Source organism: Talpa europaea, assembly GCF_964194135.1.
Source record: "Talpa europaea genome assembly, chromosome: 11".
Taxonomy (NCBI): Eukaryota; Metazoa; Chordata; class Mammalia; order Eulipotyphla; family Talpidae; genus Talpa; species Talpa europaea.
Genome location: NC_140078.1, coordinates 54,008,841 through 54,297,198, shown reverse-complemented (window position 1 = coordinate 54,297,198; position 288,358 = coordinate 54,008,841). Strand labels below are relative to the sequence as shown.

The 288,358-nt window shown below is 38.1% G+C and overlaps 1 protein-coding gene across 10 annotated transcripts; it reads left to right on the top strand.

The window, feature by feature from the left end:
• Positions 1–72,156: 72,156 nt before the first annotated feature.
• MITF (melanocyte inducing transcription factor) lies at positions 72,157–282,449 on the top strand (the record flags this gene model as incomplete). Of its 10 annotated transcripts, XM_084246950.1 has the most annotated exons (11): positions 157,988–158,081; positions 187,494–187,578; positions 199,545–199,794; positions 251,961–252,188; positions 253,231–253,314; positions 255,389–255,484; positions 262,836–262,953; positions 264,793–264,867; positions 270,307–270,382; positions 273,600–273,747; positions 282,048–282,449. In XM_084246950.1, 11 exons carry the CDS (start codon positions 158,069–158,071, stop codon positions 282,447–282,449), a joined length of 1,575 nt encoding a protein of 524 aa, XP_084103076.1. The 10 variants fall into 10 exon arrangements, with proteins under 10 accessions (XP_084103068.1, XP_084103072.1, XP_084103067.1 ...); XM_084246942.1 differs by lacking the exons at positions 157,988–158,081; positions 187,494–187,578 and adding an exon at positions 72,157–72,266; XM_084246946.1 differs by lacking the exons at positions 157,988–158,081; positions 187,494–187,578 and adding an exon at positions 72,163–72,266 and having other exon boundaries at positions 251,961–252,020; positions 264,811–264,867.
• Positions 282,450–288,358: the final 5,909 nt, after the last annotated feature.

Genomic DNA, 288,358 nt, shown 5'->3' with positions numbered 1-288,358 from the left:
TCTTAAAATTAGTTCTCTATGGAGAGGAATATGCCTTACTTCAAACTACCTTGTCATCATGACAATAAGTTGCCAATATTAACCTTTTTAGGAAGGAACAAAAAATAATCCCAGCACAATTTAATTTACATATTTCATCATTATATATTCATTAGTATGGTTGTTTCCAATTAAATATTAGTGAATCCTAGCTTTCATCCTGTCATCTAAACTGCTGTGTGATAAGCAGGCACCCCCATGCCTATTACTATCATTTTCCAAGTTATGTTCCAAGGAATACTAGTTTTGGTGAATAGCAAGAGGAAATAAGAATGGGGAGGAAGATGTTCAGCATTAGATTTTGGAAATTCTTGATTAAAGAAATATAATGTATGTATTGTGCTTGCCTTTAACCTACTATATAACATGCACTGGCAATCTCCAACAAAGACTATAATAACATGAAGTGTTAGGTCATTCTTTCTTCACTCAAAACTTTGGGGGCTAGCGGCTGCCCAGCACGGTTTGAGAAACACTATTTTATACTAAAACAACAATTTTAATTGTGTTATACTTTCAAAATAGAGGGCTATGCTCTTTGAAATCCCTGTGAATTCAATTTTAGGGAAACAAATCTTTGGCTCATTTGTTTCCATGTTTATTTTTAGAAAATCTTTTCCAATGGTACCAGAAAACAAGAAAATTTTCTATTCATTTGGTGATGTCTGAACTGTCTTACCTGAAAAGTATGGGTTGGCACTCAAACAGTAAGAGATATTGGGCTTCCCCGGTGGCGCAGCGGTTGAGCGCTGGGTTGCGAAGCTGCTTGCAGCCTCTGCAACACCGGTAAGATCCCCGGCTGCTCCCCTGCCACAGAAGGAGAGTCCTACATGGTGCGCAGACCTCTCCTGCCGCCCGCTGCTCCCCTCAGAAGTGTACTTTGGTCCTTCTGCCTGCTCTGCTCCCCGCTCTGGCTCTGGTGAATTCTCTCACCCTCCCGAGCTTCTGACTGTACCCAGTGCTTGTATAAATAAATAAATAAATAAATAAATAAATAAATAAATAAATAAATAAATAAATAAAATAAATCTTCGGGGGGGTAAAAAAAAAACAAAACAGTAAGATGTACTGACCAAGTTGGATGAAGCTTAAGAATCCAAGGACATAGTCTGAATATTGATGCAATTATTCTATTAATTTTCTATTTTGTGTAACTAATTTCCTCACATTTAGTGGCTTAAAGATAACACACATTATCTCAATATAACTGTCTAGCAAAACGCTGGTCATGGCGTAGGTGCTTCTCTGCTTCAGTGCATGCCAGGGTTTTGGGACTGAGTTTTCATCAGAGGCTTGACTAGGGAATAACTCATTTCTAAGCTTTTTCAGATTCTTGGCACAGGTCATTTTCTCTGCAGCTATAGAAGTCATGGCAACTTGTGTCATTGATGGAGCAGGAGAATATCTACCAATTCTAGATACTTAGCTTGATAACTCATATAAGGAAATGTTCTTATCAGTGTCATATCCTATTATTTGATGACTTAGAAGTAAGTCACAGGTGCTGAACTTTCTCAAAGAGAGGGGATTATGTAGGGCATGCATTATTGGAGAACACCTTGGGGTGTGTCTGCCACAGTACATTTCTAAAATTCTGGAAAGGCAATTTTTTTTTTTCCTTTGGCAGAGTCCAGATTTTATTAATGGATGGTTACTTTCTAGTTAATCCAGTTATTTCTTTGTCATTTATATCAACAGTTAGATATTAGTTTTTATTTAAATTGTGCCCTCTTTCTGAATCTCATCTCTTTAATCAGATTTTAAAACTACAAGTACCCTTCATAGCTATTAGGGTAGAATTCAAAACAGGCTTTTAGTAAATTCTTGTTGCATCCATGAGTCAATCTTTCAGCCATGTTAAATCCTTCCTAGCTGAGTCATCTTTAGCCAACTACTAATCACTTTAAGTCTCAATTTCTTCAACAATAAAATGGAGGGCCTCCCTGGTGGCAGAAGGGGTTAAGACACAAGCTATGTGTCTTAACAAGCTATCCACAGCCACTATAGCATGAGTTCCATCCCCAGCCAGGGAGCTACCCACATGGCGCAGCAGACCTCTCCTGACTTGCCTGCTGCTCCCCTCAGCCGTGTATTTCAGTACATCTGCCTGTTCTGTTCCCCACTCTGTCTCTGGTGAATCTTCTCACCCCCCCACACCTCTGGCCTATACCCCAGTTCCTGTATGCATAAATAAATAAATCTTTAAAAAAACCAATAAAATGGGGATAATTATGATTCATGAAGAAATCATACTAAAGGATATAATTCAGACTGCATCACTCCTCTACTTTAAACTTTGAATGACTCCCCAAGCACTCATATTCAAATTCCTTGACCTCCACCAGGGTCTGCATGATCTGACCTGAACCTGACTCTCCAACCACATGTCTCTCCCTTCCACTCAATTTGCTGAAGCAGAGTCCTCATTAAAGCTGCTACTTATACCAGGTCCTGCCTTAGGGCCCTTGCATTTGCTGTTCCTCCATCTGGAATGTTCCTCCCCCAGATCATATCACCAGTTCCGCCTCATTACACAGTACTCAATGCAAAAGTTAATAATTGTAAGCGAATCTTTAGAATTTTAAGAGCCCAAGTCACTTCCATGTGCAGCTATGCATGTCAATGCCCTGCTGACATCACTCCTGAAACATGAAAGTTGTTTGTAAACAACTTTATCACTTGCCTCTGCTCATCATAATGCAAGCTCATTGCAAATGACTTTGGCTTTTTTATGAACTGTTTCAAGTACCTGGGAAATAGTTAAAACAGAGTTGTAAATATGTATGCACACACACACAAATATACAAGTATAATAAATACCATTTTGAGATTAAATAAAACTGGGATTCTGATCAGAACTGACAGACAATAAATTCCAAATTCCTTCCTCCTAACCCTTGATTATATTTTTCTGTTTAAGATTTATCAGTGCTTAACAAAAAGGGAGATAACTGGTACATTGATAAATTGAAACAGCAGGAAACTGCAATGATATTGTTATTGGAAATTCATGAGATCAATAAAAAAGATGGAACACTTCTATTGAATCAGTACTTTTTAAAAAGATTTATTTTTATTTATTTATGCATACAAGAACTGGGTTGCAGGCCAAAGATGCTGGGGGCTTGGGGGGTACAGAGGAGAAGAATCACCAGAGAGCAAAGTGGGGAGCAGAACAGGCAGATCTACTGAAATACACTGCTGAGGAGAGCAGTGGGCAAGACAGGAGAGATCTACTTGGCTTTGTGGGTTAGCTCCCTCCTTTGAGATAGAACTCATGCGTAGTGGCTGGCGATAGCTTGATAGCATTAAGACTTTAACTCCTGCACCACCAGGGAGGTCCAATTGGTATTTTTTTAAATCATTCTCAGTGATGCAAATTCACTTTCATTACAATGAATTAATCTCATAATTATGGTATTTATTGAAATAAATTGAACCCATTATTGAGAATATTTAGAGAATGATTCAAAAGAATTATTTTACTTTTCCAAAGAATTGAAACAATTAGTTTCAAATGCAGGGTACATTTGTAAAGTGTGAGCACTGCCTATACTTTTGCATATATTTGCCTAGACCACTGAAACAACTTTTGGTAGACTAAGGAGGCGGAAAAAAAAAAAAAGAAAATGAGGGCATTATCAAAACTTTGTCAGACACTGCCATCTGCTGGTAAATTTCTAAAATGCAAGCTTCAACCTGTTTCTCCTCAAAAATAAAGTGCTACAGATTCCTGTTATTCAAATTCATGTAAAACCTGGAATCCACATTAGAGTTACGTTTGAATATTCATGTAGTGTAAATAAATTTCAAGCCATCAAAAAATGAAGTGGATGGCTTCCCTATATTACTGAAGTGCTAATCATTTTTAAAAATCCTATTAGAAAAATGATCTTCATTATCATTTATGCTTCTTCATGGGGCTAAATCGGCAAATTAAAGAATGCAGAACTCTAGCCTCTCTGCATTTTACTAGATTAGAGCCAAATTAGTTTAATTTTCTTGGCCAGATGCCCATCACAGCACTCCCTCTTTACTCCATGTGGAGATAACAGAAACAGACAAGTCTGAAAAAAGACACTTGCTTTTGCTCAGACTAATCCAAAGCCCATTGGTAACTAGTCTTTAGTGTGTCTTATTTTGCATCTACTTCACACACGGTCATCAGCTGCTCAGCATTTTGCTGATGTGAAAGCTGTCAGAAATTAAGTTGATCAACAGTGAAAGGAGCTGCCTGTTTTCAAGATTGGGGAGGCAAGGCCAGGCTATGTGAGATGGCCTGCAGGCTGCCTTGCTATGGGACCCACTCCTGTCAAATAGGCTTCCATTTTCAGATGGTTCCTAAGTTGGAAGGCAAATACACTCTCCCCAAGGTTAATGAGTTTTTGTAACAGTTAAGATGATTTTTCTTACAGTCAGTATTCTGCCGTCTTGATTCATCTAAAAGTGCTTGGTTTTGCAGTGAATGTCACTTCTTGGGAAACTACATGGTGTTGGCTTAGAAGCAGTTTCTGAGCTTAAACAGATGTGAGCCTAGCTTGTCCAGACCTGTCATTGTTAGGAGACCTCGTGCAAGTTACTGCTACTGAGTTTGAGTTTCCTACTTAGAATGTCTTATCTGAATTCATATATTGAAGCAAAAACAGACAATTATAAACCAGAGACACACTGCAGGGGAGGAGGTGGGAGAGGGACAAAACACAACAAAGCAAGAACAGACAATTAAATTCATATATTGCATCATATCTGCACTTATGGGGTTCCATGAACACCCTTGAAAGTGTGCATGTTGCGTGTGAATGTGTGTCATGCTACTGTATGCATCCTTGTTCCCAGAGTATCCCCGAGTGGCCATAACTTCTTCCCACCCCCAAATATTTCAGACTCTTTGTAATCTTGCTATTAAATGAGGACAGTAATGAGACACCTCTCAGAGCTATTGTGGGGAGACATTAAGGTAGGTAAAAAATCACAGCAGAGTGCCTGCTGTCAATGTTACTTTGGATGAGGAGATCAGAACAGCAGTCAGAACTGCTACTAAAAACAGCAGCAGGGGAAATGTAATTTGAATTCATTGGTGTGTTTTGAATCATTTAATGACTGACAGGATTCTCTGCACTTGGCAACAGTGCACCTCCTGTAATTGGCCTGATTATGCCATTGCCATTGTCAGATCAGGAACAGATTTGGCTGAAGATCACTGAGCTGTGATAGGGTTAATTTTTTTAGCAGTAATGATGTGCTGTTGGAGTTTGTGCGTGGTCCTTGGGTTCACTCTGGGAAAGGTTTCACCAGAGCTTCCCTTTCAGTGGCATGCAGCGAGTTTCTCCACGAGACAGAGATGGTTGTTATATTTAAAGGGCAGTTTTATTAGGAAAAAGGACAGAAAAGTAAAGAACAATTGCATAGACACAAGCGCGCAGGAAGAGCTGCCCCTCTCTGGGGGCAGCGTTAAGTTTTATAGGCTTCTTTTGGTTGGGAGGGGCTCATCTTTGTGAACCTTCAGTTGGTTGCTAATTTTGGATCACTTTGTAGAATTTGGAAAGGACTGGAAATTCTATAATGGGCTCAATCTACATATCTTTACCTTTGGATGTGCCCTCGGATACCTGCTGGGATGTTATGCTTTGTAATCCAGGCTTCTGCACCTAAGGATACTAGTTTTTGCAACTGTGTTGATGGTTATGCTAATCTCTTCTACCACCACCTCCTTGTGTGAGCCAGGTTTCTGGTTTTGTGATGCCTCCTTTTTAGTTGTTTTGTTTTTTCTATTCCTGTCCTCCATCAAGTAATCCTAAATCACCAGCAGAAGGAAGTGTTTCTGTGTCAGATTAAGGACTTCAGGATTTTTCTACAGGTTTATAAAGTACATTGTCCATGATGTGGTTAGTGAGAAAATCAAGAAATGAAATGGGTGTTTAATAAATATTAGTTCTCATTTACTGTTTAATTTAGAAAAAACCCACACTTTTTAATAAAAGGAATTTGGCTAAATAGCACATGATCACTGTATGATAGTTATCTCACTTGTCACCTCTGATCTCCAAATCTCTCTCTCTATGTTCTGTCCTCTTGTTGTTTACAAAGGTTATTTACAAAGATTAATTCGCTGAATTAATCAAGTTTTACTTGCTAACCAGTGTTATTCAAAGCTATACTTCATTACTCAGTGAAAGCAAGTATAATAGACTGAAAAAGACATTGACTTGAGAATCTGTTAGGGGGAAAAGGATGTCCCAAAGCTAATTCCATATAGGCTTTGTGGACTCCACCCCGACCCCAGGTCAAAGCCAAAGACACTTGGAACTCCAAATCCCATCACCACCAAAGGGAAGGTGGCTGGGACCTGAGGGTGGGGTTAAGCAGCCAGGTGGATATAAAAGGCAGACATGTGGGCTTTGGGGGGTCCCCCATTTTTGGCTCTCCGCCAGCTCGCAGCTCTGGCCAGCTCTGAGAGTGACTTTGGGTTTCCAGGTCGGCGGATAGGGTAGGACGCATTAAAGACTTTATTTCCCTATTTTCTCCCTGAGTTGTACATTTTCCTTATTTCCTTTTCTCTTGTAAATAAACCTTTTATTAACCTTTTGTGTGTGTCTGTAGTACAGTATTCATAAGTCCCTTTAAAGCGCGCGGGTGAGGACCCACAGCCAGGAACCCGTTTAATATCGGGGATGCTCTATAACAAATCTACAGACCTGATTTTAAATTTTACTTTTGGGGATGACCTTGGAGAATTAACAAACTGCCGACGATGCCAATTCTTTACTTATAACATAAAGATTTTAATTCCTCAGTTATGAAGGGTCTTTGAAAGGACCAATGTACTCACTCAGAAGTCACTCAATAAATGGTAATGAATATGTGAAGAAAAAGTCCCTTCTTGCCCTGGCCTTTTGTGCCTGTGGGAGGAGACTGAGTGCTGAGGAAGGGCACATCCGGTCACTGTCAACTTCTCTGAAAATTCCAGAAGGAACTGGAGGCTGGTGTCAGCTGCTGCTCTGGGCTAACAAGCCACTGATGGGGCAACTTTAGCAGGAACAATAAGCAAATAGTGAGAAGGAAGTCCTTTTCCAGGACCTCCTACTTTCTTTTCACTTCCCCCTGCCTTCCACACTCTCTATACTTCCCTTGAATAGAATCTAACAGGAAACCATCTGGCAAAGGCATCTGGGAAATGTACTTTGTAAATAACAAGAGGACAGAACATAGAGAGATTTGGAGCTCGGAGGTGACAGTGAGATAACTATCATACGGTGATCATGTGCTATTTGGTCTAGCATCAAAAAAAGAAAAAAATAAAATCAAGGAATAATTCTTTGCAGTCCCATGAATATGTGTAATTATTTAATTAATCACATTGTGTGCAATTTTTGCCTATTGTCTGTCTTCCTTACTAGACTTCAAACTCAGTGAAGGAACCTATTGTCTATTTTCTCCCTTGGGCATCCCCAGGGTGTAGAACAATGGCCATCAAGGAGTTGGCACTTCTATAATGTTAACTGCCTGACTGCTTTTCTAAGGATTTTTTTTTTAATCTCACTGACTTAATGTTTCTAAAGGACTATGCTATCCTTTATGTTATAATGAAAAGTCTTCTTTCCTTGTATAAATATGACATAGCCCTTACTCTTCAGTGTTATTATCCTAGAGGCAGGGTGGTGAGTGAAGGTAAAAATTGGCAGAAGGCAGCTCTGGAGTCTAAATTACCTCACTTGAGCTGTCTGCACTGCACCAATTATTGTGAATTCTCCAATATCTGCTTCTATTTGTTTCATGTTGACACAATCATGGAATACTTCAAGCAGGCTTTTTTAGGAAATTCCTTTTCAGTCTCTCTTTATGAAAACTTAAAACTTATCATTTTCACTATTCCTTCTAAATAATGTGAATATGATTTAGTACATGATTCTTCACCAGAGTGATTTTGATCGCAGGGGACTTTGGCAAAGTCTGGAAACATATTTGGTTATCATAACTGGGGAATGATGCTAATAATCTTGTAGGTGGAGGCCAAGGGAATTGCAAATGTATAGGGCAGCCCCACAACAAAGAAGTATTGTTACAGGACAGGGAGAGGGGCAGCCCAAACCCTGCAAACCTGCCTATTCTAAATGGGTTCTGCCATCCGCCGCATCAACACAAAACATATGAGACTTTAATGGGAAGGAACTTTAATAAAACTAGGAAACAATACAGGAAAGGCAAAGAGTCTAGTTTCTAAATGATGCACCCAAAGTTACCCGTTCCCTCGTGGGTAAAAGTCCATCCATATGGGATCGGCCCAGAGCAAGGCCCCAAAGCCTGCCACAAGTCTAAAGCATCTTCCAGTGGGGACCCACAGAAAAGGGTCAGAAACAACCAGACAAGCCCGGAAGGAAAAGAGCAAAATCAACATTAAGATAAAAGCTGCCATTGTCACCTCCCCACGGGTCTCACCCACATCTGTGTCACCCAGTCCACAACCAAAAGACAAGCGCAGTTTCTTCACGTGTCTCTAGGCTCCATGCGCCTTCTCCAGGGCTCCTTCTGGCTCCATCCTGCTTCCTTCCTTCCTCAGTCTCCTCTGCAGCTTCTCCTCTTCCTGCTCAGCTGCACCCTCCATTTGGGTGGGGCAGGGAACCTGGAACCTTCCCTTTCCTGGGGACCACCCTGTTACATACAGTATCTGACCCAAAGTGTCAACATCATCAATCTAGAAATTCTGATCTAATTTAAAATATATTGTTTATTCATTATTCCATAAAAGATAGTATAAGATCGTGGGAAATGCATTGGCTTGGGCATCCTCAACACAGCTGTATGAGCTTAGGGTACAAAGAAACTTCTGAAGGTTGCTGCAAATGCTCATCTATGAAATGGGGAATTAAGTTCTGATTTGTTGTATTATTATGAGTGTTTGTAGGGTAAAGAAAATGTCAGGCTTTTCTGCCCTCCCGCCATCAGGATAGATGATGGATCCTTGAGGTCCTGAATGCATGCCTGATGGCGGGCACCTGGAATAGGGTGTGGCATAGGTAGATTGGAGTCACCTGGGCTAAGACTGGGCTTTTAAGGGCAGCGTCATGGGGACGCCAGCAGCAGCAGCAGCAGTAGAAGCCGAAGAGAAGCCTAGAGAGAAGCAAAGAAGCAGAAGCAGAGAACACTAGAGAGCCCAGAGAGAGTGTGGATTTGCTGGGGGCTGGGAGGACTGCCAGCCTCCCGGCCCCCCAGCACCCCTGCCTGCCGTGTACCTGGTAATCCCAATAAAAGCCTGCAAAACCACTGAGGACTCTGACTCCTCCTTTACCCGGTCTGCATGGAATCAGAAAACCTGCACTGTGCCCATTCCTGACTCTACAGTGTTGCATGAATTAACCAACGTATGGTGCCTAGTACACAGGAATCCCTCAGTAAATAGCAGCTGGATATACAAAAAAAAAGCATCTGTATTTAAATGCATTATTTTGCAGTAGACAACACAAAATCATTCCTTTAGCTCTTGTTTTTTCCTCTTAAAGAGCACAAGTCTGAGAAACTACATAAAGAATACATTTCTGTAAAGGCAGGAATGGCCACAGTGCAGGTTTTCTGATCCCATGCAGACCGGGTAAAGGAGGAGTCAGAGTCCTCAGTGGTTATTTTGCAGGTCTTTTATTGGGATTTACCCGATACACAGCAGGCAAGGGTGCTGGGGGGCTGGGAGGCTGGCAGGCCTCCCAGCCCCCAGCAAGTCTTCACTCTATCTGGGCTCTCCGGCCTTCTCTGCTTCTCTCCCGGCTTCTGTTCGTTCTCGGCTTCTTGGCTTCTGCTGGCGTCCCCATGACGCCGCCCTTATAAGCACAGTATTAGTGCAGGTGTACCCACTTCAGGTGCCCGCCATCAGGCATGCATTCTGGATCACAGGGTTCCCTCATCTATCCTGATGGCGGGAGGGCAGAAAAGCCTGACATTTTTCCTTACCCTACAATTTCCCAGAGCAAAGTTTTACTAATGGTGTTTATTTTAACAAGATCTTTATTCTAAGGGTTTGGATTGGAGTAAACATATTCTTCAATAATCTCATAAGAGTTAGAAGAGGTCAAAATGTGAGTATAGGGAGACAATAAAAAACGTTGAAATTTGAGACATACACATGCTGTTCTTAGGAAGCACTTCCAAAGAGTTTTAAATGTTAAAAAAAAAAATAGCAAATCTGGCCTTCCTGGTGGCTCAAGGGTTAAGACACAACCTATGGTGCCTCCCCTGGTGGCGCAGCTGTTGAGAGCTGGGCTGCCAGGCCGCTTGCAAGGGTCCCACAAAAAAAAAAAAAAAAAAAAAGACACAACCTATGAAGCTATCTGCAGCCACTGCAGCATGAGTTCAATCCCTGGCCAGGAGCTAACCATATGGTGCAGCAAACCTCTCCTGACTCACCCGCTGCTTCCTTCAGCAGTGTATTTCAGTAGCTCCACCTGTTCTGCTCCCCACTCTGTCTCTGGTGAATCCTCTCACCCCCCCCACACCTCTGGACTGTACCCCAGCTCTTATATGCATAAATAAGTAAATCTTTGAAAGGAAAAGCAAATTTAGGCTAAACAAAAGAATAAACCCATTTAAAATGTTCACCCTTACTTATGAAAGATCATCTCAATGATATAAAAAAGTCCATTTAGCTAGCTATACCACAAATTGTTTTTCTACTCTCTATAGCTTGCCTACTTACAAGTTTATTTTTCTATTAAAGCAATGTAAATTTATTCTGGAGACCCTTAGAATATATGAGTATAGGGCCTCCCCCGTGGCGCAGCGGTTGAGCGCTGGGCTGCAAAGCTGCCTGCAGCCTCTGCGGTACCAATTCGATCCCCAGCCACCGGCGAGGGTCCCACATGGCGCGCAGACCTCTCCTGCCGTGCTCGCTGCTACCCTCAGCAGTGACCTTCGTCAGTCTGCCTGTTCTGTTCCCCTCTCTGGCTCTGGTGAGTTCTGTCACCCTCCCATGCTTCTGACTGTACCCAGTGTTAGTATGAATAAATAAATAAATCTTAAAAAAAAAGATTAGTATAAAAAGAAGAGTGATAAAAATGACCCATAATCTGTAACCTAAAGTACAGATTAATATTTCCGCATATGTCCCCTCTTCAAGTTACTTAATGAATGTTGGGGGGCTGGAGCCATCCTCCAGGTCCCTAGACTTGGTAAGCTCATCGGGGTTTGTGGTTTTTGTACTTCATGCCATATCTAGCATTTTGTGGGAAATGCATTGGCTTGGGCATCCTCAACACAGCTGTATGAGCTTAGGGAACAAACTTCTGATTTGTTATTTGGGGGGCACTTCCCAAAGTGTTTGTTGGTTGAATGTACCTTTAATTAAGTATATGTGATAGAATGTAAAATTATATGAAATTAAAATTATACCAAAGACTTAAACTCAGTTACCTTTTATAGCTATTTTATGTGTTAGGTTGTATCATATGAAATGGCCAATATATACTAATTTTTTACCTAAAAAGTGGCAATTTAATTACAGCCTGTATTATATCACAAGCTTTCTAAGAACCAAAAGTGATTATTATTCCTCTTTTATATCACCTACAAGCTTGGGTGAGGCCTTTATAAAAGGAAGATGCTGAAGCTTTTAAGTACTGCATTCTACGTGTGTGTAGCCTCAACACAAAGCCAATAATTACCCATTGAGTTGTGTGTTTTATTATTTTCTTTACATTTAAATAATAACGATGTTTTCACATTGCTCGTGGGAATGTAAAATTGTGCAACCATTGTGGAAAAGTTTTATTGTTCTTCAGTAAATTGAGCATATAATCCAGTAATTTCCACTCCTGGATATACACCCAAGAGAACTGAAACCATGTGCTTAAACAAACACTTATACATAAATATTGCAGTAGTGGGAAGGCACAGTGCAGGCTTTCTGTGATCCGAGCAGATGGGTAAAGGAGAGTTCTGGAGTCTTTGGTGGCTTTTCAGGCTTTTATTGTGTTTTTACAGGTACACGGCAGGCAGGGTTGCTGGTGGCCTCCTGGCCCCTGGTGAGTCTTCATTCTTTCTGGGCTCTCTGGAGTTCTCATTCTTCTCTCATTCTTCTACTCTTTCTCTTCTGCTATTCCGTTCCCATGACACCGCCCTTATAAGCTCAGTCTCAGCCCAGGTGCACCCACCTATGCATGCCTACACCCTACTCCAGATCCCCACCATCAGGCATGCATGTAGGACCGCAGGGATCCATCATTAATCCTAATGGAGGAAAAGCCTGATAATTTTTCACTTACCCTACAAATATACACAGCATGCTCTCTTCATGATAGCTGAAAGGTGGAAACAATCCAAATATCCATCAACTGATGGATAAAATATGATATATCCATGCAATGGGATATTATTCAAAAATAAAAAGGAATGAAATATTGATACATGCTACAACATGACTGAACTTTGAAGATACTACACTAAATGAATGAAAACAAATACGAAAGATCACATATTATGTGATCACACTTACATGAAATGTCCAGAATAGCCAAATCCACAGAGACACCAAGCAGTCATTGCTAGGGGTTGGGGGAGGGAGCAATGGATTTTAATCTTTTTTTTTAAGATTTATTTATGCATTCAAGAACTGGGGTACAGGCCAGAGGCATGGGGTAGGGGGTGCGGTGAGAGGATTCACCAGACACAGAGTAGGGAATGAACAGGCAGATTGACTGAAATACACTGCTGAGGGGAGCAGTGTGTGAGTCAGGAGAGGTCTGCTGTGCCATGTGGGTTGCTCCCTGGCCGGAGATCCAACTCATGCTGCAGAGGCTGTGGATTGCTTCATAGGTTGCATCTTAACCCCTTGCACCACCAGGGAGGCCTGGGTTTTAGTCTTTAATGAACACAGAGTCTGGAATTAAATAGTGTGAATGTTGCCCAAGATTATGATTGTACTAAATGCCATTAATGATAAATTTTATGGTATTTGGATTGTGTATTTTTCCATAATAGGAAACAACCAAACAAAACCTATTTTGTTACCAGAATTAGTCACTATTATTTTGTTCGCAAAGGATGGAATCATCAAATGGTTTTGAAAAAGAGGATTGAGAATTTATTATATCACACAACCTAGAAGTTCAAGGATAAAGCACTCAGATGTCAGGATACATCCTTTCCTTTCTTCCCTCCCTTCACCTCTCTTTCTCTTGATTTTTCTCTCCTCTGAATGTTGACCTGATTCTCCCCTAGTACAGGTGGTTCCACTGTGTGCAGGAGAAGGCAGTATACAGGTTTGAATAGAGCCAGACTTCCAACCGAGGCCCCCAAGTGAAAGAGGAAGTGTCTTAAGGTGACAAGGCAGAGGTGTAGTGATATGAAAGAACTTCCAGCCCTTTCTGAGACCAGCTGTGTATTCTTGAACAAGCCACTTAATCTTTTTGAACTTTAGTTTTCTCATCTATAAAATGGAAATGAACAATCATATTATCTAGCTCCTTAGGTTGTCCTGAGAATTAAGTGAATTAATAAACATAAAGTGCTCAGAACTGGGCCTGGCATATAGTAGGTGCTTTTTATAAGGGTTAGCTGTCCTAACCATCACTGTCATTATTACCACTATCATGTCATTTATTTATAAATTTCATGGATAGGATTGATAGGTCAGATGTGAACCAGTGAACTCCTGCCCAGGGTACTGGAGTGGGCAGGCCTACCTAAGGCTGTTCTCACAAAGAAAGAAGTCATTTCCAGAAAAAGTAGCCCACCACTGCTGTGGAGAAGTTCATACCCTCTACTGCCTATGGTATAAACTCGTGTAGTGGAAGTTAGTGCTTGTTTGTTCATTGTGTGTCGAGATCAGTTATAAATCATTTATGTTATGTCATTTGTTCCTCTACATACCCTGTAAGATCAAAAATTATCACTATCATTACAACTGAGATAATCAACCACAGTACAGAGAAGTCACCAAACTTGCCTAGTGTTGTCTGGCTAAGGTCTGATTTCAGGCAGTCTTTCTGAAAGCCTGAATTCTTGGGTTCTATTGCTGTCTGCTTAACAGCAGCCAGAAACAAGTTAATGAAAACAGGTTAATGAATAAAAGTCAGGCAATTTGCTCAGGTGGTATTTGGTTAGCTTTCAAAAAAGGACTTGTTTTTAAGAGTCTTAAGTATGTAACAGGTTCTGCCTTAAAGCCAATATGTGAAGGTGTAGTAAACCCATGAAAAAAACTTGTTTGCTGTCCCATTGTGAAAAATAAATGTTTGTCAACTTGAGTAAATAGTTCTACTTTCCTAATAAGCCCTCTATTTCACTAAAGACTTTGAGACTTAGGAGTAGAATCTTTGAGGAAATGCAAGACTAACAAATCTCACATATTTGTGAGCTTCACAAAGATCACAGGTGTCTCTTACTAACAGGCTTAACCCAGGGGCCTCCAGTTAAGCAAACAGGCCTTTATCCATGACAGTGGAAGGAGAAACACAACCAGCTGGTGAGAAGGACTTGTCTTGCACTATGATTATACTCATCACCTCTTGAGAAAGTTTTTAGGACACAAAGTGCCACAGCTGGCAGCTAAATGAAGTTAAATTGACTTGTTTTGGCCAAACATCCCATTCAATTGGATAGAGAAGGAAACAATTTAAATAAACAATTAAGAAGAATGTGAAGGATTGCACCCATTCCTGTGTGTGACAGAAGACTCTGCTTTATATTTTGAGAACCGAGATAGATTGAAGTCAAACATATTTATTTAATAATAGAGTAAAAAAGAACAGCTGTGGAAAATATTTAGAAGATGATACATAGAGAATCACACACACAGATATAGTTACAGGATGTCAGAGGACTTTCTTTTTTAAAGGTCTTATTTTCCCCAAATTAAAAAAAAAAAAAACAACTTTGTGATTTAAGTGGTCTAATGAATAAATGCCAAGTAGCACAAAAACAACTGTCACTGTGAGTACCCCAGCTGTATCCCAGCTATTATTCCAAGCATATTTATTTATTCATTTATCTGAAAAACAAGTCAAAAAAGGGGCATTGGAAGACTATCTGGTATATATTTATTTTCAGAGGAAGGAAAGTCCCAAGGGATGAATGCCAGGCAGTCAGGATCCAGCTCTGTCTCCACCTCTGAGGAGTTGTGTGATGGAGGTTGAAATGATCCGCCTCAGTTTCCACACCCATAAATAGGAAGAGTAAGCCCTGCTGAGCCAATTGCTCCTTTGACAACTACCAGAAATAGTCCTTGACACTTTTTTAATAACAGAGTTTCTGCTGAGCACCTCTCTGCAATAGAATTTTCTACATACATTATCTTTTGCATTTACTTTTTTTTTCCAGATGAATTGATATTACAAAAACAAATTATTTTTAAGCCTATAATTTGGTGGTATATGGAGCTTCCACGATGTTGTGCAATCACTACCTCTATCTAGTTCCACATATTTCAACCTCACAAAAGTCCAAAAGGGCAAACATTTGTTATCTATATTCTTAAGTGGCAGGAGGGAGACTAGTGGAGATTTAGCAATTGGTTCAATATTGGACAATTAGTAAGAGATAAAGCTGGGATTAAAGTGTATGTCAACTTGCAAAACTCTTTTAAATTTAGAGGGAGGAGAAGTTAGGACAACACAACTCTAAATAACTCGATAAGTGTAGTGCTGTTCCTACCCTACTTTTCTCTACTTCCAATCAGTTACTAACCTGTCTTAAGGACACATTCTATATGGATTCCTGACCACAAGTTTAAACTTAACCACAAGGTAAATCAACAACTATGCCCTTCTATATATAACCTCAAAAAAAGAAAGGAACCTTTTTCAGCCAGTTGGGAAACCCACAGAGAATAACATATGATAGTATAATGTGTCTTCTGTCCCAGCACCCATAGGACCCAAGTATATTCAATCCTGGCCTACTGATTAAAGTGAAACAAAGACTTTAGACCATGTAATTTATCACCTAATTGGGACATGTTCAAAAGGATACTTGGACCAGACTCCAGAACAACAGGCCAAACTGGGGTTGTCCAAGAAAAATGAGGACATGTGGGCCCCCAAGAGGTAGAACCTCTTACCAGGAGGCTGAAAAGTCATCGCACCTCAGTAATGTCCAAAATCAAGAGAAGCAAGCAAAGCATATAGAGCATAAATTAGAAGTAAACACTTAAAAAAAAAGTAACATTCAACTAGAAAAACCATCTGAAGTGAAATATCCATGAAGATTTAAGTTTAGGCAATTTCAAAACTCAATATGGGGATAAAGGAGTAAAAAGTAAGAAAGAATGCAAGGAAATACAAACCTGGTCAAGCCAAATGAATCTCAAAAGCCTGTCACCTATAACACAACAGAAACATAAATTTTAGTGAGATTCTGTATCTGCCCAGCTAAGTCCAACTAAAATGAATGTAAAAGAAAATGAAGCTGGGGCAGAATCTAACTGGAAATCAGATGACTTAGGAGAAGAAAAGCCAGAAAATGACTCATAAAAATATCCCTTGAGAAGGAAAGTTAGCAGAAAAACAGAAATTTCCAGATAAAATGAATTGTACTAGTTCAGAGTCTTGTGCAAATGAAGGTTTCTTGTGGCTTGTCAAGTCACAGACACAGGAGAGAAACTAATCCTACTTCTAGCACAACTCACACCATTGTTTGGGAAAGTTAGGCAGATGGTTGTTGTGTGTGTGTGTTGTGTGCATGTATGTGTGTGTGTGTGTGTGTTTGTGAGAGAGAGAGAGAGAGAGAGAGAGAGAGAGAGAGTAGACTTGAGGAAGATAAATGTGGAGCTGCCCAGCTCCCAGCTTCTCTGAATCCCAATTCTCTATCTGTCTGTCTGCTGGGCCCTTCCTGGATCCCAGGGCACAGAGGGTCTCTGGCATGTGTGGGCTTAGAGTAAACACCATCTGCTTCTCTGTTGCAGGTGATGCAAGTAGCAAAGCTATATACTGGGGTTTTGAGCACGGTGTTTAACAAAGAAAGCAGGAAGGCGGGAAGGAGAAGGAGGGGGAAGGAAGCCGTGTGTACTTTAACCTTATCAGGGGGCTTGTGCCTGCCCTGTTGGCAGTGTAGTACAGGCAGTGTTGCCCCTCACAATTGGACTGTGATGGTTTTTCCAATTTCTTCTTATGCGATGGAGAAGCAAAGATTTGGGGATTTTAAAGAACTGCACTCAATTCTTTCTTTGTTTCGTTGATAGTTGGGTGATCCTGAGCAAATACCTTTGTGTTCCTGGTCTTAACTATTTTAAAGACAGAAAAATATCACTTCTCTTGGTAGTTGTAAAGAGCAAGATCGTCCTGGGGAGTAATTGGCTAGACTACCATATGAACTCACAACAAAGCTCTCTTCCTCCTTTTTCCCATAGAAAAGAATGGTTAAAAGCACAGTTCTTACTCAAAATCAAATAATATTTGGAAGTCACATCAGGACTAAGATTCAGTGCCCCACCGTGTAGGTGCTGTTCTCAGCCTGCTCTCCCTCCCTGCAGTCCCACCACCTTGTTCCCTCAGTCAGGTAAAGGGTCTCCAGTTTGCAACCACTCCCATTTCAAGTGCTAGAACTGCTCTGCTCTCTGCCTTAGGACTTTTTCCAACGCCAAGGAAGTGACTTCTCTTCCGGTGAGATAAACTTTGAAGTGCAGGGTGAAAGGGGGCTGAATGTGCCTCAGAGGCAAACCCCAACCAACAAAAGTCAGGAGTCAGAGGGAAAATGTGGGCCTCTCTGGTGGCGCAAGGGTTAAGCTCAGCACTATGAAGCAATTTGCAGCCTCTGCAGCACAAGTTCAATCCCCTGCCACAGAGCTACCCACATGGCACAGCAGACCTTTCCTGAGTTGCCTGCTGCTCCCCTCAGCAGCGTATTTCAGTCAGTCTGCCTGTTCTGCTCCCCACTGTCTCTGGCGAATCCTCTCACCCCTGCACCTCTGGCCTGTACCCCAGCTCTTGCATGCATAAATAAATAAATCTTAAAAAAATGTCCTTAGTCTCCCTATCCTGGTTCCTATGAAGTTTCCTAACATGACTGCACCCTGTTTGCCTAGAATATATCCTGCTGATTTTACACCCCTTATTAGTTCTTTTCCCTCTCCCTCTTTCACTCTACTACTCACTCCTCTTGCTTCCTGGCTCCCAAATTAACTACCTGCACCCACGTCTTCATCTCCAGGTCATGCTTTGGGGAAACCCAACTAAAACACCATCTGCTTTCTCTGTTTTTAAAGGACCCTACATAGCCATCTGCTCCCAGAGATGCAAATGCCTCATCCCACGAAGAGTATCATAATATGGTCTCTTGTTTACTGAGCACATGTTAGGTGCAAACAATGTGCAGCAGAGGGGTAAAAAATATATCAATAAAAAGCCTTTCTTCTGATGGCACTAGTGTAAGATGCAGCAGTGTGAGAATAAATATTTCTACCTCTCTCTTCCTCATACGAAGAGCAAAGGGAACAGTGAGTCAGACTGGAGATCTTAATTGTGATGAAGAATGCATGTATATTATAGGTTCTGGGCTGCTTTGTCACTCTACAGGAGGAAGGTCCTCTGTGGCTGGCACCCTCTAGAGTGGAGCCCATCATCACCTTTGGAAATGCAGTGCTAATTTAAGTTGGGGGCTGAAGATTAAAAATAGAACATTTAGGAAGCAGTTATAAGCAACAATGAGAAGTCTGGAAGTGTTGCAAGAAGGGATCCCAATAGGGACTTACCCAGTGACAGATTACAAAGGGGGAATATGTAATGGAACTGTAACAACAGGTCAGTTTATAATCATTCTCCCTGCTGTTTGCCTTCTAATGATGTAAGATATATATGAATAAATAAATTTAAAAAATTCAACTGCTATATTGTGCTGATAGATGTCTCCTCCGCAGCCCCCAACTTTTATTAGGAATAGGCCATGTGATTGCCTGGTGCTGGTGAGGTAGTCCACATTTCCTGAAATAGGGGGTAGAGGAAGAAAGGCAGCAGGAAAAGACAAGTCACAATTCAGAGGAAACAGGAAGTAAGAGAAGGCCCCCTACCCGTAGACCATCCAGGGACCCCTGGGTTGCACAGTGTACATGAGGAGGTGGAAATGAGCCAGGCTTTTTAATAAGGGAAGGTAACTCAAAGAGTTGAATTTTGGGGTTTGGGTTGAATTTTGGAGTACCCTGTGGTTGCCTTGAAAGTTTTTAGCTCCCTTAATTCTCTGTAATTGAATGGCGATGCCCATTTGATGGATGCAGGTGTGGAGGCTTAGGAAGGTTAAAGTAACTTCCTCTGAGGTCACAAAAGTGGAACATGGACCCAGTTTGGACTTCAAAGTCTCATATTACATGCCTCTGGGCTTGGTTGCATAAGACCAGAAAGAAACTCAGACCTCACTCAATCTGCCCATTGTGATTTGGACTGTGCTCTTTAAAACCCTAGTTTTAAATGTTTCTCACATTGGCTGAAAGTATAAGATAAAGGTCTTGAGAATTAATTAAATCCTCTCTCCTTATTTTTACCTCTAATCATCAGAGAAGTTAATTCTTGCTTCCATATTTCATTCATCTTTCAATTCTTCCTCTTTTCCTTCCTCTCCCCACTGCCATATCAACACCCACACACACCCACACACACACACACACACTTTCACATACCACAGTCTACCTGTGGTAGTGCAAACTGAAGTTGCATATGTAACATTGCATTTCTATTGCTAATTAAGTACTAGAAGTGTTTGCCTTGTTGCTCTGTGAAGGAACCAGAGTTCAAAATTCTGAAATGATTTCTGTCTTTCCATTTCAGGAAGGAGCCACATCTGGTACTGTTAGGGGGAAAAGGATGTCCTAAAGCTAATTCCATGCAGGCTTTGTGGACTCCACCCCCACTCCAGACCAAAGCCAAAAGACATTGGGAGAGACAAATCCCATCACCACCAAAGGGAAGGTTGCTGGAAACTGAAGGTGGGGTTAAGCAGCCAGGTTTGGTATAAAACCAGACACGTGGGCTTCAGGGGGTTTCCATTTTTTGGCTCCCTGCCAGCTTGCAGCAAGGCCAGCTCTGAGAGTGCCTTTGGGTTTCCAAGTCGGTGGATTGGGTAGGATGCATTAAAGACTTTATTTTCCTATTTTCTCCCTGAGTTGTACATTTCCTCATTTCCCTTTCCCTTGTAAATAAACCTTTTATTAACCATCTGTGTATGCCTGTAGTGGAGTATTAATAAGTCCCTTTTAAGCGTGCGGGTGGAAGACCAATAGCCAGGCAACCCGATTTTATATTGGGGCTGCTCCGTAACAGTACTATGGACTGTGATATTCAGTGCAACAAAAAAATCCCAGTATCTTCAAAGTTCCCAAACATTTCATGTCATATTACAAGAAAAGGCATTCATTCATTCATTCATTCATTCAAGAGATGTTGGTTCCCTTCTATGTATCAGGCATTGTTTTAGCCATTATGGATCAAATTAGTCAAAACAAACAAACAAACAAAAATACCTCTTATTCTGCTCCTGGGATGTAATGGGAAAATACAGAAAATAATAAGTGTAAGAATAAATAAGTTATATTGTCTATTAGAAGGTGAGAAACATAATAATACAAGGAAAACAGAGCAATGTGAAAAGGATGGGGAGCAGGTGAAGTGTGAGTTGCTCTTTTACCTAGAGTACTCACACAGGACTCCTTGAGAAAGTGACCTTGTGTAAAGGCTTGAATATTAATAATCCAAAGCAAAGCAAAGTTTTCTGAGATGGGCTTGGTCATGAAATTCTGGCCACGAAGTTCTGCCTGTCTCATGACCATGTCTATGAAATTCCACAGGGCGGCAGCAGATCCTAGTGGTGACTGCAGACTTGGGGAATGTGGCTAGGAAGGAAGGATGTGCTTTCCAAATGCAAAGCAAGGTCTCAGGGATCTTTGATGTCTTTGTCCAAGCACTTCTCCCTTTCCTTACACAAGAGGCCTTGACTGCTCAGCTGTTTGTAACCATAGCACCAACAGCTTTCACATATTGAGACGTGGTTGTATGTCATGCACTGGATATATTGTCACATTTAGTATATGAGCTAGATCCTTGTTATTGTCCCCATTTTTCAGATGAGGATGTTGTGACTCAGAATCTCATCATACATGAAGGTGGTGGTGACCAGGATTTGCCATAGAGTGTAGTCTTTGGAAGATGTTGTACCCTGAGTTGATAGAAGGAGGGATCTCTTTAGATTGGTTTGTGAAACCCACTTGCTTCAGGTGGGATGAATTAAAAAATAGAAACTTGAAGAGCAGCAATATCAACATCAAGTTGACAGCAAAATCCAATGTGGGTTGAGCAGTCCTAAGCATGGTGCTTAGTGCTTTACAAACACAGTTTTCTCCCCCAACCCCCATGTCAACCAATTAGCTTCTGTATGGGCTTTTACACAATTAAAAATGGTAATTATCATTATCTGAAGCTACATAAACATTCGTAATAAAACAAAATTTTATTTAATACTGTAGAATAGTATAATATGAAAATTCTTTCCTATTTTTATTGCTTAAAAAGAATTGCCAATGACCTATTTTGGGTGTTGGTTCGACAGTTATCCTTATAACTTTAAGTAATACATTTAGTTCATTAGTTCTTGATTTAGCAACTTCAGTGCATAGTTACCTCTTTGTTAACTTGTTACACAACAAACCCCCAACTTTTGTTAACTCTATTTTTCAGTTTTTTTCTAGTGGTTAATTTTGGGACTTTGAATAAAATGTATATTTATATATTCAATATGCAAAATTTAAAACAAAAGTAAAAAAATTGAAGTAATAAATAAAAATAAAATATCTGTTAATTTTTTATACTTAATAAAGAGAAAATTGGTATACATGTATTCAGTCTTCTGTGCCAGCTTCTTCCTACCTCTGATCACTCACTGGTCAAAGTTTGCCCTATAGGAGCTGTCACTCCCAATGCTAGGTATGTGTAAGGGCAGGACAGGGATGGCCATGGAGCAGGTTTTCTATAATCCCATGCAGACAGGGTAAAGGAGGAGTCAGAGTCCCTCAGCGGCTTTTTGCAGGTCTTTTATTTAGATTTACCAGGCATATGGCAGGCAGGGGTGCTGAGGGGCCGGAAGGCTGGCCAGCCTCCCAGCCCCCAGCAAGTCTTCACTCTTTCTGGGCTCTCCGGCCTTCTCTCTTCTTCTCTGCTCTCAGGTTCTCTGCTTCTTTCGGCTTCTGCTGGCATCCCTGTGACGCCATCCATAAAAGCCCAGTCTTAGCCCAGGTGAATCCCATCTACATATGCCCACACCTTATTCCAGGTGGCTGCCATCAGGCATGCATTCTGGACCACAGGTTTCCCTCATCTATCCTAATGGCAGGAGGGCAGAAAAGCCTGATACTTTTTACCTTACCCTACAGTATGCTTTTCTTCCTTTTTAGAGGAGGCCAGAACCACAACATTTCCAGAAGTGGTGAGAGAAACCAGAAGCTGTAGTGTGTAACTTACCGACTTCAGGTGGTTAAAACGTCAGTTGCTGTAATATTAGGTGGGCTGAGACCCAGGGTACCACTGTGTGTCTATGAACTTGGTAGGGCTCATAGAATCTAAATTTGAATGTTAGTTGTACAGTTGTATCTAAGACTCTCATAGTGCCCTTTTTTGTGCATTAATTTCTTGCTTTATGTATACAGATTTCCCTTGCTTTTCAACAATTCAAGTCATGCCCACTTTGCTTTAACAAAAGGTCTAACTAGTACCCTGTTTCTTAATGGGAAGAAATCTGGAGAGGATTTATGCTTTAAATAACAAAAGTCAAAAATAAGAAATAGGATTCTGTGTTGATTTTATAGCAGCTGTTATAAAGGCAGTTGTCCCAGGGCAGAGAGAGAAGCCCTACCAAGCTCTTTCCCTAGGAACTACACACAGCATCTCAGCATCACATGGAAAGAGACAATGCTGTTACTGAAGATGTTTTTGTGTTCTGTGACCAAGAACCGACAGATGAAGAGTTAATGCAATTGTAAGAGGAAATGATGTAAATGGAAACCAAGAGCAATAACAAACGCCCAGAAATAAAGTCATCCAGGAACGGAACAGAAAGCACATGTGTGAGATTTTTTTGCTAAAATTTACAATTTTTGCAGAAAAGTATGTCTTAATTTTGGGTGGGCATATAGGTTTAAGGCATGTTTTCAGGTGCTTTGAGTGCCCACAAAGATATGATAGAAGAATGAGTGGGGCTAAACAGTCAAGCACACTGTTGTATTACAAGTCTGCCACAGCAGCCATAGTAGACAGCAAATCTTAACCATCAGCATCCAGACAGGCAGACATAGAAGCTGGTGTAGATTTTAAAGACTTACCTGGCCGGATGGTTCAGATGATGAAGAAATATTAATAGAGGACCTTCATCCTGTCTTTTCTATACCCCAGTCTTTTATACCTCCCACCACCCCAATCTCTGATGACTCAGCCTAACATCATCACATTACCCCTCAGCATTCCAGTGTGCTCGCTGCTCGCGGTGTCCCCAGTTTCAGTAAGTTAAACTACACTCTACATATACTATTTCTACTTCATACAGACAATGTATTTATCATATCAACCCTGCTTTTACTCCATGATAGTGCATAAACTGTATGTTTTATGTGCTATCAATATTTGGTATGATTTGGCAGGCTATTTTCGTTGTCTAGGGACGTTCAAAAAATTCCATATTCATTAGTAGTAATTGCTTTTTTGCTTTATGCCATTGCAGCTGAAAGTAGGTTTTGTAGGAATATTTTACTAGCAAGAAAAACCTGTGCAGTCTTTTCTTAAATAGTATTAAGACTATTTATTAAAATTTATAAATTTCTTCTATTTCTTGATTGATTCTCTAAATGTTTCCTGCCTTGTTCAGATTGAGATTGTCCTGTTTATCTTTGCCATGTCATTTATTGGTATTTTTTTGATATCTGAAGTTTAGGTAGTTATCTATTTTAATAATTGTGGAGTGCTTATGGCAACAATTACTTTATGAATGCTTATCATAGACGAAGAATGGTGTTTAAAGTAGATAATGTAGGATTCAAATCCTAGCTTCTGACCCTGGAACCTGACTTCTTAACTGTCTCCCTCTCTCTCTCCTTGCTCTCTCTCTCTCTCTCTCACTCACACACACACACACACACACACACACACACACACACACACAAACACGGCATTATATTTGGTTTGCATGTAGATTTGCTTTCATTAAAGTGCCACAACCATCAAGTAGCCTGAATGTCAAATAGTGTTTGTGAGAACAACTGTTCTTTGATCCCATATCCAATCTCCTGTCCTTCCACAGAAGGAAATGTTAGCTAGTTATATGGTTGGCTCAAATAAATGCTACATTTCTCTTGCAGCTAAACATAGGCATATGATAGGCTCTGGCCAAATAGGATGCAAGCAGGAATGTATGGCTGCTTCAAGGAACCATCCTAAAGACAGCACAACACCAGGTTGTGTTTTCTTCTTAGTTCCTTCCTCACTTTGTTGGGAGGATGGAAGCTTTAGACTGTGAAGATGAAGTGATGAAATGGGAGGACTTATAGTCTCCTAAGTTTGCTGGTAGAATTGTGCTGCCATACCAGAACTGGGCAATACCCTTATGGGCTTTCACTTGGCAAGGGAGAAGCTTTCTTCATTTGAGTGATTGTTATTTGTGTGCATTTTGTGGCAGTGGTCTTGCCCATGTCCAGCTCCCCAGTCATGTGCTCCCCTTCTTGCTGTCTCTACCCACAGTTGCATTCACATTTCCAAATGACGTGCTGTTGCTACATTTTCTAGATTAGTCAATTATAGCAATATTTACTAACTGCCTTTTGTGAGAGATACGAGCTTCACTCTTTAAGATCTTTCTTTCCCCTCCACTTACACTCCCCATATAGACCTATAGCAATATATTTAAATTGGTATTCTCTAATTGCATTGATATGAGTAATGAATATCAATGTAATGATATTAATGATATGCATTATAATGAAATGCTTACCTTTCTCCTTTTTTGTGGTATAATTTCTCTTTTTAGGGACAAAGGTTTTCTCACAATGTTGAGATTTTCCTTTAGTCTTCTTATTGGACAGATTTTTAATTTTATAGCTAAAGATTCCCCCCACTTTGAGGTACATTATGCCAAGTACTAAACTTGATGTTCCTTTAATGTTCCCTGGTGCCTGCTCCTGAGTTCCCACTCTGCAGAATATGAAGTTCCAGCAATAGAGTTTTGGAAACTTGCTCACTCAAGATCACAGTGCTGGTGAGACAGAGTCAGAACTAAGATGGAGGCCTTTCTGCCCTTGACACTCTTCTCACACACCTTCATTAACTTAGTTGGGATGGGAAGGAGGAGCAAAGGGAAGTCGCCAAAATATTTGAAAGTTAGTGGAGTGTGAAAATGAGCAGAATATCTATTCACCTGACCAGAAGGGAGACAGCTATTATTTACTAGTGCAGAACAGATAAATATCAGTCCTATCTTAACTAAGAACTCCCAACATGGCCTAAAATGGAAACACAGAACTTAGTTTTTGTTTTCTTGCCAGTCTGAGAGATGAACCTAAATATTCTGCTTTAAAGTAGAAGATCAAATGGAAGAGGCCTACAGACTTTCATTTTCCAAACAGAAAGTGGAATTAAGCAACCTGCCTATGATTCCACAGTCAAATGGTGAAGGGAGAATCTCACCTTCAATCCTCAACTTCCAGAACTCAGAATCCTCTAACGTGGTGGCATCTTTCATGGTTGTGCTCCCAACTTTACTGCCTCTGCTGTCTGTGGGTCTTGGGCAGGATGTTTTTCACACTAAAGTTAATGCACACATTGAGAATGTGGTCCTGCTGCTGTGTGTGTTGATCTGGGAGGTGACTTGAGATGCTCTGTCATTGCTATCTCCTGCAGAGAAGTTTTGATGGTTTAGGGAGAACACAAAGGGATTTTCAGAATTGGAGCTGACACAGGAAATCTGAGGGCTGTCAGTAGAACAGAGGTGTTGGATATAATGAGATTAATAATGAGACATTAATGAAGTGATATTCTAACTCCTGCCCATTGAGTCAGTCACTTCCTGTTTGTAAATAAATAATGAATTACAGGAGTAACATTACCTGTGATTTATAGACTATCTCCCAGCTGTTTGAAAGAGCTGTCTCTTCCCTGTGGATCAGTCAGAGGAAGAGTTTTTAAAATTATCTTGAATTACTGAGATTACTGAGTAATCATTTCCTATTGGACTCTCAAAAGTACTTAATTATACTTAGAGAATAATTTGTTCCAGTTTTAAAAATAAACTTGGATGAAGTTTGCCTAAGTAATTTTTTAAAAAATCCTTATGGGACTATACTGCTAATATAAATGAAATTAATGTCTACACAATTCCCAGAGAGGCAATGTATCCTTAGCCCACTCGATAAAATTAGTATTATACTGCTTACCTCTTGAGGTTGTGGTGAGGGCTGAGGAATGACAATCAGTAGCTGGCAACATATCAGGATCTTCCAAGTGCTTTCTATATATTAACTCCTGGAAACAGCCCTATGAGATAGGTACCACTGTAATCTTTATAGATGGAAATATTGAGGTACAAAGAGGTTCAGGACCCTGCCTAAATCACACATCATGCAGTTAGTAAGGGATAGATGTGGGATTTTTTTCAGACTGTCTGACTGAGAGCTGAAGCCCTGGGAAACAAGAAGGTTGGATTGATATAGAGTGAGTGTGAAACAATCTCCTGGGAGACAAAAGCAGTCAGTTAGAGCACGAGAGAAGAATTAGACCATGGCTAATTGATGATGCTAGGTGCTAGAAGTCTAAAGAATGTAGAAGGAGAGAAGAAATAGTATTCTTAATATCACAGAAGGATGAGAGCTATTTGTGCCCCGTAATTTCCTCTAGGACTCAAACTGTCCAGCAAGGATTCTCCAGACGTGCAACACGGCAGGGAAGCAGCAGGCCTCCAACTTCAACTATTCAGTTTTGGTCAATAGAAACAGTTCTGGTAACCAGCATGAACACTGAAGGCACTTCCTTAAATATTTCATTCTCTGTGTATGAGACCCCAGGACCTTTGAACAACTCAGAGAGAGGAAACAGAAATTTCTGCTTTAAACGAAACTCTGACTTGATAGCATCAAGGAAGTGTGCTCTCTTAAAGGAAGAAATACATTAACTCAGTGCCTGAGTTGCCCCTGCTTCTGGACCTGTTAAGTATTTTCCTCAAATCTGGACTTTAGAAATTGCACCTAGCAAGAATTCACATTCATAAATTAACATTTTTTCTTTTGTCTGTGACAGAGGAAGAAAGTAGCTTCGGCATGTGACTCTGTAGTAAGAGTGCATGAAATACGTACTTCACCCCAAATGCAAGCAGATCCAGAACCAGAAGGAAAACACTGTTAAGCATCATGCTATTCCATTCCTTCCCCCAGTGTTCATTGAGTGCTTTCGGTGTCTGATCAATTTTATAATGGCTACACAAATTAATTGATTTAATCTTTGTAGTGGCTCAGTGAGACATGTACAATTAATACCATCTCCGTTCTTATAGCTAAGAAAACTAAGGCACAGAGATGAAGCATGTTGCTGGCAGGTGGTAGACTTGAACTTTGAACCCAATCTGGCTCCAGGTCTCTCACATTTAACCATTTTCCAAAACTGCTTCAGAAACATTACCTGCTTTGGGAGGAGGAGGGAAAAAGGACTGGACGCTTTAATTCAATGCTATTGCTAAATAGCATGAGAAGGGGAGATTAATGTCCCATTATCATTACTGATGGATTTTGGGACCAAGAAAGATGTGGTCAGTTTTCTCTTACCCTTAGTTTCCTCGTTTGTAAAGCCATGAGGTTGGGTTTCAACAGAGTGCTACATTTATGACAATCATGAAGTCACTCTTGCCTCTCTTGCCATGACACAACACTAACGCTCAATCATAGCTAAGATTTGTGGCACCTGGAACATGTAGTTTGGTGACTTCTTTAAGAAAAATTATATAAAATCATAAATACAAAAATTTGTATTAAAATGAATATATACATATATAGAGAAAATAAGGGCAGGAGAGTTTGGAATTCTAATTATTATTAATTTTTTGGTGTATATTGGGCTTCTCTGAGTGCTCTTTCCCTCAAAGCTTGTCAGATAGATTAGCTACTATAGTTACATTAGATCTGTAAACCAATTACCATCCAGTCAGTTAGCATCTATCTTGTACCTACTTGTTAGACAAGGTCAGTCTGCTTTGAGCCTCTACCTGCCAGGCAGCAGAGTTCTATATAACTCTTTGGGTTATGGAATAGTCTATATTGGATAAAAGTGAAGTTTACATAGGGTAAATGAACAAGAGAAGAGAAAACATGAAAACTTCCATAAAAGTTCATACAGGTTGGGGCATTTGGTTGTATTCGCAACTGTTGGGGAAATCACAGGCTTCTTGGTACTAGGAAGTCTGAATTTGGGGATCAACTACCTAGAAGGAGTTTCTGTCAATATCAGCTGCCCAGCACCTAACATGCTGCCACTTTTCCCATAGAGAAAGGGAGCAGAAGCTGAGCTTGAGCCAAGCCTCTATATAGGAAAAGGGGGCACCTCTTACCTGATCCCAGCTAGCCTGCTGTCCACTTAATCTGGAGTGAACACACAGAATTACCTCCAGACATTTTTGTTCATTGTACCACGTATCTAGGTTCAGATTAACCAGTGTTTTCAAATGGCCCCACTACAAAGTTTGCCATTTATTGAGCACTTACTATGTGCTCATCAAAAATATACCTTATATAATCCTATTAACTCTGTGGGCAAGGAACTATTATTATCTCCATTTTATAGAGAAAGGAACAGAGGTCTAGAGAAGTCTTGTAATTTACCATGGTCACATCTAACACATGGCAGATGTTGGAACTTGATTCTAATTCCAGAGCCACTATCCAAAATTCCTTTGTCATAATGCTTTTCAGAAAGTCAGGGAAGGAAAACCAGGTTTAGAAAATTGAGATCTCAATTCTGGGACTTACTTTCCAAACTTTAGTGTTTACACGTGGGCCAGTAACTTCCAAACATAGACTAGACTTCCAAACATAAACGTAGGCTTCAAGACTACCCCTATACACGAGGAAATGAATAAGTCCTACATGCTAGGGTCAGGGAATAGACTAAAGGATGTAATTTTCTAAATTGTAACACTAGAAAAATGCTAATGAAGTAGATTGTGTCTTAATTTTTGGATTTTGGTATCTATTAGTACTTAGTGATGAATGTGAAATGAATGAATGAGATGAGAATTGCAATTGGGTCGAGGCCTAGAACTTTGGCATGCATTAAGAAAGAAAAGGCAAAAAGAAACAGATAAAGTGAACTCAATAATATCCTATTTTTGTTCACACATCTTTGATAATAAGTCATTGAGGAGGATATACACAAACACACACACACACACACACACTTCACATCACACATCCATACACTGCAAACTCTTCTCAATGCTAAGTGTGACTTAGATTAGCTGGCAAAACTTTCAATGAGATTCAAGGACTTCCTTTCTAATTGTCATTGATATCACACTACCAGATTAATTTTTAAAATTGATCTGTCTTGAATGTATCTTAGAGGTAAAAATGAAGAACTATAATTCTTTCTCTCACCTTTCTAGTGTAACTTTCAGGTACAAATATAGAATGAAGTGTTGCTGTTGTTAAAATGACACACTTTTTCACATAGGCTAAGATTAGAGAGTTTCAGAAGAGAAATTCACAAGCCTGTGGTTGAGCCCAGGAACGTCTCATTGCTGATTTTCCAAAGCAGTAATAGATCAATATCTACCTGTATTTACTGAGCACCTACTATGTGCTGTGATGAGTCTAAAGGACATTATAAAGATGTTCTTGCTTTAATGTATTTGCAATGTGGTTGAAGAGGCAGGTAATTTTTTACTAAGAGTGAAGTTATTACATAGGAATCTGAATTGACTAATAATAATATTATAATTAACAATAAATAATAAAATAATATAATTAACCACATAGCAAGACACCTGGAGGTTAGCAATCTTAGGGTCAGATGAGTGGTTTAGTCATTTCAGGGCTCGTGGAGGTGTCTCTGAAGGAGTCTTGGTATTTCCCTCATGGTCACAAGATGGTTGCAGCACATTTAGACAAAACATTCTCATACAACTGTGTCGAAAGGCAAGCGGCTATTTTCTGAGAGAGTTCCTCTTGCACACTTCTCTCATTTTCTTATGAAGAGAGTTTTTGCCCAGAAACACCCCAAACAAGCAAACCCTTATATTGCATTGGCCGGGGCTAAGCCACAGAATAAATCTGCGTAAGGGAGTTTGGAAATAGAAGTATGTCAGTTTGTCAAGCTCTATAATGGAGGCAACAGAGAAGTTGGCACTGTGATGATGAAAATGCTCTATCTGTGTAATATAGTAGCTACTAGTCACTGTTGCTTCTGAGCCCTAGAGATTTTTTTTTGAAGATTTATTTTTATTTATACAAGAACTGGGGTACAGGTCAGAGGTACGGGAGGGTGAGAGAATTCACCAGAGACAGAGTGGGGAACAGAACAGGCAGACAGACCAAAGACACTGCTAAGGGGAGCAGCGGGAGGACGAGGCAGGAGAGGTCTGCCGCACCATGTGGGTTTCTCCCTGGTGGGGGAATCTAACCTGCGCTGCAGAGGCTTCAGAGAGCTTCACAGCGCTGCACTCAACCCGCTGCATCACCAGGGAGGCCCTAATTTTGTTTAAATTTAAAGAGGAACATGAACTTAGAAATTACCATATTGAACAGTGTAGAATTATACAAGAAATCTCCTGGGAGGTCAGAGGCAAACAGTGACATCGCTATGGACCAGAAAAAAACTGGTAGTGTTCATTGAAGATGAGGAACTCAAAATGGATTTGAATGATAATGGGGGTTTGGAAGTTTTATACAAGAGTGGGAATACCCTAAACAAGGAAGAAAATATAATAAGACTTTCTTAAGACATGCTGTGCAGATTAGTTTGTGAGAAGAATGTGGTTTGTGTCGGGTTGGACAAAAAGCTGAAAACTAGGTTCAAGTCATATGACAACAAATTCTTTCCACCACCATACTTATATCCTTTTGATCCTTTCTCCCTAATGCCTCCCTCTTAACCTCAGAAACCTCACTTTACTTATTAGTGACCTCTAGCTTTTGTTAAGTATTTTGCTTTGCTGAATCACTTGCTATGTAAATGGCCAACATTTTTCTTTGTTATTATGACTTGCTTTCCTACATGTAATTCCCTAAAACTCCTTCCATTTTGCTAGAAGTGACAATATCTTATTTTTCATTATGAATAGTATTCCTTTGTGTGGGTACACTACATCTTTTTGATCCAGTGTTCCATCAACGGACACTTAGATTATTTCTTTGACCTAGCTATTGTAAATGATACTGCAACAAACATTGTAGAGCACATAATTTTTTGAGTTAATGGTTTCATGTTCTTTGGCTCGGCACCTGAAGTGTTAGATTTCTAGGTAATGCAGTATTTCCATTTTTCATTTTTTCAGGTAAGTCCAGATCACTCTCCAAAATGGGTGGATCTGTTTATATTCCCACCAACAGTTAATAGTATTCCTCTTCTACTTCCAGCATTTGTTGGGGGGCCTCTTTAGCAAGTGCCTTTCTCATGGGTATGAAATGATGAACATTAAACTTATTAAACATGACTAATATTTTTCCTTGTGTTTTTTAACCTTGTGGATATTGTCCTTGGTGAATTAGGCAGAAATTTTTGGAAGCCAGTTTGGACTCTGTGCAATAAGTTATCTTATGTTGTTGAGAGAAGAATAAAATATGAAGTGGTTTCCTAAGTAGGAAGCCACCCACCTGTTAATGGTAAGAAAAATCAACCCAGTGATGATAAGAAAGATGGATAAAAAGTAGGAAATTTAACTAAACCAGTGTTTTACAGATTATACTAGATTTTTTTTTCAGATTTTTTTTTCAGATTATACTAGATATAAGCAATGAGGTCTGTATTGTTCACTGAGACACATGGAAGGCAGATTCTGGCTAGTGGTGTCCGGCTCAAAGCCAAAATCTTCAGCTAAATGTCTCCTCATACCTAAGACCATTTTTATAACGTGGTAGGGAGTAATGGTGGAGTACTAAGTATAGTGTCCTGAACCAAGTAGGAAGGGAGGAATGTGAGATATTTTACAGGAGGTATTGGGAACTGATTTTATGTAACTAGTATAAATTTTGGAGTGAACAATATCTCCAAAATTTTGAGAATGGTGATACCAGAAATAAACATACCAATGCAAGGTTGTTTAGAAGGCATTTGGTGATTTTACTTTAAGATGTAGAAGTGAAAATTGGACTCTTCTAGTGAGCTGTCTCATCAGGGGTGTTCAGTGATCCATGAATCCAGTAGTCAAGTCTTCTTAAATTACCTCTCATGTTGAATTTGTGTTGATTTTATGTTTTATCCAGCTAAGGAGATGGTAACATGATGCAAGAAGTGTATAGATGAGTGTGCATTGGGCTTTAACCTCTTAGAACAGTCACCATGCTGTAAGGAAGCTCAAGCTAGACCCCTGCATGATAAGAGGTCATGGGCAGAGGATACACGACTCGAAGAGTCCATATCGCATGTTCATCTTCGTGTTTCAGCTCCAGGCAAACTCCTAGATGAATGTAGGTATGTATAGGTGTGACTTCAGCAAAAGCACCATTGAACTGACCTCAGACAATCTAAATATTGGTGAAAAATAATGACTTGTTGGTGTAATAAGTTATTGAGCTTTGGGTGTTTTGTTAAGTGGCAGTCAATAATGGAAATAATGTGCAAATAAAAATGTTTAATAGGTCCTTGGTGATTTGGACCCAGAGCTCAGCCAATTGATCTTTAGATGTAATTTTGTAATATGTAATTGCTTCTGTCATAGCAGTTGCATTGTCATTAAATTGATAACTTTTTTCCAATATTAGACCATAAACTCTTTGAAGACAAGGACTGGATCTTTTGTGATTCCTAATACACAATGCCTGGTTCTAAACAGACACTTATAAAATCTGTGCTGAATAAGAGGTAAGAGAATGAATACAATGTGTAGTAGAAAGGGAATGACCTTTGAAATCAGATAAGGCTTGGAACTCAAGCCTCCCAATTATTAATTGTGTGACCTTTAGTAAGTCACCAATCTTTACTGTAAAATAATGTCAGCTACCTCTCAGAGTCATTGGAAAGACCAATACACAGTAGACACTTAATAAATGATAATTTTTATTATTGAGGATGAGTGAGGTGATCATTAAAATGTGAAAATTAATGAAAGCAATAAAGAAGAAAGTGTAAAATGTAGAATGGGCAGAACTGCGAGTGTGGGGAAAACAAATAGGGAGTAGATGAAAGGAAATATGGGGGAGGGAAGGGAGAGAGAGAGAGAGAGAAGAGAAGAGAGTGTGTGTGTGGGGGGAAGAATTAGATCAATTGAAATGACAGGAAAAGAACAGAAAAGAGATTTTTTTTATATTTATATATGTATTTATATTTATTTTAAAAATTTCCCCCCTTAGATTTTTTCCTGTTATCTTTTTTTAATTTAAATTTTATTTTTATAATCCCCATACAATTACAACCCCCTTATTTTGACCCCAATCCCTCCTTTCCCCACCCCCCACCCCCCAAAAAAGAGATTTTGAAGGAAAAAATCCACATCAACATTGCTACAATGATGTCAATGATGTCTGTAGTTTATGGGGTATACTTTTGAACTTTCATTAAATTTCTGCTATTGATCCAAGACTATTAGTAGGAAAAGCTTTGAAGAAAAATATTAAGCTGCCTTAAGTAATCTATCTTATCTTAACAAAAGACAGTAGATAGGACAACACACTATTAGAAGACACTTCTACTCTATATTCTATTGACTGAGTGTTTGGTGGTTCATCAGATAGTAAGCTATCTTTGGTTGGCCTTTCAGCATCTACTAGGATAATTGTAAGGAAGGAATTTGGAAAATAAATAAATGGTGCAAGAAAAGAGAGGACTATCCACATTAGGCCTCTTGGGAGAGATTAAAACTCAGCGATCTAATTCTCGGAGATATTTTTCTCTCTAGAGAGATAAACAACATAAAGACTGAAAAGACACAGTTCTTTGAAACATTGCAAAACACCCTATAAAACCAAAGCTACAAAAACAGAATCATTCATCAGTTATGCAAATATCTCTCATTCCACTGCCCTGAATTTAGAAAGAAATTAGCCAGACTCTTAACACTTTCAGATTTTGAAGATAAGAACTCAAGTTTACATTTGTGAATTTGGGCATTCTTTCTTTTATTAGACTGTAATACTGATTCAGTTTCATGAAACCATCTTCCTCCCACTCTTAGTTCATATGTTTGGGTAGAGATGATTTTTACCACCCTCCATATTCTACTCCAAGAATAGATTGATAAATGATAAAGAACTAACAGAAAATTATATCCATGCAACCATAGTGATTGGTTCAGAGATAGATTTACCCCAAACCAAGCCAATCTGTCCTAATCAAAGTTAAATCTGATGTTTGGCCCGAAAAACTGTAAAAAAAAAAAAATACCCCTTTTCTGTTGAACACAACCTTGTGATGATGTAAACCTGAAACTACCAGATGCCATCACCAGAACAGAAGTTATCAGAAAAAAGGTAGTCAATAGGGAGAAAACAGTGCTGAGGAATGAAGAGGAATCTGTTTCCAGTAACAATTCTTAAACCTTTGGATGCAGCTGTGCCTGAGCTATTTGACTATAGAAGCTAACAAGTATTTTTTGCTATTGAAATCAGTGTGAATTGTGTGTGTTTTTAAATTTACAATGGGATAAATCTTGACAAAAACTCTGACAAAAAGTAAGTGTATTAGTATGAGAAAGGAAACAGTACCAGACGTATCTTTCATTGTAATTCTCAAACATCACTCTATATTGGGTCAACTAACTACTCTATTTGAAGGATGAGAACTCTGAATTAAGAAAAACAAATGACTTGGCAATTAACAAGTAAGGGAAAATGTCATTTAAGCTGGATGGCAGACAAGCAGTCAATAAATGACTGCTGGGTGTCCAAGTCTAGGGTACCACTTGTTGTTTTGAATATCACACAAGTCACAAATGGTTTTTACATTTAAATGGTAGAAAGGTACTGAAAAGATGAAGATATGTCACAACCCATGAAAATTATATGCTGTTGCCACTTTGGAAAGACAGTTGATGATTTCTTACAACATTAAACATATTCTTACCATACAAGCCGGCATCACATCCCAAAAGGTTGAAAATTTAAGTCCACAAATACCTGCACTCAAATGTTTATAGCAGTTTTACTCATAATTGCCGAAATTTGGAAGTAACCAAGAAGTCCTTCAGTAAGGTGAAGGTGGTACACCCAAATAATAGAATATTATTCAGCACTAAAAATAAATGGGCTTTCTAATCATGAAAAAACATGAAGGAAATTCAAATGCATTTTGCTAAGTGAAAGAACTCACTCTGAAAATGCTCCATGTCATATAATTCCAACTCAATGACATCCTGGAAACATAATATTATTTAAAAGATCAGTGGTTTCCAGGGTGGGGAGTGGTGAGATAATAAGCAAAACACAAAGGATTTTTTTAGAACAGTGAGAATACTCCGTCTGTGGTTTATAATGCTGGGTACATGGAATTATACATTATGTACATTAGTCCAAACTTCTAGTTATGAACAGCATCAAGACTGAACCCTAAGTTAAACTGAGTTCAGATGATAATGATGTGTCATGGTTTAGCCTTTTATTCTGGTGTGGAATGTTGATAATGGAGAAATTATGCGTGTTTGGGTGCAGAAAGCTTTTGGGAAACTTCTGTATCTTCCTTCCAATTTTGCTGTAAACTTGCAAATGTTCTAAAAAATGAAGTACTTTTTAAATTATATGAACTTTGAATTGCAGTGTCCATAAATAATGTTTTGTTGACACACAGTCATGCCCATTCATTTAAGTAGTGTTTGTGACCATTTCATACTTTAACAGCAGAGTTGAGCAGGGGAGGCAGAGACAATATGAGCTGCAAAACTTACATTTTTAATTTCTTGATCTTTATCAAAAAAGTTTACTCTCCTTTGTGGAAGAGGATAGATACATGAAATCTCAGTTCCCCCTAGCTGGAGAGCTACATATGCTCCTACACTTGGCTATATGTGTGTACTTGTGCACATGTTTATGCATCCACGTACATGGGAGAATAAAACAGAAAAACATGGCTTTTTGTCTACCTAGGGATGGACGATTGGTTTCCTTCCAATGGAAGAATAATTTTCAAATGTTTTCAGCAGTAAGATCTCTTTGTCAAAAAAAAAAATTCCCAGTAATCTCCCCAAATGTGTAATAATTGAAAACAGGGACTTTGTATTTGTGTCTCCAACTTTGCCTACTAATTTCTGCCATTGGCATGTTTTCACTTCTCCCCATCCACTGCCACCTCTCCCCCTACCAGTTTCAGTTCTGGGCCTCAGACTCTATTATGATGCCTGAAGGCAGCTTAAAGATCTTGTTTTTGGATACTATTTAGTTTGGATTCTGCGAAATGGCTAGGATTGGAGGTCCTCTTAGAGGTAATATGCAATCTCTTACAAATTCTGAAATTCCTCCACTCCAGGATCTTCCAACAGTTTTGAAAAGAGCTTCCTGAGGGAAGCATAGAAACTTTACAATTATTTCAGCACACTCCACCTTTCTCTTAAACATGCATGCATCTATAAAAATTTAAGCTCTACGAAAGGTGTCCCTCTGACCTGTGACCCAAAGATGCCTCCAAGAGGTGTTCAGAATTATCAGTGTTTTGTACATCCTTCCAGAGATAACATATAAGTACTGATGGCCAGCTTCTTTTCTTTATACCCAATCTATTTCTTCTTTATACCCAAATTAGAAAACCATACATGTATGCTCTCAATATGATCTTTGAGATCAAATAATAAGACAACTGAATATACAGAATCATCTAATTAGTCTATATAGTATTATGCCTGCACCGCAGTCCTGTACAGTATTATTCTTACTGAAGGATGATTATGTTACCAATCTACAATGTGATCTATATATCTATGGGTGTGTCACACACTTATAGTCTGAGACTTAAATGTTTGTTCATACATGCAAATTTACCTGAGGGATATATTTCAGAGAGAGATCTTTTAAATTAATTTCTTATAATAATGATAGGAGCTTGAATTAAGTGTTATCTTTAGATATTCCACCCATCCCCCTGCAAGTTTACTTGTTAGGGTTTGAGTGACAACAGGAATGGTGTAAAGAATTGCCTGAAAAATTTGTTTTAAAATCTGTTTAATAATAAAAAGAGGCCTACCCTTTAAATTTAAAAAAAAAAAGAAAGAAAAGAAAAAATGACTGATCATCTACTATGGGCAGTCACTATATGAGGGGTTTTATCTCATATCCCTTACCTAAATCTCTGTGAGGTGGATGTTCTTTATTTTGTTTTACATATGAGGAAACTTAGATTATTTAAGAAGGGCCATAAGCCATTTTCATTCCCATATATTATAAATAGATTTTAAACTTTGTGTTTGCTGTAAAAACCCACGTACCTTTCACAAAACATGACACTTGAGGCCTAAAAACTAATCTAGTGAGATGTTACCTATATGATTTCAGGTTTAGATTTATATCTAGAGTATATGTCCCACAAAGTTCTCTTCTTAACAACATACCACAATGTAGTAGGAGGGAGGACAAAACCTCTTTTGCCAATATGTGAACAGGGAGAAGGATGATTTATTATGTAAGAGGCTATGAGCAGAAACAATAGAAAATAGTCATCCTAGCTGAATCAATATCTGCTTATTATCTAGGCCTTTCTAAATTTCTCTCCTTGACAGTACCAATTAGCTACATCTCACAAAGAGATTTATAATCTGACAAGTCTGAAACCCTAGTAATTAGGAAACTCCTCATTATCACTCATCTTTTGAACAGTGCAGACTGGCAGGCAATTGTCAACTTTAAATTGGTCAAGCCTTAAATTGGTCAAACTTTAAATTGGTCAAGGATTCCTGAAGCTTCTCCCTCATGTCAGAAAGAAAATGAAAAAAAAAAATGCAGAATTTAGGGCCTCTCTCTTGAACTCATTGAAACTGGGGATTCAAACCAAATAAGCCATTTTACTAATGGGGGCTAAAATTCTTCTCTGATCTCTGATATTCATGGTTCTTAAATTGATGATCTTCATACAATTTGAATTTTCCAGTTTTCATCAGTTGTGTCCTGTCTTAATATGTAACAAATTTACTTAGCATATTCTGTGAAGCAGAAAATGCAGCCACACTTTTAATTAATAATAATGGTAGCTGATATTTAGTGAACATGTGTTTTTCTATTAGGCACTATGTGCTGAGCTTTACATAACTTTACATAACTTTTACATAACTTTAGCACCAACTTTTTGAGGTAGGTGTTCATAACTCCTCCCATTTTACAGATGAGAAAGCTGCAGCAGAGATAATTAAATACTGTCCCAGTGATACACTGTTAAGGAGCTGGGATTTAAATCCATTACCAACTGACTTCATGGTCATTGGCTCTGAACATTGAGCTCTAGTACATGGGGGAAAACTCCTGTAATTACAAATCTCCCAAATGGAACAATTTTCTGTCTTCAGGAGATGAACATGACAGGCTTTGGAGTTTAATGTCCCTTAGGTAAGGGAAAGCATTAATTATGCAAATGTGACAGAAGATGCTTTTCTGGAGTATCTATGATTTAAGGAACTCAAATGCTTCATAGGAGAATATTTCATTATTCAGTGAAAATATTCCTCTTTTTGCAGCTGTGATTCAAGATGTCTATATACTATTGCTTGGTTTTGGAAGAGAGTATGTGTGCATTTTGTGTGTGTGTTTATTATTTATAAGTAGTTGCCTCCAGGAGAAAGCCAAGATTATCGAATGGTAGAAAGAACATAGGCCTGAAGGTCAAAATGAACTAGCAGAAACCTGTGTCATCTGTACTTTCCATGGACTGCACTGTTGATATCTCACTGTGTTTCTATGGAAGATTTTCTGAGATGGATGTGGGGGAAACCATGGCATTACTGAATACCTTAGGGCTGTAGAAAGAATGGAAATTTCCACAGAAGTCATCATGGGAAAAGGACAGTTCTAGGTTAAAAATTAAGGACTTAAGCTGAAAAGCTTAACACTATACAAGTAAAAGGAAAACGTCTCCATCTCTTTTATTTTTGTAGACACAGTTACAAAAGATATAATCAAGATTTCCCAACAAAGGAGAGATGTGAGCTGTTCCCTGAAACATAGGGCAAGGTATGGATTCATTAAACAGTCAGTTGATGTCTCTTGAAGTGAACTGGTGCTGTGGACTCTGAGAGAATCCATTTTAACACCTCATTTAAAACTCCTCTGTTGTTGGGCCTCTCTGGTGGCACAAGGGGTTAAGCACCACAGTATGAAGCAATCCTCAGCCTCTGCAGCACGAATTCGATCCCCAGCTGTCCAGGGAGAAACCTACATGGCATGGCGGACCTCTCCTGTCTTGCCCGCTGCTCCCCTCAGCAGTGTATTTCAGTCCATCTGCCTCCTGTTCTGTTCCCCACTCTGTCTCTGGTGGATCCTCTCACCCCCCGCATCTCTGGCCTGTACCCCAGCTCTTGTATGCATAAACAAATAAATCTTTAAAAAAAAAAAAAAACCTCCTCTGTTGGTAGTGCATTTCCATTACTCTGAGATCTTCTGTATAGTCTTATTGAACAATACAGCCTGGTTTTACCTTTCACTGAAGAGTTGGTTAGATTTTCTTTGATTACACTTGGAGTGAAATGTTACAAAATAGCTGCAACTCTGTAACTGATGTTTCTTGGCTCAAGAAGTCAGATAGGAGTCTTCCCTGGTGGCGCAGGGGTTGAGCGCTGGGCTGCGAAGCTGCCCGTAGCCTTTGCAGCACCGGTTTGATCCCCGGCCGCTGGACGAGGGTCCCACATGGCGAGACAGACCTCTCCTGTCTCGCCTGCTGCTCCCCTCAGCAGTGTACTTCGTTCCTTCTGCCTGTTCTGCTCCCCGCTCTGGCTCTGGTGAATTCTCTCACCCTCCTGCGCTTCTGACTGTACCCAGTGCTTGTATAAATAAATAAATAAATCTTTAAAAAAAAAAAAAGAAATCAGATAGACTATGTGTCCTTCCATATTCTTGCCCCCCAAATTCCACAAAATGACACCAAAAGATAAGTAAGTTATTTATCTATCTAGCAAATGCTGCTGGTACCATTCTCATCTCTCAGATTCACTATGTCTTTTGAAGACCACAGTAAGTGCATTGGAAAATAAAATTGAAGAAATATCTTTGGATGTAGATTGAAAAGTTCGTGAGAGGGTCAATAGAAAAAATAAGATTAGAAGATCAATCTGCAGACACAAAATATGATTCTTAGGGAAAATAAAATAAAAAAAGGAAGAGAGGAATTTATCAAAGAACAAACACAAGGCAATCTCCAAAAATTGAAGGACACAGTTGTTCATACTAGATTTAGCAAGAGTTCAGCATAATATGACAGTGGATCCTATTATGTGACAATATTTCCCTACAAGATGGAGGTACTTTGCCCACTGTTTCCCAAGCATGGTTCTCAGATGATTCCTTCCTGGGCACTAACATTGATCCAAGGACAGACAAGTTCAGTTCCTTCTTGGGAATGGCCTATATCCATGATACAGGCCTGTATCCATGATCTGGGCAAGAAGGCCTAATGCCAAGCCCAGCTGCCTAAGGTAGGACAAACCTGGAGTCCTGTTTCAGTCCCAGAACTCCCCCTAAGATTGTTTGAAGTTTGCAACTGCATCCAGTTCAACTTCTCTCTCTGCTTAACCCCATTTTTCTTAGTCTTTACAAGTGTTTTTAAGAGCATTCTCCAAATAAGTTTCCTGCAAAACTATCTGTTTCTAAATGCAAACTAAGATCCTATCGTGGTATGCTGTGGTGTAATTCCAGAGCTCAAAGGACAAAAAGAAGATCATAAAAGCTTCCAGGGAGGAAAAACAATAGATCAACTGTAAAGAAACTGGAAACACAAGGGCATTAGTTTTCACAACAGCAACACTGGAATCTAGAGAAGTATCTTTTAAATAATGAAAAATATGTTCAACCTAGATTTAGTTTTAACCCTAGCCTTTAAATTTCACCCTACATTATGACATAAATCAGTGTAAGTTGGCATAAGGATATTTTTTATGAGAAAATATGTAATAAATCTGTATCTTTTTCGATATTCCTTTGGAAAACACTGGAGTGAGATAATACAAGGAAGAACAGCAGCAGGTTGAATACAGACAGTCTACCAAAATGATGGGAAAACCAAAAAAGAGGGAGCCAGTAGATGGAGGAAAATATGGGATGTTGTTCAGAAGCTTAGCAAAGAGACAATCCTAAAACACAGCCTTGCAGAAAGCTAAAAGGAAAATCAGTGCAGATAAGAATCGGACAGCAAGCTTTATAAGGGAGGACTCTATGAAAAAAGAAAATTAATAATTAATATAATAAATTAAATAAGTATTAACCCCAGCAGAAATGTACTTGGACGTGAAAAGAGGTATAATTCTTACAAACTAAATAATGTTTGCATAATCATTATAATGTAAAAATTGATGATTGATTTAGTAATACACACTACTGTGTTGAAGAGAAAAAAGAAAATGGTAGAATATGGAGATGAGCTAAGTTCCTATGTAGCATGTAATGAAGTCATAATCTTTATAATGATGAAGCAAGAAATACCAGTATACGTAAAAATGTAGAAATATGGTAGTGAATACTAGGAAAAGTAGCCAATTGAGTTAAGAAGGGGTTAGCTTCTGGAGTCCAAAAGTAAAGGATAGTGGGCCTCCCCGGTGGCGCAGCGGTTGAGCGCTGGGTTGCGAAGCTGCCTGCAACCTCTGCGGCACCGGTTCGATCCCTGGCCGCAGGTGAGGGTCCCACGTGGCATGCAGACCTCTCCTGCCACCCGCTGCTCCCCTGAGCAGTGTCTTTCGGTCCTTCTGCCTGTTCTGCTCCCCGCTCTGGCTCTGGTGAATTCTATCACCCTTCTGCGCTTCTAACTGTACCCAGTGCTTGTATAAATAAATAAATAAATAAATAAATAAATCTTTAAAAAAAAAAAAGAAGTAAAGGATAGTGCAAAGAATGATTTTTATTATAAACTTTAATTATTGTCTATATTAGACTTAAAATTGTGGAAAGCATTTAGGTAGTAAAATTTTTAAACATTTAATTAAAAAGTTAGAAATGGTAGAAAAAGCCCTATTAGGTAGGAATAGTGGCGAGGAAGCAGCACAAAGATGCAGAGCTGGATGGCCAACAGAGACGACATATATCAACCAGCATCCACTCAAGGAATATGCAAACATTCCCTGGAGTTGCTAGAAAAACTCGAGAAAGGAATTCTGGTGAGGGACTGAACTTTCTAAAATGAAAGTGTCATGACATACCAATTTTACACCTAAGTTCCCCCTGGCAGGTTTCACAATGCTTACATCCACCCTATCATAATCACTTGTACTCCAGGCAAATATTGCTAACTCAGCACTGCTCTATTTCATGCCTGGATATGGGCAACATTCATTACCGACGCAGAAAAAAGAAGTGGCAGAACATTTGCCAAAAACCTCGTATCTTCAGAATTCTTGTCAACAGGACACTAAGAAACAGATCACTAGAACTATGGGATGACTCTAAGGGTCTGTTTCAGCTCTAGAACTTCTTAAAAGTTTACTATCTGTCCCTATATACAATCTGTGATCCTCAGTATAAAGCCCATCTTCCATATATTAGCTTTTTCTTAGAAAACAGATGCTAAGAAAGGGTTAAACATATAAAAAGTTTAATAAGGGAAATGACTTTGAAAAAAAATGAAGGCACTGAGGAAATCAACAGAGTTTATTGCAAATCTGTTCCCAGTGAAGAGAACAGGGAAGTTCTAAGTGCAGTTCCCAAGAAACTTGGGCAAGATAATCAGGGAGTCCAGAAGTCAGTGTCACCCAACACGGAAGTCTTGTGCCTCCCAGGAAGGGTCTGCCTCAGTCTCCCTGCAGTGCTCAATCACTGGCCATAGGAAGGGTAGCTTTTGCCCAAGCACAGTGATGGGTTCAGAATAGAGCAGTTGGAGCTTTGAGAATAATGTCATCTGCAATTGGAGCACTGTGGCTCACATTCCCATGGCCACCACATCTCACCTTGGGAAATCAAAGGAGCTGAGTAGGTTTCAGACTGGCCTATGACACTAGACACCCAGGTGTAACAGAGACTCACAGGGGACAGCCAAGGAACTGGTGTGTGAGCCAGGCCAGACTTCAGGCAGTAGCAGACAGAGTGGGTTGTTAGTATTCACATCCCAATGGGCTCATAATGGCCAGTGGCCAGATTTAGTTATCAGAAAAGTCAGAGGGGAGCTTCATTAGCCTGAATTTGGGCAATGAGATGAAGGGAAGGAATCAGAATCAAGAGCTATAAAAACCCTTCCAGGAATTCCCCTATGTATTTGTCAAGGATGCCAGAGCACTAACCCAACATATTTCTATTCTCTTCAATGCTTCAGATACAGCTGTTTAATCAGTAATTACATTAGAAGATACAATTTGTTACTGCATAACAAATACCATTAATAAGCACCCATGAAGTACTTATTCCTATGCAGTGAATATTGAAAACATAGTTCTTAGCCTCTCAGTGCTTATGGCAGAGCTGTAGTCTAAGCAAATTTAATGTGTATGCTGTGCACATGTCTGCATGCATGTCTGCACGTGTATGTGTGCATACACACTCCAAAAACAGAAAAATGACTTCAAAGAGAGACATTTGTACGAAATAGTCCCTAAAAGTCAATTATTTCATCTGCTATTCCATCAGACACAGATTTTCTTCCAATGACAGATAACATATTTTTAGATGCTAGTTAATGTTTTCCCCAAATGCATAACACAAAAAGCTTCCTATTTTGAACTCACTCATAACATCATGTCTACAGAACTGCAGAGGCCTAATCACTTAGATTATTGAAAAGTATCATTTTTTCCATTTAGGGCAAACACTCATCATCTAGATATCTCTGCTGTAGCTGATTCCCTTTAAAGGTTAGCATCACTGATGTAATCGTCAAAACATGTAAAACTGTAAACAATCATCTTGGTTTGAGGTACTTACAAAACACTTAAGATTGTCTGACCTCTAACACAGTATGTGGTAAGTTGCATCTTTCCCTGCTTTCAAAACTGAATATCTGAGTAATAAACAACACATGGATGTTTCCAAGTTTGGTTTATATATACTAACTAAACTTTAATACTCTGTGAAATATGAATTCATTACCCATTGAACAGAGAGAGAAGCTGTTAGAGAAGTGACTTGAGGTCACGCTCATGGGGTCATATCAGAACACATACACTTGGCTTCATCTCTATGTCTCTTGTCCCATCATGTTGTATCAACTCTTGCTGCCAGCAGCAGTCTCCACCAAATTCAGCTCTCGTGATCAATCAAAGTATTTGGAGGAAAAGTCCTTTATGTCATCAAGTTTCTAAAGAAAATCCATATGCCTTTGCCACTGGTTGTTTAATGACAACACATGATTTCGTCAAACCTGCCTTCTGAATCTGAAAGGATTAAGGAAAGGACCTAAAAACATTTCCTTTCTTTCTGCCAGGTGGGTAATTATAGTAATAATCATCTAACCATTTTATTCATTTACAGAAAGGTATTCTTTCAAAAGGGTGTGGTGAAAACCAACTAAAAATGACGGGAAAACACTCTTGGAAAAAGAAGAGGTCCCCAAATGTCAAATACTGAAAGTGTTGATTGCTGGGATGCTAATTGGCCTCCATGAATAATCTAACCCTTCAAAAGCTGTGCCCTTACTACATGCCCTGGCCACGTCCCTCCTATTAGCACTAATGAACATCTCGGGGACCTGCTTGGCCACATTCCAATCGTATATACCAAGCTAAGGACATACACCACATTGGAAACTCAAAGCCTTTCCCTCCCCAGGGAGTTGTTTCATCATGTTTCCTTTGGAGTATATTCCTAACTCTATTGTAATAAATAAAAAAAACACACACACATAATTGCATTAATAGCATGCTGCCCTTGGGATGGTGATTCAGGATTTGTCTGAGAATGGTAATGCTTTGGTTTTTGTTGTTGTTTAAATGCTAAAAATAAGAAGGAAAAATTGACAGAAACTCAGCTCATGAAAATCTTGCACCGTGCTAACTATTAAACATAAGGAAGTTCAATATATTCATCTTTATTTATTTTTCTCAAACATCTATCTCCTGAAATTTTCTGGATTAGTCTTCACTATATTCATTTACCACAGCTCTAAAGGCAGAGTGATACCATTCCTACTTCCCTAGAGAAATTCTATGGTTTATTTTTAGAGTTAAGAAAAAATATACAAAAAATTTAAAGTCTATCTGAAGAATGTAATTTTCATGAGGAAACCAAAGTACACTGCTGAGGGGAGCAGCAGGTGAGACAGGAGAAGTCTGTCCCGCCATGTGGGTTTCTCCCTGGGTGGCCAGGAATTGAACCAGTGCTGCAGAGGCTGTAGAGAGCTTCGAAGTGCTGCTCTCAACCCGCTGTGCCATGGGGGAGGCCCACCATGCATTTTTTTAAAAACATATATTTTATTGTATTTATACATATAAGAGCTGGGGGGCCAGCCAGAGGTGTGGGGGTGGGGAAGGGGTGAGAGGATTCACCAGAGACAGAGTGGGCAGTAGAATAGGGGGGACAACTGAAAAACACTACTAAGGGGAGCAGTGGGCAAGACAGGAGAGGTCTGCTATGCCATGTGGATCGGCTTCTTGGCTGGGAATCGAACTCGTGCTGCAGTGTCTGCTGATAGCTTCATAGTGCTGAGACTTAACCCCTTGCACCACGAGGGAGGCCCAGGAGCCAGGCATTTTTAACAAGCACTCTCATTGTCTCCGAGACACATCAAGTTTGAAAACAATTCTACAAGCCAGACGGATAAACATGAACCAAAAAATCTCCACCTGTCAGCTTCTTGGTTGCAAGCAACAGACACAGACACTGAATATTTTAAGTAAAACCAAATATCAGCTGGAAGGATATTAAAGGTTTACAGGATTGAAATAAGCCAAGAGAATCACACATGAAAAACAAAAAGCAAAGGAATCTCCAAAGTTTGGCATTAGGAACCATAGATTGGGTCTGGTCAAGATACCAATACATTTTCCAGTCTCCACAGGTCTCCAGCTTTGCATCATATACATGAGATTCAAAGTGTGACATAGACCTTGTTGTCAAGTAGATGTTTGGGTGAGGGCAAGATTTGACCTTTTCTGTCACAGGAAATAGCAATGAGAAGTAGCTTCTGGGAGTAGTTAACCCCTCTAACCACCCCAAGTTTACAAAAAAATATAGAATCCTCCAAAGGGACGATCAAAATACAAGTCACTGTGTAATAAGGTGGCAGAGGAAGGAACTGAATGTTCAACAGCTTTCAAATACCTTTTGTCCACCATAAGGTTCTATAGTAAAATAGTGTCTCAAGTGGAAAATCCAATGAAGATGTGTTAGTTGAGAGCAGGAATGTCGACTCACATTATTTGAAATTCTTTTGTGCGAAAGAGGTGCTTTTCTTCCCCATTATTTTATTGTATTGTATATTTATATAAGCATGGACACAAATATTTATTTTATTCTTTATGTTAGAATCCCCTGCTATCATTATTTATTTTGTTGCTCAAATATTTCCACTTTCATTATGGGGAGCTCTTTAAGACTGCCTCCTGTGTCCTCTCTCTAAACTCTCTACAGTAGAAAAGGTTTCCGGAAGGCAGAGATTGTATCTTAAATGTTTTGCAGAATGGAAAAAGCATCATCCATAGATCTCACTGAACTGGAAGTTATAAATCCAACTTATCTTCTGACATAGTAAATATTCTTGCATGTGAGGTTATACAACACTTAACTTTTTTATGACAATATTTGCTGGACAAAGAGCATTTAATAATTTCTGAAGCATGACCTGTTTTAGGATACCATTTTTTCCACAACTACCCTATAAAGGGGATGTTCAATATATTTCATAACCAGTATGGAGATGAGCACTACTGAAGGGTCAGGGCCTGTTATGAACTTGACAGTGGGGTGGGATCTTATGGGCCCTCTGGAGGATCAAATTTCAACTCCTTAACTGTTGAAGAGTTCCAGGGAGTTTTGAAAAAGAGCCTGGATGACCAGGGGGGAAGGTAGGGGGCATTTGTCAGTCATGTGGTCTGGGGCAGCTTTTCTGTGCCAATTACTGCATCAGTATCTAAATATTTTGGCAATTGGTACAGCCGTAGTGTTACATACCAGCACAGATAGACTGAAAATTGTCCCTGTCTATAAGGCAAGGAATTGTATTCCCATTTTATAAATTGAGATGAAATAATGGTCAGAATTGGAGATAAGCCTATATTTTCCAGTAGTGTTTTTTTTTTTCTCTCAACACCATAAAGTCATGGAAATTAAGGAAATGAATTTCAATTTGGAAATGAGCATAGATTCAGATGCAACTTTTCTCAGAATTCCTCCTTCTCTTATGAAATGGCATACTATTGCATTCAAATTCTAAACCATGGCTCGAATGAACCTATGTCACTTTGATAAGACTTCCTATTTAGAGGGAAGGGAAGGTCTTTTTCTCTTGCGTTTGTTGATACCCAGCAAATTTGAAGTGTGTTTTTCTACTTTGCAGCCTGGGATTCCATTCTGTGGAAATGCTGTATTCCACACAACTGGAAGGACTGAAGGGTTGATCGATGCCAGTGGTGGCGCCCTGGCTTCCTCCTTCTTAATCTACCTCATTGGGCCACCTGGAGCTCTGCATAGCTGGGGTTGGCAAGAGGCTGCGGTTGTCCCAGGGCAGTTTTTTAAAAAAAATTCTTCACTGCATCTTTTACATTCATCCCCAGGCGGAGCTGCAGATCTGTATTTTCTGCATTTCAACAAGGAAGATGAAGCATACACCTGTGCAAATGGATGTGTACGTATGTGTGTTTGTATCTGCGTGTGGGTTTCGTGGGTTGTGGGCTCAATTTTGCTTTTTGATGACTCTTCAAAACCCCAGAGTTCCCTACTTTGAACAGGTGCAATAAAAACAAACAAACCAATGAAAACACTTTAGCAGATAGCTGCATAGGAAGACAATCTTATTCATCACTGTGTGTGAGAATTGGGTGTTTACTCTTTTCAACATAATATGCAGGCAAGATCACTATAATCCTTTGGGCTGTGGTTAGGGCATCCAGTAAAAATAACTTCAATTGTTTTTCTATACATTTTATGTGGAGGTGGAGGTAGATGGTAATGATGTTTATTTTGGGTGGGTGTGATTATTCAGTTTCTAAATCTAGCAACTCTGCTTTTTTTTAATGATAGGAATTATAAAAGGATCTCAAATAATAGTGCTCATATGGAGACTGTACACAGGATTGATACTGTGTTCATTTTAAACAAGAGAAGGTCTTTGGATCTTTCTAGAAGAAGGCCAAGGCCTTTCTTTTATAAGAAATTCAAACTCAATTGCCTACAATCATTAACCGCAAAGATTATGGTTTAAATTAATGTCATTCCTTTAATGGAGAATCTAATGCATGTTTGAATATAGCTTCCTTGATCCTGATTTTCAAGACCTTCCACAACATGGCTCCTTTTTATGGATTCTCCACTGTCCTCAGTTTTCTCCCTGGGCTGCCTGCTTCCACCTGTTCTAGGAGGAAAGGGTTACTGAAGACACAGCAGTGGGCAACCATGTTTGGAGACAGAATATTTAATTTCTAAGCCTTACATTTCACATCTTAAAAATGGAGATAAGGGCCTCCCCAGTGGCACAGCGGGTTGAGCGTCGCACTGTGAAGCCGTCTGCAGCCTCTGCAGCAGAGGTTCGATTCCCGGCCGGCCAGGGAGAAACCCACATGGTACAGCAGACCTCTCCTGTCTCACCTGCTGCTCCCCTCAGCAGTGTCTTCAATCCATCTGCCGGTTCTGCTCCCCGCTCTGTCTCTGAATTCTCTCACCCTCCCGCGCCTCTGATTGTACCCCAGTTCTTGTATAAATAAATAAATCTTTAAAAAAATGGAGATAATAATATCTCCCTTATGAGGTTGTTTTGTAAATTAAATGAGATAACTGATTAAAGGTCCCTTACCACAGAGTTAATTCTCAATTAATGTCACCCTATCATTACTGTTATTTTCACTCCTTTGGGGGTCATGGCTGACTTAACAATAAGAGAGGGAAGTCGATGAATAGACTAGCCAGCATCTTATGTTAAGAATGACATCATTGAATAAGTTCTTGGAAACCTGACTTGCTAATACTAAAAGGAAAAGGAATACTCTCGACCTCTACCTTCTGTGAACACTTGTAGGCTTATCCAGTTTACTCCTTGGGTTGTATAATTCTGTCTCCTTTGACTTTTCAGTATGTGTGTTGGTTGTTCTGTTCTTGTATTATTTAGAATCCAGATAAGGAAATTGCAATTACCCTATTCAATATATCTCAAACAGAGAATTTAAGATAGGGAATTGGCTACACAGGCTGAAAAAGGGCCTCCCTGGTGGTGCAAGGCATTAAGTGTCAGCACTATAAAGCTATCTGCAACTACTATAGCACAGTAGTGCTGTCGATCTCCAGTCAGGGAGGTGACCCACATGGCAAAGCAGACCTCTCCTGTCTTGCCCACTGCTCCCCTCAATAGTGTATTTCAGTGGATCTGCCTGTTCTGCTCCCCTCTCTGTCTCTGGTGAATCCTCTCACCCCCCCACACACACCTCTGGCTTGTACCCCAGTTCTTGCATGCATAAATAAATAATAAAATCTTAAAAAATAAATAAATAAAAGGGCCAAAACATGAAACAGGAAAATTGAGATCAGCAACAGCAGGAAGTTAGAACCAGCCTGAGGACTGGAAAGAGCTGTAAGGATGTAGGTTACCAAAGGTCAGGATTTGGGGTCATTTGCTAGAAGCTGGAATCATGATAGGCTTCCAGGCAAGAACTGGGATGATGAGGAAGACTATTCTGCTGAAATGGAGCTATAAAGGAGATGCAGCCATATCAGAGCTACCCTGCGAAGCTGAAGGTGGAGAAGTCTTGCAGCTTCTTCCCTCTTGTCCTTCAGATTTGCACCAGTGTCTTCCATTAGCCACGACGCCTGAAAGCCAAAGAACGACAGTAATGGACCTGAGAACAAATGGCACATGATCAATCAGGACCCCTCTTTATGAGCAAATCCCCCCAAAAGCAGTGTCTTCTACATCACCTTCTGGTTATTTACTCTCTATAGATTGTACAGTCATATGCCTACGAAAGCATGTATGATTGCCTCTGCTTTGGATTTGAGTTTCTCTTCAAAGATTATAGCCATGAAAGCAGGAACACTGAAAAACTACAGTCAAATTCAAGAGAACAAGCATAAAAGTAAAGTGGATATTTTTAAACTCATAGAACTCTGTGACTCGTGTCTAATGTTTTCTAGCTACAACCTGATGACTCAGAAGATTTTTTTTTGGTTTTGTTTTAGCAAATCTTGATTATCAATGTGATCAGCCTTCTCACTGGGATCTGGAGGGAGTGATTAGAGGGAGGCTAGCTGTGCACTGAGCTAGATGACTTTGTACTTGAAAGGGATTTATTTTGTATCCTTAATCGCAAGGATATTTTAAATGGCATTGAAATAAATGTTGCATGGGACTTAGGTTAGTGATGGATTCTGAATTTTGGGTAATATTTTATGTGACACTTTACTACTTCGCAGTCATTCTGATTTGTGTGTGTGTGTCTGTGAATTGTATTTCAATTAAAATGTCAAAATAATTGACAATCAGAGCAGTTTTATATTGTAAAAACTAAGTTTAGTTCATCCATGCAGTGTCAGAAATTATACCCACATGTAAAGTGTTATACAATAAGACACAGGTTTTGGCATTTCCATTATTTCATGGCAAAAAGTTAGATTTTCTATGGGACTGGCTAATTAATATCCTGCTGTTGCTGGACACCAACTAGTAAAGCAAGATAGACTTCTTCAAGATCTGAAAACTCTAATGGAACTCCCTGCAAGTCTAGTATTAACTCATCCTGATGCTTGTTCCTTTGTTCATTCTTTGCCTCAAGGAGTTCACCACAGTGTATTTATTTTTAAAACCATCTTTGTAAGCGCTATCACCTTACTGACAAACAAATCAAAGACTTACTAGATCTTGGTCTGAAAATATTCCTGGATGCCCATGGAGACTGGAATTACATAGCTGAACTCCACCGCATGTAACATAACTTGCTGCATTTCACACGTTTGTCTCTGAGGTCATCCCTTGTTTGTAAAAATATTATCTTTCCTGCCATTATTATGTGGAATCAATTTAGCCAGATGGATATAGGTGTAGCCTGTTTTGGAAGACAGTGAAAATGTTCTCCGACTCTCACTCTATCTCAACATCAGCCCCTGAATATGGGATCCAGTAAGATATTCATTTCTCATCTTTCACTCATTTGAGTGTGTCAGGTACATAGAGTTGGTTACTGAGGGTGTGTGCTGGGTCCATGTTAATCCTCTGAGAAATTCCCCTCCTCATACACACAAGATTGGCCCCAGGCAGCCATGTTTGTACAACTTGACTTCATTCATATTGATTGGACCAGAGTGGTCAGTAACATGACCCATCCAGAGCCAATCAGCTTCTCTCTCCCTAGAATTTGCAATTGAAAGACTATTATATTTGTGGTGATCCCTTGTCTCGAACAAAGAAGATGTTACCTGGGGAGAGAGAAGTAGTTATTTAGGCCAAGGGCATGAAGCTCAAGAAGAATTACATGTCAAGACAGGAAAAGAACAAAGCAGATATAAGAATAGCCAAAGGGAGAAAAGGTGAAGATACTGCCTGGTGAATTCATTGTCGATTGCATAGTTCCAAAACATAGCAGTTCAAATAACAAATAAGTATTAACTCACAGTTTTGGAAAGTCAGGAATCTGGGACCAGTTTAGTTGGGTTTTTGTGGTTCAGAGTCTCTCACAAGTCTGCAGTTAAGATGTCGGCCAGGACTAGAGAACATTCCAAACTCTCTTTCCTGCCTCTTGGGAGGAGGTTTCTTTCGCCTTATGACTCTCCTAATTGGATCACTTACTTGACATGGAGGTTGATTTCCCCCAGAGATAAGAGGGATGGGGAGAGGCAGAGACAGAGGCCCAAGACAGGTGGACCTTAATACTCCTCCTCTTAATTATGTGCAAGACTTAGTGCCTCTTTCAAAGAAAAAAGTGGAAAGGGAACAATAGTAATTACACAGGGCACAAATCTATTAGACACCAACTTAACCAAGTGATCAAGGCACCAGTGATAAGTCATGCTGGTATTATGTATCCCAGAGATGTTGTGATGAGGTTACTTTATGGTTTTCTTGCCCCCAAGTCTGCAATCCCACATTAATTATGAGAAAACAAACCCAAATTTGCAACCGAAAGACTGTTAAATTCACGGTCTGTTGCCTTGAATAAAGGAGATGATATCTGGGGAGAGAGTGCTCTCTCTTCTGACCAGTACACTAGAAGTTTTCAGGTTTTTTTTAAAAAAGGCTGAAAAAGTGATACAAACCTTATATGACTAAGGATACTTGATGAAAAAAGAAAGTGTGGTATTTGGTTTAGATGTTGGGACATAAGTAGGACATTGAAAACAGGTGAAGTCTGAATGTAGTCTATAGTTTAATAGCATTGCACCAATATTAAGTTCTTAGTTTTAGCAAGGGTACCATGACTGTGTATATTAACCTTTGGGGAAGGGGTGTGAAGGGGCTATGGAAAATCTCTGTACTTTCCTTGCAACTATTCCTCCAATCTAGAATTATCCCAAAATAAAAAATATTAAAACAACAAAACAACATGCAAGGTGACGAGTCTGGGTAGGACCAGACTTCTTAGGAAAGATATCTAGGCTAGACTTGCATGTGAGTGGTTGAGACTGTCTAAGAAGGCTTCGCAGAGAAAATAAAAACAAAAAAGAGAGTGAAAAATATAGCTGTAGCATCATGAAATGTTCGGGGAAATTCTAGTAGAATAGTTCAAGTTTAACAAAATAGGGTAGTGGTGAAAGAAAGGAGTCAGGAACATGCTTGAGAAATACTCCTGGACTCTTTGGTTAACATTGATACAGCAGCAACTTTCTGTCGGAGACTGTATTAATTTATTGGGGATGCCATAATAAAAATAGCATCTATCAAGTAGCTTAAATAACAATTAACTATATTTCCTTACAGTTTATGTGACTGTGAAGTTCAAGTTCAGGATGCCAGCATAACTGCTGAGGGCTCTCTTCAGGGCTTGCAGACAGCTGCCTTCTCGCCCTGCGCTGACAGGATAGAGAGAAGGCAAAGGAGCTTTTTTACATCTCTTCTTTTGAGGGTTCTAATCCCGACATGAGGGCCCTGCTCTTCATAACCTCTTCTAAACCTAACCACCTGCCAAAAGCCGCATCTCCTAACATTAAATGGGGTTAGGGCATCAATACATACCATAAAACATTCTGTCTATAACAGGGATACTATAACAGACAATGCTAGATGCTCTCCCCATGATTGACTTGGCATACCAAAGTCATGAAAATACAAACACCTAAATCTCAGTGGTTTCAAATAAAGTTTTATTTAAACTTATGTTCCACATCCATTATGGGTTGGTTGGGAACTCTGTTCCTTGTTATCCTCACTCACGGACCCAGGCCATAAGGGGAACCCACCATCAGCAATGCTTAGACAGGAAAGAGAATATGACAAATCATACAATGGCTCTTAAAAGTGCCAGTCGGCTATCAAGCCATCACTAGCCATGCAGCATGAGGTTTGATCCCTAGCCAAGGAGCTAACCCACATGGCAGAGAAGACCTCTCCTGTCTTGCCCTCTGCTCCCCTCAGCAGAGTATTTCAGTCAGTCTGCCTGTTCTGCTCCCCACTCTGTCTCTGGTGAATTCTCTCACCCCCACACCTCTGGCCTGTACCCCAGTTCTTGTATGCATAAATAAATAAAAATAAATCTTTGTTTTTAAATGGTGTCAGTATGCATGAGATGTGCATTGCTTCCACTTAACATTTTGTTGGCTAAAGCAAGACAAATGGAAGATTTAACTTCACAGGTGTGGAGTTCAGTCTGACCATCTGTCTGTTAGAAGGAAAATGGGAGGTAGGTGAGCAGAGATCCGTGAGGAGTCTCACAGCAACATGACACATGATGTCACTGCCCGTCTCCCTCCTCATTGTTTGCTTTTTCTTTCTTTTTACTCCCTTTCTTCTTATCTTTCTGCATTTTTATTTTTCTTTCTGTCTTTTCCTTCTTTCCCTTTCCTCAGTTAGGAAATGATTTTCTGAGAACAAAATGATATAAATTGCAAAAATTCAAATAACACCGAAACATAAAAAAAAAAATGCCCTATTTCTCTTCTGCCAGATATAGGTAACTCTTGTTTTCTTTTGCTTTTTATCAAGGTAACATTAGTACGCGACACGTATAAATCTTACCACACCCTTCCCCAAATGTCCAGGTGTCATTCACCCCAATCATTTGGACCCCTCTACCCATCCCCTAGCTCTTCCTTCACCTCTGGTAACCACCATTCTATTGTTAGAATCTCAGGGTTTGTTTTTATTTTGCTGCTTTGTTTGCTTTTTTCCCTTTATATTCCACAACTGAGTGAAATCATATTGTGTTTGTCTTTCTCCTTCTGACTTATTTCAATAAGCATAACCCCCTCAAGGTCTAGCCATCTTGTCAAGAATGGAAGATTGGGGCCTCCCCGGTGGCGCAGCGGTTGAGCGCTGGGTTGCAAAGCTGCGCGCAGCCTCTGCAGCGCCAGTTCCATCCCTGGCTGCTCCCCGGCCACCAGAGGAGGGTCCCACATGGCGCACAGACCTCTCCTGCCGCCCGCTGCTCCCCTCAGCAGTGTACCTCCATCCTTCTGCCTGCTCTGCTCCCCGCTCTGGCTCTGGTGAATTCTCTCACCCTTCTGCGCTTCTGACTGTACCCAGTGCTTGTATAAATAAATAAATAAATAAATCTTAAAAAAAAAAAACAATGGAAGATTGCATCTTTTTTTAATGACTGAGTAGTATTCCACTGTGTACATGTGCTGCCTCTTCTTTATCCGTATGTTTCTATATCTTGGCTATAGTAAGTCGTAGTCCAATGAGCAGATGGATGAATATACATTTTTAAATTAGTGCTTTCAGATTCTGTGGGTAAATACACAGAAGTGGAATTACTGGTAGTAATATGATAGTTCTATTTTTAATTTTTTGAAGAACTTCCATACTGTGTCCCACAGTGGCTGTGCCAATTTACATTCCCACCCACAGTTCACGAAGGTTTGTTTTCTCCACATCCTTGCCAACCCTTATTTCTTGACTTTTTGATGTTAGCCATTCTATCTGTGTGAAGTGAAATCTCATTATGGTTTTGATTTGCATTTCCCTAATAAATGATATAGAACATCTTTTCATGTGTCTGTTGGCCATCCGTATGTCCTCTTTGGTGAAATACCTACTTAGTTCCTCTGCCCATTTTTTAATGACAGAGATAACCATTTAACAGGTGTGCTTAGGGAACATAATTCCAGATCTTCTTTTTTTGACAAAGCAATTATAAATATTACAGTATATTTTAAAATTACAAAAATAGGATCACATAACACATGTTATTTTGCAACTTTTTTATTAACAAAATAACTTGAAGAATACACTTTGTTTTTAAGTTAGGAAATTATCACTGTGAAATATTAACAACAGTCATACATTGAATGCATAGACTGTGCCTCTTGCTATTTCTGGGATGGGGTGCTCCTCACCAAATATGAGTCCCTATCCTCAAGAACTTTGTATTCTATCAAAGATGGCTCTGTGTCTGGTCCCACATCTCTTCCTAATAGTTGTGATACGTTAGGCAGATGATATCTTGGCATTATTGAGTCTGTGTACATTTTTTTTCCAAACAAAAATTTCATGGGGTGGCCCATGTGTTCTCACCATATCAATGGGTCTGATTCTATTTGTATTAGGTTCTGTATTGTAGCAATCAACAGACAATGACTCCCAACAACTGGAATTTGATGAAAAAATTAATTAGAAGAATATTGTGTAGCTCAGAGACCAGAAAGAAGAGTTGAATTGTCTTGTCTGGGGAAGCGCAGAAACCACGGGTTTGTGGGGTTCTTGACAGGAGAAACTCATGAGACAATTATGTAGGGTTTTGCTATGGGTGACTCAGCTCCAACAACCTTCCCTGCTGGGTTTCTTTGTAGGAAATTAAGCTTTCCAGGACAGAGAAGCTTAGTGGCCTTGCTTTGGTCAGCAGTTTACTCCTCTGACCAGAGGAATCTGAGCACTAGTGATTGACACCCTACTGGTACCAACTGGCATGGATGTGGGCAGTTCCCCAAGGCAAAAGGAGGTGCTATTAGAAGAAGGAAAAAAGCACGGCTGACTCAATCAAAAGTGGGTGTTCATATTCCCCATACAATTGCAGCCCCTCCATTCTGACCCCAATCCCTCCCCTCCCGCCCCCGCCTCCCTAAAAGTGTCTCTGGTTCATAGTTTTTTGTTGATTTTGATTTTCACTTTCTTATAGTTATTCATTTTCCTGGTCCCATATTTAAGTTTTCTAGATTCCTGCTATGAGTGAGTCCAACCACTATGGAGAGCTGTGTGATTTCTGGACCTACTAAACATAGAGCTTCCATATGATCCAGCAATTCCACTCCTAGGTCTTTACCCAAAGGACACAGAAACATCAATTCCAAAGAACACCTGCACCCCTATGTTTATAGCAGCACTATTTACAATAGCTAAGCTTTGGAAACAGCCCAAATGCCCAAAAATAGATGACTGGATCAAGAAGATGTGGTACATATATACTATGGAATATTACTCAGCATTCAAAAAAGATAAACACATGCAATTTGCAGCAACATGGATGGCGCTGGAAGGGATCATGCTCAGTGAAATAAGCCAAAAAGAAAAAGAAAAATACCGGATGGTCTCACTCATAGCAGGTATCTAGAAAACTTAAATAAGGGACCAGGAAAATGAATAACTATAAGAAAGTGAAAATCAAAATCAACAAAAAACTATGAACCAGAGACACTTTTTGGGGGGTGGGGGGCGGGAAGGGAGGATTGGGGTCAGAATGGGGGGGTTGCAATTGTATGTGGAATATAAAAATAAAATTTATTATTTAAAAAAAATTACAAAAAAAAAAAGTGGGTGTTCATTGAATGAAGTTCCTCCTTTATCTTTTTTCCTTCTCTTACTTTCTTTTATGAACATTCTCAATTCTGTTTTTCCTCTACCAATCAATGTCTTTTTAAAAAAGATTTATTTATTTATGCATACAAGAACTAGGGTACAGGCCATAGGTGTGGGGGGGGGGGGCTAAGAGGATTCACCAGAGTCAGAGTGGGGAGCAGAACAGGCAGATTGTGAAATACACTGCTGAGGGGAGCAGCGGGCGAGTCAGGAGAGGTCTGCTGCACCATGAGGTAGCTCCCTGGCTGGGAATCAAACTTGGGCTGCGGATAGCTTCATAGGTTGTGTCTTAACTCCTTGCACCACTGGGGAGGCCCTACCTATCAATTTCTTAAGTTTGGCAGTAAATCATAGGCTTTGTTTAATTGAACTAGAAGGGTTTAAAGGTCTAAGAGTCTCTAAACTTTTCTCTGATGCTTCTGCATCACATTCAACTATTTTTCGACATATGGCATATCAATATTGCAATGTTTCTCGCTTTTTCATGTTTTTCTGAAAGGTAAAATTGAAAACTTAAATTTGCTTGCCATACTGTTTATCTTAGTGATAACTAAAAACAAGCAAGATGATCAAGAAGGAATTGGTTAGATCAATCATGTTGTCTCTTCCACAGCAATATCACCCAGTGACTCAATGCCCTTGAAAAAAATTATAGAACCTTTGGAGACACTGATGAAAGATATGGGCTCCCTCTATAAAATGCACATACATTTTGCCTATAATTTGTCATTAATGTTTTGGGTTTTCACAAACCCAGTAAAAGTTTACCTGTAAATCCAATTGTGGTTCATAACCACTTTATGTACTCTTGATGTAATAAAATACTGAGAAGTGTTAATTATGATATGAATATACACTGACTATGAAAAATTATTCAAAATATATATTATATAAGAAAAAATGGATAACATGATCACCCCTATAGCATTGACCCTTACTTTGGGAAAAGAAAGAACAGTTCATGTAAGTGTGTATGCATGCAATGTTTATACATGTATGTGTGTTTATATATGTGTATATGTATACTATAAATGCTATATGTATATGTGTACATATATTCATATACACATGGAAAATATATATGTATATACACAGTGACATTATGAGTCATTTTGCAGGAAAACACTAAAAGCATTCCTCTCTGGTGGGTAAATTGTAGATTTTGTTTCTTTCTTAAAATTGTAATTTCTAGGGGCCTCCCCAGTGGCGCAGCGGTTGAGTGCTGGGTTGCGAAGCTGCCCGCAGCCTCTGCAGTGCCGGTTCGATCCCCGGCTGCTCCCCGGCCACCGGAGGAGGGTCCCACATGGCGCGCAGACCTCTCCTGCCGCCCGCTGCTCCCCTCAGCAGTGTACTTCGGTCCTTCTGCCTGCTCTGCTCCCCGCTCTGCTCTGGTGAATTCTCTCACCCTCCCACGCTTCTCACTGTACCCAGTGCTTGTATAAATAAATAAATAATTAATTTAAAAAAAAAGAGTTTAAAAAAAAAATTGTAATTTCTAATTTATTTTAAATGGACATATTTAAAAAGACAGCAATAAAGAGTGATAAAGGAAATATATGTTTTAGTGACTTAATGCTCAATCTTTTTATTCTGTCTGTTTTTCTTAGCTTTCTAATTAATGGTACCAATATTGGGAAAAGTGAATAAAAGAAGGTTCTATATCAAGCACCACAGAGAATTTTAAGGGTTAAATCTATATTTTAAATGTTTTCTCATCATAATCATTGCCTTTCTTATCATTGTTCAAGTGACACTTCCTTTTTGTTTTCAGGAGTCACATATATGTTATAAGGTAAAACATAAGAATGTGTGATTTTGAAAGTGAAATTTCTTTATGAATTCCTCCCTTGACTCCAATAAGAACAATAATTGGTTTATGTATATATAACACATGCACAGTTTATTTCTTAATAAATAAAAATAGAATTGACTTGTATTACAATATTTACAATGTGCTTTTTTCCAAGTAAAATTTATTTTGGATACCTATGTCTGCTCATGGAACTCAATCTCATTGCTTTGAACACGTTCATAGAATTCAGCCACAAGGATACATTATAACTTACATACAACCTCTGTGCCATAGAGCTGGTCTTCCAAAATAATGAAAAATATTGTAATGAAAATTCATATGTATACATCTTTGTACTTTGTGAAGGTATTTTTGTAGTATAGATACCTAGAAATGAATTATTATTTACATTTTTTGACAAGGTAACTGATCTGCAGACCCCGTTTCTTAGTGTATGGGTCCTTCTGAGATGGTGACAGTATAAGGAGATTAGTTTCCAAATGGCTATGGGTTGAAGGTGCTGAAAACTCCTGATTGACTGAGCAGTTTCAATGTTAAGAAAATATGATTTCCTGAGCCCATACAATTACATATCGGTTAGAGGAAAACATATCCCAGGAGAGTGTATTATCTCTACTCCATCTTCTTTTTTTTCTCTACTTGAGAAGCAGAAGGATCCAGTGACTCTTTGAGACAATATAAAGGCTGTAATGAGTATGCCAGGTGACTATGTTGACAGTAAAAAGAGGTAAGGATCAAATAAAAAACTTCTTGTTTGGGTTATTAAACAAACTAATTGTATATTTGACCTCAAAGGTATCAAATGCTATTGAGCCTCTCCTCCTATATCTGCAGAAATCTGCCCCCAAATCAAAAAAATCCCCTTTCTTAAGCCTTATAGCTTAAGAATTCCAGTAGCAATACAGAAATGTTTATCAAAATCAAACAAAGACAACTATACAATGGAATGTTATGCATTCATAAAAATAAACTAAGATACATACAGTATCACAGATCACTCTTCTAAAAACCTTGAGTAAAAAAAGTCAAGATACAAAAGAATTCACACATTGTAATTCCTGGTCATTTATTTATTAATGCATACAAATTATTTCAACTCTTCTTGGTTTAATGGAACAAAATAATCTTTTATTGTTCATGGCTTCTGGGGGTCAGATATTTGGAAGGGGGTGAGAGAAGTCCTGGAGGTTGGTTATCTGAACCACCTTGGCAGAATGTGAGAAGAGACCACCAGGAAATTTAAATCACTGGGGCCATCTTGGAAGTTGGTCACCATAATTTCATTTATCTAGAGCCCCAAAATAATTTATAGGGCCTCCCTGATGGCTCAGGAGGTTGAGCGCAGCACTGTGAAGTTGTTCACAGCCTCTGCAGTGCCGGTTCGATCCCCACCAGCCTCGGAGCAACCCACATGGCCAGTAGACCTCTCCTGTCTCACCCACTGCTCCCCTCAGCAGTGTTTCGTCAGTCTGCCTGTTCTGTTCCCCGCTCTGTCCCTGGCGGATCCTATCACCCTCCTGCACATCTGGCCTATACCCCAGGATCTTGTATAAATAAAATAAATCTTAAAAAAATTTATATTGTTGGGGGTATGTGCATACATAAGTATTAGGTCGATGAAGAAAAGAAAGAAATGATTGCTATAGCAATTCCTCCTCATCTCTTGGAGGAAAGACATTGAGAGTAGACAGGATCATTACTTGTAAAAGAATATATTTATGTGTTATGCACTTTTCCAAAGTATAATAATTACAAGAGAACTTCTTTTAAAAAATAGTTAAAACAAAAGAAGAAAATTGACAAGAGATACAGAAAACATTCTTTTTCTCTGTTGTGCCTCAAAAATAGGCTCAGTGGATTCCTAAACACTAATTTAAAGTATGACCAAAAGACGAATAACAACAACTCCAGCAAAGATTAGCACTAATAATAATATAAAATTAGCCAACAGTTCTTATGAACTCCAGACAATATTATTAGTTCTACTTTACAAATAAGGAAATTGAGAATTAACATAACTGTTTGTTTTTGTCTAAATTAAACAAATTTGGAACTCTTTAGCTGGATTAATCAACTAGTCTATCCCAGTGTGAGTGTGATGGTACAAAGGAAGTACTTAATTGATATTTTTAAATGAGTAAATAAATACAGATTTATTTATTTTGTTTATTTTATGAAAATCTGTGTGGAGCATGGCCTACGTGCTTGCCATTGCAGTCCCTTGATCTTCCCCTCTTATCTAGGAGAGGTAAGTCCCTGGAGACCTTCTATTCTTCATTTGCCCTGAGGCCAGACATTTTCTAGTTTCCTAACTGTTGAGTTTTGACACCTGGAGTTTTCTATTTTAGCATGCTACTATGGCAAATTAATTCAACAGCGGTACATTGAACTCCTATTCCTACTAGGTTCAAATATGTTTTACTGGAAAACTGACAGATGAGTCCTTGTCTTTTAAAGCTTCCTGACAGCTTTTTATGTTAACATAGTCAGGAACATCAATTCCCTTGAGGTTTACCCCCCATCACCTTCATGAGAGGAAGTGTGTATGCATCTTGGCTTATTTTGGTTTCTGATTTAAGTTCCTCTAGTAAGTGCTAAATATGATTTATTCAGCTATTTTCCAGCATGATAGTCCTCCAAATCATCCACTAGCAAGTCTGAACGTGTCCTCTTGTTTTAATGAAGAGATCTCAGAATCCTTATCAGCAGTGCTCCTGGGACACAGGCTAAATTCTACTCTGATAAATCAATTCAGTTGAGAATAGAGCCCTAGTGATGGAGGTAAAGTTTGTTGAATCAATATTTGCTTCATGTATAAAAAGGACACAGTGAAGCCATCCTAAAAATCTTGTTTTCATTTGCATCATTATTGCTGTCATTACAAAAGGAACAAGTGGAAGTTTATTAGAAAACATATTTTCTTTTATCTGATGGCTAGTTGTTCACATATAAAAAGTTATTGAATATCTACTGTAGACATGGGCCCAGCCCTTAAGGAGCTCACAGTGTAGCAAGAATAACTGTGTGTTGTGTGTGTGTGTTTATGCACACATGTGTTTGTATGTGATGGTGTTGGATGGGTATAGAAAATTAAGTAGATAATGCTATACAGGTATTTGGGGAACTCAATGATGGGGTTCCTAAACCAATTTGTGGATCTGGTAGAGGTTGGTAGAGTTGAGCAAGGTTCCTGGAAAGGGCAATACGAGCTGAATTCTATTTTTTAAAAAAGATTTATTTATTTATGCACACAAGAACAGGCCAGAGGTGTGTGTTGGGGTAAGAGGATTCACCAGAGACATAGTGGGGAACAGAACAGTCAGATTGACTGAAATACACTGCCAAGGGGAACAGCGAGTAACACATGAGAGGTCTGCTGCACCATGTGGGTAGCTCCCTGACCGGGGATCGAACTCATGCTGCAGTGGCTGTGGATAGCGTCATAGGTTGTGTCTTAATGCCTTGCACCACCAGGGAGGCCCATGACCTGAATTTTAAAGGCTAAATAAATATGTTGGGCAAAGGGGGTAAAGTACTCCAGACAAAGACAAAACAGCTTGTTTTTTTCTAGGTTTCAAGCATTTTGTGGTTATTGGAATATTTAATATAGATAGCAAGGAATGATCTAGAGAAAGTCAAGAGGAACAGGAGGACCTGAGACATGGAGCAGTGGGTGTTCAATGTTAAAGAACCTCATCTTTATTCTGTAACAGTGGGAATTCTGAAAGGACTTAAAATAGGGAAAATATAAGATGAAATTTGTGTTCAAGAAAGTACCCTCTTGGAAAACATTTCAAAAATGTGGATGCTTTTGGGCCAAGCAATTCAATTTCTAGGAAATTATGTGGATGTGAGCAAAGATTTAACTGCTAGGACAGTAGTAAAATTATCTTTACCAATGACAATGAAAAACTGAAAACCATCCAAAGGTCCGGCAATGAAGAGATTAGAAAAATAAATTTTGGTATATTAATGTAGAGAAGAGCATTACATATTTTATTTTTTTTAAAGATTTCTTTTAATTTATTTATACTTACAAGAACTGGGGTATAGGCCAGAGGTTCAGGGAGGGGGTGAGGGTGAGAGGATTCACCAAAAACAGTGGGGAGCAGAACAGCCTGATCTACTGAAATACATTGCTGAGGGGAGCAGCGGACAAGACAGGAGAGGTCTGCTGCACCATGTGGGTTAGCTCCCTGGCCAGTCGGTAATTGAACTAGTGCTGCAGTGGCTAGTGAAGGCTTGATAGTGCTGAGACTTGCGCCACCAGGGAGGCCCACATTACATATTTTAAAAACATAAAAGAATATTATAGAGAAGGAAAGCTGCTCATAATGCATAGAAGGGAAAAGGTAGGTGATAAAGTAGAATACTCAGTATGAGCTCCTTTGAATATCTATTATGATTGTATCTAAGTGTTTATAGCATATAGCTAGGTAGAAATATCTCCAAATATCATGGGTTCTTAAAGTTGTTTTCTTTCTTTTAATTACTTTTCCTCACCTAGTTTTGTGATTGTCTAATTTTAATAATAAATATTATTAGTTTTCTAATTAGATAAATCTACATTAAACATTTTACATAAAAGCTAGTAACTTCATTTTGGTTGCTGTTTAGGGAATACCTTTCTTCTTTTTACTATATTGTCTCATGAAATATTTCCTTCTTACTTCAATTTTGTGACGTCAGAGACCTTGCAACAACAATGAAAAGCATGACCTTCAGTCTTTTTCTCCATTTGGCTTGTAGTCACAAAGTCCATCTCTGGGTCAAAGCATTCTTCCTCCAAAGCCTTAGTAGCTGTGGGGTGCCAGCAACCTGCATCCAAGGGCCTGCCTTTGGGGTTCATGAACTACGAAAGTACTCTTGGCATTCCCCTTCCCTTCTGTGCCTTGGCTTTTGGACTTCTGGATCCATCTTGTCCAATTTTAGCAGGAATCCTGTCAAGTTGGTTTGTTTAGTTAGTTAGAAGCCCCCATTCTTGATATTTGATCACCATCCTTATCTCCCACCACCCTCTAGATAGTATCTGACTACCCTAACTTGCCTTCAACAAGAATCCTGTTAGGTCAATTTAGCAAAAAATACCCTATTCTCTTAGTAATTGCCTGTCTGCTGATCACCCCACCCCACCCCCATTCTGCTCCTTGGTATAAAATATCCAACTTTTCCTTGCTGTCTGTATTCAGGGTTGAGCCTAATCTCATCTCTACTGCAAAACCCCATTGTGCTATTCAGTCCCCCTGGTTAAGCCTGACTTGCCATTCTTTAACAAATGTCAAAATATTTTTTCCTTAACAGATTTTTAAAAAGTTAAACTACCTTCAAGACCCTGATCAGCCTTTAATCCTGGTGACTTTTCAGTTACCCTATTGCAAACAGCTTTCTTGAGAATCCGCAGAATTCTATTTCCAGTTTTTAAAATCACCCTCCAGATCTGTCTGTTCCTAATCTGTCTGTTACCTTTTATTTTCAGATCTACATTTCTCAGACTTTGCATTGCTTTCCTATTAATCATTCTCTTTTATCTTTTTTCTAGCCTCATTTTGGTACCCTTCTCTTTGTTGTGCTGTCTTTCAGCCTGATGATATTTTCCCTTTAAGTGGGAGTTCTAAACTTTCCAGGTGCTAAGAAATAGCTGGGGAGATTGCTAGAATGGCAAGTTCTCAATCCTAACTCTGATTTAGTAGTTTTCATTCTGGACTGGGAAATCTGAATTTTAAGTGGTACCCACGTAATTCTGATGGACAGTCTTAGACTAACTAACACTTTGAGAAGGGCACACCACTTACCTCCCCTCTCCTGTCTACAGCAGCTCTAGAAAACTGCATTATGTCAGCACTTACAATAACAAAAGATTTAGAAGACCAGGCTCCCAGAGGAACAATAGACCACTGGGTGGGAGGGATGGATGTGCATGACACTTGTGAAGTTGCTGGTGACATTTTGAATATATTCTTATTTTTTTGTTAAAAATGGCTACAACTGGACCTCCCTGGTGGTGCAAGGGGTTAAGATGCAACCTATGAAACTATCTGCAGCCACTGCAGCACGAGTGCGATCCCCTGCCAGGGAGCTGCCCACAGGGCGCAGTAGACCTCTCCTGTCTCATCCACTGCTCCCCTCAGCAGACTGAACAGTCAGTCTGCCTGTTCTGTTCCCACTCTGTCTCTGGTGAATCCTCTCACCCCCCACACCTCTGGCCTGTACCCCAGTTCTTGTATGAATAAATAAATAAATCTTAAAAAAAAAAGAATGGCTACAACTTTCATCAGATTCTGAAAGAAATCTATTATCCAAAAAGTTGAAAGGCTTAAAAAGCCACTGAGCAGATTTAAAACTTGAAAATTATTTTCCCAGTCGACATGTTTCAAACCTGAACTTTGTGTAGTGTAGAATGTTTTCTTCAGGCAGCCTGTGTCTCAGCATGTAATCTGCTGCCTTGGCATTTACAGCGAGAACATAATGGTAGGAGGATGGTACAGAGAACTTGTCTACTGACCACCTTGTCCTCGCACCCCATCACCCTTTTCCCTTAGCGTTTTTTGTTATTTACAGTATTCTTCAGCTGGACCTGTCTTACTTCTTTTTAGGTAACTGACTATTCTCATTACTGTTCAATCCTGTGCTTATTAGACTACATATCAAATAAGATGAACAAGAGTCGATATAGGTTATATATTTTTAAAGGTGTGTGGGTAAACATTTTTGGACTCCTATCCACATAATTGAATTTATTGCTGACAAGGGCTGCAAGATGGTTTTTTGGTTTTAGGCTCTAGAGTGGTGAGAAAGGGTACTGATGGCTGTGGGTGCTCAGGATTCCTTGCAATTAGGTCTCCATTGATTTCACCAGTGAAATCAAGGCTTGACCTTGGACTAGAGGATAAATAGGTGAAGTAGTCTGGACTTTGCTGGATCCATTCCAGTGGTGGGTGGTTGTGGCTATACCCACTTCCCAGAGGCAGCATTTTGACAACTGGATATTGTGTCCAGTGTCAGAGGTTCTGTGATGTTATTGATGGGAAGGTGGAACTGGTGGTGAGGCAAAGACTAGCCCAGATCTGTGGCATAAATTTTAGAGCTGTTCCTAGTTGCACAAATTCTGTGCCAGCTTCTGCTGCCCTTCCCAATGATCTGTGAGCTACCCTGCACACTTTCAGTAATTTTTGCCTAATTTAACCATAGTCAGTTACTCTCAGGTCTTTCCTCCAAACACCCTGCTTCCATATCTTCCTTCTATCCATTTTCTCTTTTTTAATCATATGCCTTTTAATCTAATTTTATCAGCAGTTATATCCCATTAAAATCATTATGACAGGGCCTCCCTGGTGGTGCAAGGGGTTAAGACAGAACCTATGAAGCTAGCCGCAGCCTCTGCAGCACAAGTTCGATCCCCAGCCAGCCTGGGAGCAACCTACAACGCGCAGCAGATCTCTCCTGACTCCCCCACTGCTCCCCTCAGCAGTGTACTTTGGTCAATCTGCCTGTTCTGTTTCCCACTCTGTGTCTGTTGAATTATCTCACCCCCACACCTCTGGCCTGTACCCCAGCTCTTATATGCATAAATAAATAAATCTTTTTAAAAAACAAAATTATTATGACAGTTTCCTTTCTTTCTCTTTTATATTTTTTGGGAGAGCTTTTATTCATTCATTCTCTTTTAATCATACACAAAATAGATTAGTAAACTTTTATCACAAAATAGAATAGTAAACTTCTGTAACATATCACCCAGTTTCAACATTTTATTGTTCATGTTTCATTTTTCCTTTCCCACACTTTTGAGGATGGAAAAAGAAGAATAGTTCCCAGATATTGTACCATCTTATCCATAAATACTTTCTATGTACCTCTAACAGATAAAAACTTTAAAAATTATGTTAAGAACAATACCAAGATCACACTTAATGGAATTAACAATACTTTAATATCATGCAATTCAGTCCAAGTTCAGACTCTCCCAATTTTCTCCAAAATAAACTCACACAATTGGTTTGTGTAAATCAGGCTCCAGATAAAGTCTGCACAATGTATTCATTAAAGGAATACATATTTTTTTCCCAATTCATTTTTAAAATCGAGATATAACTCATTCACATAAACTGTAAATTAAATCTTAAATGTTTTAAAATCTAAAGCAGTTTCTCCTTCCCCTTTACTGGATACCACTTATTCTTTGAAGAATTTCTCAATGTCTTGTAGAATTTCTCAATTCCTGGGTTTGTCTGATTATATCCTCAGGAACTATTAACAAGTTCCTCCCTCATTTTTTTCCCCCCTGTAAATTGGTGGTTCACTCTAGGATCTCAATTAGACTGTTTTCATGTTTTTTTAACCCTAGATTTTTCCTTTATTTATTTATTTATAAAATATTTATTTATGTATACAAAAACTGGGGTACAGGCCAGAGGTTGGGGGGGGGTGAGAGGATTCATCAGAGACAGATTAGGGAACAGAACAGGCAGATTGACTGAAATACACTGCTGATGCAGGAGAGGCCTGCTGCGGCATGTGGGTCACCTCACTGGATGGGGGATCAAACTCTGCTGCAGTAGCTTCGGATTGCTTCATAGTGCTGACGCTTAACCCCTTGCACCACCAGGGAGGCCCCTAGATTTTTCCTTTACACAGAATTTCGTAGTCACATCTCTTCCAAGACTTCCTCACTTCAGACCTTTTCCTGCCTTCAGTGGTTGTTCCTTCCTCAAACACCTGTAACATTTGTCTATCACTCTCTTTATGAAATCATTTTCATTTTTATTTTATTCATGAAGATGAGGCCATGTTCTGAATATAACGGCTACACGTGGCTCGTCAGTGCTATTTCCCCCATATCTAGAACAATATGTGGCTGGCCCATACACCCATTATTTTCTGCTGCTTAGCATTTGCTGACTTATTTGTGGTTTCTCATTGTGCTTCAAGTCTTTTTTTTTTTCTTCAAATTTATTTACTTATGCATACAAGAACTAGGATACAGGCCAGAGGTGAGGGGGGTTGAGAGGATTCACCAGAGACAGAGTGGGGAACAGCACAGGCAGACTGAGTGAAATACACTGCTGAGGGGAGTCGTGGGCGAGACAGGAGAGCTGTGCTGCGCCATGTAAGTAGCTCCCTGGCTGGCCAAGGATTGAACTCCTGCTGCAGAGGCTTCAGATAGCTTCACAGTGCTGTGCTTAACCCCTTGCGCCACCAGGGAGGCCCTGTGCTTCAAGTCTTGATTAAACTCCTGGACTGTGGGCTTTTGAGGGCAGGAAATCCAATGCATTCTTATAGTTCAGATACCTAACACAATGCAATTTTTAAGACTAACGTATGTTCAAAAGTGCATATTAAAATGAAGATCCTTGTCTATCTATCCTTACTGGATTTGTACGATCTTAAACAATAGGTGCTTGTGACAAGTATGTTTAAAGAAGCAAATTATTATACAAATATAGACCATTATATTAATGATAACAATTATAATGTCCACCTATTGTTTTTGTTTTTTTAATATGCTGTCTTCATTGAAATGTAAGACTTTTATTACTTCTTCTTCATCATCTTTTTTGTTTTTTTAGAAGAGTTATCTATTACAGGGTTTAACTATTAAAGAAGGGTGATTATAGGGCCCATATATCAGGTGGCCAGCTTTTCGTTATGCAATTAGTGACATGGCAGTCCTTTGAAATGTGTCCTTTTAAAATAGTGAAAGTTTTTAAGGGTGATTACTCAAAGCATTTTTGATTCTAAGTGACCAAAGCCTAAACTAATATAGTTCTAGCTACAACAAACAAACAGAAAGCCCCCACAAAAATAACAACCTACAAAAACCCTTCTTTTTGGTTCATGTATCCTGGAAATCCAAAAAATATCTGATTTCAGGTATGGTTGTGTCAAGGAATCAAAACTATTATTACACTTTTCTATTTCTGAGATTTGCCTGTTTCTGCTCTCTTTGATTGCAGATCTTATCTCATTTTTTCTCATTTTTTATTAGCTTCCCTATGTGGAAACTAGGGAAACTTAGTTTTAAGTTTCTTTCTCTCCAGCACTTTGCTTCCAAAGTTTAGACAGTCTTCTGCTATAGCAGAAATGTCCCAGGAAGGACTTCTTTTTGTCATGTTAGTGCTCTGTTGAACCCTAGAGGAATCACTGGGACTAAGGAAATGGATTTAGGTCAGGATTAGGTCACTTACCCACTTCTATTGGGTGGCAGATTCCTGAATTAAGAGTAGGATGAACACAAGGAAAGGTGTAGGGAAAAACATAGCAGTGACCTGTGTGTATTTTTGGGAGGTCTCTGCTCAGAGCTCTGCATCCTAGGGCTCGCTCTGGAAGGTCCACAAAGCTGAAGATAAGTCCAGGGGTCTTCATTATCTTTGCAGTTTTTTCTCCTTTAGGTTTGTTTGGTCTCCTAAGTCCAGCAGGTCACATTTGGATAGAATGAATGACATAATGGACTTTTTCATTACAATTCTAAAGATGGTAAGAAACATAATTTTAACATAAACTCCTTATTAGTTTTCAGAGGGTCAATAAACCCAAAACAGAAACAGAATCTTTTTCGTATTTCTATTTTCTGGGAATTCATCCACTGCTTTCCTCACTAAAAAGCTTCTTGACAACACAAGGGTAAAAAGACTCAGGTGATTATCAATAGGGGTACCACTGTGAAATTTGGACAAGAAAGTTTGTCATTATGCAAGATGTATAGTATCTTTATGCCATACTCCTTAAATGGCTCTAATAGCCCCCCCCCCAGTTATTATGATAATCGACCCCTTTTCCCACATTCCAAGCACAGGTTGAGAATCAAGATAAGATAGGTGTCCAGATTGAATGTTCTCTTCATGTTTCACCTTTCCTCTTCTGGCAGAGGTGTAGTCTTTACTTTAACATCTAATTTCTAGAAGTCTATCAAGAATTCTGGGATCTCACAATGAGAAAGGACACAAAAGTCCACTTTTCTCAGGCGTGTTCAGATATTTTGTCATATTTTATTATTATGGTGAAAAACCTAAAAAATATATTTCGGGGATTAATTTTTTAAAGAATTATTTATTTATGCATACAAGAGCTGGGGTACAGGCCAGAGGTGTGGGGAGTGAGAGGATTCACCAGAGACAGAGTGGGGAACAGAACAGTCAGATTGATCAAAGTACACTGCAGAGGGGAGCGGCAGGCGAGTCAGGAGAGGTCTGCTGCGCCACGTGGGTTGCTCCCTGGCTTGCCAGGAATTGAACTCATGCTGCAGTGGCAGCGGATTGCTTCATAGGTTGTGTCTTAACCCTTGCACCACCAGGGAGGCCCTGGGGATTAAATGTTATTAGGGATTTTGGTAATTGCTACTGTAACATTGTGTACATCCGGTCGCCGCCCCCCGCCCCCCAATTGACTTGAGATTCTCAACCCTAAAATCAGTCGTCCCAACTGGAGATCGATGTAAAATTAAAATGTGCAGATGCCCAACTCCTGGGAGATGCCCAACCATTAGTCTAATTTCCTAAGAGTTTTCTCCTAGAATGATCAGTTAGTTTATTACTTCTGAAAGGACAAACTTATAGATGAGATGTTAGTTTGAAAAGAATCTCTTCAAGATCTAATAAATAAAATAATGACTATTTTCCATAATTTTTATAGATTACAAAGTTTTCTCTTGCATTCGACCTTGCAACATCCTAAAATAGGTTTGCTCATCCTCTCTTTTATAAATGAAGAAAATCGAAGTTCTTTTTTAAAAGAAGTTTCTTACATCATTGTTCACTTTTGCGCAATATTTGCTTTCTCCCCTAATGTGTAGTTGTAATCTCCATTAAGTCTCCTTCCACCACAGCAACCTGACCATAACCATAGTCTCTTATGCCCTTCCTTCCCCTGTTTGCGAAAATCGAGGCTTTTAACTCTAATCGCCACCCTCTAGCTCTCTACTGCCTCCCTGATGCCTAAAGACACTTAAAAAAAAAAAAAAAAAAAAAAGGAATGCATCCTACTGAAACCATTCAGAGGGAAGGACTGGAAGTATAAACGTGTCGCGACCGATCTTGTTATTCTCTTACCTGAGTGCCCGAGGCAGGAAGTTGACACTTGTATTATTTATGTACCCCACAACTTTACTTATGAAATATCAGGACAATCTTCTTTGAACTTCCAGCCAACTGAGAAATTAAAAGCAGACAGTGAGCACGCTGTTTTGTAACTTTGTGCTTTTTAATTTAACCGAACCTTTCAAGTGCTGCTTTAGATTAGAAGTGGCTAATTGGACAAAGGGAAAGACCCACTCAGCTGGATGAAGAGTGTTGCAAAAGCCCAGACTGAGTTACAGTAAAGGAACGCATAACACTTTCTACAATAACATCTTAATTACAAAGTGAAGGAAAGTTCCTTCACTCTGTTCCAATCTGAGCACAAGTTGAGATGTCGCAGCAGCGCTGGAAAGCAAAGGAGGTCCTTTCAATTTCAGGGAGACTTAAAGGCTAAAACTTTCTAGTGTCAAAACCCTTTACTATTATTTTTTTTGTAAGAACTTGTGCCCTCGCAAATGTCTGAACCGGGAGAAGGGGTGCCGTAGGAGAGCAGGACAGAGTCCGTTCCTATTAATACAGGAAAGCCAAGTCTGTACCCTTGAAGCGAGTGGGGAGAGAGCAGCGAGAGGAGCTGCTGACATTGACAATGAATCCAAACAGAGTTGCACTAGCTGTGTCCACCACGTTGCCGCTGCTGCCGCCTGGCCTTCTGGGAACTGTAGTTCTTTGGGGGAGCGCTTCCCCTGGCAAGTGCCGAATGCCCCGCCCCGGCCGAACTACAGATCCCAGGCTGCGCAGGCCGCCAGCCCCTCCCGCGCGGGTGCCAGTGTAAACTCACCGCGCCGGGGCGGGCAGCCGCGCGCGGACCAGCGGTCTGAGCTCGGTACTGCGCGGGGGCTCACGGCTCGCGGCACCCAGGCCGGGCTACCTTCCCTCCGCGCGCCGCCTCTCCTCTCACTTTCGAATAGTGGAAGGACAAGAAGCGGGAGCCATGCAGTCGGAGTCGGGTATCGTGCCGGATTTCGAAGTCGGGGAGGAGTTTCACGAAGAGCCCAAAACCTATTACGAACTCAAAAGTCAACCCCTGAAGAGCAGGTGAGTGGTGACAGCTGGAGGGAGGCGCCGCGGGCGGCCGGAGTGCCCCGCGCCTCCCACCCTGGGGCGGGGATTGTCGCCCGCCTGGCTCTAGGACAAGGACCCCGTGCCCTTGCCTCCGGGCAGAGGGCGAGCTGCCCCCCGCACTTGGGGTCCGCGTCCTCCCGTCCCGCGCGCTTCTGAGTGTCTACACCTGCGGGCACTTCGGGTGCTCAGCTGGCTCCCCGGGATCGCCTGCCGGGCCAAGGGGATCCGGGACTGGGGATACCAGCTGCTGAGACCGGGTGGGGGCTGGGGATCGATCAGGCGCAGAGGTGGGGGAGGAGCAGCACCTGGCCGGGACGTTGTCCAGGTGGGAAGAGGGTAGAGGAGTTTCTAGTGAACCCCGTTTTCTGAAGATCCCTGTGGGCTAAGGACTCCGAGAGGGATAGATTGGGGTTGATTGACGCGATGTCCGAGGGAAGCTTTTAGCTGGTCTGTTGGCGCCTCTTAGGAGTCCGGCAGTCCCGCCCCTCAGGGAAAACCCGCCCCTGGCCGCCCCAGGTGAGGGTTTCCTAGGACCCGCCTCTCACCTTTCGGCTGCACTTGAGCTCGGCAGGGGCGGGGCGGGGCGGGGCGGGCGCGGAGGGGCAAGAGGTGGGCGTGCCTCCTTTTTCCTATTTTACTTTGGGAAATGGAGACCCGTTCAAACCCAGGCCTGCTCAGGCGGCGAGACACTTGGGGACTGGAAGGTATTGGGAGTATCCTCTGTTTGTTGGAGGCACGTGTTTAATTCGCTGGGGATTTCAAAACTTTTTACGAGAGGACTGAAGATACTCCCTTGTCTGGTGCCCCACCACTTCCAGTGTCCACTCCCCCACTGCAAACCTCCCCACTGGTCTGTCAGAGTGGGTTGGTGTCTTTTTATCTGCCCTGAGGCCACCCCGATATTTCCATTGTTTACTAAGAGGGAGGTGGTCTTTTGAGGCTGAGATAGTAGGGAAGTGTTATTTCCACCCCTCTCAACTGTAAGCTGAGAGAGGGCTACAACTGGCAGCCTTCAGTGCTTCTGCCCATCTCAAACTTTCCTGCCTACTCTCAGTGCACAGGGCCTGGCTGAATGGGTCTGGCTGGTAGAGAGGGAAAGGATCCTGAAAATGGGGGTGAATGAAGAAGGGCAATTGAAGCAGCAGTGAGGGGGTGTAATCTTTTTTTTCTGGGGTATTCAGGGCTGGTACTTGCTTGAGTGGGAACTGGAGCCACTTCCTTCAGACTGTGTCACACTTAATCCAAGGTAGAGAAGAAAATCTGGGAACAGCACATTTACTGACTGGTTGCTGAAGCAGTCTCTTTGCAGATGCTTCAGGGAGATTGGAAGGAAACCTCTATGCAGTTAGACACATACAACCCGCCTTTGCTTGGTGATTTCTCTTCATAATGGCCGTTTTGTGTATGAGCATAGATTGTGTTTGTTGGGGGTTGGGGGTTTTGAGTAATATTGTGTAAAGGGTATTGTTGGTTATGCTCATTGGGCTTTATCTGCATTTGGTTGAAGGGACCAGTGTTTTACCAAGCAGTCTCAGCTTTTGCTTCTATAAGCAAATGCTTACATGACCAGAAAGAGGGAGAGTGTGTATGTGCATGTGCACACGCATAGCTGGAAAGAAATGAACTAACTGGACTGCTTGGAACATTTTTGATGGTAGCTGATACATAACATTAAATGAGTTTGAGAGTGATGAAAATGCCATCTGCAGAGAAAAACCCAGATGAATGCTTTGAAACTCATGTTGAAAGATTTGGGCCTGTTCTTTTTCCCAGTCGGCAAAATATTAATTGCAAGTGGGGTGAACATTAACAGTAGCTAGCTAGCATGTGTAAGGAAAAATGTGGATAAGTGGGAAGAAAGGGCTTCACACGTTGCAGCTAGAAACAGGTGCAGGACAGAACCGGTATGGAGAGGAAGGCTAAATTAAAAAAGTTGTTGTAAAACTTGTCTGTGGAGCAGACAAGACTTGAAATAAACCAGTTAAATAAAATCTGTGAATAAATATATGGGGATGACAAAATTTCCCTATACTGTTTTCCACAGTTGTCTAACGTATTGTCATCGACATCTGTTGTGTGACTTTAAAAGGGCTACACGTTCAAGTCTTCATCATTTCTTTTTGTCTTAAGTCTTTGTCTCATTTCTTGTACATTGGCTATAAAAAGGTGAAATTGAAAAGCTAAGACTGCTGAAGCCATTTTCTCTCTCAGTTATATTCTCTGGATTGCCTCTTAGAGTTGAAAATATGTCTAGAATTCGCCCACTTGTCACAAGCTCCTCTGCTACCACTTTTGTTCAAACCACCAGCAGTCCTCACTTGGGATATTGGTCTCCTGCCTTTCACCCTCACCTGTTTTCAGTGCATTTTTAACCCGGTAACCATAATGTTCCTGTTAAAACTGATTCTCAACCAGGGGGTGATTGTGACCCTCAGGGGTCATTTTGGCTGTGTGTCTGGGTATCTGAAGTGGGTTTTTGGTTGTAACAATGGAAGAATATTGGTCCTCGCCTCTAGTAAACTGGAAATCAGGGATACTTCCAGATATTCTCTGGTACAAGGGCAGTCCCCTAAATAAAGAATTATCTGGTCCCAAATTGTCAATGGTGTGAAGGTTGAGATACCTTGTGTTAAAGCATGTCATATCTTATAATTCTCTACACAAAGCCCTTCAATGGATTCTAGGTTCAGTAAAACTTAAGATCATTAAAATGTCACAAGGCATCCTATATAGAGTCAAGCTCTGACTTTTTCTCTTGCTGCCACTCTTCTATCTCTCTCTGCTCCAACCAGGCTGGTTTCCTCCTGTTCCTGGAACTCTTAAGTCTTTGTATGTTATACTTGTTGATCCCTCCTGGAGTGCCATTTTGCTTACTCCCCCAACTTCAAGTCTTCCTTTAATGTCACTCCCAAGCTTACCTGGACTATGCTGTTTAAAACTGCTATTCCTCCAAATGCACTGCTTCCTTGCCAGGCTCAATTGTTTCCAAAATACTTACAACCTACTCTATAATTTTTCAGTATATTATGTTTATTACATGTTTTCCACACTAGACTGGAAGTGCCCAAGGAGCAGGGATTTCCTTCTTTTCCTTGTTTGCTGTTGTGTCCCCAGAACCCAGAACAGTGTTTCTTTATAGTGGTGCTGTTATAGAGCAACCCCGATATTAAACAGGTTCCTGGCTGTGGGTCCTCACCCGCACGCTTTAAAGGAACTTATGAATACTCTACCAGAGACACACACACAAAGGTTAATAAAAGGTTTATTTACAAGAGAAAAAAAAATAAGGAAAATGTACAACTCAAAAAAAAAAAATAGGGAAATAAAGTCTTTAATGTGTCCTACCCGATCCGACGACCTGGAAACCCAAAGTCACTCTCAAAACTGGCCGGACGCTGCGAGCTGGTGAAAAGCCCAAAAATGGGGTCCCCCAAAGCCCACTTGTCTGCCTTTTCTATCCACCTGGCTGCTTAACCCCACCCTCAGGTCCCAGCCACCTTCCCTTTGGTGGTGATGGGATTTGGAGTTCCCAGTGTCTTTGGCTTTGACCTGGGGTGGGGGTGGAGTCCACAAAGCCTATATGGAAATAGCTTTGGGACATCCTTTTCCCCCTAACAGTGCCATTGACATTTTGGGCTGGATAACTCTTTGTTGTGGGTCTGTCCTGGGCATTGCAGGATGTTCAGCTGCAGCCCTGGATTCTACCTACCAGTAGCATCCATCCCCCAGTTCTCACAACCAAAATTATCTCCCAGCATTGGCAAAATGTTCATGCAGCAGAATCCCCCCTGTTCAGAATGACTGTCCTAGTGTAGTACGTGACACAATACTGATTTGTTGTTTGAATACCCTCAGGATGAAGTGTTTGGCCTTGGTTTTTGCATTCAATATTGTTTCTTTTAAAATAAGTATCTGCCAGAGTGTTTCTACATTCTTCATCTGTTATAAGCTTAGCTATGCAAGTATTTGTTGAAGACAGACATTTCCTTCCTAAAGCAAACCCACTGACCTTTAGAAATGGAAAACTGTTGGATTTAGATTATGTGAACTCCATTCTGGTCATTTAATTGACAAAATGGTGTCATAGGAAGTCAGGTACTATGAGAAAATGTTCTAATGGATAATTGTTTGCATTTGGTGCCCCCAACAAGGTTTTTGAAACTTTTATGTCTTCTGAGAATGAGCTCTGACTGGTGGGTGGCAGAGGAAAAGTGCTGATGTCAAAGGTGAATCCAGAATTCACAGATCAGAGTCACATCAGGGAGACAAATGTGGAACTGTTGAATGAGCTGCAAGGAGTAGAGGAACACTGCACGGGGTCTTGGGACCTGAAGACAATGACATAAAGCTTCTTTCAGGTTCATGGGCCTTTGGTTTACTTGCTGCTAAATTGTGGTTTTGTAGTTGCTAAGGCCCTTTTCCTGGACAGGCTTCATACTCCTAGTTTCTTCTCAAAATATTAGTGATGCTTTAGACAATGGTTATTTAACTTCCTGCAAATTAGAAATGAGAGCGAAAGTGAGTATTGGCTTCATACAGGCAGGATGGGATGCGGCACTGCTTCCTAGATCTTGACTCATAGAGAGGTGTGTAAAGTGCTCACAGGTTGGTGGTGAATTGAGAAAGACAAGGACTGTTGTGTCATGTGCACACTCACACACATCTTGTGGTCTAAGTCCACTGCTATTTCTCGGATTCTGCAATTTTTTTCTCTTGCCTCCTATTAAAATATGCCTTCTTTTATGAAATGATAATCCATTCTTGGCAAAGCAAAACTTAATTACTTTTTGGTTTATAAACATTTTCTTGATTCTTCTGGTATGTCTAATCTGCAGGTAGCCTCTAACAAAAATGATTAAGATGATTGTTCTGGTATCACTGTCTGTCCCTAACTACCTGGGTGACCTCTTATTTCAGTTTCCTCACCAGGCAGCTGGGGATCTGCTTCCTGAGGTTCTTAGCATTAACTGTAGTAAAGGAATAGTTTGGTGCTTGGCACATAGTGCTCAGGAAATGTTAGCAGATGTTGTTCTTGCAGTTATTTTCTTATTACTTAGTTCTGTCATATCAGAATGTTTTTGTGTTTCTTTGACTCTGGATTTCTTCTGTTAGGCCAATGATATTATGCAATAAAAACACCCCAATTTTTTGCTTTCCTCCTGAGAAATTTCCTCCTGATAAATTTCTGGCATTTGATATTTTTGGTCCAACCCATGACAATTTCTTTCTGCTCCTTTAAAAAAAAGTGGCTTTGGCATCAGAGTATATATAAAAATTCATATTCAGCACCTCCCTATTGAGTCCCAAGTTAATACCAATAAGCAAAACTGACATTTATGTGCATGTACTAGGTACTAGGCCCTGTTTGAATTGTTTGTGCATGTTTTAACGTGGACTTTGCAAAACCTACATGACTTGATAATAAGAAATATAGACATTAATGATATTAATTATAATTTTACAAACAGGTTACACTTCTACAGAACTACTGTATGCTAGGAAGATTCAAAATATTTCACTTGTATTAGCTCAGTTAATTCTCACTTCAATCTAGGGTGTATGTGTTTTTATTACTCATTTTATAGAGAAAGAAACTGTGGCATAGCAAGTAGATAAGTTTGGAGTTAAGCCTAGGCTGCCTCTGGGACCCCACGATCGTCCACTCGTCTGTAGGCACACTCTGCATGATGCCTTCTTGGTCAGTGATGGCTGGTGATCCCCATATTTAGCCTAGGTTCGTAGCAGGCTCTAGGTTTGTGTGTTTACACTTACGACGTTTTCGCAGTGGTGATATCACCTAAAGACCCATTTCTCAGAACATACCCTGTTGTTAAGTGCCACATGCCTGTGTAGTATTGTGTAAAAGGCATGCTCTTGTCCACTGGCCTATGCTGCTGTGTAAGGGGCACTACACAACTATGGGGAATGCCAGGGCGCCTCATGCTGTGTGTTTTCCAAACTCCCAGCAGGAGAGAAGGAAAGAACACATGGATCTGACTAGACTCACAGTACAGAGTGTGATCACATGGGAAGGTAGGATTCAGCAGTGATGAATTAATAGAGAAACTGGGGGGGGGGGGGATTTTATGAACAGATAGGGATATTTGAGTTAACCTTGAGAGTTAAGCAATACTTAAAACGTATTTCTCTACAACATTAAATTAAACATAGGCCCAAACATAGGGTTTTGGCTTGCCTTTTAGACTTCTAATCCGACTTCTAATCTGACTCTTAAATCTTCCTTGTGGTCTGTGGACATGAGGTGGTCGCCGAGAGACTCGGTACACTTAGACTCAGAGGAATCTGTGCTTAAGTGCTGTGTAAAGTGGGGTCAATAGAACTGTCCTCGGGGGTTGGTAGAAGTTTTAAAACAGATAAAATGTGTAAAACTGCTTTGCAGAGTCCCTGCTACATGTTAGTAAGTAGTATCCATTCCTTTGCTATTTCACCTTGATAACCATTTTTTCCCTTCTGGTAACAATAATTAAAACATGTAGAGAATTTGTATCTAAAGCGAAATAGACAAGATTGAGGTGCCCCAACCTGGCAGATGTTCAAAATGAATTATGCAGATTAATTTTATGGTTTGATTAGATGGAAAACTTGATTAAAGTGGGATTCTAAGTGTTGGTTTTGTGTGTTATTGGAGATTTCCTTTTTCCGTGTACTGCTATTTATAGAATTTATTTAAGTGTATGTGTGTGTGTTTTTAATTCCCTTTGAGTTCTGCAGTGCAGTTTGCACAGGCTGATGTTTATATCTGCTCCAGTTGTGCAAGAAGTGGAAAATATCCTTTTTTTAGAACAGGTCACATGTGCTTACTGTCAGGAATAGGACCTCAGTGTAAAAAAATGTATCTTGGGACAAATCAAACTTACTAAATTTCTCTCTCCAACTGCTTTGTTTCAGAACTGGCAGTATTAGGATAAATAATAGGGAAAAAAATCCTTGACTGAATTTTTTTTTGGTCATTTTTCAAGGACAGTAAGCAAGAGTTTCAGTTGTTTTGTGTGTGTACAAAGTACATAAGTATACTTTGCCGCTAGTTTTGTCTCATCAAGTAAATTATAAAAATATGTTTGAGTCAACTCCAAATATGCATTTTTTTGGGGGAAAAAATAATCAAGAAGATAGGTCAAAGATATTAAAGGCAGTCACCATGGGCATGTGGTATTTTCAAGTTTATGAGAAGGTTTTTGCCAGTCTAGTGAACTTTGTTTCTATACTCTAGGACTAAGAATTACAGCAAGTTATGAATTCTGCCTCTTTATTGGGGCAGGTGAGAGAGCCCAGCCCAGGTAGATCTGCAGGCAGGTCTGGATTCTCCATTGAAATATCTTCTCACCTCCTCTCAACCCTTTCCTGAGGATTTAGAGAGGGGGACCAGGTTCCGCATCTCCCTAGTTGGTTGTTAAACATCTTCGGTATTTCTTAGCTTCATCTTTCCCTCTGATCTTTCATGCGTGCCATGAAGACTACGGAAGTACATCTTTCCAGTGTTCATGGGAGATGTCTGCCCTGAGGTTCAGGGCACTGAGACTCTTCTCTTCAGTGGCCAGTGTTTCTGGGACTTCTCACATGTCAGGCACTGCGTGGAGTATATTACAGGTATATTGCAGGTGGCAGCTCTTAGGCAGGTTCCATCCAGGCAGGACATTGGCCCAGGCTAACCTGGCAGGGATGCAGTGCTGTGAGGAAGCAATGGTAGAAAATGCCACAAGGCATTAGGTAATACCTCAGAATCAGGAGACCCTCTTGCCTCCCTAGGGTGCTTCTGAAATGTTCCCCAAACTCTTTAAGCAGAGGTAATATACTTTTGGGGACAGATAGATCTGGGTTTATTTACTTCTTTTCCTTTCCCTTCTTCTTTTCTCTCCCTCCTCACAACAGTTAGTAGGTGCTCATTGTATCAGACTCCATGCTGGCCCTGGGAGGCAAACATAGAACCAGACAGACAGGCTTTGTGCTAGCAAGGTGGCGCTTCCATTTTTGTTCACTAGTAATGAACCGAATAAATGAACGAGATAATTTTTGCTGCTATGAAAATGTAATGGAGTGTTACTGATACATCGTGGCTGGGAAATAAAGGGGCTTTATTAGATTAGATCCTCAGAAATGCTCTCATGAAGGAAGTGACTTGAGGCAAGACCTGAAAGTCTGAAATAGATCTATGAAACTTGTCACTACCACTCACTAACTGTATGACTTGAAAAAGTGACCCCTCCTCTCTGCACCTCAGTTCTCTCTTTTGTCAAATGGGCCAAAGTTTACCTGGCAAGATTGCTGTGAAGATAAAAGGTAATGCATGAAAAGCTGCCACTGTCAGGCTCAACCTCATAGGTGTCCCAGACAGGACTGGTTTGAGGTAATTTGAGGATAATCTATGAATGGTGGAGGAAGAAATACAGACATTACTCTTTCCTGCAAGTGTTTATAACTTGGTCTTCAGTGTTCTCCTAATGTTGAATGAGTCAGAGATTTATGTTTGTCTTTATAAATTTAATCATGGGTTAAAACTAGACATGAGTCTTGGCAATTTTATTATCTGTTTTTTCTTCTGGGATCATCTTACCAGAGTTGTCCCCTTGGTCTTCTAATTGTTGTTGTGTTGAGATCATTCATATCTGCCCATACACACCTCACATTTAACCTTGAGATGATTTTTGGCAGGATTTTGAATTACTCTGGTATAAAGGAGCGGTCCAAGTCATTTGGGATTAAGACATGAAACCAAAGATTGATTTAACAAAATGAACATGTACACAAAAAAATAGTCCATATAGAACTCCTGACTCCTAGTCCTGTGTTTTGACCCTGAGATCACACTTCCTGTCTATACTGATGTGAAAATGTCAGTGTTGGTACACAAATGAAAAAGAAGAAGCCTCTCCCTTTCACGCCCCTCAAGCTTTTGTCAACATTGACATCCCCAGGCAATGGCATGTTTTTAATTCAACTACTTACAAACAATCTTCAAAGTATTCAAATTTCAGTAGCTGTGTTTTTGATTCAAATATCCATGGAGTTGTAACACTCAGAAGGAACAATCTTGGGTTTTTCAGGAACAAATCTTTTAAATCCAAATGCAGGGCCTCCCCGGTGGCGCAGCGGTTGAGCGCTGGGTTGCGAGGCTGCCCGCGGCCTCTGCGGCGCCGGTTCGATCCCCGGCTGCTCCCAGGCCACCGGAGGAGGGTCCCACATGGCCCACATGGCGTGCAGGCCTCTCCTGCCGCCCGCTGCTCCCCTCAGCAGTGTACTTCGGTCCTTCTGCCTGCTCTGCTCCCCGCTCTGACTCTGGTGAATTCTCTCACCCTCCCGCGCTTCTGACTGTACCCAGTGCATGTGTAAACAAAACAAACAAACAAACAAACAAACCAGCAAACAAATAAATAAAGCATGCCTCTATTAATAAATAAATAAATAAATAAATAAATAAATAAAATAAATAAATCCAAATGCAGTGAGTTATAGACCTGGTAGACTCTGTTCTTCTATAAGAAAATTGTGGGCTATTGAGTAGTTTTTCAAAGACTTCTGTGGACTTTGCCTTCCCCAATCCTGCCTCCTCCCTAAAGTGGGATTACTCGCTGAATCAGTTCCATACATTTATCTGTTTTCCATGTGATCAGGGCAGTATAGGATAGTGGCCTTCCTCACTTGTGAGTGCACAGTGATTTTATTTGTAAAACAGATTTTCCTTCTGGGCAGCTTAATTTGCTTTGGTGAAAAAAGGATTTGGCAGAGAAGATTCATTTAGCCTGATGGTGGAAGTTTGCCATGAAATTCTGAAATGACCAATGGATAGAAATGCTATTTTCACTTTGGTAATTTTATTGTAAAGTATTCCTAAATAGTAACTGGTTCTGTGTTTTCCAAACATAGATGTTTGAAATGTATGTTTCTCAAAACCTACATTTTATTTTTATAACTGGAGATTTGAGTTCGGTCAAAGGAAGAGCACATGAAAATCCTAAAGGTGATTTTTGCTATTTATTCATTGCTTAGCACAGTCCTTATAAAGTCTACCAGAAGACCTCAATGGGATGTGACCACATGGTTCATCTTGCACGCATCTGTCTCAGGCAGGTGGAGAGGGTATCTACAACTTTGTCCATGAATGGGAAAGAACTATGGGTGCTTGGATGGTGGGGGTGGGTGGTAACTTCCATCTGAGGAAGTGAGAACCTATTCCCCTACATCACAGACAGTTTTGTAAGCCAATGTTACCTCAATAAAAGAAAACAAAAAAGCAAGTCTATATGAACAGATACACAGAAATGTCATTGGTCAAATAATATCAATTTCATCGCCATGAAAGGGTCTTTTTTTTTTTTTTTTTAGCACTTGGATTTTTTTAGCAAAAGATGGAAAAGTATTATTTCAGGATCAGTTTTTCTCTATTGTGTGCCTGAGCCTGAGTAACCACACAGTTTTATTTTAGAACATTGTTACCTCAGCCAATAGAACCCTTTGCAACTAATTTATAATGCTTTTGGCAGAGAATGGCTATAAATAAACATGAAATAGTACTGATCAGCTAGGGTCACTTCTTTGAAAGGAAGGGGATGGCACCAACTATGCATTCTTGAAAATTCTATTTATTTATTTTTAAAGGAAGAGTTTACAGTAGCTTATGTAAAATAGCCCCTAAACAGAAACAACCCGCATGGTTCCTGGTGACATTCCAAATCAAAGTTTGTCTGTTTGCTTCAAGGAAGTATGCTTGGAGAGTGGTTTATGGGCCACGGGTTTGTGATGCCTTGGACAATCAGAGCATAGACTTTGTGGAACCACTCCTTGCATCATCTTAGCATGGCCATGTATCTACTGGTCTTTAGGTAGATAAACACTAATCATTTATCTGGTAAATGCTAGATGTGTAAATGCTAAATGATGGAATCTTGGAATGCAGTTCTCATGATGCTGATTACACATGGAAGCATTAAATCTTTGTTGATTCAGAAATGAATGAAAAGGTGTGATGGCATTTGCTTGGTCATAGTATCACCATCACTAAAATGCATGATTTAACAGCAGGGGCCAGAATGTTAAGGGCAATTAATTAGGGGTTTCTTTTTGAGTAGTGATCTTGCATGCCATTCTTTTGACTTAGTGTACCCCTTTTTCTTGCTCTTAGATTCATATACCTAGCATCTTTCTAATCAGTTCTAATTGGAAACCTACTTCCCTATTCTAACATAGTTCTTTTAGTGGACACCTTTATTGTGCTTGTATAAACACACTTTTCCAAAGTCTTGTAATAGCCCCTTTCCACATGTTTTCAGCCCATGTGGTTCAGTTTCTCTAGGAGTGGAGAATTTGACACAGGCCCTGCCGTATTTCTTTATCATCGGTATTGGTTTCAGGGAGGTGCACACTGACTAGTGAAAACAAATGCTAAGATTTTGCTCACAGAAACAGGTTCTCCCTTTATTTCCTTGATCTTGGATACATGTAAAACTTGAGCAATAAGCCATACCTTGGAAGCAGAGAAAAACTAAGTCTATATTAGGTTAATGTTAGTAGCTGTAATGCAGTGGCAGGCAATAATCATGAAATAGTTCCAGCTTTCCTCCATGTGGCAAATTAAGAACTGAGGCGCCTTCTGTTTTCTGGTTTTGCCATTGCTGGCTATTCTGACATCTGTGTCCAGCGGTAGAAAGGAAAGAAGAGGAAAAGGCATAGCTAATGCCCCAAAATAGCAGGCATTACTTTTGCTTAAATCTTATTGGCAAGGACTAGTCTCATATCTATATTTGGATGGTGGGTGGGAGCTTGAAAATGTAGACTCCAGCTGAGCAACCACACCTCTATTCAAGGAAAGGGAATGCATTTGGTATATATCACTGCCATGGTCTTTGTAGCAGTGTTTCTACCTCTGGATCAGGTGGTGTCTATCCATGGAAGGGATAGGCCTATCCCCAGATGTTTCTGTTATTTAAGTAAGAAATTCTTTTCTAAGTGAACAAGGCTAATTTGAATTTTCTGCCATGTGAATGGGGACTGACCGAGCTTATGTCTCTAGCTCACCTCTATACAATGCTTCCTATTCTAAGTTCATTGAGCAAAATCACCACCCCACTTCCCAACAGCAGCACATCCACCACTACCCCCTCTTTAGTGCAGTTGTTTTCAAAATGTGATCCCCAGACCAGCAACTTCAGCATCACTTAGAGACTTGTTAGAAATGCAGATTCTTGAATGCTACCCCAGACCTACTGAATCAGAAATTATTGGGGCTAGTTCTGTGTTACAGATGTCTGTGTTTTAACAGGGTGTGCTGATGTACACTCAGGTTTGAGAACCACTGTCCTAATGCTTTTATCATAAATTTTAAGTCTCCATATTGAATTATTCTTATATTGCTGTTTTGGAGTGAAAAATTCCCTAGATTAGAATACATTTAAAAAAATGGGGTGTTGCATATTATGGTCAAGCCAGAAATGATCACTGGGAATTACTCACTGATTGAAAAGAAATAAAAGGAAACTCCCTTTTAGAAAGTTAGCTATCAAGTTGATTTCAGTGAACGAAGTAGGATTCTTGATTGTTTAAATACGATCTCTTAGTGACTTGAAGTTAACTTAGAATTACTAACATAAGAACCCTGGTCCCTGAGCATGATCCCTTCTGGTTCCATCCATGTTGCTGCAAACTGCATGTGTTTATCTTTTTTGAATGCTGAGTAATATTCCATTGTGTATATGTACCACATCTTCTTGATCCAGTCATCTATTTTTGGGCATTTGGGTTGCTTCCATAGCTTAGCTATTGTAAATGGAGCTGCTATAAACATAGGGGTGCAGGTGCCCTTGGGAATTACTGTTTCTGTGTCATTTGGGTAAATACCTAGGAGTGGAATTGCTGGATCATATGGAAGCTCTATGTTTAGTAGTTCAAGAAATCTCCACACAGCTCTCCATAGTGGTTGGACCAGTTTGCACTCCCAGAGAAATAAGTCAGAAAGAAAAAGAAAAATACCGGATGGTCTCACTCATAGCAGGAATTTAGAAAACCTAAATAAGAGACCAGGAAAAAGACTAATCAATACAAAGTAAAAATCAAAATCAACAAGCAACTATAAACCAGAGACACACTACAGGGGTGGGGGAGGGAGGGGTGGGAAAAGGAAGGACTAGAGTCAAAATGGGGGGGGGGTGTGCAATTGTATGGGGGAATATAACCAAAATGAAAATGCACACATTGTGCAAAGATGAAAAAAGATGTAAGAATTATATAAAATAAAACATTAAAAAAAAAAGAACCCTGGTCCCAATCTCAAAAGAGTGTCGTAGTTTAACCTAGACAAAAATAGTGTGATACTTGAAGCATACTGCAGTCACTTGACTGAAAGATTTGGTTGAGAAACAGGGTGGTTTTAAGCTTGCCCACATGACCAAATTGTTTTTCACAAAACTTCTGCTGAATAAAATTTGAAATACGACTGTCAGCCTGTTTTCCCGTCTTAATGAATTCCAGACAGTTTGTGGAGTGTGGGAGCTTCCAAAACAGAGGGGCGGGATGGCTGTGCACAGCCAGAATCTGTTTTGTCATATAAGGGTGTCCTGACATAAGAGGCTCTGCCCTTATTCTGATTCTGAACCATTCACTTTTCTGAGGAGACATATAGACTGAGAAGAAAAGCCCGTGGAAAATTTTCAGATGCCTTATTTACAGGAAAATTTATAGGGAAATTCAACCAACCTCTATGTTTAATCCTTTAGATCCAGGCAACTTGAATTTTTTTTCTTTTGGTGCATGTTGACCATCTCCAGAGAAAAATATTTGACCTGTTCTTGCTGTGAACTGGTTGAAAGCTCTGACCAGTCTATTAAATCTAAAATTCTGGGCTTAAGCTTCAGAATAAGATGATGTTTTAACTTAAACTTCAATTTGACCATCTACTAGCTTTTATTCTTTTTAATCCTTGAACAAGTTATTATTGTAAACTCTGTTTCAACAGAGACTAAGTGGGGTTCATGAATAATAATATGATCTAAGATATAAGGTGATTGTGTGGATTGAATGAAGTATGTGGGTAAAGTGCTCAACCCAAGCCTGGCACTTAGTTACTCCTCAGTAGCTAAAGTTTCCTCATTCTGGTTCCCTCTATCCACAGCATCGAAATTTTTGACTTGAAATGAAATTTTTGTGTTAAATACTTTAATAAAGAGGAAGCAAGACTACAATGATGTAAGAAAAAATTAATAAAAAAATGAAAAAGAAGGAAAAGAAGAGAGTACTTAGAAGTGAAGGGGGCTAACCAATCTCTAGGTCAGGTAATTAATATTAGTCCTTAGAGAGCTGATGTAGGTCAAGTAGTGGTGAACTGTGAGATACTTAACAGGGAGGTGTTTAAAGCTGGCACGTGCTAGTTACTGGTAAGGTGTTACTTTTGTTGCCAGGACAATCTTTGTCTTTATCAACGTGTTTCTTTTCATCATAATTATAGACTATAGCTAGGTGGAAGAATAAATAGTAAGATGCATTAATTGGAGTTTCACAACACTGCAGTGTAGCAGACAGCTCCATCCCTGTCTCCACACCAGTATTTAACCGTCATGTTTCAGCTTTTCCTATTTTATCTTTTCACATTTAACAGGACAGTCTCTCTGTATAGTTATCTTTATCCAATACAAGCCATAATCCCCTGAATTCTTGAACCTTAAAACCCTTATATCTTTTACCTTTCTAAAAATTTTCCCTCCTAGTAGCTATTTAGAGACTTGAATCTAAGTTGTAAATTATTTTTTTAACAGCACCAATAGGGATTTGTTTTTCTTCCAGCTGTGCTAAGATAATGGACAAATAAGAATTGTTTGTGTTAAAGATGTGAAACTTGATGTTTTGGCATATGTGTGCAATGGGAAATCATCACCCCAGTCAGATAACTTGCTTTCTTGTTTATTATGAAATTTCTTTCCAAGCCGCTTGCTCAATTGGTCACTAGAAAGCAGAAAGGGGGACTAGCCTGGATATTAACTATATTTCTCAAGAGAGGAGGTCTCAGTGTATTGCACACATAAGCAGTTGCCGTCATCAGGTATCACATAGACGTACTATATATTCCTCAAGGGTCCCTGCCTCACAGGAGTGCAGTGAAGCTTCAGTGAGGTGATGAGAATGTCCCAGTAGATGTGGCTGCAGCTGCTCTACATTGTTTTCTGCTTCCTTACTACATTGCTGTCCACTTTGGCCTGCTACTGTGTTCTTGTGTCATCAACTGCTGCTGTTGTCATTAGAATATAAGGAAGAAGTGGCTTCAGAATGGAAGAAGTGGCTAGTCTGTTCAGGTGCTGTTGACTTTTCTATTACTTTATCACTATTAAGGACATAGGTAACAATTTAATTCTCCATCGCTTAAGAACACCCAACCATGTAGTTAATTCTAAAAGTACATCTCGAATGCCTGGGATAAAAACTGCAAATTTTGAAACCTATATTAGGACTTGGTGTTACCTGGGAATTTGCTAGACCACTTCCCCCAACTCTCAGCTCTCTGTGTGCAGAGGAATGAGAATTCATTCAATTTAGCAATGAGTGGGAAGCATCTTATACCAGAATCCAGACATACACTCATACAGTATACATAGGATTCTTGTGTTAGCATTTTTAAAGTATTTGCAGCTCCCTCTGATATTGTCATTACTATTTGAATCATGATTTGGGTTAAACAGTTCTGGCCATGAGTTTTATAAAGAAACAGAAAATCACCATTTCCCTCTTTCCATATGGTTGAAATTAACACACTTTTAGTGAAGCAAAAAACATTTAGAGCTGGATGCTTTAAAGTGAGAGCCAGTGTGCTTGGAGAATTAATGAGCACAGGAGAGGATGAAGTGTAAGAAAGATGGGCTCTGAACTCTGCATGTTAGCCAGAGAACAGAGTGAGTCAGCTGTGTAGGCTGGAGTTGAGAGTTCGGACACCATAACTAGGCAACAATCCAGGCATAAAAAAATGGGAGTTTTCGGAGTAGATTTATTTCTTGGGTATCTAAATAGGTGGATGTTCAGAGAGCTCACTCTCATTTTTTTCAGAGTCATGGTTTGGGCCTCATGGCAAGATCCTTGGGCAAATTTTCCTTGCCCTATGAGGTAAAATGATATTCAGTAAATATTTATTGAGCCCATGGAGGAGTCAGGAGATAACTGTGAGCAAAAAGAGACAACCTTAAATCACCGTTGCCTTGGGTTGGCTGTTGAGTGCTGATGTAGATCTAAGGTTAGATGCTCAAGGGCCAGGGGAACTCCTTCTGGGGGAGAAAGAGAACCCTAGTCATGAATACTAGGAAATATATATAAGACAGACTTTACTTGTCACTTCGTTTGAGGTCCTTGTTTAATAATGTGAATTTTAGCAAATCAAGCATCTCTTGCCTTTAAACAACTGATGGGTAATATTTCATTGTCTGTTATTCCTCCCTTGAAAGAGGCCCCATGAGAACAGGGAATTTGTTGGTTCACTGGGCATCTCAGGATCTAGGTAGTGATTATCCTATAAATATTTGTTGAGTAAAGAATGACTAAAAGGGGTGAAGAGTTACTGGTGTGCTGAAAAGAATCAGTAACTTTTGGCATATCTCTGTTAAAGTCTTTCGTGAAATCTTGTAAGAAATTATCTTGACTATTTTTTATTACCTATAGATGTATAGTTTCGTTGCGCCTCATTTTTCTTGTCTAAAATATAGGGTAACAGTATTTTCTTCTTGGAATAGCTGTGAAGATGTTACAAGGTAATATATAAATCCTATTCTATGTAAATGCTCAATGCATTTAAGTTAGCAAGGGCAATGATTGTTGTTATTAAGATTGGTGCTAAAAGATAAAATAAAAATAGTCAATTCTCATTATTTGAGGTAGTTTATATTATACAAAGTCATCATGGACATTTAATTAATAGATACTGAACAATTGGCCCTGGAGGAAGTACAGGGTTAGGTTCCTATACCCCTGGTCACTACCTTTTTGTCAACTGATCTATACCTAACCTTGTTTTATGAATATTTCTATCTAGTGACCCTTTATTTAACTTCATTAACATTGAAGTTATAGCCAAAGCTCCTCATTCATGCCTGAACCAAGCTCTCTTAACACTGTATTATTTTGGAAAGGTATATTACAGCCTTTGTGCGCATAGCAACTCTATAGACCATTTAAGCACTAGGGTTGGGGGTCTCCTTGAATAATGAAGTCACCAACAGAAAACACGAAAATGCAAAAAGTGCTCAAAAAGAACACTTTTTTGAGAACTGAGATAAGAAACCAAAGTGTCACCTTGTTTGACTTCAGTGGGAAACGTATGAGTTGGGTCATTGAAAATTTTTGCCTTTCTGCCTGTGTCTGTAAATGACTACAAAATACTGCAAATATTGATTCTGGGGTTCCAGATAAATTTTATCCAGTAGGTAAATTTGCAAATAGGGAGTTCATGAATAATGAGAATTGACTGTATTAAAAATTGTTTTCTTGCATCTTTCTCTAGTAATTCTTCTCTGAACTTAAAAATGTACTCACTGGGGAAAACATTATCTACTTCAATATTGTGCGTGATGCCACTTTAATAAAGCTTTTCCAGGAGCCCAATCTCACATTTTTATGAGTTTGTTTGCCAATAAAAATGGCCGGCCAGTTACATATCTTTAAAGTTAAGTGGGACTTTACTATTTATATATGCAACTCTTTCGTTGGATACAATTTCTGCTGCTCTTTAGGAAGACTGAGTGTGAGTGAGGACCTAGGAAAAGAGCAGAAACATTTTAGGGTTTGTTTAAGAATCTATTGTGGAACCAAGCATAAGTATTCTTAGCCATTGCTTTGTCATTTTGTGTGTAACTGCCATTTTAGAATTTCAGGTCTTGCTGTCCCGGGAAAAGACTGCATTCCAGAGTTTGACCCCCACCCCACTCTGGTCTTATCTCAGTCAGCTAGCCACAGCGGAGCCCAGCAATTCAGGCCACTAATAGGGTCAAACTAGCCATAAAATAGAGCTGCATCTTGATGTCACCAATCAGCTCAAAAACTGAAACTGTGCACCCACCGTTGTTAGGAAATGCACCTGTGTAACCAATGAATGTTTGTCAACATGATTTAATTTTTAGAGATCTGCTTGTAACCCTATATAAGATCCCTGTTCCCTTTGTTCAGGGCTCCCGACCTCCGCAGTTATATCGGTGCGTGTGGTGGGCCCGGACTTGAGCCCATAATAAACTCCTTTATGTTCTTGCAGCGCTGTCTGTGTGTCCTTGGGGGCTGCACTGGTCGACGCTGGGCACAACACTATCAGAAAGCAAAAATACTGGTGTAGACAGGTTTTGAAGTAACCAGCCTCAGTTTACGCAGGGTTTAGAGGGTAAAGGTGATGCTTCTGAGTTCTCAGTGTATTGAGAATTAGCGTATAATAGTTGTCAGCAGTCATTATTATAATTATCAATTGAGTACTTGTTGGAAGTGCTTGGGATTCTTTTAGGAAGGAGAGAAGAAAAGACTTGTTTTCAGTACGTCCCATAGTTTCCATTTCCACAGAGGATCATGCAATCCAATAATGACAAAGAAAATACAAACAGCAATAATAGTAATGGCAGCATCTAACATTTTCAAAGTTCTTACTATAGGTTGTCCCTTGTGTTAATGCTTTATCTCTTCTACATTTAGGAAACTGAAATTCACAGGGGTTAAAGTAATGAAGTTGAATGTTGTTCTTCCTCACATCCATAGCCTGCCTTTTGCATTTTTTTTTTGTACAGTATCTCTGTATATTATGAAAAGAATGGCTTATTTAGGTTGTTCATATCTGTTTGTCAGCCAGTTTTAGTCCTTGGATAAAGAAGATACCTATGTAATTTTTTTCCATCAGATTTTTTTCCTATGTTGGAAAAGTCAAGAAGCTGAAATAGCAGGGATGAATAATTCAGATGCAGCTGAATTACAAATATTAAGGCATCAGCTATCTAGCAGGTACTATGTTAAATATTTAAAATGTTTCATATAACTTAATTCTGATATGAGGTAGGTAGGATCTCACTTTATAGATGAAGAACCTGAGACTTGGTCACTTGCATTAGGTCACTCAACTAAGGGTGGAACCAAGACATAAACCAAGAACAGGCTGACTTCAGAGCTCACCTTGTATCCACCCTGCTCTGGTGGTCACTATGTATATTGGGGCACAGAGGGGCAGGATATGAAGTGATCAGGGGTGACAACTCACATTGATTTTGCAATAGAAAGAAGACTAGGTTTCTGATGAAGTGGAGACAAGAGACACTGGGTGTGGTTGAACATCTGAATCCAAAATAAATAAATCTATCTATTAAAGGTGTTCATTGAAGGCTTGACTGCATAGTCCTTTGTTTTCAAAGCTGTTTCTGAAGAATGAAAGAGATAGACTGTGAAGCCTCCAAAAAAGGTAGCAAAAATGGGATGGTGAGTATTTGATCATTCACAAGGGTGTGGCGTGTAGATTTTCCTCATTCCTCATTAAAGATCTTCAAATGTTCCTAGTTGATAAGATCAAGAAGTCTTGTCTACATCCCCAAACTTGTGGTCTACCACTAATACAGATCCTAACATCTTGATTTTTTTTTTCTCTTCTCTCTCTCTCTCTTTTCCCTGCCTAACCTGACTTGTTAATTGCTTTTCCTATGTGTCTCCACACAGTTGTAGCCAGTGTGTTCCATACTGGACTGTTTATCTTTGAATGCCAAAGGTCTTGAAACATCATCATGTTGTGTAATGAATTTAACTTCTGCCTTGACATGTGGGTGTTAAAAGCATTAGTCATTGCAAAGTATTGAGTTAAATATTTTTCAATAAAAGAATATAATGATCTAATAGAAAGGAAGAAGTTATAAAAATACTTGTTGATGGCCTTAATGGTGAGCCATATACTTAGTGGGTTCCATCAGGAATGGATTTGAGAGTCACAGAATGAATATTCAATCATTCTTAGTCTTTGTTAGTGAGAGTGGAAAAAGACCAACAATTGAAAAAAAGCACAAAACATTTCATTTTCATACATGCCAAGAAAAGTCTGAACCACTTGAGTTTCCAATACTTCTGCTGCCAGTTTGCTGTCCACTATGTATCTTTAAAACTATCATGAGATGTATTAGAGATTTTAATGAGATATTATCAACAGGGACTCCTGAGATGCATCTAGTTAGAAATCCCTGAGCCTTGTAAAGATGTCTTTTTTTTTTTTTGGTGGGCCACCAGGACATCCTTAGCAACACCCTCAGAGAGCCAGGTATTTTCTGAGCCAACGAGGTGGATCTGTACCTGTGGAGTTGATTTTATGAAGAGTTTGGTCAGCATTAGTCATTGTGAAACTATGTACCTGCTGCCCTGGTTTATCTCTACAGACATCTCCCTATGACAGAAGACTGAATTCTCATCTCCTCATGCGTCTGGGCACCTAAAGATGTTAGAGGTACTTGGGCTTGCTTCTTGCTGTTAAATTTTTTTTGATGGGCTGGGTGTTTTCAAAATATGTCACTTATAGGAAAATTTTTCTTTCCCAGTATGACATGAAATACAAAATTATAACTATTTTCATGGTCAAGTTAGGAATTTATGACATATTGGAGGTTGGAGGGTACGTGGAGAGAGTTTCATTTGCACCAGATTTCCTTGTGTTAGTGGTGGCATTTTTGTAAGGATTATTGATCTTTTATCCTCCTATGTATGATTTTGAATTTATTTGCTATCATTATTAACTGAATCTATAGATAAGGAGGTAGTTTTGAATGGGAGCCAAGTAACCTGTTGATGTAAAGTCTATTTTACCTTTTATGATTTCTATCATTAGCACCTCCCTCCTTCCTGGCTGAATTCCCTGTCATTTTAAGTAGGCAGCAATTACTGGTTTGCTAAGGAAGCTGGCTCCTGCTGCCAAGGATCCTATTAATTATCACTGTATCTCTAATTTAGCCTTGCTGGTGTTGAGAGAAGGTGCATGTAAGCGTGTGGCAGAGTGGCTGCAATCGCATCTTCATAATAATCTCCTTTCTGAGACGGTTCAGTGGACTCAATGTTTCACCAAAGGGCTGAGGCGGCCCCGGTGAGTGATTTCAGCCTTCCGTAGGTTATTTGGCCAGTCAGGTTTGGTGTGGTTTTCTTGTCTTTTTGAATCTGAGTTGAGTAAAAGCTAATGGTTGGCATTTATGTTGGGAATTCAGATCTATATTCCCTGTCCCTCTCTGAACTCAGATGGGACACCTTGAAAATACTTCAGTGGTTTTCCCACAAGCTATTTTCTCTACCTGGGAAAAGGAAATCATGGAATTGACTCTGTGCCTGTCTTCTAGAAGGTAATGTAAATGATAAATAATGTAACTCAGTTTACAGGTTCCTGTATAGCAGGTTTTTTTTTTTTTTTTTTAACAGAATGACAGTCTTCATATACTGTTCAATCTTTGATTCTTTTTGTTCATAGATGGCTTAATTGTTTTCTGTTTGTTTTCAAGTGTTCAGTTCACTTGTTTCAGGGAGCCTTTTCTTCAAAAGTTCCACTGGATCATTTGGTTAAGTTTGGAGTACTTATGCTTCCTTTTCCACTTTTTATGTTATTTTTGGCAGTGTTGGTGTTTGAAACTGTTGAAGTGATTCACTGCAAAGTGAATTAATTTTCCACATTTTCAAATGCATTTTCCAGTTGTCCCCAACTTTCTTCTCTCAACCCCCATGCTCATATGATTTTGCAGTTGTAGTTCTGTCATTCTTACTGGATCAAATGTAAATGCTGATGTCATTGAATTTCTTAAATTACAGCTGGTGGGGATTAACAGAAATTGTAAGAGAATACCACTTCCTCATTTTGCTGTTTTTTTTTTTTTGACTAATTATTGTCTTTTCAAGTCCTGTGGGAGGAGGGGGATTTGGAACTTGGTTCTCTATCTTGAGAACCTTTTTTTGTACATGTTATCCTTCAAAAATAATTTAGTGTCTAGGATGCTGCTTGTAAGTGCCTTTGAATAATCCTAGCCTGACTTTCCCCACTCATGATTTTGTATATTGGGTTGTCTTCTATCTTGGGTAAAGGAATACTTCCTTTAAGTAAGTTTCCTTATATAGAATATTTTTACTCAACAGTCTTATGCCAACTCTAGTCTGTTACTGGTATTAGGTGAAGGGTTGTGATTCATTTTTTTTTTTCCCCCAGAGCCTTTTGTTCTTTAAGGAATGAGTAGCTTTGTCCTCATTGTTTTCTTGTTTAGTACCTGAGTGTTCTTTGTGACAGTTCTGATTCTCCGGGCACCCTCAAATATTTATTTTTCTGGCTTTCAAGTTCTTGTTCTAGCTTTTGTAGTCTCGGGCCAGGCTTTCTTGTCATTCTCTTTGTGGTGTGAGTGATGGTGCCATGAATCTTGTCCTGGGAGTTCTCTGTGCTTCTGAATCAAAGCCATCTGGAAGTGTGCATAAATGGTAGCCAAGCACTGCACGGTGTGGTATTGATCGAACTGCAGTCCTGTGGAAGCAGAAATAGAAAGGGTATAGCATTTGCACTTTCCTCTGCTGCTGTTTTTGCTTATTTTGTGTATTTGGAAAAGACTGCCATATACAAACTGCTGACTTACTATTTTCTCTGGAATGGAAACCATTTGGATTATTTCAATGAGTTTTAACTAAGATTTGTTTGTTCACAGTATTAGTTTTGTTTTCTGGTATCCTGTTTAGAATAAGACCAGAATGTGTCTTTTTACTTTATGAAAATAAGTGCTACTTGGTGCTTGGGATTTTGCAAACCAACATGAATTTGAAAGATCATATGTTTACCCCAGAAACGCCTTAGTGGAAATTATAGATACATAAACACTTCCATTTTGGGTCAATTACTTTCTTGGAAACATTTTATTTATTTTTTGGTTAAATTATATAAAATTTCAGAGCTGACCCCTTTCTGGTTAATTTTCTCTTTAAGTTTTGTAATTTTTGAAGAGAAAAAGAATGGTTAAGTAGAAGAATTGCAAGACCAAAGTCATATGTTCTGCACTGATTGACATAAGATGGTGACTATTTTTTTTTTCTATTGTCTGTGATGATAATTGGATTTAGTTTAACTTTTAGTGGTAAGATTTGGATTAGGAATGAAAACAAAATTTTCTTCCTATAAGAACTATTAAGGAGTAGTGTGAATCCCTGAGTATAAGTCATGATTGTTCAGACTCTGGAAAATGTTCACTATTGGATCTATATATATATATACACTCAACTAACATATCCTTCTAACACTGTGGCATAACTTCTTTGAATTACGATTTTTAGAATGGTATAATTAGCTGAAGAACACTTCAAACATCAGTGCAAAGTTTTTGGTTAAATATGAGTTTTTAAAATTTGGATAAATAGAATAATAATGGGTGTGAAGAAATTATAGTCATGAATTAGTTGAATTGCTTGGAATAAGATTTTTTAAAAGTTTATAATTTATGCAGGAAATGTCAGAAAATGGAAGTTTAATAGCTCCAGGGAAGTGGGGTTGGGAAACATTATGAGATAGTGAAAGGAACCATGGATTAGGTATCAAATAAGCTGTTTATTTTACTAGTTTGATGATCACAAATGCATTTGATCATCATTTATTCTGGCAAATGGAACCATGCAGGAGCTAATAGATACTCAGTAAATGTTGAATGAGTGTATCAATGAACATATTGGGAGATATGCTTCCAGACCCAGCTATGTCACTAATTGTGTGACTCTGAGCTAACCCCCATTCGGAGTCTGTCTCATATGTATAGTGAAGAGTCCCACATCTACACCATGGTGTAGATGTTGGTGATTGTCACCTTCCTCTTTCAACAAATCCAGGAAGAGCCTTCTGCCCTTCTGAAATCAGTGTACCAGGTTTCCATAACTCATCATGGATAAACAAGTGAAATATATTTGCTAACTCAGAGTACATTTTCTCTGAGGGTTCCTTGATTTTCGGTCATTTGGTTTTGATACCTCAAACCCAGTTACAAGTAGGCAATACTCTACGAAGTTTCCTGGTGAGCAGGTGTTTGCTTAGATTGGGGTCAAAATAAGGGGGTTGCAATTGTATGGGGAATATAAAAATAAAATTTATTTAAAAAAAGACAGTATCAACAGCAGAAGCACACACCATTGTCTGTCATTTTTCTAATAGATTTGGCAGATGTGGCTAGAGCTTAATGAATCCAGATAATATTCCTCCTGTGGAGTAAGATAGCAAGATCTTGATTGATCAAAATGATCTTATTAACAAAGTTCTTCACTTTTCTTTGTAGAAGCCCATTGATCTAGCAAATGATTGCTGACCATCTGCTACATTCCCCACTCTATGTTAGAGATGAAGTGGCAGGCCCATCAGTCATGGGCTATGCCCTCTTGTAACTTACAGCAAAATGAATACAATAGAGGGTCTGTATTTTTATCTTTGGGGACAAAAGATGGAGGGGTCATTTCTTCTGAGCGGAGAAAGGAAGTATAAAAATGAAATTTGAGTTCATCATTGGAAGACGAATATCAAGCACAGGAAGGGAGAGCGTTCCCAGCAGACTGGGAGGCATGGAAGTGCAGCACAGCATGGTGCCCTGCACCATGTAAGCTTTTGGGCATACTTGGAGCACCAGTGAGCATGGCCAGCTGTGAGCAGAACACTCGGCTGCCAAATGGAGAAGGGCTTGGAGGGTGGCCAGGTCTAGTGTCACAGAGGCCAGTTAGGATGGTTCCAGCTTAACAGTCTTTGTGAGAAATGATGATACACATGCACTGTTTAGCCCTGAATAGAGGTTGTGATTGCAAGAGAGTAAAAGCTTTGGTCACAGATTTCAAGGGCCGTAGGGGCAAAGTAAGACTGTGTGCACACAGATCACTGGTGACAGTAGAGATTATGCATTCATTCGTCACCTGATGGGTTACTTATTCTATACCACACACCTGGGAAAACAATGGTGAATAAAATAGACATTGTACCTTCTCTCAGGAAGCCTGTACTCTAATGGGAGGCAGAATCAAGTAAATAGATAATTATAGATTACTTGTTAGGTACAGGAGCAAAATTCAAAGTGTCCATTCTACCAATCCTCCTCTTTTTCTGCAGCTAATTCGTAGCCTGACAGCATGCTCTTTGCTCCCTATAGTTAGTTTTGAGGGTAAAGTTAGAGAGTATTATATTCTACATGTTTTGTTTTATACACAGACACACAGATGCGCACACACACAGACACACACACACGCACGCACACGCACACACACACAGATTAAAGACATTTGTCTTCATTCCAGAGGTAGACAAGCACCTAGAATAAGGAATAAGTCCTCATAAGGACTCTCATATATAAATTGTTCCAGGTAAATTTCCAGCTATCGTCCAATATTTTCTAAATTCTGGTGTTTCACATGGAATAATCCTGGCTGTTTGGTTCCAGATCCAGAGAAAAAAGTCTTGGCCTCTGTAGTCCTTCCACACAGAATTGGATCTTGAAACTGTCTTGGGTGGCAACTTCAAATTTGCCTTCAGGTCTGCGTTCCAGGAAACTGCTAGGTTTGGGATTAATTTGCCTGAGCAAGAATTTGCTTCAAGGTAAAAAGAGAAGTAGACATTAGATAAGTGGCTTATTTTATTTTATTTTATTTTATTTTATTTTTTAATTTTTTAAAGGTTTATTTTATTTTTATGCATACAAGAGCTGGGGTACAGGCCAGAGGTGTGGGTGGAGGGGTGGTGAGAGGATTCACCAGAGACAGAGTGGGGAACAGAACAGGCAGACTGACTGAAATACACTGCTGAGAGGAGCAGCGGGCGAGTCAGGAGAGGTCTGCTGCGCCATGTGGGTTGCTCCCTGGACGGGGATCGAACTCGTGCTGCAGTGGCTGTGGTTAGCTTCATAGGTTGCATCTTAACCCTTGCGCCACCAGGGAGGCCCAAGTGGCTTATTTTAAAGAGATGTTTCGGTACAGAAATGGCAGCAACACATTCTTCTCTGCACATTCACTAGAAACCTTCTGTACATTTTCCATCCAATTTGGGATAACCTTTTCATGATAAGGAGTCAAAATTCAGATGGATGAATCTGATAACAATTCCTGGAAACCATTTTGTTACTGGTTTTTGAAGACTAGGCATTCTAACTTTATTACACTATAATGGCAGTTGCTGCCAGCTTAAGTGGGAAGTGTACCTCTCTCATTTTGCATGACTTGGGAAGTTATGGTATATTATTAATATTATTTTTAAAAGATTTTTATTTATGCATACAAGAACAGGGGCACAGGCCAGAAGTGGGGGGGGGAGGGGTGAAAGGATTAACCAGAGACAGAGCGGGGAGCAGAACAGGAAGATGGATGGAAACACACTGCTGAGGGGATCAGCGGGCGAGTCAGGAGAGGTCTGCTGTGCCATGTGGGTTGCTCCCTGGCAGGGGACCGAAATCGCACTGCAGCAGCTGTGGGTAAGCTCATAGGTTGCATCCTAACCCCTTGCACCAACAGGGAGGCCCCTATGGTATATTATTGGAACTAAAACTCTAGGGTCAGAGTGTCCTCACTTTGAACCCCAGCCTCACTAATTAATAGGTGTGTGAGTTTGGACAAATTATTAAGATTCTCTTTTTCTTCACCCATAAAATGAGATTGGGGCTAAGCACATAAACCTGTCTGTGTTTACATCTTTCTTCTACTGCTCGGTGACATTAAGCAGTGTGTTCTCTCCATTGCTTTTCTTATTTGAAGAATACTACTACTATTAATACTACCACTGCTGCTGCTACTTCCTAGTTCATAAGGATATGCTTAAGAATTGAATGTGATAATGCATTACAAGAGTTTGACATATGCCTAGCACATAGCACTTTGTACATTACAGCTATTTTTCTTACTGTCATTATGTTCAACTTTCTACAATGCGCTGTAACAGAATTTGATTATTTATTGTATTCTTTCTGAAGGGGAAGGCTTCATAAATTCCATTCAATGCTTTGTGCTTTCCTTTTTCTTTTTTAAAATAGAAGACTTAATGTATTTTCTGGGTTTGAAGAAGGGTGACCAGATAAAATTCTGGATGTCCAGTTATATTTGAATTTCAGAGCAACAAAGAATAATTTTTTAGTATAAGATGTCCCAAATATTTTTTGGGATACTTACAGTAAAGGTTTATTCTTTGTTCATCTGAATTTAAATTTAACTAGGTATTATATCTTCTTATTTGCTAAATCTGGCAACTAGTTTTGGGGTAAGATACCCTTTTACCAACTCATTCATTTTTTACTCAGATGGATATATATGGATATTTATGCAAGCACAATGAATGGTACCCTTGGAATATGAGTACAGGAATAGTTACCCAAATTTGATAGACTATTTCCAAGTGTGTGTAATAAATCTGCCTTCTCATTCATTATACCTGTGCAAGCAGTGGGATCTTCAAATTAAGATTTTGTTGATACCTCAGTATATATGTGGAGTTGCTTGAAAATTTTTAAATGTCCTAGTGTTGCTTCTACCCAAAGGGAACTATTAATAATGACACATTAGTGAGTAGGTATGCATTCCAGAGAATCCTGAAAACCTCATCATCTTTGAAGGAAATTACCTCATTACTCTTCGAGTCACCTACCTTTGTCACGGTCATTCCTATGACTGGCCTGGTATTCCAAGTAGGAAAAAGAAAATAAACACATTGAGTTAATAACTTAGAGTAATTTCATTGAATTTACAATTTAAGTTCATTTTTTAAGTAGGTTTGAGCTTTAAACTGTTGAAATAGTTGAAAACTTTGATAGAATTTGAGTTCCTTTCAATTTAACCAATATTTACTATCTACTGAGTCTAAAATAACTGAATATGAGTAGAGAGGAATTTAAAGTATCCAGCCCTCAAAAACATTACTGTTAAATGGAGCACTAAAACTCTACAATTATGACAAAATACATAATAAATAAGATCAGAGTCTAAGGCAACTAAAACTAAGACCCAAATGGTAGAATGTAGGAGCTGATTAAATCTGAAGAATGAGTGGCGTGGGGATGGGTTATATTAGGTATAACTTTCTGGAGAGTCATATTGGAGAGAATTCTCCAAAGATGAGAATGATTTCATCTGGGAAATGAAGTATACATGGACAAAGACCTAGAGTGGCTACTTTTGAAATGAGTATGTTGTTTAGATATGTCAAAAATACACGTAACACCACTGTTCGTGGTCTAGAATTTGCAGATCAGAAGTTGGACTTTATGTAGGTGGGGCTGGATTTCTTCCATATCAGTTTCCTAAATATTTAGCCTACACCTGCTGTTGCTGTGTATGAGACGTTTAGTAATTTGGACAATGTCTTTTAGTTGGTCTTTAAAAACAACTGAAGTTTGCTTTATTTTAATGTTCTTGTTTTTTTCCTGGAATGAACTTTAAAAGTAGTCTCTGGTTTAAACTGGGCAAAATCGACAGCAAAAGGATTGCCTGAGAATTTTCTTGTGCAGCACTCTTGACTGTGCGTTTATTTAAATGACTTCGGATTCCAGCTTAACTCATTTCCTGTTGGGAAGACACTTGTTTATTAGACTTGGCCTAAGTCAGAGTTAATAGCCTTAATGATTTTGAATGGTCCCAAATGATTTTTTAGCACTGTCCTATTAGCAAATGGGGAGTTTTCTACAGATGCTTTTCAACACACACATATATGCTTCCTTCAATTGATTAAAAGGAGATTAAAAAGATTAAAAGGAGATCTATACCCATTTTAAATTTAGCTATGTAATTTGGGATCCTGGAAAGTAAGAGTTACTATTGCAATGAATGCTAAAATATTTAATGTTTTGCACAATTCTTTTACAATATTTTTGCTTTTTTTAATTTTGAAATGATTTCATGTGAAAGTAATGCCATTTAAAAATGGCCCCAGGATTTGCAACTTGTTGGGATCACTCCTGATCTCTCTAGCACAGAATTAAAATGTGATAGGAGATTCATATTGATAAAGAAATAAGACAAGTTGTAAAGAACAATGAGTTGAATAGCAAGCGCAGTGCACGATAGGAACTGAGATGGAATGGAAAACTCCATTTTTCAATTTGTATGTGTGTTGGGCTATCAATCTCTAAATTAGACTGGAGATTAGCAAGGTGATTAGTGACTCCTGGCACTTCATTTTCATAAATTAGTATTAGTCTGTGTCTAGCCAGACAGGTAGCTTTTTGGTGGCTATTTTTGCTATTTCAGGTACTGGTAGGGTGAGATATAGTCTGGATGCAAACCTTCATTGGTTTTCTAAATATGAAAGACTATAAGCAGCTTATGTAGTTTGGATCTGTCTGTTATTATTTATTTTTCCTTGACAGCTGGGCCAAATATTATGTGGTTTTAATATCTACCCTTGTTTCCTACCACCTTGTTTTGGCCACTCTTAATATCTTCCTTTATATATCTGTCATTAAGCTATAATTGAAGCTTCATGCTTTATATTTAGAATGATGCATAGAGGTTTACCCATGCCAGCCATTCAGGCTTCATGGCAAATGTTGGTTCATGCCAGAATGTTTTTGAAATCTGTTCTATTTTTTTTGATGTTCAATCCAAGCAAATCATCCCCTGCTACTCTTAAGCTGAAGGGCACAGGGAAGCAATTCAGAAGTGATTTTTGGATTTGTATGTATAAGAGCATCTTGTTTTTGATTAAAAACAATTTTGGCTGGCTGATTTATTCTTTAACCCAGAGTCATGCAGCCTCAGAGGGGATTTCTTTGACAAGTCTTGATGTCACTTCATTCCTTAGTTTCACAGAGGGTATCAGTGAATGCCAGTTCTAGAGTGGGCACATAGTGATGGTAGATGACACCCAGGCCACAAGCTGCTTCCCGGGAACTGCCAGACACTATCAGACATTTCACAGCTCTTGAATTCTCTGGATATGGGCCACCTATGGACTCCATCCATCAATCCATATAACCAGTTATTATTAATGTTTACTGAGGCTTTACCCTGTGTCAGGTACTCATCTAACTATGAGGGACCCAAACTATTGAGCTATTGAAAATTCTTGTACTCATGGTGGTTACATGGAGGGGTTGAGGGGCTATAGAAATAAAAGGCGTACTAAGTTACATGGTGTTGAGTTCTCTTAGAGAAGATAAAGCATGGATGGAGTTGGGGTAAGTTGTAATTTAAAACTGAGTGGACACAGATGGCCTTACCAAGAAAATTTGAAGAAAAGCCTGAAGGGGATGAGTGAGTGGATCATGCCAGTGTTTTGGGGGGAAGCTTATTAGGTAGAGGGAAGGATAAGTACATACCATTCCAGTCAGGCATATCCTGTTTCAGGAACAGCATTATGGCCACTGTGACTGGCAAAGACTGAGCAAAGGAAAGGGTACTGGGCATAGCAGGATATAAGATCAGGGGTGTGGGCGGCAGACCTCATAGAGATTTGTCAAGATTTTGCCTTTTGCTCACTAAAAATGGGGGGTTATTGCAGATTTTCAGCTAGAGGAGATGATACAATCTGATTGATTCATGTGGCAACTCACTGTGGTGAGGAAAAAAGTGGTCTATATATTTGGAGATCATTTAGGTCTTGGTTTTGTCACCAGGTAGGGGCAAATTAGTTTAGCATTCTGAGTTTCATTTTTTCCCCCTCTTTATAAAACAAAACTGGTGAACCAGATTTTTTTTTTAAAGATTTATTTATTTATGCATACAAGAACTGAGGTACAGGCCAGAGGCGCCAGGGCAGGGGTGGGTGGTAGGTGGGTAGGGGGGTGTGTGTGTGAGATAGGATTCACCAGAGACAGAGTGGGAAACAAAACAGGCAGACTGACCGAAATACACTGCTGAGGGGAGCAGTGGGCGAGTCAGGAGAGGTCTGCTGCACCAGGTGGGTCACCTCCTTGGCTGGGGATTGAACTCCTGCTGCTGCAGCAGCTTCGGATAGCTTCAAAGGTTGCCTCTTAACCCCTTGCACCACCAGGGAGGTCCCTGAACCAGATAGTTTTTAGTGATCTTTCAGGTTTTGATACTACCTCTGTGTTCACTGATCCGTCTCCCCTATAGTCTCCATCTCATGTAGTCATTTCATATTTGTGGTGTATTGTATTTCTGTTTAATTATGCAGAGCTAAATCTCAGAGGTGTGAATTATCTTACTATATTTTATTTTATTTCTTGACATTTTCCATAAACATCTCACATTGAAAACCTTGCAAGTTTATAAATTAATTTTACATGTTGACAGTAAAGGTTGCTCACAGACCAAATTATATGGGTAAGCACAGAATACAAGCTTTATCTACAGTCTTAATATCATTTTTTTGTTATAGAAAATAGAGCTAATTTACTGAGTGTTATGGTGAGCTATCAACTGGGATAGAGTGATAGCCAAGACATTTAGCTCTCAAGGAATTGAGGAGGAAGGGGCAGTCCTGCTTAAAAGAAAGTTCTCCACAAAGCAGTATTCATGGGAGAAAAGAGGACAGCAAGGCATGGCCAGCCTTGGACCCGTGGGAGTCCCAGGCAGATTAATATTTAGGAGTGACTTTATGTCACTATTCTTCAAGTATGTTTCCAGCATCCATTCAGATCTAGTGTCTTGTAGAGTGGGAGATGCCAACACCCCAGCAGCCTCTCTTCCATAGCCCTGAGCAATTTGGCTCTGCCTCAAACTTGCATCATGTTGTTTAGCACATCAAGATCCTACAATTAACTCTCTTTAGTAGGCAGTTTAGGAACCATCTTTTATTACTCGAAAATCTCCTTTGGGCATTTCAGCCTTCTCCCTTCCATCATAATATTTCTTCTGTTTCCTGTGATGTTTCAGTGTTCCATACAGACTGGTCCCCCAGGTAGATGAACAGCTAGCTAGTTCATTTATTGCTCTAGCCTTGCTTTGCCTTTGAAACCCCAGTGTGAACTCTGTCAGGACTCAGGTAGAGCCCTAGTCATTTTACCCATTGAAATAATCTGTTCTTCATGTTCTATCTACTGGCTCATCATGGGTAACTTAGACATGACCTAAGTTCCTAGACTGAGGATTCTGAAAACAACTTTCCAGGAGATAGGATGACTACAGTTCACTCAGACTGGCCTTTCAGCTGACTATCCCTGCATATGTTGGGGAGTGGAGTTCTGAAGGCCTTGCCACTAAAAGGAGTGCCATGGATGCCAACGGCATGATTCAGAAAGATGAGGTCAGAGCTTTGGCAGCTACGCTGTCCCTGAGGTAATGTTTAGGAAGCAAATGACTATGCCAATGAATGCTCTAAGAACCAGAGGGGAAACTGAGGCCCAGGAAGGTGAAATAATTTGCTGGAGTTATTTGTCAGTTGGAAATAGAACCAAGAACTCTGTGTAACCATGTTAACTCAGTGTAACCATGTTACACTGCTTCCCTTTCTTCTCTTCTGTCTCAGGATTTTATACATATTCTTTCTGACATTATGAACATTTTCCACCACTTTTCTACTTTCTACCATCTCTCAGTCTCAGTTTAAAGGTTGTTTCCAGACCTACCACGTTGCTCCCCTCATCTGAGTTAACTTGTCCTGCTATTCTTAATCCTTCACACTTAATTACATACTTAATGTCTTACATAGTTATACTATATATACCTATATGTTCAGTGTCTGTCTCAGTTTCGTGAGGACAGGGAGCACAATTATTTTGTTCACCAAAATATTCCCAGAGATTAGCCGAGGGTCTGCTGCAGATAGGCACTGTATAAATATTTTTTGATTAAATGAGTCCTTAAATGAAAGAATAAATGATAAAAAGACAGACTCTGGGTTTTCTCCTGCCTTATCATATTAAAATATCTGTGCCTGTCCCAGCTAAGAGTAACAAAAATTACTGACTTTTTGTATTATTGAGGATGCTGAAGATGTGATTTTTGTCTCCAGCATAACTGTCTGTGGCCTTGTGGACTTTTATTAAAGTTGTCTCTGCAAAAACCAAAGTTTAGTGACAGACACAAATCAGTGAATTTTAACTGTTGTAGGCTGGACATGTTGGGCTAGGATTTATCAATCTATTTTGCTGTAATTGCATTTTTACTCCTTAATTCTGTCTGAAGAGATGAACCTTAATGCTATATCTATTTATTAAAAATGAATAAGGCATTGCTTTTAAAAATAGGATTCATAATGTCTTTTTGGACAAATTTGTTTTGGTCTAAATAATGGAACGTTAAGTGAGTAGAAATGAAATCTAAGTGATACTTTCTTTAGAAGTAAGACCACAGTTTCCTACTGCATGTGAAAAAGAAACCCAACATCAGGATTTTTTTTTTTTTTTTTTTTTTTTTACATTTCTACAGCTCAACTGCTTTAAGTGTTCCTATCACAAAGATGACTTTTCCAAGCTGGGTTGGTGTGTTTTAATTTATAGAGAAAGCACGCATTGTTCTGCAGTATATACTGCGGTTTCAGTGGCTCCTTGAAGATTAGCTCAAAGGTATCTATGAATAGTCACACCCTAAATTACATGAATGGAAGACTTTTAAAGAGGTGGAAAATATGATGCGTTCTGTTTCCCAGACACTTATACCTTAGGAAAAAATTGGGGAGATGGGGAGTGAAACACCAAAGTTGCTATTTTATATTCCCTTGTATGGCACTTGTTGGCTTTGTGACCTGGAGCAATTGAATTTTATCCTTTGAGCCCCTAAACCCCCTTCTGTGAAGTGGATATAAAAATAACATTTTCCTTGGCATTATTATGAAGATTTCATGAGATAATGTGTGGAAAGTGTCATAATGCCCAGCACATTATAAATTCCCTAGGGATATTTTTTCTTAGGGGATAGGACAGTAGTTAGCATGGTAGTTAAGAGCAACAGCCTCTGGCTTGGTTTTGAATCCTGAATCTGCAGCTTATTGGCTGGGTCATCTTGACCTTTGCATGATTGAATTTCCTCATATGTAAAAAGAGTACAGTAATAATATCTGATAACACAGGGATATTATGAAGATTAACAGAGTATTTGCTAAGTGTTTGTAACACCTCCTAAATGATTAGTGATTCAGAAGCCTGGGTCCTGCAGACAGAAGGGATTATAAGTTGGCCTCCCTCATTTACAGCATGAACACATTGTAAAGAAGTTCTTAACTTCTCTGAACCTCAGTTTCCTTTTTCTGTAATATGAGGATGATTCTAGTTGTAGTGCCAGGTTAAATGAAATAATACATATGCAAAATGATTAGTGTAGGGCCTAGAATATGCTTTCGCAAAGAGTTCCCTTATAATTGCTACTATCGTTACTATTATTGTTGTTTCCATTTTTAATTCTACTACTAATATATCTCTGTTTTCTGTAGAACTTAAATTCTGAAATAGATGCTACAAAGCCTTTATGGAAATCAGCATGATTAATGTGTGGAACAAATGTTGATCTATTGTTACTGTTGGTGTGTTTGTGTCAATGGAGCTATTAAAATATCTGGCGATTGTCTAATCATTTATTTAAATTTTAAAACTTAAAAGATAGAAGTTAGGGTCAGTGCTAGGTGGACAATTTTAATTTTATATTCTTGGAAAATGATACATAGGAAACATCAGGAACGAAAATTTCCAAAATTAAAAGCTGTCACATAAACTATGTTTAAGTCAAGGCTGCATCTATTTCGTATCTTAACTGGGATTGTATTCATAAAATTTTGACATTGTTTAAATTTGATATTAAATCTCATTTATGACTGAGATCCCTGCATCATAACTACATATCACCGGAAATGGATAAACACTGATTCTAGCACTGGTAACATTTTCCATTTTAGTCACATTTTGGTCACTGTTTCCACAATATCCTTATTTAAACCTTTGTGTTGTTTTGCAATATATCTTTAAGTTGGACTTCCTTTTTTTCTTAAAAAAAGAAGGTAGGAAAAAAAACCCAGTGATTGTAATGCAAAGCTATAAATGGCATTTGAGAATTCTAAGTCAGACTTTGACTAGCATTTGGTCTGGAAATCCCCTGTGCTTAAAAAATGGGAGAGGGAACTATCAGAGAAGTGTGTGGAAACGAGCTAATGGCTGTACCGGGCCTAGATTGTCAGGTCAAAATATAGAAATGCTGATGAAATTCCTAGATTATGTATTGTTGAATGTTGTGTAAAATCATTTGATCAAAAATATACAGCAGAACTTCCTCTGTACATGTCACATGTCTGCTGAGAATAGGATGGTTAAAAGGCTGGAACCTAGAGAGAAAGTTGATTTGAGTTGTGTCATTGGGACCACAGAAAAGAGGACTGTTGAGCTATGATTAGGAGTATGATCTTTATTTAAAGGCCAATAGGGAGGCATGGAAAAGTTTAAAGTGGGAATGATAGACTCCTATCCATGTTTCTGAAAGATCACTGGCAGTGCCACACAGAATGGATTCCAGGCAGGAGATGAACCCATCCCAGGTTTGCATGGTGGCTGCGTAGATGGAGGCAGGGGTAGGGCGGAGGTGGGCAGGGCAATGAGTGACACTGGGAATGAAGTCGCACAGGCCTGGGTGATTGGTTGAACTTAAGTGGGAGAGAATAAGGAGGGATGGATAACTTTTTGATTCTTCACTGGGGCAGGTGGGTAGAACAATGGTGCTGTTTACACAGATGGTGCTCTTGGGAGAGAAACAGGTTGGGAAGGGTGGCTATTAGTTCTTCCTTGTACGTGGGGTGTAGGAGATGGAACAGCTGTCATTTGAGAGAGCTTTATGGAAGGCACTACTATTTTGGGAGTAAAGTTTGTGTTTCAATCAGCTTTGTGCTTTCCTGCTTGAGAAGCAATAGCCAATCCAATTAACAGTTGCCTAAACTTTAAAAAGGGGTCATTTAGATCCCACACAAGAAGTCATGACCACTACCATTCTTTCAGTGGCTCCATAATGTTAGGAACATCCTCACAGTGAATTATCTTGACTTTTTCTCCTGTTTTTCACCCCTGGTTGCAAGATACCCCTGGTTCCTTCGGGTATCACACCTGTTTGAAGAAGAGGGGAAGAAAATAGGAGTGACAAGTATAGCAGGAAACCAGGCTTTCCCTGTAGATGTTTCTTTGCATCTCATTGGCCAGACCTGGGTCTGATGACAACTCCTGGCTGGACACATTGCTACCCTGAGCAAACTTTGATTCTGTTAATAGGACATGAAAGGAAATGCAACTTCTCTATGTAACTAGTTGTCTAGTTTCAGGTAGGGATGGATGGGTATGAAATATTTGAGCACATAGAAGAGTTAATCACATGGATAAGAAATTTCAATGGGCACATTTTCTTTCAAATCTCAAATGATAGGCCAAGCTGTAATCTGTCATTAACTTATAAATCATGAAATGTGTTAAGGTTTGATTATACTCAACCTCCAAAAGATATTTTTCTGAAATTCATTCCAAATCTTCCCTATTCTTCAGCTCTCAGTGGACCTCTTTGAGTTTGGAGCAAATGTGGAAAATTCCATTTGGTGTTCACTTACTGATGTGCAGTAAAAGCAAGAAATGCATAATGGAAAATGTCATACCCTTTTCTATGACTTTTGTATCTGTGAAGAATATAATTATTCTGTGTTTAAAACTAGAGAGGGGAAGTGGTTGTTCACTCTTTTTTGATGGTAACATCATTCAGGGTATCATGATATGCAAATATTTGTACTCTAGTTAATTCAGAGCGTTTCACCACCTAATGCATGCAGATTTCTGTTAGCAACTGTTTCATCCAGCAAGGTTTCTGAAGATAAATAACATTTAGTCCTTGAGGTATAGCAGAAAGAACAGAGATTTTGGACAGAGACATCTCAAGTCTACCACTATATTGTGTGATCTCGGTAATAGTGTTTAACCTCTTTCAACTGGTTTATTCTATAAAATTGGAATGCAGGCAGGAGATAGATAATTTTATAGTCTTTACCACATACATGTTCAAAAATACCTCTTAACTAGGGTGGTTGGGAAACACTGAAGGTACAGGTAAAATAAGGTGGGGTGTAGGATAAGCAGAGATTCATTTCTACTGGGAGATTTCAAATCGGCTCAGAGGAAGAGTAGATTTTGAACTCCACATTGGAGATGCAGAGGATTTGCATGATGATAGTGGATGATTCTAGGCTGAGCAAATGGCACACAGAGGGCAGCGTGTACTTCAGGGTTTCAGTGATTTATTTTCAATGAAGTACCAAATGAGTAGAACCTCAAAAGTCTAACTGAGTTTGGACTTTATTCTGTAAGTGATGAGGAACCAAAATCATATTTTGGAAATTTAATATTGATAGAAGTGGAATTTATGGGTCAAAGAATATGTACATTAAAATTTCCATAGATTTTCAAAAAATTAAACTTCTTTTTGAGACAACTGTAAATACATCTGGTATTTGTAAAAAAGAATATGGAGAGAGCTGAGTACTTGTCCATTTTCCTCCCATGGAAATATCCAGTACAATGCTACACCAGGCATCAGCAGAAGACTTCTGAGGGGAGCCGGTGATGTGCCTGAGCTGTGTTTTAAGTGGGTGATCCTAGCAGAGATGAAGTAGAATAGATAGGTGTAAACCTGAGGGTTAGGAGGCACTTAGAAGACTTGAAAAGCTCTTAAGAGGTGACATGAAGACAATGGTGATGGAATTGGAAAGGAGGGGGTATCCTGCGTAGTAACAATAGGATTTGCAAGCAGATGTGGGTGATGAATGTGGTTGATGCTTTGTACAGTTGCTCAACAAGTAAGTATGGAGGGCCAGTTGTGTGCCAAGAGTTCTGCTGAGCACTATAGTGATTAAAAATGATCTTACAGAGAGCAGAAAGCATGACTAAGGGGAGGTGGGTGAGGTGATAATTTTGTTAGACTGTACGAGAGAGTGACCCCTATCTGGAGGGGATGACTGATATTCTGCTGCTGCTGGTTGTTGCCATCTGAATGGTATTCTGATTTCCTAGAAGCCAGAAATCTAGAATTTTATGTGAGAACTTCCAATTTTTAAATATAATTTAATACAATTTAAATAAATTAGCACTCATATGGGCGCTAGTTGTATCTCTCTGTGCTCTAGATGGAATGCTTAAGAGTTTATTTCAGTGTAACAAATCACCCCAAATTGAGTGGCACAAAGGATTAACTATTTCACTATCTCTCACAGTTCTAAGGGTGTACTGGACTCAACTGGGAAATTCTTTGCTGATCTTGTTTGTGATTCTTCGTATAATTTGGTTAGGCTAATATTTTGATTAGGCTATGAAGAAATCTGGAAGTCTGCCTTGCATCCTGAGACAGTTGGAACCTTCTCTTCCTTCTATAGTTTAAGGGACTGTCATAGTCTCTTTGTGATTTCTCTAGCAGGGGGTTTAGACTCCCCAGAATGAGAGTCCCAAGAGGGAGTAAGTAGAAGCTACCAGTCTCCTTAAGGCTATGTCCAAAATTCCTCAAACATCGTTCTTGCCACCTTCTGTTAGTTTCTACAAGTCAAAGGCCAGCACACACTCATTGTGAGAGAGGACTAGACAGAGTATGAAAGCTGGAGAATGAGATTCTCTTCATGGGTGGCCATCTTTGGTGACTGCCAACAACTGGAGTTAAGATGTTCAGATATTGGTTATAGTACAGGACACATTTTCCTGATACTAGTGAAGGTCTCTCTGACGTTTTTGATGTGTGTAATACTAAGTTTTCTCTGATAATCATGATTCTGGAGAAATTTGTCTTTTCATAGAATGGCTTTTTTTCTACCTATTTGGTTTTTAGTCCTTAAAAAATACTATTTAAAACATAATAATATCAATACTACTACGTGATTAGATAACTCTCTTTTGGTTTTGGTGAAAGTGTGTTTTTCAATTATGTGACCAGGTTGTTAATTAATGTTGAGTCCATAATCTTATACTCAGAAAAGAGGCTATCAGATAAAGTCTGTTAAATAAGAATCCCAAATGTTTACTGTCCCCGAATAGGTATAGCAAAATATCCATTACCATGACACATTTGTATTCCCAAGACCCTGAACCAGCTACTTAATCTGTGGGGCCCAGTTCAAAATGAAGACATGGGACCCCTTATTTAAAAATTAAGACTTTCCAGACACTGACGGGGGCCCTCAAACCAAGTCTAGCCCTTGTGCCTCTGCACAGGTTACATGCACATCAAGCTGACCCATCTTAGACCTTGGAAAATGTGTGCCAATGTTGAGGTGAAGTGTATTTTTTCCAGTAGAGGATCACTTGCTCTAATCAAATTCTCATTTGATTTTGACAACCCAAAATGTTTTATAAGCTCTTCTTATTAAATTAGGAAAGTAGAAGTTTTGTGTTTGAAAGTTCTCTCCACTCAAGCAGGAAATGTACCTTTTTGCCACAACAATTGTGTTGTTGTGTTGGCAGGTGTTGGAATTTTCAGCCACTCAGCCTCCTGAATATTGGTGACACCAGTACAGTGGGGACAACATGTGTTGTTGATTATGGGACAGTTTGTCTCCTGGATGTACTTTCTCCCTTTTTACTAGGCTGTTTCTGAAGCATACAGTATAGGTTGCCTGCTAATTGATGGACACTTAAGTTCACTTAGAATACACATTAGCACACTCATAATGCTACGAATTTGGGGGTCAGTGTCCCTGGAAGGTATAAACAGGGTTATCACATTGTACAACTGCAAGGACACTATTAGTGTGCTAGGGCTGCTGTTCAAAGTGCCAGACACCAAGTGCCTTAAACAACAGAATGTTATTGTCTTACCATTCTGGAGGCTGCAAGTCTGAATTAAGGTGTCATCAGTGCTGTGCTCCCTCTGAAAGTGCCAGGGAGGTGTCTGTTCTAGACCTTTCTATGACTTATGGTTTCTTAGCGTGGGGCCATGTAACTTCAAGTCTCCTCTGTGTTTATGTCCCAATTTCCCCTTTTATTAAGGACACCAGTCATATTAGATTTGGGGACCCACTCTATTTTGACTTCATCTTAACAAAGTAAATTTGTAGTAACCTTAATTACAAATAAGGTCACCTTCTGATGTATTGGGATTTAAGACTACAACAGATAAATTTTAAGGGCACATAATTTTGATCCATCATAAGAGTGTATTCAGATCATGGTCTCAGAATGGCAGCCCTTTGCACTGTGCAGTGCATGGTCCAGTTTGCCCCACACAGAGGCCCTGCCCCATGAGGGTCTGTGCTGCTATAATAATTTAGAGAGGTGTTCATGGAGCTGATTTTTTATAAGACATGATCCACTTTGATTTACTTGTTTGGATCTCTGACTTATAGCTTCAATAAACTCTTAATTTTTTTTTAATCATCCCTATCAATCAATGGATGCCAAGGCCAAGTTACCCTCACACCCACATGCCTGCCCCTTATAATAGAATAATAATGGCTAATATTTATTGAATGCTTATTATGTGCTAAAACTCTGTTCAGATTATGTAGCTGGTTCCAAGGTCTTTTATGTGCTAAAACTCTGCAACTATGATTATAGTTGCATTATCTAATTTTATCTTCATAATACTCTATTAGATAGTTACTCTTATTCTATTTAACAGATGCAGACATTGAGATTAAGTGTGGTTGTATACTTGTCCATAGCCACACAGCTAATTAAATGACAAAACTGATTTGAACCCATTTCTGTCTAGTTTCCAGACCCAAGCAACAATGCATAGGATGTGCACTATATTTTTTGAGGAATGATTGCATATGACAAATCACCGTTCTAATCTTGTTTTACCATGGGTCTTTTATTTTTTCTAGGTCATTCTATGATTAAATATTTTCCACCTTTGCTTGTTATCTTCTAGGTGTCTTAATCCTTTTGCAAGTAACTGCCAGATTTTCCAAGGTTTTGTTACTGTCCATCTTAGTAAATCCAGAAATACTCAATTTGTAGTACTGAAATTATAAATGGTAAGTAGTGAGTGGGATTATGTTTGAGCTGTATGTTTTACAGACCATGAAGAGGACATAAAAATTCACTCACTACCTTGATGCAGATGGGAACAGAACTCTAAACATCACCAGAGAATTTCACACTAGTGAAAAGGAAAATGACCTACTATATAGATTTTCGTGCTCTATGCTGTGTGGAAGAGGGGAGCCATTCCTTTGACATGTTCCTTCTTGTGTCTTCTTGTTATTTCTTTCCCAGGTAGCAGTGCACTTTTTCTTTTTTTCATGAGAGTGATAGTTCAATTAAATTCATATATGTGAATAGATAGGTTCTTTTCCAGGTGTGCGAACAATGCTGGTTGGGAAGCAGAGACCTGGGTATCCTCTCATGGGTTATGGAGAAGTTCAGATACCAGAAATTATATTGCTTGGATGCTTCTTGTCTCTCTTGTCCATCTGTGCAGTATTAAATTGCAAATAATGATAGAACCATTTTACTAAATATCCTGACTCTTTTCTGATAGTTTATGTTGGATAAGTAGAAAAGATTGATAAGTATTTTATTTGACTATAGTATGCTTATATGTGTGTGTGTGTATATATATATGTATGTATATACTATACACATACACATACGCACATACATACATGTGTGCATATATACACACACACATGAACAGATCCCCCCTGCCCCGATCTTTTATCAAAATTCAAAGTCAGGTTATATTGTTTTTGGTACCACAGATGTTAATGGAGAACTACCCTATACTAAGTGCATTATTTTTCCAGAGGCTATGGGATAGTTTATTATACTTGTTTGCAAGGTTCTGATAAAGGATGTTGTAAATTATCCAGGATTGATTTTTCTCATGTGTCTGAAAGTAGTGTTTCACAAAATGTAGTTTAAGAGTCACCTGTGTGAAAATCATCTGGGATTATTGAAATATATTATTGAATAACTTCAACTTATTGAAAATACAAGTTCCTGGGTCCCAGGACTCCAGCCATACTGATTCCAGGGTTCCAGGAAAGTGCATTTTGTTCAACCCCTTTGTGAGTCTTCATCACACCATTGTTTGGGAACCAGGGTTTGGAATGTATTAACATAAGGATAAAGATTCAACTTATTTTGGTCCTCTTTTGGTTCATTTTCATTATCCTATATCTCCTCCTCCTCCCTTACCCCCAAATACATTAAAGAAAACTATTTTAAGCATTTTTCCTAATGGCTTATGATTTTTTCTTTTATTGTCCGTGAATGGCTTTTGTTAATTTTAGCAATATCACAATTCCATCTTTTCCTTTGTGTCTGTATAAAAGGAGCCATTGGGAAGAGGTTTTTTTTCTTTCTTTCTTTTTTTTTTTAATGCCCACTGTTCTCCATAGCAAATCTCCAGGAAGGAACAACACACTGTTTGTTCTTTCTCAGGATGAACTGTGCCTTTCTTTGCTTGTGGTATTGTAATCAAAGCTCTTGGCAATTTATGGCTCCTCCTTTCTATACATCCCTGAATTTAGTGTAAAGTTTATAAAATTTACAGTTATAAAGGCTATTTTTGCGGGTGAGAGAAAGGAATCAGAATTCTTTGAAAAAAATCACTTTTAGGATTTTTGGGGATCTCAATATAGGTGGTAAGGACTTCCTCAGTGTTTAGTGTCAAGGATTTTGAGATCTGTAAGTCTAAGAAACAGCCACAAAGCTAGTGGTTTTGATGGATTTTTAAAAATAGGAAGTTTTAAACTAAAAGTAGTCTTTAAAGGTGAATTCCCTCTTGCCTCCCCGAAATTAAAGTAATTCCTCTATTGAGAAAGCTAAACTATTTAGCTAGTATCCACTTTAATTTATGGTTAATAGCTAGTTGGATAACTAGAGATTAGAAATTTTCCAGAAGTCTTGGGTTGTTACTGCTAAAGGTGTATTAATATAGATAGTAATTTTAGAGGTAGAATCTTCTTTATAAAGGACTTCTTAACATAGAAACATCATAATTTAACTGTTATAAAGTTAAGAAACAGTGGTGGTGACGTCTTCTGAAGTGTCAGATATAAGATATATTTTCCATTGGACACCCTGGGTAAATCTCAAGAGTCCGGTTCCTGGATCTAGAAAGATATGTCCGAACTGTGAGCTCCTGTAATGAACTGTTTGGCTTTTGTCTGTTTGAGTTGATTATTAAAGTGAGAGCCTGTTATCTTTGTCAAAGTGCTGTGGTTGCCTTTTTTTCTTTATTTTTAATGTCACAAATCTATTATACCTTCCTGCTGTGTCTCTTCCACAAAATCTTTGTTCTGGCAGAGAACCCTTGGCTGCCTTGCTGGGCTGAGGGACTTGGTGCTGAGTATAATTCAGGCTATCCTGTGAGGGGCTTGGACACTCTTCAGGAGGGCTGAGGCAGGACCAGCTGAGTAGAACAGTGAGTCATGGCGTGCAGGGACTCTTATGTCCTGAAGTAACAGCAGAGACAACAGCAGCAGCAACAACAAATTAATAACAGTAGCTAGCCTAGCATTTATTGATGCTTCCAGGCACTCTGTGAGCCAGGCACTCTGCTAAATGCCTTACATGCATTATCTCATTTAAATTGGCAACAATCCCTGAGCTAAATACTATCTTTCATCTCTATTTTACAGATAATCATCTGAGAGTCACATGGCTATTAAGTAGACTTGGGACTTGAACTCTGATCTAACTTCATGCATTTAACAATAGCACTGTGCTTTCTTTGATTGAGGATGCATTGTTACTGCCCTGCCTCCCCCTCAGTCCCCCCTTAAATCACATTATCGTCAGGGTTTGTTTAGTAATTTAAGCTCCAGTAGCCTGAAGACTCTCTATGTTGTCTTTTGCAAGTTTAGGTTTGAGTGTGAGGGAAATACAGCAGAACAGAGTCCAACTTTGGAGACTGAGCATAGCCACAACATGAGAACATGTCCATCTTCTGGATGGTCAAGGACGAAAAGGAATCTTAGGAGATAAGTTCGTAGAGAGAAAGGGTATAGACAGGTGGACACATTCAGGTGATTTGTACCTTCTTAGAGGAGGAAAAGGGATATTACTATAATTTAAGAACTAGAGTTCATGATTAATGCCACTGGAGGGTTTAGGGGGAAAATGGTTCTGGGATCGAACAAATAACCCCATTTGGGAAAATAACAACCACAAAGTACCCACAGCACCTAACATTTATTGAGTGCTTCCTGTGTGCGCTTTAAGCATTTTATAGGGACCATCTCTATAAGGTAAGTGCTATTTTAATCCCAGTTTCACAGATGAAGAAAGGTCACCCTGCTACCATTGTAGCAGAGCTGGGATCCTAACCAAGGCAGTGTAACTACAGACACTGGACTCCTATTTACTGTTACCTGTTCTGGTGACATCCGCTGAACATGTATGTGTGCACCAGGCCCTAGTCTAAGTTCTTACATGATTTTTTTTACTCATTTAACCTTAATCGTGTATCATAGTGTGTATCAGCATAGTAAAAGTTCTGAAATGTCCACAAATCAACAAAACTGTTTATTTTTGTCCCGTTGTTTCTCTGATTTACCTGACTACACAGTTCTCCTGCCTTTTCTTAGAGGGGGAAAAGAGTCGAAATGAGAATACCTGCCATTGTGCACTTAGGGAAATCCTGAACAGGAGAATCATTTTATTCTGACATTGCAACCCTCACGCCCGGTTCTGAGACATGATTTATTTTTAAAACAGAACGGGGACTTCCTGAGAGTCAGGCTTCATTCTGCAACTGCCCAGAGCCTGATGACCTTCATCATGGCTTCATCTTTCTCCCCCCAGGGGCATGAATACCTGCTTCTATCTTCTTTATGGGAATGTTGACAGTAAATGAGTATAAAGCTCTTTGCATTTCTTAGAAGAAAGAAGCTATTGAAGCCCAAGGACTTTGTAATGTCATATCAAATATCTAGAGTTCCTTCATTTTGGTTAACAGTGAAAAACGAATGTATATCTTAGCAGGACAGATTGAATGACCTTAGTTTACTGAGGGAAGGAAAGAAAATAATCTGAAAAATATTTACTCCTCCCAAGAGTCCAGTCTTCAAGTTCTTATAGGTGGCATTGAGATGACTGGTGACAGCCACTTGCATAACATTAATATTGAGTTTCCCATAAGACTGTGGGGGGGTATATATTTGTTTGTGTGGCTTTATCCTTTTGAAATCCAAATATTTGAGGTCAGAGATCCAAATACATATGTCTGGGGCATATATCCTTGAAAGTGTATGTTCTTTTAAAAGTTTTGTTTTAGAATTAGAGTGTGATCAGTGAGTCAGATAAAAATGCATTCATCATTGACATAAAACCCATATCAAGTAAAAAAAGATTTATTGGTTCATTTAGGTGAGTTCAGATCCTTTTAGAGTTGTTTTGAACTTCAGGGTTGGTTTGGCTCAGGATGCCTAGAGTTACTGTCATGGATCTAATTTCTTATCCATTCCACTCTGCTGTCGTGGTGTCATGTCATCTACAGCATATTATTGGCTCTACTTCATGTCAGGATGTCTCTCTCAGAGCTGCTTATTCCCTTTCCCACACCTAGAGAGAGGGAGAGAGAATGTGATTGAGAGAGAGAGGAGAGGGGGAGAAATTTCTGAAAGTTCTTTCAGAATAGCAAGGAAAAACAAACCTTTCTTTCTGACCAGTCTTCAGTCATCTCATCTGTGTGCCAATGCCTCTGCAATACACGGTTTTGACGTGATTTATAGACAGTAACACCATATTCTTCCTACATTTTAAGAAGGAGTGAAACTTGTCAGAGGAGGTATGGATGGATCCTAGAGGAAAATCAGAATGCTTTCCAAATCATTAAGAAAGATGTAGGTTTAAACAGTTGGGACACAGGACACAGTTTACCTAATAGTTTTCCTTTATATACTCATGATAACAGTTACTGGAAACTGATCTGTTAATGAATATAAGAGCAAAATGAAGATGCTTTTAAAGGATTTACTCACAGGCTTTTCAAGCTTCCCTCTTCCAAAGATACAAAAAGTCTTGGTGTTTTGGTTTTGAATTTGTAAAGCCTTAAATTCAACCTGTATGTGGTCAATGATTTTTCTATATCAAAGCCATTTGAATGAGTAGATCTGAGGTTTCATTAAGGCAATATAAATTACCCTAATTTTATTTCCTTTTCCTTCCTATTGATTTCAGTGTGATTGCTACTTCTCATGTTGAACTTCATACTTTAATAAATAAAGATATCTATTTCCACGTGGTTTTCCTAGGTACCTCAAATTACATTTTTATTATACAACAATTATACCACTGAAAAAATAAAATGATTAATATCGAGAGACATAAACACTCAGAGTGATAGTAGTACCAGAGGTGGACTGAGTGCTAATTGTGAGCCTGGAAAGCACTGCACTGACTACTTTATTTTCCTTGTTCTCTTGGTTCATCATAGCAACCCTGGGAAGGAGGTGCTGTCATTACCTTCATTTTGCAAATGGAGAAACCAAGGTTAAATAATATATACAAAGTCACACAGACAGGAAGTGGTGGAGCCAGTATGCAAGTCTCTATGTTTCTGGCCCTGTGTTCTTTATCACTATTCTCTCTGCTAGCAAAGCCTGGATACTTCAAGTTTGTATCATCTATTACCCAGTCTGGAATTGCTGAGAAGTTGCATATGTCTTTAGGTCCTTCTGAATTCAGTGCTTTCATAATCAAATGGTGGCAAAGGATTGAAAGAGATTATCTCCTTCAGGCATGGAAAAATCCCTCGCAAGAGTATTTCATAAAAAATGTATATTTGCCCCAGTAGACAAAACAACTTCGAAAGAGAAGAACAAAGTCAGAGGACTCATATTTCCTAGTCCAAAGCATATAACAGAGCTATAATAACCATAATAGTGTGATAATGACATAAAGACACAAATAGGTCAATGGGTTAGAATAGAGAGCTCACAAACACACCTTCTCAGTTATGATTAGATGATCTTTGACAATTGTGTCAAGACCAGAAAATGGACATAGCCACATACACAAAATGAAGTTATACTCCTATTTTGCGCCACATAAAAATTTTATGTATTTAATCCAAAATAGATTAATGATCTAAACATAAAAAATTCCAAGCTCAAACTCCCAAAAGAAAATATAGAGAAAAAGTTTTGGATTTGGCGATGATCTTTTGCATAAGTCAACAAAAACACAGACGAGGAAAGGAAATATAGACACCTTGAACTATATCAAACATAGAAACTTTTGTTCATCATGGGATAGTTGTTAGAATGAAAAGATAACCTATGAAATAATAGAAAATATTTGCAAATCATGGATGTATAAAATTTTTTTAAAAATCATGGATATGATAAATGGTTAATGTCCAAAACACATAATGAGCTCTAACTTAACAATTACATAACCTAATTACAAAACAACAGACATTACAAATGACATACAAATGGCCAAAACAAGGATATGAACAGAATCACATTAAAAATGTAAATGAAAACCACAAGATATCATTTAATAAGAATTGGGATGGTTATTATTTAAAACCAGAAAATAGTAAGTGTTGGTAAGGCTGAGGAGGAATTGGTCACCTTGTATAATATTAAGGGAATTGAAAAATAGTGGAAATGGTATGGATAAGAGTATGGAAACTTTTCAAAAAATTATAAATAGATCTGTCATATAATCTAGCAATCCCACTTCCAAAATAGTTGAAAGCTAGGTCTTGAAGAGATATTTTCACATCCATGTTCACAGAAGCATTATTCATAGTAGCCAAGAGGTAGGAGCAATCCAAATGTCTATAAAAAGCTGAATGAATAAATAAAATGTTGTATATACATATAGTGGAATATTATCCAGTCTTGAAAAAGGGAGGGAATTATGACTTGCTACAACAGGGATGGATCTGAGGACATTATGCTGTATGAAAGGAACCAGTCAAAATAGACATGCTGTATGGTTCCACTTATATGAGATATATGGAATAGTCAAATTAATAGAAACATGATGTAGAATGGTAGTTGACACCCATACTGGGGGAGGGTGAAATGAGGAGTTGTTTAAATGTGTATAGAGTTACGTTTTTGCAACATGAGAAAGTTTTGAAGACTGGTTGCACAGCAGTGTGAATGTTCCTAACATCATCAAACTATATACTTGAAAGATGGTAAATATTATGATCTGTGGTTTTTACTAGAATTAAAAAAAAATGCTTTTGTCTCCTGGTACTAATTTATCTACTTAATTGAGTTATGGGGCCATATTACTCAGAGTTGCAAACCAAAATATGGGCTGAATGTGGCCCACAGACATATTCAGATGGATACACAGTTTGTTTTTGACAAAATGTGAACTAGTAGTCATCATTTTAAAAATTAAGAAATTTCATGCAAGAATTCCTATTTCTAGCTTCTCTTAGAAAACTAAAAATTCTGGAAATTCTGGGCCCACATCCTGTCCAATCAACAAATGACAAGCTGAGGAGTCCTCAGCCTTTGTTTTAGGCTGTGCATGGAATTCTGATTACATTTCTCTCATTCCCTAATTTTTATGCCACATCCAATACCTCATATGCATATATACATAACACTTATGTATATGTGTAAAGCATATGCACACATACATATACACACTGACTTTTTGGCTCTGGTATCTGTAGGTTTCACATGTTAAACTTCTTAGTTCCAAATGCTTCCCATAATAATGCACTGAATGCTCTGGTGGCCCCACATTAACCAGGGTCATTGATCTCTAAGTGGCCTATTCTGTTGAAGGCCCTAGAGTTAATATCTCTGTCTGTCTATAGGAACAAATACACTGTAAGTACTTTTTTTTTCCTTTTGCTATTGCTCTTCCAGCAAATGTTGTCCTACAAGTCATGTTCTAACTATAAATGTGTTAAATTTCAAATGTGAAAGTTTTTGATGGGTCTAAAGCCTGTTTGCTAATTAAGGGAAGTGCTCTGATTGACACCAGATCCTGGAGGATTGTGAAATCTGACCTCACAATTGTGATTCAACTGTGGGGTTTAGGAAAGCTCAGCCACCACTGAGTCTCAAAAGTTGTTTTTTCTTCACAGCATGTTGGCTCTTTAAGTGTCATAAAGATAAATACATTTTCATTATTTATGTTTACTGTATTAGATTAATGGTAAAATAGTGTCATTTTTGCAAGCAAAAACAGGTCTTGTTTTTTGACTCTTCATGTGCAATCTGAAAGTGGATGTGTGTCTCTAGGAAGAAATCCTTAGAGACCCATTGCCTTTGTGAATAGGTAAGAATGGTTACTATTGCAAAATATTAAATCATGATTATTTGAAAGTTTAAACTAGCACATTTTTTTCTTGAATCTTTAAATCTTATTTATTAAGTTGTTTTTCAAGGCAGAGCTGGTGGTGTTCTTTGCAAGCGTGTGTGTGAGAAATACTAGAAAAGCAGTAGTCATCTATTTATCAAAGCTACACATTGCGTGACCTCTGTGTGTGCGTGCAAGTGTGTGTGTATGAGGTGTTAGAAGGACCTTTATGTTTCATGCTGTGTCTATTGCATTTGTGCAGTAGAACTTGGGAAATGCAGTTTCATGCCTTAAGTAATAGTGACAGATAATAGAGGAGGCCTGAGTTTCGAGTGCTGGTGAGTAGAGGTATTCAGAGAATTTTCTGGTAATGAGATACTGGTAATTAGGTGCCTGAGCCCCAAGAATTACTTCTCAAAGGGGTGAGCCATGTGCTAAATCCTTATCTACACTCACCAGAAGTGGGACTGTCATCTAGCACAGTCAGAGTCTGTTTTTTGAAGAGATATGACTGTTGTTAATCACATCACTATCTGGTCAGAATTTTTAAGATGAGCGGTGAATCAGAGAAACCAAACAAAACAAGCCAGCTGAACGAAACCGAGTTGCTAGCTGAAAGGGCCTGATCGTGAACGAAGACAGATGTTTGGAGATGGTTTTCCAACTTTTCTTTCACTGCTTTTACCCATTAAATTGATCAACAGCAGCACTCACTGGTAAAAGTAGGAACAACAGACTCAAGTTTTTCCTTCAGCTATTACAGTGGCTGGTCTCCCCTATTTCCTTCTGCTTTCTTTTTCTAATTTGCTGATTTACCTGTAGGGATCTTTGCATTTGGCTGTCTATGCTATAATGCTAGCTGTCTCTGTCTTAGCAATGTTGGCATTTTGGACAGATAGTATTTTGTTGTGGGGACTCTCTTGTGCACTGCAGCATATTCAACAGCAACCCTGGCTTCTGTTCCCTAGATTCTGGTAGCATGTCAGCTTCTCCCCCACCTCAGCTATGATATCCCAAAATATCTCCAGTTTTATCAAATATTCCCTGGGGGGCAGAATCATCCTGGTTGAGAATCGCTGCCAGAATGCACAGTATATAGATAATGTATATATTTTAAAACCTAGTTATGTGACAGAAAATCATTTTTAATATGTTCATTACATTTGAAAGCATGAGTCTAATGTCATGGAGTATTATTAGTGATTGATCTCAATATTAGATTCCAAATAATGAGTCTCATTTAGCTCATGTGTATAAGATAGCATTGGAATCTTCTTTAGGTCATTTTGGTGTCAAACTCGTACATTGCTTAGGAGCCTTGCTATCAAAATCCAGTTTGACTAATTCTTTGTTGTGCTGGGGTGACATCTATTCAATTTGTAAAAGCACGGGAACGAGATGGGAAATGCCGTTTGTGCCATTTTCTTCCACTGGAACTGAGGCACTTCACCCTGCCCATGGCACTCTGGGTATTTCAACAGTGGAACAGCCCGTGGTGTAACAGCCTCCTGCTGTCCCCATGTCTCTCTTCTCTCAGGGCTCCCCAACTTCAGGCCTTGGGTCTCCCACTTGGGAGGAACATGGAAGGACCCTACATACTCCATATTTTCTATAATTTTTCTACAAAAAAGATGCATTATATAATACTTTAAGTTATTTCACTTTTAACAATAACTACTTATGGTTGACATCTTTAATTAAATAGGGTTTATTTTGCCCTTCTGAATAAAACTGGGCATTGATACTGAATCAGAAATGTAGCCCATTGTTAAAGCTTTTTGTTTGCTTGTTTTTTACAAAAGTCAGACAGCCTGTGTTAGACTTAATGCATTTTCCCAATAGGTGACAGTAAAGATTACTCACGTTTCTATGGACTGTGAAATAAATTTTGTGTGTCTTCTTTCTTTTGCCTTAATGGCAAGGTAAGATGATTAAGACTTGACTGTCATGTCCTTGGTTGACATTTTAATTGTGATAGTTTGTCATTAGGTAATAGGGGAATGTTAAAATTCACAATGCTATCTCACTCCATTTGGGCTATATAACAGCATATTATAGACTGGGTGACTTATGAACAACAGACATTTATTTCTCACATTTTTGGAATCTGGAAAGCCTAAAATCAAGGGACCAGCAGATTTAATATTTGGTGAGGACCTGCTTTCTTTTTCATAGATAGTTGTCTGTTCTGTGCCCTGCTGTTTTCTCTGCTGTGGCAGAAGGAATGAAGAAGCTCCTGAGATCTCTTTTATAAGAATATGAATCCCATTCATGAAGACTCATTATCCTCATGAACCAAGCACCTTCCAAAGGTCTCACCTTTAAATAACATCGCTTTGGAGATGTGATGTTTCAACTTATGTATTTTGAGGGACTCAGATAATTTGTGTGTAGTACATGCATTTGAAATATATGAATGTCTTCTAGGCTGCTTTGCATTTGTGATTTCTCTATTTGCACACACACACTCTTTTTTTTTAATATTAAATTTTATTTTTATATTCCCCCATACAATTGCAAACGCCCCATTCTGACCCCAATCCTTCCCCTCCTGCCCCCCACCCCCCAAAAAGTGTCTCTGGTTCATAGTTTTTTGTTGATTTTGATTTTCACTTTCTTATATTCATTTTCCTGGTCCCTTATTTAAGTTTTCTAGATTCCTGCTATGAGTGAGACCATCCGGTATTTTTCTTTTTCTTTTTGGCTTATTTCGCTGAGCATGATCCCTTCCAGCGCCATCCATGTTGCTGCAAATTGCATGTGTTTATCTTTTTTGAATGCTGAGTAATATTCCATGGTATATATGTACCACATCTTCTTGATCCAGAAACATCAATTCCAAAGAGCACCTGCACCCCTATGTTTATAGCAGCACTGTTTACAATAGCTAAACTTTGGAAACAGCACACACTCTTTTGTAGCAACTAGCCAGATCAAAAATTAGAATGTTTCCAGCATTATAGAAAGTTCTCCTGTACCCCTCTCATCCAGTAACCACTCCCCAAAGAAACCCAGTCTGACTTCTAATACTCTGACTTAGTTCTTTTTTTTTTTTTAAGATTTATTTATTTATTTATACAAGCACTGGGTACAGTCAGAAGCGTAGGAGGATGAGAGAATTCACCAGAGCCAGAGCAGGGAACAGAACAGGCAGACTGATGGAGGATACTGCTGAGAGGAGCAGCGGGCGCGGCAGAAGAGGTCTGCGCGCCATGTGGGACCCTCGCCGCGGCCAGGGATAGAACCGGCGCTGCAGAGGCTGCGGGCAGCTTCGCAGCTCAGCGCTCAACTGCTGCGCCACCAGTGGAGGTCCTCTGACTTGGTTCTACTTATTCTTCAACTTTACGAAATGCAATCAACTGGTATTTGTCCCTTTGTGAATGACTACTTTCATTTAACAATAGAGCTGAGATTCTTCCATGCCATTCCATGGGTTATGCTTTTTAATGCTTTTTAAAGCCCAGGTATGAATATATCACTATTTAATATTTCTATTCTTTATGGTGGACATTTGAATTTGTTCCCATTAGGACCTAAAGAACAAAACTGTCCAAACTTCTTTATTCATGTCTTTTAGTGGATAGTCTCCTCCTTTTGGGTGAATACTTGGGAGTGGAGTGATTGACTTATCTTTTGTTAGAGTTATTCATATTTATTTAATTTTTTTGTTGGTAGATTTTCTTTAAAAGTTTTCTTCTCCCAAGCAATGTATTATATTTTCATTTGCAAATTTTAGTATTTTAATAGATGTCATGTAGCATGCAATAAAATCAAAATTTGCTATTTGCTTCTTTTTAAGAAAGACTGGTAAGGAACACTTCCACTTAAAAAACACAGAAAATTATGTTACAATTACTCATTATATTCCAAAAAGTTACCTTTGGTTTAAAAAAATAATGAATTTTCTACTTTATTTAAAGATAAATGTGTTCATAAAATTTAGGCTTATGTACATTAACTATATGGAGTATTAAATCATGTATTTCAAATGCATGCGAAATTATAATCAATGTACATTTTTAGATTATCTGTGAATACTCCTTACTTTTGCTCATGTGCACACCTTACTGAATTATATAGAACAGGAATCCCTTCTTTAATAAAACATATAAAATCCATTGTTACAAAACAAAATTTCAATTTTCAGTTATTTTTGAAGATTGTTTTTCCTTTGAGAAGTATGGCAATTATCTTTCTTGCTAGAAAAAGGAGATATGATCTCACAGAATTTTTCCTTCCAGTGCCCGTGAGGAATTTTTTGAAATAGGTTTCCAGTTAGTAAAACCCTCAATGCTATTTGGATGCGCTATAGTTTGTGAAACTGACAAACAACATATCTTTGGGAAAGTTGTGAAACCAAACCTGGGGCAGACTGACTTGTTACTTAGCCCACATCTGTTGCCATGACAACAAACTAAACATTTCAAAATACTTGGGCAAAAGCACAAACTAGTGATGCCCAGGGGTCATGTTGTTAAAGCAGAAGCACCAACACCCCCATTGGATGATAAAGGTTTCAGAAATCATACCCATTTCTTTGCATGTTTTGATGGTAGGTTTTCTGACTCTAATATAAGCTAAATACAATGACAAAGAAAAAAATCTTCTCAAAGTTTACATATTGTTAGTCAATAGCAATATGTAGCCATTTGTACTATATTTTAACCTGAGTATACCTCTAGTTATTTGGCTTTCATCAAACACTTGTAATGGCACATGTGAATGGAAAACTGGATTTCATGTTAATGACAAATATTACAGCATCTACCATTATACTAAAGGTCACTCAATAATATTTTTGGGAATAAATAGATAATGGGAGATAAAAAGAATTCTTTTTTTTTTGGCTAATCAAATAGTGTTTTCTGTTTTGGTAGACTTAATGGGAAACGTTCTAAACATATCCTTTTACAACATTAGATTTTTGATGTAGGAATTCAGGGAACTTCTTCCATTCTTTTCTGTTTTCTTGAATTCTTAGTCTTATATTTTAGTCCTTTTTGGTTGCAAGCAATATTTAATTTCAGTCTTGATTTTGAAATGCTTATTCTGTAACTATACATTTAGTGAAAATGTGATTCCCCGTAGATGACCTGACTGTCAAAAGTTTTTTCTCTTGCCCATTTTCATGGAAATACTTGATGTATCTCATCTATAACCGAGGTTATCTTTATGAGCTGTTGGTGGTGTGGTGACACATATAGTGATACAAATCTGGGACTTCTAATGCTGTGGGTCAGAGATTACAATAAAAGTAAGCATGCTGATTTCAGAGACAACATACATTTTAGATTTTACTGAGAACTTTAAACCGATTACAGTTAAAGTTGTTACTCATTGTTTCAGTTAATCAATTTCATAATTGAAAAGAAAAAACCCTTTAGAACTTTATTTGCTTCAGCGGATCCAAATCCAAGTTCTGTGGGTTCACTTTTTTTTTTTTTTTTGTGCTGGGAACATCTATGATCCCAAATTATATCTGTGACTGACCTGGTACTGCCTTAGTTTGCCCATCTGTAAAATGGGATGAGGCTGCCCATATGTAACTCAGTTGCTGGGAGGAATAAAAGCCTGAGTGTAAACATGCTAGCACAGTTCCTGGCTCCAAAGTAGTTGCTACTTTTATTCTTTTTACGGTAAGGAAACCATGTTGACTAGTGCTAGCTAGGCAGATAGAACTTCTTAAATCTCTGCTGTGTCACATTCAAACTATTGTATATGACGTGTTGATCAAATAGTTTAAGTCACTTAACTGCCTCTGAGTCTGTTTCCATGATTGCAAAATGGGGTTCATAGTATTTATCACTCATAGTTGTTGTAAGGGAAAAAGATAATCATGTATTCAAAGAACATAACATGGGTCTCAGCATGTAATAAGCATTAAGTGGATAATACCCGCTACTGTTCTTGTGGTGATTGTCATTATTGTTTTTTATTATTTGAGTGTATATCTATTTTTGAATACTTTTTCTGCCATTTCCATAGCTCAGCCACTATCATCTCCCCCTGGATTATTATAATAGCTTTCCAAATATCATCCCTGTGTTGGTTTAAAAAGATACTATATCATCTTTTTTTTTTGCCAACCTCTCCAATCTCCCTGATTACTTCCCCTGAGTGCTTTCTGTGCTTCAGCCACCACAGATTCCATTTATTTCTTCAGGTTCAGTATGCTGTATCCCTGCACAGGGCTTTGGCACATGCTGTTTTTGCTCCTTGAGATCGCCTGGACCTCTTTCCACCTGCCGTTCCACCCATTTACTCCCCTTTTCATTCCCTTTCTAAATACCTTCAGAGGTCCTTGTGCTTCACCTTAACTTTGCCTTGTACATAATTAACTCTGTCGTTTTACATTTCTTGGTGTGACTGTTTAATGAATTCTGTGACCCACCTCAAACTGTGGGTTCTCGAAGAGCAGAGATCATGTCAGATTTGGATTACCATTGATGTTCTTTCAGTTCCGTACTGCACTCATTCGATGAAGGAGGGAGAGAATAAATGGATGGGACTGAGATAGTAATAGAAAATATCTGGGCAACAACTGAAGAAGTGGCTGAAGTTGGGGTGGATAGGGTTTATCCCTTGGGAGTGTGCATAGGAAGACTGTTTAGCTAATGGTGGTCTGGTGCTCTACACAGGAGTGTTTTTACATGGGAGGAAAACTTGTGCAAGTGAAGAAATGCAGGGAGGAAGGAAGACACTTAGTAGGAAATAGTTCTGGTATATGGGAAAGAGGAAATTGCTGAGAAGTGACTTGACAGAAAATTGTACATTTATTTCCTGAACAACAGTCCTCATTTTTCTGGTTTACTCATTTGTGACTTTGCTTTCATGTATTTATTTTAATTCACATTTACAATTTCTCTCTCCCCCCCCCCCCAGAACTCCATGTCAAGTTGTTTTCATAGACAGGCTTATATGCCAGAATTTAGTAAAGAAACAATGACAGTTTAACTTTCCTCTGTCTTTCCTTCCTAAGACAAACTCTCCTTCCCCTTTATCAGTTTCTTTGTCTTCTTATTTTTTTCTGTCAAAATACACTTTTTTTTTTTCTTGGAGGTACTTGGAATTATCCTAACCTTTTTCCACCTCTCTTTCCACCTGTCGACTCTCCTTTCACCCCTTTTCTAAATACTTTCATATATCCATGTGCTTCACTGGAACTTGGCTTGTGCTTACTAAATTAACTCCTTGTCATTTTTTTGTGTGATTATTCATTGAATTTTGTCCTGTGACTTCAGACAGAGCAGTGATAAAGTCAGACTTGCACTACTTTGTTTAGTTCCCTCCCACTGTCACTTTGAGGGAGGGACTTGTGGTTCTCTGCTTCATGACTGACTTAAATCCCTATACCATGCTCCACAGGTAAACCATGTCTGACTGTCTAAAGCTTCAGCTTTAATGTGTCATTTCAGCTGTTCATGTCACTTAAATGAAGAGGGAGCTTTTTTAGAGAAGAAACTCTGCTAAGAGCATTGTCAGGTGCTGTATGGCTGTAGGAGTGAGAGACCACCTGTACATCTGTAAGCTTAGTGTTTTCTTTTTCAGTCTCTAAGCACTTATTTACTATTGTTTTTAAGTTGCCATGTAATTCACATAATGTAAAATTTACCATTCTAAAGTGCACACTTCAGTGGTTTTTAGTATATTATCTTGTGCAATCATAACCAGTATCTAATTCCAGAACATTTCTGCCACCCAACAAGAACCCCTGTACTCAATGGCAGTTGGTCCCAACTTCCGTTTCCTACTATCCCCTGGCAACTACTGATCTACAGTATGTCTATGGATTTGCTTACTGAACATTTGATATAAATGGCATTATGAAACATATGGCCTTTTATGTGTGACTCCTTTCAGTTAGCAGTGTTTTCAAGGTTCCTCCTTATAGTTGCATGTATCAGATCTTTATTCTTTTTTATGGCTCAGTGCTATTCCATTATTTGGATAGACCACATTTGTTTACTCATTCCTCAGTTGATGGCCATTTGAATTGTTTCAGCTTTTGGTTATCATGAATAAATGTAGCTATGGATACCCCAAAGTTGTGTGTTAAAATACATTCAGCTCAGGTATTTACCAAGGAGTGGAATTGCTAGGTCATATGGTAACTCTGTGTTTAGTCTTTTGAGGAACTAACTGCTAGAATATTTTCCGCAACAGCTGTATTCCAACCAGCAATGCACAGTTCTTAGTTTTTTATTATAGGCATGTGCATGTGAGGTGATCATTGTAAATGATAATTTATTTTTATTTTTATTTTATTATTTTTTAATAAATTTTATTTTTATATTCCCCATACAATTGCAACCCCCTTATTTTGATCTCAATCCCTCCCCTCCCTGCCCCCCAACCCCCATAGAGTGTCTCTGGTTCATAGTTGTTTGTTGATTTTGATTTTTACTTTCTTATAGTTATTCATTTTCCTGGTCCCTTATTTAAGTTTTCTAGATTCCTGCTATGAGTGAGACCATCCGGTATTTTTCTTTTTCTTTCTGGCTTATTTCACTGAGCATAATCCCTTCCGGCTCCATCCATGTTGCTGCAAATTGCATGTGTTTATCTTTTTTGAATGCTGAGTAATATTCCATGGTGTATATGTACCACATCTTCTTGATCCAGTCATCTATTTTTGGGCATTTGGGTTGTTTCCAAAGCTTAGCTATTGTAAATAGTGCTGCTATAAACATAGGGGTGCAGGTGCTCTTTGGAATTGATGTTTCTGTGTCCTTTGGGTAAATACCTAGGAGTGGAATTACTGGATCATATGGAAGCTCTATCTTTAGTAGGTTGAGGAATCTCCACACAGCTCTCCATAGTGGCTGGACCAGTTTGCACTCCCACTCTCCAGCAGTGCAGGAGAGGAATTTTCACACTTCTTTACATAGGGGCTGGGCCAGTCTACATTCCCACCAACAGTGTAATAAAGTTCCTTTTTTCTCTGCACCCTCACCACCATATGTTGTTTGATTTTTTTGATATGGACCGTTCTCATAGGTGTAAGGTGGTATCTCAGTGCGTTTTGATTTGCAGTTTCCTGGTAAGTGATGATGAGTATTTTTTCATAAGTCCGTTGGCCAGCTGCATGTTTTCTTTGAAGAAGTGCCTATTTGGTCGTTCTTCCCATTTTTTGACAGGGTGTTTTTTCTTTGTGTTGAGTTGTATAAGCACTTTGTAGATCTTCAGTATCATTAGAACTGGATTTTGAAATGAGCCTTTTTTAGGAGGGAGGGAAATTTGAATAATATTTGAAATATTACTTTGTGATTGGGAAATAAGATGCTTAGAGAAAGTAACTAGAGAATGGCAGCCACGGCTTACAATTTAGGATTCATTCTATCAAACTGAGCTGCAAGTAAATATTCTCATGTGTAAATTATAGAAACCTGTCATTATAGAGAAAAAGTCAAAAAAGAAATATGAGTAATAAAATTTTGCGTCTCTCTATGTTTTTTTTTTTTTGCTAGTGTACTCTAGTTTTGTTAACTTTAAATGCTTATTCTTCCACACAGTGTTGCCATGATAATTATTCATCTCCAGACTTCATTTGTAAGAGCCTTTGAATCCTGTAGAAAGAGCTCTGTTGACATGAGTCAACCTCATTTATTATTCTGTTGTTTCAAGTAGGTAGAAAATCATGGCTAGGCACCCAACATTAAGAAGCTTAAATAATACAGATTCCTTCCTCCCATTCATTATATGTAATTTAGAATTGAAGAAAAAGTAAGTTACTTAACTTTAACTTGAACCTCAGCAGTCTTAAACTCTTCTAAAATTTTGTATATGACTTTTTCATTATAACCATTGGCAATGACCAATCCATAAAAATGTATATTTGTTACCACTTCATTTAAGACCCATAACCACCCATAAACATGCAAAGAGTACTTTATATGGGAAAACTGTCCTTTTTAGAAACTTGCAATTGAATACAGAAAACATTGGTGCCAGTAGGTATCATGGGTGTGAAATATTTACAGTATGTTATAGGCAGGAGAAAGTCACTAGTAATGAGAACAGAAGTGGTAGCTTTCATAACATGGGGATTTTCAGATTTCATATAGTAGGGAAATGTGCTGAGCTCTAAATATTCTGGAAAAATGTTAGATGGAGACAACTATTTATTGAGAGCTTTCTGAATGTAAAGCTGTATTAAGAGATTGATTATAGAGTATAGTGGGTTAGAGCTCAGGTTTGAGAGTTAGGTGGCTTCACTTTAAATCTTGGTGTGACAACTCTTATTTCTGTGGTTATAGTGAAAATGAAAGCTCCATGTGATTGTTGTGAGGACTGGGGGAAATCAATATAATTGAGTCCTCTATTTGATGTCTGGCACGGAATGGACACTTAATCAATGTTACCCTTATTGTTGTCAGTATTATTTGTAATCATTTTTATTTTTGTAATTTAATTATTACAACAATTGTTTGTCAAAAGTGGTACTACACATCTTTTGGATGAAAGAAAATGAAGCTGAAATAATCAAGAGAATTGCCTGGGGGCAGTGGTTCTTACCTGGAGACAATTTTGCCCCACAGGACACCTTGGAAATAAATATCTGAGAGGCGTTGTTGGTTGTCATAATGGGGATTTCAGGGTGATTGATACTAGCATCCAGTGGGTGTAAGTCAGGGATGCTGCTGGACATCTACAATGCCCGGGACAACCTTTACAGCTAAGAATTATCTAGAACAAATGTCACTAGTGCCAAGGTTTAGAAACCTTGGCTTAGAGTCATGGATCTTCTAGGTGAAGAACAGGATTTGAACCAACTTTTCTGAATCATGTTTCTGCTTTCCCCTTAAAACCATTCGATATCTTCATGAGAATCCACAGATTGAAATAAAGTGTTTAACAAATGCCTGTAAGATTTAAATAAAGTTTTGTGGGGAGGGTGACAAGCATAGTACACAGAAACTGAGGTGATGTGAAAGAGAACTGTCATGCATTTCTTCTTTCCCCACCCATTTGTGTGTTGGCTTAATATTCACGTATTGATTCATGTATTCATCATTAATTTTCCAAACACTGAGTGAACACCAACTCTGTAATAGTTGATTGTTCATATTATCTTGTAGCTTTTATTCTACTAGTCAAACGGCAATCAGAGGGAAGAAAACAATTACAAAATACAACATTAGAAGTAAGAAAAAAATTACTCTCTTGACAAGCATCCAGTTTATGAAGTTGTCTATTTAGAATTCTCATACTGGTCTTTGTTCATTTACTGACTATTCAAATACATTTGTGCCCTGGCATTCTCATGCTAGTATTGGAATATCCCTCAAGGAAACCTGTCTTTTGTTTGTCTTTCCATAAACTCTTATATAGCCTTTAGAAAGAATTTGCAGTTTCATTAGTCTTTAAGCAGTACAATCTTACTTATTTATGCATACAAGAGCTGGGGTATAGGCCAGGGGGCAGGGGTGAGAGAATTCACCAGAGACAGAACGGGGAGCAGAACAGATGAATCTACTGAAATACACTGCTGAGGGGAGCACCAGGAGAGACAGAAGAGGTGTGCTCTGCCACGTGGGTTAGTTCCCTGGCTGGGGATCGAACTTTTGCTGTAATGGCTGGCAATTCCCTGATAGTGCTGTGACTTCAACACATGTACCACCAGGGAGACCCAACCAGTAAAATCTTTTCAGAAACAATAGGTGTATTGGGCTATGTGTCAGAGGACTTTTAATTGAGATTAACACTTGGGAAAGGAACTCTTTTTTTGGATATTTACTGAGCCCTGTAGTTTATTTTTTAGTGAGATAGTTTGCTGGGTTTTGTGGGAAGTAGCATGAAATACTTAACTTTCCTCAAAAAAAAAGTTTGATTTATAAAAATGATTGGAATGAAGCAATTCTATTTTTTAAATATGGCTAGTCTGGTGGAAGTTCCTTTAATGACAGAAAGCAAGTATGCATACAAACATACACTTTAAAAAGATTAATCAAAGCCTTGATTCTCAACAGTTTGTTCTGTTATCCATGAGAAAACAAAAGTTGATACTGCTGATGTTCTTATGAACTCCACTGACCCAGTAATTTTTTTTTTTTTAATTAACCACAAATTTTCCCACAGTGAGTAAGAGGTAAAGTTTCCTGGTTGCTGGGAAGTCCCTTTCTTAGAAGTGTCTATTCACCATGGATAAGCTAAACTTGTGTACACACACACACACACACACACATATCTATGTATTTGTGTGTATATCTATATTTCTTTCTGTTCTTGTCTAAATAGAAGCATTTGTGAGGACATACACCCTGAGCCACATAAGGCATGAGACATGAGACATGAGTCAATCCCACAGAACCGTCTCTTCTTTGGTTTCTGTTGTGTAGTTGGAATCATTTAAACATTTTAAATGTCCATGCAATGTTTGAGCAGTCTAATTTTTTTTAAAGATTTATTTATTTATGCATACCACAACTGAGGTACAGGCCAGAGGTGTGGGGGTTGAGAAGATTCATCAGAGACAGAGTGGGGAACAGAACAGGCACATTGACTGAAATACACTGCTGAGGGGAGCAGCGGGCAAGTCAGGAGAGGTCTGCTGTGCCGTGTGTGTAGCTCCCTGGCTGGGGATCGAAGTCGTGCTGCAGTGGCTGCGGACAGCCTCACAGGTTGCATTTTAACCCCTTGTGCCACCAGGGAGACCCTGAGCAGTCTAATTCTTTCACTAGTTTGGCCAGCCAAATCTTTCTGAAGTCCCCCAAATTTATTACCATTTCTTTTTTTTTTAAAGATTTATTTATTTATTTATTTATTTATACAAGCACTGGGTACAGTCAGAAGTGCGGGAGGGTGAGAGAATTCACCAGAGCCAGAGCGGGGAGCAGAGCAGGTGGAAGGACCGAAGTACACTGCTGAGGGGAGCAGCGGGCGGCAGGAGAGGTCTGCGCGCCATGTGGGACCCTTTTCCCATGGCCTGGGATTGAACCGGCGCTGCAGAGGCTGAGGGCAATTTCGCAACCCAGACCTCAACCACTGCGCCACCAGGGAGGCCCTATTACCATTTCTTATAACAGATAGTATAATATTTTTTTACTTGATCAATTTTTGGCAGTTTTGTTGTGTATCTATCCTTCCCTTCTCATCCCCCTCTTTCTCTGCACAATTAACCCCTTTGGACCCTCCACACACTTTTGGAGTTAAGGTCTCCTTTTGATTCTGATTTCTCCCTCCCTTTCCTTATTCTTCCTGTAACCTTTTCTTCTCTATGATTTGTCCATATCCAACTTTTATTTATTTATTTATTTTTTAAGATTTATTCATTAATTCATATAAGCGCTGGGTACAGTCAGAAGCGCGGGAGGGTGAGAGAATTCACCAGAGCCAGAGCGGGGAACAGAACAGGCAGAGTGACGAAGTATGATGCTGAGGGGAGCAGCGGGCGGCAGGAGAGATCTGCGCGCCGTGTGGGATCCTCACCCAGCGGCCGGGGATCGAACCGGTGCTGCAGAGGCTGCGGGCAGCTTCGCAGCCCACCGCTCAACCGCTGCGCCACCAGGGGAGGCCCCATATCCAACTTTTAATAAGATTCTTTGTGGTTACATCTCTTTTGAAAATATATGCTTCCACTTGATATTATTCTTGAGTCATTCTTTTGGATTTTTGAAAATTTGCATACCTAAGAGCAATTAAGAATTGATCCTTTCAGGGCCTCCCTGGTGGCGCAGCGGGTTGAACACAGAGCTGTGAAGCTGTCTGCAGCCTCTGCAGCACGGGTTTAATCCCTGGCCAGCCAGGGAGATTCCCACATGGTTCAGCAGACTCGCCCGCTGCTCCCCTCAGCAGTGCTTTCGGTCTGTCTGCCTGTTCTGTTCCCTACTCTGTCTCTTGTGAATCCTCTCACCACGCCCCCTGCATTTCTGGCCTGTGCCCCAGCTATTGTATAAATACAAAAAAATGAATCTTAAAAAAAAAAAGAGATAACTGATCTTTTCAAACATGATTTGCTTTGGTGATGTATGAAGGCAAGATTTTTTAATTTGACCCCGCCACATATACTCTCATTTTCTTTTCTGTTTTTCAGGACAAAATGGCTCTCAAAAGGGCTCTGAGGGGACAGAGAACATACCTAGCAAGGGACTTCTGAGTGCAAGGCATACGGGATATTGATTGGCTCTCTCCTAGAAGGTTAGCACCAGGCACACTTAAGACTTTGCAATGCAGAATTTTGTCTCTCGAAAATGGAAAGCTATGAAATAACTTTGTTCTGTTTATTAGACAAATGAAACCATATTAGGACATATCTGGTATTCATACTTCTCTTGAACAGATGTACTGCTAATAATTCAAAATCTAGTTTTTGAATAAAGCTTGTAATTTTCAGGATGTATTATAGAGACAGATGTTGCAAGAATCATTTGCTGTCTTTTCTTGCTTGTTCTATTTAAACTAGCAAGAATCTGAGTCTATGATATGACATCATTTTCTTTCATAACTTTTTATGACTGTATAATATCATTTTGCCTTCTTAGTTAACCAGTTCAAATTAGAAAAGTAATTAATCTGTTGCACAGGTTTCTTAACTTCCTCTCCATTTTTTCTTCATTTGCATTTTTTGTTCTTGATTAAATAAAAACTAGAATTTTAAAATAACTGCTATTTTAATAATCACCATTTTAACTAAAATTTTAATGGTAATGCAGTATTTTAAAGATTCTATTAGCAGAAATAAGAAGCACTGTACAGTTACCTCTAACTCTGATTACTTACATGTTTGTTCTCTTTTTCTTGGGTAAAAGGAAAGAGTGAGGCGGTCACTGAACACCGAGTGTTCTATTAAATCACAACTACCTGTAGTTTTTTTTTCTTTATGATTAACATCTATAGTCATATATTTTAATCATTTACTTCCTTGCTTGTTTATTGTTGGTTCTTCCACAGATGTATGTGCTCTATAAGGGTAGAAAGAATGTTAGTTTTGTTCACTATTCCTCAATGTATAAAATAGTCTTGCTACATAACAGACACTTAATCCTTGGTTAGTGAGTAAATTCATTTTTAGAAGAATAGCATATAAATTGATTATGTAGATTATACAGATTTATTATAATTTAGTCTATTTAATGTAAAATAGTTATATAAAAATTTACCTTGCAAAGCAGATTTTGGCTGGAGGGTATCTGTTTGCATTACTACATTTATTTTTTTAAACTGAGGAATTCACTGATTGCTTCCATGTGTAATTGACAGGAAAAAAAAATACAAGCCAGTAAAATGAGTAATGCAAGGAAATTCTGATGCACTACTTCCTCTTGAAGAGGGTTTTGCACATTCATCCCTGTCTAGTTCTGTGTTAAAGATTCTTCCCTGGGCTGATTAGATTTTTCAGGATTTTCAACCTAAAGGAAAACAACTAAATAATTGCTTTTCTTGTCTTTGGCAGTTTATGGATCTCTTAATTTTTCAGTTTGATTAATGGGAAATTTAGACCTATAGATAGGAGATGTTACCTCTGAGCTATCATTGTTTTGATGACATTAATGATCAAATACTAGCTGATGCCCAATATTTTAAAATTTTAAATTAAAAATATTATTTAACTAGCTCTAATTTAAATAAAAGAATTTAATAATTAAGTTTAATTTAATAATACTAATAGTTACTCTCAGACAATAGATGCAAACTGGGACTGTTTCAGGGAAACCAGGACAAATTGTCACCCTCATCTAAACAGTCATGACCTCTGCCTTTATGGTGCTTGCTGCCAATGGAGGACACAGATTGATCTAATAAATCCTAATTTACTATTGGTAAAAATTACAAAAGACCTTATATTAAGGGCATTACCTGGTTATGGGGGTAATTTACCTGAAGAGGTAAATTTTATGCTGAGGAGTCTAAGTGGAGGAGAGGAGGAATATTTCAAAAGGAAAAAATGTGTGCTGAAAGCTTCTGGGATGGGAAGTAAGTATATCCTCCAGGGAACTTCAGGAAGACCAAAACATCTCCAGCCAGTGCAGAGAATGCTTCAGGACAAGGCTAGGAAACTGGCAGGGTCCACAGGGCACAGGACTAGATTACTCAAGAAAAAATTTATTTACCCTAACCACAAAGAGAGCCATTATAGAATTTTAAGGGAGGAGGGGGACAAGTAGTTGAGTTGAGCTATAGTATGATCCTCTCCAGTCTTGCTGTGTCACTGATTTCTTACCCTGATCTCTCCTCAGCCTGTAGGACAGTGTGGCTGACGTATCATTTATGATACCAGAACAACAATTTTCTAATTAATAACCTGGTACAATGAAGGGTTAAGGTGAGGATTTCCAGATGCTTCAGCTCTGATCAGGGTGCATCTTAGACATTGGGCCCAACTGGTTTGTCACATGTTTCTTTTATAAGGCTGTTGCTCATTTTAAGGTGTGATGTAATAAAGCTTATGAATTAAAAATAAAAACCTACAGGATCACATGAGTGTGCATAAACAACAACAAACTATGTATGTTTTTCTCTGTAGAACAAGGTGTTGTGGACCAAAGACTTTTGCTTTTGGACATGACCCAACATAGAGCCAATAGTGCTATTTAAACTTTTGTCAAATGACAGAATACTATCGTTTACTTCAACTGTAGAGTCTGGCATCTTGCTTCATTCATTCTACCTTTATTGCAGATATGCTGTGCATACTTTTTTGCTACACTTGAACCAGACCTACCTCTGGAATCATCTTGCAATCTTAGTTCAGATAGTGTACTAAGATCATCAAAGTTTAAGCTAGTATTAGCAAAATTCTTTTTTGCTCCCAAGCTATGTATATCGGTTACCTATGTACCTGCTCCTGCTTTCAAATATCTATAGTCAATATGGTTGAGAACTAACTACTGATGATTAAATAAAGTTATTAAGCTGAAAAAAACAAATATCAGTTTCATGGCATTCTAAAATTCTTAAGATGGCATCTTGAACAACCTTCAATATATGTCGTTTCAATTAAATGAGAGGCATAGATTCACAGGTTTCTCATTATTTCTTTTGCTCAACTCTTTAACCTGGCAAATGATAATGTCTACCTAGTTTATACATGGAGATTCAATTTCTATTAGTCTTCTTTGCTTGATGGCAGATGAGAAAGAATTTTGGTAGAAATTTTTATTTTTACCTACCACGTCTTCCCTTTTCAGTTACTTTCATTTGTTCTAAGCAGTTTCATCTACCTTTGTTCTTCCATCCTGAGCTTGCCTTTGGTGGGCTAAAAGAATTGACTGTTATTTTTCAAAATCTTAGTATAGAATTTGTTATTGAGCTGTAGGATTTCATACTGAGAATGAGAAATGCAAATATTTAGGGATAATTCCGGTGACTTTGAGTACTGCTTGCCAACTTGTGACTAAGCATTGAGTCATATTGATTAAATAACCACATTGATTAAATGTGGTTAGTTTTTTCCTTTCAACTCTTAAAACCTCACAAAATGAATTGGATATGTAGCTTACATTTCAACAGTATTTACCATAAGCAGAGTTCATGGATTACTGACCAGTATAAACCTAGATAGTCCAAAATTTAATTGATGGCAGTGTACTCAGTTTCTGAAATAAAATAATAGAGCTTGTGTTCAAAATAACCTTTTTGATGTATCAGTTTTGGGTTTTGATCAAAAGATAAGTTTTAATTAACACCCTGAAAGTATATGCAATTTCAATATAGCTGTATATACATATATATGTATGTAAGCATGTGTAAGCAGTCTGTTTTATATATATATATATATATATATATATATGCTTCAAGTCTGTCAGAGTTTTTCTTAGCTTAAAAATCATCAGTAACAAGGATATAATAATACCTACCTTGAAGGGCAACTATGACAGATACAGAAGTTTATTCATTCATTTGTTCAAGAGATGTTTCTTAAGTGCCTGTGTTGTACGGGCACTGTACTTAGATGTTGGTACAACAGCAAACCAAACCAGGTCCTTGTGTCCTGGAGCTCATAGTCCATATTTGTAAAGTACATTATAGGTGATCAATAAATGCTAACTCTAATTGTCACTATCCAAAATTTGTCTGAAATCTGTCCTCTAAAATATGTTGTTAAGTTGTAAGGGAACTTTTCTTATATCAAATCTTATATCAAAAACTTCTATCAAAAACAGAATTATCTTATATCAATAACTCTAATTGTCACTATCCAAAATTTGTCTGAAATCTGTCCTCTAAAATATGTTGTTAAGTTGTAAGGGAACTTTTCTTATATCAAATTTGAATTGAAGTAATGATGTTGAAAGATTTATATGGAGATATTTGCATATTAAACTTACAGTTTTAAAGCAGTGATTCTCAGTTCTGACTGTTGGGAGATTTAAAAAAACTGAAATACCAATGTCAGGAGACTCCCCCCAGAGATTCTGGCATAAGTGGTCTACAGGGTGGACATAGGCATTGGTATTTTTAAAAAAGCTCCTAATGTGGTTCTAATGGGTAGCCTTGTTGAGACTTACTGCTTACGGATAGAAATATCTTATGAGTATTTTAACATTATTGTTAAGGGTAGATTTGTTAATCTATAGGTATATAGTTTGATATGAGAGATGGGCTATACCATTAACTATGGATTGAACAAGTTCCATGATAGGTTTCAGAATAAAATACGTAGATTCAGAGAACCAGGCTATGTGGAATGCAGACATGACTGCCACAGTGCATCTATGTCATTTTAGGTAAAGTACTTTACCATGTGAATCTCAGTGTTTTCATCTATGAAATGGCTGCGGTGGGGGGCAGGTGTGTGGGGTGGAGGAAGGTGCAATGAGGGTGCCTGCCAGTACTAGCATTTTGCTTTGCAATAATGGGCTAATTTATGCCTCAGTATATGAATTATGTTACCAGGTGGTTTTCTAGCCTGTTGCCTTAACCCCTCTCTCCCCCACAGCCAACCAAATCGGCAGTATAATTCTAAGCAAACCCTGCAAGACCATCAACTGGCCAACATACAGCTAATTCATTCTTGCAATAATCTGAATAAGAATATAAGCATGATTGCAGTCTGTTATGCATAGAAGAATGAGGAAGGGGTGGAGGAGCTTAATGATCACTTGGACCATGTGTGAGTGGAGGCCAACTGTGCAAAGATCTTAAATAGAAATGAATGGTTGTGGGCCTCCCTGGTGGTGCAAGGGGTTAAGTCTCAGCTCTGTGGAGCTATCCAGAGCTACTGCAGCATGAGTTGGATTCCCCAGCCAGGGTGCTTATCCATATGGCGCAACAGACCTTTCCTGTCTCATCTGCTGCTCCCCTCAGCAGTGTATTTCAGTAGATCCACCTGTTCTGCTCCCCACTCTGTCTCTGGTGAATCCTCTCACCCACCTCCCCACCTCTGGCCTGTATCCCAGTTCTTATATGCATAACTAAATTTTTTTTTTTTGAAAGAAATGAATGGTGTGTGAGGTGAGGCACAGATTTCATGTGAATGCAACTAGGTGACCCATGAAAGAGATGTAGAGGAGCCCTTTATCTTTGACCTTGTCCCAGTTCCAGTCCCCAATTGTATTTTATCCTGTCCTTGTACAACTGTGATATTGCCTGCTGTTTCCTTATTTCTCCCCCCTTGCACTTCTTCAGTGGGTTTCTGTCCTTTGCAACCTCAAATGCTTTGAGTAGAACATTAGGTTCATAGAAACTTTTGAGTAACAAAGGGAGCAATAATAAAAATAGAAATGGGGTAAGGAGAATAAGTAAAATAGTGTGATATTATAGAAAGAATGAGGATAGTAAGATATAGTCTCAGCTCTGTCCTGAAATAGCTCAGTGACCTTATCCAAGGAGCTTGCCACTACCAGACTTGTCTAAAATGGAAATGGTGCAACCTCATTGGGACGGGGTAGTGAAAAATTAGATTATGGTTTTAAAGGTAAAGAGGTGTGTCAATGATGGGGGTGCTTTGCTGACAGATATTTGGAGAATGTGAGTTTTTAGATGTTTACTTTTAGAGATGGAAATAATAGGAAAAAGTTATAAAATGTGCCTGCAAGACCATGCTATTGAGTGTTGATTTGACTTTAAATGCGATATTTCTTTTCTTCTGTCAACTTCCAACATTCATTGCTTGATTTTTCTGCAAGTGGTTATTTTGCTCTTAAAATTTCTAATTATTTGCTTCCTATATTGACTCATAGTTTTTCTAATGTATGTTTTTAGGAATAATTTATTTTTTTCATAACGTTCTACTGAAAATATGGGTAACAGAGTTCTGTGTTTTGTGCATTAATGATGAAGTTATTGTTTTCCTTTCTTTATATTCAGCAAAGAGTAAGAATTTTGTCATGCACACAAATGATTAACTTGGTTAGTTTCCTTCTAGTTCTTGAGTGGCACATCCTAAAATCATTTTGTTGTTTCCCACTCAGGGTTGCAGTGTAAGGGTGCTAAGAATTTGGGACTGTGGGGAATTGGCCCTAGAGTGAACACATTAGCATTTGGACACCATTATACCTGTCTCAAACAAGATTTTCTCATCCTTCTATGTTAGTCTTGAAAACAGTTTTTCTTTGATACAGTCAGGTAACTAAGTAAAAGATAAGGTGAAATAAAAAGAAGATTGGATTTGTCCGTAGGTAGAATGTATACAAAATCTTTCCTATTTTTTTATTTCATTTATGCATTTACACCAAGTGGAATAGTTCTCCCTTTTCGAAGTACTATTACATTTCCCAATATTGTTGGGCCATTGATATTATTCCCTTTCTCAAAGCCACATATAAATTCAGTTTATGTGAGTGGCAAAAGTATAAAGATTTCTGATAGATTTTATCTCTGTAAAGACCTAAGCTATTTTTCCTTGTATTCCAAATTGTTTTCTATTGCTGTAATGGAAAACAAAGATTATCAAATGCTGCTCACAGATCTGACATTGGACCAACAGTTTCTTGAATTGTTAACTATTTTTCTGGAGTTACCCATCTCCCCAAAATAAGAGATTTCTTAAAAAATGTGAAGTTTTATTATTTCCGGTAAAGTACGAATAGAGTCTGCAGTATTACTCTTAAAACAAACAAACAAACAAACAAACAAACAAAAACCAACTTATTAACAGTTTGAGCAGAGCTTACAGATTAAGTTCAGGGGAAAATCAGTAATTTTTAGATAGTGTCCTTTCCCCTCCCTGTTGGTGTTATGGACAAAAACTGAAAATAGTAAAGGATCATAGATAATGTTCTGAAATAGAGCACAGAAAGAGGATTGCTAATTCATTATTTTGTAGGGATGTTTTAGGAACTACAAAAAGTTAATGAAGGGCTACTAGGTGTTTAGTGTCCCTGAACGATATTAGATGCTTTTTAAAATTATGGTTGATTATTGTTGCATCTAGTTTTCTGTCCATAGGATAGATGGTGTATGGTGTGTAGTTGGCGCATGGCAACTAGGAAAAAAGTTACATACTCTTGGTCAGGTCATTGTGTGATGGTGCATCTTTTTGATTTGCCCCTTAAAAAATGAATTTTCCATAGGCTTTTGATTATCTTACTAAATATACTTCAAAGAACCTGATGACTTAGCCCTATGGTATTTTGTATAAATACCCAAGTACTGACTCATTCATCATTCACTTATTCACTCATTCTTTCAGTAATTTTTAAGCTGTCAATTTAACGGCTGCATTTTTGTATAGTTTGATATTTTGGTACCTTTGTACACCAAAAAGTGGAGCCAGTTATGAATCAGTTGATGCTTATAGGAACAAAGTAAAAGCTATAGGTGTCCCTCCCCAGTGGAGCATATGGGGCGTTTGGGACTTCAGTTAAATCTCCCAGTAACAGTGTGTGGCCATGCATGCAATGTATGCTGACAGAAGTTCAGCCAAGCCTTGCTGCCCAGGTTGTTTTAGCACCAGTGTGACTGGCCTTAAATACTCAGGACTCCACCTCTAGCAAAAACAGGTGTTCACTTTAAATCATTCTGCTGAGCAAGCTTTTCAAGGTTAAAATTTTCTGGCAAATGGATACAGCATTATCCAAGGGCTCAGACATATAACAATAGATGTTCACTGTAAGTACTGTGTTGCCCAAGACCTCTGATTTATAAAGACACTAATCAAGCAGAATATTCCATGGACTTGGAGGTTATCTTTTTGGAGCCATGGAAGTCCAGTCTTGAAGACATTTGTTTTTATGAAACTCGGGCCTACCCACATGTTCAGTAATATGTGGTTGTTAGTCATTGTCAATGATATGCTGTTGTGTCTCTTGATTTTGTTGTCTGTCTTTTTAAGAAGTGTTAAATTTTGTCCTGGTAGACATTTGGTTCATTCTGGGATCAACTTGTTTCTTTTGTGGTTGTTTCTAAACTCTGTGAGTGAGATCTAGAGTAGACTTATTGTAGGCCTTGTGTTGCCCTACTGCCAAGGTGGGGTCTTTCCAGAGTCTCTCGTGAAAACTTCAAGTGTCTAATGAAGTTTTTCCACTTTGATGGGTTGGAACTTGAATGTCTCCTAGCCCTTTGAGTTCTAGAAGTTGTTCATTTTATAGTTCCACAGTAAATGGTCTTTTCTTGAAACCTTTTTTTCTCAGATAGTCCTTTGCCCAGCCTTATAGAGTCTCATCCTCTGCATATTGCTGCTTTACCTAAAGATTGATTTTTTTTTTTTAACATAGTCCTTCCTTGCTTACACTCTGGCCCTTATAGTCCAGTCATCTCATTTTCCCCAAATTCTGACCTTTTCCTTCCTAAGCTGTGGAGACTGCTATCTTTTGCTGAGGCTTTCCCCTTTGACTCTCAGTTCAGAAAGTATTTCTAGGCAAAAGCTTAGGTAGTTGTACTGATCATCAATTTTTTCCCCTTTTTTCAGGGATCACAGTTTCAAAATGCCTATTGTTTAATGACTGAAAACTTGTTGTTGTTCCACACAAAATATGTTGTTCCACATATTTTGTCTCATTATTTTATTAATTACAGTAGAAAAGATATTCTGGTACTAGTTACTCTGCATAGTTAGAGTGGATTTTTTTTTTCCTAACATAATTTTTATGTAATATTGAGACCAGGGGCCTGAGAATCAGCTACCTTTGATTCAAATTCTGAGTTAGTTACTTTATCTGTAAAGTGGACATAACAATATCTAATTAAAGAGTATTATGAGCATTGTTTGCGCTAGGGCAAGTAAAGTGCTTAATATAGCCCTGACACATATTAAGGCTCATTCTTTGGTGATATAGTGACTATGATGATGGTAGTAATGGTGGTGATGGTATTTGGCCATATTTGCCAAATATGTATGTATGGCTGTTACATGAAATAAAAAAGGCAGCTATTCTTACATTATCAGTGTGCTGCAAGTATTGAGGCAGTTGCCACAGAAATATGAAAGGATAAGGAAAACGAAGATATTTTTCCTTTTGTTTGCTTATAGAACTATCAGAGAAGTTTCAGGAAAATTCAGCGATGCATGTTAAGCAGAATTGCTGATGCTTGTAATATAGCCGTAGGGATACTAAACTCCTGAAGATGTACAAAATGCTTCTAGAAATCCACCAGGTTATATTTTAATAAATGTTTTATTTCTTAAACTCTGTGATATATAAATGGGCATATTTATTATATTTCATTTTTGGTATGCCTGAAAAAAAAGCAGATTAAAATGAAAAATTAAAAAATCTTATTCCTTCTAATGTTCCTTATTTAGTGTACATATATTTACAAATATACTGAATTAAACATACTACTTGTTTAACTGAATTAAACATACAAGTTGCTGTGTTATGGGTACAATAGGTCCTCCTTACATAAAGTTATTTCCAGGGGTGTGAATTCAAGATTGTACAGTGTATTTTATTCTGGGAGAATCCCAGAATATAAAGTTGTATAAAGTTATACTTAGGGGACAAGGGAATATAAAGTTATACTTAGGGGACAAGCACACCTCACCTTCCGTGGATATTTTTGATATTATTGTTAGAATAAAACTTGGTGGTGTTCTGCCTACTTTGAAATTTTGGTAATCAAAATGCAGGTACTTTTTTTCTGGGTCAATTTATGCTCTGGGTCTAATCTGCTGTCCTCTCAGCTGTTCAAATACTAGACCACGAGATGGCTTCTCATCACTAAGACAAAGTGCACACAACTCAGGGGACTCTAGGGTGCCACCGCTTTCGTCTCTGTTTCTCCTCCCATCATCAGCTACTCTTTTTTGTCATCCAGCCACACTCAACTTTTTTTCCTTTTTTTCATGAGGGTTTCCTGTTCATTCCCTTGCTTTCATTCTGGTTTCCACTTCATTTGCCCCTTTGTCTGTGACTTCCTCTCCTCTCTTAGTTTTTCCACCTGACTCCTGTATATGTATCATCAGATCTTTGCTACAGTGTTCCTGGATGTAAATTCTTATATGTTTTATATATATGCTTTACTTCCTACAATCCTTACTGTTAATGCTTAACCCATCCACACTTTTTTTAAAGATTTATTTATGCATACAAGAACTGGGGTACTGTCCAGAGGTGTGTGTGTGTGTGGGGGGGGTGAGAGTATTCACCAGAGACAAGAGTGGGGAATAGAACAGGCAGACTGACTGAAATACACTGCTGAGGGGAGCAGTGGGCGAGACAGGAGTGGTCTGCTGTGCCAGTGGATAGCTCCCTGGCTGGCCAGGGATGGAACTCCTCCTGCAGAGGAGTGCTGTGCTTAATCCCTTATGCCACCAGGGAGGCCCAACCCATCAACATTTTAAACTCCCTTAGGGAGAAAATGTGTGTTTCCATTTCCCCAGCATCTAAGTAGAATGTGTATTATGTCAGGTATGACACAGTTACTAAATAAATATTGGTTGAGTGAATACATGAGTGAAGTAGAGTTTGAATTTCTGACTGATGTATTCTCACTAGGTATTTAATTGTTTGGATGAAAGATACTGATTTAAACCCAATATTTATGAATTTTTTTATGAATGTTTTCACAAATATTTGGAGGGTTTGGGGGTGAAAGGTAAATTTAAAGTCATGAAGAAATGAAGTGAGTAAGGTGATTACTCACAAGGAAGCAAAGTGTGCATCTGTGGGTATTAACAGGTTAATTTTCTTTAAATACATTAAAGTCAATTTTAAAATTTCTTACAAGGAGCACATATGTAGGGACAAAAAGGGACTGAAAGTGTGTAAAGCAGCAGCCACCAGCCCTACCCTTCCTTAATACTAGCAAATAGATACACCTTCAACAAGAAAAAAAAAATACACATATTTCAAAATATTGTAATAGTTTAAGAAAAGTAACTCTGGTGGTTGAGTTGAGGGTAGGATGGGAATAAAAGTCCATACTAATCGGAATTTTAAAGTCACAATCTATTTTCTCTTTAATGCCATGTAAAGGGCGCTGTGTCTCTCCAGTGTTGGCTCGCATCTCTGTAACCTTCTTCCTCAAAGGCCTGTCCTAAAGAAGGTTCAATCTTCTTTTCTCCCCTCTTTCAAAGACAGTATCTCAAAAAAGGCACTAATTTAAGCCCTGCTAAATGTCCAGATGCAGCACCTGGGAGAAATGAAGTTCAGAAGTTCAAAATTTGGAACTGCTTAAGCTAGGAGAATCTTCTTGCTGTAGTTGCATGTCTGTTTCTAGAAGCTGGTAACTTCTTCTGGGCGGGCATCGTTCCATTTTAACAGATGGCCTGAAGTGTGGCTGTGCCAGACTGTGAAGCCCAAGTGTTAACTTGTTCAAGAAGTTGAAATGCCTCTCAGAATATCTTCTCCTGATGATAGCCTTGTCGTTACCTCTAGAACTTTCTGAGTTGGAAGAACAAACTCAAAGAAACATAAGAGAGGTCTCTAGAGTGATGCTGTCCAAGATGGTGGTCCTAGCCACATGTGGCTATTAAGCACTTGAAACGTGGCTAGGCCTAATTTTGAGATGTAATAGTTTAAGAAAAGTAATTCTGGTGGTTGAGTTGAGGATAGGATGGGAATAAAAGTCCATACTAATCGGAACTTTAAAGTCACTGACATTTTAATGTAAGTGTAAATGTATACCAGAGTTAATTTTTAGTATGAGAAAAGTAAAATATCTTGATTATCATTTTTAATGTTTATTTATATTGAAATCATATTTGGGGTACATTGTACTAAATAAGATAATAAAATTAATTTTCCTGTTACCTTTTGGCTTTCTTTTTAGCATGGCTCCTAGAAAATATAAATTTATATCTGCGACTCACTTTATATTTCTACTGGGAATGCTGTTTAACGGAGAATCTTTACCAGGGATGTATATGGAGCTTTGTCCGATTTACACTCTGACATAACTGTTTATTCTGAAATATATGAGGTCAGATATGAATTAAAACCTTGGATTTTCTAAATTAGTTTCTTAGTAACTTGCAGTTTAAATGTAGCAATAAAAGCCAGAGTGGGATTTATTTTTTCAGGTGTAAAACGCATTTCTAGAAACCCAGAGCTTTGCAGAACTAAAAATTTATTCTCATTGTTTTATTTTTAAAGTCTATTTTAAGTTTGCTCCAGGACGAAAATGTTCAGTGTCTTTTGGGTTCTGATGGCCTGGTAAAACTTCTTTGTAAACCCAGGGGATGTGATAGAATTGGTACAGGAGAAAATTAATTTGGTTGTGATCCATGAATGGGATGGAGGTAATGTGCAGTGCTTGCAGAGTCCATTGTAATCAATCACTGCAGAAGTTTTGTTGCCATGCTGGACTGCCCAGCACCATGCATTTTGGGCAGCAGAATGTCAAGGTACCTTCGGCGAGAACCCTGTCCTGGTGCACTAAGAAAAAAGTGTAAACATAGAGATAGAATATGTATATAATTATAGCTCATGAATACGCAATGAAATTGCTTAGCATTTATTCTTCTGTGTGTGTGTTTCTGGAAAAATGTTAAATGGGGTTTTCCACCATTTTTTTTTCAACCTAGTTGTAGGATATTTTCCAACCCCACATTTTTCCAGTACTTTAGTTCAAAACTCATAGCAATGAGGCACTTTCTTGTCAAAGGTGAGTCAAAAACAGGAACCTTGATATTTTGTCATATGATGCCGAATGTTATAAAATAATAATAGAAGGGGTTCATTTTTTTCCCTTTTAATCATCAGCGTAGCTGCTTGACTTATTCACCATCACTAAAGTCAGGAATTCAACAGTGTAGGTCGGAGAGCCTCCATAGAAAATGCATTCAGGAGCATACACATTAAATGGGTTATAAATAGTATCTGCCCTGACAATGCCGGAATTTTCTCAGCTTCTGGAGACATTGAAGTCTTTGTTTTGTGGGTCACTGCCCTCTCCCCCACCCCCTAAGCTTGAGTCATAAAGTCTGAAAAACTAATGAGGTTGCTGAAACTTAAAATCTAATTGGTAAGTATGTATGGGAAATCAGAGAGACGGCAGAAGGCATGCACTCGGATTCACGGTGGTCTCTCTGTTGTGGTCTTCAACTTGCTTATGTCACATTTTATTGTTTAGGTCTCTTGAATTTATTTCTTTTCCTTCAACAGAATCAAATTGGACTCTCATTAAAAAAAAAAAAAAGAAACAAATCATAGGTAGGTAGCCATCGTGGCTAATATATGATCCTGAATTCTCCACGTATAATAGGGGGAAATCTACAATTGAAAACAAAACTATAAACCAGATATTCTTCATTTTGTGTGTGCATGCTTAATATTTTGCTCTTATATTCTGAATTTATATTTGGCAGTGTACAGTAGGGATTGCACAACACAGTCTGCATCTATTCTGCCACCTGTTCATGTATGGTCATAGAACTAAGACTGGTTTTTACAATTAAAAGTTGTTTTCAAGTATTTAAGGTTAAAAAACAAAAACAAAATAAGAAGCATGAAATAGAGACCAGGTGTGACCCATCCAACCAAAACTACTGACTGTTTGGGCTCTGACTTAAGAAATTTACTGGCCCTTGGTTTAGAATGTGCTGGCAACATGTGACAGTAGGTATATAACCAAATAAATAACTCCCTTCCTGAATTTATTAATTACCTAGCAAATATTTCTTGAGTGGTTTGTTCTGTTCCAAGCTCTGGAATAAATCCTGGGGAGATAAAGTGAAAAAAGAGATACTTACCTTCACAGATCAAACCTGTGAAAGGAAAAAGGCCACATCTAACCAAAGCAAACAAATCAAACTGAAAAATTAAGTCCCGCAAAGACAGAACAACTGAAGATGCACCAGGGCAGCACAGAGGGAATTTGTGTGTCTTTCCCTCTGCTCTTCCTCTTTGGACAGTGCTGTGCAACGATGACTAAGTGATTTTCCAGATTTTGAATTTACCCCCACCCTACCCGCCCACACACAAACACCAAATCCTTGTTTACTTTTCAATGTGATTTCCTTATTTTCTGTTTTATATCTTTCCCCAAGGATATTTTTTGCCTCAACTGGAATTCAGGTTTCACCCTAGGTTACTGAGTCCTTTGGGTTGGATTTCACAAGGTGTCTTTATTTCCATCCTTGTTTTGTCTGTCAGCTTTTTGGTGTCCTTACACTCAAAGTTAGTTGTACATACAGTGGACAGTTGGGGTTTGAACCTTAATCTTTTAGACTTTTTTGTTTTTCCTTCTGGCAATATGAATGATAATTATTTTGTTTCTTTTAGCATTATGGTCTTTCCTTAGTTCTGATGTTCTTTAACAAGCTGACCTTTTATGATCTGCATGAAAGTGAGTTATTGCAAGTGTTTGCTTCTTTATATTGGATCTTTCCTGTTGGAATTCATTGCAACACTGCCTGACCCCTTCATTATGCTTGCTTGAGCCTCCTGAGTAGTGGGGAGTGATTTTTTTTTCTGGTTTAAGATATGCCCTCTAGCCTGCATTTTGGTTAGCGCAGTGCCCAGAGCTAGGACAAAAGGCAGTGATGGATACACTCTGAACATACACAGTCTTGAAATGAACCTGATACGAAACACTGACCATATCCATGTAAATGACTAAGCAAAGGTCAAAATATGAGCAACATTATTTGTGGCACAGTAAGAGATTTTCAAAGTCTGTCATCTTTTTTCAGAAGACTGGGATTATTGATGTCTGTGCCAGGCTGAGGCCCATCTAAAAAATGATTTGGTACAAACTCAGACTATAGTAGATGAAAAATAATTTAAGTGCATCCCAGGAGGTATTAGAGCACTGCACCTGACTCAGATGTAGTTCTATTATTTGTGCTGTTATCAGATATATTTGCCTCTTAACAATAGGATTTTCCTCCCTCTAAATCAGTTTTGTCATCTGCAACCAGGGTAGTGCTCACCAAGAATATGTTACTGTCTGTGACATGTATGCAAAGTGTTGGACTACTAGAATTTACTACAGTTGCTTGCTGTAGAGTCTATGCTGGTTATCGATTTGTTGCTGTTCAGGTCCAAATTCACCCTCTATTGCCTGCTCTGTGAAAATGGATCTGAACTGCAAAGGTTCCCCTTTGTCAGCTGGAATGATGTTAAACTTCGTCAGGAGAGGGCGCTGGAGAGACATTGTGGGAGGATTCAGGAGAAAGGAGTTTTCTGTCTTCCATCTGGTGTGTGTGTTTACCTGGCTTCTCCAGTATTCGTGACTTCTCTGGCACTTCCTTCCTGCAGTATAGGAGACATTCCCATTGTTTGTTTCCTGCAGGCTAGTGGCTCTGTCATCATCCAGGCCCTTTTGTGTAGGCATTTCTCCAGTGCTAGGATCCTATACTACGTGGTGGGCCAGAGCTGCACATGGTAAATAGTAATTTCCCCTGATGTTCAGTTTGCCTCTAGTGACATATCTCTCTGTGAATAGCTTTCTCTGGGACCTAACAGAATGGATTCTAGTGAGTTCCACAGGTGTATCACTGCAGTGAATCCCTTGCCATGAAGTGAGCCATATAAGACCTCAACCTTAGTCCTGGGGAGTTGGTTCTCTCTTGGGACATGAATGTCAGCCTGGGACTGGTGGTTGCTCCTTATATCTGCCATTCCTATATTCTTTTTTTTTTTAAAGATTTATTTATTTATGCAAGAGCTGGGGTACAGGTCAGAGGCATGGGAGGTTGAGAGGATTCACCAGAGAAAGAGCGGGGAGCAGATCAGGCAGGCAGAATGAAATTACTGCTGAGGGGAGCAGCAGGCGAGACAGAAGAGGTTTGCCACGTCATGTGGGAATCTCCCTGGCTGGCCGGGAATCGAACCTGCTCTGCAAAGGCTGCAGACAGCTTTACAGCGTTGAGCTCAATCCGCTGCGCCTCCGGGGAGGCCCATTCCTATATTCTTTAGGTTTCTATTTTGCATCTTATTAGCTAACCTTCCACTCTAGTTAATCATTCCTTAGATTAAATTTTCTCCCTGCAAACTACTGTGTGGTTCTTTCTCTGGATTTGACCCAGATTAGTACTGGGTCCCATTAATAAAATTACATTCTGGGTGTACATTGCAAAAGCAAGTAGGTAAGACATCTAATCTGATGGATTTGTTCAAAGGACCATGAAATAAGAATGGATATGTGCTAATATATACTGCATTTTTTTGGTCAAGTGAATAAGACTTAGGAAAACCTGGAATTTTGTGATTATCTGGAGTAAAGAAGGAAGTTAGTGGTTCTGATGAGCCTAGAGTTAAAAATCCACAAAAGATTTTTTTTTATATATATATATTTAAAGATTTTTTTATTTATTTATACAAGCACTGGGTAGAGTCAGAAGCGCGGTAGGGTGAGAGAATTCACCGAGCCAGAGTGGGGGGCAGAGCAGGCAGAAGGACCGAAGTACACTGCTGAGGGGAGCAGCGGGCAGCAGGAGGGGTCTGCACACCATGTGGGACCCTCCTCCCGTGGCTGGGGAACAGCCGGGGATCAAACCGGCGCTGCAGAGGCTGCAGGCAGCATTGCAACCCAGCGCTCAACTGCTGCGCCACCGGGGAGGCCCCACAAAAGATTTTATCTGACAAACTGACCATTCTGCTTTGTATGGGAGCTCCGGATACGTTCACCAGGCTGCTGCTGGAACCCTGTGATCAGTGATAATTCAGTTGCTGGGGACTGTCTGCAGAGCTGAAATATCTGCATTGATAATCGAAAGTTGATTAAATGTACATGTCAAGCTTGTTTCCTTCTACTCTGTATCATGTGATAGGTTGCAAGCAGTTGCTCTTCTGTTCCCCTTTTCTGTGTGAATGCTGCAGCAATATTATATGGGCAAGTGTAAGACTCTGAAAAGACCAGAATGAGGGACCTTGAGGATTATCTGGTCTGATCCCTTCAATTTTGGGGTGAGGAAGCTGACCTTAGGTAAGGTTAATTGCCTTGCTCTCAGTGTATGCACCCAGTTGGCAAACAAAAGAATATACCAAGAAAGGTTTTTTTAATTCCTAGTTAGTTGCTCCCCATCATCCCCTCACATATCTATTAACTTTTAAATCTCTAATGACTGATATTCTTACATTTGTATTTAAGACTTTAAAGCTTGGGGAAATACATATGTATTTTATTAAAGAATATTTGAATCTAAATATATCAAGAAGATATAGCAGAAAAAAACCTTGAGTAGGTACATCATTTTCTAATTTTAAGACTATTTTATTCAGTGTCATATATGTGGATGAAGTTTGTCTTGAGAAGAGCCACACACTGACTCTTAGACCTGCTCCTGGGAAGTGACACATGTCACTTAACATTTCATTGGCCCCAACACCTCACAGCCAGGCACAGGATCAGAGGGAGGGAAATGCACACTCACAGAGGGAGCAGTCAGTCAGGAGGAAGGAATTGGCCCCAGGGCCAGTGTGGTCATGTCTTAAACATTTTCACTGAATTAGCAAATATGATTTCTGAGATGTGATTCCGAACTTGTCTTTTACCGTTAGTTTTATTCATTGGCTTCATTTTAAAAATCTTGTGTATCTTCACATCAGTGAACTGCTGAGTCAACAAACAGGTAATGCACAAGATGGACAGAAGAGCAAGGCTACAAGTGAGTGACCCAGTCACCTTGATGACCTCTCATTTCTCACAAAAGTGTACCCGAAATCGGTGACGTCGGCAGCCTGGAAGAAATGAGACATTAACAGTTTCATTCTGTAACTCAGTAATATTTAGTCCTTCTACCATATGATGTGATAGAAGCTTGAAATACCGGGACAGTCTTGAGTTCTACCTCTGGAAAAATTCATTAGAAATATGGTCAAGAATAACTTTGCCTTTATTTACAATTGGCCCAAAGCTAGGATTACTTGCATGGGTGCCAGCTAATGAGTAAATCAGTCAGTATTGATTCCATGTTCAGCCTCAAGCATGTTTTTCCCTGGAATGCAGGTTTAGTTGGACTTTGAGGAAAATCATTAACTCTTCCAGACTTCAGGAAGCTTTGTGAATGACTAAAGATTTCAGGATTATGTTTATATGGTTTCAAAGGTTGTTTTTTAAGATGATGGATGATTTACAACGATTAGGTAGACTCCCTCATTAATCTGGAGCTATTTTAATGAAAGAACTGAAAGGACAACCTGTTTTCTTCTTAGAGGGATAATATGTCGGTTTGGTTTTGAAGTTACATTAAAAAAAAAAAAGATTTATTTATTTATTTATTTATACAAGCACTGGGTACAGTCAGAAGTGGGGGAGGGTGAGAGAATTCCCCAGAGCCAGAGTGGGGAGCAGAACAGGCAGACTGATGAAGTACACTGATGCGGGGAGCAGCGAGTGAGACAGCAGTGGTCTGTGTGCCATGTGGGACCCTCACCAGCAGCCGGCGATCGAAACAGCGCTGCAGAGGCTGTGGGCAGCTTCCAGCCCAGCGCTCAACCGCTGCACCACTGGGGAGGCCGTCAAGTAGATAATGTTAACTAATCTAGAATACATGAAGTGAAATTCTTGTGACCCAAGTGTACATAAATTTAGCAGCTACAGATATATGAACATAGAAGATAAATATATAGATTGCATTTTATAAATGGTTTAATATAAAATTACCATTGTGTTTATATATAATGAATTTTATTATTACTAAATACATGATCTGTTATAAAATTAATCTGCTCCTACCTTTAGTTTATTATCCATCCCTTCCCTACCCTGACATTCCATAGAAGTGAGGATTTTTTGTTTTTGTTTGTTTGTTTTTTTAAGATTTTATTTATTTATACAAGAACTGGGGTACAAGCCAGATGTGCGGGAGGGTGAGAGGATTCATCAGAGACAGAGCGGGGAACAAAATAGGCAGACTGACGAAATATACTGCTGAGGGGAACAGCGGATGAGACAGGAGAGGTCTGCTTGGCTATGTGGGATTCTCGCTGGCCGCCCGGGATTGAACCTGTGCTGCAGAGGCTGCGGACAGCTTCACAGTGCTGCGCTCAACCACCTGTGCCACCAGGGAGGCCCTGTTTGTTTGTTTCACTGCTGTATTTTTAGCATCTCAGTGTCTGGCACAGAGTAAGTGCTCAATATATATTTGAGGAATGAATGAATGAATGACCCTCCCTTTTAGAGTACACAAAATGGAGCTTAAATTTGTCCGTTGAGAATCCTCCTGTTGCTCTTTTTTGTATTCATCCCATTGTTTATGATTTCATGAATCTCGGTTCTTAGATTGTCATAAACTGGCTTTTAGTGCATCTCTTTGGTTTTCTTTCCACGTTTCAAATATTCTTATGAGGTGTTTACTTCTTTTTCTCATTGATTTTTGCTGTTTGCTTAATCTTACTTTACCTTTAGACCCTTCAAGAATTCATGGTTCAAGCCTTAGGCAAGTTAGCTGACATGTCCATCCCTTATTTTCTTCCTCCATAAAATGGAGATAATAATATATAATCTTGCAAGGTGGCTGTGAGTGTGAATGAGATGATGCTTGTAAAGTAGATAGCACAGTGCCTAGTATAAATATTGGTTGTAGCACTGCTGATAAAGATGTAAGTATCTTAAGACTCAGCATAATATCTGCTCACGAGCAAGCATAGAATAAATGGCAGTTGTTACAATTATTATACCTCCCCCCCATTATTACCACCATTAATTATATTGTTCTAGATAATGATCTGAGAGTATGACATTAGCAAAAATTCTAGAGACAATTAAGGGTTGTTTCATCTTCCTCTTCCTCTTTCTTTTCCATGGTGGACTAAATTGTTTCTCTGCTACTGCTGTGCAATGGAAACCTTTTAGAATTGCCTTCTTTGCTGTGCTATGTGATGTTGGTTGTCACCATCATCTTTGCACTCAATCTCTTTTGCAATCTCTATTTGAATAGATAGCAATAGGTAACTTGTCTGGGTCCTTGAGATGTATTTCCACATATGTATTTCACAACATGCATGCTTTCTGGCAAAGCCTTCATTTTTTTGGAGGGCATTTCAAGGAGCCACTTTGTAAATCTGAATGCCTAGTTTATTTGCTTTCCACCTTCTCTCCCTCAGTGCCAGGTTAGTAAAACTCCTCAGATTTGAATCCTACAACTAATCAATCAGCAAATGTTTATTAAGTTTATATACTTTTATATACATCTATAAATATATATATATGTGTGTGTGTGTGTTTGTGTAGAGGATTTTTTGAGCAACAGAATGGCATGGTGAAAAGTGAGCTTTAAGAATAATACTCTGTGGATTGTGCAGGTTAATGGTGGAGGGGGCATTGCTAATTTGGCAGATAAGGGGGGTTGTATTGTGGGAATTGTCAAGAGCCAGAAATGCAGCTGTATGGATGGTACTGTGTGTATTGCTTGTCTCCCAAAGCAGTTGCCCCAATTTACACTTCCACCAACAGTGTCTGAGATTTTTGGGTGCTCCTCATTCTTGTGAACACTTGCTTACTATTGCTGCATAACAACTGATACCAAAACATAGTGATTGAAAACAATAACTATCATTTCATTATCTATGGATGAGACATTCAGGTGGGCTGGACTGGCCACTTCTGGCTTGAGGTTGTAGACAGATGGTGGCTGACAGACTTCCCACCAAGGAGAAAACCATAGAGGATCAATATAAATACCTTTTCTTATCTCCTTTCTTCCCCCCAGGGGAGAGATCCAGACTAGGGGGAGCCAAGAGAAGTAGAAATCCTGGCCCTGTTATGAACATTTATGGGCATCTTCGTTGTTGAACCTTGTGCAAAGTGTTCCATTTTCATATGGGGTTTTTAATCCTCTCAATGTGATCTTTCCTTCAGAATTAACTTTCTAGACAAGCCTTTCCTTAACAAGCCTATAAATATAATTTCCTCTTTATTTCAATCTTACTGGCCAATTCATCACCTTCATATTTCTTTATATACTGTACTTAGAGTTGTTTATCTATTTATTACCAGTTCAGCTGCCTTCCCCCAGTCTCTAGCAATGGACTAAGGATCCATGACAACAAGCACCCTGGCTTTTTTTTGCACTACTGTCTACCTAGTAGGGTCTCCAGACAGAACGCCCAGTATATATAATACTAATATTATATAGAAGTATATCTCAGTGTGGACTATTTTTATAGTGTCAGTTTATCTCAAATACTTAAAAGCCATATCCTTTAAAATGTTTATCTCTAATGTGGGACATCTTATACTGAACTATTTGTGGTGTGACTAATGTTATTGTTGCATATTTTCAAAATCCTGTCATAGACATTTGTAATAAAGGTAAAGTCTTCAAAGCTTTATCTCTGGGAGTCCCTGAATATTGAGAATTTTAAAATACCTCTTTTGGTAGAATTACCTGACCTGAAATGACAGGAGGCTATTTATAGTCTTTATTATCCAACTTAGTTGAATATTCATATGTTTCCTGGCAGAAACATTAATGCACTTGATTACAAGCTGTGTCCTGATCTCAGGGAGATATTTTACTGTGTATGTACATTGTCATCTTTATAAAATCTGAAAAATTCTGACCCATCAGTCCCCAAGAGCTTTTTTTTTCCTGGTAAATATTGGGAAACTTTCTATACTTTTCATTTTTTAATTTTGTTGATGTGCCATTGGCTTATAATACTCTAAGTTTCAGTGTAGCTTCACAACTTGACAAATGTGTATACCACTTCACACCCACCACCAAAATCCTAGCACCATTCACTACCAATTTGAACCCCTTCAAGAGTTTTGCGATGTGAGTTCATGTATATGTAGAGGGGTGAGGATGAGAGAGTGGTGGGGGTAACATGTATAATAGGTACATAGAAATTTCTGAAGTGATATATTATAGACTCAACAGTGATTACCCCTGAGAGGAAATTGTTTGGAGATACAGTAAGATTAATTTATGCTTCTTTTACATTCAATGTCTCATTATTATTACAGTAAAACAATTGCCTTTTTTCAGTGAAAGAGAGGCAAGAACAGAATTAACTGGAGGGTTTTTTTTTTTTTTTTTTTGGTTTGTTCTTGTTATTTTTAGGAAATAGTGGTCATTTAAAAAACAGTTGTCATCCAGGCTATGCTCAACATTACTGATTGCTGACAAAGACTCAGAAAAAGTCTACACACACAGGCAGCTGAATGCCTGTTGGGCAATATGTCCCTGCTTTAGTGGCAGGGATTTATACCAGCTAAAACACTAATTTCACTTTACAAATTAAAATAAAAGCACTTGAAAATGTGATGAGTCAGTGAAACTGACTGTTATTGGTGATGGCTTTGGCATGTTTTACGAAGTCTAAATGATTACTCATCCACTGTACATTTGCAGAAGTTCTTTAGCAAAAGCCAGATGCATACGTAGTAGCAGGGGTTAGTAGGTGGAATGGAGGATTAAACACAGCGAGTTTGTGGAGTATTGGTTTGAAGCTGTTTTCTGGCTTGTCAACAGGCTACTTTTCTGAGTCAGCCTATAGGATGGCTTCCCAGGGTAAGTCTGATTTTGCTTTTCTGGGTTTAAAACATCAGTGATAATGGAGATTCGACAAGTTGCCTTTTGAACTGAATTCTGTAAATTAATAGTGCCTGCATTTCTTCTGTAAGAAAGACATTTATCATTTCCCAGCATATTCTAGTGTTCCTAGATTTTTATAGCTTTGTCTCACCTCCCCCTAATTTTTAAAGTCAAATGTCCAAGTGCTGAAAGAATTTGCAAGGGGAATGGCAAAGGTCATATGTATGTTCTGTGGTTGGTACGTGCAGAGCAATGTGACTGAGCCATAGCCCTTTGTCACCCTTTCTTTTAAGGAGGATGTTTCCAACAAATTAGTGCAGCACACTTTATGTGCTTGTTTATGACCTTAAAAATGGTTTAGATTTTGCTGAGTGGCCATTACTGATGCTTTATGACATGTAATAATGGTTTCAACCTGCACTTTTTTTTTTTTTTTTGAACTAAAACAATGTCATGCATCAGTCAATGTGAAGTTCATTTTTTTTTTCTTTTGAAGGGGCCCTGGAGAACATTCAGAATTAAAATAAGTCCCTGCTTCAAAATGTTAGTTCTTGAGGTCAGGAAAAGTGAAGATTCCCTAAGTTCTTACAATTGAGCTTTATAGTAATTGCTGATGAAATTATGAAAACTGCTTTTTCCCACTGACTAAAAGCTCCTTTTCATTATTTACAGTATAGGGGAGCAAATCATGTGATTATTTAATGTTTAACCATAGCTACTTTTAAAAGGCAGTTTTTATTTTGTGGCTGCTTTTTGTCTAATGGTGTTTAGTCCAGCACAGTCAAGGATTTCATCTTTTTGTATCTTTGTAGAACACTGATGAATAGCACTGTCTGAGTAGCTCTCTAAATGGAAGAGGGTTCAGAGGAAACTGGTCTGAGGGTCTGGAAGAGCCCAATTGCACCCTCTGCCAGCCATGGGTTGGATATACTGTTCTCTCCTTCCCCTCTGTTCTGCACAGCAATGGATTGTGACGTGAGCGCTTTTCCAAGTGGCAGTCAATCTCTGTGTAGGCTCGATGGTATTCGTTTCAAGATTTTGGTTTATTGATCTCCCACAAAGGAGAAAATTGATCTGCTTTAAATGCATCCCTACTTCAAGAAAGACTGATGTATAAAAATGAGTAAGGAAATTTCAGTTGACTTCTTAAGAAATGAAAATATTCACATTAGGACTTTTAAACATAAAGCTTCATGTCTTTAGTGTTGTCTAGATAACCTAGAAATATTTGTGCTCCTCGAGGTCTGAAGCCCAGGGCCAAAGGCTACAAAAAGTGGGAGACTGATCTTTCTGGACCATCAGTAGTTTTTGAATATTTGGGATAGGGTTGGAAAAGTCTCAGTACTCCATCAGAGCCATCATTTAGGGATTTTCTCCTGCTCATACAAGCAAGGGTATATTATGGAGTAGAATGTGACATAAAACACGAGGACTGCAGAGATGCCTCCTTGCTGTTGGCGAGTTCAGACCTCCTTTCTTCCAGTCCCTCCCTACACACCCTTGCAAGGATATGTAGTCCATGCTGTGAGACTTGTGTATGTAGAACAGTTATGGGGTACTCTTTCACCCCTTTTCAAACACTGCCTTTCTAGGAATGCTTCTATGGGTTTGAGAACGTTATTCCCTGGGATAAGCTGGAATACTGATTCCCTCCTATCACACACAGAAGCACTTTGAAAGGGACAGGAATGTCATCTAAAAGCTTAATTAACTACCACCCAGTAATGGTTAAAATAATAAAACCATTGCCTTTTGCAATGAGAGAGAAAGAGGTAAAATGCAGTATAGATTGGTACCTGACAATGTGACCCTGTCACCTTTTCCAGCCATCTCTCCCTCTGAGTAATGACTTAGCTAAGTGTTTTTTTTTTTTTTTTAAGAGCAGAGTGGAATCAATTATCAGTGACTTCAGAGAAGATTATTATGTGTATTGGTTAATTTGCCTCTTTTTGTTTTGTCCTGTTGCTCTCTTAGTGCTTTTCACTATCTCATCAGAGGATGGGAGAGACTGCAACCCCACATGCCTTTGTACTCCTACTTGCTCGTTGCTACTTAGGTAATTTAACTTAGATACAGAATGCCAGATATATTTTATATTTTGTAGGGTAGAAATTTCAAGAATATATACATTTGAGTGCACTATATGTACATCTATGCACAGTATATGTGCATAATATATATGTGTGTTTACATATACCTGTAGCTCTATCTTCTACATAGTTTACTAAACTCTTAAGGCAATATTCACAAAAAATTCAAATCTTAAAATAACTCTCCTGGAAGAAATAAAGAGGGAAAATTAGTAGGCAGTCTTCATGACATTTTAATCTGTGTATTTACTACTTAGAAATGTTCAAATAGAGCTTTGTTTTGTGTAGTTAATTTTGGTGATACAATATTTGAAAAGGTGACAGATAAAAGGGCAGAATGTAATTCTTGAAGCTGTAATTTACAGGAGACTAATAATACAAGTGCATTTTCTTTTCCAAATGGGCTATTTATATAATTTATATTTTTAACAAATCTTAGAACTAGAATGAAAATAGTAATTAATCTTAAGGGCAAGAAATGATGCAACTATGCCAAATTTGGAAATTTCCAGAGATTCTCTTGGTGGTTGAGCATAGTCTTTCCTGATTTAGTATGTTACAGAGCATAGTGGTGGACTGTGATAGGGTAGCATGTGCTCATTAATATTGAAAGATTAAGTCAATTTGGCAACATTATTTTTTGAAAGTAAACATATTTGATTTAGAAGTGTGTGTCAGTTTTAAAGCCAAGTTAAGATAAAAAGTCAGGAAAAATAGTCGCCTTACAGTACAAAGAAAAAAAGACTGAAAGGAAAAATACCAATGTGTATGTAAGTTAAGATGATGAGTGATTTTTATTTTCTGTGCATTTTTTTGGCTTCCTGTAATTTTTCCAAAGTGAACAGATATGTTTTCAGAAGATAGTACTTTCGAATTGGGGTTTTTGTGGGAGCAGGCCTTGAGTCCGAAGACGCCTGTTGGGCTCTTCCTCAGTTCTTATCTTTGGTGAGGAAAGAATTCAACAATGAGACAAAAGTCACAGAAAAGCAAGTGATTACTTGGTAGGTAGGTAGGAAGAAGAGGAGAACTCTCTGAGTGGAGGGGGGGGTCCCTATTGGGTAGTCACAGAGGTGGCGAGAAGTAGGTGCTTACATAGTTACAGTGTATAAAGGAGTGGGGGTTTAGTCATCAGGTTTCTCTGTGATGCTCTGTTGCTGATTGGCTGGGCCTGTGGGGGTCTCCTAGGCTACTGAGGCCCACTGAGTTTTCCCACTTTACCTAGATTACTTTTCTGAAACCAGCTTTGGTCCACGCTATTGTGCTATTATGTTGGTATTGTGAACATTCCATTTTTAATTGAACTGGAGTAGGGGGCTGAGATTGTTTTTCAGTCAGGTTGATAAATGGACTTGGGACTTGGGGTACACTCTCCCTAACTACCTACCTATACCCATTTCCTAGCTTCTGCCTTCACTTTCATGACAAATTTTAGACTTCACACAACTTACCTTATAGCCAACTTAATTTTTCAAATAACATTTTGTATGGAATCCTAGCATTTCTAAAAAATCACCAGGCAATGCAAGGTCTGAGGTAAATACCACAGTCTCTAGAAAAAATAGGATTAGTGGCACCATACTCAAAAACTTCATTAGTGACATAGTTAAAAACTTTACTGGATAAGAACCCAGTAAAAATAGTGGACAGTTTTGCATTTATTAAATGGCTAAACAATATATAAATACAATAAAATGGGCACTTTGCTTGTTTGTGTGAGTGGGTGTGAGAAGGATTGCAGATTGTCAGTTATGGTAAAGCATGGAAGGAGACTTATCTGACAGTGGATGGAAAGTGGTAACCACAGATGTGGATGGCTGTACTGTAGGACACGCACCATAAACTGATGTGGCCAGTAGATGTTTGAGATTGATGCATTTACCCTGTCCCTACACTGCTGTACTTAGCAGCTTTGTGTGTTTCACCTGGTGTTTGTGTCTTGTTTACAAAGTCATGCACAAACAAACCAAAATTCATTTGGGTTCTGCTGAAAATTTTCCCTAATGTATCAATCATGTTTCAGCATTTTTGTGTTTTCAGAACAAGCATTACAAAAGAATGAGTTTGTATGAGATAAAGGAAGTAAAACTGTACTAGTTTTTGGTATGTCAAGAGCCCAGTGTTGATCCAACCCCTGTCACTCATCCCAAGGATTCCATAAAGCATTGCTGTGTGGCTTAGAACTTGACTGTCCTTGTGTTTGTGACCTTGAGCACATGCACATATAGAACAATGTTCCTTTTGTGGAGATATTTGGTTCTACCTGTGTATCCTTCCTTGGCGTGTGGCTGGAGGCATGCCAGTTTCTTCAACATCACAAAGTTCAGTCTGTGCCAGATGGACAGGCTAATAAAGAGAATGGCCTTGAATTTAACCCCATAGACTACCACACTCCAGGTTCTTGTCAGGGAACCTGACCTTGAACATGGTGCTACTCAATTCTTTTCAAATGCTACTGTGAAAAACCGGTATTTATGGATGACAGTCTGGAGGATGAATTCCATCTCTTTGCATAATCTGTAACAGTGAGGAGTGATAGAAATATTCAAAAAATCATTTTCCAAGGTAGTTTTTGCTTTGATTTGTCAAATAACACAAAATAAATGCATGGGGATTTTACAGTTATCAAAAAGAACCTTTGGTTTAAAAAGTTAAGCAAAATCTACTGTAAAATCTATACCTGAAATAATCCAAATGAACAGAAATCTCTGTCTCTGGAAATTTGCCCCACACCCATCTCTGTTCCTAGATTATTAGTTTTACTAAATTTCACATAATATTACGCTCTTTCCCGCTGTTGAAGGTCATTATAAGCTAGACGCCTATGGATCCTGATTGCGTGGGGTGCCTGTTTTGTGAATGTTTTTGTGTCCTCTTTAGGAAGACTCTTTGGAGAAGTGTCTCTCTGGTTTTGATACCGCAGATGACTGTACTTCTACACAACTTTGGGTTTTTATTTATACGGATATAGTTAGTCATGTAACTGATCATGTCTTCTTCCTCTTTATGGTCACAAGCAATGTTGTCTTTAACCCACACATTTAAAATTAATTTTCAGCCAAAGGTAAAGCTAGTTTGCCAACATTGGAAAATGAGGAAATTTTGTACTAGTGTGTTTGAATTTTTTGCATCTATTGAAAAACCAGCCTGGCAACACTGGACTCATATGTCTCATGTCAGCCATGGGATTCAAAGAAGTAATGCCATTTTCTTTAAAGTAGAACCAACATTTTTTAAGTTGGTCTTATTCCTTTACTCTAACTGCTGGAGCCCTAGACATTGGACTTTCTACCCCTTCTTAAAAACATTTACAATTCACCTCCAGAAAATATAAAATACTTCTATTTGTATTTTGTGTACTAATCTCCCTGCTATTGTTTTTCTTGAATTCTCTTTCATCCTATTTCCTTTACTTGTGCATCTTAATTTTCTGTTGTTGTTTTTATCTTGGTGTGTTGTGTGCTTTTACATAAATTGCCTTAAGTTCTTTTGAGAAGAAATCAGGTATAAAATAAAAATAGAATGACTTCTTTCTCTCCCTCAGATCATTTTATTTTTATTTTTTGCTTGGCAAGGGTTTCAAATGATTTCAGCTCTTTTTCTGACCTATTTTAAAGTCTACTTGATTCTAGTACCATCTAGAGTTCTGCAATTCTTTGTGGCTTTTTTTTTTTATAATCTTCATAGACACTATGAGGAAATGTTTTATACTTAAGATTGGTTGACTTTCTGTGGTCTTGCATTAAGAACTCAAAAATCTAAGTAAGCTGGAATAAGTAGTTCACTCAGTTTCTTTTTTCCTTTTTTTTTTTAAAGATTAATTAATTTATTTATATAAGAACCAGGGTGCAGGCCAGAATCGCGGGAGGGTGAGAGGATTCACCAGAGATAAAGTGGGGAACAGAACAGGCAGACTGACGAAATACACTGCTGAGGGGAGCAGCTGGTGCGACGGGAGAGGTCTGCTGCGTCATGTGGGACCCTCACTGGCCGGCCAGGATCGAACCGGCGCTGCAGAGGCTGCGCACAGCTTCACAGTGCAGTGCTCAACTGCCTGCGCCACCAGGGGAGGCCCAGTTCACTTAGTTTCTAAAAGGGAGGATTAAGAAACCATGACCTTCTCATTGTTATTTGTCAACTGCAAAGACCTTGAGAAGGTGTTGTTCAGTCCCTGCATATGACAGTGCTGTGGCTTCTGAGGAATGATGGAGGAAACAATGATTGTTACTGGTCTGAAGACCTGCTGACCTTAATCTTACTGTTTGATGTTAGTGTAGCCCCAGTAATGTCGAAAGTAACCCTGAATTCACCAAAATGTGGAATCACTAGTTTTCAGTGCCAATTCAGGATTTTCATATTCCTTTGAGAAATCTGAAGACCCAACAAGAGTGACCAACATTCAACCTTGGATTGGTTTGTGTCTGGTTGTCCACATTCTCTGCCCCCTTCCTCTCCCAACCCTGTCTCCATACACTGAAGCAGAATGCCACTTACTCTGTATTCCTCCATATTCTCCATGTGTAACCTGTTGCTATTTAATGCCACGTTGGTGCACCAACCCAAGTCATTTTGCTGGTTAAGCATATCTGACACTTTAGCAGGCACTGGAAAAGATTGTCTTCAGTGTCCCTTTCCCCCCCAATTTCAGGGTTGTAAGCATCCTCAGCAGGAGTTTCATTGGGGAAGGGTGTATTTAGGTAGAAGAAGTACTGTATTCTTCCATTCAATACATTTACTTAGTACCTACTCTGTTCCGGACACTATTACTGTTCTGGCAAGAACAGTGAATAAAACTGGCAAGAATATCCCTATTGAAGTTTACATTCTGGTAGGAGTGGTAAATGCTATGAAGAATATGAAGTCAGAGTAGTGTTCCTATTTAATTTGAGGTTCATAGGTTTGACTTCACTTCTGAGGTTCCTTCTAACAGGGATCTGAGTTAGTTTACTGAGGAGTAAGCCTGGCAGGTGTTTGAGGAAGAGCAGTGTAGGCTGAGGGGACAGAGGTGAGAGTAAAATCCTAAGGAGGGAACCTGCTTGGATTTGGCTTTAGACATGCTTTTATTTCAGACCTACCTGTCTTAATGGTGTGAATTTGGGTCATTTGTTTTTGCTTTCTGGACCATGTCTGTGAACTCATCTTTAAAATGGTAAGACTCTACATTGGAGAAGGACCATGCTTTCTCAGTAATCTTTAGCGAGGGTCAAGCCTGTTCTTTGACTGTTAATAAATATGCCATAAATATTTGTGCAATTAACTGATGGACACACAAATAGTTACAAAGTTATAAAGCACCTCAAAAGCAGGTGTTGGTTAAGTGAATATCTATCACCCTTCCATAGATTATGGTAATGGACATGGCCAGTTTTGAAGCACATACATGTACAAGGAATTTTTTAAATGGTGATTCCACAGTCTCTGTGTTTAACACATCTACAAAGCCTAATAAGGGATTATTATGACCCAAGAAGAGACTTGGTTATTACCTTCATTGACTGGGAGGGAGCAGTTCCCCAAGTTCACATAACAATTGGTTACCCTCCAGAAAGACACTGGGAGTGAGCCTGAGAGTAGGGCCTCTGTCTTTGTTATTATAGCTGTTGTATTGTAGGTCCCACCTTTTAGCATAGTACCTGTGGGTTCGTACCAGGAGATTAACAAATATTTGTTAGAGATGACCAAAACCGTACAAGCATTTGTTTTCAGCTCGTTCATAAAGTAGTATTGGTGTCACACTGGAAAGATATAGTACATCCTGCCTGTCTTTCGACAAGAAAGACACACTTTGTAGATTAAAAAGTCTAAAATGATACCAAGACCATGCATAGCATTAATGTCTTATTTGCTTAACTCATTTAGTTATTAAACTCATTTGCAATGGAGAAACAGAGGCTTAGAATTAGCAAGTGGTAAATCTATGTAATTTGAGTCCGGGGATTGTATTCTTAACTCCTAGAATGAGTTGCTTACAGGAAAGAATAACTACCAAGTATAGAAACAGAAGTAGGAAAACAGAAGTAGGCTGATGGAATATGTTAGTGACATTTGCACGTATGATCCTTTCTGTTGATAGAAATTTCATTCACAAATGACAACTTTTGGAAGGAGAGAAAGATCTGCTTTGAAACTCAACACTTCTCTAGTTTTCTCGTGATACCTCAAACTGTTTTGGTTCAGTCAGTCTCTCAGGAATTTATCGGGTTTTCTCAAAGCCATTTGAGAGCCCCTTCCCAACACGAATCTTTGTTTTGATTCTGGTAAGATTATGGGTATTTTCAAATTGCCATATCCATCTCCTCTACAGCCTATTAGCTCTTTCTATCACATTCACATTTAATGATGTGCCAGCAGCATTATCCTGTCCTCAGCCTCAATTTTTCCTGCTGTTTCCAAGTCATGAACAAATTCCTCTCCTGCTTGTTTTAGACAATTGAGTTTTCTACTGCTTATATTCATCTTTGATGGAATGAGCTCATTTAGTATTGTGCTTTTGCAGGAGAACAAATTTAAAGCATAAGGAAGCTTGGTGAATTTGCAACAGCTTGTTGGTTTCAGGGAGGCTCATTAGAATCCCTCCTTTTTCATTTGTGTGCTTTAAAGTAAGGGTACCTTTTGATTTTTGTAGATGTTGTCAGTTTAGATGGCAGAGAGAAGGAGATATCCTTGCCAGCTTTCTGGGGAAGATGAGAATGGTTGTGTTTCTCATGACTGAATTTTTCCAGCGCTGACTGTATGATAATATCACTCTGGCAAATATTGGCTGGCCATGGAACATTTTTAAGAGCAAGGATTTCATGAATGTTCTGTCTATTACCATGGCTGAGGAATCAAAACAAAATATTCTCCACACATTTCCTCAAACATTCATGGATGGGTTCCAGTATGTTACTTTTATGTTAGCTCCTAGACGACATACAGAATTTAAAATAAAACATTACTGAAAACCCAACAATTAAGAAGGATTGCGTAGAATGTTTTGTACCTTTCCCCCTTTTTGTGTAGTAACACCATGCTAGAAACCATGGCATAGATGAACTGAGTGCAGAAAGGCTTTGGGAGAATTTATTTTTTCAGATTCTTGTTATGGACACGGTAATGGCAATAATATGTAACATCTAGTAAGCTCTTGATAGTAATCTCTAGTCTCACTTAAGAGCACTGATGTTGAAAAACAAAACAAATCCACCAATATCCAATGATTGTCATATTTTCTGTTTCCCCCCTTCTCTAGAGCATACTTCTCACATTTTTATGTGATTAATGAGAATAAGTAATAGGGTGTGAGTTTACAAGGAGAGTATTTTGAGAGGTGGCTTTTTGCACTGGGGCTTTATTTGGGCAAAGATCCTCCTCTAGTATCTCACATGTCTGAGACTATAAATTTCGCCCAAACTGGAACCAAAGCAGTTTAGCTCTGGTGCTGTTATATAGAAGTTCCATTTATGAGGCTATATTACGTCAGACTATGGTGACAGGGGTGGTGATGATGAAGTGAACAATAATGGCAACACTATATTGAGTACCCACATCATTTCTTACTTTGTGCCAAGTGCAAGCCATGGGTCACCTCACAACAGGCTACAGGGTCAGGCTCTTTTTATCTCCATTTTATAGGTGAGGAAACTGAAGCATCAAGGGTTGAATAATTTCCCAGTGGGTGCTAATGATAGGGAGGCACTTGATTTAAATCCAGTTCTTTCTGAGTGCAAAGCCTGGGCTCACACCTCATTCCCACCACATCCTTTCTAGAAGTAAGGGGCCCTTCCCTGAATATTTCACTGACTTGTTACCTCTTCTCCTTCTTCACTCCTTTAGATCTTTTCCTGCCCGCAGCTCACTGAAGCATGTACCTCTTCATCAAAGGTTCTCCTTCCTTCCTACTGGTGAATTCTTCTCAATCTTCAGAACTTTGATATACTGGGTTTTTTCTTTTCTGTCTTAAAACCCATTGCAACAAATAGCTCCTTAAGCATTCCAGGGATTCCTAGATTGTGGCCTAAGTATTCAATTGATTTTTGAGTGTCTGTGACTATGTAAAAATTTTCTGAATGGAATCTGTAATTTTCATATGAATTTTAGAAAGGATTTGACCAAAAAATTTAAGACATCGTTTTCATAATCCTCTATCCTCCCCTAGGTTATGAACATTTAGAGGGAGGGGTATAATTAAGTAATATTTCTTTCCTGAAATGTGTATGATAATATAATAATGTTGAGTATCTGGATCAATGAACATACTTTGTAATAGCGTTTTGTGGTGGTATAACCTGTGGGTTAAGAACATGGGACCCACCATATCATGTTGTGTCTTGGATTGATTTCCTTCTCTGCATACTTTCTAGCAAATTATATAATCTCCCAAAACCTCATTCTCTCATTGGTAAAAAGGACGTCATGGTAGTGTTTGAGTTAAAAAGTTGTTAATTGAGGTTTAAAACTAAGTACTGCGTGTAAAATGCTTAGTGCAGGAGTACATAGCCTGCCTTTCATAATTAGCTACATTTATTATCATGACTTAACATCTGAAAGGTGCTGAAGGGTGAGGTTTTCATGATTTTTCTAGTGAGTGTCATGGAGATATTAAAACTCTCAGAGCAAACAGAAAGAGTTTTCATGCCACTTTGAGGTCCAAAAGCTTAGAACCAATGTGCTTTCTTTAGTCATGGTGGCAGGTGCAGTGCAGCTCACATACCTCTCCAAAGTGTTGTTTTTGGATATTTCCTTTTCCTGTGGCTTCAACTCTGGCAATGCAGTGGTTTAGGCGCTGCAGACGGACACCCTGAAATGCCAGCTAATGGAAATTTCGTGATGTGGGCACTCTGCCCCCAAGGAGTTGGACATATGCTTTTTGTGTTTAAATCAACAGAAAAAAAAATGCAAACTATAGCCACCCCTCCACATAATCGTTGAAGTAGCCCTTTTCCTCAAATGTTCTTTGAGCCCTTGAGTGCTGGGCCTGTCACTTGTCATCCCCTCTGGGCATTACAGGTAAGTCCAGTAGGTCAGATGAAAGGCAGCGGCCTGATGGGGCATAATGACTTATGTGCATAGAACTTACGAGGAGCTGTACATAGATCAGGACATACACAATATTTATAGAGTGTGGCCATGGGGTCACTGGGAAGAAGCAGCCTTCAGAAAAGTGCTTTAGTTGGATACTTCTGAAATCTGTCCCCGTAATATGCACTAAATATAGAAAAGGTAGCTGGAAATCTCTTTAAAGAAAATATTGTGAGCTAGAATTCATTAACATGAGAGAAAATTGTCAACTCCTATTTTTTCAGTAGACAACTTTTTTTAAGTGTATACCACCATTTTTTAAAAAAAATTGTTTGTAATTGTATTATCTTGGGTGAGTCATTTGCAAATATCCTTTTCCAAAAGAAATCTTAAAAATGTATAACAGCTTTATTCACAATCATCAAAAAACTGGAAATAACCCAAATACTCTTTCTCTGGTAAAATAATAAACAAGCTGCGCTTTAGTGGAATACTAAAATGAATGAAGAGGAATGGACTACTAATACCTCAGTAACACATGTGATCTGTGTTTTATATGGTTAATTTAATTCCAAAAAAGACAAAATGATAGACACATAAATAGGTGGTTCTGGGGAGCAGGGACAGGTGACATTTTGACTCTAAAAGGGTGAATAAGTACTTAAAGATGGTGGATCTGCTCTGTATCTTGATTTTGGTGGCTGTTACTTGAAACTGCATTTCAAAACTTAAGAACTCTACACCAAAAAAGGTGGAATTTAACATATGTAAATAAAATGACAATAAAAATAAAGAGGACTGTAGCACCAACCCAACATACTCAGAGAGAAGTATGGACTTGCTTTGAAAGGGGCAATACATGTCACTTAAACCCATAAATATTTATTTATTAGCTACTACAGTATGGTACTCGATAGGAAATCATGATGGGTGCGCTAGTCCATGTGTTCAGTGGTGTGACAATACATTGATAAACAGACACAAAAGCTCTATGGTGATTATAAGTTTATAATTATAATAAGGGCGTTAGAGGAGGAGGTGGCATCTCGTTGGGATAATGAATGCTTTTTTGTTAACAAGTGAGGAAAGTTTGTCAAGGAATAATCTTTACGAATGGGCAGATTAAGAAAATTTTTAGTTAACTTTTATCAAGCTATCACATTCTTACAGAAAAATATACAAATCTTTGTATGTCCTGCCTGATGAATTTTCACCATGAAATGAGCACCCAGCCTATGAGACAGATCAGATCATAGTTAGCACCCTTGTGCCTTCTGCTGGTAATCCTCTCCTCTGGTATAATCACTTGTAACTTCATGTATTAATAATGTCTGAGTGTTGCTGGACTTTTTACAAATGGGATCATGTAGCATGTACTCATGTCTGGATTCTTTTGCTGAATATTATATGTGTGTAGTGTGTGGCAATAGTTCATCCCCATGGCATATTCAATTATATATTTGTGGGGGGTGAAGAGGAAAGAAAAGTTTGAGATCACGCTCATCCGGGGGTCCCTTAGCCAATTTAGTTAAAATTCACTATTATCCTTCTTATTATCCTAAAAGAGTGACTTATACTTGCTAACACTATTTCTTTATTATCCATATATTCCTTACTTGTTAATGTTTAAAAAATTAAATTAAAAAAGTGATAACCATGTACCCATTATTCATCATTACATATTGAACACTCTAGAAACCTCATCTTTGATTGCATAGTCCTTTCTACCCCACACTAAGTTAACTACAACCCTGAATTTTATGTTAAGCAATCCTTTGCTTTTTGTTATAGTTTTACAATGCATGGATACATCTCTAAACTGTGCTTTGAATTTCAAATAAATGGAATCGTATGGCAGTATTCTATGTGACTTGCCCTTTTTTTTAAACTCACAATTATTTTTTATGTCATCCATGGGGAGGCATGTAGCTGTATAGTTCATTTACTTTCACTGTATATAATAGTCTGTTGCGTCCACAACTCAATTTGTTGATCTATTCTCCCATAACTTTTAGTCCTTGTGTAATTATTAAATCACTCAAAATAGTTTTTACAACATCCTAAATACTGTATCATAGGTGAAAGACTAAAGTATAACAATACACTGGGTTTCATAGACATAAAAATTATCTTACAAACACATTGATATTTTTGCTTGATTATTTAAAGTTTACAATGGGTTGAAATTACTTTGTCTTTATATTGGAGAGGTACTTACTCTAAAAGGGAGTTTCTCAACCTCAGCATAGATATTTGGTACCAGCTATTATTTGTTTCGGGGCTTATAGGATGTTTAGCACCATCACTGGTTTCTGCTTACTAGATTCTTTTTTTTTATGTTTATTTTATATATATTTTTACATCTTTTTCATTTTTGTACAATGTATGTATTTTCATCTTGCTTATTGTCCCCGTAAAATTCCCACCCCCATCGTTTTGATCCTACTCCCTTCTCCCCCTGTGTAGTATCGTGCATCTCTGGTTTATAGTTGCCTGATTTTGGTTTTTACTTTATTATAATTAGTCTTTTTGCTGGTCCCTTATTTAGGTTTTCTAAATTCCTGCTATGAGTGAGACCATCCAGTATTTTTCTTTTTCCTTCTGGCTTATTTCGCTGAGCATGAACCCTTCCAGCTCCATCCATGTTGCTGCAAATAGCATGAGTTTATCTTTTTTGTCTGCTTACTAGATTTTTTTTTAAAGATTTATTGATTGATTGATTTTTATTGATTCATACATACATACATACAAGCACTGGGTACTGTCAGAAGTGCTGGAGGGTGAGAGAATTCACCAGAGCCAGAGCGGGGAGCAGAGCAGGCAGAAGGACCGAGGTACACTGCTGAGGGGAGCAGCGGGCGGCAGGAGAGGTCTGCGCGCCATGTGGGATCCTCCTCCAGGGGCTGGGGAGCAGCCGCGGATCGAACCGGCGCTGCAGAGGCTGCACACAGCTTCGCAACTCAGCGCTCAACCGCTGCGCCACCGGGGAGGCCCCATGCTTACTAGATTCTTATAGCACTTCCCTCTCAATTTGTAACAACAAAGAGTGTCTCTAAACAATATCAAATATCCTCTGGGGATAAAATCTGAAGGATTAAGATTCAGTGAAGAGTTATTGAGTTTACCTTGACCAATTGGAGAGAGTCATCTCCGTGACCCTACTGCCCTGTCCCAGCCCCAGGGGAGTGACTGCACAGCTGTAGTATGTTCTTGTTTTCTGGCAGTGTACCTTTCCTAGTTTTGGAGGTAAAGCCATTCTTCTTGCAATGGTGTCAGCAGTTTCACACACACATACACACCCCCGCCCTGCTCCGGAAACTTTTTTTTCCTTATTTTTAAGGATTCAGATCTATAGTCTACCTACCGACAACTCTTGCCCTAATCCTCTTCCCACCCTAGAAATTTACTATATATATGTGTGTTAATAAACCAAAGATACACATATTTTAAACACATTTATAGCATTACTGAGAGTTTAATATTAATTTGTGATTAAGAGTCATAACAAAATATGCGGAATGATAAAAAATGATGGGACCTTTTGATCTTTAAAATTAAATTTGAAGATATTTAAATTAAAATATTTTTATGTGGTACACAGTTCTCCCATAACTTTGTGTATGATTTTTTTTTCAAGTACAACACAAAGCCAGTGAATGAATCCCAAAGCAATATAAAGTTGGCTCCATCTAGTGTATGAAAGTATTATACAGCCAGGGGAAAAAAAAATCTGTACTGGGAATTTCCGTTGTTATTTGCTTATGAAATCAGAAAGAAGCCAAAACAAAATTGGTCTATAAGATGCATTTGTGCTCCAAGAGATAACACAGGCAGAAATGACCTTTACATCATGAGGGGAAAAGTTGTTATATATTAAAACAACTCCTTGGAGCATGGCTGACATTTTGTTCTAACAGCCTTGCCTTTTTTTTTTTTTAATGGAATGAGCCCTTGTTTACAGCACTGTCATGTCACTTCATTGTGATAGTCTCAGTCCCACTTGGCCAGGCCGGTGCTTTAACTGTATGGGATCATATCTGAGAGTTATGCTCACTTTCCACATTTAGGGAGTGATTAGGGCACGACCCATTTGCTATCATTTCAGAACCCTGCATGATTTTCTTTATCAGACTGAATTCTTTGTAGCTGTTAACTTCTCTCTACAATTGAGTAGGCCACTATTTGTGGACTGTGATTAATCTTGATTCCACTGAAGGATCTTGCATATTCTTTATTTTCTTTATTTCTTGCATAATCATTATTTCCAAAATTTTAGCCATTCTTTTGCTAACTTCATGACTTTTGCCCCTATATAGTATCTGGGTGCTTTAAAAAATTAAACCTATGTTTAAAAAAGGTTATAATAAATGAAGTACGCATAAAATAAATACAATAAAAGTGGAGGAAAATTGTTAGGTTCTTAGTAGGCATGTTTTCTGGAAGAGCCTGAGACTGAGATCTGAGGGTTTTTTTTTTTTTTGGTTACAAAAGGCAAGTGTTGAGAGATTGAAGACATATTAGCATCAAACAGAGACTATTCCTGAGATGAAAGAAATATGAAAGGGCCTTTCTCACTGGGTAATTCATGGTTATTTAATGTGGAGTCTATATGTCTCCCTTTGAGATCATCTCACTTTGGGAAACTTCTTTTAAGAATTACCATCTTTGCCAAAGGAAGTTCATCCTTCTCCCCCCAATTTCCAGAGGTCTTGTTTCCATAGAAAGCCTTTTAAATTAATATTTCCTTTTCTTAGCATAACCTTGCCTCTCCCATTGATTATCCTTTGTGTTAAGTTACTCTTTTTAACTTGTACACAATTCCTAACTCTTTTCTACTAGTTAACTGAGGACAAGCATTGTGTGTTTCTTTATGTTTCTTTCTAGTGAATACCATTAATTTAATTCATGCTTGGGATAAATATCCTGGGAAACCTTCTTCATTCTACATATTTTTTTAAGGCAGTCATGAGCACAAATGGCCAAAAAAGCACCATGGTCAACCAATTAATCATTTAACCTGTTGACAGTTATTGGACGCCTTCCTGGGTCTGGGAATTGTGTCTAAAGATGAAGAGGTGAACTAAACAGATAATGGTTTACACCTTCATGAACTCAGAATCTAATATGGGTTTTGGTGTTCAGACAAATAGAGAGACAACTCCAGTGCACAGTTCCAATTTTCGAATTATTTGCTTTTGTGATTGTTGGGTAACTTGCATCAACTTGAAAAAGAGAGAGTAGCTTGTTGGTTCTGGTCTTTCAAACACCAGTTCTGCAACACATTTGAATCTTGACTTTGGGCAAGTTATTTGCCTTGCTTCCTATTCCTCGGTTTCTTTATTTAAATAAAAAGAGATTAAATGTGAAGTGTGATATGCAAATATGGGATACAGTTTTCAGTGTGACTATATGATGAATTCTCTGTCTTTTTTCTTCCCTCCTTTTTTTAAAAAAATGAAATAATATATGAATACTATATTTGAGTGGGAGTGGTCATTATTCTCTGCATCTATATCACCAGTCTTGTCATATCTACCAGATAATAAATACTTAGTAAATGTTAAAGGGAGAATTAGGTAGCTTTGATAGACATGTTTTTGAAGAACACAAACCTATTTTTTTAAGCAAAGCTTTCATTATGTCTTTATGTCACTTCATGTGGCAGTATTACTTGAAATTACACAGACTATTAATTTAAAATATTGGTTATTTTAACATTTTACTATCAACATAAATATACATTTTGATTATAGGCAAGACTCCCTAGAGTGTAAATTAGATACAGAACACTAATGTGTATTGAGTTTATTATGATTGATTGGATTTAATCAACAGACAGGAAGCGTTTCTGTGCAAATATTATTTTTCTCATTTTAAATCCTGTTTGCTCAGCATAACTAAAACAGGATGTCATTAGTATAAGAGAAAGTATTGAGAAGCTTTAGAAGTTTGGGAAATTTGACTTTTAACACAAACTTAACATAAGGTGATCTATTTGATACAAAGAGATCTGATTTGTTATAGTTTTGCTTATTTAAATACATGATTTCCTGCTTGACCTCTAGTTATGTTCGTATAGTGAAACTATAAATTTAAAACATAATTGACACACTGAGTCAGAGCAGAAGTTACCCTGTGCTAGAATATTTTTCTGTGCCTAAGCCAGCCATTGAAAAGGCACAGTAGTTATCCAATATCAGAAGAAATTACAAATCACCACCATCTTGTTTTCTAGATATTCATGGTGAATATATTCTCATTTTCTTCAGCTATTTCCTGAGTTTACACATATTTTATATCTGTAACCTCTTCATATAACATTCAAAAGTATTTTCACTGTTGACTTCAAATAACTTATTTACCCTAAAACTTGAAGATCCTTGAGGCTCTAGGGACAGGCTTTCATTACATACAGTATTCAGAAATAACTCCTTCCTAGCATAATGGTGATTGAGTGCTGATTTTTTTCAGTTACTATGTTAAGTACTTTTCATATCTTAGCTTTCTCATTTGATCATGATATTCTTATATTAAATAGGTAATATCAGTATCTCCATTTTAGAGATCTTGAGACTCAGAAGTTAAATGACTTACCAAAGTAAGGTAAGGATATGAACAGTACATGGCGTGCGTGTGTGTGTGTATGTGTGTGTATGCATGCGCACACGTGCACATTGCACCATCACCTGTGCTGTTTCCAGTTGAAAATGGTGCTAAGTTTATATCCAGAATCACCTGTAATTCAGAACAAGTATTTCCTTTAAAGGGGAGCCTATGTGAGAGTATATCAGAGATCTCAGCGAAGGGAACTAATCTTTGTGTTTATTATTACATTAAACAAGAGGGCCACGCTATTATTTCATATATTTCTTCCTAAATTGCCTAAAAATTTACTTCAGGCAGCATTTGAAATGCTTCTTTTGTATACTTATATTCTAAGAACAGATTTTTCTAAACAGTTTAAAATTGATATATTTTTTTCTCTCTGGATGTTTATAATGGTTCTTTAATAATGATGACTCATTAGGAAGGTGACAAGGAATAAGTTTGTAGTTATATTTGTTACTTCGTTTATAGTAAATTTGAACATTAGGTATTTTTCTTTTCTAAATTATTTATGGATTTTTCCTGATTTATTATTTTCCTTTTTGAGTTAATTTTGAGTCTTTTTATTAATAATTTAAATATTTTGGATCTAATCTGTAGCAAATATTTCCTTGCATTTTGTTGTTTGCTTTAAAATTTTGTATAATTAAAAAATTACTGCATGCACTAAAATTTTTTTGAGGAAAAATGTAATGCCCTTGTGAGTCTAGGTCAAGTTTACCGGGGGTCATCCTGGTCTCATCTGTATTTTCCTTTTTAACCTTTCAGGGCTTCTTTGTGTGCCAGGTATGATGAGTTGTCTTTCATAAGATGCTATACCTTCATTGTTACAGGGAGATAGATCTGTTCTTAGAAGTAGAAAACATTGGAGACAGAATGAAAGAGATAAACATGATTGAGTAGGGGGCCTCCCCAGTGGCGCAGTGGTTGAGCGCTGGGTTGCGAAGCTGCCCGCGGCCTCTGCGGCGCCGGTTCGATCCCCGGCTGCTCCCCGGCCACCGGAGGAGGGTCCCACATGGTGCGCAGACCTCTCCTGCCGCCCGCTGCTCCCCTCAGCAGTGTGCTTCGGTCCTTCTGCCTGCTCTGCTCCCCGCTCTGGCTCTGGTGAATTCTCTCACCCTCCCGCGCTTCTGACTGTACCCAGTGCATGTATAAACAAAACAAACAAACAAATAAATAAATAAAACATGCCTCTATTAAAAAAAAAAAAAAAAACATGATTGAGTAGGACTGAAAAGTTATTTCTCCAGATAATAAAAATTTCCTGCAGTCTTGTTTTTTTTTAATTTTAATTAATTAATCAATTTTTTTAAGATTTATTTATTACACAAGAACTCGGGTATAGGTCAGAGGCGCGGGAGGGTAAGAAAATTCACCAGAGACAGAGCGGGGAGCAGAACAGGTAGATGGACAGAAGACACTGCTGAGGGGAGCAGTGGGCGAGGCAGGAGAGGTATGCTGCGCCATGTGGGTTTCTCCCTGGCTGGCCGGGAATCGAACCCATGCTGTAGAGGCTGCGGACAACTTCACAGCTTGGTGCTTAACCCACTGCTTCACCGGGGAGGCCTTGTTTTTGTTTTGTTTTGTTTTGTTTTTTAAGATTTATTTATCCATATAATAACTGGGGTACAGGCCAGAGGTGTGGGGGGGTGAGAGGATTCACCAGAGACAGAGTCGGGAACAGAACAGGCAGACTGACTGAAATACACTGCTGAGGGGAGCAGTGGGTGAGACAGGAGAGGTCTGCTGTGCCATGTGGGTTGCTTCGAGGCTGGCCAGGGATCGAACTCCTGCTGCAGAGGCTGCGGACGGCTTCATAGGTCGCTTTTTAAACCCTTGCACTGTCAGGGAGACCCCTGCAATCTTCTTAATAAGGGTTTTATGGTAAAACTACTGGGTCAGTTCTTAGAACTTTGTATTCCAAAACTTTATCTATGAAAGTGAGTTGTATTCAACAGCTAAACAGTTCCAAGCAAAGATGATACAATTGTACTTCCCATTTATGCATGTTGCCTTTCTAGTTAATTAAATGTCTTCAAATGATGCTTTTTGGTCCTTCTTAATGGATTTTTTTATTTGTATTTTGTCACTGATCTAGCCATCTATCCAGCAAATATTTATTGAGCACTTACTAACTCTGAGGAGGAAATACATTCCCTCCAAGTTTGAAAGCCAGTTAAACAAATAGAATGATTGCAAGTTGGATTAAGTCCTATAAAGGAAAGCAATAAATATCACCAAGAAAACAAAAAACAGAGAGGAAAGACATCTCTGAGGGAGAATGCAAAACATATGAAACCTGATCAGAAAGATGAGGAGCAGTCACCTTGGGAAGGAGTTATTGGGGCTGGTAGTCTGTCCTCTCTCCCCACTCTTAACATAGAGATAGATGTGAGTTTGATGAGTCTCTGTCTTCTCTGTAGGTTCCCCATAATACTGCGAGCAGGGCCTCTTATATGCTGGGCAAATCAGGAACAGTTTTGAGTTGCAGGGTGTTTTTGGTAGCATCTGGTTTTCACTGAACAGGAGCATAATGGCACATGGAGAGAGTTTCATCACTACTTTCATGGTACTCTTTAATTACCATATGAAAATGTCTTCACTGAATATTTAAAGCATATCTGTAGTAATTCTAAGTGCATAATTGACATAATTAAATTGTACAAGTAACACTTCTTTCTTCAACAAATAAAGGGAGCTTATATTTTGGGGTAGATTTCACCACTCTTGGATAATTTGCATAAATCATATGTATAATTATATATGATATAATATATTACATGTTGGTATTTCCCAGATCTGACTTTACTTTAAACTTTTATGAGAATCTTTCTATTTTTTTTAAAGATTTATTTATTTATGCATACAAGAACTGGGGTACAGGGCAGAGGTGTGGGGGTGGAGAGGATTCACCAGATACAGAGTAGGGAACAGAACAGGCAGATTAACTGAAATTAACTGCTGGGGAGAGCAGTGGATGAGTCAGGAGAGGTCTGCTGTGCCATGTTGGCAGCTCCCTGGCCGTGCTGCAGTGGCTACGGATAGCTTCATAGGTTGCGTCTTAACCTCTTGCACCACCTGGCAGGCCTTTTGAGAATCTTTTTAAAAGAATCCCAAACTGACTTGGAGGGTCTCCTTTAGTCATTTGTTTGGGGAAAGATTCTTGACATCTATACTTTTAAGTATTCCTGTGTTTAAGAGGATGGAATGGGGTGTGGAGAAGGGTCCCCAAGAGCTTTCCGATAGGAATGCTGGTTTAGGAACCATTGGCTGGGATCAAGGGAAACATTTGATGACTTTGTAGATGCTTCTTTTTTTTTTTATGGGACCCTTGTGGTGGCTGGGGATCGAACTGGCACTGCAGAGGCTGCGGGCAGCCTTGCAACCCAGCGCTCAATTGCTACACCACCAGGGGAGGCCCTAGATGCTTCTTAATATTATGTAGAAGATAACTCATGGGTCAGTACAATGCTTGGCTCGTAGTAAGCCCTCAAGTATTTTCTATTGAGAGCTGGTGGGTAGAAGTATGACTTTACTAAAAAGAACAATGATGATCAAAAGAAAATATATAAAACAGTGGTGTGCTTTGGGGACAATAAAGCACTTAATTCTCAAATAAAATAAGAAAATTCTGACTGTGATAAAGCAGTAGTTCTACTTTTCTTTAGCTGAGTTTTGGTCTTTATAACAAGTAAAACCTCTTATCTCTTCTCTAACCGGTTCAACATAGTGATTGAATTTTCCTTCCAGAAAGATTCTGAGGTCCAAATTTAGTAACAAAAGAAAAGTTGGCTGTTACACAGATAGCTGATAGTTTAAAGTTCCATTTAGTTAACGCAATAATCTGTGGAAAGGTTAGTGAAAATTCTGATGACTCTAATCGATTTGTTGAATTTGGGACAAGGAATAGTTACTAAGATTTAAAATATATTGAAGTACAGGTAACTCTTTGTTCTTCATTGACTTTTTCATTTTTCCATTTCCTTCATTACCAATTCTTTTTTTTTTTTTAAGATTTTTATTTATTTATGCATACTCTGGTACAGGCCAGAGGTGTGGGCGGTGAGAGGACTCACCAGAGATAGAGTTGGGAGCAGAACAGGCAGACTGAGTGAAATACACTGCTGCGGGGAGCAGCAGATGAGTCAGGAGAGGCCTGCTGCGCCATGTGGGTCTCCCTGGCCGGGAATCGAACTCATGCTGCAGTGGCTGTGGTTGCCTTTGTAGATTGTGTCTTAACCCCTTGCGCCAACAGGGAGGCCCTTTCATTACCAATTCTTATTTGTGTTTAAAGTTAGGGCTTGGTCCATAGCCAATATCATTCTCAATGGTGAAAAGTTAAAAGCATTTCCATTAAGATCTGGAACAAGACAAGCATGTCCACTCTCACTACCACTTTTCAATATAATACTAGAGGTCCTAGCAACAGCAATAAGACAAGACAAAGACATACAAGGAATCCAAATAGGGAAGGATGACATTAAACTATCACTATTCACAGATGATATGATAATATACATAGAGAACCGCAAAAACTCCACAAAAAAACTAATCAAACTAATCAACCAGTTTAGTAAAGTAGCAGGATACAAAATCAACATGCAAAAATCAGTAGCCTTCCTATACACAAACAGTAAATCTGAAGAAGAAGAAATAAAAAAAAACATCCCTTTTATTATTGAAACAAAAAAAATCAAATACTTGGGAATAAACCTAACAAAGAGGCAAAGGACCTATACAAAGAAAACTATAAAACACTCTTAAAAGAAATAGAAGACACAAAGAAATGGAAAGACATCCCCTGCTCATGGGTTGGAAAAATTAACATTATCAAAATGGCCATCCTACTAAAAGCAATTTACAGATTCAGTGCTATTCCAATAAAAATTTCAATGACATTCTTCAAAGAAATAGAACAAATATTGATGAAATTAATAGGGAGCCACTAAAATCCCTGAATAGCCAAAGCTCTCCTGAAAATAAAGAAGGGAATGGAGGTATCATACCCCCAGACTTCAAACTATACTATAAAGCCATAATAATCAAAACTGCATGGTATTGGAACAAGAACAGACACAGAGACCAATGGAACCTAATAGAAAACCCAGAAATAAACCCACAGATTTATTATGGTCAACTAATCTTTGACGAAAGAGCAAAGAATATGCAATGGAGCATATTCAATAAATGGTGCTGGGAAAACTGGGTTGCTACATGCAAAAGAATGAGCTTGACTACTACTTCACACCATGCACAAAAACCAACTCAAAATGGATTAAAGAACTAGACATAAGAACTGAAGCCATAAAATATATAGAAGGAAATATAGGCGAAACACTACATGACATACACCTCAGTAACATCTTTAATAAAGGCACATCACCCAAAGCAGTGATAGTGAAGGCAAAGATAAACAGCTGGGGCTACATCAAATTAAAGAGCTTCTGGTTGAGTGCAGCGCTGTGAGACTGTCTGCGGCCTCTGCAGTGCTGGTTCAGTACCGGCCTCGGAGCAACCCACGTGGCGGGCAGACTTCTCCTGTCTTGCCCGCTGCTCCCCTCAGCAGTGTATTTCATCAGTCTGCCTGTTCTGTTCCCCTCTCTGTCTCTGGTGAATCCTCTCACTCTCCTGCACATCTGGCCTGTAGCCCGGTTCTTGTATAAATAAAAATAAATCTTTAAAAAATATATTTAAAGAGCTTCTGTACAGCAAAAGAGACAGTGACCAAAACAAAGATACACCCCACCAACTGGGAGAATATTTTTGCACACAACACTAATGATAATGGACTGATCACAAAAATCTACAAAGAGCTGATGAGACTCAACAAAAACAAAGTAAATAACCCAGTCAAAGAATGAGCAGAAGAGCTAAAAAGAAACTTATCAAAAGAGGAAATGCAAATGGCCAATAGACATGTGAAAAAATGTTCAACATCACTTGTAATCAGGGAAATGAAAATCAAAACTACAATGAGATACCATCTTATACCAGTGAGAATGGCACATATTAAAAAAACTAGCAACAACAAATATTGGCGAGGTTGTGGAGAAAAAGGAACTCTTCTGCACTGTTGGTGGGAGTGCAAACTGGTCCAGCCATTATGGAGAGCTGTGTGGAGATTCCTCAACCTACTAAAGTTGAAGCTTCCATAGGATCCATCAATTCCACTCCTAGGTATTTACCCAAAGGACACAGAAACATTAATTCAAAAGGGCACCTGCACCCCAATGTTTATAGCAGCACAGTTTACAATAGCTAAGCTATGGAAACAACACAAATGCCCAAAAATAGATGACTGGATCAAGAAGATGTGGTACATATACACCATGGAATATTACTCAGCAATCAAAAAGATAAACTCATGCAATTTGTAGCAACATGGATGGAGCTGGAGGGGATCATGCTCAGCGAAATAAGTCAGAAGGAAAAAGAAAAATACCGGATGGTCTCACTCATAGCAGGAATCTAGAAAACCTAAATAAGGGACCAGGAAAAAGACTAATTATAATGAAGTAAAAATCAAAATTAACAAGCAACTATAAACCAGAGACACACTATGGGGTTGGGGGGAGGAAGGAGTAGGATCAAAACAAGGGGCAGTGGGAATTTTATGGGAACTATAACCAAGATGAAAATGCATACATTGTGCAAACAAAAAAATGATGTAAAAATATATAAAATAATAATAATAATATAATAAAATAAAGTTAGGGCTTGGGCCTTCCCTGTGGTGCAGGGGGTTGAGTGCAGCAATGTGAAGCTGTCCGCAGCCTCCACAGCATGGGTTCGATTCCCAGTTGGCCAGGGAGACACCCACATGGCTTGGCAGACCTCTCCTGACTCGCCCACTGCTCCCCTCAGCAGTTTATTTCTGTCATTCTGCCTGTTGTGCTCCCCACTCTGTCTGTGGTGAATCCTCTCACCCTCCCGCACCTCTGGCCTGTACCCCAGTTCTTGTATAAATAAAAATAAATCTTTAAAAAAATAAATAAATAAAATTAGGCTTGTCTCAAATATGAAAAGATTTATGGACTTCTCCATTCATAGCAGCACTGCCTACACTTGCCCCAAGAACCAACCTAAAAGTGCACTGACCAATGACTAAATAAAGAATTTCTGGAATATGCACTTAATTCAGCTATTTAAAAAGATGAAATGGTATCTTTGGGGACAAAATGAATGGACCTTGAGGTGACTGTAGTCACTTCTATCATATAGTAAGTCAGAAGGTGAAAATGGATGATTTCATTTATCTGTGGAATACAAATAACCAAAAACATGCACTGGAAAATTACAGCAAAAACAAATTTTAGAGAAAAAATTTACTGATTATGAGAGGAGCAAGAGGGAAGAAGAGGGGCTTGGGTAAGAAAGAGGATAGGTCATTGGCATGGGAGGTTTGGTCGAGGGTGAGTGAAGCATGTGCATGTATGGTGGAGTAAAAATGTACCCCCAAAGTTATATAGACATGTAAACAACTGACAGATTCAATAAAAAAATTAAAATTAAATTTAAGGTTTGTGTGTGTGTGAGACTTGGGGTACACATAGTACCTATGTGCATGAAAGAATCACTTACAAGGTGTTGATTAATTCATTTTAAAAATATTTTTTGAACAAGCATCATGGATTATTTTAGTGCAGAGGGTCTAGGGTTTCAATGGTAAACCAAGCAGATGAGGTCCCTGCCTCTTAGAAGCTATTTGTTGAATAATTGGGTGATCTCAGGGGTACATTTTAGCATTGGGGAAATATATGTAATATTTATGAAGTTTGTACATAGTGGTGGATGTACACATATAAGCCAAACTTTATTCCATTTGCTGGTGAGTATTTCACTGTAATATCAGGAAGATTCCTTGAGAACTCTGATGAAATGTGATCTTTCTGACAGCCCATGAATAATTTGAAAATGTGTCCCTTAAATGTAATATTATTTAAACAAATAGTACAATCAAGAGAAATGTGTGTTTTGTTATTATCATATTAAATTTATGAGAAATTTATTTATTTAATAAATAAACATGAATGTATTTTTGCCAGAGGAAAAAAATGAACACTTAAATCAAAGGTCAAGGACAGATTTCTTGGGGTGATAGATTTTTCAGGATAAGATGTCAAAGGATGGCATTAATGTCTAACGCAGGGGAGCATTTAGCATCATACTGTGTGCCTTGTTAGAGTGGCTGAAATTGATACCATTGGCTCCTGGTCAATATTTGAAAGTCCATGAAGAATACAGATATTTTTCTGTCTGTAAGCATGTAATAAATCAGTGTTTCAATTCTAAAACTTACCCAGTACTTATAACTTAATGCTCAGCGTGGAAGAGAACGTGACTTTGTATTAAAAAAAAAAAAAAGGCCCTTAAAAATCCTGATATGGTAATTTCCTACCCTCTCTATTTCCTTGATCTTTGACTTTCTCTATTTTTTCACTCTGTCCTGTTTTGTTCAGTTCTCTAGATTGGACATATAGATAGCCCTAATCACAATAATAATCTTAAGAGCTATTTTTTTTAATTGAAAACGTATTATGTGTCACAGACTGTGACACATTACAAATAATGTCTCCTTTAGCTTCAACAGTAACCTATGGAATAGTCAATTATCATTTCCCTCTTCTCAGTGGATGTAATCAGAGCACAAAAAATTTAGCAGATTTGCACAGTCACAAAATTTGTAAGTGATAGTATTTCGACCTGGATAAGTTGATACCAGTTTGTTTCTTAATTTTCTTTTTTTTTTTTTTTCCAAGGTAGGAGAACAAGAAGGACTTTATTATTATTATTATTATTAAATTTATTTATTTATTTCTTATATTGTTGATCATTTTGTACAGTATTTAATTTGTCTTTTCAGGTGTAGTCCCTGTAGTTCTCCCACCATCATAGCACCCGTGAGATCACCACAGTCCCTTATGCTCTTCCCCGCCCCTCTCCCCTCCCCATTTTGACCTTTATGCTCTACTATGCTAGACAGAAGAGAGGTGCGTTGTAGCATCTTAATCTTCTGTTTACGTCAGTACCCACACAATACCTGGTGTGCAGCAGTTGTTCCATGGCTATTGTTAATAACTGTGATTATTGCATCAAGGACCTGGATTCCCTACCCTGCCTCCATTTCTTCTACTTACTGATCTATAGTTTCACCAGTGATCTGCCCACTTTTCTCCACCCTCCCCCTTTTCCTCTCAGTGCCCCTCTCCTAATGAGCTGTCATTACCTCCTACCAAGTCTATTATGGTAGCCAATCTTTTTTTTTTAATATTTTATTTTATATAATTCTTATATCTTTTTTCATCTTTGCACAATGTATGCATTTTCATTTTGGTTATATTCCCCATACAATTGCACCCCCCCCCTTATTTTGACTCTAGTCCTTCCTCTTCCTCTCCCCACCCTTCCCTCTCCCCACCCCCACCTCGGAGTGTGTCCTTGGTTTATAGTTGCTTGTTGATTTTGATTTTTACTTTGTATTGATTAGTCTTTTTCCTGGTCTCTTAGTTCGGTTTTCTAGACTCCTGCTATGAGTGAGACCATCCGGTATTTTTCTTTTTCTTTCTGACTTATTTCGCTGAGCATGATCCCTTCCAGCTCCATCCATGTTGCTACAAATTGCATGAGTTTATCTTTTTTGATTGCTGAGTAATATTCCATGGTGTATATGGACCACATCTTCTTGATCCAGTCATCTATTTTTGGGTATTTGGGTTGTTTTATGGTAGCCAGTCTTGCCCCTCCTTCAGTTGGTCCCAATATAGTAGTCAGAGTGATCTTTCTAAAAACTTAAATCTGAGCCCATTACTTTCTTGCTTGCCAGCTCTCAACAGTCCCCTCTCTCTCTTGAGATAAAAGTAACGACCTTTCAGGCCTCCCTGGTGGTGTGAGAGGTTAAGCACAGCACTGTGAAGCTAGCCACAGCCACTGCAGCACAAGTTCAATCCCTAGCCGGCCAGGGAGCTACCTACCCATATGGTGCAGCAGACCTCACTCTCTCGCCCACTACTCCCCTCAGCAGTGTAGTTCAGTCAGTCTGCCTGTTCTGTTCCCCACTCTGTTTCTGGTGAATCCACTCACACCTCTGGCCTATACCCCAGTTCTTGTGTGCATAAATAAAAAAATAAATCTTTAAAAAAAATTAACGACCTTTCATGGCTTACCAGATCTGCATAATCTGACCCTGGTTACTGCGTTGGTCTCACATGTACCATGCTTTACCTCACTCTCTCTTGTCCAGTCACAATGGAGCTTCTAACTTCCCACTTCAGGATTCTTGCATGTGTGGTTACCACTGCTTGGGGTGCTCTTCTTCCATGGCCCTCCTGGCTCCCAGCTGCTGTCCCACTCAGATCTCAGCCCAGAGGTCCATCCTTAAGAGAAGCCTTTTGTAACCCTTACATTTTAGTGTCTCCAGCTCCCTGTAGCAGTTATATGTGTCACTATCCAGTTGGGTGATTATTTAGTATGTGTCTCTAAGAGTTTATGCAATGCCTCTGACATAGTAGCTTTTCCATAATACTTATTAAATAGAAGAATGAATGAATGAATAAGCAAAGAAAAAAAAAAGAAGAACCAATAATAGCTTATCTGAGATTCCTTGCTGCATATTATTAAAGGGAAGTTAAAAAAAAAGACAATTTCATGACATTTTACCTGGAATTTGAGTTTGTTTATGGCTTATAGAGATTGCATTGTTTTCTGACCATTTGCTTAGGGGAGAAACTGTTACATGTAGAGAAGTCACTTGCCCAGGGGACACAGGTAGTCAATGCCAGATGTCTTTGTTCTGACCTTTGAATTGTGTACAGGGAGAAACATACATATTTTTATAACTCTGCGGGATAACTTGGTGTGCTGAGTCTGTAGATGTTGCATCAATATTTAATAATATTGATGTTGTCATATTGGAATTTTAAAGTGTCTTTTGAAAACAATATTTGTGTTTTTTTTCCTCATGTATACCCGTGCATTCAGAATTAATTGTATGACAGTCTAATAATACATATGTATGGCCTAAATATGTATTTGTTCTAGAAGGTGGTACCCAGAATTAGAAACAGATCGTGTTTGACTTCTATGAGAACTGGGCAAGGACAGCCCTCCTTATATTCTTGCAGACTGAGGGTAGGAATCTCTAACTGTCCAATTTCTAGCCTGTCAACAAGATAGCATGTTCAGTTAGCAAACTTCAGTTCCAGAAATGCCTGTGCATGGATGCAAAGCAGCTAGAGGTCTGTGACAAGCTGATGCCTGCAATCTCCCAAACTAAGAAGAGGCACGAGCCATCCCAAAACCCTCCTAGAGTCCATGAATTTTAAAGTGTTAGAAATTCACAGTCTGTGCTGTTACCTCTCCTTTTCAAGTTCTCTAATAACACGCAGCCTCTGCAAGCCTCAACCGGCACCTGCACACAAGAAAGCTAAGTAAGCATCCTGAGGTGCTGCCTGGCTGCTGGGGTGGATTTCTGGCTGTGTTTGGGTCCTTGCTTAGCCCCCTTTGCAGTGTGAGGCAGCATTTTTGTCCTGCAGGTACAGTAGGTACTGGATTAAACAGGTCTGCTGTTGCAGACAGACACCAGGCACCATTCTGGCACGAGCTGTGTTTGGATTGGAGTTTCCACGGCCTTATCAGGAGCCACCCCTAGTGACACAGCCAGTGCCAGAACTAACTTTGACTTTCACTCTTCGCCAAGGGCTTGCAGAGCACCTTAAAGGAAAAAAGATGGAGGCGCTTAGAGTTCAGATGTTCATGCCTTGCTCCTTTGAAAGCTTATATCTGTAAGTGAAGTTTTATTCTGAAAATAACACTGGGACCACTTAACAGGAGCGATTTTTTTTTTTTAAGGGGGAGGACAGAAAATGGGAAGGTTTCATTGGGAGTTAAAAATACTGGAACTGTTACTTTGTGACTGTGGCTTTAATCAGGTTCAGCTGTAACCTCTAGTAGGTGGGTATGACAAGGATAACAACTAATGTGTGGGGGGAATGGAAATGCTAGCTCATTAGCTTCACCTTCTTGTTTAAAATTGAATGTTAGTCTTAAATTAATAATGTCCAAAAATGACTGCTTAAAATCTGAGTGAGAAGAGAGCTTGATTGATGATTATAAGGTAGTCTGCAGCCCCCAGCTTTGTTAGGAATAAAAGAGGTTTTTCCTCAGGAAAACCAGTGTCCTTAGTAATAACATTGTCAAAACTGTTCCATTGCAAACACTTTGGATTTTTTGTTTCTCTTTTTTTTTCTCCTGGCTCTAAAATAGTAACCATTGCATTAATAAACATCTCATTTGCATTACTCTATATTGATTTCTTTTTTTCTGTGAGAGGAAGAGAAAACATTCCGAAATCAGAATCATCTATCTGGCATATAAATGTAGGACAAGTTTGAAATTGATAGTTTCAAAGGAATACTAAAATGAAGATATACTAAGTGGATGATGGCTCCCCCACTTCCTTTAACATTTACTTTTAATATTAGGTGATAAGATTTGAAAACAATACTAAAAGCTGTGTCCTTAAGTGAATAGGCATTCAAGCAAATCAACTTATGCAAAAGCCAGCTCTGGAGCTTAATAATTATTTACTGAACGTTCCTGGGTCATGAGAGAGGTTCTGATTAAGTCAGAAAAGCATTATGTTCAGCAGCTTGTGAAGGTGTGTTTAAAGACAAGAATAATGGAAAAATACTAAATGTAACAGAACTATTTTTAGAATGTTATCCTTAAAAAAATGAAATTCCCACAAATTTAAGGGTGTTTAAAGCTCTCTATGTCCAGTAGGTACAGCTTTAAAAGGTGGTATACTGATTTTTAAATGATTTTTAATTTCTGATGCTATTTTTGCTGTATTGAATTTGCTTTTATATTTTTCTATGCCATTAAAACAATTGAATTCTAGATGTCGTTAAAACAGTTGACTCATCTCTCTAAAATGATACAGCACTTTATGAACAAATGTATATAATTATGTATTTAAAATGTCAGTGTGCTAGAAATGTTATAAATTTCTGTTTGGTAAATGAGATAGTAGGGAGATGATAACTCCTTTTTGTGATTCATATCTCACAAGAATGCACTATATATCTTCCTAATTCTTTTTAATATTAAACTTAAATTAATGGATGACATGAACAGATTAAACATGCTATTCTGATGCAGTGTGAGGACAGTAACTTTGTCATCTTTGGATTTATACCTGAATTTGTTCTTAATTTCAACTACTTTTGTTTAATTGATGTGAAATTTCTTTTTCTGATAATACTCGCCAAAGAGGCATGCTTCCTTTATAAACTCTCAGAATGAAATTCTAAGCAAATATCTTTGACAAAACTTGTTCAGTGAGCTGTTGCCCATTAACTTCTTTGTGCCTGTTCTTTTAGGAAGGGCATGCACTATGAATTATTTATTTCTTTTTGTATTTTACTCTAGGAAAGCAAAGAACACCGGAACAGAGGCAAATTCTAGAGAAGGACTTCATAGAAAAGGACTTGTCAGTTTTTACTAGTTTTGAGATGACAAGATACTCAGTGGATACCAATTCAGGAATCAAACCACAGCATAGTCATTGCCTAACAATTACACATTGTGCACAGGGTGTACTAACCCTTATTGTAAGGATTTTACCTGTATTAGTGCACTTAATTTTCATAATTGCTGTATGTCAAAGGTACACTTTTTCCTCCTTCCATTTTGCAGATGAGAAAGTTGAGGTTTGGACAGGTAAAAAAACATCCTGTGCAAATCCCCTATCTGAGAATTGATAGAGCCAGGTTTTCGAGGTCCTAAGGCTTGTGTTTTTCTCTGTTATGTCCTATGGGTTTTCACTTAAGAGGCTGAATAAACTGATGGTTTTTCATCTGCCTTTTTATTGATACTTTCCCCCAATACCCAGATTTCTGAATTAACCAAACTAAAAATCATTTGAGTTTTTGAGGGGTGATGCGTATTCCACTGCTACAATATTTGTCCATCAAATATATTTCCTTGTGTATAAGTCACTATTGATTATCAGGCAAATGTTTGGTGGAAGAGAAAAGTCTATTAGGTATATGCATTGATTATATGATCTATTCTGACTTGGGAAATCTTAAAATGTGGCGGGAAAGTTTGAATTAAGGAGATACAGTATATCTCTAGAGCTCAGTGATTCTTGGATAAAGGTTTCTTTCTACCACTGGATGATTCAAGGAAATGGTCTGAGTAAAAGTCTTCAAATACTGTAAAGTTCTAGTATGATCTGATTTTATGAAGTGAGCTATTTGTTAGGGTTCAGATACCAAATTTGCTCATTGAACAAATATTTAATTTGTTCTACTATGTAATACATATTCTTTTAGATGCTAAAGAATCTATATGGAAATACAATATATAAAAATCCCTATTCTCATAGAACTGGCTCTACCAGGTCAAGATCAGGTACATTTCAGTTCCATCCTTAAGTCTGAATTTCATCCTTGTGGTCCAGAAAGACGCTTGGTGCTCCAGCCATTACAGTCAAATTCCAGGAAACATGATGGCAGAGGGTACAAAGAAGGGTATCTCTTTAAGGAAAATTCCTGGAAGTACCACATGACATTTCTGCTTAAATCTCATTGGCAAAACTTAGGCATTAAGCCAATCTAGCTCCTAGAAAGCTGGGAAATACTGTCACTGGCAGAATACCAGCCATGACAAAATGAAAATAGGTGAAGGGATATGATATTATTTGAATTACACTCTTAGATTGAACCCTTAATTCTTTTTTTTGGGTGGGGATATAACTTTTTTAATGTGTCACAAAATCCACTTCTGGTATACCAGAGCACATCAAACTCAATCAAAAATGAAGATTGATAAGTCTCTTATAAATCAACATCAAACATTGATGGTTATTGAGATTTTAGGGATAGTTTGATCCAATGCTCAGTGTCATCCAAACAATGTTCTTTGTTCTTCCTTCTTCTCACTTCTCTTTGAATTCACATTACTCTTTCATATAGTTTGACTTTCTGTTCAGATAGGTTCAGGAAGTTCTGGATTTACATTCTACCATCTTTACAAATTCTAGTATAAAGATTACTCTTCTATTGCAATAGTCTAGTCAGACATAAAGGTGAGCTCTTCTTGGAGCACAAATCCGTTCAAAGGATGTGCTGATAAGCCAAGCCTGGGTTGTGTTTCTGTGTCTAGAGTTAGTAGCACACTATAACCCTGTGAACTAAATTGAGGAGGCGAATTCTTCAAGGTGAAAGTGTTGGGACACGATGCTATGCAGGCATAAATAACACATGGCCTCTGTAAATCATTACTACTATTTGTAACATTGCATCTTAAGCCATGACAGATGCACCAATTTGCTGCTTCGGAGACCATAATTGTACTTTTGTCTTCACTTCCACACAGTATTACAAACTTTGCACCTGGGTAGATAATGTCCTCGACGTATAATAATTGTTAAGTGATGGTAATCTAAAGCTTTAGGATTTTCTCTTTCCTGTTATGATGTTGTATAGACAAGTAGACTAGAGCAGTTATTTGAGTAGGGACAGAAGGAAATTCTGTTTTTGAAGAGCTACTTCTAATTACTTTTACTCTCATGTCTGAATTCTGTCATCAGATTGTGATAGTTAGGGGTGAAAGTTGATTCCTTTTAAAATACTCTGTGTGGGGTATCATGGCATGCTGTATCAATTCTATACATACACCTTAGAGGGGATGCATTTTTCAGAAACTTTTACAACATGGTAGCTAGATGTGAATGGGATTTCATAGTTGGACATAGTAAAGCTGAATTCTAGAGTGTTGTTTAGTGGAAGGAAGATTGATATGAAAGTTAGAAAGCTTAAGTGTGGAGCACCCCTCTTTTGAGGGGTTCACTCTGAGGGCCCATTTCCTTCAAGGAAATTGTGTGAAGACTGCCAGCCCATGGATGCATCTCTGGAAAATGGAGACCAGTTTTTACCCTAACATGAGGAAATGGTATCCTCATATCCTTGGTTGAAAGTGTTTTTTTATTTTATTTTATTTTATTTTATTTTATTTTTATATTCCCCATATAATTGCAACCCCCTTATTTTGACCCCAATCCCTCCTTTACCAGCCCCCCCCCCACCCCATAGTGTGTCTCGGATTCATAGTTGTTTGTTGATTTTGATTTTTTCTTTCTTACAGTTATTCTTTTTCCTAGTCCCTTATTTAGATTTTCTAGATTCCTGCTATGAGTGAGACCATCCGGTATTTTTCTTTTTCTTTCTGGCTTATTTCGCTGAGCATGATCCCTTCCAGCTCCATCCATGTTGCTGCAAATTACATGTGTTTATCTTTTTTGATTGCTGAGTAATATTCCAGTGTGTATATGTACCACATCTTCTTGATCCAGTCATCTATTTTTGGGCATTTGGGTTGTTTCCAAAGCTTAGCTATTGTAAATAGTGCTGCTAGAAACATAGGGGTGCAGGTGGTTTTTATTAAGATGCTGGCATTCTCCTTAGCTGGAGTGTATAGAAGTACAAAACCCTTTGGGAGTACTGAAAAGAATCAACTTAAAAAAAAACTCTGTTGATAAGAAATTGCCTGGAAGAACATTGGTCATTTATTACAGAGGTTTCTAAACATTTTTGATCATCTCTCCTGCTTTAGGACAATTTTTAAGCTAACTCTGTCAATATATTTAAATTTGATTTATAAATTATATGTATGTGTCAGTGTACTAGTTACATTATATATCAGGTACCAAAATAGAAAATAAAAATGTAATGAGATAAAATACATATAAATATTTATTCTTTTCTTCCTATGCTCCAGGATATTACATTTGTACCCTCTTTTGAATAATATTGATAAATTGGGAGTCTTGTTAAAATTCTTTTTGATTTATATCTAATCAGTTATTGAGATTTGTTTTGCTGGTACCTAGTAAAGAACCATCTTAAAACATATTGAACCTGAATAGTTACAGAGAGTCTCTAATTTTTAACACCCAATTGGATTCTGAGTGCTGAAAAACAAAGATTCCTTTTTACTTTTTGCAGTATTTTCCTCCTTTTGTGAAAGGTGAAGAACTCCAAACAAGAGGGGTGCTGTCCACTTGAGACACCAGGCTATCCCTCATGTCTAGTAGAACCTGGCCTTTGGAAAACATTCAAATATTTGTTGAAGGAAAGAAATATACAAGCCTGTGTACTTTTCTTTGTGTCAGAATCATGTAGTATTTATTAGCTGAGGTGGTAATGTTACCAGAAAAAAAAATGGGATTTGGGCAGATTTTCAGTTTTTTTTTCTTGACCACTGAAACCTGAGGTTGACAATAATAGAAATTTAGAAGATCCCAATTTTTGAATCAAATTGTGAAATTGATTCCTGTCAAACTCATATGAGTTATACCCTCAGCAAGTTTGTACACAAATAACAATTAATTTTCTTATTGGTACTTGCTTCCACCACACATCGTGACAAAGTCATCCTTATATGTACAGAGTGATTACTTTAGAAGGGATGGAGAGATTAAGATAATGGAAGTGCTGATCATTCTGAAATGTTAGATGCCCAGACTGTCATTTAAAAAGATATATCCATTTACCAATTCTTATTGCTGTGATTTGTGCACTTGGAAGTAATTTCAGAGACTTAAGAATTTCTTTTTGCTGATAGAACAGGCTGGTTGGGGGTAATTTCTATAGATTTATCCTATTGGGTCCATTTATGTATGGTAAAGTCACAGTGTTGTAGTCATAAAGATCCACTGGCAGTTTCTAGACAGATGTTTTTGTTTGCTTGCTTTTCTAGCTCCTTTGGCAGGAGTGAGTAGTTCCTCCCATTCCATTCCATTCCATTCAGCATGTTCAGCTCAGCAGCAGAAGGACTCTTTAGAGCTCTTGTCAGGCACACTGGAGCAGGTAATGGAATGTTAGTTTCCTCAGACATGGAAAAACATCTTCTGGTCTAAGAATCAGAGATGTGGGTTCATGCTCCACTTGTTCTACTAAACATATGGGTGTTTTACTATTCATTTATAAATATGTCGAGGCATGAGAATCAGCAGCAGAGATTTATAGATGTATTGATTCCTGGACCTTACCTAAACTAAATTTTCAGGGATGGAGATTAGGTATTTTGATTTTAGACAGAATCCTCAGCTGTTTTGTGATAGGCAACATTTTGCACTTGGAAACCCCTATAGCTTAAAATATCCATGACTTGACTTTCTCATCTGTATGTGTCTTTTTTTTTATTAAAAAGATTTATTTATTTATGTATACACGAGCTGGGTACAGTTGAGAGGCATGGGGGTGAGAGATTCACCAGAGACAGAGTGGGGAGTAGAACAGGAAGATCTACTGAAATACACTGCTGAGGGGAGCAGCAGGTGAGACAGGAGAGGTATACCTCACCATGTGGGTGGCTCCTTGGCTGGCCGGGGATGGAACTCATGCTGCAGAGGCTGCGAATTGCTTCATAGTGTGGTGCTTAACCCCCTTTCCACCAGGTAGGCCCTGTACGTGTGTTTAATATAATTGTGCTTTTTTGTGTATCCACTGTGTATAGGAACAATAGCCATTGTGCTTTCCTGAACATAATTACAAATGGACCCGTGTAGGTAAATACTAGGCTTTAAGGTCTATCAACTGAATGACTACAATGACATTTATTTTTCTCCTGGAGAAAAATGCTAGCGTATTTACTTTATGTCTTATGAGAGAATTGCAGGATAAATTACCTCTCTCTCCACCCATGCAATACTTTTTCATATTTTCTGAATTAAATCTGATTGCCTAAATCTTAAAAGACAGATCTGCTATGATCCAAAGTTGCATATAGGATTTTACAAAATTGCTTCTTTGCATAAAAAGGGGCAGCATCTTCATGTCTTAACATTATTGTTTTTATTACTAATTTTTTAATTATCTTCCAGTTTATTGGACTATATTCCAGGATGTTCCAGGTTTTACAACAATTACCAGATTGCAACTATTACAACTATTATAAAATCTAATCCTCATCACTATGCTGAGAGGCAGAAGTATTAAATACTCAAAGAGATTGACTGACTTGGCCATGGCCACAGATTTGTAAATGACAGAGCTGGACTCTGAGGAATTGAAGAGCTGAGATTCAGGAAAAAGGTTAATAGCTCCTTCAACTAGAGACCAAGTTTCAGCTTCCTTGGATGATGGGGATATGGAGATCAAAGACTGATTTATAATGTATTGTTGTCACTGTCCAAGGTGAGAAGTGGTCAAATATTGTTTGGATGGCAGGGTATTGGACTTAATGGAACTTCTCATTTATTTAAGTGATTGATGGGGGCAATAAGCTATTAGAATTTAGGAATATGCCAGATAATTCCAAGCACAATGTCCATATGCCTACACCATCACGAAGCATGGGAAGACTGTGAGGGTAAAAAATGTAAATTCAGCCATTCAGGTAGGTGCTCAAGTTACATTTAATGGTTATGAATAATTTGTATTCCACCACTGTGCTGAACACTTTAGATTAAAAAATATTTTAGAGATTTATTTATTTATGTATATAAGAGCTGGGGTATAGGTCAGAGGTGTGGGAGAGTGAGAGATTCATCAGAGACAGAGTGTGGAACAGAACAAGTAGATTGACTGAAATACTGAGCGAGACAGGAGAGGTCTGCTGCACCATGTGGATCAGCTCCATGCCCCGGGGATCGAACTCATGCTGCAGTGGCTGGTGATAGCTTCATAGTGCTGAGACTTGCAACACCTCCTTTGCACCACCAGGGAGGCCCCCTGTGCTGAGCACTTTAGCTTAGCTAACATTACCTCACTCAATTGCCACAGTACCCATGGGATCTATGTTTGGGGGAGGCTCGCAGAGCTTGAATGGCTCATTAAAAATCACTGCTCTGCAGTGACTGAGCTCGAACCTGAATCCTACTGATGCCTCCTTCTTGAGTCACTGTGAACCATTCCCATTTCTCAGGGGCATTGTGTTTCTGGTCTGAATGATTTGGACAAGTGGCACTAAAGTCATTTTCTTCTCCTTCAGTTGGCTTTCAAAGGCTATTTCCTACCGTGAGATGTGCACCTTCAAACATGGAACCAGCTCAGTCAGATAATCTTGATAATTGACTTAATTTTAATTAAGGCTTCTCAGAAGAATTATGACTTTAACCATGACTTTAAACCCTGTGATTAGAAAACAGGTATTCTCAATACCTGGCATAGAGGGAACAGCCAAGAACTATTTGTGGAGTAAATGACCTTTATATAATGTGATTAAAGGGAATCAGACTCATGGATCTGGGATTATTTAATACAGATTGAGCTTCATGGGTCCTGGATGAGTTCAGTTGGATTTTATAATTAAGTACATTTGGATAACTCTCCTTGGTTGTCATTAGTGTCTTCAGTACCAGGTCCTTATTTTAAAAATAAGCTTTGTAGCTGCCTATACTATTGCCATATATACCTTATTTCTGAGTTTAAAGCACTATGGTCATTTGTTCTAACATTTTGAAAGTGTCGATAGCTTCATTTTTGTCTATAAGGTGATAATTACAGATTCAATTATTTTTAAGAGGAAGGGATGTCTAAAAGATGGAGAATAAAGCTGAGAATCTGGAGACATCTTTAGCAACATGGAAATATCCCACAGGGAGTATGTGCAGTGAAGTGACTCCTTTCTTCACATGCTTTTTTTTTTTGCAATGATTTATTAAAATAATGTCAATTAGCTGAATTTGGCTAGATTATCTTAGTGGGGCTTCAATTTATTTATACAGTCTACATATAGATATGTGGTTTTTAATGACAGGATATTTCAGTAAGTATTTTAAATGATATTGTTGTTGACCTTAAAGTCCAAAGCCATAGTGTGGTTGATAACTAGTAATTTTAATTTAAGATGTTTCAAGAATGCTTTACTGTTAATTGAAAGGATTTTTTCCCCCAGTATCACAGCCATTGGCTTGTCTTGAGCAGCTAATTAGTGCGATTATTCCACAGCTGCCTTTGCCACAGCACAAAGGTTTGTCCTGTTTTTTATCAGAAGGATCAGTCTCTCTGAGAACGTTTTAACCTGACAGGCTTTCAATATTAAAAGTGCTCATTTATTTATTTAGTCATTTATTTATTTTTAAATAGCTCCCATACCCCATTCTTTTTTTGTTTAGAAAAGAACAGTTGAGCTTTGAACACATACTCAAAGTATAGAAAAATATATTTTCTTCTGATGGTTTTATAGCAGAACCTTACCCAGTGAATTGATTATTTTGAGTCATGACTAGGTATTTTTATTGTGTGGATGAGCTAGGATATTAAAGTCACAAGCAGAGTATTAACATTTTTCACTCTGTGTGCTTCTGTAGGAAACAATAAAGGAAAGAGGGTTTAAGTCTTCTGGGATCCTGAACACTTCCCAGAAAACCACTGTGCTGGATACTGTTACTGCTTTCCCACTATTGTCAGAATACTTCTAGCCAAACAGTGACTTTGACTCCTCAACTTGTGTCATCATTTCCTAAATTAGTTCACTGGATTTAATGGAATTTAAACTTGTGGCATATATTCTGTCATTGAAAAAAATATTATGGCCTAAGTGGGAAACAGCTAAAGAAAGAAATTTATCTGTAATTCTACTCTCACTCTGATAATGTGTGTGCATTTTATACATATTTACTTATTTTAAATTAGAATATAAGTACGCTTTGATTTCTGCTTTTGAATTTACTCTTACATGCACTTCTCATTTTGCATTTTTAGTTGTGCAATTAAAAAATTAGTAATTTATTATCAAATTCATGTGCCATAATTTACTTTTTTTGATCCTATTTGATGCTTAAATCTTTTCAATAACTTATCCCTCCCTTTATCCCCAGTTTCACTGAAATATATTCACCATGCTGTACATTAAATCCACAGTACTTACTCATGTTGTAACTAAAACATTTGACCAACATCTTCCCTCTTAATTAATTTAAGCATTCTCTTATTGGGGTCAAAGTTAGATGGTTCAGAATATTTTGTACTTAGTAAATAACTTTGTAATGTCAGGTTTTCCACATTTTGAGAAATTTTCTTAGAATCATTGTCCATCAATGACTGTGAACAATTTTACAAGTTTTTAATGATACTGTTGTTCAAAGATCTAAGACTATGTTCTGGCAATGACTCTGAGTAACCTTATCATTTCACATTCTTGTATTGAGCATTATTTTAATTGGATTGTACTTTTCTAAATTATATTGTTTAGTTTTTTATAAATAATAGTAAATATATTTCTATACCATTTTTAATGGCAGCACATTGTGTGAACCTGAATCAATTTCCTATAGTGAATTATAAATAAACTGCTTACATAATTTCAGTTATCTGGTTTCCTAGACTTGTGTGAGGGTAAAACACAAGTGTTTCTTCATCAGCTAGCACATTTTGTAACCTATAGAGCTTGAAGTTTGCCATTTTTAAGGAGTCGATGTAGATGAGCACTAATTTAAAGTCTAATTTGTCTTTTGTTGGAAGTTAAAAAAATAATGGGATTCACACTCAAGGAAGGAAACTAAAGGTATATCTACCTGCTTTGAAGAATGACTTACTCAAGAGTGAATATTTTATCAAATATCACTTTTTTTTCTGTTTACAGAGGCACAGTTTTTGTACTGTTTGTTGCAAGCAGAGATCTTTTAGAAAATTATACTGCTGGAAGAAAGAAATACTGTATTTTCTAGCAAATAATAATTACAGCAGTCAGCATTTATTGAGGCAGTACCACTTAACACTCATTATACTGGGGAAGTTATGTTTATTATTTTGTTCATTATTTTATTATTATTCACAAAATCTCGAAGAACTCAGGTTTTAAAATCCAAATGATGCAATAGACATTTAAAAGGCTTCTTCCACTTTGAAAAATGGGTGGAAAGTATTGGTATCCCTTCTTTCCAAATAAGATAACTAAGGTTTAAAGTTTAATATGGAATGTTGGATAGCTGGCAAGATAAACATTTGAAAACCATAGGTAGGAAAATTAGAAAGTGTTTTCTTCTTATGACTAGTGTTTAAGCATTTTAAATGATTTTGGGCAGAGTAAGTACCAAAGCCATTAGAAGGAGGATTCATGGGGAACTCACAGAGCTCATGTAGGAGAGGTCATGCCAAGATGAATCAGAAGAAAAGACAGTATAAAGACAACCAGGCAGAGAAGAATTGGGTTGTCAAACTAGCTTGTCTTCTGCCCCCACTCCCAAAGACTAAGGTCGAGTTCAGTGTTAACATTCTGATACAGATGTTTCTTTCATTAACGATTTTTACTTTTGGATCTTAGAAAAATGTCCCCACACAAAGTTCACCTTTTCTTTAAGCTTTTCCATTTCAGTCGACATTTTAGGCATTTTTAAGATATTCAGATAACATGTAGATATAGGGAATAGGTATTTGGTTAGTAAATCGAACAATTTATTTTTCAAAGTGGAATTTGGGTGCCATTTAAGATGCATTGCTTCTTGGCAGTTCATATGACAGCCCTATATTTGGTGCTGAGCGGTATGTGGAATGTCAAAAAAAATAAACTACATGATAAAAATGCCTAGATACAATCTAGCTGACTTAATTTTATCAACTACTAATGACTTAAATCCTGTCACCTCTTGATTTTCGATTACATGGAGTACTATTCTGTGACTCGATTATATTTGCACAGACTCAATTCATAGTTTAGTGCACTTTAGGATATCCCAAAATGCAAATGAAGGGTCTCGTTAGGAAACTAAATGTGCATGTTTTCGATTTTCCCACAGCAATTCCGAGGAGCATCCTGGGGCCTCCAAGCCTCCGATAAGCTCCTCCAGTATGACATCACGCATCTTGCTACGCCAGCAACTCATGCGTGAGCAGATGCAGGAGCAGGAGCGCAGGGAGCAGCAGCAGAAGCTGCAGGCGGCCCAGTTCATGCAACAGAGAGTACCCGTGAGTCAGACACCAGCTATAAACGTCAGTGTGCCAACCACCCTTCCCTCTGCCACCCAGGTGCCCATGGAAGTCCTTAAGGTACGTGAGTATCCTCTTATTGGTTGGGCCCAGCCTATTTCCACAACATTTTCCACTTTCTAGGTGTTTTGTCTCCTTGAATGTGTACTTGGTTATATTGACCCATCCGAATCATTTGTAAATACCAATTTCATTGATTCTGGCATGGCTTTATATTTTAAAAAGAAGAATGCAAATGGACTGTCACTGCGCTAGTAGTAACCTTCACTAAGTGGGGAAAAAGTATTGATGTTCCATGAGAAATCGCAAGTAGTAATAATTGGTGTGTATTGCAATAACTTTCCATTTTTCTTTGGAAAAGTTTCAAAATGTATAAATTATGAGAAATGAGGCTTTATAATAACATATTTATTTTTTCCTGAATACATGGTCATTCTTCACTTTCTTTCATATTTTGAAAATCATTTTGGCTATAGACTGTCTCTTAGAAAATCTTGTTAGATATAAAACCGAAAAAGAATTTTCTATGTTTTAATAACCAGATTGCATAATCCTGAAGTAAGCTGTTTCGGGTATCTTTGATTTTTTTGCTAGAGTAGAAACTGTAGGAGCTTGTTAGCATCATTCAATCAGGGACATATAGCTTCCTAATTACTAGAGAAAATTGTAGCAGGTCTAAGAATAGAAGTCCATCTCACACATGTGTCCTCCACATCACATTGGGAGATACTCCTTGATTAAAGGTAAACATTCTAACTCTTAAATATGACTAATGCAAGGAACGGTAAAAGGAAAATAAGGAAAGTTCCTTACTTAACTTTTTTTTTACTTCATTTACCTAATTGATTCATTCTGAAGAGGATCCCAAGTGTTACTGTTCATTAAACAATGTGAACTTTACACGCCAGTGATTCATTATTGGTCTTTGCATTCATTTGTGTTCTCAGGAAAAAAAAAAATCTCCCACTATTTAAAGTTTACTATTAAAGCAAATAGAGGGAATGATGTGTTATAATTGGGAAGTAATAAATGATCCTTACCAGGAAGTAGGCAAGAGATTCTTCAAAAACAAATTTAAAGTCAATTGGTTTTTGTTTCTGAAGACTCTTTTTAACATGTAGTGATGAAATAATGAAACTCTTTCATAGAAAAACCAACTGAAATTCTGGTAGAGCAAAAATGACCCAAATAGTTTAGCAAAAAATTTTACTCTTATGTGATTGAAATCCTGGATAGTGCCATAATTAATGAACATTTTATTCTCCTCCACCCTGGGCAAAGGCAAGCTTTTCTTTCAGGGATAGATTATGCATTAAATCTTTCTGTTCTGTTTGAGCAGACATTGAGATACTTAGTTTTTATAGACTTACGATTTATTTAAGATTTAAGATGTTGTCTGGTGTTAACAAGAATCATAATTGTTTTGACTATAACTTAGTATGAAAGCATATGAATTAAATAATAATAAAATGTGGAGAAAGATCTGTTTTTCACCATAACGGTCTACTTTTTTGTCTGTTTGACACATTAAAAGAGATAAATAACATGGATTTGTGCTACTAGTGGCTTATGCCCAAATTGAAGGTAATAATTATAGTAAAGTATATTAATTGAGATCAATATTCCTATCAAGGAAGTAATATCTGATGGGTGCAAAATTATCCAAATGCAAATGTGTTGAAGAGTCATTTCCGTATTATATTAAAAATGTACATCACTTCTAAATGTTTTTTATTTTGTAATAGACGTATCTATTTTCAAAATGATTAAATTTGGAATCTGTATCGTTTTGTATAATATACCCATTTTTCCTCATGCTGCTATATCCTGGTAACACTGACTTGAGATATGATCCTTAATTTAGATATGCCAGAAAGTTAAAAGTTAAAACACAAAGGAATTGTTACAGCTGGGAGACTAATTAAAAATAAGTGATTGATAAATTTATATGTTATGCTTAATATAGCTTTACCTTTGTTTAACTTGTGCATTTTTATACTTCAGCTATGCAGAGTAGTGAAGTGTGACATAAATTAGAAGAAAGAATTGTTGGCATAGTGTAGATAGGCTTGGTAGTTATTAACAAAGATTTTAGTAACATTGAGTAAAAGATCACCTAAAAATGTGTTATTTTTATATATGATGACATTCTAAGAAATTCATATTTTCAAGAAGAGTATCTTGTAAGTTATTACTTTAGATACTTGAAGAGTTGGTACTTTATGAAAGACAGTTTACATATTTTCTAAAGTTTTATGTATGAAAATACTTATTATGCAACAGTGAGAGAAATATAGTCATTTTTTCTTTTCCCCTTAGAATTTTGAACACATTAATATAATTTCATATAAAAAAAGGTGAATAGCAAAAGTAAATTTAGATCACTTCTCTGTGAATATACATTTTCAAGGAATGAGTAACATCAAATGCACTAATTTGGTACTTAACAATATAGATTAGTGTGGCTTGAGTAAATTCTTTTTTTAATTTTTAAAGATTTACCTTGCTAAAGTAGAACATACCTGCTTTTCAGTAGAGATAGATGTTTATAGTCAAACACAATAGCTGGTGCTAGAGAATCCTGCCCTCCCACTGGTTTGCAGGAACTTGATAGAAGATCGCATACACAAGTGCTCATTACCAACATTTTGCTATCACTGAGTTGGATGATTTTGAAAAGCTAAATTAGTGTTTTCGGGTTTAAGTCTGCTCTTTGGCAGAGTTACACTTCAAATATGAAGCTTTATAAAGCATGCTTAAAAATTGTCGACAGCATCTGGTAAACTTAGGATTAGTCTTTGGAATTTGTATTAGAGGTTGGAAATTTGCATTACTGATTCCTCAAATGATCATTGTTCAGTCTGGAAATTCCTGAAGCTTTGTAGAATTAGCTTTTGGTTTCTATATTGATTTAATTAATTTTATAACCTATTCTTATACCTATTCTTGATTTTTTGGTTGGGTATCATGGAGTAATTAGTCTTTTTTATTATATGTTTAAGTATTAGAGATATCTATTAGGTTTTTTAGAACAACCCTGCTCAATTGGATATTGTAATTTAAAGATACTTCTTTGTCATGCATTAACCATTGTCATGCAACATTGTTTCACAGTAGTGAGCACTGCATGTATTGTGAAGTATCCAAAAAAAAAAAAAAATTGGTTATTAAGGACCATGATTGGAAACCCTTTCTTCCACGGGTCAGTTTTGTTGATAGGTGAGCCATTCAGACCTGAGGTTTAAAATCTGATCTAGTATCTTTCAACCTAAAGCAGGGGAATGAGGGACAGATCTTGAAGAATGGGTAGCTAAAAGCAGAGCCACCTACCATTATCATCTGTGGATTAATCCAGCATATGCTCATAGTGTCTTCTGACTCTGCTCAATTACCGCAATACCTCTGGTTACTCTGATCTTGGGCTCTCAAATTCGTTAGAATTTTTCTCCCTCTTTCCTTCTTTCTCCTGCAACATGGACTCTCACAATTTATATTTTGAAAACATTGGTTTATAGTGCATATATATATATATATATATATACACAAATATATGTATATGTATGTATGTTTGTAGTTTGTGGGGAATCACCAAGGATTTTCTTCTTCCCACCTTTCCTTACTTTTGCCTTAGAAATTAAAGGCAAGGTGTTCTTTCTGGAATTGACTGTACAATGAATTTTTCTATTCTGCCTAAGGGAGATTATGAATTTATTTTTTTAAAGATTTATTTATGCATACAAGAACTGGGGTACAGGCCAGAGGTGTGGGGGGTGAGAGGATTCACCAGAGACAGAGTGGGGAGCAAAACAGAGTTTGACTGAAATACACTGCTGAGGGGAGCAGCGGGCAACACAAGAGAGGTCCGCTGCGCCATGTGGGTATCTCCTGGGCCAGGGATCAAACTTTTGTGCTGCAGGGGCTGCGGACAGCTTCATCAGCTGTGTCCTAACCCTTTGTGCCACCAGGGAGGCCCAGGATTATGAATATAAAGGGAAAAATAGAGTCTGGGGATAACTTTAGGATAGCTAAGTAGTCTGAGAAAATTTACTTTTTAATCTTTCCCTGTTTTCCCAAATCATCTCTGATAATCTAAGAAGTAGGGCAGATTGCTCCAGAAATAGAAATGGTACTTACTATTCTGTAAGTTCAGAAACACATTTTGTCAGGCCTCACTATATTGTAAACTGAATTTCCTTTGGCATTTATTTGCTGGTTTTGTCATAAATATGACTTCCTATTTTTATAGTGATTCTAACAAATCATGATGGAAGTCTTGCTTCTTTGTTACCCTGTTCTACAACTGAAATTGCCTTTGGGATATCACTAGTGGGGGGACAGGTGAATGACTGAATTGCTGCCTTTTCTCTGTAAATTACAAAATCTACCTGGTGTAGAATTTTCAAAGTGTGGATCCTTGAAGAATACTACAGAAACATGAAAAAGCCCAAGGGAGTTACAGGTGGGTATGAATTAGCATTAGGGATCACTCCCTTACCCCATTATGTATTTAGATTTTGTTCCTGACTAATTTAGCCAGGAATTCAGAACCTTATTAGCATCAAATGGCTACAAGCAGCAGGAACAGATGTGGCATGTTTCAGATTGCCTTACCTTTGGGCTCTGTCCCCATGAAAAAGGATACCTGAGAATCCTAACAGTTTCGTCCCTGGACCAACATATTTAATTCATATTCATCCATAGGCCATCAAAGAGTTTTGTCCCCAATCAGTGTCACTTACACAAACATTCTGTGAGCCTGAATTTCAGAAATTTTTATGAACTTCATTGTTCTTCATTTTGTAATCAAGCTAGGTATCTGCAAGTTTGCTTCTTCTTAAAGGAGGACTTAGGGACTCATTTTCCACTTTTCACAAACAGCTGTTGAACCTCGTTTTCTTACAGCATTTTGAATCTCCTGTTTGTATCACTTTGAGGTACCTCTGTCATACAATAATTTTCTTTCTTACAGCTTACTTTTACTGATTTTTCAAAATTATAGATACTTGTTAACTTGGAACATATAATCAGTGTGGAAAAAGGGAGCCAACACACTCCCTCAGTCCCTCCCTCCACCTCTGGCCCTCCCTTGAGCTCCGTGGAGGGAGCTGTTGTTACAGTTTAGGGTACAGCTTTCCTGACTCATCTCAAGCCTTTTGTGAAGAAATATATCTGGCAGGTGGAAGTAAACCCTGTATTTCTCTTTGTTTGCCTTTGCAAGTGGAGCAAAAGAAATTGAATTTCTTCTCTTTCTGGGTCACTTCTACTTTTGAGACCATTGCTTCAAAGTCTGTTCTTCCTTAGGCGGAACGGGAATATCATGTTTTGTGTTTTGAAAGCAGTTAGATCGTATAGGTGTTATAAGTGTGTGCCAGCTTGCAAAGGCTCTGACTGGCACCCCATTTGCTCCTCACGTTGCTTCACAAAGCCCCGTGGGTAAGGACTTAGTCCTCCAAGGCTAATACAAGGAGGCGCTTTGTAGCATGGTCTCACTTTGGAAAAATCAAACTTAACATCTACCACTGGGGCAAGAATCTCAGTAAATTCTTATTGATTAAGTGTACAGGTTTTCTGCCGGTAATGTAGGGACTGATTTTAGAAATGAAATGCTGGCTGAATAAAGTCATCATTGCTTAAGTTTTTAGGCCTGACCCCCTCAAAAGGGCCAATTCATGGGGAACAACTATGTAAAACAAAATATTCCACCATGACACAGTTATGAGCCGGGTCCATTTTTTTAACTCATTGCAGCAACAGCTCTACTCACACTTTCATCTGGCAATATTGGCACAAAATGGAAATTATTTTTTCCCTTGTGACCAGCATAATGTTTTCATGTGACCAAGGGGTACAATAGGAACTGGGTGGTTTTATTTCCTCAGATTGTGTGTAGGGCCAGCTGTGCTCACCAACACCTGAACCCAAAATGATGACTTGAGAGGAATGCCTTCTCTTTGAGTTCAAAGAACTTTATCCTCTTCTCAGTGGGCTACTTTGCAATCACTAAAATCATCTCCTGGGTTTCTGTGAGAGGGGCTCCTGCTCAGTTCCTTCTCTTTTTCTTCTATTAAAAGAAGCAGAAAAGAGAGGTACAGTCTCCTTTCATTTACACACTTCTAATGCCATATGACAGGAAGTCAGAGTAGCATCTGATGGAGATTTTTAGGGTCTGGGGCCTAGAAATGAGGGCTGAAAACTGAAAGGTAGACTTTTCTTAAAAATCTGACTCTGAATGCTAATTTCTTTTTAATGTGATGATGCCTTTAGAACATGCATCCTTAATAGGGGTGTTACTGTCCGCCCACCCCCAAGAGGGCAAGAATTGGTTCTTGGAGGCCAAGAAAGTCTTAGATGTTACAGTAAACAGGTATAAATATATATATATATATAAACAGGTATACAGTATGTGTACCTGTTAAAATTTAATGGGAATGGCCATCTGGGAGAGGCAATTAGAGAGAAAAAATGTCTTAAAAGCCTCCTTAGGGGGATGATGATGAAAAAAAGGTTGAGAAACATTCCTGTTGAGTACTCGGCATCTTTCCCAACCTGCTCTATTTGTGTTGTGTTTGAAGAACACTTACCCAGGCTCTTCAATATGAGCCTCCTGCATTCCAGCTAGTCTGTATCTCCCCAGGAAATCTACTAGAGTAGCAGTCATAGTTAGTGTATGCCAGCATTGGGCAGTTAATATTAGCATCCCCATTTCATAGAAGTAGGAACTGAGGCAAAATAGTTAAGTATCTCACCCAAACTCACCAAAGCAAGTGATGCAGTCAAGATTTGAGCCCACTCCACTGGACTCCATGGTCCATGTTCCTTAACCACTGGTGGTGGTATCTCTGTAAAGTCAATGATCTGAGAAATTTTAGGAGGGAGAGGTAGTAATGATCATTTTCTCAACTGACATAGTAGCCTGGACCCTGGGGCAAATATTTGGAGATTAAGCTTTAAACTATTATAGGCATTTTGAAGATACCTGTACTATCGAAGCAACTTGGAAGAGGAATGGCACTGACTGAATAGGGTGGTGGGATGAACACTTCATATTCTCTGTCTCATTTATCCCTCTAGAAAGTCTATAGGGTAGGAAAGATAAGCACCGTCTTCCAGATAGGGAAACTGAAGCATAGAGAGATAGTCACTGGCTCTTGGACACATGTTTAGGCTCCACACCCTACTTGACTACTTACAACCACGTTCCCTGATGACCCCTGTGTTTTCTGTAGAGCTCAGGAACAAACCCTAAGCATTTCTAAGGAACTCGTGGAGACCAAATATGTTAGAACATAGTAGTGGACAATCAAAGAGAAACTACTGATAAGTCTCTCAAGCTTAACAGATTGATCTTAAGCATTGAGAATTAGTAAGGGGTCATCCATATTGAATAATTAAAGTGTCTCCATGAGTTTCCACAGTGTGCTAGATGAAAGAACTGGATATGTTCTTACCATACAAAAAGATCACCTGGGCTCATTGCCCATATATGGTAATTTATGGTTTAGCTGTAGTCATTATTATTGGCCATAAATGCTACAGTGAAAATTTCTATAACAACATTCAAGATTATAACTCAAGGCCATTTATAATGTAAAGATCCTGTTGACCCAGGCTCTCATAATTCATATGCTTTGTGGTTCTATATACCTCAATAGGATAGTTCTATTGTCTTAATTTTTTTGTAATACTGAATTTGATAGACTCACAATATCCACTTTGAAGTTTCATTAGTATGCGTTTTCTCCTGAAATTATGGTTGCATTTATAGTTTTTCTTTCCTTGACCTCTGCAGTATTGTAACTTTTACTATATTTTAACAGTTAAAACTGTAGCCTCAGTTCCGGTTGTTTTTCTGTTTGCTTTTAGGTGAATAACATCAGCTGTGATAAATCTTATTTCTTTATGAAAGGGTCACAACTTCACAACTGTTATCTACTCAATCCCTACAATTAAAGAAAGAACTTATATTTGAAAGACCACTGATGCAATAGCTTATATAGGTATGCACTTAGACAGTAGAGCTTGTGGATATGTGTGAGCAAATCTAATTTTAACATTGCCTTACTAAAATAAGTAGGTGGAGTCTGTGTTTAAAATATTTACATTAGTACAATGACTTTGCACAAAGTTATAGCAGTAGACAGTGCTAGAATATTGGCTCTTGTCCTGAATATGTCACTTTTTATTGACTTTGAGTATCAATCCAAACTTTTAAGGAAAATTTAGCTTGACAATACACTAGTATTTCAGACTTTGTCCATAAAGTTAGATGATTTTGTATATTAATTTATAAATTTATAAAAATGAGATGAATCAAAATTGGAGCATTGATGAAATAGGAGGCTGTTAAAGTAGAGACTGCTCCGGGGGGTGGGGTGGGAAACAAAACTTGTTTTAATCACTCTTTCAAAAACTAAAGCATGTCTCAGAAAAGGGTCTAGATGAATATACAATAATACTAATGGTTCCTTCCAGTTACCTCTGGAATGGGTTTTGTGACTATAAATGGTGGCAATCAAGGGGTTTATTTATGATTTATCTTTTTTACTAGACAAGCATATACATACATTCTTAATGTAATTACAGTGAGATATCACCAAGCATTTTATTTAACAGCCATAGCAAAGTCCTGTCCACCCACAAGATTCTGAGCAACACACTTCTGTCAGGCAAGGTTACTATACTAGGGCTTTCCCATAGGAAAGATAGCAAGGGATAAGGGCCCTGAAAATTGAAAATGAATAAAAAAGATTTGAAATACCATGGTGCGAATAATTTTTAAAAGTAGTTAAGGCCCACCATTAAGAGCAGAATTCAGATTTTTACTACCTTACCACCAGAAATAGCTTTGTCATAATCTCCCCTGTTGGCCTGAGTTTTGTATAATTAAAATTTAAGGGCTAGAAATTTTGTTGAGACTTAATTAGAAGCGACAAACCAGAGACATTCCTGCTGGTAAGGAAAGGCTTAAGAAATTCTTATTGGCTGAATTACAAATATGTAACATTTTTTCTGAACACTGCATGGTGGTTCAAACTGCCTAAAGGTGACAAGATTAGCTCTATTTTTCTAGTGAAGTAGTAAAAATTAGATTAATAAGTACCAGGCAAAGAAACTTTCCTTTCTTTCTTTTTTTTTGTTTTTTCTCTTTTTTTTTTTGAAAGAAATCTTACTTGAGTACTTCTGGCTGTGGAGATCTGTGCCTTAATTAGCCACATGTTCTTTTTACCTCCTGGGAAATAAGTACGGGATAAAATTGGGGATCAAGACATAGACGCACATTGACTTAGCACACGCCGCTAAGTAATTCATCAAGGAATGTTGGTAATTAGTCCTGCCTCTTTCAACTCTTGGCTTTTTTCATAAAACTGGTTGATTTAAAATAATGCCTGCTGATTTATTACCAACACGTTTCAAGACTGCTACTTGGCTCTTAAACAAAAGGAGTATTGTGCAGTGAGGGAAACGTGCCCTTTTGTTTTTGTGTTTTTACAAATTCTGAAGGGCCATCTATAGTCCCCTATTAACTTTGTTGCATTTTCTTTTACCCCATTCAGCATTTTACTGGGTTGTCTTTTGTCTCTGGGTGAAAAGAAAGGGGGAGCAAATTAGAAAAAAAAATCCAGGCTCTTGGAGGTTTTGGATGTGAGGTGCTTGTCAAAGTGTATTGGCTCAGTGTGGTTTGATGGAATTTAATTTGTATCCCTCATCTGGTAAGACAGGCTATAGTAATGGCCTTTGGTCCTTCTGCATTGTTAAGTGTTTGGTTATGTTTATGATAGCCAGGTTAATCTTGAAAGACTGAAAATGTGAGAAGTTGAGAAGCTTATGACTTCATCCTGTAGTCTTGGTATCAAAACACTGCAGTAAATTATTATGTGGATGCCAAATTTTCACTAATGCCAACTGATGTGCTTCATTAGGGTTTTTAGACATAACCCTGTTGAAAATCTGGTGTTAACCTGGGTGCAGTACTTAACTAGTCATCTTTGGGTATACTTCCTATTCTCTTTGGGCCTCAGTGTCCCCATCTATGAAATGGAATACTGTCTTTCCTGGAGATTATTGTGAGGATTAAATCAGAAAATTCACCTAAGGCAGTGCTGTCCAGTAGAAATAGGATTTGAGCCACTTGTGTAAATTAAAAATTTCTAATTAGTGATATTAAAGGCAAAATCAATTTTAGTAATATATATCATTTAACCCAAGTATGTCCAAAAATGTAAATTACATTTCTACATGTAATCAATAAAAAAATTACAAAATATTTTACATTTTTCCATACTGAGTCTTCACATTAAATCTTCAGGCTGGCTACGCGTTTTGCAACTACAAGCACATCTCAATGCAGACACTAAATTTTCATCAGAATTGTTTGATCTGTGTTTTAAATTTAATAAGATTTCCATTAAAAATGTAGATTTGAAGCAAGGTTATAAGGGTGCTATAGCAGGTCAAAGGAGAGTGCCAAATAAAAAACAGGTCACCGCCCATGGGTTCCTCATCTCGTGCACAATTGCAAGACCGCTGTGGGAACAACAAGATGGGGTTTATTTATAAAACAGGAAACAAAAAGTTCTAAGGCACAGGTGGTGTCCACAGTGTCCAGAAGTCCCAAATGAAAGATCACTCATTCTAGATGGCGCCGTCCCATCAACTAGGGCCTGGAGCTCTTGGGGTACTGGCAAGCAGGGCCAAGATCCAACTCACTGCAGCTGCATGCTCTCACAGGCCAGGCTGCTGAGACGACACCACAGCAGCCCACAGCACAGTCTGATGGTCAGGATGGACAGAACTGGACCCTGGGCCAGAGAGCAAGGGATGCAGCAGCACTGGAAGCCTCCTTCCAGGTGATACACCTTGTCAGCACTGCTCATTAGTGCTGATCCCCAGGTTCCCAGAGGCGGTGTTAGAAACACCAGCATTATGACTCTTTGTGAGTTGTTGGCCCCCACCAACAACAAACACCTCTTTGAGACAACAGTCTTGGGGCCTTTGATGCTCTTTTCAGGTGGTGGCAGTGGCAGGACCAGAGGCACATGCGGGCACCCAGTCACTATAAAATTTTTGGCTTCTCTTCATTGGAAGTTGGCTACTGGATGCTTCTTCTTTATCTTTCTTCTATTTTTCTTTGAAGGCCAAGCACAAAATTAAAGTTTCGAGGTCTGGGTGTCCCAAGCTGGCTCTTGCGCTGCCTTATATCCTCTTTCAGGGTCCTCCACCCTAGTTGATACCTGCGGGTTGGACCATTTTCAATTCTAAGTGACAGACTAGGCTATTTTAGGATCAGTTGGCCCATCTGGCACCAATTAATTAATTAATGAACTGATGAACATGATTTAGCTCACACCTCATTGGTCCATGCTAACATCCAAGCACCAAGTATAAAAAAGCAGGAGCCTGGCTCAACATCAAGGCCTGCCAGCACCAGACCTCCAAGGAGCTGTCTCTCAGCCTTATGCTGTAGAAGGCCTGGGTGCTGCCTAGAACAGGGAACTTCTGCTCTAGACTTGGAGCTCAAACCTTTTTGGCACCCGGGGAAGCGGCTGCCCACAGGCAGCAACTTCTGGGTGCTGCCATTTTTTCAGCAGCATTTTTCATTTTACTGCTGCTTTGCTGCTGGTAGGAAAATGCCGGGCTTGCCCTGTAGTCCATGCTTCATGGCCCCCGTTACAGATTCACATACCCAACTGTCTTAAACATATGTAAAAGATTTCTAATGACTAAATTGAGTATGAATCTTTAAATTTAGATTTAAAGGAAATAAAAATAAAAAATTCATTTCTTCATTTCTGTGCTTATTAACCCCACAAGGCCTTTAACCTCTGTATAAGCACAGATCGAAAGTATTTAGCACAGTGCAGGGTAGATGGGAAGTGCTTAATAAATGATTCTGCTGATAATAAATAATATAATCATTTCTAATCATGAATCACCTAATATAGTAGTTACTATTATCATCTCCATGTTGCTGTCTTCATATATCACCTTTTATACTACCCAGTACCATTGGTTTCCTTCTGCCTTCCTCTCCATCAAAGAAAACAAACAACCCACTTTGTCATGATTTTCTTTCTCACAATCCTTTGGATTCTAGGTTAGATAACATACCTTTTGGTTGGCTGACAGTTCGTTTCAAAAACTGCCCCTCGCAGGAGAACACCGTAAAGAGCCACCATTGGTACCATGGCATTTGGACCCATCTCTACCAACAGCCTTCCATTCAGGCCTGCGTGGGGACAGTGCTAGACTTGGTAGCCACACATCTTACTCATACTCTCAGCCCCATTTCTTTTCCAGCATATACACATCACACTTATATAGCACTTGTCCACTGTGTTAATGATGCTAAAACTTTAGGGATACATAAGCATTTCATTAATGTTTTAGTGCAAAAAAAGACATTGAAGGAAAAAGGAGACTAATTAATCCTTGGTATTTCTTTAAATGTTCATTCAGTAGTAGCTAAATGTACATGTATGGTATTAAAAAGTAGGATTTTTTTCAATTTTATTTTTATATTGCCCATACAATTGCACCCCCCCTTATTTTGACCCCAATCCCTCCTTTCACCCCCCCTCCCCCATAGTGTGTCTCTGGTTCATAGTTGTTTGTTGATTTTGATTTTTTCTTTCTTATAGTTTTTCTTTTTCCTGGTCCCTTATTTAGGTTTTCTAGATTCCTGTTATGAGTGAGACTATCCGGTATTTTTCTTTTTCTTTCTGGCTTATTTTGCTGAGATGATCCCTTCCAGCTCCATCCATGTTGCTGCAAATTGCATGTGTTTATCTTTTTTGATTGCTGAGTAATATTCCATGGTGTATATGTACCACATCTTCTTGAACCAGTCATCTATTTTTGGGCATTTGGGTTGTTTCCAAAGCTTAGCTATTAACATAGGGGTACAGGTGCTCTTTGGAATTAATGTTTCTGTGTCCTTTGGGTAAATACCTAGGAGTGGAATTGCTGGATCATATGGAAGCTCTATCTTTAGTAGGTTGAGGAATCTCCACATAGCTTTCCATAGTGATTGGACCAGTTTGCACTCCCACCTGCAGTGCAGGAGAGTTCCTTTTTCTCCACATTCTTGCCAACATTTGTTGTTGCTAGTTTTTTTAATATGTGCCATTCACACTGGTGTGAGATGGTATCTCATGGTAGTTTTGATTTGCATTTCCCTGATTGCAAGTGATGTTGAACATTCATTCATATACCTGTTGGCCATTTGTATTTCCTCTTTGGAGAAGTTTCTTTTTAGCTCTTCTGCCCATTTTTTGACTGGATCATTTTCTTTGTTTTTGATGAATCTCATCAGCTCTTTGTAGATATTTGTGATCAGTAAAAAAGTAGGATTTTTTTTTAAAGATTTATTTATTTATTTATACAAGCACTGGGTACAGTCAGAGGCACGGGAGGGTGAGCGGATTCACCAGAGACAGAGTGGGGAACAGAACAGGCAGAAGGACCCGAAATACACTGCTGAGGGGAGCAGCGGGCGGCAGGAGAGTTCTTCGCGCCATGTGGGACCTTCGCCTGGTGGCTGGGGATCGAACCCGTGCTGCAGAGGCTGTGAGCAGCTTTGCAACCCAGTGCTCAACCGCTGCGCCACCAGGGAGGCCCAGTAGGATTATTTTTTGATGGGGCTTTAGAAATTATTTTTAGTCACACTGATGTTGCTAAGGCAATTTCTTTTCTCAGTTACCTTGCAGAATTTTTTAATGAATTTTCAGCATAACTGATAATTCAATGAAACAGTTTTCCTCCTTTTCTTATTCATCGGGCATCCAAGTTTTCTGTTTTGATACTAGTTTTTGTCCATTTATTAAATTAGAAATAATATACCTAGAAAAATAATTTATATTATTATAGGTACCTTGTCATTCCCAATGCAAACAGTGTGTTGATGGTACTGAAATTAGTAATCTGTGTTGAAAGATGTAATATAGTTTTCATATAATATTGAGTCTTCAAAGTACTTTCTTGTTCAATTACGTGTAAGAAAATAAAGAAATCAAAAATATTAACTATACCATGACTTTCAGAAAGAAAAATTACTATGCTATCATATTTTTTGACTTCCTTAGTTTGGAGTTATATATTTTCTCAATGTTTGTTACATATTTTATCATCATCTTTAAATAACATAAAGTCTATTAATTTAATACAGACCATTATAAAGTCAATTTCAACTTCACTAGCAACTTTCTAGGTTTATATTGAAATCATATACCTCAAGAATATATATTTATTTATTTAATATATATTTTACATCATTCTTCCTTTCTGTACAATGTATGCTTTCTCCTCTTTCTCCTCTCAGTCCCTGTATAATTCCCCCCACCAGTTCACCCATGCACCATCACCATAGTCCTTTGTGCTCTTCCCTCCCCTGTTTTGAGCCCTCTCCCTTCCCCTCCCCTGCAGACTCTCTGATTTTGGCATAATCTTGAATTGATTCATAATACAATGTAAGAGTATGAGTCATTGTGCCCATTTTATTGACAACTGATACCTCACAAACAAGAGACAAAAACCAGGACATCATGGAAGGACACTTAATGTTGCTATGAAATCCTCATTCAGTTTGGCATGAGCCTAAGGTATGAAGAACTTAACCTAAGTTTCTTGGAAAGTACTCTGCAGCTTAGTGCTTCCCAAAGTGTGGCCTAAGCCAGCAGACCCTTCTTCACCTGTGAATTCTTTACCAATGCAAATTGCCTGGGTCCACCCTGAAACTACTGAGCCAGAAACACTACGGGTGGACTTTTCCATCTACTTTTTAACCGGCCGTGTGGAAGATTCTGTTTTATGCTCATGTTTGAGAATCGCTGCTGTAGAAACCTGGCAGTTCAGTTGTGAAAAACATAAAGACAATTCGGAAATGCTAGTGCAAACAAAGTCAGCTGAGTTTCTTTACTGTAGGTCTTCTTAGACTTACAGTAAATATGTAAAGAGTTATAGCAAATCTCCAACAGTTGGTACAATAAGTAGGCACTCTGTCTAAGAAGAGAAGGGAGGAAGAAAACAAGCAAAGGAAATGAAGCTTCTTTGAAAAATTGATCAGTGGAAGTTGCAAAATATCCAGTACTCTTGAGTCTTGTATGTGTGGTACATTTTTTATATGTTCCTACTCATGCAAAGTTCATTAAAAAAATAGATTAATCCTGTTAACTCATGGGGAGGTAAGTTGGATAAAACAAGCACAAAAATCATAAAATTACTTGCTTTAGAGCAGTGGTTCCCGTGTTAAATTACAGAAACCGTTATGCATTTAGAGGAGTTCTGAGGGATCAATGAATCCATTTTTTTTTTTTTTGCTTTTTAAAAATATTTATTTATTCATTTATACAAGCACTGGGTACAGTCAGAAGTGTGGGAGGGTGAGAGAATTCACCAGAGCCAGAGTAGGGAGCAGAACAGGCAGACTGACGAAATACACTGCTGAGGGGAGGAGCAGACACGGCAGGAGAGTTCTGTCAACGCCATGTGGGACCCTCGCAAGTGGCCGTGGATTGAACCAGCGCTGCAGAGGCTGTGGGCAGCTTCGTAGCCCAGTGCTCAACCGCTGCGCCACCAGGGGAGGCCCTGTTTTTTTGCCTTTTTTAAAAAAGATTTATTTATTTATATAAGAGTTGGGGTATAGGTCAGAGGCACGGGAGGGTGAGAGGATTCACCAGAGAAAGAGCAGAGAGCAGAACAGGCAGATGGACCAAAAGCACTGCTGAGAGGAGCAGTGGGCGAGATAAGAGAGGTCTGCTGTGCCATGTGGGTATCTCCCTGGCCGGCCGGGAATTGAACCCATGCTGCAGAGGCTGCAGACAGCTTCATAGCGCTGCGCTCCACCCGTTGCGCCTCCGGGGAGGCCCTGAATCCATCTGTTTACCTATATTTATAAGTTAAGTATATTCCTCACTTACATATATACAACCCAACTCTTTTTTCAAATAAATGTAGATACTGCTAACATAAACAAAGTATAAATTAAGACCAAAGCTATCCGTTTCTTACCCACCCCCTCATTTTTGAACATTTTCTTAATGAACAAAATCTAAAAGCACAACTCCTAATCAAATAGGACTTAGGACATTTAAAAAAGGTTAGGAGTTTTTAAAAAGGTTAAGAGCTACTTCTCTTTAGGAAACTTTTTTTTAAGCTATCAAGTGTTACTTAAATTCTACTTTTGGAATCTACTCCCTTTTTTAAGATTATATTTAGTTAGTTAAATGGTAACATAAAATGGCCTTTTTCAGAGTCGGAGGGGCCCTAACATCTGTAATTTCACAAACAGCGGGGCCTTACTGGTCAGTCTCTGACATCAAAGGCCTTTCCTGACGTGGCCACAGCCTTGGCTTTGCCTTTCATGCCGGAGCATTGACATCAAGGCAAAGTGTTTTTCTTTCTTTCTTTTTTCTTTTGCAGTATTAGTTTTATGCCTGAAGGCAGTATATCCAGTACATGGGGCCAATTGCCTTCTGGTTCGAACAAAACAAATGTTCATTTTTGGAAGCTTCTCTGGAAAGATCTGATGTTGAGGTCCTTGACTTGCACACACAGCTTGCTGACCAGCCTTAGGTGAGCTTCTGAGAACCCAGCCTTAGAGGAGGCACGGCTCTTTCTTGTAGGACCATCGGGTTTAGCAGGAAAACTTTCCTTCTGCCAGAAGATACTGATTTCTTACCTTTCTCCTCATGCTAACAGTCCCATGTAGGAGAATAAAATCAGAAATAACCCTAAGATGCACTGAATCCTGAACCTTGTTTCTTAGTCCTACTTTGCTGTTCTGTGAAGAGTTTGTATTTTCCAACTAAAATCAATAATAGAATTCTTGCCAATAGGTATTTAATTTTGTCCTGCTTTTTGGTTGCAGGATACAGTATGTGTTTAAGGGCATGAGTCCTGGTATTAGGCGGGCAGTGTCCGTCCAGATCCTTTCTAACCTCAATGTCTTTGCCTGCATAATAGGGATAATGTCCCTAGCTCAGAGAGTTAATGTGAGAAATAAGTGACACGATGTTTGCAAGGCGCTTAGACGTATATGTGGCATCATACTTATGAAGGCTTATCATTGTCATCAGCATTTCAGAGACACAGACCAAAGTCCACAGTAAGTGAATCACAATGGGTTCTTGAGAAATGACTATAAGGTTAATGCTTCACAGAAGGTGAGAGGAAAACCAATTCTACATATGATCTGAAATTAATCTCTCTAGTGGTCTATCTAAAAGTTTCTTTTAACCAGTAACTATTACACTATATTTCAGCAGCAAAGAAACTTTATTCTTAAAAATCATCTGACTATGCAGCTTCCCTTAACAGTGACTATTTGGGGGAGGAAAGGGAAATTGGATACTTGGCCACAAGTTTAACTTCTGCCCAAATATATCCATTACTTATAATTCTTAGAAGTTGTTTTGACCTTGATAACCAAATTAGGCAGCTGTTAAATTCTTATAGAAAATTCTGGGGGAAGCAGTAGCAATTAGGGTTAAATTTTCATGAAAAATTAATAGGTACATGACTGTCAAAATTAAACTTTCACTTGTAAACTAAGTCAACAGTTTTGTTCTAAAGCTTTAAAAAAATAAGTCATCATTTGTGATTTTATTAACTGTTTAATTTGGAAACATTATTATTTTTAGGCAAGTAGATTCAAAATACATTTAATCACAACCTCTCATCCCTAGACCCAGAGCAACTTCAGAAAGTTAGTAAGATTACATAATTTTTAAATCTAGTTTCCACGTGTTTTGATTCATATCCTCAGGATTACCTGACTTTTTCTTTAAATAATGTATCCAGTTTTTTACCTAGTCTAAGGTCCTGCAACTCCGCCCCTTTTCTTATAATTTATATAAAATTTTATCTTCCCTTTTCCTTTTCAATTTTTCCTTTTGTATTTTAACCTTTTATAAACATGTCACCTTGAGTATTTGGTAGTCAATACCAGCTACTTGCTGACTTTTATTTTTGATTTTAAATCATTTATCTTATTTCCATGATATGTACTATCTTGAGATAAGACCAAAGGCCTTCCCTTCAGTTGCTCTTACAACTACACTTAATACTTAAGCCCTGACATCAAGCATACATATATAGTAACTATCAGACCCATGCACGGACCTATAGTATGACCTTGAGGACGTTGTCTGTTACTGAGCTTTAGTTTCCCTATCTGACTAGCTGGTTCCAGACTTCCTTCTTAATTTCTGAAAATCAGTGAACTGTATTTTTGTTGGAGATCATTTTCCCCCATAGATTACTGATGTTCCCTTTGTATTAATATAAAGACCACAAAGGACTATACAGCCTTTAAAAATAATACTAGGTTTGGGTGCAAGGGGTTAAGTTATAACACTATGAAACCATCTGCAGCCACTGCGGCACGAGTTTGATCCCCGGCCAGGGAGCTAACCCATATGGTGCAGCAGATCTCTCCTGTCTCGCCCACTGCTCCCCTCAGCACCTGCTCTGCTCCCCACTATGTCTCGGATGAATCTTCTCACCCCCACATCTCTGGCCTACACCCCAGCTGTTGTATGTATAAATAAATAAAATAAATCCTTAAAAAAAAAAGAAAAAAGAGAAATATTAGGTTTGTTTTAAGTATTATATACACAGAACATTGTCCAGTTCTTGAGGGTGGCAAAAGTGAGTCAGGGAATCTCTTTTTTTTTTAAGATTTATTTTTTGTTTATACAATAGCTGGGTTACAGGCCAGAGGCACGGGAGGGTAAGAGAATTCACCAGAGATAAGAGCAGGGAGCAGAACAGGCAGACGGACTGAAAGCACTGCTGAGAGGAGTAGCGGGTGCGACAGGAGAGGTCTGCCATGCCATGTGGGAATCTCCCTGACCGGCTGGGAATCAAACTCATGCTGCAGAGGATGTGGACAGCCTCACAGTGCTCCACTCAACCTGCTGAGCCACCAGGGAGGCCCAGAGTCTGGGGGATCTCTTTTATTGTTATTTAGATGTTCTATTACTTTGTCTCTTTGTTTTGTTAATTATAAGAATACCATTAAAACTGGCTATCACTGCATCTGAGAATTTCCTGAAGGCCCTTTAAGCAGACTTACTAGGAACAGTTGATGAAGGAGTGGACAAAAATGTCATGAATTTATTTACATTATGTCTTAATGTCCTCATTAAATATATAATTTTCAGGTTCGCTAAATTTCTAACATGAACATTTATTTCTGACATAATTTGTGGTCACAGAGTGTTCTATGACTTTTACTTTCCTTTATTAAGCAAAAGATGAATGGAGGCTGGGGGTGCTTATTTATGATCAGTTAATGAAGATAGAAGAATGTAATTTACTTCCATATATCTTTTTTAAGTTTTCCTTTAGTTTACACATTATTACTGATTTTAATTCTCTTAAAAGAGAATATGTGTGTTGACTAGTTTTCTCTTAAAGACTTTTCTTTTTCTGTGATCTTTCTATTTTTTTTCTGTTTCCCCTCCTTGGATATACCTTTATATGTATCCCCCTCTCTGCCTTGCTTCCTTCCTCACTTCACTCCCTCCTTCTTGTGTGTCCTTCAGATACATAAATCTGAAAGTATACACCCTGCCTTTTAATCCTAGCTCTATCATTATGTAATCTGAGGCAGATAACTTTGTATCTAGTCTAAACCTTAGTTCCCTCATCTGTAAATGGGCACATTCATTATCTAGTGTAGTCTTATTTATAGGTAGCAATAAATCCTATACTGTTGCAGTGCGTTTCATTAATGTGAATACCACATACGTTATTGCTAAATAAGGGACTCTGGCTAATATAATTAGAATTCCTTCTGGTTTATTTTCTATAGCCTGTAAATGTTGGAAGCAATCTGGGCAATCTTTATCATATTTAAAGAGAAAACCTTAGCCATAGATGAAAATAAACTGCAAGGCTACAAAGCATCTCCTCTTCCTGAAGGTTTAGTGGAATTAGGAGTTTAAGAGTGGCCTGGATTTCCACCTAGAGAAGTAGAACATGTGGAGGAAGCAGCAGCAAAGACATTTCTCTATATATATTAACATAATGTTCTCATAAAGAAGCTACATCTAAGATCAGGTTTTAGTTTTCAAAGAAATCATCTATATTTTAAGCACTTACAATTCAGCTTACCTTTTGAAGGAAAGAAGCAGAAATCTCAGTGTTCAAACTGTGAAGTCAATTGAAAATGCCAGTAGATATTTAACCATTTGGTGTTGAATTGGGGTTACTAATTGTAATTATTCATGCTCTGGTGGAAAGTTCCATAGGTTTTGAGGGGCCTCTATTTTTTTCCTATATGCCCTGTCACTTAGAATGTATGATTGTGCAGGTCATGATTTTGTATAGCTAGATGGAGGGAGAGCAGAAACACCTGAATCAACTTCAGAGTTGTAGTAATGTAATGAATTAGTGTATGTAAAATACATGGCACAGCTCCTGATGTGCCTTTGAGCAGAATCCTGAACGACAAGTAGGAAAGCACTCACTCAATACTGGCTAGTACTATGAATCCTTCTAACATTCAAACTTACTTTTCCAATTGGTTGTTCTTCCTTCTTGTGGGCACAGATGGACTGGGTTCAGCCTTAGAACATGAGGGAAGTATTCCTGGAATAGTTAACGCTGAATGGGGCCTTGAAGAACAGTTAGTGTCACATTAAAGGGCTAAAGTAAGGGAGCATGGCATGAGAAGAGGAATGAATCAGCAGTTCATATCCTGAAATTTGTTACAAAGCAGTGAAATGCAAGATAGTAGAGATGGCATTGAGAATGTTTGGAGGCGAAGCTGGACAGTGAGCAGTGGTGGCTGCAAAGGATTTGTGTACAAGACACCGAAGAGGGTGAGCAGGACTGGTTATAATAGATCTCCGTGTGGTGCCGACTACCTTGGATCTGATGCAGTAGGCATTGGGTAGACACTGACAGCATGTGTTCATGTTTGTTTCCACATGTCTGTTCATTTATTTCATTTGAGAGAAGAAGAGGAGGTTCAGGTGATGCCTGGGAGCAGGGAGGATGTGTTTAAGAGGAATATGACTGGAGTTGGAGAAGGTATCAAAATAATTTAGGGACTAAATGATCAAAACATTGACTCCAGAAGTCATCAACATACAAGATAGCACTGGTTAGAAAAAGAGGTAGTGGGCTGGGTAAAATGAACTTGTTAGATATAAAAGGAAGAAAGGAAGGATAGTAGGATACTATATAAAAGGAAGAAAAGGAAGAAAGCAGGATACTATATAAATCTTACATATGGGAAAAAACTAAGCATAGTGGAAATTATGTGGTCCATACTGTGTGTTGGTGAGCAGTGTCCACACACCAAATTCTGTCGGCTGCTTGCTTTTGTAGTTTCATTAGAATACAGTCGTGCTCATTTTCATATTTCACATTTCAATCTGTGACTGTTTTTATACTACAGTAGCAGAGTTGAATAGTATAACAGAGAGCTCATGGCACACAAAACTGAAACTAATTATTCTCTGGACCTTTTTAGAAAAAAAACTGCTGACTGCTGATCTATGGCTAATAAGCAGTAACCGGGGATTTAAATCTTTGATAGGTGGAATCCTGTCTCTTTTGTTCACCTCTGATCCTGAGCATTTTATATTGTGGCCAGTAGATAGTAAGCCCTCACAAATAATCTCACTTGAATTAATGAATAAATGAATGTGAATGAATAAAAGAATGAACAAACTAGCAAAGTCAGATCTACTTGATTCACAGTCTGTGCTGTTCACAATTATTCTGTACTAATACTTATAAAGATGTTGAGCAGGAATCAATACGTAAAACAAATATTTATTGAGTACCAAAAATGTATGTCATTGTTCTTGGTTTGAGGATTTTTATGTACCCTTGTGAGTACACCCTTTGTAGAGGAGACAAATGTTATTCAAATAAACAGTTATTATGCAGTTGCCGTGTTGACAGGTGTGAGACAAGAAAGGGGTCCTGAATTTATGGGAGCTGGTGCTGGGAAGATTTGATGTGAAGAGAAGACTTTCCTATAATTCATCTATTTTGTGATCTGAAGAATGAATAGATTTAATTTGGTAAAGGTAGATGGGAAAATATTTCAGGCAGAGGGAACTGCATGTACAAATGTTCCGTGGCAGGAAAAAAGCAGGTAAAGAACAGTAAGAAGACTGGTCATGCTGGAAGTGAGACTGGAGACATGTGCTGAGCTCTTTTGATTACAATATGGGAATTTATCTGCTTCCATTGTCAACTCTGACCTTGAGCTCCAAGTTTGGGTCTCAGTATATAGTACAGTAAGTATATTATTCCAGGGAGAGTATGAAATCATCACAGAGAGTATTCTGAGAGAAGTGGGCTTTGAAAAGAACTATGGGACACAGCAAGAGTAGATTTGTAAGTGGGGAGAAGGGCAGGTGAAGCTAATTTGTTGAATGAATGAGCTGAAAAGAAACAGAAACAAGCATATATTCATTCACTTATTCAACAAATAGTTATTGAGCATCTCTGTGTTTGGGACCCAATGTTGAGCAAGAACAGCCAGGGTACTTGTTCTCTTGGGGCTTATTGTAAAGTGGGGAAAAGGACACTTAATGAAAGGGTCTCCCCAGCATCAAGAAAAAAGGCAAATGGAAAATTCAAAAGTATGTTAAGTGCTGTGAAGGAGAGAAGATTCTGTGCAAGTACATAACAAAGGAGGGGGAAAGAGTTTGGCAGGGGGGAATTCTGTAAGTGACCCTGGAGTTCAGAGAAGTGCAGCTGTTCATTCACTCTGTGAAGTCTATGGTGAGAGAACATTTCAGAGTATGAGGAGGAACTTGTTGCAAGGCCCAGTGGTAGAAGGCTGGGCAGCTCCAGGAAACAAGAAGTAAAGCCCAGGTATGTGTGGAGAGCAAGGGTAAAAATTGCCAAGTGCCAGACTCTGGCAGAGACCAGAGGCAAAAACCTTGTGGGTCATCCTAGATTCTTGTCTTTACCCCAAGAGCAGTAGCAGCGATGGAGAGGTGTTAGCTAGGGTAACCAGACTTGAGTTTTACCAAGTATATTTGTGGAGAGGGTGTGTACCTATTACACTTCCTGAACCCATATGCGTAGAAGATTCTGAGGAGGACCCCCATCTCAGAGGGCCACCTGAGAGCAGGAATAGTGAAGCTCTTTAGAAAAACACTGGCTCATGTACAACCTATGCCGGCATTGGCACAAAGCACGAAAGTTTCACCTGAAATCACTTGGAGAAAATTTTCCCAAGGAGAGAAATGTTTTTGTTGAAAAAATGTTTTTGTTTTTGTATAAATTGTTATTTTTGAGGCTGAGATTTCTGAACCAATTTCAACAAATTTCAGGCAAAAAGTGAAAAATATTAGAGATAATTTCTGACAGATGCTTTTAAAGGCCTCTGTTTTTAGGCTTGAGATACCTCTGGATGATGTCTCTCGTTGGCATCTTACTGGAGTCCTGGCTACAAAGCAGACATGTTTTTAGAGACCTTCCACTTTTTTTTTTTCTTGGATTCTTAAGGATTTAAAAAAAATAGTTCTTATATATTTTTTTAATGAGGTAACATTGATTTACAACACTGTATATGATTTAGATGTACAGGTTCATTCTTCAGAGGTATGTCACCACACTGTTACCAGGCAGGGTGAAGGGCCCCCCAGAAACCCCATAACTCCCTACTCTAAATAGGGTCTACTATGTGCTGCCTCAAGACAAAACATTAAAGTCTAGTGAGTAAGACTTTAATGGAAAGGGACTTTAATACAATTAGTATGCAATAGAGAGAAGAGAAGGGAAAGAATAGGTAAAATAATTTTTACAAAAAACACCCAAAGTTACCCATCCCCTCATGGGTAAATGCCCAGCCAAACAGTTGGCACAGAGCAGGGCCAATGAGGCCTGAAAACCTGATTCAGGTCTAAGGCATCTCCTGGTGGGGACCCATAGGAAAGAGACAGAAAGGGCCAGGCAAGTCTGAAAGGGAATGAGCAAAATCAAAATAAGTCAAGATAATCAAAACAAATGCTGCTATTTTTAACCTTCCCACGGGTCTCTCACCCAAGTCTGTTTTAAGTGTCTATGTCAGTCTCCCCCAGGTCCCTGGTAGTAGTCCATGGCTGAAAAGCAAGCACTCCCTCCTTACATGTATCTCTCCTCCCTGAGCCTCCTCCAGGTCACCTCTAGCGCGTGCGCTCTCTCTCTCTCTCTCTCTCTCTTCCTTCATTCTCCCAGTCTCCTCTGCAGCTTCTCCTCCTCCCTGCTCAACTCTACCCTTCCTTGGGTGGGGCAGGGAATCTGGAACCTCCCCTTTACTTGGGGACCACCCTGTTACAACACAATGCACCACCAAAGCATGCATAGTCCTCCATCATAGGCGACCTTCCCGTTTCTATACCTCCTTGCTTCTGCACTCCCTTTCCTTAGAGTCAGTAAATCAAGAAGGTCTCGTTGTAAGTGTAACTTATGTGCATGGTTCTCCCTCAGGAAGCTTTCTTTATTAAGAGACTTTAATTGCTGCCACCATGGAGGGGGAGGAAAATAGATTTTTAGCAATTTGGTCAAGGTGCATGCCTGTGGGGACTACAGGTAGCAGTGGCTTTCTCTGCCATACTGCCCATCATATTGGTGGGGGGCCCTTTCTTCTGCCCCAACTTAAAGCCCACCTCCCCCAGCCTTGTTACAGCTGGTATATTTTTGCTTCAATGATAACCCTGTTGCACGGAATTTAAAAATTGTAATTCCCTGTCTTGTTCTTGCCTACAATCTCCTGTTTCTTCACCCCCTCTCTTTTTCCAAGAGTGCCTCCCTAATTAGCTTGACATAAAATGTGTGGTACAATTACCTGAATTTCTTCTCATCCGTCCTAACGCCATTTAACCAAACACCTCCCACATCTTTGTTCTCTGTGCTCATTCTGATTGACTCAGGAGGTGACGCTGGCTGACGCTTGGCAAACCAGTGACCTTCTTTTGAAGCTTGAGTTGAGAAAAACTGGTAGAAGAGGGTAAACATGGATAGATAGGAACACGCATTTGGCCCTTCAGTGACGAGAAAGCAGCTTAGGTGAATATATTCAGAGGAAGTTATGTTTTGGATATTTTAGGAATATTTGATTAGATCATTTGTTTAAGAATAGAAGTAGCAAAATGAGACAAAATAAAGGGAAAATGAGATAGATGGTTGGAGGAAAAAATGTACCTCTTGTTAGACATATTACTTTCTGAAAGTCCTGAATGTGTTACCTATTAAAATTAGCAAAATTTGCCTGGAAAAGTAGTACATAGAGAGAAAAAGTAGGCCTAAAAAATATTAATTACCAAAAGACCCCTTTTTTCCATCTCCCCAGAAAAGTTGATTCACTTAAAAAGAAAAAAAAAAAAAAAACTTGTGAGGCTGGAATGAGATATGTGTGAAGTACATTGAGCTCTTTGGATGAAAGTTGCTACATTATAACTTTTTAGTCATCTATGATTTGGGTTTTGGTTATCATTTCAAGCAGCATATGCCTCATCCAGACAGGTAAAAGGAATTGCTCTTTATCCGAGTTAACAATGATTTGAACCAATAGGATTTTTAAAAATCTAATAACATGTTTAGTAAGATTTTGCCTCTGTGTTAAAATCAGTTAATATTTAGCTTCTTTTAGAGTGTTTTTTCTAAATAAGAATAGTGTGTTAATAGCACAGGTAGCTTGGCTTTTTGTTATGTTATTTATAAAAGTTTCCATTATGGGCCTCCCCTGGTGGCGCAGCGGTTGAGCGCTGGGTTGCAAAGCTGCCTGCAGCCTCTGTAGCGCCAGTTCGATCCCCGGCCACTGGTGAGGGTCCCACACACAAAAAATAAATAAATAAAAATAAAAAATAAATCGAAGTTTCCATTGTGCCAAGGTTTAGATGCATTTTATGGGTTTAAATAGTCTTGTCAATTGAGACCCAAGTTCTTAGCCATCATTCCATGATTCTACTGTTCTGCATACCCTCCATTCTTTTCTCTATACCCATAGTTCATATTTTCTTTCATAGTAACCCTTAGTTCATATTAACCATTTAGATTATTTGTGCCAGAGTCAGTTTAGGATGAAATATATTTGAGTCCATGGAGGTTACAAATTGCTGTTTTCTCCCCATAATCCATGGCCTCATCATGTATTTAGACAACTGGTCCAGTCCCATGAGTAGCTCCTCACTGTACATAAACTGTAATCAGATGACGAAACCAATCAATATGGTGAATTCCCCCAACAGACACTTAGCATATCACCACCTCTCCCATTGAGAGACGTGCAGAAAAACGTGGACAGTATTTTGAGTCTCTGAGTGAGGGCTGTGCTGAGTGTAGCTTTCCACCCCTGTCATTAAGAGCTCATTATGCTGTAGGCAATTAATTTACCCCAGCATGAGTCAGCCCTGCCAATTGTCCACTCAGTGTCTGCATGGGGATAGTAGAGGGAAATTGGGCCCAGGCTGGCAGAATGGGGTCAAGTGGCAATGGGGTAATTGCTTTATTACTTCTTTGCATTGGGAATTGAGATGTGACCCCAATCCAACTGGCCACGGAGAGGCAAACTTCCTTCTAGTTTGTGTCTGTTGTGTTCGGAGAAAATAAAACTGGAAGGTGTCTATCACTGGAATTGAGATCTTTCACATTGGAATTATCTTACCCACTAGAAAGAAACAGTTTTGTTGTGTGGTTGCTCCTTTCTTCAGTTTTTTCAATGATAGTTCATTTCTTGTGCTTTTTCATGCCTCGGTTTATATAAAAACATTCCTTCTTTATGTATTTATACTTAAAGCTCAGTTTTAATTTCTCAGGAACATGGGTCTTATCTACTTGACTCCTTGCTGAGGTTTTGGTGCCCAGATGGGTCCTGGAACATATTACAGTTTCCATATTATTTATTTAATAGAATTTCAGTTTAATTCATGACTTTCTCTGCCAACACGTCAGCCACCCTCCTTGATTTTGTGTTTCATGTGTTTCAGTGACCTGCTGTCCAGTAAGCTTATGTGGATGATTTATATTTTCCTCCAAATGCAGGATGAAACAGATAGTTCCTAAGTTCTTCTGGTATAAAAAAGACCCCTTTGAAAACCAGCCTGAGGCTTTTTTTTTTTTTTTTAAATATATGACGCTAGTTTGATCTTCTGACAAAAATACTACTTTTAATTACTGTGCAATCTTTAGTTACACTCATAACCTCTGGAACACTGATATGGTAACACATTCAATTCTTTGTCTTTAGAGATCTTGCCTTTGACTTGGTTATTGGCAGTTCATGATATTTAGTTGAAATTGTCTCTGTGATATTTTAATATATACTTTATTTTTTAAGGTGAAAATAAAAATGGCTTTGGCTTTGAATTTTAAAATGAACTTTTACTTTTGTTTTACAAAATTAAAGGATAATTAAAACAATGCAATAATGGTATTTTCTATCATATTTTATCATTTGCAACTGTGTAACATTTATAAACTATGGGCTCAGAATCTTCAAAGAGTTTAGGAGCTAGATTTCACTTTTAAGTTGACCACATGTTAGAAGTTTTTAGTTTGAATTATTATGAAACCATAGCAATGAAAATTCAATGTGTATCATAAGAACAGCTTTTCCTTATGATGTGTTTTCCCCTCTACTTTTGGTTGAGAATAGTGATTTCTGAACTAGCTAATCATTGGGATACCCTAGCAAGCTTTTAAATATAAAGACAGCTGGGCCTAGACCTAGAGTGTGGAAGTAATTTTTAATTTTTTGAAAACTCCACAGCAATTTCTGATAAGCAAAGCCTGATTTAGAGCACCCGATCAATAAGTTTAAGGTCATGGGTATGGTTTGTCTGTTGGCCTATTGATTGCACTTTGTTCTGTGACCTGAGGCCTACTTCTGACCCTGACCAGCTCTTAGAAGATGAGGTGACTAGGGTCATCTTCTCTACAAGCAGCTCATTTTTATTAACTCTGCCAGCAGCAGCCTTATTGCTGGGGACTTCTTTCTTAATTTTTAAAAACTCAATCATCAACAGAGTGGTGTTACTGAGTTGTCACTAAGTGAGGCTCAGTTGTTATTTTCAGTATACACTGATGCTGGAAGTCAGAAACTGAACTCCCTTCTATAAGACGTAGGTGATAACTCTGCCTTGGTGTGGGAAGGTATTTCAGCAAATTGTGAACAGAGGCCCTGGAATCAGATCTCCTGGGTTCTGATTGTACCTCTCTCTGCAGGATGTTTGATCTTGACAGTAAAATTATCCTGTGAGAACCTCTGTTTTCCCATTGGCAAAAAGGCAATAATTAATGACCTTAGATTGTTGGAGGATTATGAGATAATGCCTATGCAAGCAAAAAAAAGGTTAAGAGTTTAGTAGATTTAATGGTTGCTGTTATACTTTTTCTTTTTTTTTAAGATTTATTTATTTATTTATACAAGCACTGGGTACAGACAGAAGCATGGGAGGGTGAGAGAATTCACCAGGAGAGAGAACAGGCAGAGGGGAGCAGAAGGCAGAAGGACCGAAGTACATTGCTGAGGGGAGCAGCAGGCGCTGCAGGAGAGGTCTACGCGCCATGTGGGACCCTCGCCTGGTGGCCGGGGATCGAACCGACGCTGCAGAGGCCGCGGGCAGCTTCGCAACCCAGCGCCCAACCACTGTGCCACCAGGGAGGCCCTGTTATACTTTTTCAATAAAAATTCTAGAAGCATCTTGCCATGATTGGTTTGAAGTAATGTTACCCAAAATTGTTCATTCATTCATTCATTATTGTCTCCTTTTGTCCTCTCTGGAATTTTTATTCATTCATTCATTCCACATGTTTTCATTTAGTACTGTGTGTCACTGTGGTGAGGAGCACACCACAGTGAACAAAAGAGACAAAACATGAATGATAGATGAAAAAAAGATATTTCACTGCCTCTTAACAACCCCACTATTTAATCATTCTGAAAACTGAGAGAACTGAGATTTGATCATTTCTACTTTTTGTGTATTTGTCCATACCAGACATTGACCAACTTGAAAAAAAACAGCAAAAATGCTGAGAATTCTCTCTTTATAGCTTCTCTTGACCTCTCCTTCTGTCTCATTCCATCCTTGGCCAAAATCTGCCAGCAATGGACCAGCTGAAACACTGCCTTCTCTGTGAAGTTTTTTAACTTTTCTTCTCCCCTCCATCTTTTTCTTCTATTCTCCACCCTCCTCCTTAATAGAATTTTGCTTGTATTCCAGTTGTGTGTGTGTGTGTATGTCTGTGTCTGTAAAAATGCCAGTTTATCCTTTCTACTACCTTTAGTTGTTTTCATCTCTGTAGTCTGTATGTAATGAAGTAATGGACCAGCACCAGGACCAACTGGCTTCCACATCTGGGCATGCCTTTGGCTCTTATGATAGTTCTAATATGTACTAATTAGTCAATATGATCCAGAGTTAATTGGGAGAGAGGAATCTCAATCTATAAGTGGTATTTTCTGTTCTTCATTCCTTTGTAAAACAGTAGTAAATAATATCTAACTCATAGGAATATAAACTCGTTCAACTATATGGAGGTTTCTGATAACATTAATAATGCAGCTAACATCTTGATCCAGCATTTCCACTTTTAAGTATCTATCCTAAGAATACAAAAATACTAATTCTAAAGGTTATATGCACTCCTATGTTCATTGATGCACTATTTGCAAAATTCTGGCTATCGAAACAACAGAAATGCTCAATGACAGATGAGTGGAAAATGAAGATGTGGTATGTGTACACAGTTGAATATTACTCAGTTGTTAAAAAAGGATAAACTTGCCATTTGTGACAAAATGGGTGGAACTGGAGGGGAGTCTACTGAGAAAAATAAGTCAAAAGGAGAAATCCAAATATATAATGTGGCTTATATTGGTATAAAGAAAAATATTTCTCAAGAGGTGTGAACCATCTTTATTAAGGCATAATTGACATATGATAAATTGCACATATTGTGAAAGTTTGGGCATACTTTAAACCTGATCCTTTATAAACCTGGAAAATGGTGACCACAATCAAGACAATGAACATATCCTTCACTCCCTGAAGTTTCTTGTATCACTATCCTCCCTCCTTCCCACCCAGATCCTTCTCCTTTCATCCCCAGGCAACCACTGATTTGATTTTTGTCATAGATTAGTTTACATTTTCTAGGGTTTATGTAATCAATATGGGTTTGTACAGTGTGTACTTTAGGAGGGAAGAAGGGAGTCTGTCTTCGTTCACTTGAGCATAACTAATTTGAGATTCAGTAGTGGTATAGCATGTGTGAGTAGTCCTTTCCCCTATATTAGTAATCAGCATTCCTTTCTATGCATACCCCATAGCTGATGGTTGTTCCACCTGTTGTTGGACACTTTGAGTTGGTAACACTTTTGCAATTTGAGATAGATGTGTGCTTTGTAAATATTTTTCCCACTTCGAGGTTTGTCTTTTAATTCTATTAGTGTGTGTTGAAGACAAGTTTTTAATTTTGACAAAGTCTAATATATCAATATATTTCTTTGTTAATCATGCTTGTGGGATCATCTCTAAGAACTTTTTTCCTAACCCAAGATCATAAAGACTTCCTCTTATGTTTTGTTCTGAAAGATTTTCAGTTTGGGATTTTATGGTTTATTTTGAATTAATTTTTATATATTGTAAGATGTGAATGTAAGTTCATTTTTTAACATTAAACGTTAAAAACTAAATGTTCAGTTTTTCTAAAGATTTATTCATTTATGCATACAAGAACTGGGATACAGGCCAGAGTTGTAGGGGTGAGAGGATCCATCAGAGACAGAGTGGGGAACAGCACAGGCAGACTGACTGAAGTACACTGCTGAGGGGAGTAGCGGGGGAGCCAGGAGAGGTCTGCTGTACCATGTGGGCAGCTCCCTGGCCAGGGATCAAACTCATGCTTCAGTGGTTGCAGACAGCTTCATAGGTTGCGTCTTAACTCCTGCGCCACCAGGGAGGCCCAAATGTTCAATTTTTTTAACCTCATTTCCTGAAAAGACTATCCTTTTTTCATTGCATTGCCTTTGCACCTTTGTCAAACATCAGTGGATCATATATGTGTAAGTCTGTTTCTGTACTATGTTGTGTCCCACTGAACTGTCTATCTTGACACTGATATGAAACTGTTGATTACTACTAAACTTAGTACTAAACTGTAGTACTTGAAAATCAGATAGTCTCTGCCCTCCAATTTGTCCTGTTGTTATATTTTGGCCAACATTTAATGGTTAATAGGTCTACATGTGTTGTCAATCTGTAGAGAGGTAAAACTGAAAACTTAGCTTTATTACTCTGGTTAATAAATGCCATGATTTTGCTTTCTACTAGATGTTGTTCCCTTAAGGTAATTTATCTGAGACATTTCAGAATTTTCCCAAAAAGCAGAGGGATAAGTTTTGTACCAAGTCTATTTGTTTAATCTTTAATTTTTTCTAAGTCTTATTTTACATGCTCTTCAGCGATACGGTTTAGGAAGTGACTTCAGAGTGCTTGTCACAAGACTCGTTAAACCCTGGTAGGTTCTGAAGTGGATTGCAGAATCTGTCCAGAGGGACTGTAGTTGGGTTTTTGCTTGCTTATTTTATAAGATGCCCAAATAGAGAGTGTCTTGGACACACACTGGCAACCTTTAGACTGTTGGTGTGATTTATAATAAGAGCTGTCAACACACTACATTTTCTACTTCTTTGGCAACAGATACATAATAAAAGCAGCGGCTTTTATTGATTGACCACTTAATATGTGGTGGTCACTGTGCTAAGTATACAAGTTGCTGCATTTGATACTTACATTGTCAGTGTAACATAGGTACTGTTAATACTTATTTTGCTTGGATAGGGGTTAACCAATGTACCTGAAGTCAACACAGTTAGAAGTGATATCCTCTTCCTGTTTACCCAAATAATCTGTTTTGTAACCACTATGCAATAACACCATTAGTACTAAACAAACAAAAGGCATCCAAAACTTGATCTATAACTTGAATAGACCACTGAGTTCTGTGATTTTTTTCCTATGTCTAAAATATTTCTACATATGATTTCTTTTGAAAGAAAGAATGTAAAAAAGCTCATGGTATTTACAGCTGGGGCCTATGGGTCAAACTGCTTGAATAAGTTATTAGATGACTTACTCATTGAGTGATTCAACACAGATCTATTGAGTAGCTATGTGTCAGGCACTATTGTAGGTGCTGAGGATACAGTGCAAAACAAATAGATGAATAATCATGAAGGTCTTTCTTTCATGAAGGTCACGTTCTATTGGGGAGAGACATATGATGGACAACCTACAGATGCACAGGTGAAATTAGTCCATGAGCTCAGTGCAGTATCTCCTGCAGTCTCACTTTATTTTATTTATTTATTTTTTTGGTGGGACCTGCTCCGGTGGCCATCGCTCAATGGCTGTGCCACCAGGGGAGGCCCTCTTCCAGTCTCACTTTAAGGCCCGCATTACAGTGACAAAACTTGCAGCTGAAATCCTTAGGTTACATGAGATGAAAAGATAACCAAAAAATATTCTCCAAAAAAAAAAAAAAAGAAAAGAAAAGAAAACCTCTAGGGGTCGGACTCAGTTTTATACCCTTTTAAATAGTAAGAAAACATTCTAGAAGGAATAGTTTCTCCATGTGGATAGGCTTGTCCTCTCCCTGTCTCCAGAGCAGTTAAATAGTAAAAATGATTTCCATTTTCTGCCTTGCCTGATGGGATTTTAAAAAATAAAATTCATTTACAGCATGAATTATGCTTTTATTGGGCATGAGCTTTTCAAATTGAGTAATATTTCCCTTTTACATCTCTCTTCCATTAATAAAAATTGTAGGGTCATAAAATTTTTAATAATTTGATTAAAACAATGGTTATACTTTAATAATCATAGTCAGAATCATTACTCATGAAAAATGATATTAAATAACAATGCTACATGGCAAGATAAAGTTAATAGTAAGATTTCTTTGTTTACCACACTGAGATTTGTGTATTTGTGGTTTGTTTACTGCACTGCAAGTCAGTCTCCTGTGAAGATATAGGGGAATAATGCTCATCCACTGCTAATGACATAAATTGGCAAATTTTTCTGGAGAAAAATTTGATAAAATGCATTGAAAGCCTCAGTGTTTTGTTTATCTCCTTTAATCTGGTATTTGCACTTTGTATTTATTTTTCTCCTTAGGAAAAAAGATTAAGGAACAACGTGAGAGTATTTGTTCCTACCTGAACAAACACAATTTCTGAAGATTTGTATTAGACTTAGTTCCTTTGTATTATCATTTCTGCTTTTAAGTTGAGATTATTTATGTGATAAAATTTGTTTAATATGGAATAAGCCTTTAGAAAATACCCGTTTGATGCTTCTGATTATAGGATATGTTGATTGCTTTGCTAACTGCTAGATTTTGTGATGTTTTGAATTTTACCTTCAGGAGATGATATTAAAAATCTTGGAACATTGAGTCCATTGTTATATTATACTTAACATGAAAAGCAAATTAAATAGCCACAGAGGTGCTTCTCAGCTGTTTCATAAGGTTTTAATATAATGTGTCAAAATTTCGTTATCATAGTCATTATATTAAATAGTGCATCTATTTATATACAAAAATTCTTATTATTTTTAAAAGATTTATTTATGCATATAAGAACTGGGGTACAGGCTATAGGTGCAGGGGATGAGAGGATTCAACAGAGACAGAGTGGGGAACAGATTGACTGAAATGCACTGCTGAGGGGAGCAGTGGGTGAGACAGGAGAGGTCTGCTGTACCGTGTGGGTTAGCTCCCTGGCCGGAGATTGAACTTGCGCTGTGGTGGCTGCTGATAGCTTCATAGTGCTGCGACTTAACCCCTTGCGCCACCAGGGTGGCCCAAAGTTCTCATTTTTGAAAACAAATTTTTGCCAAGTCCTAAAGCCACATTTTATATGTTGATAATTTTTAATGTTTATAATTTCCTAAAAAGGTCATCAAAAATAATTTTCTGTAAAATATTTTAAGAAAGTTTATACTTTTTTTTTTACTTTTTAAAATTTTACTTTGGAAAATTGATGAAAGCACAAATCAAATGGCACAAATGATAATGGAAGATTTCTTCTATGGCTTCTATTCTTGATCCATTTTTCAAAGTAGGTATATGTACTTAAATAGAAACAAGAGACAGTGAATCAGAAAACAATATTGATAAATAGGTATCAGGCATAGGATTAGTACCTAGAATATATAAAAGACACCTGAAAATCAGTAAGAAACAAGGATAAGAATATGTGCAAGGGTTGATCTTGCACAGTGGGTGGTATTGTTTATCATAGTCACACAGCTCCCCTGTGTGGGATCCATCTCTCTTTCCACAGGCTCGTGGGAGTGTGAGAATTTATGTTCAGTCTTCTCTCTTAATGTTTATAATTACTGCATTGAAGTCATATCTCAACAAATTTCATCATCCCCATATTTACTTTCTTCCTTAAACCCAAACAATGGGAATCCACCTGATCCCCATGACCACCACCACCCGCCAAAGCAAAGAATTTAAGACACTTCACAAAGGGACATAGATTTGTCCTACACTTTCAAAGTAGTAGGAGGAATACTCAGAATAATTTTAAGTCAGTTTTGGAGAGCCAAGCCAAAAATGTAAGAAATTTCTTCAATGTTCAATATCATTGCCAGCATGCCCAGATAAAAGAAAATCCCCTTGGTGTCAAAAGGATCAGGATTGGCTTCCCAGACAAACCTACATTTTCTCAGTGACATTGTGTTTTGTCTTTGTTTTAGTTTTACTATTCTTCCCTGATGTCTATGAACAATTTTTTTTTTTCCCTCCATTAGACCACCTTTAACAAGTGGTGGATTTCTCCTTCGCCAAGATGAAGTACTTAGTCATTCAAATTCTTGTTCCTAATTTATCAAATCATATAAGTGGAAGAATTATAAAAACAGATTGTGCTTTGCAGTAGCAAGGAATTATTTTGCTATCAAAGTAGGAAAAAAGACAAAGGATACATGTGGACAACTGATAAAATTCAACCTGATTTGTAATAAAAAAACTACAAATTAAGCAATAATCAGATATTATTTTACATACTGTTGGATAGGCAAAGTTTTAGAACACCCAATAATGCCATGTTTGGACAGCACAGGGAAATCAGAAGGGAACATATGATATACAAACACCTGGGGAACATTCAGTAAAGTTTTCCATGTGGCCAGCCTACTATTTAGCAATTCCCATCATGATTGTTATCCTTAAGACACCCTAAAGGAGATATCCTAGAGATGTCTACTTTTTTTTTTTTTAAGATTTATTTATACAAGAACTGGGGTACAGGCCAGATGCGCCATGGGAGGGTGAGAGGACTCACCAGAGACAGAGCGGGGAACTGAACAGGCAGGCTGATGAAATACACTGCTGAGGAGAACAGTGGGTGCTACAGGAGAGTCTGCTGCAGCACATGGGACCCTCGCCAGTGTGGGCCGGGATCAAACCAGCGCTGCAGAGGCTGCGGACAGCTTCACAGCGCTGTGCTCAACCGACTGTGCCACCAGGGGATGCCCTAGAGATGTTCATTTTTGTGAATGTAGGACATTGTAGTCAACCTAAATGATTATCTGTAGAAGAATGGATTACATGAAACATCATAACCTCAAGAAAATAAATAAATAAATTCATGTGTATCCCAGTAGATGGAGAGATTTCAGAAACACTGAGTAATAAAAGCAAGTTGGTTCAGACATACAGTTGTATCATGTGTTAAAATACATGTATTTTCAAAAAAAATAAAATAAAATACATATATTTTCAAAGAAAATCACACATATTAACAGGTACTTTATTTTTTGATGTGCCATTGTTTTACATCTTGTTACTGTTTTGACAGTACAGGATTTCTCCCTTCAGGTGTGGTCACCATAGTTCTCCTACCACCAAAGCACTCATTGTCATCCACCATAGTCCATTGAGCTCTCCTTGGACTTCTCCCCCCTCGCCTACCCTCCCCATTTAGGTACTTTAAAGGCTCTATGTTACAAATGCATAAGTTTATTCACTGGATATACGCACAAACAATCCTGGGTAATTGTCTCTGGGGAAGGAGAAAGGTGAATGTGATAGTTATCTTCAATTGTTTAATCCAAATCAAACAGGCAGTATTTTATTTTTTTAATTCTTTTTCACTATAGAGGGGTAAGAAGATGACTGTTAGATCATTTAGCACAAATTTTAAACATTAAAAAAGGGAAGCAACACTTTAAGGGGAAAATAGTAATGAAACACACCCCCTCCAGAGATACTGCCAGGTTGTCAATCACAGATGCTTGATTAATTTACTGAAGTACAATGTTGGATAACTTTTACTTCTCTTCTATGATGCTGCTTCTCCCTACACCCTGAATTTTCCTTAGGGTGGGAACTCTGCCTGTGATTTTTTTTCAAGTCAAGCTTCATACTGCTTTCCAAAGAAAGTATGACACTCATTCTAGAAGCTGCTCACCAAAATTATTATAAAGCATCTCAAACCTGTTGGAGTCAGTGCCAAAGAAGGTGCAGGTAAATAAACACTAGGATTCTCCATTTTGGGAAAATAAGAGGACAAACTTCTTGTAGGAAATTTAGATCTCTCTTTGCGCAACTGTTTCCTACCTATATTAAAGACTTGACCCCTTACCTGTGATCATATAACAGTGTAATATGTTCTGAAAGAAAGCATATTCAATTTTGTATTACTTATGGTAGTAAAAAGTAGGAACCACCAATTACTCCTCAATCTGAAAATGGTTAATTTTATTAATAGAATGGTCCACTAGATAGCTGTTTTATAAAGACAGATAGAGCTCGGTGTGTTGACATAGTAAATTGTCTGCATTCTGCTATCATTTTTGCATATACAGATGTCTTTTAATTGCATACATTGTATATATGTGGTTATATTTTTATTCTATTTGAACTAAACTAGTGATATAGAAAATACATGTATACTCTAGAACTGATTGCATCAGAAAGTAGAAATAAAAGAAAATAATAAGGTGGGACTTTTTGTTCTAGATTTATATTTGTCTTCATTGTTTTAGGATTTTTAATAAGATTGTTTTATTCCTGTTTAATGAATACCATGGAAGTATTACAGATGTCTGTATGACATTTCTGTCTAAATATACACAGGAGCATATCAATTGTTGAGCTTCTTATTTTATGCCATTATTTTACTTTAGGGGAGAAATTCTTCCTTGAGAGTTTCATTTGCCCTGCATTTGCAGTGTAAGGTTTTCCTGTAGTTCTGAAGAAAAAGCTGAAGTAATGGAGCAGTGACAATAGCGTGCACTTGAGTTTGCATGAAGGTGACTCAGATTTCAGCCCTTGAGATACTTGCTCATCATGCACAGTGATGGACTGCATTTCCTTATGATAATGCAGTCAACTCTTTGTAGATATAAATAATAACACAGTTCATTGGACAGGATGGTAGAGCTGGGTAGTTACGTGGTTGTCATCAGCATGTAAACTATGCTAGAGATTTTATATCATCCTAACAACGTATTAATAGCATGATAAAACAAAGACTCTTGAATTGTTTTGATGGTGGTGCCTACTCAACCTTTTTGTATTCAGGGCAACATAAAGCTGTAACTGACTTTCATGAGTGATGTATAGATTTGGTAATGCGCTTTTTATTAACTGTGACACCATGGATTGTGGTACTTTAAATGAAAAGGGGAATTCTCCCTTTTTCAATTGTGAATTAAAATATTTATTTGGATTTGTTTTCATGACCTATCCCATATGTTTTAGTTGTGGTTGCCCCACTTTCCCATCCCCTTGTGAGACAGACAGACAGACAGATATCCACATATAGTGGAGACTTGCCAATACGTGCTACCATTGGAGCATGGGGTCGATGCCATGATTGCACAGTCTTGGATGAGTTAGTATGTGATGTGGTGCTTAGAGCTGGGTAGATCTGCATGGGAGTAGGTTGTAATAGCTGGCTGGTTGTTAACATAGGAGATTTAGAAGAGGAACCTGAATGTGATATTTTCTAAGTGGGTTTTACCTATAAAAATAATGAACAATTCAGGATAGTTCATGTCAATTCAGTTTTTGAGCAGATATTTATTAAAAACCTGCTGTGAGTATTGCATTATACTAAACATATGAAGTAATAAAAATCTTGTGTAATAGGTTCTAATGAAATGTAAATATCTTAAAGTAAGTATACTTCTTTATACTGCGACTCTTGTTTTCTGTGGGTCAGTCACTGTGCAATATGTAGACACCAACATGGATGTTGAACATAATTGTTCCTTCCTCCAATGTTATTGATACCACTTGCTTTCATGTATTACATTTGATTGTAATATAGAGTCCAGAGAGAATTATTAGAAGCTGATCTCAATGCAAAAAATGTAAGAGAATCCTATCTTTTGAGATTTCTTCATGTAGTAGAATTCTTCTCTGAATCAGAGACTGTATTCCTTTAAATATAAGATACAATAAAAACGAATCATATTGGGGCCTCCCTGGTGGCGCAAGAGGTGAGTCCTCTGTCTCTGGTGAGCCCCTTCACACATCCCCCACCCCCACGTCTCTGGCCTGTACTCCAGCTCTTGTACGCCTAAATAAATAAATCTTTAAAAAAAAAAGAATCATACCATATAGTTCCTGTTTTTATAAAAATTCCTAATATGTAAAATTAATGAATGTTAGTTACCCTTTATACATATAAGACATTAATTTGTATATACAAACACATTTATATATTTAAATGTGTATGTATATCTACAATAAATGCATATTTATAACACAATGATATGTGTATTTGTAGAAGTAATATATGTTAACCCTGTAGCAGAGTTTTTAATAGCTAGCAGCAGTGGTTAATTTTAAAGAGAAGACATTGACGAGATTTTGGGTTACCTGCAGAACTGCTAGGTAGCGATAAGGACCAGGCTTGGAGCTGTGTAGCCTAGAACAGTGCCTCAAACAATGCAGAACTGGCGTGGAAAAAAACAAGACTGGAGTCTGACTTTGCAGCAAAAAAATCTTTAGAAGTCGGCAAATTGTTATTATAATTACCATACCTAAAAGTTTAGAAAGTATGAAAGATAAAAATGTCATCCTAGCCATTGTTCAAATACAAAACTATTTATGTTTTATTGCATTTCACTTTATTGTGTTTCATGGATATTGTATATTTTACAAATTGGAAAATTTACTTTTTTATTGAAGTAACATTGCATTGTAACATAAGTTTCAGGTATAACATTATAAATCAAGTTTGTATATACCACATTAAGTTCATCACCAACAATCCAATTCCTTCCTTCACCAAACAGTGGACCCATTTTATTTGATTACCCCACCCCCTTTCATTTTGTTCATCACTAATTTGTTATTACAGTTTCAAAGTTTATTTTTGTTTTATCTACTTCATTCATTTGTTGACACTATTTTAAAAATACAGTTTCCTAGCCTTTTTTCAGTTGATGCTTTTGTATCAATGCGATTATAGCTTTTATACTTTGTAGCTGCATTTTATGTTCAATATTGCACCTTGTATACCATCCCTATATTTATTTTTTAATAATAAATAGCTAGCTTTCAGGGCCTCCCTGGTGGCACAGGGGGTTGAGCGCAGCACTGAGAAGCTGTCCACAGTCTCTGCAGCATGGGTTCAATCCCCGCCGGCCATGGAGATACCCACATGGCCAGCAGACCTCTCCTGTCTTGCCTGCTGCTCCTCTCAGCAGTGTATTTCATTCAGTCTGCCTGTTCTGTTCCCCACTCTGTCTCTGGTGAATCCTCTCACCCTCCTGCAGATCTGGCCTGTACCCCGGTTCTTGTATAAATAAATAAATCTTTAAAAATAAATAAAAAAATAAATAGCTTGCTTTGCTTTTTCTCTCTGAGAAATGTAGGCAATGCAGAGGCAGATACCAGAGTAAAATGAGATCTTGAATCTTTATGATCACAAATAATTTAATCTTAGGAATTAAGTTATATAAAACCCAAGACAACATATGTATATGTATGCACATGTATATATGTATGTCTAAAAATTATTTATACTTTCTTTAGGAGCTTGACTATACCGTCCCTTTTTGGTTTTGTTTTTATCCAAACTACATAGTGCATTGAACCTTTTCACAAAAGAATAGTCTGGACTTTTCTCACCTTCCCTAACAATTTTTGATATTGGTTTATAATTGGATATCGACAACTAGCACTGAAGTAATACAGTGGTCTATTTTCTTTCTTATAAAAGACATTACTATATCATGCAGTAGTTTAACCTTTCCCTTAAAAATCCCATGATACTTGGATGCCTTTGGTTAACAAAAATTCCTATTGAGTCTGGAAGATTCTGTTTGCCTGCCAAACCAACCCCCCCATCTCCCTTAGCCCCACAAAACATAAAAAAAAGAGAGAAAGAAAAAGCATCAACCCTTAAATTACTCTAAGTCCCGAGGCAGTTTTCCCATAACAAATGTTCACTGTGATTTCCTCTGTTGTTAAGTCCTGTCTTCACTGACCCATGCTGGCCTGAGTGTCCCTCTGATCACATGGGAATTAATGGGTGAACTCTGTTGTAATGCCCAGTATACACAGGTAGGGATCATAATAAAAAGAGTCTTATTTAGGGGGCCTCCCCCGTGGCACAGGCAGTTGAACACAGGGTTGTGAAGCTGTCCACAGCTTCTGCAGTGCGGGTTCAATTCCCGGCCAGCCAGGGCGATTCCCACATGGCGCGGCAGACCTCTCCTGTCATGCCCACTGCTCCCCTCAGCAGTGTATTTCAGTAGATCTGCCTGTTCTGCTCCCTACTCTGTCTCTGGTGAATCCTTTCACCTTCCCACGCCTCTGGCCTGTACCCCAGCTATTGTATAAATAATTTTTAAAAATCTTATTTATATTAAAAGCATGGAAAACAAGTATTCAGAAGAAAAAATTATTATAAAGTCTCTCTGTACAGTCTCAAAACCAGAAATACTATGTTGGAGTATGAGTTCTGCAGATAATTTACACCTTGGCAGTGTTCAGCATGGTGGTTAGGAGAGAGCCTCAGTTTTCCCATCCCTATAATGTGAACAATAGCAGCCCTTATCTCAGATGGTTGCAGTGAAGGTTAAATGAGTGAGCCCATTGAAAACTTTTAGGAAAAATACCTAGCATATAAGTGCTCAATAATTCATTCATTTTTACTTTTTTAATTCTTATTATGGGAAGTCCCAATATATTCTCATTTTCTTACCTCTTCCCACCTCTGTTCCCAAAAGAATTGTATTCTGTCCTTTTCCTCTTTATACCCTTCATGTATCATTTTTTTCATTTAATCAAATCCAAGTAGCACTGTCTCAACTGTATATATTGATCACATATAGGTGTATCCTTCCTTCATAAATTTTTTGGATTTGCAGCAAATTTTAAATCCCTGTGAGAATGTCCTTAATAGGATGGGATGAACCTTTTTTTTTTTTTTTTTTTTGCAAAGAAGCTTATGTTTCAATAGATTACATTTTTATATGTTGTAGCTCATTGGATATTTTGCAGCTTTGAATTTTACCTATAAAGTTCAATATAAATTCAATTTTGTACCCTCTGCACAAGTGAAAATACATTGCATTTGTGGCAAAAAATGCACACTCCTGATTTGATTAGTGAGAATAAGTCATGGATAGGCAGATCCAGGTTACTTTGTTAAAATATTTCTCCCAGAGGTCTTTGAGCCCACAGTACCACAAAAGAATGGCATGGGTCACATTGAATCCATGATCAGTTCATGGAACATAAAATATGCTCCCTTGGAGAAAGATTTAGGCAAAGATGCAGAAGAGTAAGCAAAAAAAAAAAAAAAAAAAAACCAGACATAATATGTGACAGATAGGTTGGAAAATTAAAAAATTGATTCTTAGTAAATATGCTACCATAAGACTTCCTTAATATAGAAAAAGATAAACAATGAATAAAGTAATACATTAGCATGTATGCACTGTGTGAATGTGTATGTGTTATTTTAAACTTATATAAAATAGAGAGTAATATCATGAGCCCCTCACAGACTTATTGCCAACTTCAGTGATATTAACTCACAGCTCCTTGTTTTATGGATATATTTCCCTCTAATTTGCAAATCCAGACATAATTTCATCTTTAAATATTTCAATATGTTAGATTTCTTTCTAGAAAAAAAAGATACGGTCACAAGGTTACATGTAGCTTCCAGCAGTTTGTAGTTTTCCCTAATGCCTGGTTTGAAGAACCAGTGAGTGAACTGGCTCATTTGGAAGTGGCAGAGTTCTCATTCCCCCAGTGTGCCCAGCTGCTTCCTTCCTCATGTGTAAGTCCTCTGGTTTTCAGCACAGCTGGCTTGTTGGCACTATTTGGGTTTCTGCTGGAATGTCACTATCAGAGTAGCCTTTACTCCAACGGCTTTCTTTGTTTTACTTTCTTCAGTGCACTGAATGTCTCTGAAATTCTTTTCTGTAATTTCCATCTCATTTGTCTTCTACTTCCCCAACTTAAATGTTCTTTTGGGGGGACTAAACTAGGGGCTCTGCTTTAGTTGCCCCTACAATTGAGTTGTTCAAAGGGGTCGTTAACTGCAGGGTGCTGGCCTGGTCAGCCCTCCTCACAGTGCCAAGGATGACTGGAATCTGCACCTGAGCTGCTGCTATTCTTGTTGGGGCTGCTTTTTCCAATCTGGGGTTTCCTCATCATATAATCTATACAGCAAGTCTTAAGAATTGCCGAGACAATTCCTTTCCTCAAAAATCAGGAGGGCCCCTCTGTCTCATGATTTAGACCGTGCAGTCTGTGTTATAATGAGGCGGCTGCTTTTTTGCAGCTTGTGTGGACTTGACCTTAAAGCCAGCAGCATTCAGCTTCCATTACTGACTGACCTTTTGCTTAGGCCCAGGGCAATGTTTTCATCTCTAACAAACTTGACCACTGCCAGTTTCTTAAAGTGTCTGGCCTTATGAAAGGGAGTTGTGCTGCCTGTGTCACAGTGTCTCTAATACCCGATAAACTGCAAACAATGGAGGCCTTTTCGGGGGGAAAAGGCTAAAACAAAGGGTATCTGCAATTCTGAGGTCTTACTGAACTGGGGCACATGGAAAAGTTATAGCACGTGGAACCCTGCACTTGCAATTCCCCTTAGGATGGGGAAACGGGACAGTCTTTACAATGGGCTATTATTATAAGGGCACCATTGAACCACGTAATCAGGGCCCTTTACAAAACCATAAAAATGTGTCAAATATACAACCCCCAACCATATGGGCTCGCATATATTGAAATGTAAATTTCATAAATAAAAGGGCCTTCTTAATTTGATCATGTATTTAAAGAAAAAACTGAAATGAGACAAATTTCATCACTATATAACAACCTAATAGTGTTTTTGTTGTTTGCAAAGTATTTTAATAGACAAATTCTGCCTGAATGTATTTTTATTCAGGTTCATAGACTTCAATTTTTGAGGGATTTATAGGTTTTTTTTTTTAATTACAAAGTGTCATGTTCACAACAGAAAATATAGCAAAGAGCCAATAAAATAACATCCACCCGGGCCTCCCCGCTGGCGCAGCGGTTGAGCGCTGGGTTGCGAAGCTGCCCGCGGCCTCTGCGCGCCGGTTCGATCCCCGGCTGCTCCCCGGCCATCGGAGGAGGGTCCCACATGGCGCGCAGACCTCTCCTGCCGCCCGCTGCTCCCCTCAGCAGTGTACTTCGGTCCTTCTGCCTGCTCTGCTCCCCGCTCTGGCTCTGGTGAATTCTCTCACCCTCCCGCGCTTCTGACTGTACCCAGTGCTTGTATGTATAAATAAATAAATAAATAAATAAATAAATAAATAAATAAATAATCTTAAAAAAAAATAATAATAACATCCACCCATGATTTTATCGCCCAAGGAGAGTCATCACTAAGACTTTCCAGAATGATTTGTCAGTGGTTTTGTTTGTGCATATGTATAAACAACATTTTTAGCCTATTTTAGGGTCACAGTGTATGTAATGTTCTTAACCTGCTTGTGTTCCTTCCTATGTTAGGAACTTCTCTCTCACTAAATAGTTCCATAAAATATGGATTTGAATGACTACAGGCACCCACCTATACCTAGTAGTTCTCAAATGGGGAGAATTTTGTTCCCTCCACCCCAGGACATTTGGAATGTCTGGAAACATTTTTGGGGTATCATACTGTAGGCAGTGGGTCCCACTGGTTTCTAGTAGGTGGAAGCAAGGATGGTTCTAAACACCCTGCAGTGCCCAGAACAGCCCACAGCAAGGAAATGTCTGGCCCCAGAATCCCCAAGTTTAGGGAACCCTGTGTTTCCAAGGCCTCCTCATAACTTAATTTATTGCTTGTTTTCATACTTCTTTTTTGTCATTAAGGATTAATGAGTGTAATGACCTTGCAAAAAGCTAGATAGTAAATATTTTGGACTTTTGGGGGCATAAGCTCTACTGCTCAGCTCTGCTTTAGTACCTTTGTAGCTGGGAAACAGTCACAGACTTTACACAGACCAAGGGACATGACTGTTTCCTCTTATGCCCTTTTTTAAAAATATTTTATTTTGTATAATTCTAACATCATTTTTCATTTTTGCACAATGTATGTATTTTCATTTTTGTTATATTCCCCATACAATTGTACCCCCTTTATTTTTACCCTAATCCTTCCTCTCCCTGAAGCCTCCCCCGCCCCCGTAGTGTGTCTCTGGTATATAGTTGCTTGTTGATTTTGATTTTTACTTTGTATTAATTAGTCTTTTTCCTGGTCCCTTATTTAGGTTTTCTAAATTCCTGCTATGAGAGAGACCATCCGGTATTTTTCTTTTTCTTTCTGACTTATTTCGCTGAGCATGATCCCTTCTAGCTCCATCCATGTTGCTGCAAACTGGATGTGTTTTATCTTTTTTGATTGCTGAGTAATATTCCATTGTGTATATATACCACATCTTCTTGATCCAGTCATTTATTTTTGGGCCTTTTATGCCTTTATTTGCAAAAGTAGGTGATGGACCCTCCAGTCATGTGCTCACTCTGTTGTAGCTGATAGGCATCCTTGAACTTGAATCTTTGCCCCAGCTCTCATGATTTCCTCAGAAAAGCTTTTTGGAAAGTGTAATTGCTGGATAATATGCATATACCTTTAAAAAGTTTACAATCTCTTTTATTTGTTAACATTCTATTTTATTTATTAAAATAAGTACCCATGCCATATGAAAACAGTTTAATGGGACTTTTTAGCATACTTATGCCACCACCATTTCATCAGATTTGAAACTGCCTCCAGGACTGTGGAGTATAAAAGGATAAAGCAGGTTTGCCAGTTTAAATATGTTCAGGAGTCACACAGATTAGCGAAGTGGACTAGTTGTCCATGTCAGAATTAGGGGTGGTGGGAAATGCAAAGTGAAGAGCAAGGGGCCCATCAGAAGAGGGAAGCTGCCTCTCAATTCTGTCCACTGCTGGTCCACTAGCATGTAGTTCAGTCTTGCTAGATCTGATTTATACAAAGAAACCAGAAATCCCAATTTTGGTATAAAAACTCCCAATTTTTAGTTAAATTTTGTTTTCAATATTTAAAAATCTTGCTGTGGGCCTCCCTGGTGGTGCAGGGATTAAAGTCCCAGTGCAATCAAGCTATCACCAGCCACTGCAGCATGAGTTCCAGCCCCAGCCAGAAGCTAACCTACATGGCGCAGCAGACCCCTCCAGTCTCTCCTGTTGCTCCCCTCAGCAATGTATTTCAGTCACTCTGCCTGTTCTGTTCCCAACTCTATCTGGTGAATCCTTTCACACACATACACCCCTGGCCGCACCTCTGGCCTACACCCTAGTTCTTGTATGCATAAATAAAATAAATCTTAAAAAAAAAAGAAAAAACCAAAATCTTGCTGTTTGCTGTGACATATCCACACGTGATAACTGATATGATCCTGGGAGTACAGAAACTGTAAGTGAACAGTTTTCTCTTAAAGTGAGTGATATATTACATTTATTGGGTCTAGGAAGATGATTCTGAGAGTGACATTTTTATTCTGGGATGATGACTACTCTGCAGGCAGATGGTCACCACTCTTTACATTTCTCATTTCTATTTGGTTGAGATAATAATTTTTGTTCTTTTTATACTGATGATTTTTGACTTCTTATAGTCTGAGAGAGAAAAAATATATACATAAATATGTTTAGTAGTTTTCTTATAATACCATTTTTTCTGAGGCTACTAAATATTATTTGCCCTAAAACCAAAATATGTGCCTACCTTGCAGTTTTATCAGTCATTACCTAAGGGTAAAAAACTTACTAGAATTTTTGGTTGAGTTGGTCTAGTTTATTTTATAATATCAAAATAACAGAAAAGTAGATTTACTATTTTCATATATGTTTGCAACTGTTTCTCTGGATTCAAGAGCCTAACAATCTTATGCAGTAATGACAAGACAATAAAAATGGGATATGAATTCATATATATATGAATTTGTGTATATACACACAGCATATGGGAATACACTGCTGGATTTAGTCAGTTTTATCTTTCACTCTTTAGTCAGTTAACGCCTTGAATCAATTAAAGTCTCAGATCAAAAGAAGATCAAAATGAAGGGCGTTTCTGTCATTTTCCATTGGGGACAGGATGATGGAGACCTTGGCTTAGTTTATAAACCTAGCAAATCTTTTAGCTTCACAGAGTTTCTGTGTTTGTTTTTTTTTTCTAGTCTTTTAAATGGGAATAATTAAGCATATCATATTCTTATGTGGTTGTTCATTTTAGATAATATTTGGAAAAACAACTACAAAATTACATACACATATACTATTTCTCTTTAGAAAAATCACCTCATTCTTTCCTCCAAACCGTGCTAAGACTTCTATTTAATAGGAAAGTTGAAATCTAGTTTGATAAAAACTTTGTAACAGAGCAGAACTTGGCATTTTCTGTAAAAAAGCCAGATAGTAGATATTTTAAGCTTTGGCATCCATATAGACTTCTTTGCCTGTTTTCTACCATTTCTGTGTGAAAGCAGCCATGGATGACATTGTAAACTAATGGGCAAGGCTGTGTTTCAAAAGTGCTTTATTTATGGATATTAAAATTAGAATTTCATATAATTTTCATGTGTCATGATCATCAGTCTTTTTTTTTTTTTACCCCCAGCCATATGAAAACATGCAATCCACTTTTACTTCATAGGCCATATAAAAATAGACAGCAGACCTGATTGGGCTAGTGGGCAGATCCTTGAAACAAAAGCATTAGGTCTTATTAGTGTCATTTCTGACATTCTTTTAGTTAAGTACTTTTTCTTTACACTTGATCTTTATTCTTCCTTTCCTGACATCCTTATTTTTTGTTAAGGCTGCCTTTGTGCAGATTGTACAGAAAACAAAACTGAGTGTCTGAGAATGTGTGTTCCCAGCTTGTGTTTTCTTTACAGTAACATTATAATTGTGGAACCTGTCCTTGGCAACTGTCAAGGACAAGACTTTGCCTAAGTCATTTAAGAAAGCAGGCTTTCTCTGTTTTACCATTTTTTCAGAGATGGTGATGGTATAATTGACCTTCTCCATAATTTGGCATTGAAAAAACACTATGAGGGCCTCCCCTGTGGCACACCGGTTGAGCACTGAGCTGTGAAGCTGCCCACAGCCTCTGCAGTGCCAGTTTGGTCCCCGGCCACCGGCGAGGGTCCCACATGGCATGCAGACCTCTCCTGCCCATGCCTGCTGCTCCCCTCAGGAGTGTACTTCGTCAGTCTGCCTGTTCTGCTCCCCGCTCTGGCTCTGGTGAATTCTCTCACCCTCTCACGCTTCTGACTGTACCCAGTGCTTGTATAAATAAATAAATAAATCTTTAAAAAAAAAGAAAAAAGAAAAAAAACACTATGAACAGAATGGTAGTGGATAGCAACTGACTGAATTATAATCACATAAATTTTGCTTACAACTATATTGACTTGTTAAAAAATATATACGTAATCAATTATAAACTAATTGGGAATCTTTACCCAATTTTTATTTAAATTCTGGTTGTAGAGGAAATAAAAGAACAGTGGTTAATGGGGATTTTTTTCCTCCAATGAGTTCTTTTGTTAGTCAGGTGATGGTATCTGCAGCCCCGTCCTACACTGTCTGAGATGTGCCCTGGCATCTCTGCAGGTTATTTTCCATCCGGTTTCATTCTATCTGTGTCACCTGGGAAGTGCTGAAGTTAAAGTGTGACAGAAGGTGATTCATTCTAGTTGTCTTGTTATCAATTCCAGATCTGCATGAAGAAAGAGAAAAGGGCAAAAAGATAGTTACAGTGAAAAGGACAAAAAGTTTCAAAGCCTTTGGATTTTTATACATTAACTCAGATAGCTAACATACCTTATATGAAATACAAATTATATCAATAAGATACTACATTTTCATCGAATATGAAAAATTCTGGCTTCCCTATGTGGTCTGTGCTTCTAGTGCTCAGTAATACCCAACTTTTGCTGTCTGAATTCCTTTACCATGGGTGTTTGGTTTAAAGGGTGAAAAAATGCATCAATTATCAGGAAATCATGCAGATGTTTAATGCCACATACATGTTTTGATTTGCATGGTAGTTTAGTTGGCTATTTAAGAATTAATGAAAGGGATGTCACTAACTAAAAAAAAGCTGGCATTCAGGATGATTAAAGACAAAATTATACTGATAGGCTTTTAAAAAAGTTTGAGAACTGCCAAGCCTGTTAGAAGGGCGATTTCATTTAAGGCTGAAAACACCTCTCGGGGGAGGCTCTGTGATCATCCACATTGAGCACAAGGGGCCACAGAGGTCTGGGAAATTTAATGACTCACAAAAGTTCATGTAAATAGTAGGTTGCAAAAGCAGAATGGCAGAATTTGAACCCCAGTTTCAAAATGTTAACTATTCTGCTGCCTATGCCCTTAGGCCTACTCTGTCATCTGAGAAGATCCAGGAAATGTCTGGATTCTGATACTACTTCCCAAAAGCGGTGTTAACTTCCCAGACCAAGTCAGCCCCCAGGCACCGTAGATACCAAGATTGTCCACATGAACAGGGTAAAGCAGAGACAACATTCTAGTGACTTGTGCACTACCTCCAGCCCACAGATGTGTTTGGTACGTCTTACACTCTGTGAAAAATAAAACTGGGTATCAATTTTTTTTTTAAGATTTATTTATTTATACAGAAACTGGGGTACAGGTCAGAGGTACGGGAGGGTGAGAGAATTCACCAGAGATAGAGTGGGGAGCAGAACAGGCAGACGGACCAAAGACACTGCTGAGGGGAGCAGCGGGCAAGCCAGGAGAGGTCTGCCGCACCATGTGGGTCTCTCCCTGACCGGCCGGAAATTGAATCTGTGCCACAGAGGCTGCAGACAGCTTCACAGTGCGGCACTCAACCCTCTGCATGATGGGGGAGGCCCAGGTTTCCATTTTTTAATCTACGAACTTTTCCATACAAAAGTTAAGATTGCCAGCTAAATTAAAGTACTGGAAGATCTAACTAGACTGGACTCGTATTTCCATATAGCCACAATAAGTTGCAGCTTATATCCATTTTTATAACTTAATGCATCTTTTAGAGGAGACGTATCTTCTAGTTTGCCACAGATATTACCACTCCGTATTACCCCTATGGCTCATGTCCCTCCCTCATTTGTGTTACTCAGTTGTTGGATTGAAAATAACTGAAAATATTATCTCTTGCATAGGATTATAGGCAAATTGTTCTTAATTTATTTGAGAACTTAAACAGAGTACATCCCACTCTGATTACCCCCAGCTGGATATAGTAAAGACCACAATGACAATGCCAAATAGAGAGATAGTTGCTTCTTTTCTTACTAAAGCATTAAATTCTGATTCATTAAGGAATAAGGATCTGCCAGTGAATTAACATTTATTTTTAAATGTGCAGCCCTTTCTTTTTTAAGTGTAATAGTGAAATAAGCACATTACACTCATTGCCCTCATTTTATGTTTATTTTAGTAATGTCTATTGTCCTCATCATTATCATGTCTGGACCCTTTATGAAACTTAAAATGTCTCTGTGAACCCCTGTGTGCATGTTAAATCAGTCATTTGAAACAATTTGAGATTGTCATCCTGAAGGACTTCATTATCCTAAGCATTTGTACAGAACTATTGATGCTTAAATCATCCCCACATTTCAGTAATGAATATTAAGTATTTATCATAATTTTTAAATTTATATTTGCCTTTTTCTTCTTTTGCCTCATCTAAAATGATGTTTCATAAAACCAACAATCATACCCTGCTTATTAAAAATGTATATACTTGGTGATTCATAATGTTTAGGGCACAGTAAGAATAAATAATGGAATGATTTAATAAACATCTTGGTTGTATATGTAATAGCTCTTAATTATTCTCTAGCCCCCAAGAATTATATTAAAAGCTTCTTAGTAAAAATGTTCATGCTTCCCAATTTGAGGGTTTAATTGGGGAGATACTCATTTATTTCCCACTTGTGTATATATCCTGTCCTCTGTGTGTGTGTGTGTGTGATTTTTCTTCTTGTTTTAGGATAGCTCCCTCTCTTCCTGATGTGAGGTTGTTAGGAAAGTTATACATTCATTTAGCTAAAAAATAAAATGCACATGGAAACCAGGATACAAGATGAGTTTGTTGAACTTGAAAGTTCAGCACAAACCCCTCCATAGTAAGAGATGGTCTTCTTGCAGTAAAAAGTGGCAGTTATTTGGCCAGTAGAAAAGTTTCCTGTGCAACACTAGCTGTTAAGCCATATCATCTCCAAAGGGACCATTAGCTGTTAACCTATTGCTGGAAGAGAAATACCATTGTCTATTAATACTACTGGAACTAAAGATGAATAGTGAATCAGCCTTGATCTGACAGTGAGTTTAACTTTGATAGCTCATACTTAAAAAGGTTCTTTTATATTTATGGAGAAAAAAAAAAAGCATGACGTCAAGCCAGGGAGGGGAAATTGATATCAATATTTAAGACGAAACTCATCGGGCTTCCAAAAAAAAAAAAAAAGCTCCTTGCGTGAACTTTTTTTTTTACATGCATAACTAATTAGCTCAGGTTATTATAAGCAGGACTGCTGTGATAAAGTTTCCGGTGGTGTCTCGGGATACCTTGTTTATAGTGCCTTCTCTATGCCAGTCAGTCCGCAAATTGGAATTACAGAAAGTAAAGGGAGTGAATAGTCTACCGTTTCTCATTGGATTGGGGCCATCTAAAACGTTGTTATGCTGGAAATGCTAGAATATAATCACTATCAGGTGAGCTTTATTCTTATTCATATTCAATCTGAAATGTAATGCAATAAATTGAGTGATTCACCTTCTCATGTTATTGTAATTAACAGTTTTCAGTATGTAGATATCTACTGTTTTAATGTTGTTTATTGTTTAGTATCATATGATTCAATATAGTTCAAAACAAAGTAAATATTAGTAGGATTTTTTTCCCCTAGTGCATGGCTGTGCTCTCTCCAGTCTTTCCTAAAAATTAAATTCTATATGTCAAGGGAAAAGTAACTTTTACTTGAATATCATAGAATTTGAAAAAAAAATCTTTATATTGTTTATAAAAAAGGAAGAAAAATATCCTGTGGCTTAATATTCATGCCTTCAAGAACACATTCATAAAAGTGTTAATGCATTTGAAAGAAACTGCTTAATGTAGAATTGCTTTTACATTGAGATCCAGATCTTAAATAAAATGTTGGATAATTGTGTCCAAATGTAAGAGGAGGAATTAATCCACAACTAGTTGTTTTAATCATTGAAATGTTTTTGTTTGTATTCTACAACCCTTTTGCTGTAGGTTCTTAAGGGTTGGTTTGTTTGTTTTTTAAGCAGAGAACTGTTCTGCTTATTGAAGAAAGTGAAAGAAATTGAGTTGTACTCTTTCCTTCTAGATTGTTGTTTTGATCATAATATACCCTTTTAGGTGGGTTGGGGTAATTTTTACCCTATAGATAGTGACAAATTTTTAGCTATTAGACATGAGAAGAAAGGCACAAGTTTTTAAAGAGATGTGCTGCAAATTAGCAGGAAACTAAAACAGGGTGATGTATTACTATAAATCCTAAGAGTTACACTTCAAACTTCAGTTATGAAAATCCATTAGCACAGTGCCTGTACCTAAGAGGACTTAACAGTTTATTCCTTTGGTAGACTGGCCAGTCTCATGTTTTTGCCTGAAAGTTGAGCTGTCCACAACTCACAAATAACAGCACTGTCTTCTCTTCCCTCGTGGCTATGTTCAGGTGCAGACCCACCTCGAAAACCCCACCAAGTACCACATACAGCAAGCCCAAAGGCAGCAGGTAAAGCAGTACCTTTCTACCACTTTAGCAAATAAACATGCCAACCAAGTCCTGAGCTTGCCATGTCCAAACCAGCCTGGCGATCATGTCATGCCACCGGTGCCGGGGAGCAGCGCACCCAACAGCCCCATGGCTATGCTTACACTTAACTCCAACTGTGAAAAAGAGGTAATTCATGTCTCCTCCCCTCTCCTGTTTTCTTACACTAACTGACTGTCTGTTGGATATCATTCCCACCTTTGACTGTGGACTCTGGTTTTCCCACCTGGCCATGCTCACTGGCCTTTGTCCCAGACACGCCCACGGCCTGTGGCCCTTGAGCCTCTTCTCGCCGTCACTGGGTTATTGGGTTATGGCGTGTGGCGGAGACCTGGCCCTGTCTAAGTGGGACGTGGAGGCGAGAACACTTTCTCTCCCAGTCTGCTTCCACTTCGCTTAGTTAGCTGAGCGCTCTCTTCTCTTTAATGCCTTTCCGTTTACAAAACAGTGAAAATGCAGAGAGAGGAGAAGGGAAGGTGGAAAAGGAAAAGCGAAAATAGAAAAGGTGTGGGACAGGCGGTTTAGAAGTTCCGCTGGTTGTGAATGTCTGAAATATTATTTTTATTTCTCCCCGAGTTGAAAAAAGAAAGCACAGAATGTGCGTGGATGCATTTCAGTAATACAATGTATGGAAACGTAATGGAGAAGTAATCGCTTAATGCTGGATAAGTGCGGGTTCATAATAAAATTGTCGCTGCCCTTTAAATCTGCTTTTGTTAAGGCTGGATTGGAGACAAGACTCAAACAAACCTTCAAGCTAATTGTTGCATCAAAGTTTGAAGCATAAAACTATCTGAGAGTGCAGTTGTCCTTTAATGCCCTTTATTTCTGAATTATGAGATGAGTCTCATTTCAGTGGAGTTTTACTGTACTCTGAAATGTTTATGTGATTTCAGAGGTGGCTTTTCTGAAGTTTGTTTGATTTCAGTTTCTAGAGGGACTAAGTCTTCACCTATGCCTAAACCAACCATCTTATTTTCCTCTATCCATATTGTCATCTATCAAGCTGATTTGATGGAAGTTCTTCCTTCACTATTTCATTTCTCAGTCAGATTCCTCTGTTTGAAAGCTTAGTTCATCTTGTTGCTGCACCACCAGCCTCGCGTGAAATGTCATTAAAAAGTCATTTGCAAATCCAAGTCATGAACTGATTTTGCTTGTGTTTTTGCAGGGATTTTATAACTTTGACGAGCAAAACCGGGCGGAGAGCGAATGCCCAAGTATGAACACACATTCACGCCCATTGGGCATGCAGGTACTGAATGACTTTGCAGGCTGAGGATGTAACACTTTATAATGAGAATCTATATTTGGGGCTCATCACACCTTCCTGATGACTTAAGGGTTTTTTCTCCCCATTGATCCCATTTTTTTTAACTTGAGGAAGCTATGAACCAGGCAATTTCTTCATGTTTCATGATTAAATAATCACTAGGGAAATTAAACTGAAAATGCATTTTTCCCCAAGTTGTTTTAAGTGCTTAAAGCACATACATTTTAAAAAATAAAATGTCAAGTGCTGTACTTTATTTAGACACCGTCATCAGTATATGTTACACAAATTTGTAGGGGAGAAACTTTGCAAGGCTATTGGTAAAACCAAGAACTATGTCTCTGTATGCCCTAAATATATAAAATGGGATCTCATGGAAAATATATTTTGAAACTTTTTCATTAATTTAATAATATTTCATGTATTATATTTCCCCAGCATTACATATTTTTCTGTAATGTCCTATTCAGTGTATATATAAATTACACTTCACCCATTTATGAACGTAATTTATTATTTTAAAATGTGTATATAGATATATCAGAGGAAGAATAAGCAACAATTTTTTTTTGCTTTTCAGCATTTCCCATGATCAGCTTGCATTTTTCATAAGAAAAAAATATTTTTGAAAATTTGGTCACACCAAACCGACTAATTTTATTTTCTTAAAAATAAAATAAATTCACAAAGAAAGTTTATTTCTAAGTTCCCTGACCTATTTGTTTGTTCTTCGACTCAGAAAAATCATCACTTAAATGACTGTTGTATCTAGACATGGAACTTTATAATAAACAATGTGCTAGCAATTATTCATTATTGACCTCCAATTATTCTTCTCAAGGGTCACTTTATAACACTCCTTTTTACAGTGTGTATTTCCCTGGCATTGTGAACTCTTTATATAGTTTATCTTGAACTCTCACAAGAATCCTTAAGGCAATGACTACTACTAACCCCATTTTATAGATCAGCACAGTGAGGCACTTAAAGATTGGGAATGTTGCCCTAGTGCAGAAAGTGGAAGCAGGAGGATTTCAACAAGCCCCAGGATATTAGAGCTTGCCCTCTTTAATTGAAAGTGGCAAAAAGACACAAAGGAGCATCCCTCTGAGTTCTGAGATCCATTAGGTACTTGTGAACACTATGAAGACCAAAGTATGTGTGCATGCGTGCATGCACACACCACACACACACAGACACACCCCATCCAATTCAAATACATAATAATGTGTTTACCAGGAAATGTTTTCACAGTCTTGTCTTGCAACTGCTGCAATGCACATGTAATCACTGTTGTTTATATCATAACTGGTGTTTTGGTACTTCAGGAATAAAATTGATCTAGTGGGAATGTCAGCGCCACGACTGTAATGATAACCTCATCCTGGTGTACTCCTCAGGGAGCACCAGGCACACTGGCAGCTATACAAAGAGAAACTTACTTCACCAGTTACTGTAAGATCAGTGCAGCAGTAGCCAGTGACCTGGGGTCCAGAGAGCCCTACAGGAGCAAAAGGCTAGATTATCATTTGTGTTTTCCTCCTTCAAGGAGAGCCTGGGGTAGTCTATAGAGAAACAGCAAAATAACAGCTAATTCTAAGAGAAAGTTTTCTAGTTCATCTTTTCTGTGTTGGGCAGCAGTTCAGCAAAGCAGATGAGAACGTGGGTTCAAATTATGGCTCTAACTCTTCTTCAGTATGTGACTTTGGCACATTTTAATGCATTTATCTCATCTGCAAAATGCTGTAAAATATCACTTACCCAGCTCAGGTCGTTTTCGGGGTAAAACTTAGCCATGAAAAGCCCTGAGTCCAGTACCTGGCACCCAGTACCCACTAGGTAAGTGCTAGTTTCAGGTGTTACCCTCATCACCCATCCTTGTTAGTGCTCTTTAAAAACTGTTCCTGTTTTAAGAGGGAAAAGGACAGTTACTTCATTTACTCTAACTACAAAGAGTAATTGCTTGAGATTAAAAAAGACCATGGGTCTCTCTTTGGGTTGCGTTGCACAGACTTTGCTTAAATGTGTCCCTCTTCCATTCCTCTTTTTCCCACAGATAGATGATGTTATTGATGACATCATTAGCCTAGAATCAAGTTATAGTGAAGAAATCCTTGGCTTGATGGATCCTGCCTTACAAATGGCAAATACGGTATTGATGATCTTTTATTTTTTTTAAAGAAAATTTTGTTGTATTTAACAATGTTCCCTCCGTTTTTGTGGATTTTTAGTTTATCTTTGCAAGTGGTTTATTGAAAAAATGTATTAATAATAAAATAGAGAATTATCTCATGATCACAGGTAACTTTCGGTATCAGAAACTAAGAATTTCTCATGAGTTTAACAGTAACCATTACCTGGAATCCAGGTCCACCTTCGTCAGTGCATGAGCCCTTCCAATTATCCCTGACAGCTAATGCCAAACTTAGCATCCTTCCTCCAAGGGAAATATTTACTATGGATTCAACTATGTGCAGCAGTGTTCTCATTGGGTTGAAAAATTAATGCAGTTTTAAAAGGGAGATATCTTTCCATTCTCAAGTGACACAGAGATACTCAAGTAATCTTCAACAGCAAAATCAAAATTCCAATTTTTGTTAATAAATCAGTAGTCATATTTGCTCTTATGTTACTTATATCTCTCTATAATTTAGAGCATTGCTTGTGTTGTATTTGATTTTACTCCCTAATTTGTGTCTTATGTAATTATTTTTCCAAAATCTTAATTTAGATCTTACTTAGTCCTTGAAATAATTGTGTGAGTCTAGTCCTTGAAATAATTTTGAGCATCAAGTTGGGGTTTTCTCATTGTCTAAGTTTTAGGATTGGGAAAGCTTGCCTTGCCTTGAATAAGATTACATAGTTTGGATGTGTAAGATCCAAGACTCCTCAGTAGATCTTCGAATGCCTAATTCAATCCTATTTTGTTTCGTATGAGAGCTATTTAAAAGACTATATTTCACGGAAGATTGATGGCCAAGTATATTTATTGTTTAATGTATAGAATTTCAGATTTGCAAAATGAAAAATTTCTGGAGGTTTGTTGCAGAACAATGAGAATATCTTTATCACTACTGACCTGTACACTTAAATTGGGTAAGATGGTAAATTTTGTTTTTTACCACAATACAATTTTTTAAGACTAAATTATCATAATAAAGTCATTGAGCCAGAATGTAGGATGTCTCCTACTTATTTACACAAAAATCCTTAGGAAACTATATTGTCATAGCATTTTCTTTTCTATCTTGCCCAGCACTTTGAGGTCATTCACTTGAAGACTTGCAGGGTGAAGACTCCCCTTGAAACCCTAAAGTTTCTTCTAGGACCTTTAGTTTTGTCAGTTTCTAACCCGTGTAAACTCACTCCCTGATTTTGAAAGACCTAAATGTTTTTCCATGACAAACACTTCAATGCCAGAATCTCCTCACCTTCTTTCAACCCTTGGTTGACTTCTGTGAAACCATTCTGCTCCCAAACTTATGCATCCCATGAGGTGAACTATACTTTTCAGCAGTCAAAACCCTTGGATGAACATGAGCAAAACACTTGGGGGTGCTTTCACTGGAGAATTTATAAATATACCCAAAGACATGGGTATATTAACAATGTTTTCACTGCCCTAGCAGTATTAATTAGCAATGGCCCTGTTGTCTCATAAGAATTTTGCTGATGAGGGTAGTCATTTTGCCAGTGGTGTTAGATGGGAACACAGGTAACCTCAGGAGGAATTGACATGATTTAAAAATATATATATATTGATTTCCTGGTGCTAAAGACCTTTGAAATCATCTGACCCAACCTAATACTCAATGATTTAACCTTGCATATCTTGCATATCCTCTATTTCTAGTATCTAGCTTCTTGAAAGCCTCCAATAAAAGATATACACTAACTCAAATAAATAAATAAATAAATAAATAAATAAATAAATAAATAAATAAATAAAGCAGTGAAGTACAATGGTTAGGAATTGGTGATTTATTATCAGGCCTGTGTTCAAATCTTCAGTTTGCCATTTGCTATGTGGCTTTGTATGTTATTACTTACTTAGTTTCTTAAAGTCCTATATTTCCCCATCTGTAAAATGGTCATCTCATAAAGTATGACAGCATTAACACTGGAAATGGCAGTTGTACTCAAAATTATTAAGTATAACATCAAATAATTTTTAGTAAGATGATATCCATTGAACACATAATGTGTCAAACTATATTAAAATAGCACCATAAGGGCCTCTCCAGTGGCACAGCGGGTTGAGCGCAGCACTGTGAAGCTATATGCAGCCTCTATAGCGCTGGTTCGATTCCCGGCCAGCCAGGGAGAATTCCACAGGGCTTGGCAGGCCTCTCCTGCCTCGCCCACTGCTCCTCTCAGCAGTGTCTTCGGTCCGTCTGCCTGTTCTGTTCCCTGCTCTGTGTCTAGTGAATCCTCTCACCTTCCCGCACATCTGGCCTGTACCCCAGTTCTTGTATAAATAAATAAATATTTTAAAAAATAGCACCATAAATAATAATCCAGATATTTCTCCCAGTGAGTCTCTTTGTAAGTTATAGGCAGGGGTGCATTTTGTGTCATGGAGAGCTTTTCCTTATGAAAAACTCACCTGAAACCCTTTCATGAATCTCATTTGCTCCTCTCCTTTAGATTGAATTGCCCTGTCTCCCCAGTCTGCATTAGAGGAGGTGCTTTATTCTTTCATTATCCGATTGCTCCAGAACTAATTTTAAGACTGATGTAAAGTTTATTAAATGCCTACTATATGACCAATATTGAGCCAGGCTCTGTGACTGCAGATGAGTAAGGCATGCTGCCTGTTCTGCTGGGAACTCCCAGTCTGGAAAGTGGAGAGCATTTCTCCCTGAATAGAATCTTCTACTAGGGAGCAGAGGGACCATTGCAGAGGAGTTTGCACAGAAGGACAATCCTTTGGGCTAACCTGAACTAATTCTCAGCCAGGAGAGGAATAACCTGCAATTCCCCTGTCACTGACTTCATCCTGGTTTGTCCATTTCTCTTTTATAGCCCCACTTTGGAAAAGGCTAAATGTGGCCCAATAAGAACCTTCCCATGACAAAACTGTCAGCATTTAAGTATTAGGAGAAAGTCGATATGACATAGACATTAGGGACACGGACTCTGGCCTGACATCTGTGACCTGTCTACCTCACTTTCTTTGTCTGTAAAATGGGGATAATAACATCATCTAAACAATAGAATCCATGTGAAAATTATAAACATTAATCTGCAAAACATATTTACAACCTGGTCCAGAGAAGATTTGCATGACCCCTGCACAAAGATGACGCACAAATTCTTGAAGAGTTCCACATTAAAAAATATATATGTATATGTATAGATATATAATTTATTTGCTATTACTCTTGATTAATTTGGGGTTTCATTGTCAAAAATTAAATAACAAAGCTACTACAACTTACCAATACTTAAATTTCTCCCACAATAAAGTTTAAGCTGAATGTTCTTCATGTTAGGCCTTTTATTCCTTTTGATTTTTTGAAAGGCTTTATTTCAAGTTAACTACTTAAAAAAAATAAAGTGGAAGGAGCACTCAGAGAGGAAACTATCCTAAGGGAATTGAAGTCTAGAAATAACTATTCTGAGAGCACAAGGGCCCTCTTGTACCATTGCAAACAAAGCATAAAAGTCCCAGTTTACTTGTGCTAACAGTGTTCAATTGATATTCAGAGAGAGGGACCATCCAGATAGAAGAAAATAATATTTTACAACTATCATTTACTTGGGAAAATATTCATTTTGGTAGAGCAGGACTTTGAAGAACTCTATTCAAACCAAGTTTGGGGCACATCAGCCTTACCATCATTTGCCCCAGTTAGAGTGTGCCTTTCATCTGGCCAATTGTGTGATGTGTGCACTGAAAATGAAATCTTGCCCCTCAGCTTAATATGCTGATAAACACTCAGCAAAGACACATCACATCCATGTTAACAGAAGATGCCTCTCCCTTTCCTTAGCTCCAGAGGTGTTGTTTTGACCTAATTGTGATAGAAACTGTGTTTTTGAGGGAGTTTTTCTGACCCAGAAGAGGAAGCACAGAATCTTTTCTCAAATATGCAGGGCCAAGAGAGTTACTTTTATCAACCTTACTTTTAGTAACTTCAACAAATAAAAATCACTAACATGAGAAAATAAACCACTGTTTGGGCTGGGTCTTTTAGCTCTGACACTATTGACATATAAAACAGGTAAATCTTTGTATGGAGCTTTTCTGTGCATTATAGGATATTTAGCAGCATCACTAGATGCCTATTGCAACCCTCTACACCTTAGTTGTGACAACCAATATCAAGTCATTGACAAATGTCTCTGGGAGAAAAATCCGTGCAGAAGCCAGATGTGGAATGAGTGGTCACTTCAACCCTGCAGTCCCCTGATTTCTGTGTTTAGCTTTGCATTTCAGTCCTTTAAAATTGGTGACAGTTGATGGGATATTTGGTAATTAACATGGCAGGTAAATTTCTTGATCAAAGTGAAGATTAGTTTGTCCAATATAGTACTTGATAGAAAGTTATATTTCTAAGATTACCAGCTTACCAGTCACTTTAACATCTACCTAATCTCATTTTCTAATTCTTATAAGACTGTGCCGTGGGTGATGTGATTGCCATTCTTAGAGGGGGAGACTATCAAACCTCAAAGAGGGTAATTTTATACAGTGCAGTCTTAATGAGGCAGGATTCTAACCTAGGTGTCCTGACTCTTTGGCCTACATTGACAATTGCTGCATTGTTATTCTGTAAAATTGACTATACTTGGCTAGTGAGCAGCCAAGTTTCTTCTTGCTTAGATCTAGTTGGAGATTAATTGAAAGTTATAGTTTCTAACTGTTTAATGTCAACAGCAGTACTGCTGTTAACGGGGACCGTGAGCCTTCTACCAAAAACCTCTGTTCAGAAATAGCAAGAAAATGACTTTTCTATTCTGTGCCTGGTCCAGAGTTGGCACCCACAAAATTAAATTATCCCTGGCAAAGTTTTCGACAGGCTGTATGCCTCCTACTCCTAATCAGCAAGTATTGAAAAAGCAGCTGATGTGAGAAATCTTTTTGAGGACTAGATAGAGGATTCCAAACTGCTTTTTCAAGTGGAAATAATGATGTCAGACCTCAGTGAAACATCTGATAAGGCATAGTGTTGCAGAAGTTTTAATTCCTCTCTTTTCTTGATAGGCACTGCTGTTCATCCATGCCAATCAGTGATCTTAGTTTTCTACCCAACTCACTTATCTCTGAATCTCCTCCAGTCTTGCCCTGTGTCTCTTTCACTCTTCTTGTCAGGCCTTCTGTCTTTCCATATCTCTCCCCTTCTGTGAAAGTGTGTCTTTCTCTGTTTCTAACTTACTCCTTGTGCGTTTGCCTCTCCTTCAATTTTTGGTTCTTCCACACTCTCTTGTTCTCTTTGTCTCTGTGGGTCTTCATTTATTAACTATATGCCCATGCATCATTTTCCCTTAGAATATGCTTAAAAAATATGTCTGGTCCAGAAGAAGCTTTTAATGTGGTATCTGTTCAATGTAGATCTATTGATGACTAAAAGATCCTCTTTTTTTTAAGTTAGCTGTACTTGCCAATTTTTATTTACCAAATTTCAACCCAGTTACTTGTTTTACATACCATTTGCTTAGGAAAATACATATGATTTGTACTTCTAGAACCCCAAGAGTGTTTTTTTTTTAATTTAACTTGTTGCCCTGAATTTTTACATCATATTCTTGATTTATGTAATACCTGTCAGTTCTCCCAAAGTTTGAAACTCCAGAAATTAGGAAGAGAAGTTTTAGAATTCAGAGGGCTTATCAGATATCATAGTAGCTTTGTAAGTTTTGACTCTAATTCTTTATATTGCTCTATTGAGACATTGAAAATTTGTTAAGTTGAAAAAGAATAAAACTGCATACTTGTAGAATTAGGTTGTCCCTAAAAAGGTGACTTATTTCATAAAATATTGTTTGTGAAATGACAGCTGATAATCAAAGTCACTTTTTATCTCTAGCTAAGAGACAATTGCTGAAATTGCTTGAAATGTGTTTCAAAAACATCTTTATTTCATGGTATATTTTATTTCATGGTGTGTTAATGGCAATTTGAGAGAATGAAAAGTGCTATATTGCAGCACAATCTTTAATTGATATTTCCTGGTCATTCAACATTGTCATACTTAAATGTATATAATTTACTTTTCTCAGCTGTAGAGTGTGTAATCAAGTAAGGGCAGGGCTAAGTGACTTAGAGACTTACTCAGTAATAACAGTTCTAGGAATTGTATGAATTCGGAAAAATGGAAAGTTCTGCAATGGAAGTAGTGAAGCCACCTACCTATTTTCTGTAGTTACAATTTAGTACTTTATTTCAGGGAGTGGGAAGAAGAAATGTCTGCTAACCAGGTGTACTGAACTCCTGCAATGAACTAATTACAGGGACATGCATATATAATAAAAGGAAATAAATGTCAGGGAAAATAAGTTTACAACTTCAAAATATTCAGTTCAGAGCCTGAGAAAAACACAAGCCAGCTTGGGAAGGCTACATGCTTATCTTTTCTATTTCTTTTTTTTTTTTTTTAAATGTGACTGTTTGGTCTATTAAAGTCAGTGAGCTCCCTCTTGTGGATTTGTGGGAAAATTTCAGTTTCAAGGAAAAGTTTTCTTTAGCAGTAAGGAAACCATTTGTTTTCCAATAAGAAAACCCTTTTCATTGATTTTCCTCAAAAAAAGAAAGAAAAGAAGGAAGAGAGGGAAGGAAGAAAATTTACTGATGAAAAATTCAATTTGGTGAACAAGTTCATTCTACAGAACTCTAATTTTACAATAATAGCCAAATTTATTGAACCTCTGCAATTTACTATTAGATATGTGCAGGGTTTCCCCCCCCCCACCCCATGACATTTACCATGCCATCCATAGCCCCCATGCTCAAAACAAACCCTTCACTTCAGGAGTATAAATATTTCATGAAGATGATATCGTGGGTCCTTTTTTCTCGCAAAGGGAACAGAGCCTATATATCTGTGAATGAAAGAAAAGGTAAATCTTATGTTTTCCTTCCTATTTAAAAAATGACTTTGTATATCAATTTCCCTAAATAAAGCCTGAAATAGGATGTGGATTTAATTTTATTTATTTATTTTTTTTAGATTTATTTTTATATATACAAGAACTGGGGCACGGGTGAGAGGCGCGGGAGGGTGAGGGAATTCACCAGAGACAGAGTGGGGAACAGAAAAGGTAGATAGACTGAAGACACTGCTGAGGGGAAGCAGCGGGCAAGACAGGAGAGGTCTGCTGCACCATGTGGGTTTCTCCCTGGCCTGCCAGGAATCGAACCCATGCTGAAGAGGCTGCTGACAGTCTCACAGCACGGTGCTCAACCCACTGCGCCACTGGGGAGGCCCCGGATTTAATTTTAATAACTTAAAAATATTTTAACCATCCATTTCCATTACTGTGTTTTTTTCTCTCTCTAGTTACCTGTCTCTGGAAATTTGATTGACCTTTATGGCAACCAAGGCATGCCTCCCCCAGGTCTCACCATTAGCAACTCTTGTCCAGCGAACCTTCCCAACATCAAAAGGGAGCTCACAGGTAAATACCAAAAAATGTGCCTCTCACTGAGTAGCTTTCTATTAAGTCTTTGATAAACAAATTTATCAAAATATGACCTCTGAAGGATTTCCATTTCTCGGAAATACTTTCTTAGGCCTATACAGTGGTTGAACATTGAACAATAATTTAAGATGGAGGTTTTAGAGTGGAAAATCCTGGTTTCAAGTATATCTTGAGTACTGGAAATTACTCCATGACACCCACTGTTGTGTCTTTGGCTGGGGTTCCCTTTGGGATAGGTTTTGTAAGAAGCACTTCCAATTGTAAAATATCTCCCCCCAATATTGGTATTACTTGCCAAGCCCCTAGAGGTGACTGAGTTTGAGTATCTTGTCTGAATTTTCATTTGACATACTACTATAGACATAAGACAAGAGTTTATTTCACATCTACCAATGACTCCAGTTATTTTGGCTATGTCAAGTGCAAATTTATTTACATGGAGACAAAAAATAAATTATAACTGGAGCAATAGGTATTGTTTGTTCTTGAGACAAGTGTAAAATCACATATTTTGGTTTTTGTTTAATACTTTTGGAATATAGATTTGGTACCCAAATTTCCTGTTTAGTTCAAGGGTTTCTTTTCAAAATAATTCATCATACTGTGGCAGGAGAAAAGACTTTTTTTTTTTCAAAAACTATTGGTTTGGGTTTTAAATTTTAATGAAGGAACAGAAACCATTGAAAGCCAACAAGCAGGTTACCCTATTAGAATGGAAAAGTGCTGGGAAGTCTTAGAAAATATTGCCCAGTGAGATCTGTGTTAAATAATGGTAAAATCTTGTTAGAGTGATGTGAATAAAATTCTTACTACTTGAGTGAAAAGTGGAGTTTTAAATTATGTTTCCTCAAAAAAAAAAGACAACCAAAACAGTGCAAATATCATTGAAGTAGAAGATACTCAGATAAAAGCTTCCTGTCATGCTTCTATGTCAGAAAAAAATATACACAAAATATACATTGATATATGTATGTGTATATACATACATATACATAGAATATATGTATGTCACTGTAAAAGTTTCTTTTACAATAAGTAAAAATATGCTGAAAACATTTCTATTTTGAGGTAAAATCCTGAACTATGGCAATATAATGTTTCAGATATCATTTCTGAACAAAATCAGGTTCCAGAATCCAGAATTAGTCAAGAAATGTTTTTGCTCTTGTTTTGTTCACTATACGGCAAAAAGTAATTTAACACAGAAATCTCATAAGAGTTGCTGTGCAAAAAGACCTTTTCAAATGGAGTTATCTCCAAATGCCCCTATACTCTGCCTATTTTTGTTTTATCAGATTAGTAAGTAGTTGCTCCTAAATAATTGCATTCTAGCAAGTTCTGATGGGGCCTGGACCCAACTTCTGAAAAAATAAGTTCACTTCCATGAGTCAGTTAGAGATTGGATTTGGAAGCTTCTCTACTAAGTTTTCTTGTCAATGTGTCACAAAGGCGTCACAGAAAGATGGAAAAGTCTGATTGCCTGAAAAGAATATCTGACTTCTGATAATAGACTATCAATAGCAAATTTTCTATAGTTTTCTAGCTATTTATTTCTCGCTTGTTTGTTCCAGTATATTGACACTATGTCATGCATCTCTGTTGCTGGTCTTCCATTTTAAGTTTTTTCATTTATTTGATATATATTGCTTTTCATTTATTTGACATATATATATATATCGATTAAAACTCATAATTTTTAAACCCTGCTTTTTACTGAGAGTCAAGTCAGATAAGTTTCCTGATGTTTAGAAACTGATGTTTTGACTGTGTGCCTTGAACAGTTCCAATTTCTAATTACTTCATTCACGTGCACAGCGTGTATTTTTCCCACAGAGTCTGAAGCAAGAGCATTGGCTAAAGAGAGGCAAAAAAAGGACAATCATAATTTGAGTAAGTTGGTTTTATGTTAATGATATTTGATAATGCCCCCATATAGTAAAAGTTTTGTGAAAATTTTGGAGGGAAGTTGATTTCTATAACTGCTAAAGGTACATTTTACAACAGACCAAGTGTTTTTCAGAGAAATCAAAGTTTATGTTTTCGAAAGGGAAAAAAATGAAGCACATCTGGAGGGGAGTAAGAGAGTGAAACAGTTGCCCAAATTTCTCATCTCATCTGTGACCTAAAAAAAAAAAAATTCTTTTAACATTTAAGGTTTTTTTACATGTTTAATTTACTCTTGCTTGAATCTTTATAAGCTTTTCCTGTGAAAACTTATATTTGTTTCATAAACAAGTAAAGGAGGATGCACAATAAAAAGGTGGAGGGTTGGTGTTAGATGTAGAAAACTGTATGTTCATGAATTTCTCATCTCGTGGTTGCCTATCCTCTTATGCTATATTTATTTTTAAGATTGTGAGTTATATATCAATGTTTTGTCCTGACAAAAAAAATGTTAGAATAAGGCCAGAGTTCTCCACTTATCCCCAGGAAAAAGCCCTATTTTCTTTCAGTCTCCTGTGGGTCTTCCCAAGCTCTTTATATTTAAGAATACATAGATAGACATGCATGCAGAGGATAAATGGCATTGGTGTATTTTTTTTTAATACAGTGTCACATCATCCTTATGCTATTGGTAGGAGCTGTTTTTATTCAGCTTATGTCCTGAATACCTTTGCTGCTATTAAATGTAGATATATCTACTTTTAAAAAAAGTTGCATAATATTCTACTGTGTGATATTGAATAATCCTCCTACTGCTAAGTGTTGATGTTTCCAGATTTTTTTAAGCAATGCCAGAGTGAATATTTGCTTGCATGCCTCTTTGCATACAGGAGAGTTTGTTTCAGTTACTAAGAAATGGGATTGCTGAGTCCTAGAGAGGGCCAGTTTTTTCTCTTAATAGATATTTCTTCCCAGTTGCCATTTCAGCTCTGACATACTTTCTTCACTTTTAGCCAAAAGATTGGCGCTGATTATGTCTCAGATCGCCTCTAGTTTCCAAATCATTTTAGTCTAATAAGTTTCTTCTTTTAAAATAGCTTAGAAATTAAATAATTCAGGCATTATTCAAACTTCACCTACTGAAATGTGGAAAATTAAGTTAAATCTTGTCAAGAACAATATACACCTATACACAGGCTCCTAAATTCTCAAGTTCAGGACAAACAATTAGCTCAAATTCTGAGGACAAAAAACCAATCTTAAAAATCTCATCTAACTATTGGAAATTAACACTCAAGATGAGATTGACCATTGGCATACCTCTTCTAGGAATTTACCTCATAAGAATACTTGCCAAATGTACAAATGAATACACTCACTTATTCACTAGTAGCTATTTATTGAAACCCTTCTCCCCTTCTTGTGTGAGGAACTGTTCTATAGAAATGAACCGGACAGACAACTATGTTTCCCACCCTTATCAGCTTACCGTTGAGACATGGGCAGACAGAATAGATGAGCAAATAAATTACATTAAGACGATGTTTTGAATATAGGCTAAGTACCATAATAGGAATAAAATGTACATAGGAGCACTGGCAAAAATATTCATTACACCATTGAAAAAGAAGAAGAAATAGGAAATAGTCTAAATACTCATCCATAGATAATTTATAAATAAATTGTAGTATAATCATATAAGGGATAGTAACTGGGTCTTAAGAAGAATGCGGTTGATCTGATTTAGATAACATCTGCAGTATATCACTTTTTGAGAAGAACAAACAAGTGCCCGAATTATATGTGTAGTATTTAGTTATGTAAAAAGAATTCACCATCTAAGATGTGCCTATATGTGTTTGTTTTTATGAACGTGTGTGTAGTAGATCTAGGATTTACCCTTATCAAGGACAACTTTCTCATTTATATAGAAATAGCAGCTGGATGGTGTAAAAGGTTGGCTTTGACTTCCCCCCTTTATACACTTGTATTTTTTTTAACGTTTTTGCAAGCCTGTATCACTTTTACAATTAAAAAAATTGAATTAAAAATAAAATGTGGGAAATTTAAATGTTTACAGTGAAAAATATCAGCAATATGCTGTTATATGAGAAAAGATAGGTGCAGAATCATTTTTAGTATAATGGCACCTTAACTGTATCATTCTTTTTTTTAAAAGATTTATTTATGCATACAAGAGCCAGGGTACAGGCCAGAGATGCAGGGGGCAGAGGTGGTGGTGGTGAGAGGATTCACCAGAGACAGTGGGGAACACAACAGACAGACTGACTGAAATACACTGCTGAGGGGAGCAGCAGGTGAGACAGGAGAGGTCTGCTGCGCCTTGTGGCTTGCTCCCTGGCCGGCTGGGGATCGAACTTGGGCTGCAGAGGATTGCTTGTGGATTGCTTCATCGTGCGGTGCTTAACCACTTGTGCCACCAGGGAGGCCCTTAACTGTATAATTCTTTAATGACGGTTTGTTATATGCCATGGCACAAATGCTTGGAATGCAATAATAAATAGGCATGATAAATAAATTAAATAGGCAGATATTAGATAGCAAGAAGTTTTATAAGGAGTCGAGTGGGTAAAGTGTCATTTTGGGCATGGGAGGTAGTGGTTCAGTTTTAGTTAAGGTGATCATGGAAGACTTATATGTAAATTTGAATCACTATATGGGAGGTGAGGGCACAGCCATTCAGATTTGTAGGGGAAGAGTGTTTCGGTCAGAGGGAATGGCATTACTAAAGTGGTGGAGAGTATGTCTGGCTTGGTTGAAGAATAACATGGGGCCCTGAGACTAGAAGGAGAGAATCACATAGGCGAATCACATAAGAGATGCAGTCAAAGTGAATGAGGAATAGAAAATGAGAGTGAGGTCACGGGGTGAGAGCCTGCCAGATCTAGGCAGAGTCCTCAGGGACATGACTTAGGTGAGATGGGCTGCAATTTGAGAGTTTTGAAGTAAGGATTGGCATGCTCTAACTTATGTTATGATTCCTCTAGCTTCTGTAATCTAGATAGACTAAAGCTGGCAGGGAGTGATAGCATGGATGAAACAGAGATACAATTGCAAAATTGTCATTGCAGTTATTGAGAGTTGCAATAATCCAGGCAAGAGATGATGATGGCTTCCATTAAGTAGCGGTAGAAATTGAAAGTGGGCAGAGCCTGGAAATATTTTGAAAGTACAGCCAACAGATTTGATGATACATGATATGTGGGACCTGCAAGGGACAGTAGTGCAGAACTGATTGCAAAGTTAGCCTGGGCCACTGAAAGGATGGAGTTGCACTTAGTGAACGAGAGAAGGCTGTGGATGGAGCTAATTTGAATGGGAAGGGCTAGGAGCCCATGTTTGGACTGTTGAGGCTATGCACTGGAGCTCCATATCAGTGACTCCTAGTGGTCAGTTAGATATCTGAGTATGGAACCTCCCTGGTGGTGCAAGGGGTTAAGCACCACACTATGAAGCAGTCCACAGTCTCTGCAGCACCAGTTCAATCCCCGGCCAGCCAGGAAGCAACCCACATGGCGCAGCAGACCTCTCCTGTCTCTCCCACTGCTCCCCTCAGCAGTGCATCTCAGTCAGTCTGCCTGTTCTGTTCCCCACTCCATCTCTGGTGGATCCTCTCACCCCCACACCTCTGGCCTATACCCCAGCTCTTGTATGCATAAATAAATAAATCTTAAAAAAAAAAAGATATCTGAGTATGGAGTTATGGGAAGTCACCTGGACTGGAAAGAAGAATTTGGGAGCGATCAATGTACATGTGTATTCAAAATCATGAGACTAAATGAGGTTACCAGGAAGTGAATGTAGAGCAGGAAGACTCCAAGGCCCGACACACACATATAAAAATAATCACAAAATATATATAAGGAAATTCAACAGTGATCATATGTGAATCATAGTGGACTTTTATTTCCCTTCTTGTGTTTCAATATTGTTTGAATTTTTATGGTTATTATGTGCTTGGAAAAGTGAGAAAACATGTCAGACTCCCAAGTTTTAGAGGTTAGCTAGAAGATCAGAAATCTAAAAATATCTTTCAGAGCCATTGAGTATCACATACTATTTCTGTTTTGTAAAAAGTCTAATACTAAGATAATACTGTATTTGATTTAATCATGGAAATAATCACTCTAAGAAAAATGTATAAAATTATTTATCTAAGTGTATAGAATGTTAGTGGGTCAAATATAATATGTATTAGGTTATATGCTTAAAGTTAAACATTAATTTTAATTCAATTTATTAGTTCTTGCATTATCTGGCAGTTATTTGACAAACTAGGCAAATTAGAAATGTGTATTAACTCATATGCTTTACTATTTCACCTTCCCCTAAGACCATGATAATTTAGTTGAACATTCAACTGGTTTAATAAAATAGGAATGCTGTTAGGATGCATGTTATAGTTAAAGATGCTTGACTAAACTTCTAGTGGTGTGTTATCAAGTATCAGAGCAATTTCAGTGCTTACTGGGCATTTACAATATGACTCGACCAAATTGTGATATGCTGTAATCATAAAATATGCAGTGGATTTTGAAAACAGTACAAAGAATATTTTATGTCTAATTTATAAATTTTTGTGTTTATTACATGTTGAAGTGATAATATTTTGGACATGTTGGGTTAAATAAAATATGGAAGTTCATTTTATCTGTGTTTTTTTTTTTACTTTGATGATGTAGCTACTAAAAATTTTCAAATTATCTACATAACTTGCATTAAGTCTCTATTGGGCAACACTGGGCTAGAGCAAACATTTTGAATGGGCTTTGGGCTAAATACGTTTTTATGTTAAGTGGTTAAAAAATTAAGAGAATATTATTTTTAGATATATGAAAATTATATAAAATCCCTATTTTGGCAGCCATGCTTGTTTTTAGTAGATTGCAAAATTATATGGAGCTGAAATTACAGTTTGAGTTTTATAGAAAATGTGTTTTCTCTCTTATTATGTAGGTACCTATATATTCCCTGCATTTTTGCCGCTTGGCCCAAAAAAGGCAAAAGTACTCAATATCTGGCTCTTTACAGAAAGTTTGCTGCCCATCAGTCTAGAGGATCAAGGTCGAATTCAGACTGTGCCTCACTTATTGCTGAGTGCTCTTGCCAGTTCCTTAATAGTCTATCTCCAGGTGGTTTTGACATTTGCAACTGAGAATAGTAATTCTAATTTCAGGATTGTTATAGCATCAAATAAGAAATTGTATAGCTCAGGTTTTGTAAATGGCAAAGTTCTGTACAAAGGTACACTTTTTCAGGGACTTTAACCTTGGTATCAAAAACATGCTAATAATGGGAAAATATAGTTCAGATTTACATTGTCCCATCCTGGTGAAGTTTAATACACACATGCCTTTAATGAGATTTGCTGAATGCATATGTGGGTCTGTTACTAATAGCCTTTTCTGTGCTCTTTTCTTGAAGTTGAACGAAGAAGAAGATTTAACATAAATGACCGCATTAAAGAACTAGGTACTTTGATTCCCAAGTCAAATGATCCGTGAGTACAATTGCATGTTAATCTGCATCATATATTTTTTCATACCTTAATATTTTTTCATATGTTGCAAAAAGTGTTCAGTATAAAAACCAGAGTAAAAAAGTCTTCGAACCCTTCCTTTGGTTCTATTCCTAAATACTTCTTAAGCCTTTGTTTGGGTTTGTCTCATCAAACTGAAATTTTGAAAGAAATAAACTGAGTTGGGTATAAGGAGATGACTTTCTGAAATCTGAGAATCCTTGCAATAAATATAGATCTCCTGGAAAATTATTTTAATAGTTCATGCAATATAGAGATTTCAGTAGCTATTAATGCAAGATTTACATACAACATCTATAGGCACTGAGAACTGATATTAGAGACTTCAAGTTTAACAATTTTCAGCAAAGGTCAATTTTTAAAAAAACTTTGCATGACCCTAATATGTTTTACAAGTCAGCTACTTTGGATTTCAGCTTTCAGTGTCTCTTCTCTCCATCTCCTTTCAGAGGTAACAGTTGTAAAGATAGTTTTTCCTGCCAGCAATGTCAGCAAATAGGACAACAAATACACAATTTTTACCCATTAGAAATTGGCCCATTTGAAGTCAGGGACCAGAGGACATATACATTTTAATGGCTCCCATAGGCATTCTATGAAATTAGCCTTTGCATATGACCTTTTAGCTACCTAATAAAATGTAAAGATGAAATCAAGCATTATTCATGCAGGGCTTATTAAATTTGCTATTCACATTATTGTCAGGGAATTTGTGACAAAATAAAATAAAACCATTGCCCATTGTGAGGTGGTTTTGATGAATGTTCAAGCACAATTTCCATCTTCAACATTTTGCTTTCCAGCTTTCAAGGAAAGCCATTTTGAAACTCAAACATTCAAATTCTCAGTTCTGCAGCACAAATTTATCCTACTAAGGGGCTGTGACCTTCATTTCCTATAGTCAGTCTTGCATGATAGTTGAAATTGAATTCCCATTTTCCTGTTCTTTATCAGCTTTCACTTTTTAGCATATTCTTTTAAACTGTAGCTTGTGAATCTCTTTAGCAACATATTATAAAATTATGGGACTACAGTGAAAGGCTCTATTTGCATATCTGCTTTCTCCATTGCATTAGAATACTTGCATGTTTATAATCTGAACTGATAATGATCTTTAATTGTAGGCATTGTTTTAAGATAAAGTAGACTAATCTATTATGATGGTTTTTCCCCATACCAGGTTTATGGAATGGGCCTGAGCTAATAGAGACACATCTGGCTGATCAGTGTTGGTCCCAGACCCTCTCCTCCCCCAGAATAGATCTGCTTGTGTTGGTTTATGTATTGGGAATTTATGTACACATCTGTATGAAAAGGACACCCACTCGTTGCAGTAGCAGAAGCAAAAAGTTTGAAAACCCTTCCTTTAGACCCAGAAGCATAATTAACTGATTGGTTCTTACAAGAAAGCAAAACCTGAAATAATTGAGTGAAATAGTCATTTCTTAAAAACTGAGTAGTTGTGTACATGTTTCACTACTGATTTCTCACCTTAATGACTGGTTAAGGCATTTCTATTTATGATTAACATTTCTCTGGCTGCTATAGTTTCTGCCTCTCTGTTCTTAGCCAGTTGTTCTGTGCTCGCTTGGTATCTCAGAACACCTCCCTGAGTTGCCATCTTTGGTGCTCAGACCCCAGGGGCCAACCCCAGGGAACTATCCAGGAGCTGTACCTGTCTCTCATGGGAGGACTTCTGTTTTGTTCTTCATCTAACCCATGTGAGGATCAATTACTTGGTGGCTTGTTTTAATGGCTCTCCATTCACATGTCCCACCTGATACTTCTGATCTGCTTTAGTAACTATAGATTATGAAGTAGGAGGTTTTCCATACATTAAAATATATTTTTCATCACTGTCATTGTCAATAGCTTCATTAATATTGTCTGTAAAAGGGCTCAGATTAATTTAAAACACTCTAGAAATTTCCTTCTTAATTATTTTTCTTGAGTGCTCTAAATTTTTCAACTCGCTTTTACCTACATTTTAATAGTGCTCTTAATTTTCTCATATGAGTGCATTAGAACTACATTGATTAAAAACTGAAAGGCATCAAGCTCAAGCTGCCTGGGTTTGAATTCCAAAACAGCCCCTTACTAGATGTCTGACCTTTGCAAAGATACTTGAATTCTTGTGCTTCCCTTTTCCTCATCTGTCTAAAAAAAGGAAAGTGTGTGTGTGTGTAAGAGAGAGAGAGAGAGTGTGTGTGTGTGTGTGAGAGAGAGAGAGAAAGAGAGAGAGAGAGAGAGAGGGTATCCCTTACTAGTCTGTTTATTTTGAGGATCGGTTATATCAAAGGAAGAATGGTACAGAGGCTTAGGGTATGGAGTCTGAAGCTTGATTCTCTACACTTCCTGGTTCTGCCACTTCCTAGTTGTAGGATAAATTATTTAACCCCCCTGTGCCTTAGTTTACCAATTTGTAAAGCAGGGATGATATTAGTGCCAACTCACTTTGTAAAATTTTTTACAGAGTGCCTGCCACATAGTAAATGCTAAAGATAGCTTTATGATTATTCTGTTGAATCCTTAACATATGGCTGCTCCATTATTTGAATTGTGTTCTGACTATTCACAGTGCATTCATATAAAAATGCCTCCTTTGATTCTAATAACATACCCATGAGTCTGGTCCTCTGTAATATCACTATTTTATAGGTGAGGGAATCAAGACAAAGAGAAGTTAGATAACCTGAACATAAAAATTCATAATAAAATTCAAGGATGCCAATTTTATGCCATACCCAATCAGGTAGTGGTTTCTCATATGATTTTTTTTTTACCATAACTTATTCTGTCTGAATGAATTAACTTTATTAGTCTTAGAAACCCGTAACTACTTAATATAGTATTTAAGAATATTGACATTGTTATCAACAGCTCTAAACTTAAGCCCTGACTCCCCCTTATGATAGCTCTGTGACCTGGGACAAGTTGAATAGTTTCATTGTCAACATACACACAGCATCCCTCCCTTTTGAGGTATTTGTCCGGGTTAATAAGATTAAATGTAAGAAGTGGTAGGCAGTATCCAACACATGGTAAGCATTCAACAAATGAAAGCTATTGTCAACTTATAATTGTTACCATAACCTTAGAAATTGAATGCTCTGAACGCTAAATTTTCATTGAGTCCCAATCCAAAAAAAAAGTCTGTTTCGTCTCATCTTCATTACAGAGACATGCGCTGGAACAAGGGAACCATTTTGAAAGCGTCTGTGGATTATATCCGAAAGTTGCAACGAGAACAGCAACGTGCAAAAGAGCTTGAAAACCGACAGAAGAAACTAGAGCATGCCAACCGGCATTTGTTGCTGAGAATCCAGGTACATGACATATGATGTGTAAAGATTACTACTGACTTCATGATGGGAGAATAAAAGCTATAATGAGCCATGAGGGAGTTGACTTACAAGATCCTAATACAGTTGATATTCATCATTCATGGATTCCCTATTTCTGAATTCCTACTCATAAAATTTTATTTGTAACCCAAAATCAGTATTTCACAAACACATGCAGAGTGGCAGATTGGAGTTGCCCAGTACACTTAGTCCTGCGAAAGAGTGAACGCATGATGATCTGCCTTCTTGTTTCAGCTCATACTAAACAAGTGTCCTTTTTACCATCTGTTTAGTATCTTGTTTTCCATATTTCCGGTGTGTTTTTTGTTGCCGATTTTGCTGTTTAAAGAGGCCTCTCAGTATAATGCTGATGTGCTGTCTACAGTTGCTAAGTGCAAAAGCAGTGACGTGCAATAATGAGATAGTTTGTTCAGGTATAAGTTACAGTGCTAGTGACCATGAAGTCAATGTGCATGGATCAACACTAATATATTATATAAGGTGTCTTTAAACAAAGACACACAGTAAAGAAGTTTATGTGTTGACTGGTTGATGAAAATGTGGTTAGACTCGCTAAAGAATCAAATCCTGAATTTCCTCTTGCAACAACAATCTGTATTTACTAATGCAATTTTCATACTGACTTTATAGAACAGAATTGTCTTAGTACATTTGTGCTACTATTAAAAATACCACTGATGGAGTGACTTATACAGTACTTATTTCTCACAGTTTTGGAAGGTAGAATGTCTAAAACCAGGGTGTGTATACTTGGACCTGCTCCTTGGTTCATAGACAGTTGTCTTCTTGCTGTTTGTGTGTATGTGGGGGAAAGAGGGTCTGTATGAGAGGGATCTTTGTGGTCTCTTTTATAAGAACTTTAATTCCATTCATGAAGTCTCTACTCATAACCTAATCACCTCCCATAGGCCCCACCTCCAGTCACTATCACATTGGAAATTAGATTTCAGTGTATGAATTTGGGGGCGGGGGGTAGAAACAAGCATTTAGTTCGTACCAATAACTACTGAGTTGCTATATTAAAAAGTTGCTATATTAAATAGTTGCTATATTAAATAGTATATTAAATAAATATAATAATAGTATATTAAATAGTATATTAAATAGTTGCTATATTAAAAAGTACCTTTATTACAGGGGCTTGGGCGTGCTGTCTGTGGTCATAGCACATATTTATTGGAAACCTGAGGGCACCCAGTGAATCATATCATCAAGACATACATTTTATTTTATTTTTTAAAAGATTTAATTAATTAATTAATTAATTTATTTATTTATTTATACAAGCACTGGGTACAGTCAGAAGCGCAGGAAGGTGAGAGAATTCACCAGAGCCAGAGCAGGGAGCAGAGCAGGCAGAAGGACCGAAGTACACTGCTGAGGGGAGCAGCGGGCGGGCGGCAGGAGAGGTCTGCGCGCCATGCAGGACCCTCCTCTGGTGTCCGGGGAGCAGCCAGGGATCAAACCGGTGCTGCAGAGGCTGTGGCAGCTTCGCAACCCAGCGCTCAACCGCTGCGCCACCAGGGAGGCCCAAGACATACATTTTAGAGTTACCAAGACTGAAAATATGATATCATATGTATATTTAACTTAAATATCATAAAGGGAGAAATAATAAGTTTAATAGTACGTGGAATTCACCCATTGTTTAGTGAGTGTACATACCAGGGTAAGCGTGAAATGGGAGATCCATCTTTGACAGCAGCTCCTGGTGCTTCTCTTAGGTGCTCAACCTGTCATACAGAGTGCAAAACACAGCTTCCTCTGAAACGCTCTAGAAGAAGAAAGAAAAACTGACTCTGCTAATAACCATAGGAGTTTACAGAGACTAATTTTAATTTATTTGCTGACTTTGCATACTACCAGTAACAGTTAGTGACACTGTGCCTTCTTCTTCAGTAGATAGAACCACCTTTTCCCAGAGTTTGTCACAGAGCAATGATTGCTTCTCAGGTTTCTATTGTGACTGTTTATGGAACATCAGTGGAATATATGACACTAAAGACCCGCTTATTTAACCTACAGGTATTGGTACCAGACTTTGATTTTTTTTTTTTTAATCAAGGTAATGTTGGTTTGCAACACTGTTCCAAAGGTGTGACTACACCACACCCACCATCAAAACACCAGTAATCCTCCATTATAGTCTGTTGGGGCCTCTCCTTTCTCCCCTCCCCATTCCCCACTGGTAATGTCAATTTTGCAGTCAGATGTCTAGGGTTTGTTATAGTTTAGTTTTGTCTGTTCCTTAGTTTTCTTTCTTTGTATTCCACATTGAGTGAAATCATTTGGTACTTTGTTGGCTTACATAATTCCCTATAATTCCCTCTAGTTTCATCCATGTTGTCATAAATGGCAAGATTTCATCTTTTTTCAAAACCAAGTAGTATCCCATTTTGTATATATGCCACAACTTCTTAATGCAATCATTGGTCTTGGAGACTTAGGTTGTTTCCATAACTTGGCCATTCTCAATAGTGCTGCAGCGAACATAGGAGTGCATATGTGCTTTCAAATTAGTGTTCTTGTATTCCTCATATAGATACCTAGGAGCTGAATTTCTCAATCATATATTCAATATTTTGAGAAACTCCATATTTTTTTCCACAGGAGCCAAACAAGTCTATATGCCCATCAACAATTTACAAGGATTCCTTTTTTGCCATACTTTTGAAAACACTTGTTTCTGTTCTTTTTGATATGGGCAGGAGTGAGGTGTTATCTCATTGTGGTTTTGATTTGCATTTCTTTGATGATGAACATTTTTTAATGTCCATTTTTTGATTGTGTTATTTGTTTCCTAATTGTTGAGTGATACGAGTATTTTATAGATCTTTGGTTTTTAGCGCTTTGTCAGTTGTATCATATGCAAATACTTTCATTCAGTAGGGTGTCTTTTCATTTCAATGATAATTTCTTTCACTGAAAAGCTTTTTAGGTTGACATAGTCCCATTTGTTTATTTATGCTTTTGTTCCCCTTGTTTTTGTAGCTGAGTCTCCAATGACAGCATTGAAGTCAATGTCACAGAGTGATTTAATTAATCTTTTCTTTTTTCTATGTATTTTATGGTTTCAGGTCTTACATTCAAATCATTAATCCATTTTGAATTAATTTTTATGTATGGTATGAAAATTTCATTCTTTTGCGTGTTGCTGTTCTGTTTTCCCAACACCATTTGTTGATGAGACTTTATTTTCCATTGTATTATCTTGGCTGTATTGTTATAAATTAACTCTTCATATAAATATGAGTTTATTTCTGAACTCGAATTCCATTCTAAGTATCTATTTTATTATAATACCATACTAGTTTGATTATTATAACTTTGCGGTATAGCTTGAAGACTAGGGGCATCATACCTTGATTTTTCATCATTTTTATCAGGATTGCTTTGGCTATTTGGGGTCTTTTGTGATTACTTACATATAAAATTCAATAACATTTGTTCTATTTCTTTGAAGAAAGACATTGAAACTTTAATAGGGTTTGCACTGGATCTGCAAATTGCTTTTGGTATGATGGCCATTATAACAGTAATATTTCAATCCATGAGCAAGGAAATTTTCCATATCTTTGTGTCTGTTTCTCTTAACAGTGTCCAATTGTTTTTATTTTACAGATCTTTCACCTCCTTGTTAAGTTAATTCCTAGGTATTTGATTCTTTTTGATGCAATTGTAAATTGAATTGTTTTCTTGGTTTCTTTCTCTTTTAGTTCATTCTTTCTGTATAGAAATGTAACTGATTTTTGTATACTGATTTTGTAGCCTGCCATTTCAATGTTCTGATTTATTGCTTCTATTAGCTTTAGTAAAATCTTCAGTTTCCTGTTTAGTATCACATCATCTGCAAAATTGTGATAGTTTTACTTCTTATTAAATTTGGATTCCTTTTATATCTTTCTCTTCTCTAGTTTCTCTAGCTAGGATTTCCCATACTATATTGAATAGTAGTACTGAAAATAGACACCCTTGCCTTGTACCTGATCTTAAAGGAAAAACTTCCAGTATTTCACCACTAAGTATGATGTTAGCTATGGGTTTGTCACATATGGTCTTTATTATGTAGAAGTATGTTCCTTCTACCCCTATTTATTGGCAGTTTTATATTGTCCAATGCTTTCTTTGCATCTGTTGATATACATGATTCTTACCTTTCCTTTTGTTGATATAGTGAATTACACTGATTGATTTTTGCATGTTGAATAATCCTTGCATCCCTGGAATAAATCCCATTTGATCATTGTGTGTGAACCTTTTAATGTATTTTTGAATTCCATTTGTTAAGATTTGATTGAAGATTTTTGCATTTTTTGCATTTTTTTTTCTTCAGGGATATTGATCTGTAGTTTTCTTTCTTTTTTTTTTCTTTTTTTTTTTTTTTTTTGGTCCTCATCTGCTTTTGATATTAGAGTAGCCTCATAAACTCATAAAATACTTTGGAAGTGTTTCCTCATCTTCAGTTTTTTGAAAGAGTTTGAGAAGGATGGGTATTAGTTCATCTTCAAAGGTTTGGTAGAACACACTAGTAAAATCATCTGGCTCTGTGCTTTTGTTTTTGGGGAGACTTATGACTACTGTTTCAATTTTCTTGCTTGTTCTGTTCAGGTTTTCTGTTCCTGATTCAGTCTTGAAAGATTGTATGTTTCTTAGAATTTGTCCATTTCTTCTAGACTATCCAATTTATTGACAGAGATTTTATTAGTAGTATCTTATGGTTTTCTATTGATATATTTCTGAGATGTCTGTTGTTACTCCTCCCCTTGCATTTTTGACTTTTTAAAATTAGAGTTTTCTCCTCTTTTTTTTTTCCTAGTTAGCGTAGCTAGAGATTTGTTGTCTTTTCAGAGAACATAGGATTCATTGACTTTTTTGTACTATGTTTTTAATTTCTATTTTGTCTATTTGTGCACTGATTTGTATTATTTCTTTCATTTGGGCTGCTTTTAATCTCATTTGTTCTCCTTTTCCTAGATCCTTAAAGTATAAAATTAGATGATTTGTTTGAGGCCTTTGTTTCTTGAAGTAGGCCTGTGTTGCTATAAAATTCTCTCTTAATAATGCTTTTGCTGTGTCTCAGAGGTTCAATAACTCATATCTTCATTTTTGTTTGTCTCTCAGTATTTTTCAATTTCTCTTTTACCCAGCAGTCATTCAGTAGCATGTTGCTTAGTCTCTATGTATTTCAGCTTTTCCTCCTTTTTTTGTGGTTGATTTCTGGTGATACCATTGTGATCAGAGAAGATACTTGATATGATTTCAGTCTTTCTGAATTTATTGACACTTGTTTTGTGACCTAACATGTGGTCTGTCCTCAAGATTGTTTCATGTACACTTGAGAAGAATTTTTACTTAGGTTTTACGGGGGGCGGGGGGGGAGCATGCAATGTCATATAAATGTCTATTAAGCCTACATATGGTCCAGTTCCTCTTAAAGTCTGTTGTTTCCTTGCTGATTTTCTGTTCGGTTGATCTGTCCAATGATGTCAGTGGGGCATTGAAGTTCCTTATTACTATTGTGTCACAGGGAATGCCTTTTTATGTTTGTTAATAGTTATTTTATATGTTTTGATGGACCTTTTTTTTGGTGAGTATATATTGGAGAGTAGTATGTCTTCCTGACATATTGATCCCTTCACCATTATATAATATCAATCTCTGTCTCTTGCTACCTTTTGAGCTGACAAACTATGGTTATCCCTGCTTTTTCTAGGGTTCAGTTTGCTTGTAGGATTGTTTCCCAACTTTCCACTTCAAGCTTTTATCTTTGTACTTGACTGGGTCTCCTGAAGACTCACTGGACATTGTTCTTATTTAACAGAGTAATTAATGTATAGTAAGGTCTTTAATGCTTTTAATGTCCCCAGAAAACTGTTGACAATTTTTGATGTCACCTCTCTCATATCACCACAGTAGTTTCAGCCGTGGAACAGGGAGATTCTCCTCTCTCAGAATCATTTCAGAATCTGTAAAACAGAAATTTTATGTAATTTGAAAATCCTGTTCCTCTCCCCTCCACTTTTGGCATTTGGCGTTTGTTTCATGTTCCGTCTATTTAGTAAGTAGCTCTCGGTTGTTAATCCCTTGATTTTAGATTTTCATACATTTATAAAGGCAACTGCTCTATACAAATATTAAAATATAGGGCCTCCCTGGTGGGGCAGGTGGTTGAGTGCTGCACTGTGAAACTGTCCGCAGCCTCTGCAGCGTGGGTTCTGTCCTGGCCAGCTGGCGAGAATCCCACATGGCGCAGCAGACCTCTCCTGTGTGGCCTGCTGCTCCCCTCAGCAGTGTATTTCAGTCAGTCTTCCTGTTCTGTTCCCCACTCTGTCTCTGGTGAATCCTCTCACCCTCCCGCACATCTGGCCTGTACCCTGGTTCTTGTATAAATAAAAAAATCTTAAAAAAAAAATAAAATATAGTAACCCTTTTGAAAGAAAACCTAGATTTTATTTTAAGGTCCCAATTTGTGTATTTACATGAAATATGAATGTTGTGAAATCTGTGAATTGGAAATTCCATGGTGACCATGTCTTTGGTTTCTTCCAGTGACAGCATGATTTAGCCTTTAGAATTTTTTACTATCATGGAAAACATTATTAATTGGGAAAACAGAAAATGTGCAATGCAATAAGCTTGCATTCTCTAGATGAGAGTTATCACATTGCTTACAAATCAAAATAACACTTTAATCAGCAAATAAACATTTTTAATTAAACAGCAAAGCGTTAAAGTAAGATGTTTGCCTCTCTTAATCTAATTTTATATTTTTTAAAAAGACAAACTGCATATGTGTGGGTACTGTTCTTATTAGCACGTTGGTTAGATTTACAGGAGTGCATGATTCCAGCTTGGGCCTAAGGGCTTCCTTTCATTTTCACTCTAAGTGATGCATGCAAAAATTTTCACAGAAGAAAGAGCATGAAACCTTAATATCATTGGAACTGCCATTTTTATTAAACAGCCCAAAGCTTTAAAATGATAACCGAAGAGACTTGTGTTTCTGGAGGTTGTGTAAAGGAGCAGGTAGATGTTTGTTTGACATCTCAGGCTCTAATCTCTTACTTGTATTATATCCAAAGAAGGATCTTATGTATCAGCCTTTAATGTAGACTGAACATGACGTTTTAGGGACATCCACCTCTAGCTAAGCTTGTGGGCAAAGTTTGAGAGGCTCTAGTGTTGGAGAATGCTTTTCCTTCTCTGACGAGACAAGGTGACTTGCTTAAAATTATAGTCTGTTATTACTGTATTATAACACAAATATAGCAAGGATGACATTGATATGTGGAAGCAGAATTCTCATCAGTGTTGATGATAGGCTTCTTTATTCTCCATTCTTAGTTCCACTGTAAGAAGGTCCAGGGATACTCAGAAAGGGACAAGGGAAAAGAACTTGTTTGGAAGGTATTTTAAAATGAGCTACTGGGGGCATATATGACACTTAGGAAGTGAACCAGGCAGCTAGGGCTGCTGTATAAGATCGCAGACACAGAGGGTGATGACTTAAATGACGTAAATTTATTTCCTCACAGTTCCAGAGACTAAAAATCCAAGATCAAGGTGTGGACAGGGTTGTTTTTCCTGAGGCCTCTCTCCTGACTCCAGTGTGCTATCTTCTCACTGTCCTCATGTGGATCCACTGTAGTGTACCATATCCCTTGAAATTTTAAAATATCCCCAGTGCCATGTAAGTGCTTCCCTAGATATCTCAGCATAGTTTAGGGAGCACAGAATTATAATTTTTTTAATCAGTCTACATTTTGAAATGTTACTATGTTTTTAAACTCATCCTCATTGATAATACTAATATCTGTGAGATACTGTCTCTGTGTTTGATATATAAAATCCATATACTGCCTAAAATTCATTTCATGTGACAATGGTGTCTATGCTATGCTTTAAGAGAACAAAAATATTATAGTGATTCATTGTTTTTCATCTGAATGTCTAAATTTTTTAAATCCACTTTAACTTGGAGAAATTTTAGGTTTACAGCAAATTGAGCTAAAGATAGATTTCCCAGATACTTCCTGTTTCCCCCTAATAACATCCTTCACCTTTGTTACAACTGAGGAGCCTACGTTGACATATCGTTAGCCCCCAAAGTCCATGCTTTCATTAGGATTCACTCTTGGTGTTATGAGTCTGGACAAATCATAATGACATGTATCCAATATGATAGTATCACAGATTATGGTTTAACTGCTTGCAAATCCTCTGTGCTCCACTTACTCGACTGTTTTTCACTTTTCTTTTAGGAACTTGAAATGCAGGCTCGAGCTCATGGACTTTCCCTCATTCCATCCACGGGTCTCTGCTCTCCAGATCTGGTGAATCGAATCATCAAACAAGAACCTGCCCTTGAGAACTGCAGCCAAGACCTCCTTCAGCATCATGCAGACCTAACCTGTACCACAACCCTGGATCTCACAGATGGCACCATCACCTTCAACAACAACCTTGGGACTGGGACTGAGAGCAGCCAGGCCTACAGTGTCCCCACAAAAATGGGCTCCAAACTGGAAGACATCCTGATGGATGACACTCTTTCTCCAGTGGGCATAACAGATCCACTTCTTTCATCAGTGTCCCCTGGAGCCTCCAAAACAAGCAGCCGAAGGAGCAGTATGAGCATGGAAGAAACCGAGCATGCTTGTTAGCAGACCTTCCCTGCTCCGCGCCCTTACAGACTGCTTCTTTTCTTGATTAGTAGATTGAATAATTTACCTGAAGGGGTTTTCTTGATAATTTTCCTTTAATATGAATTTTTTTTCATGCTTTATCAATAGCCCAGGATATATTTTATTTTTAGAATTTTGTGAAACAGACTTGTATATTCTATTTTACAACTACAAATGCCTCCAAAGTATTGTACAAAAAGTGTACAGTATCTGTGAACTGAATCACCCCGGACTTTTAGCTTCCTGAGCAAGAGGATTTTGCATCAGAGAAATTTCTGTCCATTTTTATGCAGGGGAAACTTCGTTTGAGATTTTTACACCTGTGACTTCTTGGAAATTAAATTTAAAGTTTAATTGAAAGAATGGAGGGGGCGAGAGAGAGAGAGAGAGAGAGAGAATCCATAGTAGCCCTTTTCCATTTTGGTACTGCCTTAAAGATCCAGTACCCTTCTAGCATCCTATATTCTTTACGCTACAAACTATTTAAAGAAATACTATATTCACTCAAAGAAAACAAATGTAACCATTTCCATGAGAATCTTCTGGTAAGATAACTGAGATTGTGGCGAGACAGACCAAGGCTCTGAAACTTGGAGTCTAGCTCTTTTTACTCTGTACTCTGTTTTCCTCATCCTGAGTATCAGTCAGTTTTTCATGTGATATATTTTATTTTGAAATGGAAATTAATGTCCTCTCAAAGTAAAATATTGGGGCGCACTGAAAGTTTTACCTTTTTTTTTTTTCATTTTCGCTTTTGATAAGAAAACCAAACTGGGCACATTTCTAATTGGCTTTACTATTTTTATTTTTAAATTATGTTTTCCTGTTCATTTTATTTGTACAGATTCTTTATTATCATCGTTCTTTTCAATATGTTTATATTAATTTGTAAGACTATGCATCTTAAAATGGCAAGTTTTCAATATTTTTACAATTCACTGGTGGTTTTCCGCATCCTTTGTACACATGACAGAAAACTTTTATGCAAGGTCTTGGTTTTAAAGAGAGCTTTGCAAATATTTTGTATATTACAGTCTCACTCAGAACTGTTTTTCAGCACATTTAAGGTGTAGTATTAATAGGTTAAAACAGGCTTTCTAGAGAGAATAAACTTACATATTTATTTTTAGTGATATAAAAATAGCAATATTCTTGGAGACTGATAACCTTAGCATTAATATGCCCTTTATGGTCATTTAAATTGGGGTTTATTTCAGTAAACTTGCTGAATTTTTTAAGAGAGAAATACTGTATTGGCTTATTACTGTTACTTGATAACAATGTTTTAACAAGCAGCAATGTTGTAAGTTAGTTTCAGTGCATTATCTACTTGTGTAGTCCTATGCAATAACAGTAGTGTTACGTGTATTCTATCAGGCCTAGATGTTTTATACAGATGACATATGGTGTTAAGAGCCAGGCTGCTGAATGGAATTTCTCAGTAGCAGCCTACAGTTGAATAGCAAGTGGCATAAAGCATATCCATTCAGAATGAAGTGCCTTAAATATAGCAGTAGTCTTTTTTGGACTAGCACTGACTGAACTGTAATGTAGGAGAAAGTTTCAAGATGGTATCTATAGTCAAGAGGAACGTATAGCATGGTGCCTATGTAGACAATATAAGAGCTTCCAATTTTCCTTCAGATATTTTTAATATTAAATATATTTTAGTGACAGAGTGCCAACTTCTTTCATCAGGAAACCTTATTCAGGAAGGTTTTTTTTTTTTTAAAGGAAAATAAGTTTAAATGTCAAATGTGAATTGGTGATGGGTGTTGGAGGGTTCAGCGAAGGAGTGATTGTCACATGTATGAATGGATGGCTTACATGAAAATAATCAACTGCATAGTTCCCGTGCACGTTGGGCAATAAGAATCCTTGGAACCATTGATGATGCTATCAGTTTTATAGCTTTATTACTTAAGGGGGTAGGGAAACTTAGTTCCCATTCTTTCAACCTCCTTAATTGTATAGCTCTTTTCCTAGAATAGTAATGCAAATCTGCATGAACAGCTAACTGTACCATAGTGTTCATTGATACAATCATAGCATTGTCTATTTTTCTCTTCATATTTATATGGGGGGGAGGGGAGCTGGGTGCAAAGGTCAAAGATGACAATGGTATGATGCTAGCTTTCCTTAGGTGATTTTGAGAGTACTTGAAATAGAGCAAGGTTGACTCACCCATTGCCCAGAGAATATGGCCAGGGTCAAGCGACCTTCCGGGAAGCTTTGTTGAGAGAAAGTATGGCATCTTGTTCCACTGCCCTGACTCGCATCTCCTGAGCTCACCATCACCTGCAGCCCCATTCCCTTCCTCTTAAGAGACAATTTCTGGGAGTGGCAGGTGAGCAAGCCCAGGAGAATGCTGCAAGCTCGGGGGTGGTTTTATTTATTTCTTTTTTGCCAAATAGAGTGTGGATTCGTTTTAGGCACTAGGTAAGCCAAAAGGCAGTGGTTTGGACTTGCCGTTTGAAACAAGAGAATGATCCACACCACTCCCCCACCATACTTGGGTGCAGAATTATGTCTCGGGGTAGGGCCTCCATATGGAGTGATCAAAATGCCAAATTTGTCCACTTGCCTGTGGGTAAGGCAATGGAAATACCAAACCTTCTGACTTTGCCAAAAACCATACAACCAACCTGGTCATACATAAGATGACAAAGTTCTTTCTGGTTGTTTTTAAATAATAAAGCAATAAGAACAAATAAAACGCATAGGATGTTAAAAGATAGAAAATAAAGCACAAAGGAATGCACTTATTAATATTTTTTAAATGCACTGGGAAAGTTGATGTTGATAACAGTATATAAAAATACCCTATTTCTTGAAAAAAATGACAAATGACTGTCTCTCGCGGACACTTGGTACTGTAATGTTAATAATAGTCACCTGCTGTTGGATGCAGCAATAATTTCTGTATGGTCCATAGCACTGTATATTATGGATCAATATTAATGTATCCAATGAAATAACTGAACTGTTGTTCTTGATAGCCTCATTAAAGCATTTGGTTTTTCACATAGTGGTGGCCAATTGTGTTTAGTTCATGCCAATTTTGAATATTGTTTGCCTTATCAAAAAATAGTAGCACACATTTTCTTCTGATTTAATGAATAGCAAATTGCATGGAAAATTTTAAAATGCCAGTATTTTTTTTTTGTTTTAAATGCCACTGTAAGATAATACTTTTCGGTTTTAAACATTTTTGATTACTTTATAATTTGCACTCAGATGAATTAAACTATGCAACTTATCCCCCCTCTGAATTTGGGGAGATTTAAAATCCCCAAATGCCAAGAATTCATTTTAGATTTCAGAATTTTATTTTAAATGTTTCAGAGAGAGGAAACTTTACAAAAAACAGAAATTGTCAGAGAAACCCTTGCATATTTACAAAAAAAATATTGGGTTTTTAAAATACAAATTTGCAATAATGAAAGCTTAATATACCCAGGTTGCCAGGTTTGGGCTTTTTTTTTTTTTTAATACAGTACTTAAGATCATTTGATAAATGTTGGATTTGACTTGGGAAGTATCAGACAAAACATGTCTTTATTCCCTAGTTAGACCTTAAACTTATGCCCTCTTAAAAAAATATTCTGGTTTAATCTCTGGAGAAAATGAGCAAGAAACTTCCTGTAATGCATTTGATCTGATTGTCAGCTTTTTCTGAAGTTTGATTTTTTTTTCTTAAATTGTAATATACAATAATTGAACCCTTTCTTTTTCAGAGTTATTTGAATTATTTATATTTCTCATAGAAATGTGATTTTGTGATGTCTTAAAAACATGTAAAAGTAGGAAGATTTTCTACCTGAACAAGAGAATTTTCTGGGCTATGTTGAAAACAGGTAAGTTGAAAGCTGGAGTTGTTCATCTTTAATGTTCTATCTACAGCAGGATTTTAATCCAAGTTTTTGACCTATCTTTTCCCTCTTAACATTCACTTATCAATCTACAAGGATCTTGAATCTTAGCTCCCCCATCATAAAAAAAATCCATAAAATTATGTGATATCATTATTACCTGAACACCAGACATTTGTCTGCTACCTGTATGACTTTATTTCACATCTGCAGACTTATATTTCTTTAAAAAGAAACCATAAAAGTGAAAAAAAAAACGATATCCATAAAATGACATGGACCCCCCAGCCAAACTCTGCCTGTCTCTAGCTGTGTGATTTTGAGCGGTTATTTTAGCCTCTCTGTGCTACTCTCTCCATTCATTGGAGATAATAATGGAAGCTACTGTACAGCGGTCTTGTGAAAATAATTCAAATAAATATACTATAATTTTTGTTTGACAGCACATATTAAATGCTTAGTAAAAGGTAGCTGTTTTTATAACATCATACATAATCACTTTTATTTTTTAAAATGGAAAATTCTCCCTGGACTACCTAAAATGATCATATGTATCAACAGTGGCATGCACATTTTGAGAAAAGCTGCATTATAGCACAGGGCCATTATTTGTATAAATTGGTAAGGTGACAGAAGCCATCAGGCTGCTTTGTGGTAGAGTATCTTGCTGTCTCTAGGAACCTGGATTATACTATTTAAAGGAATAATAATTATCCAATTTATCACATTAAGAAACAATCTTCAGCACAAATGACCTAAAACTTAAATTGTAATAAACCTATATGCTCTGCCACTTGTGCTTCTGCCATGAGAATAATTATGCTATTTTATTTCAGAAAATACACATTGCTGAAGCTAAACTCTCTATTATACTCCCCAGAGAATTAAAATTTTTAATCCTTTATGATACACACTGATGTTTTGTGTCTAAAGAGTGGTGTCTTGACTATATTCTATCTGTTCATTCTCCTATCAATATTTAAATGTTTTTCAGGTTTTTATTTTCAATTATACTTACATTTGATGGCTTCTTTGGAACACCATCTGAGGAGTTAATCTTCATAATCCAGCCAACATAAATGAACCTTTAGAACCACCCTGTTTTTATTTTTTGTGTATGCCAAGATATAATGCACAGCCAAGTAGCATGAGGAAAGCTCATTTAAGAGGAGTGTTGTAAAGTTAGATTTTCATTATATTTAAAGAGAGATGGTGATGATCTCTTAATTCTTTGCTGGCAGATCTGAGGCTCAATAGCAATGGCTTCATGTCCTCACCCATACTAACATGAATCCATAATATACATCTTGTGCAGAATATAAATGAAGAAGCTTCCATTCCTGGTTTTCCCAAAAAGCATGTACCAAAAACTAATAATAATTTAAAAAGAAGTACAGAGTACATCTTCCATATTTAAAATTTTCAATCCCTTGTTTATACATAAAATGTAGATATGGCTGATCTTATATCTGTTCAGTATTTATAGGTCATTTGAGCCTATTACCTATACCAGATATACTGGAAAGTAACGTGACTGTACCCAAATCCAAATAAATCTCAGCAACATGTCTAAATGGTAAAGGCAGTTTGCTTTTGAAAAATTTGCATTTTAAATTTCTAATTATGGAGTCAATTGAAATTGTATCCAAATGGGTGCAATTGTCACTCAAATTTCCTTACATATTATTCAGACAGCAAAATCTGTGTAGATAGAAACCACTAAACTAGTGTTTCCCAAACTTTGCTTTGGAGTTAGTTTCACAAGCTGTTCCAAATGTTGCTTTGGGGAATGGAGGTTTGGAGGTGGGGGTAAGAAATGAAACACTGTAGTTAATTGTGAGAAAGTTAACTTTAGGAAATGCTGGATTAAACAAATTTGAACATTTATCTCTACTACTAGACTTCTCACATTCTGAAATATGCTAATGTGCATTGAGGGTTTTCAGGACAGAGAATAGTATGCTATATTTCCCAATCTTATTGGACCAAGGGAGTGTGAGTGTGTGTGACTGTGTG